This window comes from Xenopus laevis, chromosome 1L, assembly GCF_017654675.1.
Source record: "Xenopus laevis strain J_2021 chromosome 1L, Xenopus_laevis_v10.1, whole genome shotgun sequence".
Lineage (NCBI taxonomy): Eukaryota > Metazoa > Chordata > Amphibia > Anura > Pipidae > Xenopus > Xenopus laevis.
In genome coordinates, this window is record NC_054371.1 from 13,153,897 (window position 1) to 13,412,511 (window position 258,615).

The following is a 258,615-nucleotide window of genomic DNA, read 5'->3' on the forward strand; positions in this document are numbered from 1 at the left end:
TTAACTTAAAGGCAAACCACCCCTTTTAAGCTCCATCTTTTATTCATGTCCTTGGCTCAGGAGGGGACGCTCTGAAGGCTGCCGCTGGGTTTGTAATTGAATGTGAGGCTCTCTAGTCAGTCAGGGGGCTGGGAGTTGTAGTTCAGAGATGTCTATGGGACTCTCTTGCTGTTCTGCAAATAATGTTGGGATTGTGTTATAATAATACTAATGTCATGTTGAGTATTAACAATGGAATGTATGAGTGGGGAAGTGGTCCTTTAATCACATGTATATGTTTATTAGCAGGTTCCATTCGTAGGCTGATATTTTCCTGTTGCAGCAGGCCAGGCACTAACTGTTTTTTCAGATTGACCAATCAAGCTGCAGTCTGGTTGTTACAGCCAATGGTCTTTGAGGGACCTTGCTCTTCGGTGGGGCCTTCAGGGATCCTCCCAGGTTCTCAGCTCAGCTGCTAGCCGCTCGGCTGCAGTGGGTAGCCAAATTGAAGGAAAAGTTGTGACCATAAGACCCTCTGCTGTATGGTGGTTAAAGGATAAGTAAACCTTAAAAATAAGTGAATGTAAAATTGATGAGGGGGCTAAGTCATTATTTATTTATTTTTAATTCCAAGATATTAAGGGATACATGTACTGTTAATATGAATGAATTTTGTTACAACAGCGCCACCTGCTGGTCAGTTTCCCACCAGTCTGACCACCAAGTAGTCAAGGAAGTTGTCAGGAGAAAGAAAGAGGCTGCTCTGATGTTCTTCTGCTTAGGAATAAAATTAGAAACCTTTCTAAAATCTTTCCTAAGCAGAAGAACATCAGAGCAGCCTCTTTCTTTCTCCTGACAACTTCCTTGACTACTTGGTGGTCAGACTGGTGGGAAACTGACCAGCAGGTGGCGCTGTTGTAACAAAATTAATTCATATTAACAGTACATGTATCCCTTAATATCTGGAAATTAAAAATAAATAAATAATGAATGTACATTGCAAAAGTGCTTAGAATAGTCCCCTCATCAATTTTACATTCACTTATTTTTAAGGTTTACTTATCCTTTAAGACACTGGTTAAAGCAAACAAATCTGTCACAAGCAATGAGTCTCTCACATTATTCCCGCACTCTTTCTGGGATTGGCAGCACCAGTCCGTTGTTACGTTGCAGCAGAAAAAAAAAATAGAAGTGCGAGTCAATAGAAGATGAACCAGTAACTGTTTGTTATTGCAGACGTTCTCCCTGTCCGTTTGCCGCCCCTGTTTCTGGTCGTTACTGTCGCCCGCGTGTGTTTCTGGTTGTGCCGCCGACATTCTGTGCCCGGTGTTTATAGTAAAGAGCAGGCGGGCCCTTTGTGTCTGGCGCCTGACGCTTGGGGATCATGGGAGTTGTAGTTGTTTATTGTTCAGGGCACGTTGCAGTTGTGTATTTATTCTTTTCACTAATGACACTCATAATTCTATATATCTCTATCTGTTTGAGCCATAAACCAGTGATTCCCATTGACCCTGATAGGAAATAATTGTGCAATACTCTTATCAAGTAAAACGAGGGATGTAACAGCCTGTAGCACCCGAGGGCTGGACAAGAACGAGCTGATTGGCTTTTTTTTTTTTTACTTTCCCTTTTCATTAGCACATAATCATCATTTCTTTTATACACAGTATTAATATACAAAGTGCCAACACTGGAATTCTCATGCTGTCTACTCCCACCCACTGCTTGAGTCTCTGTGTCCCTCCCTCTGTAAGCCGCCATTAGTATTCTAGCCCCACCCACTGCTTGAGTCACAGACTCTGTGTCCCTCTTTCAGTAAACTGTCATCAGAGTGCTCTAGTCCCACCTACTGCTTGTCTCAGATTTGCTGCCCTCCGTAAACTTCCATCAGAGTACTCTTTATCCATCCCACTGTATTAGACTTTCAGCCCCTCCCCCTGTAAGGTAAGGCCCACCCACTGCTTGAGTCACAGACTCTTTGCCCCTCCCCTTATAATCTTCTTTCAGAGTGTTGTAGGAAATTATTCAGTTCTTGCGCTGGCAGTGTCCCAGTTCTTCCTATTCATGATTAGAATGAGATCTATGATGGAAAATGGGCCATTTGGGGGCAAAGTGTCCCCCCCCTCAATGTTGCACGAAATGTTTATTTTTACTGCACGAGGGGGTGGATTCAGGGGAGCTGTCATGGCAGCCGATGCCTTTCATTGGCTGTAAATATATTAATGCTGGCGGTCTCATTGTGTGGGGGAACAGGAAAGGGTTAAGCAAACATGGCCTCCCTGCTGGGATTCAGCCAGAAATCTGCTTTGATGTGCGGTGACAGTGCTTGTGTCCCTATGACTGTCAGCTCCGTGTCCCAATGACTGTCAGCTCTGTGTTCCAGTGACTGTCAGCTCCGTATCCCAATGACTTTCGGCTCTGTGTCCCAATGACTTTCGGCTCTGTGTCCCAATGACTGCCAGATCCGTGTCCCAATGACTTTTGGCTCCGTGTCCCAATGACTTTTGGCTCCGTGTCCCAATGACTTTTGGCTCCGTGTCCCAATGACTTTTGGCTCCGTGTACCAATGACTGTCAGCTCCTTGTCCCAATGATTGTCAGCTCCGAATCTCCCCCCCCCCCCAAGCCCACTGCACAAACAACAGGCTGCAAACAGCACAATAATCACACACTGAACCACAGTTTGATTTTTAAAGGGGCAGATCCACTGAACAGGGAAGAGTTGCTCCGTGTCCATCCTCATCATGGTTAAAGGACAACCATCTCCACCGACTCATTTTTTTGCTCTTCCCCCTTTTCCATATTAATTGTGTCCCAAAGAGCCTCTAAAACTTCAGATGTGTAGGAAACCCCATCCCTGGCCATGACCCTTCCTTTTGCATTGGTGGTTGGTGACAAAGAGCTTACACTTACCCATGGCCAAGCTTCTCTGCTGTTCTCCAATCACAGCTAGGAATGGAAATGACACCGGCCAACATGGCAGCCACCAACACCTCAGTTGGTTGAGGCAAGGGTGTTGGTGTCTGGGGGTTAAGTTCCCCTTTAAAGTGGAATTTCACCTTCATTTAAGTAAAATGGACCTGTTCCAATCAGTAGCTCATCTGCACTTTCTATCTGTTAGCATTTTTAAATTATTAGCTTTCCTTTTCTTACCCGCCTGCAGATGCTACTTCTCATTGTTTGCCAGGGTCATTTTTATTGTTATTCTAGCAATACTATTTCTGGGAATGAAATGCCCATAGTGTGGCACAGGAATGCTTTTATGGACTGATTGGACCAGACCCAGGACTCTCATGTGCCCCAAGCATGGCCGGCTGCTCTGGGAGTGGGCAACTGGAGGCATGCAGCACATGATATGGGCACCATCCAGTAACTGTTATTAAAGGGTGGTTCATCTTTAAGTTAACTTATAGTATGTTTTAGAATTGCTAATTCTGAGCAACTTTTTGATTGGTCTTTATTATCTTTCCAGCTTTCAAATGGGGTCACTGACCCCATCTAAAAAAACAAATGCTCTGTAAGGCTACACATGTATTGTTATTGCTACTTTTTATTACTCCTCTTTCTATTCAGGCCTCTCCTATTCATAATCCAGTTTCTTATTCAAATCAATGCATGGTTGCTAGGGTAAGTTGGACCCTAGCAACCAGATGGCTGAAATTGCAAACTGGAGAATAAAAAGCTAAATAACTCAAAAACCACAAATAATAAGAAATGAAAACCAATTGCAAATTGCACATCCAAAGTTAGAAGCACAGAATGAGAGATCCTTAAAGGGGAAGTGCACCAGCAACAGAAATTGAAGACCAACTGCAGTATGCTTCCCCACTAATCAGCATTCCTCACATTTGGCAGGTATCCCCAAAAGCCTCTGATTCCTCTTGTTAATAACCACACTGCCCGGGAGTTGCCCAACAGATACCGGCCATTGCACGCCACTTATGATTTGCCATTTACAAACTGTCGTACGATTGAAGGGGCAGATGGGAGACTTGTGTGTCTCAATGTGTTGTGTTGTTACTTTGTGTTTGATGTCAGATACAGCACTTTCTCCTATTAATGGTCGGGCTGCTGTTTGTGTAGAATAAGTGTGTGCAACCTGTGGGACTCTGTACCTGGCAATACTGCGCCGCTTGCTAGAGATTTGATGGGCAACCACCAGCCATTTTTGGGCTCAAGATCCTCCCATGCACAAAACACATAAGCGTGGTGACAGTTGTGATCCGAGTCTAGTGCCTCTGCACCATCATAGGAAAAACCTGGTGTGCCATTAGCCCCGAAGTGATCTGATTGGTTGCTATGAGTAACTGCACTGGGGCAGTGTTAGTAAACCAGACCTGCTATTCTGCAATCTATTTAGTGACTGTGCCCTTTATATATTATAGAAAAGCTTTCATTGTGACACCGGAATGTGTGAATGAGGCATGGAGGTGCCAATGCCTTGCTGTAGGTAGGTGTTCTTGCTTTTATATTTATATATGTATAATAGACCTGTAAATAGATATATATTTCTACTGGGCACCCTGTTGCACAGCTTTATCACCGTCCCACTAAGCGGGGGCACATATACAGGAAAAAAAGGCCCGTGACTATTCTCCGCTCACTAAGTTTATTTTCTGACCACCAGCCCGGTCTCTCTGGAGACAAGGGAATTGTAAATAGACTTTTCTTCGTGTTACGGTGTATTTTTTAGAGCTCGGAGCAGTATCGAAGCCCATAGTTGTGCGCTGTCCCTTTAAATTATGCTCATACAGTGGTGAGGCCAAACGGTGTGTGTCTGTTCCAACTACAGACTTTTACTTGAGCGGCTAATAAATGGTTAATATATATATTCAATTAGCAATAGTCTGATATACCTCATCTTCAAAACTGTTAATTAATTGCCCCAGTCATAACCTCGTTGATCCAGATCGATAAAGTCTTGTGTAAAGGGGAACTGCACCCCGCAAACTGTTTTATGATTTACCTAAAGAAAGAAACGTCATTCTTTGGAACGGTGTCCTGCCCGCCACATTAAAGGAAATGGAAACCATTGGAAATTGTTCATAGCGCTCTTCTGAGCGCTTTTGCTGTTCATTTCAATCGGCAGAAAATGAAGTTAGTAAACGGTAGAAAGTCTTGTAATGTTGATCTGCTGAGACGATGAGCAGGGAAAGGGATGGCTGAGGTTACTCTGGTCAGTTCTAAGCAGAATATCAGCACAAGACTCTCCTTTTCTCACTAAATGAATTTTCTGCCACAGTAGCGCTGTTGTTTTAAATTCATTATATTTGCAGAATTGCTAATATCTTCAAAACCCTTATGTAAGAGTCTATCCTTCTTTGCTGATTGTCTTCCAGCCTCTACAGGGAAACCATATTCCATTCTATCCCATCAGCCTCTTCCAGGGACAATCCCCCTTCCCCTGTAGAAATTGGTATTTCCCACCAATTCCATTTCAAAAGCAACGTTTATGATATTCCTGAGGGTTTCAGCTGTGTGTATAATTGTGCATCGTTTGCCTGTAAATAGCACTGATTGTATAGAACAAGAAACATTTCCATGGGAGGGGCTGTTAGATTGACACTTGGGATTGAGATTTTTTCTGGTATCTGTTTTTTTTTTTTTTGTATTGTAAAATAGCTAATTTAAATAAAGACAGATTAAAAGTTCCAATGAAAATGTGAACCACGTGTACAATGAGAAGCTCCGCCTACTGCGACCTTTCTATTGAAATAAAAGGAAAATTATGTGACGTGTGGATTGTTTTTTTTTTTAATCATTGTAATTGTCATTATTAACATGGCCCAGGAATAACCCCTGCTGCCCGGGGTTCTGGTACTCAGTTTAACCCATGTATGGCCACCCTTAAATGCTTGTCAGGTGGTGGTGGGAACTGTTGTTCAAAAATAGTGTCTGTGTTTCTTTAAGAAGATTGCGCTAAGGCGCTTGCAAATTAGCATATTCCCCAGCTGAGCCAATGGAACAAGGGGTTATACCAAGACCCCTGAATGAAGGGGGGTGTCTGCCCTCTGTACATAGAGCTGGATTGGAACCCTGGCATGATGATGGGACCCCTGCACCCAGGGCTGCCGTTAGAAATCACGGGGCCCCATACAACTAAATTTTCAGGGCCCCATGTTGCCCATCGTAAGCCCCACCCCAGATCCCGCCCACTCAACATCACAGTTTAAAAAACACACAGACATCAGCGTTAAAAAAGGTAACCCCCCATTACACACACACGTTATAAAAAGCTATTGGGGACCAGGACCCCACTATAAGTTAAAAAAAAAACCATTGGTGCCAGGGCCCCCCATAAGTTTTTTTTTTTTTATAAAAACATTGGCGCCAGGGCCTCCCTTAAAAGTAAAAAAAAACATTGGGGCTCCAAAGAAATTTTTTTTAAAAAAAAAAAACATTGGCTCCAAGGCCACCCTTACAAGTTAAAAAAATTGGGGCCTCAAAGAATATATTTTAAAAAAACATTGGCGCCAGGGCCCCCCTTACAAGTTAAAAAAAAAAAATTGGGGCCCCAAAGAAATTTTTTTAAAAAAACGTTAGCTCCAAGGCCACCCTTTTAAGTTAAAAAAAAAATTGGGACTCCAAAGAATATTTTGTAAAAAAAAAACATTGGCGCCAGGGCCCCCCTTACAAGTTAAAAAAAAAAAAGAATATTTTTTTAAAAAACATTGGTGGCAGGGGTCTATAGAGGATTAAAATTAATAAACACACACATTGGTGTTCAGGGGAATTGAACTCGTGGCTTCAGGACTTTAACGTCTCCTCCTTTCGCGACTTCAGGTCTTTTCACCGCTTCGGGACTTCGTAACTTTTGGCACTTCCGCATTTCGGCTGTTTGGGACTTCGGAAGGAGGCGGCACGGCTTCAGCGCTGTCTAGGGGGGCCCGGCTCTTTCGAAAAGTTCAGCACTGCCGGGCCTGGTACACTTGTACCCCCTGTGCCCCCCTGATGGCGGCCCTGCCTGCACCTCTAATGATCCCTTGAGTCAGTTTACCATGAACTGCAATGTTCCCTGATATATTATAGATATGGCCCCCCAATGCTTCATTCACCTACACCATGCATCACATGATACTCTGATTTAATAGGGAGGGGAATGTTCTGCTTGTGTGCAATATATCTCCCAACATTTTGGAAATAGATAAAGGGAAAATAAGATTTGCCGCATCCCTCGCTGTAATTTTTGACCACGCCCATTTTTGTTTCCGCACCCCTTAATTACCAGTTAATTTTACAAAATTTCGAAGGTTATGAAACACATTTCTGTGGTTTTTATATGTTATTACAGTTTTGCATTTAATTTTAAAGGACAACTAAACCCTAAAATAAATGTGGTTAAAATGGCATATTTTATATAGTGAACTTATTGCACGAGGCTAAAGTTCCAGCTTGTCAATAGCAGCAATGATCCAGGACTTCAAACTTGTCACAGGGGGTCACCATCTTGGAAAGTGTCTGTGACACTCGCATGCTCAGTGGGCTCTGATTGGCTGTTGAGAAGCTAAGCTTAGGGCTCGTCACTAATTATCCAGCAGAAAATGAACTTCCCCTGTAATAGAAGCTGTAATAGAGGCTGCACAGATCTTATCTGATCCCCATTGTAAGCAGCAGTCTGACCCTGCTTTATGGCAGCTGAGATTCTAGCTATCTGTATAACAGAACATTCTGTCCCAGTGGCTGCACAGATCCTATCTGATCCCCATTGTAAGCAGCAGTCCTGTCCTGCTTTATGGCAGCTGAGATTCTAGCTATCTGTATAACAGAACATTCTGTCCCAGTGGCTGCACAGATCCTATCTGATCCCCATTGTAAGCAGCAGTCCTGTCCTGCTTTATGGCAGCTGAGATTCTAGCTATCTGTATAACAGAACATTCTGTCCCAGTGGCTGCACAGATCCTATCTGATCCCCATTGTAAGCAGCAGTCCTGTCCTGCTTTATGGCAGCTGAGATTCTAGCTATCTGTATAACAGAACATTCTGTCCCAGTGGCTGCACAGATCCTATCTGATCCCCATTGTAAGCAGCAGTCCTGTCCTGCTTTATGGCAGCTGAGATTCTAGCTATCTGTATAACAGAGCATTCTGTCCCAGTGGCTGCACAGATCCTATCTGATCCCCATTGTAAGCAGCAGTCCTGTCCTGCTTTATGGCAGCTGAGATTCTAGCTATCTGTATAACAGAACATTCTGTCCCAGTGGCTGCACAGATCCTATCTGATCCACATTGTAAGCAGCAGTCCTCTCCTGCTTTATGGCAGCTGAGATTCTAGCTATCTGGATAACAGCATAGAAATCTTTCATTTTAAAGGGATACAGTCATGGGAAAAAAGTTTTTTTTTCAAAATGAATCAGTTAATAGTGCTACTCCAGCAGAATTGCACTGAAATCCATTTCTCAAAAGAGCAAACAGATTTTTTTATATTCAATTTTGAAATCTGACATGGGGCTAGACATATTGTCAATTTCCCAGCTGCCCCAAGTCATGTTTTCAGGTGACAGTATCCTTTTAACATCCTTCGTGCCCATTTTATTTGGGATGGGGAAGAAGGTGGAATAGAGACTCAGTAGATTCCCTTATGCTGGAAGGACACAGGTGAGGAGACAATGCAGAGGTGCTGCCAAGCTATTTTATATCCCTCCTGGTGACACATTTTGCCAACTTAGATGCAGAATAAAAAAAGGATCGTTCCCTGTGATGCATCTGTGTGAGTCTGTGCGAGAGACTTCCCAATGTGCAGGAGTCCAGATGCAGTAAGTCTATCCCAGCTCAGCACACACACCGGGTACTCACAGAACCAACTCTGTCTCTCTCTCCGGGCACCTAAATCACTTTTATGCTGCTTCAGTTGGATTAGACTTATGCTTTTCCTTTGGATATCTGTGTAAAGCTCAAGTGGAAATCTCCTACTTTACAATTCAAGTTCAATTGTATTGAGTCGCAATTAGAGACAGAGGCAGCACAGACAGATGGAGCCTGGAGTTTTTTCGGTCACAAGATAAACAGATCATTCGATAACAGATATTTGGTGAAAAGTCATAAAATGCGCAAATTTTGCTACCGATCTAGTCACCTAGAGCAGCCAAGGCCGAGGGCTTTTTTTAAAGGATATTACAAATTACTGCATTGCCGTAAATTTGTAATACCGGCCCCAGCCTTGGCAGGTGTTTTACCGGCTAGGCTGGTAAAATACCGGCTGGGTGGCAACCCTACCAATGAGACGCCTGCACTTCCTCTCATCGCATTGGATCGGAAGGACACACACCGTGTAGATCCGGCCTTGAAGTAGTTTCCCCCAAGATGTGGTAGTAGTTTTCTTGAACAAGTTTCATTATTCAGAATTGCTATGAGCAAACTTAGGGTCCTGCTGAATTGTGCTTAGTACAGGGGATACCTATGCTGCCATAGTTTTATGGGATCTCTCTGTACAGACTATGAGCAAACTTAGGGGCTGTTCCTGCTGAATTGTGCTTAGTACAGGGAATACCTATGCTGCCATAGTTTTATGGGATCTCTCTGTACAGACTATGAGCAAACTTAGGGGCTGTTCCTGCTGAATTGTGCTTAGTACAGGGAATACCTATGCTGCCATAGTTTTATGGGATCTCTCTGTACAGACTATGAGCAAACTTAGGGGCTGTTCCTCCTGAATTGTGCTTAGTACAGAGGAATACCTATGCTGCCATAGTTTTATGGGATCTCTCTGTACAGACTATGAGCAAACTTTGGGACTGTTCCTGCTGAATTGTGCTTAGTACAGGGAATACCTATGCTGACATAGTTTTATGGGATCTCTCTGTACAGACTATGAGCAAACTTAGGGGCTGTTCCTGCTGAATTGTGCTTAGTACAGGGGATACCTATGCTGCCATAGTTTTATGGGATCTCTCTGTACAGACTATGAGCAAACTTAGGGGCTGTTCCTGCTGAATTGTGCTTAGTACAGGGAATACCTATGCTGCCATAGTTTTATGGGATCTCTCTGTACAGACTATGAGCAAACTTAGGGACTGTTCCTGCTGAATTGTGCTTAGTACAGGGAATACCTATGCTGCCATAGTTTTATGGGATCTCTCTGTACAGACTATGAGCAAACTTAGGGGCTGTTCCTGCTGAATTGTGCTTAGTACAGGGAATACCTATGCTGCCATAGTTTTATGGGATCTCTCTGTATGTTTCGTACGATATCTGTGCGTCTATGGCCACCTTTACTGAATCCTTTTGTGAGGAGTATAAGACAACAGGAGGCCAGTGATAAAGCTGTGAACAGTGAGACTTGTACCTTCCCTTTGTTCCCTGGGACAATATAAAACACTGTTGGAACATTACTCTGCCCCTGTTGGTTGTTTGAACCTCCAATATGGCTGCATTGTAATACAGAAGGAGCAAGATGGCCGCCACCCAACACAGGAGCACAAAGATGGCTGCCTTCAACCCGTCCCTGCTCTTTGCCACATCCAATATGGCTGCCAGTAACGTCAAGTTCCTGTTTATCAGCTATGAGAGAACTTGTTGCTTTACATTGTGTGTTTGTTTGGCTTCCATCAGGACAGAGGCAGCAGGAGACCCATGTTGGACTGGGGCAGCCACTGCCAGGGAAACCAGACGCTTGTTGTACATACTGGTGAATTAACAGCAACATTTTCAACTTTCAACAACATTTCAATTCACTTTGCCTCCTCTCCTTCCCACATTTCTCCCTCTGCGACTCCTCCCTCCTTGCTGATTCCACTCTCCCCTTTACCAGCTCATTCCCTGGGGCCACTGGCTCTGGCTGCTGACTTGGCCCATTCCTTTGTGGCTACTGCAGGGACTCTCCGCAGACATGCGGATTTTGCTTTTCTTCCTCATTTGGGCCCCCCTGCTGCTTTATACTCCATTTGCTGGTGGTCCTTGTGGATCTCTGACCCTCCACTATAATCCCCAATGCCTGGGCCCCAGCTTGTCTGTATCTAGTTTGCTAAATATTTTTTTTGTGGGGGCACATCTCACTTTAAGCCCCTGCACTTCCCTCACTAAACACTTTGATTCAACCTTCTCATTAGAACCTGGGCCTCCCCAGACACAGACATCCCAGCGGTGCACTTTCCTTGCTGCGCTTATTCCAGCTCAATATGAATCCCTGGATTTTATTTACTTGCCAAGCATGAAGGCCGTGGGAGGCACAGATTACTCCTGTGGGACAGCATTTGAATGAGGAAAGACTAATTAGAATTCAGCCGCGGCACTGAGCAAGTCTCCTTAACTCCGAGGGGCTCTCTGTAACCAGAACTTGCCCAGATAAACACTCTCTAGGTATATTATATCCCCAGCACAAGCTGTCAGGCTGCAACCCCAGCACAGATTTGTGTTTATGTACAGTTTTAATTGGCACCAAACATTCAGAAGGTTAATCTTTCCAGTTTAGGCCAATTATTATAATATCACATTGGGAAACCTTTAAATATTCTAATTAATTTCGTCCTACTCACCATGTGCTATATATGTCCTGCCCTGCTTTATGGCAGCTGAGATTCTAGCTATCTGTATAACAGAACATTCTGTCCCAGTGGCTGCACAGATCCTATCTGATCCCCATTGTAAGCAGCAGTCCTGTCCTGCTTTATGGCAGCTGAGATTCTAGCTATCTGTATAACAGAGCATTCTGTCCCAGTGGCTGCACAGATCCTATCTGATCCCCATTGTAAGCAGCAGTCCTGTCCTGCTTTATGGCAGCTGAGATTCTAGCTATCTGTATAACAGAACATTCTGTCCCAGTGGCTGCACAGATCCTATCTGATCCCCATTGTAAGCAGCAGTCCTGTCCTGCTTTATGGCAGCTGAGATTCTAGCTATCTGTATAACAGAGCATTCTGTCCCAGTGGCTGCACAGATCCTATCTGATCCCCATTGTAAGCAGCAGTCCTGCCCTGCTTTATGGCAGCTGAGATTCTAGCTATCTGTATAACAGAACATTCTGTCCCAGTGGCTGCACAGATCCCATATGTTGTGCTTGACATGACAGCAATGTGGTTAAACTGCTCCATTGCTGCATCAAACATTGTATTGTAGGAAGGGGAATTATTGGAGATCATAAAGGAAGAGATTTATCATGGGGTCACAATAATAGCGTAGATTTGACATGGCAGTGAAATTGCAATTGATTCTCTCTGGTCAGCTCTGGTTGGCAATGAAGCCAATAAGTATGGACATAAGTTCAGCAGCAAAGGCTGTTTGGGACGTGGAATCTCTATCTGAGCCTGTGGAACAGATGTTGCCCTGAGATTCATACGGCAGATAATGAAGTCGAGTGACTAATCAATTATGGATCAATAAGCCCAAGCAATTCCATTATTGAGAACATGAAGAGAAGGGCCGGCGGCAGCAACTCCCCTCTTTGTGTCATTTGGTGCTAAAAGCCCATCAGAAGCCGAGGCAAGGTGACATGTCAGATATACAGGGGGGTGTTAATAGGCAACTGCTGCCCCCCTGCTGTTCCCTGAGATACACAGACTTTTGTAGGAGACTGAAAAGATCTTCTAGCTTAGAGAAATATTAGGAGCTATGGTTCATTGTTTGGCTCAGAATTCTGTCCCATTAGTGCGGAATATATAAAAAAAATAATAATTATTGTGATAACACTGGATTCCTATGTAACTGCCCGGCTCCTGGGAGACATTGCCATTGTAAATTAGGCACAGGACCTCTCCATATGCACAAATCGGTCTATTTTCTTCTCACCACATTTTTACATGAATATAGGAAAAGTACATTATCGGCAAATTAAACCTATTCATTTATTTGCTTCTGGGAAGAGACTAGGGACACCTATATTATCCTCTGGGAAGGGAGTGTGACTGTGAGATAGTAGGTATAGTAGGGAGAGATGGTGTCTATAGTAACAGTGGATAATAGTCTCTGGGAAGGGAGTGTGACTGTGGGATAGCAGGTATAGTAGGGAGAGATGGTGTCTATAGTAACAGTGGATAATAGTCTCTGGGAAGGGAGTGTGACTGTGGGATAGCAGGTATAGTAGGGAGAGATGGTGTCTATAGTAACAGTGGATAATAGTCTCTGGGAAGGGAGTGTGACTGTGGGATAGCAGGTATAGTAGGGAGAGATGGTGTCTATAGTAACAGTGGATAATAGTCTCTGGGAAGGGAGTGTGACTGTGGGATAGCAGGTATAGTAGGGAGAGATGGTGTCTATACTAACAGTGGATAATAGTCTCTGGGAAGGGAGTGTGACTGTGGGATAGCAGGTATAGTAGGGAGAGATGGTGTCTATAGTAACAGTGGGATAATAGTCTCTGGGAAGGGAGTGTGACTGTGGGATAGCAGGTATAGTAGGGAGAGATGGTGTCTATAGTAACAGTGGATAATAGTCTCTGGGAAGGGAGTGTGACTGTGGGATAGCAGGTATAGTAGGGAGAGATGGTGCCTATAGTAACAGTGGATAATATTCTCTGGGAAGGGAGTGTGACTGTGGGATAGCAGGTATAGTAGGGAGAGATGGTGTCTATACTAACAGTGGATAATAGTCTCTGGGAAGGGAGTGTGACTGTGGGATAGCAGGTATAGTAGGGAGAGATGTGTCTATACTAACAGTGGATAATAGTCTCTGGGAAGGGAGTGTGACTGTGGGATAGCAGGTATAGTAGGGAGAGATGATGCCTATAGTAACAGTGGGATAATAGTCTCTGGGAAGGGAGTGTGACTGTGGGATAGCAGGTATAGTAGGGAGAGATGGTGCCTGTAGTAACAGTGGGATAATAGTCTCTGGGAAGGGAGTGTGACTGTGGGATAGCAGGTATAGTAGGGAGAGATGGTGCCTGTAGTAACAGTGGATAATAGTCTCTGGGAAGGGAGTGTGACGGTGGGATAGCAGGTATAGTAAGGAGAGATGGTGTCTATAGTAACAGTGGATAATAGTCTCTGGGAAGGGAGTGTGACTGTGGGATAGCAGGTATAGTAGGGAGAGATGGTGTCTATAGTAACAGTGGATAATAGTCTCTGGGAAGGGAGTGTGACTGTGGGATAGCAGGTATAGTAAGGAGAGATGGTGCCTATAGTAACAGTGGATAATAGTCTCTGGGAAGGGAGTGTGACTGTGGGATAGCAGGTATAGTAGGGAGAGATGGTGCCTATAGTAACAGTGGATAATAGTCTCTGGGAAGGGAGTGTGACTGTGAGATAGCAGGTATAGTAGGGAGAGATGGTGCCTATAGTAACAGTGGGATAATAGTCTCTGGGAAGGGAGTGTGACTGTGGGATAGCAGGTATAGTAGGGAGAGATGGTGCCTATAGTAACAGTGGGATAATAGTCTCTGGGAAGGGAGTGTGACTGTGGGATAGCAGGTATAGTAGGGAGAGATGGTGTCTATAGTAACAGTGGGATAATAGTCTCTGGGAAGGGAGTGTGACTGTGGGATAGCAGGTATAGTAGGGAGAGATGGTGCCTATAGTAACAGTGGATAATAGTCTCTGGGAAGGGAGTGTGACTGTGGGATAGCAGGTATAGTAGGGAGAGATGGTGCCTATAGTAACAGTGGGATAATAGTCTCTGGGAAGGGAGTGTGACTGTGGGATAGCAGGTATAGTAGGGAGATATGGTGCCTATAGTAACAGTGGGATAATAGTCTCTGGGAAGGGAGTGTGACTGTGGGATAGCAGGTATAGTAGGGAGAGATGGTGCCTATAGTAACAGTGGGATAATAGTCTCTGGGAAGGGAGTGTGTCTGTGGGATAGCAGGTATAGTAGGGAGAGATGGTGCCTATAGTAACAGTGGATAATAGTCTCTGGGAAGGGAGTGTGACTGTGGGATAGCAGGTATAGTAGTGAGAGATGGTGCCTATAGTAACAGTGGGATAATAGTCTCTGGGAAGGGAGTGTGACTGTGGGATAGCAGGTATAGTAGGGAGAGATGGTGCCTATAGTAACAGTGGATAATAGTCTCTGGGAAGGGAGTGTGACTGTGGGGTAGCAGGTATAGTAGGGAGAGATGGTGCCTATAGTAACAGTGGATAATAGTCTCTGGGAAGGGAGTGTGACTGTGGGATAGCAGGTATAGTAGGGAGAGATGGTGCCTATAGTAACAGTGGGATAAAAAAAAAGCCATCTCATGTTTCCCTTGTTAGTTTTAAGTAGGTAAAAATCACAAGACTTCCTTTTGTAGTCTAACTGCCTTTATAAAGGCACTTGGCCCCTGGTGTAGCCTTGTATTTCCTATTGTGCTCCATGACAATTGCATGGTTTCTACCTTAATTTAGGTCATTGACCTTATATCCTTCTTACAAGGAAATCGACTGGCACTCGTGGCAAGTACAAGCAAGCAAATTTATTTGTGGATGTGCAACGTTTTGGGGAAACCCCTTTATCATGCCTGGGATGGACACTGATCTGCTGAGCCTGTGATGGACGTCTCAGAGGGGCAGAAATCAAAGAATCCAATATATGAAGTAGTGATAGACACAGGGATCTGCTGAGACTGTGATGGACATCCCAGATGGGCCAGAAACCATAGCACCCAGTATATGAAGTAGGGATAAACACAGGATCCATAGAGCCTTTGATGGACAACCCAGACTGGCCAGGAAACCATAAAACCCAGTATTTGAAGTAAGGATAGACACAGGGATCTGCAGAGCCTGTGATGGACATTTCAGATGGGCCAAAAACCATAGAACCCTGTATTTGAAGTAAGGATAGACAAAGGGATTTGCTGAGCCTTTGATGGACAACCCAGATGGGCCAGGAAACCATAAAACCCAGTACATGACATAAGGATAGACACAGGGATCCACAGAGCTTGTGATGGACAACCCAGATGGGCCAGGAAACCATAGAACCCTGTATTTGAAGTAAGGATAGACACAGGGATCTGCAGAGCCCGTGATGGACAACCCAGATGGGCCAGAAACCATAGAACCATGGAACCCAGTAAGTAAAGAAGCATCAGGATGAAGTAAGATGGAAACATATGGCAGTTAGTGTATGGGTAATCTAGCATGCACACCCAGGGGCAGTAATCCGGACATAGAAACAACTACCCCTGAGCAAGAATTCAATGGAACACTTATGGTCTGGTTACATTTAAGAACTGGGCAACCAAGTTGGTTGCGTGGGTTTTTATTTCAAACCTTTTTTCCTTTGTAAGTTTCCCTCTTAACGATAAAATGTTTGCAGGAGTCAGCACACATCAGGCCATAGCAGTGATAATAAGAAGGATAGTGCTTTTCAGCATATTATGAAAATTATCCCACTAAAAGCCTAGTGCTTAGTAATTATAGCAAATGCGCATCTTTTTCTCTTTCTAAAAGTACTGGCATTCACGTGTTCTGTAATATCCATAATAAAGAATGTTTTAGCCCTCCAACCAAAATGGATGCAAATGGCTAATTAAGCTGAGACTGAATTACCTAGCTGTAGGACATGCACGAAGCCTTGATCCATATACAAAGGAACATTTCTCTTTTGGAACATACCCATAAGGCCTTGGTATGAAGTTGTGTGGGGTAGCAGTTTCCCAAGGAGGAAACAACACCTGATGCAGCAGAACTTCAGTTCCCAGAAGCTTGCAACAACCAAGACCAATGGTTCTTAGGGAAGGGCACACTTTGACCTCCATGGTCCTCTTCCTTCCCCTTTATGGCAGACACTGGCAAAGTCTTGTGGACACTGCTGAGGAACAATGACATGAAACTTACCTTAGGCTCTGTGCAGAAGAACCAGAACCAGAAATTTCCACCTGAACCATAAATGGCAAGCATGGCATTCGACTAGCCTTGTTGACACTTGTGTGTGATGTTGTCACCTAAATTTCATCCTTATATTCTATAGGTCTGTATCGTGCTGGAGGCCAGTCACCATACATGGTACTGCTATGGTTTTTCATCAACAGACGTATGGCATCTACTATCTACCAGGAATGACTATTCTATAGTGAGATACCATAACCTTAGCTAGGATGAAGAGCCATTGTCCTACACTATAGTTTTTCCAACTGTGTTTGCTTAGGTGGGGGATAGCCAGTCGTGTTTGAGTAAGAAATATGGGCTCATTTATGGTCACTAAGTGAAAAAATGGGGGCAGACTTGCACAAATGATAATACCATATGCAACATGTTTTCTTCTACGTATGATCATCTATATTATCACTATAACAAACAAGGGAAAGTTGTGCTCACCACTATTTTTTAAAACCATTAGGTGGGGGTGCAATGAGGCTGTGACCACAAAATACATATAGACAAATACAAGAGGTCCTCTGCACTCAACCCATTATCAATATATTTAAGACAGAGACATTTTGTGCTACTGCTACTAAAAAAATGCCTTACCCTTTAAACAACACAGGGATTGTTTGTCCATATATTGCAATATATTTAAGCTGAACAACTACGTCAAAGTCATCCCATATCTGGCCAGTCCTACGCTTAATTTTCATCTGATTCATTAAGAATTCAATTGCTTCATTATACATTTTACAAAGGGACTAAGTTTTACCTGCCTAATGGTTTTAAAAACCAAAAAAAATGGTTTTAAAAAATAGTGGTGAGCACAACTTTCCCTTGTTTGTTATAGTTCTACAAGAGCAGTGACCAGCTCCATGTTGTAGCTCCCACCCCTCCCAGCTATAGTCAGGTGATCCCACTGGTGTCCAATAAAAGGGCAGCCAAGTTTGGGAGTTTTACTTTGAAAGCAGCAAGTAAGTTGCAGGTAAAACTTAGTCCCTTTGTAAAATGTATAATGAAGCAATAGAATTCTTAATGAATCAGATGAAAATTAAGCGTAGGACTGGCCAGATATGGGATGACTGTGACGTAGTTGGCCAGCTTAAATATATGGAGTTTGATCCTGATTCAAGATGACGTTTAGAAGCTGGTAAAGCAGCTAGACCTTCTCTGATGACCTATGGGAAGTCCTGGTAACAGGATGGAAAGGGGCAGTGAGTATCCGGTAGAAAGAGAGAGGGCAAATATCTCATTAAGTGAGAGTAAGCTTGGATTATGCACTGAGCAGCAGTTGAATAGCAGGCTGAGCAGCTTTTTGTGTCTCTTTTGTATATTGAGTTTAAAACTTGATAAATATTGATAAATCCTTTAGAACTACAACAATTCTTTATGGCATTGTGTGTCAGTGTGAGAAGTAATATCTATTCACAAAAATCTGTAAAGTAGCAAAGCTCCGAGCTGTCTCCTTTTTGTTGGCTTTTAAGGGGGCAGAATGAAGCCATTTTTTGGATAGTCTATGAATGGAATATAAAGAGCTGCTAATGACGGCTTCCTGGCACAGAATGGGACTCGACACAGAGAGGAGCAAAAGAGCAAAGCCACATTATATAGAGCTAGAAAGTCGTGAATTTTGATGTGGGATTTCTGTTCGGAGGGAGCTGCCGCTGTATATTCAGCCTGGGATATAACATGAAAACCCCTTTATTGGGATGGAAAGCACATTCAGTTTAAACTTAAACAACTAGGGGTTAAGTGAAGACTCAAAAATCATTTATTTCTATCAGCACATGGAATTGTCAGGGAGATTAAAGGGATTTAAAGTCATAGTAAATACATGTGTTTTTTGACTGGCCAGGTGGTAGCTTTGCACTGCACTGCTGGCCAAGAACACTACATTACCAAAAGTATTTTGTGTTTCCTACTTTGTGGCAACGGTTTTAGTCCCTTCCCTGTTTCGGCACATTAATGTCCCCAAGCACAAAGGTATGTCCATATATTATGGGTTTGCTGAGATCGAGTGGAGGAACATGACTGGTCTGGCCAGAGATCTGACCTCAACCCAACTGAACCCCTGTTGGAGGAATTAGAACTGATTGTGAGCCAGATCCAACATCAGTGTCAAAAGTCTTCTTTATGAATGGAAGCCAATTCCACCAACAATATTCCAACATCTAATGGGACCTTCCCAAAAGAATAGAGGAGTGTTATAGCAGCAAATGGAGGTGCAACTTCATATTAATCCTCTTGGTTTTAGAATCAGATGTTATTTTGTACCTTTCTTCCCCTTTGTTATTAGGTCTACAAACAGAGAAGAACCAAAACACAGGACAGAATAGCATCAGCAAGCAGTATATTCAACCCTATTCCATGTTGCCTAAAATTCACTAAAGTAGCTTTCCTAACGAAGCAGTTTCCTAACGAGGACACACTGTTCCATAGCAATTAACAGCGCCCTCTATCTATTGTGTGAAGTTAATCCTATTTCCAGACTTTTCCTTACAAGCTATGACTTTATCACAAAATACTTTAGAAAAAGAGAAGACAATGCAGACTCTCACGCTGGGTGCTTAGGGCCACTTTTGTTTTATGGTGAATTACTTTGGAAACATTGGAGGGGGGGAGCGGATAAAGCCTTTAATGAAATTCTCGAGTGATGGAAAGGTTTTCTTCCCTTAAATTAGCATAGTATGGATATCACGCTGGTTCCCTTAGAAGCTCCAATAAAAATATAAAGTAACTGAAGATCAAAGAAGTCTGAATTTAAAGCAAGTTGTTTATGCGGGAGGATTTTGACCAACTGGAACAGAATATTAATGGTGCCACGAACAGAATATCAGAATGTCAAACAAGGAAACAGGCAAAGAACAGCAGAATCATTTGAATTTACCATCTCACTACTTGAATTAGAATCAAGTCAACAAAGTAATGATGGGAGTGGGGTAAGGAAAGAATATTATGCAAGGTTGGGGGGAGTCCCGTCTAGGCCAGGAGGCAGGTGAGATATTTTGAGAAGATATTTCACTGCTCTTTATTAAAGGGATAGATCATCTTAAGGTAATGTTAAAATTACCTATTATAACCATCTTTTCAATTGTTCACATTTTTGTAGATTTTGATTTTTTTCCCTGTATTTTCCAGCTTTCAAATGGTCACTGAGTTACTGTTAGTTTTGAATTTTTCTTACTTATCTTTCTATTAAGGCTTTCTCCTATTGATCTTCTAGTTTCTCATTTTAAATCGTTGCCTAGTTGCTATGGTCAATTGAAACTCTAAAATTCCAAACTGTGAAGCAGCTGAACAAAAATCTAAATAAAAAAAAATTGTAGATTGTTTTAGCATTTCCTTGTCTACATCATACTAAAAGTTAAATTAAAGGAAGCCATTTCCTACAACTGTAAGCTTCTATCAGAGTGTTCAAGTCCATCCCATTGCTTGAGTCGTAGACTCCCAGCTCCTCCCCCTGTAAGATTCCATTAGCGTGTTCTAACCCAACCCACTGCTTGAGCCATAGACTCCCAGCTCCTTCCCCTGTAAGCTTCCATCAGAGTGTTCTAACCCAACCCACTGCTTGAGCCATAGACTCCCAGCTCCTCCCCCTGTAAGCTTCCATCAGAGTGTTCTAGCCCAACCCACTGCTTGAGTCAGACTCCCACAGTGTCGGACTGGGACACCAGGGGCCCACCAAAAAACCTTTGATCAGGGGCCCAGCCAAAAACCTTAGACCTGGGGTCCACTCTCAGGACTATTATTCTTCCACTCCTTACTCAACCTCTATGCTCATAGTCACTTTTCTTTACATACTATAATACTATAATCTATTATTCCATCTATTTGGCCTCTTTGCTGTAATAGGAATAGAGAATGGCCATGAAATAGGCTAAATGTTTAGCAGCATGAGGGCCCACTGACACCTGGGCTCACCGGGAGTTTTCCTGGTATCCTGGTGGGCCAGTCCGACACTGGACTCCCAGCTCCTCCCCCTGTAAGCTTCCATCAGAGTGTTCTAACCCAACCCACTGCTTGAGCCATAGACTCCCAGCTCCTCCCCCCTGTAAGCTTCCATCAGAGTGTTCTAACCCAACCCACTGCTTGAGCCATAGACTCCCAGCTCCTCCCCCTGTAAGCTTCCATCAGAGTGTTCTAACCCAACCCACTGCTTGAGCCATAGACTCCCAGCTCCTCCCCCTGTAAGCTTCCATCAGAGTGTTCTAGCCCAACCCTTAAGTCAGACTCCCAGCTCCTCCCCCTGTAAGCTTCCATCAGAGTGTTCTAGCCCAACCCACTGCTTGAGTCATAGACTCCCAGGTCATTCGCCTCTAAGCTTCCATTAGAGTGTTCTAGCCCCACCCACTGCTTGAGCCATAGACTCCCAGCTCCCCCCCCTGTAAGCTTCCATCAGAGTGTTGAGTCTTTGTATTAAGACCATTGGCATTATATGATATATTTGTTCCTTTTTGAGTTTATGGAAGTCGATATTCCACATGACCCAAAGGATGACGCAGTTCTGAGTCCGACCCTTGGATTTCACCTGGCAGATCCCCTTATTTTACTTGAGCATTGATCTATGGGCCTGGATTAGAACAATGAGAATATTCAGTCCCTTGCAGGGAAGACTGACAGTTTGGCTGTCATGGTTCACTGATATGTAGCTCGGGGTAGATCTGACTCATTATGTTAAAGACGTTTGAGAGAATAATTATTTTGGGTCGGTGACAGAACCATCTCTTTGGTGTCAGTGTGTACAGCACAAATGGCATTTCCACGTATCCCCCGTGTGGCTAATTCTGCAGTAGAGATTTTGAATAGAGACATTAAGAGCTTGGGAACCATATGCTCAAGCACAATAACGGATCCCTATATAGCATCTTGAAGGTTCCCTCTGTGGCTATTAAACAGTGAAGAAAAAAAATATGAAAAATATATTTAATAGCAGCAATACAGGGGCTAGGCGTGTGTCTTATTGTTTTGCAGCCTGGGGAAAATGCTGTTTTCAAATAATATTCCTAAAGGGGTAATTGATCTAAAAATGTACTTTTAGTGCTTTTTACTAGCAGGATTTTACAGTCGCACTTTTATATCTACTTCCTGTATTTATTCTTTTTTAATTAAATTTTATTCTAGTTATTCTAGTTGCCTATCCGCAACTATCACTTCCATTCAGATTTCTGGTTATAGGGTCAGTCTCCATAACTGGGTCAGACTTGTCTACTAGAGCACCGGCAGCTCTCTTTGGGACCCAGTTTAGATTGGTTTCCATCAGCCCTTTTTTATTTGCACCATAGATGTATACAAAACCTAAAGATTTGGCACCATCTCCATGATTGTTGTGCAATGACATGTTCTCTGGTGGGCTCCAGGAGTCCTAGTCCAACCCTACTTACTAATCATTAGCTCCTTGCACCATACCAACTGCAAAGTGGATTTAATCCAGAAGCTACTAGGGGCCTTTTAAGAAGTGAAAAGTAGGGTGCAAAGTGCAACCCAATGGGCACACTCCTTTTCTGTACTTTGCATGCTGCCCTGTATATTGGAAAATTGATGCAGATCTCGGTGGTCCATTTGGTTGATTATCTAAATCTCAAGTCCTAAAAAATTAGTCTATAAAGAGTAGAGACAGCCGTATCTTCACTATCCCTTATCATGGCTGAAGGAAGGTATCACATGGGGAAGCATGGAAAACAAGAAGAGCCACTTGAAAGGTCATTGCCTCATGGATGAACACAGTAGCTGATCTATTTAAAGGTTGCTCTTCTTGTTGTATCTACAAGAGCCTCCGCTCTTCTGGCAAGGTCCCACTAAATGTTGAAACATTGGTGGTGGGCAGGGAAGAACTGGCCTGCCAAGAAAAAGCCCAGTGGCCTGCGGCCCCCAGGATTGTGCGCAAAGGAGAGGAGAGCGGAGAGAGGTTGCAGCACTGGGTGGAGCTCTTGGCTGAGGTAAGGGCCCCAGGTTGGTGTGGGGGCCCCTAAAGGAGCAGCCCAGTTCAACGCTGCTGTTGGAAATTGCTTCTATTAATTGCTTCTATTCAACCACAAGAGCTTTAGTGAGGTTGGCCAGTGATTTTGGTGATCAGGCCTGGCCACAAGGGTTCAGTTGGGTTGAAGTCAGGACTCATTGCAGTCAGGTTCTTTCACTCCCATCTCACAAACCAATTCTGTATGAGCCTAACTTTGTGCATGGGGTTGTTATCATCCTGAAACCTCCTAAATAATTGAATTGTCAAGCATGCTTTTGTATGATGTAGTGGTACCTTGGTTGTGTGTAGGGATGTAGCGAACCGCCGAGTATGTGTTCGCGAACGCCGTTCGCGAACACCGGCAAAAAATGCGAACAGTTCGCAAACTGTTCGCGAACTTCGAACATCCGAAAATCGTTCGATTCGAACGATCGAAGGATTTTAATCGTTCGATCGAACGATTTTCGTTCGAATCGAACGAAAATCGTTCAATTTTAGCGATCGAATGGTCGAACGATTTTGACGCGAACGCCTATTGGTGAACGTCGCGCGACGTTCGCGAACTTGCGGCGGACGCGAACAGTCGAAGTTCGCGCGAACTAGTTCGCCGGCGAACAGTTCGCTACATCCCTAGTTGTGTGTGCCCATTCCAATAAACAGGAGCTCACTTCGTTTTGGCCACATGGTATATTTAACTTATTTATACAAGTCCAGCTTCAATAAGTTGTTCCAGAGGTAGGGCTGCTAAACAATTCCCATTTCCCTGATAAATACCTGGGTTGCACTTTCCTTCCTCTGCAGTTACAATGTAGTAGATATTTATTGTTGAGCAAATATTTCACAAGGTTTAATGTTACTTCCAATGCCTTCGGCGCATCAGGAGCTCTGACTTCGTTCCCTTCACATGTTCATTTTCCATATTTTATTGACTGACTGAAACTCTCCGCCTTCTGCTCTTTTTTTTTTTTTTGTGGCAACAAAATAAGAAAAATAAAAGATTGCCTGTTGTTCCCTAATAGAAATGAGAGCCGTATAATTAAATTCTTGTTCTTTTGATGGGAAAATCTACCCTTACTTTCAATACTTTTACGAGATCCATAAAACAACCTGCTGCTTAAGTGTGTTTTAGTTGTGAATAAAAAGATTGCCGGGGAGCGCCGACTCAAGCGTTTCCACCTGGGCTTAGAGCCTTTTTATATGAGTGCCAAGAGAAAAAAAGCCTTGCCTCATCCTATTTAACATATGATTTTATTACGCACATAATAATTTGGCACAGCTGCCCGACTCTGACCTGGTATAGGAATGTAAATTAGGATTAAGTTGGATTTTAAGAAACCCGCAATGTGTCTATCAAAGGCAAGCAGGTTACCGCTAATCCTTCGTTACATTCACGAGGAACAAGTGTGGGTTTAGCAAATGTATGACATATAAAAAATTGTTCTGCCGTATTATTTTTTCTTCACATAAACCCTTATAGGATGGTACATCTTAAGCTTTATTTCTTAGAAGGCGCAGATTAAGTTCAGGAATCAGATTTTTCCACAAACGCTTATAATAAAATCAAATTTGATTCTATTTTTTAAAGGGGGTCAAAGGAACCCACCATAAATAGAATGGGAACCTATAGGTTAAGAATCTCTGCCCAATAGAAAGAAGACAAAAACAAAACCCCAAAAAAAACCCATCTAGAATACCTGAACACATCCTCTTATAACCCACCGTTGCCTTGAAGACTCTTTTCATCAAGGATACTCATCTGATATCTCATTGTTCTCCAATACTTTATGGTCTTGAGCAAGGTTTTCTTCCCCATATGACTCATGTTTCTTGATGTTTGTGTGTTATAATGTTATTGCAATGCTGGGAGTAACTTACTCAATGATGATTATGTTGATTAAACTGATGAGTACCTTGTTCCTCACAATTTGTTAACAAGGTCATTTGCAACTGAGCTACATATCTAATTGGTGTGACTTTACAACATGGGCCCCTATTACGTGTGAGCCAAATTCAAATGTAACGAGAGTTGGGGAGCAACACAAGCTTGAACAAATTCCTGGGGGGTACCATATAACTGCTGTAATTGGCTATTTGGTAGCGCCTATGTGGACTGGCAGTCGGGCTCTGTTTGGCAGTACACCTGGTTTTTATACAACCTTTCTTCACCCTTCTTCAGTCTGTCAGTGGTCAATTGAACCATGCCTACACCCAGCTTCAATGTAGTGTCACATTCAATGAACTGGTGGATGGATTCATGAAAACATTAAATCCTGTATGCTCCAAAAACTATTGCAGACTGATCCTGGGGAATGCAAAATAAGTGCTGTTATTGGCTATTTGGTAGCCTCTTGTGTGGAATGGCAGTCTACAGGAGGCTTTGTTTGGCAGTACATCTGGTTTTTATGCAACCAAAACTTGCCTCCAAGGCTGGAATTCAAAAATAAGCACCTGCTTTGAAGCCACTGGGAGCAACATCTAAGGGGTTGGTGAGCAGCCTGTTGCTTATGAGCCACTGTTTGGAGATCATTGGTCTATATCTATAGGATAGGATATTGGATAGGGCTGAAGATAAGTTAGTTTTGTAATTATTGGGACTGTTGTCCCATTTGGCTTTATCATTAGAAGAATAACAGTACAAGCACGCAACTGTCCAACTTATTGATATGAGTTTTACCAGCTTCAATAATAACAAAATGATGGGAGTAACACAAGTGCAACTCGACTGAATAGTTTCATGGTTGCTAAGTTAGAGGTTAGAAGTCTCGCAGACTGGAGACCATATGAAGTATAAGGGTAGATATGCCCATTAAGGATCTGCTTAATAGAAATAACACACTCTTATGGTGAACAGATGGCAAGACAAGGCTGAATCCAGTTCACATGCCAGAGGTCAGGGCAGGCAGAGTCCAGCAACAGACTGGTAATCAGGACAGAAGGAAGACAAAGAGACCAATAAACAAGCTAAGGGTGAAGGCAGGAGACAAACAAACACTAAGGCCAGTAACCAGGCAGAAATCCAATCCATGGAATCCACAGAATAACAAGGGATTTGGGAACCAAAACAGGGACTCACAGCTACAGAGCTTAATGACCAAGAAGCTATCCAGAAGAAGCTGACATAATAATAATAATTATACAGGTTCTTGATAACTGTCTAGCTGGCACCTGAGTTTACCAACGTTGGAGGTGGAAACAGCGGTGAGAGAGGAAATAGAAGATTCCTATTAGGATTATCATTAAAAGACAAGCTCAAAGAGCCTCCAGTGGCTCAACAAGCAAAAGCAACTACAAACAGTCCATGGTTTCAATCTAGATCAGGGTCCTGTGAAGCCCACATCCTTCATCTTCATGGGTTCCCCCTTCTGTGGTTATTAAAATGGCCATAGCCAAAGGGCATATGTGAACCAACACAACTCTAATTCTAATCTTATTGGAGGAAACCATTTAGAGGTGGGGGAGGCCATTAAGCAAAATAACACCCATCTGTAGATTCTTGAAACCAATGAGTAATGGGCAGTGATTCAGGGCATTTTGTCACCCAAGCAAAGTCTAGTTTAGCAGGTGGACAACAAAGCGTTAGGAGTCACTTCCAGACTTCTGGGTGACTTGTGCTTAGTACAAAATGCAGTAGTCAACATCTCCTGAACCCGTCAGTGCATCTGGAGGTCCAGCTGATTGCCTCTGGAATGAATGAGTTGTTTTATTTTGGTTGTTTGTCACCCACATGCTCAGCTGGAAATTGTTTGGGTGGCAAAACACCCTAAATCACCCCATCTGTGATTTCCCTAAAGGGGCCTCATTCATTTCTGTTGATAAGAACACAAAAACACAAGATATCCTACTTATGCTTTGGTATATTTCCATGAATGCCAGTGAAAATAAAACTCCCTAGGGACATTTTATTGTACGGTCATTTGAAAAAGGGAAGCAGACCTAGACTATATGATAAAAGCAGACTTTTTTTTAAAAAAGATTCCGAAAAATCCCTTACTGCACACGTGGGCTGAGGAACTGAATCGCTGCGGAGCATTATAACTGCCATTCCCACAAAATGGCATTTTGTAAAGTTTAATGACTACAGGGTTTGGAAATTGCATAGACAGCACCTATGATAATGAGCAGTGAACTTCTCCGATTCATCTCGCGTTTTCCTTGTGCGCCTTTTTGCTCTAATAGATCACCAGAGACTCACCTCTTTCTTCACTGTCTCTGGGAGGAAACCGGCAGATGAGATTTTCTTTGACTTTAGCAGTTTAAATGATGCAAAAGAAGCCGAGGCATTCCGTCTCCACAAGCGAGTCAGGCCATTCATCAGGCCTCTTCCAATAAAAATAAAAAGATTTACTTTTCAGCAAAAAGAATCAGTTGACTGGACAAGTTCAGTGCATGTTCAGCAACTCTTTTCTGGAAAAATGAGCTTTTTCTTCACTGAGAAATTGCATGAAAAGAAATGTAAGATTGCTGAGGGTGTCCTTCTAAGCACTATTGCAATTTACACTAATTAGTTTTTTCCCCATACTTTCAAAATATTAACAGGAATTAGCCTCTATGGCATTCCATGGAATTTTTGTTGATGATCCTGGGTCTTTATCCCAGAATTCCTTTTGCTATGAGCATGTAATTCTGCTCTGATATTCTGGAGCTCCTAAGGGTCTGAGCATGGATCTGAGAGAAGGATATGTGGCCACTTCGGGACCTTCTTAGAGGTCTATTTATGCGCTACTCTTGTAGTAGTGCCCTGTGCAGGTCCCATGCCCGACCTGGATCTAGTGACCCACAATCTCTCTTCTATGCCCCCTAAGCAGACCCACTACCCACTTAACTTACCTTACAAACCAGGGAACAATAAACCTGGAAGGGACATCACTGTGGACTGGGAGTGACATCACTCCTAAGTCAGATCAACTGGGTAAGGGGAATAAAAATTAGCTTTTTTGTTGGGGAGGTGGTAGGGGATCACAGTAACACTTTTAACTGGGTCCCAGGCAGGGTACTCACCGACTGCCAGCCTGATCAGGGAATCCGGAACTTTCCACCCAAAATCCAGCCACTTTGCTTGTATTCTGAGGGTAGACCCAGGTACCCTAGCTTGTAGGCCTTCTGGCTAGAGGGTGGTGGATAAGGGAACCCCTTATCTGGTGGTGAAGTGGGTCTTAAAACCTCCATCCTCTGCAGAACTTCTGGCCTGGTTGTTCAAAGATAAAGGGACCCACCAGAGACTTTTGATGAAGCTGGCCTTTTGGCCCGGTGACGACGGGTTTGGAATTCTGCCTTTTTTTGCACTTTGTGTTGAACTCACTCACTGAGTATCACTCGTATTATAAGGGATAATGAATACTGTACCCCCTACTGTAAATGATAAGGATATTAGAAGTCACTGAGGGGTTGTTCTGTGACCATATAAAGGCACAAGGCTGCAGGCCGAGTTATACAGGGAACTCTGAGTATCACTCATGTATTATAAGGGATAATGTACCCCCTACTGTAAATGATAAGGATATTAGAAGTCACTGAGGGGTTCTGTGACCATATAAAGACACAAGGCTGCAGGCTGAGTTATACAGGGAACTCTGAGTATCACTCATGTATTATAAGGGATACTGTACCCCCTACTGTAAATGATAAGGATATTAGAAGTCACTGAGGGGTTGTTCTGTGGCCATATAAAGGCACAAGGCTGCAGGCCGAGTTATACAGGGAACTCTGAGTATCACTCATGTATTATAAGGGATAATGTTTCCCCTACTGTAAATGATAAGGATATTAGAAGTCACTGAGGGGTTGTTCTGTGACCATATAAAGGCACAAGGCTACAGGCTGAGTTATACAGGGAACTCTGAGTATCACTCATGTATTATAAGGGATAATGTACCCCCTACTGTAAATGATAAGGATATTAGAAGTCACTGAGGGGTTGTTCTGTGATCATATAAAGGCACAAGGCTGCAGGCTGAGTTATACAGGGAACTCTGAGTATCACTCATGTATTATAAGGGATAATGTACCCCCTACTGTAAATGTAAAGGATATAAGATAAATGGTTCTGTGACCATATAAAGTAAACTCTAAGTATTACTCATGGATTATAAGGGATAATGTACCTGGTCTTGTGCTTTGATGACAGATCTATACAGTGACTATTAACAGCATTAGAGTAAGAGAAGGTACAGCAGGACACATGCAGTAATATGAATATAAAGATATGTAAACTCTTCAGCAGTGGTGTCAGTTTCAGATAAAATAATTCAGAAGCGCTAACCCCATAAAATGCCATGTTTTTTTTCTATAACGCAGTTTTATTTGTTGCTGTAAACAAGACAGGCTGTAGAGAGTCTTCTCGCCGGGGTTGCTGCACTGTTTACATTTCGCATTGAATATTGAATTAGAAAAAATAAGCACATTTGTGAATCTCAATACATACAGTACTCCAAGAGCCGGAATATTGTATCTCACCACACACACACACACTGGACAAAGTGATTTTCTTTATATTTACTTCATCTCCGGCTTAAAAATAACGTCACGCCCCTGTGTTGTGTATATAATACAATTTAATATCATTGTCCGGGGTGAAGGAGGAAAAAAACAAAACCAAAAAAAACATTCCCTAGATTAAAAATCATACGCCATGTTGGTCCTTTACCTATTTCTGTTAGAGAAGAAATTGTTGTCAGAAAAACGTTCATTGACTTTTGAAAAGCCGAGAGGAACCAAGAGGATCGGCTTATATCAAATCCAGATCTTCTGGGTTATTAACATGTAGAAATCGTCTGAGGACCCACAGGAGAGAGGGGCTGACTTTCACTTTGAATCACACAAGCACTTTCCATGTTTCGGAAAATAACGGAAAGTCTAAAAAAAAAAAGAAACTGCGCCATGGCAACGGTTCCTTGTTCTTTTGTCATTCAAATGAAGGAAACGATAACATCAAATTCACATAGACTTTCTGTTTCCCCAAAGAAAAGAAGAAAATAAGAGCGGGATTCATTGCATTGTTGTATGCGTTTATCTACATACTAGTGTCAAATAAATCAAATGTGATCCGATTGGGTTTATTATGGGATCAGCTCTTGTGCAGTTCCGAGTGCTGGGTCTTGGCGTTGGGTGCTGTCCATTCTCCATTGGTGCCTCTGCAAAAAACAGGGCACCATTGTTCTAGACAATCAAAAGACTTAAGGTCAAGTCACATGGCCTCAATTTAAAACGTGTCCCAAAGTCACATTGGAAACTTGTAGAATTTGTGATTAATGCAAAAAAAAACAATAAATTTTTTCATATACACGAAAAGAAAGAGAAGGCATTGAAGGTTAATGTGACCTAACCTAAATGAAAGGAGAAAGGAAAAATAAAGGAAATGTTCCTCCTATAAACCATGTTCTGAGAGCACAAGGTGGTATAACCCTTCCCTTTCACACAAAAGTCTGAAGGAATAGGGAAACGAGAAGGCAGCTTCCAACTCCGGCCAAGGGGTAGAAAGGGGAAAGAGCCAGAGAATGGGAGACCTCTGACTTTATTTGATTGGATCCATGCAAAAAAGGCTCCTCCCTGGAAACCTAGACAACAGGAGAAGAAAATAATCGTATCAGTTGGCATCGAATCAGCAAATTATCTGAAAGCTTTAAACTGTATAAATTATTTTAGGAAAACCAAGCTAGTCAAACATCTACTTTGGTGTTCACCCTTGAATGGAAGCTGCTTGGAATAAAGGACAAATACAATACCTGCTTCTTCTGCCTGGTCCAGTGATTGCAGTGATGGCTAAAAGACCAGATCTGAGCACCTGACCCACCATGTTTGTTGTTGCATCAGCCAATGATCTGCTCATTCAGCCATTGGTTTCAATATGGTGCCACATCCAATGAAGGTGACTGGATTAATGAAAGTTTTGAAAGTTCATAGGGGTCATTTATGAAGACCCCAGACAGAAATGGAAAAGTCCCAAGGTGAATCCTCCCCCCACCCCTAATAATTACAGTGATGTTATTTAAAGGGAGCTCTGGTGGTGGCCACAGGTCTCTGAGCTCCGTTTTGGACTACAGCAAGTCGTTTACGATAGAAGCCATCGCTCAATGAGCACAAACTTACATAGTAACATAATAAGTTAGGTTAAAAAAAGACACACGTCCATGAAGTTCAACCTTTTTAACTTCATGGTTATTACCCAATTCTTTGCATTTTGCACCCTTCTTCAGTCTGTCAGTGGTCAATTGAACCATGCCTACACCCAGCTTCAATGTAGTGTCACATTCAATGGTGGATGGATTAATGAAAACATTAAATCCTGTATGTTCTAAAACTGTTGCAGACTGATTCCCCCAAATCAGGGGTCCCCAATCTTTTTTACCCATAAGCCACTTTCAAATGATAAAAGAGTTGGGGAACAACTCAAGTATGAAAAAGAAAATACTGGGGAATGCTAAATAAGTGCTGTGATTGGCTATTTGGTAGCCTCTTGTGTGGAATGGCAGTCTACATCTGGTTTTTATACAACCAAAACTTGCCTCCAAGCCTGGAATTCAAAAATAAGCACCTGCTTTGAGGCCACTGGGAGCAACATCCAAGGGGTTGCAGAGCAACATGTTGCACGTGTGCCACTGGCTGATCACTGCCCAAAATAAACAAATTTACACTCAACTAAATCCAACCCCAAGGGGTTATACAGATACTGTATGAACAATGTCCTACCTTGGTTGACTGAAGCTGGACAAAGATGCTCTCTTCTAGCACGGAGATGGAACTGTTTTTATGCACCTCTTCTGTAAACGCTGGTGTTATTGAGGCAACAGAGGGACTTAACACTGGATTCAAGTTTGTCCCATTGCCAAAGGCGTAAATAGCATTTTCTAGAACAATAAACAAAAAAGTCTTTATTGATCACACAAGTCGCTAATATAAATGACAAAGGCACTTTATTTGGCAGCCAGAGGTCCAAAAAGTTGCTGAAAAGAAGCAATTTTTTACAAAGTGCAATAAAACTTGCTACAGGGCAAGATAGAAGAACAAACCAGCTTTTTGTTCCTAATGATGACTTGCCAGCCGGCAGGAGCAGGCGTTTGACTGAGAGCTTGATCGGAATAAGTGGAGCGTGCCATTGATTGCCAGGGCCATTATAGAGGCCAATGATTGAATAAAGAAGGCAAATTCAGCTCATTAATCTTCCCAAACGCCAGATGTGGCTGGAACGTTGTGGTTTGTACACAGCTACACAGTTTCTCTAACTTCTGCTCTGGTGAAAACTTTCCCTTCTTAAAGCTCACAGTGGAATGGGTGCAAAGCTGGACTAGAGCTGTGCGGTGAGTAGATACTTATGGAACAGGTACAGGATCACATGTTTAACTGCCTAATCTAGTTTAGCGTTTGGGAGGGGGTAATAAAGTGCAATGTTGATCTCATCATCACCATGAATCACTTGATACAAGTCAGTGGAAGCTCACTGGGCTATCAGCAAATCTCATGAACCAAATAGCAGAATGCGAGTTCTGTAGGACAGGAATGAAAAGTCATGCATCAGGAATGATTCCTAGCATTATGATATGTGGGTGTATGTTCTACAGGAAGATGCTCTAGATCAGACACGCTCAACCTAAGGTACTTCCATCATGTTTTCAACCATCTGCTTTTAGGAGCTTTTGAGAGACATGGGGATATCAAGAGTAATAACAGGTAAAAGGTTGGATTAGCTTTGATCCTTCACTAAAGTTCTACTGTTCTAGACAATGACCTAATCATAAAAGGCATCAGATATGCAGCCAGGCGGGTAGGTTCCAGCCTATGTAGAGTGTGTTAATAGGACCACCACATGGGGTTTGCCTTGATGTTGGTATGGTAGGCCAGCAATTTTATGCAGATAGGTTTGAGCTGACTTTTGCACCAGATTGGGTTTGAATTGAGCTCTTCCTTCTGCTCTCACTGCCGTGACCTTACTGTGCCAGCAGCCTCTATTTATAGGTGCACACCTGCCCCACCCCTTTTGGGACATCAGAGATGGGCGGGTGGGACAAAGGTTTATAAATAGAGTGGTGGTGCTGGTTGGGTAGGGTTCAGGTTGGGAGAGCTTGGGTTAGGGACAGGTTCGGTTAATTTTTTAATACGCACATCAATTTTATTTGAACACATGTTCAATACCTCCTTTCTGTTTGGATGGACATATTGGGATGTGGGGAGGCTCATTCCCTACAGGCCTTCATTAAGATCCACCCTTGTCCCCCCCATTTTCTAGATCCTCATCTCACTGGCTTCCAAGACCAATATTAAAAGAGCCCATTGTCAGCAAAAACACAGGATTCCATTTACCTCCCAATATAAAAAAATGCAGACATTCTGCTTTATCAGAACCACATTCTGCATTGCAGCTTATTTTATCTTCCTTTGTTACAAAATACAGTTGAATAAATGGATTTGGAATTTTTTTTATCAGAATTTTATTCTCTCTTCAAACACCTCAGAGACTGCCTTTTACGGCTGCGCTTACAACACACAGATTTTTAGCATGCGTTGTATTTTCGATAAATATTTGATAAAACATAAAGTCTACTGAATAAAGTGTAACATTTCATACGCCAGCAAAAAAGAAGAACTTTCAAAAATTTAAAAGAAGAAAAATTACAGAAAAAACAAATCTAAGTTTTATACTGCGTTGTTTGGCATTTTTGTACTAAATATGTAAAAAAAAAACTAAATTTTGTGTTGTTTTTTATTAAAATTGCAAAAAAATACATTAAAATATATGTTTGTAATGTATGCATTAAATAATGTAAAATTAAAAAAAAGTTTTATATATTTTTGTATGACAAATTAAATAAAAATAAAAGAACGTTAAACTGTTGTGCATTCTGTTAAAGGTTTTAATATATCAATGTAATAATCTGCCATATTTATTACTTTTAGGAAAAAAAATTATGGAAGAATGTAGTTGACGGAAGACAACTTTGTATTACTATGTTCAAAAGGTAGTAAATATGCCCCTAAGGGGCAGATTTATCAAAGGTCGAATTTATGTGAATTTTTTTTTACTCCAATAAATTTGAATGTATTCACAACTTTAATGGGAGGTTATTTAAGAAAAACTCGATTGTCTAAAATTACAATGAATATTCCCGACCCAAAACTTTAATCGAATTCTAATCGAATGTTTCCTCCGAAAAAACTCCACTTGTTAGGAAGGCTATTAACATCTTCAAATGGGTCACTGGACCTCTGCCATTGACTAGTGATGGGTGAATTTGAAATTCGCGAAACGGCGAAAAATTCGCGAAACGGCGCCGGCGTCTCGTTTTTGATGCCGGCGCCCGTTTTTTTTCGGGCAAATTTTCGCGGGGCTGTTCGCGAATTTATTCGCTGGCGGCAAATCGCGCAAATTCGCCATGAAATCGCGCAAATTCGCCGCGAATTCGCGCCTGGTGAATAAATTCGCCCATCACTACAATTGACTTCTACATGAACTCGGAAGGTTTTAGGTGGAGAATTCAAATCATTCCCAGGGTCAAGGTTTGATAAAACTCAAATTCGATTATTCCGAACTCAAATTTGTTAGTTTTGACTAAAAACCTAATTCAAAAATTGTAATTTACAAGTCGAAGCTTAATAAATCTGCTCTCAAGTGTAATGTGGTCACTTGGACATTCTGTCCTAATCTACCCCCAACAGTCTACAGAGTTCGGCTGATCTTTGGACAAATTTAGGTCAAGCACCTCCTCCCAAGAGTCCCATATACAGTCAGGAATATTTGAGCTGATTTCTGAATACTTACGGAGACAGATGTTATTTGTGAAAAGGTGGAGGAAGTTCTCACACTCTTCTTGACGGTTGCCGCTCGTATTACAAGTGCACAAAGGGGAAACGCTGGAGGAGGAGTTGTCAACATAATTGGGCGTGATGGCGCTACCTGTTAACAGAAGGCATAGGTTATGGAAAATAGATGATTATATGGACTTGTAACATTGCGACTAATCCCCGTGACAAACATTGCCCTTCAATTTAATTGCGAAATCCCTATTTTAGACCACAGCAATTGAAAGTCCATAAAACAGCAACTAAATGAATCAAGGTGATTACAGTTATGACAATTGACTGGCCAAGTTGGGAATATTCATGCTGCTCATGCTCAACCATCTATGGTCAAGATCAAGAAATAGGAGGACCAAGATCAATCAATCAGGATCAATAGTGGATCAAACATGGAAGATTTGAAGGTCTTCTAACTTCCCTTTAGGAAGAACAGAATCCGCCAACTGTTGTATGAAGAACATGCTTTGACTCTTTATAAATAGGGATCTACTACATGTTTCTTTGCTGATTTGTAGGTTACAGAAACAGGTAAATATGTATCTGATAAAAAGAGAGAGCAGTCAAAATACATGGGCACCAGATGCACAAACTAACCCTTGGGAATATTAGCAACAGATTCGGTTACTAATTGTAGCAAAGCACATGGATAGCAGATGGGGAGGCATCTTGTCATACACTGGATATTTCACTAAGTCTGTACCAGATGGATTAACCAGCAAAAAGGCCAAACCATCAGTCTGAGCCCTAGAGTGCTAGAAAATGACGGGGACAAATTAAAGAGCGCACTCGAGTCAAATTTTTACCCTCTTCAAATTCTAATCATTTTGACCTGAATTTATACCTCTGGTTGCGAATAGAATTATTTCTGACAACTCAACCAAAATAATCAGTAAATGCCTGTATACTTGGTCAGTATACCAGAAAATGTAAGTGTACCCAGCATTTCATTCCTTCATGTATACCCAGCATGCCAAGCTTCTCCTGTATACCCAGCATGCCAAGCTTCTCTTGTATACCCAACATCCCAAGCTTGTTCTGTATACTCATCATTCCAGCATCTCTTGTATACCCAACTTACCAGGCTTCTCCTGTATACCCAGCATCTCAAGCTTCTCCTTTATACCCAACTTCCCAAGCTTCTCCTGTATACTCAACATGCCAAGCTTGTTCTGTATACTCATCATTCCAGCATCTCTTGTATACCCAACTTACCAGGCTTCTCTTGTATACCCAGCATCTCAAGCTTCTCCTTTATACCCAACATGCCAAGCTTCTTCTGTATACCCAACTTCCCAAGCTTCTCCTGTATACTCAACATGCCAAGCTTCTTCTGTATACCCAACTTCCCAAGCTTCTCCTGTATACTCAACATGCCAAACTTCTCCTGTATACCCAACTTCCCAAACTTTTTCTGTATACCCAACATGTCAAGCTTCTTCTATATACCCAGCATCCCAAGCTTCTCCTGTATATCCAAAATCCCAAGCTTCTCCTGTATACCCAGCATCCCAAGATTCTCAAGATTCCCAAGATTCTTTTGTACACCCAACATCCCAAGCTTTTCCTGTACAATCAACATGTCAAGCTTTTCCTGTAAACCCAACATCCAAAGCTTCTCCTGTGAACTCAACATCCAATGCTTCTCCTTTAAACTCAACATCCGAAGCTTCTCCTGTAAACCCAGCATCCAATGTTTCGCCTATAAACTCAACATCCCAAGCTTCTCCTGTATACCCATCATCCCAAGCTTCTCCTGTATACCCATCATCCCAAGCTTCTCCTGTATACCCATCATCCCAAGCTTCTCCTGTACACCCAAAATCCAAAGCTTTTTCCTTATTCCCCATGCCTGAGCTTCTCTTGAATATCACATACACATTTTTCAGCAAATCTGTAGAGAGGAAGAAGGAACATTTAATTTCTCACCAGAGCTGTCAGACTTGGGTACAACTACTGCACTCGCCCCCATTATCCACTATGCATTGTTGCTGTCAACTTCCTTTTCATTATCTTATGAGGATTTCTGTATGTGACACACAGAGTTTTATTTCTCATTGTCGGAACTGCATTAAATTAGGTTCTGGTGCTTAATGAGAGGGCAGGTAAAGTATGAGGATGAGTTAGTGTTTGGAATCAGAGCTCTGATATCACTGCGGGTTTTGAGAGACTATTAGGTGGGAAGCAAACCTGTTCCTCTGGCCTGATTGTCGTTTATGCCATTTGTGCTTCAGATGTTTCCACCATTATTTCTCTCTATCATTATCATTAAGGACCCCCTGATCACCTGTATGTTTCAAGCACACGGGCACATAGCAGCTCATGTTAGACAACTTCATTATTTCAGCAAAATTATTGGACAGTGTCCAAAAACTTTCCTTCTTGAACAATTAATTTTCACCTTGATAGAGCACAGCAGTATAATAAAGCATGTGCAGGTGTGAAAAGCTCAATAGTAATGACTTTTATAAGTCTATCTATCAGACGGCACAGCAATCTGCTGAAGCTTACTCTACTGAGTCAGACGAGACACAAACTGGAGCCCCAGCAGAATTAAATAATTGAGTCGTTGTTTAAATCAAATAATTGCATCCAGCCAACTTAATCCAGCAAGGAAGGCAAACAAAAGATCTTAGCAGGCCAGATGCCAATGGAGCCCCTACTGGGGTACAAAGGCTCCCCGGAGCCCAAAAATATGTCAGCTGGAAAATTCCTTTTATCATTTTTTATATCTATCTATCCATCTGTTTATCTGTCTGAGCTTTATATACTGTAAATGAATGTGTTTTTATTGGATTAGATCCGTCATCAGCACGTTTATGGGAGGGAATTCCTTAACCTGAAAGGTGAAATCACCTTCCCTCCGATCACCTGCAACACCCTACGTGTTATTTTCCACCATTTGAGCAACAATTCCAGATAATGGACAATGTGGTGCACAAATTAGGGAGAGGGAAACCTGATACATTAAAAGGAGCACAATACAATCTGATGCTGAATTAGGGCAATAGGAAATGCAGGACAATGTTAGGGGCAATGTACTGGGGGTGTGGGTAATGTAATGCATTATAAGGGGTAGAGGGCAATGGAATGCTTAATAAAGGGTAGTTTTACAAATTATGCATATTAGTGGGGAGTGGGTGATGTTGGGCAATATAATGTACAATTAAACTGGCTCTACATGTACCAATAACATTAATATGTACATGATGGCCAGGTCTGCCATCATGGGGTAAAAGGGGCACTGCAGTTAGTGGTCCTGTCCCAGAGGGGGTCCCATGGATCCTGGGCAGAGTTCTGGATGGAGCATGGAGAAGAAACAGGGTCGGGATGGGAAAAAACCTGGTGAATCTAAATGAGCCCCAGCATGGAGCAGAAACAGGGTAAGACTGGGAAAAACTTGGGGATTCTAAATGAGCCCCAGAATGGAGCAGAAACAGGGTCGCACTGGGAAAAAATCTAGTGATTCTAAATGAGCCCCAGCATTGAGCAAAATACTGCTTCATGCTGGGGCTCATTTAGAATCCCCAGGTTTTTTCCCAGTGCGACCCTGTTTCTGCTCCATGCTGGGGCTCATTTAGAATCACCAGACAGTAGTGATGATAAATGAACGATAAAGGGCAGTTGGAAGACTTACGCATAATTAAGGGCAGCAGTTAGAATTATGTGGTATTAGGGGTAGAGGGTAGGGGTAATCAGGTCTGGACTGAGAATTAAAATCGGCATTTCAGGTACACAGAGGCTCAATCAGCCCCCACCAGCCCATTAAATAGTGACTGTCTATGGCACCTTACAGCAGCCCCTCTGGCATTTGCCAGAACCAACAGATTGCCAGTCCGGGCCTGGGGGTAATGACTTGAGAGCCATTCCTGAAGACTGGGACTGAAACAAAACCTGCCTTTTCTTTGGCCAAAGTACTGCCGGATTTACTGCCCCTGGTGGGACTGAACCCCAAGTGATGCATCACACAGTCAGATAACATTAATCTCCCCCCATTAATCACACCTTGACTTCTTACATCTGGCCTTCCCAAAACCCACAGAGTTAAATACAGAAATCCCTGATACAAATGAAACGCAGGCTCCCTACTATTCACCAACCATAACTCACGCTCCTTCCCTTTAGGGGGTTCAACAACGAACAAAGTGGGATAAAAAATGCAAAAGTAAAACCCGATCAATATCCTTCGGGAAAAGACAAAATGCTGCTTCTCGGCTTAAAAATGTAAAATAGATATTTTTATACAAGCGCATGATTAGTTTAGGCTGAAAATGCTAAGGAATAATGTGATTACTCACAATATGAGCGGCTGAAATGTTACAATTATGTAAGAAAGGGACTTAAAGGCTTTGGCATTAAATCTAATTGAATTAGAAACTGATAGATTTCAGCAGAAGCTGCTCCAGGGTGTCACCTGTTGGAGGCCAAGAGGTGAGAGAATGGATTTCTGCTTTCATATTTTATAATAAATAAATGAAATATTCCCAGAACCTCAGAAACTGGATTTGTATTGGATTTTTTGCATACGGAAATTTGTACGTGGCGGCAATTGTGCGTTCCAGTATTTCGGATTTTTCAGCAGGATATTTGATATAAAAGAGGGCAACAATACATTTGTAGCCTTACAGAACATTTGCTTTTTAGATGGGGTCAGTGACCCCCCATCTGAAAGCTGGAAAGAGTCAGAAGAAGAAGGCAATTAAATAAAAAAACTAGGGATGCACCGAATACACTGTTTTGGATTTGACAAATCCCCGAATCCTTTGTGAAAGATTTGGGGGGTTTTATAGGTGGATACTTCTATCAAGGTGAAGGGAAAACCTAAGGTGCACGTAGAGATTTCTCTTGTTTCATCTGTTGGGATGTGCAGTTCTGAGAAATAAATGTTCAAACAATTAAATGTTTTTAGATAGAAACGAGTGCATTCTGCATCACAGCCGATGATGAGGATTAGGCCCATAGAATGTGGGGGTTATAGGTGGAAACATATATATAGATAAAGGGGAAACTCAAAAGCTGCCCATACACGGGCCGATAAAAGCTGCCGACAGACTCAGCAGCTTATCAACCGTGCGTGTGGCCCTCCAATGGGCTTCCCAGATTGATATATGCCGAAAGTCGGGCAGATGTCGATCGGGCAGGGTTAAAAATCTTGTTGGATCACGGCATCTGTTCATAGATGTGATCCTGCGATCTAACAGCCCATATTGGCAGCATTATGATCCGAATGCTGGGCCCTAGGGCCCACGATTGGATCAGCCCAATATCACTATCAATGTGGGCATGTCGGGGAGAGACATCGCCAAACGAGCGGATCACCCTGTGTATGGCCACCTTAAAGGAGAAGGAAAGGTTAAAACGAAGTAAGCTTTATCAGAAAGGTCTATATAAATACACCAGTAAACCCTCAAAGTAATGCTGCTCTGAGTCCTCTGTCAATAGAAACAGCACATTTCTTTCCTTCTATTGTGTACTCATGGGCTTCTGTATCAGACTTCCTGTTTTCAGCTTAAACCTCCAGGGCTAGGGCTTGAGCATGCTCAGTTTGCTCCTCCCTCCTCCCTTCTCTACTGTAATCTGAGCCTAGAGCAGGTAGAGACTCAGACAGGAAGTGATGTCACACCAAGCTAATATGGCAGCTGCTATCCTAAACAAACAGAGAGAGAGTATAGAGCTGTTTACTCAGGTATGTTAAAGCATTCTGCAGAATAAATATAGAGTTCTAGCTTGTACTATTGTGGCTAATCTATTGGCAATAAACTGCTTGCATAGCTTTCCTTCTCCTTTAAGGTGCATGTAGAGATTTCTCTTATTTCATCTGTCAGGATGTTCAGTTCGGAGAAGTAAAGGTTCTGCACCACATCTGATAAAGGATTGGGCCCCTATCATGGGGGGAGGGGGTTACAGGTAACTGATAATATAGAGGAAACCATAAAGGTGCAGGTAGTGGTTGTTCTTAATCTGTGATTTTCATACACTTACTCACATGCACAATATCATCGAATAAGCTTTTTAAGGATGGATATTAAGTTGGGAATTGGATTTTTGAGATTAAGCATTAAGAGTTAAAAAAATGTGAAATCCGATGAGAGACATTAAAGGGGTTGTTCACCTTTAAATTAACTGTTACTATGATGTAGAGGTTGATTTGCATTTGGTTTTCATTTTTCATTATTTGGGGCTTTTGAGTTATTTAGCTTTTTATTCAACAGCTCTCCAGTTTGTAATTTCAGCAGTCTGGTTGCTAGGGTCCAAATTACTCTAGCAACCGTGCATTGATTTGAATAAGAAACTGGAATATGAATAGGAGAGGCCTGAATAGAAAAACACGTAATAAAAAAAGTAGCAATAACAATATATTTGTAGCCTTACAGAGCATTTGTTTTTAGATGGGGTCAGTGACCCCCATTTGAAAGCTGGAGAGAGCCAGAAGTAGAAGGTAATTCATTCAAAAACTATAAGAAATAAATAATGAAGACCAATTGAAAAGTTGCTTAGAATTGGCCATTCTATAACGGACTAAGTTAACTTGAAGGTGAACCACCCCTTTAAGATGCTGTCTAATTTGCCCGTTGCACATGGGATAACCAGTACCCACAAGTGTTTGGACGTGGCCTCAATGTAACGAACGTAGAGAGAGATCTGCCTAACGATGCATGGAGCCTATGCATTTATAATCAGCATGCTGCCTTGTGTTATAATGAACGGGATCTATGTGCCTATATTACACACTCCATATAGGAAAGCAAAGCCTTTTATTACACTAATGTGCAACTGCCAACTCTACGTGGCAGGGAGTTGAGGAATACGATTGGGTCTCATGGAGGAATATTGTTCTTCAGGCTTGTAAAACTGTCTTTACTTCTCACACTCTATATACTCTATACTTCTCACACTATAGAGTAATATATACCCGATTCAGCCTAGAAACTAGAATTTCATATGTTGTCATGCCATCATGCTAACTGTCATATATGGGAATGCTGGGGAGGCAATAAAGGCTAAAGCTGGAGATACCCTGGTTGACTGACCGGAACATTTAGAGCATGATCTATGGCCTTGAGGACCAACCATCTTCTGGAAAGTCATTCATTGACCCAACCACCCCAACACTGATGATCACTGATGAGTTGCCAAGCTAAGAGGGTATTGTTATTGAAGGCTAAGGGCAACACATTACAAACTGGGGGAAAGCCATATGTCTTGCCCACGATTTGATGGCTGCCCCACTCTGGGGACCCCTGGAGCTATCAGCACCCTGGATCTGGTGACAGAAATTGTGCAATTGCGGCGGATGCAACTCAGAGTGCATTATGGGTTAAAACTATTTCAACTTGCATTGAAAACTGCACTTGCGTTCATAAATGACCCCAAATGGTCAGGTGGCAAATACCTGGCCATGCCATTTTGACTATTCATAAATCGAAACTACCCAAACTTTTACATTTCAGAGCAATTCTGTCTTGACCACTTTAGATCATATTTCTAAAGAATGTCACCAGACTTTTTTTTAGCCAAATATATTGATGTAAGTTTTTCTCCTTTACCATACTGGTCATACCCCTTATTTCCCAGGAGAGGAATTAGTTTATTTGTGAAATGACTTCAAAAGGAAAATAAAAGAATTGCCTTGAAAATTCTATTGTCAGGCATTTTAGACGGAAGCTTTTACAGAGTCTAGTCTTTGTGAAACCCAATATCCAATGTTGGACTGGGTCTCCTAGGGCTCAGCAGAGGACCTGACACCATAGTTGCACTCTCAAATACAGATAGTGCCAAAGGGTATAGATATTCATTAGGTCCCATAGATTGAAGAAGGATGGGCTGATAGGAATAGTACTAGGTGGTGGCTAACTAGAGGTTGGGCCCACCATGAGATCTTCTGGCACTTCTGGTAGGTGAGTCTGAACCTGACAATCTCAATAATACTGTTTACAGCACCTCGTGTACCTTAATGAATCAACCCATAGCCTTCCTGGCAATTGTCCTAGGCAGTGTCTCACTAGAGGCTGGGCCCACCAGGTGATCTTCTGGTAGGTCAGTCTGTACTTGACAAATTCAATATTACTAATTATAGCACCTCATGTACCTTAATGAATCAACCCGTAGCCTTCCTGCTATCAGAACAGAGCAACTACTTAGCTCAGGTCAGACAAAACCTTCCCATCCCATTCTTTATAGCTCAGGAGAGCAGGTCCACTTTGCAAATGTCAATAGTAAGACTGGTTTTGATGGATAATCCCAGAAGAGGACAAATGAAAATCTCAGCTTGTTCCTCTCATTTATCTCAGCAGAAGAACCAGCTGGCAATTACCACTCTGCAACACGGGTTCCTAATTTGTGCTGTGGGATTTGAAAGTCTGAGATGCAAAACCACTTAAAGGGGAACTGATATAGCAATAAGACCTCCAAACTGAAGGGGGTGTTCAGTGAACAAGGAAGATTTGGTGGTTGCACCACTATGCTGATGATTTGCATGAGACTTCTTTTAATTGAGTGCTTTTTCATGGGGTCAGGCTGGGAAATAAAACAAGACTCTCTGCCGGTGACTGGGAGTCAAATTAACATTGAATTTCACTTTGCTCCACACCAGGTAATTTGTTCTGCCTTCCCCCATCCAAGGGGCTGTCGTCTGGCATTTAGTTGAGGATTAAAGAGCATCAAGCGCACCTTCTCCCTGAGTGCCGTGTCACAAGCAATAAGCTCTCCTCCCAACACTAACTCCCCTTCTTCTATTACATAAACACTGAGTGTCATGGAACCTTTTGATTTGGTCCCAGGCTGCTTTATAAACCGGTCGGCATCAAACTGGATTACAGGCTGAAATTAGAATCTGTCCTGTAGGTAATTTCCAGCTCATCAGCAAAGAGCAACGAGGGAGATTGAATTTCCCCATCTATAAAACTCTGCTTATCTGAACACAAGCAACCAGAGGGGCCCAAGCTTTTGGATATAAAAGGGGCAGATTGTATACATATTGCCTTAGTACCCCAAGGGGGAGTTAACTCAGCTATTGTTTTTGGTTTTGAATGGCTTTCTATGTTTATACAGTGACACATGCTAATATTTCTAACTTTATGAAGACTAATGGGCTTTATGGCTTATTTATGACCACCTCACTCTATCCAAGGGGTTTGAAGCCCTCTTTAAAGCTCCAAAATTGGTCAGGGCCACCCTAACTCATCTTAAGGTTACAAATATGTAAAAGTACTGACTTTTTTAGCCATTTAGCTATCTTTACAAGACTATCCAGGACAGGTAATATGTGTTCACCTAAAATATCTCCCTAACTGACCTTCAGGCTGATCTTTTAGGTCAGGAGTCCCGAACCTTTTTTCACCTGTGAGCAACATTCAAATGTAGAAAGAGTTGGGGAGCAACTCAAGCAGGAAAAATGTTCCTGATGATGCAAATAAGTGCTGTGATTGGCCATTTGGTAGACCCTATGTGGACTGGCAGCCTATAGGAGGCTCTGTATATGTATATCTGGTTTTTATGCAACTAAAACTTGCCCCTAAGACTGGAATCAAAAATAAGCATCTGCTTTGAGGCTAATGAGAACAACATTCAAGGGGTTGGTGAGCAACTGGTTGGGGATCACTGTTCTAGGTGACCTTCTATGAGATCAAAAAAAGATTCTCCCCATATCTCACTTTATATGGCCTTCAAGTTAAGGCCCCCAAGTCGGCAGTTTATCGGCGTGTGTATAGTGCCCCCCGAAGGACTTTCCCGATCGATATCTGGCCAGGTTAGAAAATCCGGTTGGATGGCGGGCACATCTTTTCGAGAATGTGGTCCCGCGACCGTTTGACCTCCGTTCTGATCCGATCGGATCAGCCCGATATCGGCCTCTTCAATGTGGGCGACATCGCCAAATGAGCAGATCTCTACGTCTATGGCCACCTTTAAAACTCACCCAATTACTGCTCTGGGACTCCCTAGGTGACCTATCCCCACAGTTTGGCTCTAACTTTACTATTCAATATTTTGTCACATGTGTTTGATTTGCCTTAAAGCTATAAAAAGTTTCAGCCAAAGCCAATAAATGAGTTTTATTCATTGAACATTATTGCTTGATACGACCCTGATGCCACCAGAATGCAGCGTCCATCCAAGTAATCTGGATACTTATTTTTTGAGTTTTCAAGATATTAGCAGTTTTTACACTGCTAACATGAATTTAAAATAGTAGTGCCACCTGTTTTTTCAGCCTACTGGAGTCTGTAAGCTAGTGAGAAAAGGAAAGTCTTGACATATATATATACAGAGACCCAGACCAATTTGTGTATTTTGCTACTGACCTGCAAGGAAGGCGAATGCTTCAGGATAACAACACCACACCCAAGTGCCACCCCTCCTGTGAGTAGTACTAAGTGCCACCCCTCCTGTAAGTAGTACCAAGTGCCACCCCTCCAGTGAGTAGTACTAAGTGCCACCCCTCCTGTAAGTAGTACTAAGTGCCACCCCTCCTGTAAATAGAACTACTGTAAGTGCCACCCCTCCTGTAAGTAGTACCAAGTACCACCCCTCTTGCAAGTAGTACTAAGTGCCACCCCTCCTGTAAGTAGTACCAAGTGCCACCCCTCCTTTAAGTAGTACTAAGTGCCACCCCTCCTGCAAGTAGTACTAAGTGCCACCCCTCCTGTAAGTAGTACCAAGTGCCACCCCTCCTTTAAGTAGTACTAAGTGCCACCCCTCCTGTAAGTAGTTCCAAGTGCCACCCCTCCTGTAAGTAGTACTAAGTGCCACCCCTCCTGCAAGTAGTACTAAGTGCCACCCCTCCTGTAAGTAGTTCCAAGTGCCACCCCTCCTGTAAGTAGTACTAAGTGCCACCCCTCCTGCAAGTAGTACTAAGTGCCACCCCTCCTGTAAGTAGTACCAAGTGCCACCCCTCCTTTAAGTAGTACCAAGTGCCACCCCTCCTGTAAGTAGTTCCAAGTGCCACCCCTCCTGTAAGTAGTACTAAGTGCCACCCCTCCTGTAAGTAGTACTAAGTGCCACCCCTCCTGTAAGTAGTACCAAGTGCCACCCCTCCTGTGAGTATTACTAAGTGCCACCCCTCCTGTAAGTAGTACCAAGTGCCACCCCTGCTGTAAGTAGTTCCAAGTGCCACCCCTCCTGTAAGTAGTACCAAGTGCCACCCCTCCTGTAAGTAGTACTAAGTGCCACCCCTCCTGTAAGTAGTACCAAGTGCCACCCCTCCTGTGAGTATTACTAAGTGCCACCCCTCCTGTAAGTAGTACCAAGTGCCACCCCTCCTGTAAGTGGTACCATACCTATAATTCCTGTGTACGCCAGCAGACAGGCTGCATAACTCTCCCGGGCACACCCAGTTGCAGACTTTTGAGACGGATGGCAGTTGAACTGGAATTCAGCAAAGCGGGACCTGCATGGAATAAAGAAGCTGTGATCTATAGTCCTGCAGTATGTTGTCCCCTGCAGAGCCAGAATTGTGTATGGCACACAGAGGAACCAGCAGCCTTAAATCAAACCCTCTCCTACCTTCTTGTAATTACTTGGATGAGGAAAGGGCTCTCTGCCTCTATCTCCAGCACAAGATACATTGCCCCCTAAGTAGTAACGTGGAGCACAGGCCGTACGTCCCTTTAGAGAGCCATGTATCATGCGGTGCTGCAAGAAGCAAAGGCCAGAGAAAAAAAGGCTAATGGAGACACGGATATTTATTGCATGCGGTTCCGGTATATATAGTTGTAGCCATTAGACAAATTTATTGGGAGTCATAAAGAAGAAGAAAATATCAATGTTATTAGTGAGCGCTTTATGGTCACCTTTACTTGCAGAATGGAGTTGGACTAGGGTAGCCAGCCAGCCGCCTGCCAGCCTTTGTTATACTAACACTAGCCTCTCAGCAGCAGGAACTCTTGGGCTTTCCTAAAAGAGAGACTACAAGTCACCTATGAAAGGACAGTGCCCATAGAAGCCTATGCTATAATAACATTGGCCTCTCAGCAGCCAATGGAACTCTTGGACTTTCCTCAGAGAGAGGCTACTGGTCTTGATTGCAAGGATTGTGCCCAAAGAGGCCTTTGCTTTAGTGAAACTGGCCTCTCAGCAGCCACTGTAACTCTTGAACGTTCCCCAGAAAGAGGCTACTAGTCTCCTATGCAAGGATATTGCATATATAAGTCTTTGAGAAAGTTCAGAATGGATGCTGGGTGCACCTTCACCTTCATCTCCCATAAAGGTCCACTGTTGGGAGTAGGTTTGCCCAGTTCACTCTTTCAATTGGATGTTTTATTGTTCCTTTAGATCAGGGGATCCCAACCTTTTTTACCCATAAAAAACATTCAGGGGCCCATATACTAAGGGTCGAAGTGAATTTTCGAATTCAAAAACTTCGAATTTCAAAGTAATTTTTGGGTACTTCGACCATCGAATAGACCAAATTCGACTTTGATTCAAATTGTCCACACTTCGAATATTCGACCATTCGAAAATCGAAGTACTGTCTCTTTAAAAAACTTAGACTTCGACACTTCGCCACCTTAAACCTGCCAAATTGCTAGTTAGCCTATGGGGACCTCCTAGAACCTATAGCCAAAATTTGGCTGCGTTTTAAAAAGTCTAAGTATTTTTTTTTGAAAATCGTTCGATTGATCGATTAAATCGTTCAAAACGATCGATTCGAACAATTTCTACGATCGATCGGTTTAAATTCGACCGAAAAAGGCCAAAAAAATTCAAAAAGAGTTCGACTAGTTGAATTTGGCCAATTTGATGGTAGAATTTCGACCCTTGATGAATGTGCCCCTCAATGTTTAAAAGAGTTGGGGAGCAACATAAACATCCAAAATGTTCCAGAAGGTGCCAAATAAGGGCTGTGATTGGCTATTTGGTAGCTCCATGTGGACTGGCAGCCTACAGGAGACTCTGTTTGGCAGTACATCTGGTTTTTATTCAACCAAAACTTGCCTCCAAGCCTGGAATTCAAAAATAAGCTCCTGCTTTGAGGCCACTGGGAGCAACATCCAAGGGGTTGCAGAGCAACATGTTACTCATGAGCTACTGGTTGGGGATCACCACTTTAGATCATATGAAAGTGACATGGGACATTAGATATATATATACCTGCAGATGTGATTCCCTTTGCAGGCCTCAAGTGGTGTCAGACAGTTTGGTTTCTCCTTGGCTTCATAGGAGCAGGTGGGGACGATGGTTTGGCGCCTCCGCTCTGCGCAAGCCGTGTCCTCGCAGGGGCAAAAGAGGAGCTCATTGGTGTATTCCGCAGGCACACGGTCAAAGAACTTCCTCAGGGCCTTGTGGCACTTGGATCGGTTGCACTGCTCAGTCCGTGACACGTGGCGAATGCACGACGAGACGTAGCCGGTCCGTAGCTTCTGGCAAGTCTCATCGACGTTACACGCCTTGGCGGCATCCAGGCAGCGGTTGACTTGGGTGACTTCATTCTCAGAACCTGGAGAGGGGGATCAAGAAGTTGGTCAGAGCCCAGGAGGAAATGGCATGTTCTACTCATGCAACTCACTCCACATATAATGGAATTCTGGCAGTTGGACAACCCTCAATGTATTCTAGAAACACGTTATATTTATAACTTTTGCTTCTTCTCCAAAGAACCCTCTCAGGTCCTACCAAGGCAAATGCCCTCTCTCTCTCTCTCTCTCTCTCTCTCTCTCTCTCTCTCTCTCTCTCTCTCTCTCTCTCTCTCTCTCTCTCTCTCTCTCTCTCTCTCTCTCTCTCTCTCTCTCTCTCTCTCTCTCTCTCTCTCTCTCTCTCTCTCTCTCTCTCTCTCTCTCTCTCTCTCTCTCTCTCTCTCTCTCTCTCTCTCTCTCTCTTGTGTGCCACCCCTGAATACAAGTCGGAGCTACATTATAAGAGGTGGGGTGAGACCTATGATGGGCCAGGGTGGGTATGAAATCATTTCTGACTCTGGTAATGTTTCCTCTCCTGCTCAGGCTTGAAGAATCAGGGACATCTGCTCTATTAATATTTTCCATCCATCATGTGGAAATGTCCTTAGTGGCTGATCCTTCATGGGATGCACATAAATCCAGATAGTTCTACACGGCGGGGCCTCTGCATGCGATGGATCCCCCCACCCGAGAGGAGCTTTAATTGGAAGCAGGTGGGAGTGGGATGAGGGGATGGTGGTACCTTGGCTGACTTTGGGGCTCAAGGTTGATCTCATCTCTATGCAGCACGCTGGGTAGTTTGGAAAAGGAACGCACTCAGCTCCCTGGAGCCCCTTCAGCAGTCGCATTCGCCTCCCACCCCTGTGTTTTATGGCTCTCTCTGTCAAATCCTGGAGCATCTGACACATACCATAGGCATATGCTTAGCTCTAATGAATCACTTCTGCGCTCCCCTCAACTCATATCTAGGATTAAATGATCCGTGCTCATTGGGACCTCAGGGGCCACACACGCGTCTCAACACACACACACTTGTTAAAGGGAAACTCCACTCAAAAACTATTTTTTGCATAATGAATGAAAACGAAATTCTCATCAACTTTCCAATATACGGTCATTATTCGTATCCAGTGGTTTTTACATGTAATTGCGATTGGAAGCAGTATCAGTCTGTCCCTTTCTGTTACCAACTCTTCAAACAGTTAATCAGCTGACTTTAGTTTCAGAAGTCAGAACCATCAGTGCAGAGAATATAAATAGTTAGACAATTGCAACAGCATTTATATTCCATATTGTTTATTATATTTTCCATTTTAATAAATGAATATTGTTAAGGATTGAACGAGACAGATGATCAAGACCACCATCAGTAATCATGGGGGTTCCTTCCCCCAATGAGCCCTAATTATTAGCCCCACCCCCTGAGAGTTAGGCCCTACCCTTCAGGTAATGAAAGAAATGACCCATGCATGCACATCTATGCTCCAGATTCACACCCAATTATATCCAATTGCCACCAAAGCTCCACCCTTACCATGTGACCTGAAATTGGAACCTTGGCATCTCTTGGGGTGTCCCTCTGCCATAGGGCCCCTTACTGGAGTAGCCCTGTACCCTCCTTGATGGGAGCACTTTGAATGTCAAGTTCTGAATGATCTATGGCAGCAAAAGGTAACATGCTCTTGTTCCCATGCCAACAAGTAGAAAAAACAGAGCCAGACATGGATGGTCCCGGGATGTACCATCAACTACAAAATGTCACCCCCCTGTGAGCACCAGATAGACTTGTAGCAAGATTGGCTCCTTGTTTAAGGGACAGTAACATCAATAATAAAATTGTTGTATATATTATGCATATGCAAATGTAAAGAACTGCTCATCCTCAACTAAAATAAATGATGACAAGATTTTGTATATAATTGTGAATAATTGCTTTTCCCTTGAACAGTCAGGTTGGGGGGGGGGCTGAGCAGGATGGGGAATCCAGGCAGGTTAGAATGTTACGGGGGGAGGCACAGTAGGCTACGGAGCCTGGTAGGGTGGGAAGACTAGGGAGGTTGGCTGGATAGAGATGTTAAGGAGATGGTCAGGTTAGGGAGGCAGGGTAGGCAATGGTGGCTGAGTAGGATATGAAGACCAGGAGGCTAGAGAGGTAAGGTAAGCTGGTCAGGGTAGGAAGGTTAGGGAGGTTGAGAAGCTAGAGAGGTTAGAAAGGATAAGAAGGCTAGGGAGCCCAGGTAAGTTAGGTTGGCAATTTCACTCAACAAAACAAAGGATAGGTGAGGAGACTCCTCCTAAAATTGAAATATAACTTTATTCCCAAGCTTATATTAAAGACTCCTGAACTTATGGCATGTGCTGTCACCTGACGTGTTTCCTGCCTCGTTCTGGCACTTCATCAGAAGTTAAGTTGGCAGGTTAGAGAGGTTGGGCAGGCTAGGGAGGCATAGCAGGTTAGGGCATCTGGGTAGGGTGGTAAGGCTAGGGAGGTTAGGGAGGTTGTCAGGCTGAGATGTTAGGGAGGTTGGCAGGTTGGCAGGTTAAGGAGGTCAGGTAGGCAAGGGTGACTGAGTAGGATATGAAGACAGGCAGGCTAGAGAGGTAAGTTAAGCTGATGAGGGTAGGCTAGGGAGGCTCAGAAGCATTGGAAGGCTAGACAGTCTAGGAAGGTTAGGGAGGTTGAGAAGCTAGAGAGGTTAGGGATGAGAGTTCAGGCAAGTTAGGAAGCTGTGGGAGGCTGAGCAGACTAGGGAGGCTGCAGACAAATACAAGAGGTTCTCTGCACTCGACCCATTATCAATATATAAAGGATAATGTGACATTTTGTACTTTAAGTTACTAAAATATGGGAGGCAGCGGAGGCAGCGGAGGCAGCGGAGGCAGCAGAGGCTGGGCAAGATAGGGAGGAGACAAATTCAATTCTCATTAAAAATAAAATTTTGGGGTGTTTAAAAATGGTTTTTGATTGGGACTCTTGAGATACTGATCTCACAGGTGCAAGAATTGGTTAGCCGTGGGCCACTGATACTGCACTAGCCCTACATGGGATCTCAATGTTGTACTTGTGTAATATGTGGAATCACACAACAAACTTTTAGCTCCAAATCCCAAGTCGACGTTATATTGAGGTTTTTCTAGGCCGGCGCATTTGTTCCTTACATCTGGCCCAATATATTCACATTCCCATTGTTATGTCTCCAAAAAGGGCCCTTAGCGATCGCCACTATTTATAGGACTCATGAAAAATGATTTGGCCACTCAGACAGAACAGCCCCCAACTCCCTTCATTAATCAGAGCCCAGAGAGAGAAGGGAAAGAGATCCCCAAACCAGCTGGAGAGCGAGAAAATATTTGTGAAAGTAAAAAATATGATCCCATTGTAAATAGAGGTTACCTTGCCCTTTATGTTCCTGGATATTAATTGTGCGGCTAATTGTGTGCCCAGAGCATTTCTGTTTTGTGTTTATACCAATGGGTGGGAGCTGCCATATTACCTGCTGTGATGGACGCCAGCCTCACATAGTCGAATCTTCTGACGAATGGCTCATACGGGGAGCTCTCCAACACATTAACCCCTGGAACGAGAAGGAGAGAGTTGATGAACCCCAAAACCATCACCCAATGGGGGCGATTAGCAACCTGTGTCTTTTGTGAGCTGAATTCATGAACCTGGAGATGCTGCTGACGTCAGTTCTCTGGTCTATCGAGTCTTATCTGCCTGTGTCACTTTAAGGGCCAGACTGGTCCCCACATAAAAAATTAGTTGAAATGATTTTGGGGGGGGGGGGGGGTGTTGGCACCAGTCTGCTCATCCTCATTCCACTATATACGGTATATATCTCTCTATATACTCACACGTGCACAAGGCTAGTTTATATGGAAGCTTTGGGTAAAGTTTCCCTTTAATGACACCTGCAAAAACGTGTCCTTTTATTACACATATAAAAGCTCAGCCATTATCCTCCAATGTCACTGCAGAACTTTAGGGTTCCCTGAGCTCGGCGGCAAAGATCAGCCCCCCAAGCAAAGCTTCCCCCTCCCCCTACTCACAGTTACACCTCTCACCCCCGGGGGAGCCATTGAGGCAAACGCTCAGCTGCAAATTGGGCTCCAGAGAACTGAACTAGAGAATCTCTGTTTTATCTAATGACTCCCTTCACCTTCCACTGGCTCTCTGCGTATTAACCCTTTCCTCTCCACTGACTCACTGCGTATTAACCCTTTCCTCTCCACTGGCTCACGGCGTATTAACCCTTTCCTCTCCACTGGCTCACGGCGTATTAACCCTTTCCTCTCCACTGGCTCAATGCGTATTAACCCTTTCCTCTCCACAGTCTCATGGTGTATTCCCTTTCCTCTACAGTTTCTCACTGCATGATTAACCCTTTCCTCTTCAGGTTCTCACTGCATATCAACCGTTTCCTTTCCAGCATATTAACCCTTTCCTATCCAGTTTCTCACTGTGTATTAACCCTTTCCTCTCTAGTGTCTCACTGGGAAGTAACCCTTACCTCTCCAGTGTCACACACCAGGGTAACCCTTTCCTTTCCACTGTCTCACAGAGGAGTAACCTTTTCCTCTCCAGTGTCACACAGCAGGGTAACCCTTTCATCTCCAGTTTTGCACAATGGGGTAACCCTTTCCTCCCCAATGTCATACAGCAGGGTAATTCTTTCATCTCCAGTGTCACACAATGGGGTAACCCTTTCTTCTCCAGTGTCACACAGCGGTGTAACCCTTTCCTCTTCAGTGCCACACAACAGAGTAACCCTTTCATATCCAATGTCACACAGTGGGGTAACCCTTTCATCTTCAGTGTCTGACAGCTGGGTAACCCTTTCCTCTCCAGTGTCATACAGCAGGTTAACCCTTTCATCTCCAGTGCCACACAATGGGGTAACCCTTTCCTCTCCAGTGTCACACAACAAAGTAACCCTTTCGTCTCCAATGTTACATAGTGGGGTAACCGTTTCATCTCCAGTGTCACACAGCAGGGTAACCCTTTCATCTACACTTTTACACAATGGGGTAACCCTTTCCTCTTCAGTTTCACACAGCAGGGTAACCCTTTTATCTCCAGTGTCTGACAGCTGGGTAACCCTTTCCTCTCCAGTGTCATACAGCAGGTTAACCTTTCATCTCCAGTGTCACACAATTGGGTAACCCTTTCAGTTTAAAATGTTGCACTACGGAGGAACCTTTTCATCTCCAATTTCACACAGAGGGTTAACCCGTTCATCTCCAATGTCACACAGCGACATAAGCCTTTCATTTCCAGTGTCAAGAAACAGAATAACACTTTCATCTGCAGCATTCAAAGTGGGGGTGGGGAATCATAAAGATGCCTGGAACATGGAAAGTAAATAGGCAGAGGTGTTTGCAGGCAAGGTTAAAGGACAAGCAAAGGTGCATTGGCTGCCCAGTATCCAATAATCTAAGACTTATTTGTAGTTAAACAACCTCTGCCCCAGGGGATACAAATGTCCCTCTAATCTTCCTCCCCTGGGTGTCAGGTGTAGCCTTTAGTGTCACCCCACTCCCCAGGTAATACATTTGTTTCTGAGCGGCTGATTCAGAAATTACTATAACAATACAGTTACAATTACTATTACCAATGTATAGAATGTTCTGCCAGATATTTGATTCCCATTCTCTTATTCATGACACAGGTAATTTATTTTTGAAAAAACATCTCATTGACAGGGATCTCCACCCTAAATTCTAGAATGTTGTTACCTGGAGACAGTATACCACTTGCAAGAACTAGAAACAAAATACAAACTCCACCCCATTATATAAGATCCCACCCCCAAGGAGCCCAAATACACCGACCTTCCACGAGGGTGTGATGGACGCTCCAGTATATGTTCAAGCAGTTCTTCTCTTTCTTCATGCCGCGTTTGCATTTGCAGCCATGCAGTTGGCTGGAGAGAAGCTCCGTCACTGTGCGTCGGCACTGGTTCTTGGCGTTCTGGCCCAGCTTGTTAGCGCCATTCCCTGCTATACACTGGCGCAGCTTTCTGAAATTGAAACTGCAACTGGGGTTACTGGTACAGGCCTCTCCTGCTTGTAGGCAGTCTCTGCTGGTCGATGTGGCTGCTGATGTTCTCTCTACAGAAGGGAATAAAGGGAAGCAGTTGGGCTTAAGCAGTAGCTCATTCCTAAATAAAGTCAAAGTGCCCTTTACTAATTAATATCAAAACATTGGGTTAACAGTCATCATCTGCTATAGTTCCAGGGGTACCCAGGGTACAAATAAGCTCTCACCCCAAATCTCCCCCTAACTGACCTTCAGACTGGGCCCCCTTAGCTCATAACAAGGTTACAGATATATAGAAACATTGGGGTAACAGTCACCCTGCTATAGTTCCAGGGGTACCCAGGGTACAAATAAGCACTCACCCCAAATCTCCCCCTAACTGACCTTCAGGCTGGACCCCCTTAGCTCATAACAAGGTTACAGATATATAGAAACATTGGGGTAACAGTCACCCTGCTATAGTTCCAGGGGTACCCAGAGCACAAATAAGCATTCACCCCAAATCTCCCCCTAACTGACCTTCAGACTGGGCCCCCTTAGCTCATAACAAGGTTACAGATATATAGAAACATTGGGGTGTCACCCTGCTATAGTTCCAGGGGTACCCAGGGTACAAATAAACACTCACCCCAAATCTCCCCCTAACTGACCTTCAGACTGGGCCCCCTTAGCTCATAACAAGGTTACAGATATATAGAAACATTGGGGTGTCACCCTGCTATAGTTCCAGGGGTACCAGGGCACAAATATGCACAGCTACAGTATTTAGAAATTTACTGTATATACAGATTTGGGATCCCATTATCCAAAAAGCTCCGAATTACAGACAGGTCATCTCCCATAGACTCCATTTTATCCAAATAATTTAAATTTTTAAAAATGATTTCCTTTTTCTGTGTAATAATAAAACCGTAACTTGTACTTGATCCCAACTAAGATATAATTAATCCTTATTGGAGGCAAAATCAGCCTATTGGGTTTATTTAATGTTGATATGATTTTCTAGTAGACTTAAGGTATGAAGATCCAAATTACAGAACAATCCATTATCCGGAAAACCCCAGGCCCCGAGCATTCTGGATAACAGGTCCCATGCCTGGATTATATTTTGGCCATGGAAAGGTTAAACATTACTGTGAGTTGGTGCTGCCAGAGAAATGAGGATTCAATAACAGATCAGGAAAAAGTTTTCCTAGAATCAGAACACACGCAAATCCACGTCACAGAATGTTCCACTGGGACCCTCCACTAGTGGGAATCTATCATTCCATCAACTCACAAACATACAAAGGAAACAATAGAGATGAGCCAGAAGAACCACTCACAGATTTATAGATAAATCCAATTAAGATTTCTCTTCTTCCTTAAATAAACTGTAGCAAAATATCAAATCTTTGTCAAGGCGATAGAGATGGGCATACAGCTTCATGTAATTCAACAACAGCTGGAGGGCCCCAAAGAGGCAGATTTCCCCCAAGAAAAGTATAAAAGAAGGCCTCATTTTAAAGGGTAACTTAAAACCTAGGAAAATACTGTCACAAGGAATGCCCCGGGCTGCAGGTATGAAAATGATGCCACCAGCAGGCACCATGCAGCCTGGCAGATAGGAAATGAAGGCAGCCATATTGGTTAAGCATCCTTTTTTTTATTTTTTAAAGGGACAGCATAGCAGGATGAAAGCAGGACGGCAGCACCCGGGAATCATTTCAGCAGCCCACTGAATTAATCCTGACAAACAAAATCAATATTTACTAAGGATTTAGATTCCTGCTAAAGGTACCTGCTCTTTAACAGCCACAGTATATCTGACAGTCAGGGGTTAATCTATCACACTTGCAATCAGCTCTTATACAGGAAAGCTGCAGCCCTGGGAATCAATTAGTTGCGTCAGTCAGAACCTGTGTGCGTTGAGTAGTCCATCCTGACCAACTCCCAGCACCCCCCAACAGCCTCTGGCAATGGCTACTGAGAATTGTAGTTCAACAACAAACTGGTATTGGTAGTTCCATTGGACAGTGGCTTATCTAGAAATATAATTTGCTGGAAAATCGATACAATCCGACCTGTTAATGTTGCAGCTAATTCTATGTATTTTCTCCAATAGGAAGAAGACCCCCCTCAGAGAAGTCAGAATGATGGAACACCCTTTCTGCTGGCAGTTGCACATTAACAATGACTGAACCCTGTAGGCTGGGCCACTCCTATATACTGTCTCCATCTTGTCTTACTGTCTCTGTCTCATTCTACTACCTCCATCTTGCCATGCTGTCTCCATCTCGTTCTACTGTCTCCATCTTGCCATGCTGTCTCCATCTCGTTCTACTGTCTTCATCTTGTCCCACTGTCTCAGTTTTGCCCTACTGTCTCCATCTTGCCTTACTGTCTCCATCTCATCCTACTGACTTCATCTTGTCCTACTGTCTCCAGCTTGTCCTATTGTCTCAGTCTTCCCCTGTTGTCTCCATCTCCTGCCTCCACCTTGTCTTGTATTTTATCCAACAGGAAGAAACCCCCCCAGCAAGTCAGAATGATGGAACACCCATTCTGCTGTCAGTTGCACATCAACAATGACTGAACCCTGTAGGCTGGGCAACTCCTATATACTGTCTCCATCTTGTCCTACTGTCTCTATCTCATTCTACTGTCCCCATCTTGCCATTCTATCACCATCTTACCCTATTGCCTCTAGCTTGTCCTACTGTCTCTATCTTGTCCTACTGTCTGCATCTTGTTTTCTTGTCTCCCTCTTGCCCTACTGTCTCCCCCTTGCCCTACTGTCACCATCTTATACTACTGTTTCCATGTTGCCCTCCTGCCTCCAACTTGTCGTATTGTCTTCATTTTGCCCGACTGTCTCCATCTTGCCCTGCTGTCTCTATCTTGGACTACGGTTTTCTTCTTGCCATACTGTCATCATCTTGCCCAACTCCATCTTCTCAAACTGTATCCATCATGCACTCCTACCACCAGCTTGCTCTACTGTCACCTTCTTGCCCAATTGTCACCTGCCCTACTGTCTCCATTTTGCCTTTCTGTCTCCATCTTTCCCTACTGCCACCATCCTGCCCTACTGTAGCAATCTAGAGCTAGTGTTTTAATCTTCTCTTTTGGTGGCTGCTAAACTCCCCACTCTTCAGAATAATGGATATAGTAGGAATAAACAGCATCAAGGCAGTATTTTCAAAACTGCAAGTGTTTCATTTATTAGCAGTGTCAACACCCACTCCCCATTCTTCTCAGATGCATCTTTAAGTCTGCAGGGCCCCACTATGCACAAGGCACTGGGCAGTCTATTTGAGCCCCATAAAGACCTCTCTGGCTGTGGATGAGCCAGAAAACACTAGGTGTGATTATTATGTAACTAATTGTAGGTAATGATGTAAATTGTGCCGATCCACTCCCGACCAACCCCTGCCCTGCTATTCTCTGGCCACTTGTGAATGATAAAAAATGCATCGATCTGAATAAAAGATGAACTTTGTCCCCCCTGAGCGCAGTAGTGGATGTGTTTGAATTATAAATCTTCTTTTCTTATTCTTCTTCATAGCGGAGAGTGTAATTGCTCACAGTGGGATGCGCTGCAGATGTTACTGGGAGACTGAGAGACAGACAGAAGTCCAAAGCAGAAAACACGGCTTCTCCCAAGCAATCCATATGGGGGTCCAGCTGTAAAAACACTGCAAACTGCCTTCAGCAGCCCCCCCATATAAAACCCAATCTAAACACTTTGAGATATGCGTCTGCATGACTGATCTCTCTGCTGTGCTGCAGAACCATCTATTCTTTTCTATCTTGTACAATGAAATACTATGCAATGATCCACTGACTCCATTTACCCTTCTGACGCCACCACCAACGCCCTACCTGTAATACTGTCTCTAGCTCTCCTTACTGACTTCATCTTGGCCAAGTGTCAGCTGTAAGGGTTGTAAAGTTAACATATTAACACACCAACTTGTTCACCATTTTGACCTACAGTTACCATTTTGCCTTACAGTCTCATTCTTGGCTTAGTGATGCCTCTTGCCATACTGACACCATATCACCATCTTGACTTAGTGTCACCAACTTGCCCTACTTTCACTGTCACCTATTGTCTTGATCTTACTCTACTGACTCAATCTTGGCCTAGCTTACCATACTGTTACTATTCTTCCCTACTGTTTTGATTTTGCCATACTATTGTCATCTTGCCCTACTGTCTCCATCTTTCTCTGATGTCTCCATCTTGCTTTGCTATCTCTATCGTGGCCCAGTCTCACTATCTTGCCATACTATAATTATTTTTCATAATGTCTGCTGCTTGCTTCACTGTCTTTACATTGCTCTACAGTAAACATCTTGTCTAAAACCACCATTTTGCCCTACTTTCTCCATCTTACCCTGCTGACTCCATCTTGCCCTACTATCTCCATCTTGCCCTACTGGCTCTATCTTGCCCTACTGGCTCCATCTTGCCTATTATCTCCAGCTTTGAATTTGTCTCTATATTTTCATATTGGTGCCATCTTGTCTATTTATACCATCTTACTACTGTCTTGCCCTACTGTCTCCCTTGCTCTGTTGTTTACATCTTGGCTTAGTGCCACCATCTATACTAATGACTCCATCTTGCTCTACAGTCTTTATTTTGCCATACTATTGCCTTCTTGTCTACTGCCTCTATCTTGCCTTCCTTTCTCCATCTTGCCTTCCTGTCTCCATCTTGCCCTCCTGTCTCCATCTTGCATTCCTGTCTCCATCTTGCCTTCCTATCTCCATCTTCTTTCCTGTTCCCATCTTGCCCTCCTGTCTTCATCTTGCACTACTGTCTCCATCTTGCCTTCCTGTCTCCATCTTGCCCTCCTGTCTCCATCTTCATTCCTGTCTCCATCTTGCCTTCCTGTCTCCATCTTGCCCTCCTGTCTCCATCTTCCTTCCTGTTTCCATCTTTTCCTACTATCTCCATCTTGCCCAACTATGGCAGTCACTCCTATTTTGATCCTCCAAAAAAAAACTGTGGGTGTAAAATGTATTAACTTAAGACACTATTTTGAAGGATCTGTAAGGTGGAGGAGCTGCCATCAGCATGACAAGTGCAAATAATTCAGTAGGCTGTAAGAGTGAATTCCTCAAACTCTTGGAAAAGAAATGACAGAACAGAAGGGCCTGGAAAGAGGTTAACTCCAAGCTACTAATGTCGATTAATTCTGCCTACAACTTCCAAGGAGCTGTCAAGAGAGCGAGAGCTTGAAGATGATAAGTCAGCAGAATGGAGAACATTCCACTTCTCTATACTCAACTGAAAATCCTGTTATCAATATAGATCTGGCAGCCCCGCTGCTATGCACACAACAGGGCTCATTAAATATATAAAGAACTATCCCCAAATGCACACGAGAGAGCTTAAAATGCCACTTACAGTCTTAATTATATATCTGTTGACTATACATTAATTATTCATCATTTTAAACAAGCGATTGCAATAAAATGACCCCATCCAGCGCTTCTAATGATTTCCCTTATCTCGTTCCTTTTGTCTGGCACAAGACAATTCCTGTATCTTTCTAGAATTTTTTTTTTTAATTAAACTCTTTTTTTTTTCCATTTCTTTCTTTTCTTCTTCAGAATTAATGTTTTAGTGAAAATCAAAAGCATTAAACAAAGTTAAGATCAGCAGGGACCGGGAATCGAGAGATAAAAAAAAAAGAAATTCAAGGAGACAAATTTCACAGTGACGGAAGAGGAGGTGATACTTTATCTGTTCTGGTTTCACCCTCAGAGCATTTGGGATTCTGCAGTATGTAGTTTTTTTTTGAAGTTGATGTTTGGAACTCTTTTACTTTCTTCATTAAAGGAGAAGATAATTGTAAATTAATAGAAATTATATAATTTGCCTTTCTATTCTGTCTGGGATGCCATTATGAAGGTCAAGGTGACTGGTTCAATGCAAAAGAGTGGTACATACAGAATGACTAACCACAGATGAACCCTATCAAGAGAATGAGTAACCACAGATGAACCCTATCAAGAGAATGAGTAACCACAGATGAACCCTATCAAGAGAATGAGTAACCACAGATGAACCCTATCAAGAGAATGAGTTACCATAGATGAACCCTATCAAGAGAATGAGTAACTACAGATGAACCCTATCAAGAGAATGAGTAACCACAGATGAACCCTATCAAGAGAATGAGTAACCACAGATGAACCCTATCAAGAGAACTAGTAACCACAGATGGATGTACCCTACACAGACAAAGAGAAAGGTACATACAGATAGAATAAACTCAGATGTAGACTGAAATGCTTGGTTTGGGAATTTCCCATCCTGCGGCCACCTTCACTTGCTCCTTCTCAACCAGCGTCTAACCAGCTTGAAGTTGATGGCCCAACCTTGCCGATCCTTTCCAATGAAACCAGAAATGCCATGGGGGGCGGGGGAGTTGGGGAATCATTATGTCACCAATTAAGAAATGATGGTGAGCCCAAATGGGTGGTCCTATGCCCATTTTTTCAGACTCAACATGGGTTTTGGCCAGCCTGCACATCTCTAGTACCCTGCCCAGATACATGTATGGGACCTGTTATCCAGAATGCTCTGGACCTGGGATTTTCCTGAAAATGGATCTTTCTGTAATTTGGATCTTCATACCTTAAGTCCACTAGAAAATTGTGTAAAGAAATAAACCCAATAAGCTGGCTTTTCTTCCAGTAAGGATTCATTATATCTCAGTTGGGATCAAGTACAAGCTACTGTTTTATTATTATAGAGAAAGAGGGAATGCTTTTTAAAAATTTGGATTATTTGGATAAAATTGAATCAATGGGAGATGGCCACAATTTGGCGCTTTCTGGATACTGGGTTTCTGGATAATGGATCCCATACCTGTAATTGGAAAGGTGAAAGGTACAGAATGAGCAACTGCCGGTGTTCACTGCCCAGACCTAGAGTAAGGTGAGCAGCACATAAAGAATGTGCAACCACGGATGTACTCTGTAGTGGTTTATGGGTCAGGACTCAGTAATTGTAGAGCCTGCACCTACCCTAACTCCCTACTTCTCAACTAGGGTTTCACCTGACTTGAGGTTGGGTGTCTTGAGGGCGCTAATTTGCCCCACCCCTTCCTGTGACACCAGAGATTACATAAATTGGCCTGGGATAAAGAATTGAGGATGGAGTGCCCATTTGCAGAACACAAGTGACAGGTACTATGATGCACCTTACCCTAACCTGATGCAGACACCCCAAGTGGACCCCAACTTTTCAGCCTGAACCCCTGGTCCCCTGGAGTTTGGATACGAATAGTCAGCCAGCACTCACCACTTTGATTTTTGGTTATAACGACCGGGTGCACGTCAATAGGTGTCCACTTCCACCAGCTTCAATATCCCACAATCACAATAGACAGCACCAGTCTTGAAGATTTGTTAAAAAAGCCTTTATTGGAACTTCATGGCTTTATCTGAACAAGCGCAAGTTGCGCTTGTTCAGATAAAGCCATGAAGTTCCAATAAAGGCTTTTTTAACAAATCTTCAAGACTGGTGCTGTCTATTGTGATCCCCTGGAGTTTGGGTCAGCCTGCAGATATCTAGTACTCTGCCCAGATAGAGACATGGGTGTGTAATAATTATATGACAAAGGTTTGTTCCACTTTAAGGTGGATTGAAGGTCAATCATTAAACTATAGTTCTGCTCAAAAATCGTAATGTAACATTCACAGAATAAATGCATAACTCACATATATTTTGCAAACTGCCTACTGATTGTGCAGTGATGGGTGTAAGGGGGCTGTCTGCCAAAACCTCTACATTCAGATACCTTTCAGGACGGGTGTTGTGAAATATATATAATTAGTGCTTCCCTATCACATACTATTTGCATCCCAGAGACGCAATACACAGAAGCAGCTTTCATATCTATGCAGCATCACAGAGGTTTAGCCTGAGGGGCACAACAGCAATGAAATATTAATAAATCCCAATAAACAGCGACCGTGAAAATACAAGCCTCTGTCTGTCGCACACGCTCCATGAAATGAGCCCAATGAGAAAATGAACCCAAGCAGAGGAACAAAGTAATGGAGTGAAGGAGACGCAAGAGACAAAGGGTTATGACAGTGGGTGGGGGGGGTCTTCGCCCTTCCTAATACAGGAGGCTTGTTTATAAAGGTGCAGAACTCCAGTTTTATGCATATGGGGGACAAAGAGGGTACAGATCTAGAGAGATATACGGCTTATTGAGATAAAATTACTTACACCAGGGAAGGTGGATCCCAAAGGAATTCTAGCAACAGAGACTGATAAAGACTGAATGGGATAAAGTAGTTATTTGGTTTGAATTCATGTCTTTTCCTTCCATTATTTAATCTACAATTATTCTCTCCACCTTCCCCGTGGTTCAATTTCCATCTCTAATTTGCTTCTTTCCCCCTCTTGTCCTTCATGTCATTCATTTGAATGCCCCCATTCCCTCTTCTATGTTCCTCCAACACCTAAAGTCTCAGCATCAATTCTCAGCAGCTTTGACTGCCTTCTAATATTCCCAGCCCTGAGGAAACAACAGAAAAATGAACCATGACAATATTGTGAAGGTTTTGGCTTTAGTGGTGATGTGTCTAGAGAAGGAATGGGAAGAGCAAAATGAAGGCTTTTGAATCCAAAGGAAAGGTGCTGAGTATAGAAGGTTCATGAGCCTCTGATCACTAGATCACTAGGTGGGTGTAGAGTCCAGCTTAGGTGGACTCATTTGGGCTTTCTTGATGTATGAGGAAGTAGCTAGGAGGCAGTGTTTTGAATTTTCAGGGTTATGGTAGGGGTGATTATTTGGATCTCATCTTCAGGTAAGATGGTCAAACTGAACCCATTATTTGGCACCACAATTGAAGCAGCTTTCTGTCCCATGAAGGAGCACACTTGACCTACACTGTAATCTTTCCTTGAACTGAGACAGATCTCCCTGCTCCGATCCACTGCCAAAATGACCACAGTTCCTCATTATACAGATTGTTGTTGTATAGCTACATGAGATTTTACACAGCAAAAAAATACAGTGTTAATGTGGGGATATTCTAACACCTCCTTTTTACACACCTTTTTACTTAAAGGGATACTGTCATGGGAAAAACTTTTTTTTTCAAAATGAATCAGTTAATAGTGCTGCTCCAGCAGAATTCTGCACTGAAATCCATTTCTCAAAAGAGCAAACAGATTTTTTTATATTCAATTTTGAAATCTGACATGGGGCTAGACATATTGTCAATTTCCCAGCTGCCCCAAGTCATGTGACTTGTGCTCTGATAAACTTCAATCACTCTTTACTGCTGTACTGCAAGTTGGAGTGATATCACCCCCTCCCTTTCCCCCCCAGCAGCAAAACAAAAGAACAATGGGAAGGTAACCAGATAACAGCTCCCTAACACAAGATAACAGCTGCCTGGTAGATCTAAGAACAACACTCAATAGTAAAAACCCATGTCTCACTGAGACACATTCAGTTACATTGAGAAGGAAAAACAGCAGCCTGCCAGAAAGCATTTCTCTCCTAAAGTGCAGGCACAAGTCACATGACCAGGGGCAGCTGGGAAATTGACAAAATGTCTAGCCCCATGTCAGATTTCAAAATTGAATATAAAAAAATCTGGAGCAGCACTATTAACTTATTCATTTTGAAAACATTTTTTTTCCCATGACTATACATTTAAGCTCCTTTAACTTCATGTTGAACATCTAACTGTAAATATACAAAGAGTAAGTGAGTTCAAAATGCAAATTTAAATGTACAAGTTCGACTTTAAAAACTTGTACTTAAACCCCTAAAATATAACATAAAATATTCAAAAAATTCTCTCCAATAAAATTTTTAATCCATCCACTATATTTGTTGATACGTGAAGACAAAATCCTTTCCGGCAGAACCCGAAGGGGCGTGCCATGTCCAGAATTTCAACCTCCTTAGTTGCATTTGCTCTTAATGGGCAGTTGTAAAAGGAGAAGTACAGTCATATGAAAAGGTTTGGGAACCCCTCTCAGCCTGCATAATAATTTACTCCACTTTCAACAAAAAAGATAACAGTGGTATGTGATTAATTTCCCAGGAACATCTGAGTACTGGGGTGTTTTCTGAACAAAGATTTTTAGTGAAGCAGTATTCAGTTGTATGAAATTAAATCAAATGTGAAAAACTGGCTATGCAAAAATGTGGGTAACCTTGTAATTTTCCTTATTTGAATGCATGTAACTATTCAATACTGATTACTGCCAACACCAAATTGGTTGGATTAGCTCGTTAAACCTTGAACTTCATAGGCAGGTGTGTCCAATCATGAGAAAGGGTATTTAAGGTGACCAATTGCAAGTTGTGTTTATGTTTGACTCTCCTCTGAAGAGTGACAGCATGGGATCCTCAAAGCAACTCTCAAAAGATCTGAAAACAAAGATTGTTCAGTATCAGGGTTTAGGGGAAGGCTACAAAAAACTATCTCAGAGGTTTAAACTGTCAGTTTCAACTGTAAGGAATGTAATCAGGAACTGAAAGGCCACAGGCACAGTTGCTGTAAAACCCAGGTCTGGCAGGCCAAGAAAAATACAGGAGCGACATATGCGGAGGATTGTGAGAATGTTACAGACAACCCAAAGATCATCTCCAAAGACCTGCAGAACATCTTGCTGCAGATGCAGGTGTATCTGTACATCGTTCTACAATTCAGCACAATTTGCACAAAGAACATGTGTATGGCAGGGGGATGAGAGAGAAGCACTTTCTGCCCTCACACAAACACAAACACAGTCGCTTGTTGTATGTAAAAGCTCATTTAGCCAAGACACAGTCATTTTGGAACAAAGAGATTTTGACTGATGAGACAAAAATGTAGTTATTTGGTCATAACAAAAAGGACTTTGCATGGCGGAAGAAGAACACGGCATTCCAAGAAAAACACCTGCTACCGACTGTCCCATTTGGTGGAGGTCCCATCATGCTGTGGGGCTGTGTGACTAGTTCAGGGACTACTGGGGCCCTTGTTAAAGTCGAGGGTCGGATGAATTGAACTCAATATCAACAAATTCTTCAGGATAATGTTCAAGCATCAGTCACAAAGTTGAAGTTACGCTGCAGGGGTTGGATATTCCAACAAGACAATGACCCTAAACACACTCCGAAATCTACAAAGACATTTATGCAGAGGGACAAGTACAATATTCTGGAGTCCCCCGACTCGAATATCATGGAAAATCTATGGGATGATTTGAAGCAGACTGTCCATGCTCGGCAGCCATCAAATTTAACTGAACTGGAGAGATTTTGGATGGACGAATGGTCATAAATAGCCACATCCAGAATCCAGACACTCATCAAAGGCTATAGGAGGCGTCTAGAGGCTGTTACATTTGCAAAAGGAGCTCAACTAAGTATTGATGGAATATCTCTGTTGGGTGCCCAAATTTATGCACCTGTCTCATTATATTAAGATGCATATTGCATATTTTCTGTTAATCCAATAAACGTTAAGTCACTGCTGAAATACTACTGTTTCCATAAGGCAAGTTATATATTAAAAGGAAGTTGCTACTTTGAAAGCTCAGCCAATGATAAACAAGACTCCAAAGGATTAAGAGGGGTTCCCAAACTTTTTCATATGACTGTATATGTTGGGAACTCCTATTGAGTCAAATAACTTGGGGATACTTTCATTTAATGTTGTACCTAATTACCCAAGTTTACCCTATGTCCAACTGGCATGTACAGTGTTCTTTAGTGTCTGAATGATGTGTAAGTTAGGGGATAGGTAGGGGGTTTTAGAGGCTGATGTCTAGGTGCCTTCCCCCACCCACCCCAAATGCAGGCACCTCAACACTCATGGAGGTCTCTTTGCTCCATTTTGGATTGCCAAGACCTGCTGAAAACATGGTGGGTTGAGCCCACTTTTTGTACTTTGCACTTAGTAAATGACCCCTCATATTATCTCTCCTCCTGGAAATTTGTGTTGCTCGGAGCTCAGCAAGAATATTTTGTGGTTTAGAACTTGCTCTTTAAAAATCAATAAATACTTAAATTCCCAATAAAAGAAATAATGATATTTTATTTGATTAGCTGACCCCAAAGGTGTTGGGAAAGTAAAATGAAATTGTCCCTTTATCTCTCCCCTGGATGTTCTGATGTCGGAGCTGTAGGTTTGGACCTTGCGTTGCATTGGTTACAGGAGGAATTCGGACCCCAGAGAAGAGTCCAATGATGGAGGGGGGGGGAGAGAAAAGGGGGAGAGTTATTTATGAGGGATAAACACCATGCACTCTCCTGAAAATTGTCTTTAGTGGAAATAAATCAAAATGATTTGGAGATGACAAAGCCAATCTGAGGAGAGTCACCCATGAGCGGCTTTGTTTAATGAAGTACAGATGGGAAAGCGCATGGATGTCTCCTGATTTCTTTAAAAAGCAAGATTACACCAGTAACCAGGATAATATGAGGCGGCCAGTAAAGGTGACTGCATCGGGCAGCGGGAAGACAAATCAAAGCCACAAAGATAAAAGGAACTGGGGGGGGACTAAAAGTTCAATATATTTTTAATTTAATAGCCTTTATTTATATAGCGTTTGGATCTTGCATTGCCATGCTTGCTCAGCACTGTACAGAGAATATACATCATTCCCATCACCCTCTGTCCCAGTTGAGCTTACAATCTCTCTCTCTCTCTCTCTCTCTCTCTCTCTCTCTCTCTCTCTCTCTCTCTCTCTCTCTCTATCATTCTATCTCTCTCTCTATCATTCTATCTCTCTCTCTATCATTATCTCTCTCTCTCTCCCTATCTCTCTCTCTCTGTCTCTGTCTCTCTCTCTCTCTCTCTCTCTCTCTATCATCTATCTATCTATCTATCTATCTATCTATCTATCTATCTATCATCTATCTATTTATCTATCTATCTATCTATCTATCTATCTATCTATCTATCTATCTATCTATCTATCTATCTATCTATCTATACATCATTCCCACCCCCCTCTGCCCCAGTTGAGCTTACAATCTCTCTCTCTCTCTCTCTCTCTCTCTCTCTCTCTCTCTCTCTCTCTCTCTCTCTCTCTCTCTCTCTCTCTCTCTATCATTATATCTCTCTCTCTATCATTCTCTCTATCTCTCTCTCTCTATCATTATCTCTCTCTCTCTCTCTCTCTCTCTCTCTCTCTCTCTATCATTCTATCTCTCTCTCTATCATTCTATCTCTCTCTATCATTATCTCTCTCTCTCTCTCTCTCTCTCTCTATATCTCTCTCTCAATGTCTTTATGTCCATTTATCTGTCCCATTGATCAAACCATCTTTCATAGGGAAACCTGATGTTCTCTGCTAATTGTATTTCCAGGAGAATATAAGCATAGTTTATTGTTTCCTTTATCATTACCTTGTCACAAGCTCATTATTTTGTTTATCCCAGTCTGTATGCAGTGACAGTATGAAAGCTTATAAAATGCAGATGACGGATTCACGTTCCCTCTCAGAAGAGACTGGCTGTGTATGTGTTTAACATAATGCCAAATTCTGTTCCACTATCAGTTACAGAACAGGATTGGATTAGTGGTCCCACTGCCCTGTTACTGCTCTGTCCCCAGTGCGGGTCTATCTTAATCTATTGTCTATCCTCATTTATATTTGTACTGGGTCTAGTAACCCATAGCAACCATTTAGCAGGTATCATTTACTGGTCATGTAAAATTTCCCATGGCAGCTTTCTTGCATTTCACAAATGATAATCATGTTACTCAGATAATCATGTTACTCAGAGAATCTGAAGTACTACAATAGTTTATATAAACAAGCTGCTGTGTAGCCATGGGGGCAGCCATTCAAGCACAGGATACACAGTAGATAACAGATAAGTACTACTATAGTTTATAGAAACAAGCTGCTGTGTAGCCATGGGGGCAGCCATTCAAGCACAGGATACACAGTAGATAACAGATAAGTACTACTATAGTTTATATAAACAAGCTGCTGTGTAGCCATGGGGGCAGCCATTCAAGCAAAGGATACACAGTAGATAACATATAAGTACTACTATAGTTTAGATAAACAAGCTGCTGTGTAGCCATGGGGGCAGCCATTCAAGCACAGGATACACAGTAGATAACAGATAAGTACTACTATAGTTTAGATAAACAAGCTGCTGTGTAGCCATGGGGGCAGCCATTCAAGCACAGGATACACAGTAGATAACAGATAAGTACTACTATAGATAGATAAACAAGCTGCTATGTAGCCATGGGGCAGGGGATACACAGTAGATAAGTTTTGAAGAATCCCATTATATACTGCAGAGCTTATCTGTTATCTGCTGTGCAACCTGTGCCTTTTCTCCTTTTTCAGCTTTAAATGGCTGCCCCCATGGCTACACAAATGTGGTGCAAAGAGCAAAATATATGACAGTTCAAGGAGAGTCTTTGGACTCAATTCATCAATGGAACGTGTTCAATGAATGTGGCAAACTTGGGGTAAGTAAATGACTCCGATAGGGGGAGCTGGGGGTGACACTGCTGTTGATAAGCTACAAACAGCAACGGTGGATTGTCTCCAAAATAAAACAAAAATCAGAACTTTGCAATAATGAGCTGGAGTTGCTCAAACCAGTCAGGGTGGGGAATAAAAATAAGAAGTTTTATTATGAATTATGGAAATGATATTGACAGTTTCAGAGCATTGAGTTAATGCCATGAATGATTCATGCCTCATACTTTATAATTCATATTTCACTGTATCATTAAAGCTCGGGTATGATGGGTCCTTTTTTCTCCTTCCTTCTATGCTAGTCCACACTAAGTACACAGTGAGCTTTTATCACATAAACCTTTTTAGCACTTTTTTACGGAAAGGAGGAAAGTGCCCCCTGTTGTGTGAAAACAAACATCACTATACATGCACATAAATGCACCCCAACCTTTCCCTTGGTTCATTTGTAAATGCATTTGTTTAGTGTGTGGGACCCCACAAAGTTAGTAATTGTTAGACTAGAATCCTGTCATAGTAAACCACAGGGATGTAAGATAGTCAAGGCTGGTGAGCAAGAGGAGTTCTGTGCTCCACCAAGGAGAAAAAATAGGGTTTGTGTTCCCCGGACGACAATTGCCAGACAAAGACACCACATGTATCTATAGTGCTGCACAAGTGAGCATGCCCCCCTCCATCTAATTCTTTGGATTTTAAACTTGGGGACCCCAATCTTTTTACCCACAAGCAACATTCGAATATAAAAATAGTTGGGGAGCAACACAATCATGGGTTAAGCCGAGTGCTAGCACAACGGTGTTTATAACAGCTGGTCAACGTCACAGCGTGAGATAGACTGAGCACTGGAGATTTCTTTCTGTGTTTTGTTTACTATCATGAATAATGTTCCTGGAATGGTTGACTATTGGATAAGCAATGGTTGACTATTGGTAGCCCCTACATGGACGGCAGTCTACAGAAGACTCTGTTTGGCAATACACCTAGCTTTCATGGAACCAAAACTTGCCTCCAAGCCAGGAATTCAAAAATAGGCACCTGGTTTGAGGCCACTGGGAGCAACATCCAAGGGCTTGATGAACAACATTTAGCTCACGGCCCACAGGTGGCTTCGATGGACCAGAACTACAGTTTTTGAAGCTGTGGTGAAGAGATAGGATTGTTCACCCTTGCATCTAAAAGATAAAACTTAATCATATGGCTTCTAACAATGACATATATTTGAATATATATATATATATATTATATATTTTATAGCAAAAGTTTATTCATATTCATCAGTCCCTTTGCCATGGAGCTTTCAATCTAATTTCCCTTTTCACTTCACGGACACAAGACAGTTAACCATCAGGATGTTTGTGAGATATGGGAGGAAAATGATAAATCTCCACTGGAAAACGCAAGGAGAACAATGAAACTCAATGCAGACTGGTGCCCTGGTCAGAACAGAACCAAAGACCCTTTGTTTGATAACCCTGGAACAGTGACCCAAACACGGGGGGAGCCTAGAAATCAAAGATGGCAGCTTGCAGGGGGTTTCACATGAAACTTTCATGACTTTAAGCCTGGGAAGTGTTTGAAGCAAAGTTCTCGGAAAGTACACAGCATTAAATATACAAAATACATCTTGTTCTTTTTGGTTGGGGAGCTGCACGTCCATCTCAGAGAGTCCAGATCAGGTAAAGGTAATGCCAAAGTCAATAAATTGGGTAAAAGCCTTGCTGCTAAATGCATGTGAACAATGGGCCTGATAATTATATACCTGGCTTAAGTGCTTGATGTCTTCATTCGGTACTAAATAACAGCGGGTGTCAGTTACCTCTGGTTAGTGCACAACACATTTTGTATTCTCTCCCTGTTCAGTTGGCTATGAACTCCCTGGCAGTACACATATAAAAGTCCGTATTATTCATTTAATAATAAAAGTTAGGGGTCATTCATGAATGGTGAGTGCCATGTATGCTCAGGGGAGCAAATTTGTACTCTTCACACCTGATTTACATTGCCCTGGTCCTTGTTCAGAACTGCTCTGCTGAGCACTGTTGCAACTTACATTTTTTTTCTAGTTTTCAAGATATTAGCAGTTTTTGTAGAAGTGTGAGGCTACAGACACCATTTAATCAGCAGAAATAATAGAATATTCTAACACAATGTTCTTGTCCTATACAATCCTAATAAGAATAAAGTTGCCAGTCTTCAGTGTTGGCTTCCATCATTACTTTTCCTTGACATTTTATTACAGGCACTACTCATCTTGCTCTTGGAACTTGATTAAGGTATCGTTGTGTAACAGGTTTTTGGAAATTACCTGCTTACTGGTAGCTTGTATGTATAGGTGTTACCCAGGCTGGCTTTGGGCAACTTCAGGTAGAATATGGGTTGTATGGACGCTTTCCGTTGAGGTGGACCCTCACTAAACAGTTGGAGGAAGTGTTAACCACATTGAATTCGCACAAAGAACTTGATCTTTCAAATAAGTTGGGTGTTAGTGGTTCTTTTAAGCAAATGAAACTCTTAATTGATGGAATAGCTTCACAATCTCTTTGGTAGGTACTGATGTTGGTACTGGAATCAGCCAATTCACTGTTACTTTAAATACTTGAATTCCTCAGATGTTAATCTTACTTTTTAGCTGTTGGGTCCACAACACCCCAGAGATAATTCTCACTGCCTTGGTCAAGGAATCCCTAGTGCAAGATAAAGCTCACAGCGTTCCCTTGCTACAGGAATCTCCTATCCCTGAGCCTAATTGATTGACTCCTTATACTGGTGGGCTTGTTACCCTTACTGGCTCTTCATTGAAAAATCTGGATGCTCGGCTAACTACCCTGATCCTGCCTCTCAATTCTAGAATGGGCTATTATTAAACATTCCTAGCACTTAAAGTGCTTCCCCTACTGGAATCTATCTCAAACCAAGGCCCCTCAGCACTTCACCTTCTCTGGCAAGTAGGAGCCAAGAGTGACAGAACATGTGGTGGATTCCCCTTTTATAAACTAGGGAACTATGATACCCTCTGGCCAGAAACGGGAAACATCTATCCCTCCAAACTGTAAATAAGGACCAACTGTTACCTGTCCGCCCTTAGAGTAGTATAGAGGGGAAGGCAAGGTTGGCACATAGTAGAGTCAGGTTCATTAGTATTAACATAAATACAAATTCAGCATTGCCATTCTTCTTTAACCCTTGGGCAAGTAATGAGTGTCCTATCCTCGAGCTTCCCTCACTTTCCAATATTCTTAAACGCAATTGGCTTAGTCTATTAACTGCCCCTATTTGGCCTGGGCACACCTAGTCACACCCTGGAACACCCCGGATTCCAAGAAGCCCCACCTACTTTTAAAGAAACCTTGTCCTAATTTTGAGCTGTCCAGACTAAACAGGGAAACTAAGAAGGTGTGTCACCAACAGATCTTTTCAGAATTCCCATGAGAATGGAACGAGTTTTGCAGTGGGAATGAATTCTTTCCATGAATATGGAAAGATAAAATAGATAGGTCCAAGAAAGGGTTGTATCAAGATAACTTTCTCCATTTAAATTTATATGTATTTGTATAGCAGTAAAGTGTATTTGGTCATAGCAGACTCCAGGACCTAAGCTTGCATTACAATCTGGATAGAAATGTGCATTATTCTGTAAATAACCATCTGGGAATGAACTACCAAGCCAATGAGTGTGGTCTGTAATAGAGCACGACTCGCTGCTAAGTCTTCTATCTTATATGATTATTATGTAAGAGACAGAAATGCCTTGTGATCTCAGATATCACATTACTCACGCAGGCCAGATTATCATCAGCCTACCCTAATTAGCTGATTCTTCAGTATCACTTAGAAAGGCTTGATTAGTGGTTGAACAGAGGCCCTCTATGTATCTAAGCAATTACTTGTCAATTCAACGGCCACCCATTAAGGCTTTAAATGAGAAGGAAAGGTTAAAACTAAGTAAGCTTTATCAGAAAGGTCTATATAAATACACCAGTAAACCCTCAAAGTAATGCTGCCTGAGTCCTCTGTCAAAAGAAACACAGCATTTCTTTCCTTCTATTGTGTACTCATGGGCTTCTGTATCAGACTTCCTGTTTTTAGCTTCAACCTCCAGGGCTAGGGCTTGAGCATGCTCAGTTTTCTCCTCTCTCCCTCTCCCACCTCCACTCCCTGCTGTAATCTTAACCAAGAGCTATGATGATGATGAGGTGATGTCACAACACGCTAATATGGCAGCTGCTATCCTAAACAAACAGAGAGAGCTTTTAGAGCTGGTAAAGCATTCTGCAGAATAAATATAGTGTTATAGCCCTATTGTGGCTAATCTATTGGTAATAATAATTCGTCTTTAAATAAACTCCATAACCAGTTGGAAAATCCAACAATGACAAATATCTTGAAATAGAAGGGACCAAAGAGTCAATTTAAAAATGGCAGTCCATGAAATTTGCATCTTGGAGAGGCCAGACATTACTAGGTTTCAAGAGGGGAACATAAAAGCTGTGGGAAGAAGATCACAATTTAGAGACAATCCCCAATCAAAACGGACTCTTAGTTCACGGGACATTGGTGATCCCCAACCATTGGCTGGCATGGAGGCAATTTTTGGAGGTGTATAGATTCAAGATATTGCCAAAGAAAGCCTCCTGTAGGCTGGCAGTCCATATGGGAATATCAAACACTGTAGCCAATCACAGATCTTACAAATTTGAATGTGGCTCTCAGGTAAAAACCTGCTGTAGGCTGTGATTTTTTCAAGTGGTGGTGAGGCCCATTGATGCAGTGCTATGTTTCTTGTCCTTGGCTCATTTTGTTAAAGCCAACAAGGACTATACTTATAAAAAAGTAAAGCCTAAGGCACAGCTGCGAAGAGGAAGGATGGGCCCCATGACTTGACAAATACAATTTGTTAATCAACCTCAGACCATGTAAATCCATTCTCCCCCCACCCCCTGTGAAGGGTAATCATGGTTTAGTCCAACATCTCATTAGTCACCACTGATGTTTACTCACATGGGTTCTTCCAGTGCAAGGAAGATATTAGAGGGCAAGATGGATCTGAAATTTCAGGCCCACCAGCAGGGCCCAGTTCTTTTAGCTGCAAATGTAGGTGATTAAATTGCAAGTGAATAATTTCATTTTGTGTCTCTAATTAATTAGACATAAATTGTTTCATGTAAGATTGGGGGATTTAGAATCGTAAGGTGGTTTCTCTCAATGGGCCTCAAATTGTTAATTAAACTAGAATAAGGCTGACCCTGTAAATTGTAAGGTTTACAATATGATTGGAGCTTGAAGAGTAAAAGGAGAAAATGGATAATTATCATCATTTATTTATAAGTGCGGTGAGGTTTTGAGAACAAGGCAAATATTGAAACTCTAAAATTTAACATCTAATTATACAGGAGTGAAGAAAGAATGTCAATAAAGCAAGTTCCCCTTATAATGTCAAATTCACTGTTTGTAACAATTAGTTAAAATTAAAAAGATATGTGGACATTCCTTCTAATTATTGGAGTGGTTATTGGTGGTAAATTGGACACATGTGGCAATATTGAATCATTTGACCAGACACCAAGCAAGGAGATCTTTGCTCAACCCAGTCCTCCAAGCAGAGGGCCTTATTGATTTAGATCATCTTTAGCAATTCTGACCAAAGACTGGATCTCATGAGGGTGCCAATTGCAGATCTGCTCTCTATGGACTTCAGAAACAGGGTTTTTTTTATCTTTGGATCTGAGCTTTGGGTCCATACACAGGTCAAGAGAATGGTAGCAGTAGAGCAAGATCATGACACTAGGAGAAGATCATTGGAATAAGTCAATATGGAGAAAGAAGGGCAAGATGGCAATCGGCGAGGGCAGACCAAGATGATTGCAGAAAAACAAGAGAGAGTAGGGCAAGATGGTGACAGTACTGCAATGTGGAGACAGTAGGGATGACAGGATGGTGCTTGATAAAGGGGTTCGCCCCGAAACGTTGCAATGCACTCTGTAATAAAAACTCTTGGGGGCAAATTTACTTACATTCGAAGTTGCGCCAGTGTTGGCTTCGCCGCACTTCACCAGGCGTGGATTCACCAGCTGCGCACAAGCTACCAATCGTTTGTGAAGTTGCGCTAACGATGTTATGATCAGCTGTTCGAAGTTACGCTAGCGTTGGCAAATTTGCATACAGCGTGCAGTTAAAGTACAATGGCCGTATATGTAGCAGCAAACACATTACACTACACAAGCCTGGGAACCTTAATAAATGTGTGCTAATGCCCTACACATGTGCCCACAGTATAGTTTAGGTGCCATATGTTATCAAATGTAGGGGGGAAGGAGGGTACCTTAAAAAAATATTTTGATCTTTTTCAGCCTATCACCCTATAGCAAGTAAAAGACGCCAGAGTTTTTTTACTTGCTATTTCAAATTTTTTTGGACCATCCCTATCTACTCTCTTTGCCAGAGAGCGACTTCGTCTGGCATAAGGGTGTGAGGTAGTGATAGAGTAGGTCCACTTCGCTAGCGAATTTACGCCAGCACCTCTTAGTAAATCGGCAAAAAGTGGCAAAATGACGTCACGCTGGCAAATCTTCGCTAGCATTAGCCACTTCGCCCTTTAGTAAATTTGCCCCTTGAAGTGTTCCAGTAGACCTGTGTGCCATTGGATTTTTCTATTTGGACTATTGTGGTGACCGAGCCTCCACCAGTGTGCCCCAGGCATCTCTGTACTGCCAATTCGGTTAGGATGTGCGAGGTCCTACATTGCTTGTATCCTGCAGGATGGTGACAGTACAGCAAGGTGGAGACAGTAGGGCAAGTTGGAGACAGTAGGGCAAGATGGAGACAGTAGGGCAAGATGGAGACAGTAGGGCAAGATGGTGATAGTACAGCAAGGTGCAGTCAGTAGGGCAAGTTGGAGACAGTAGGGCAAGATGGAGACAGATGGGCAAGATGGCAATACAGCAAGATGAAGACAGCAGGGCAATATGGAGAATGCTGGGCAAGATGGTTACAGTCCAGCAAGGTGGAGTCAGTAGGGCAAGTGGGAGACAGTGGAGCAATATACAAAAAGTAGGGAAAAGTGGAGACAGCAGAATAAGAGGGTGACAATATTACATGATAGTAACAGTAATACTGTGATGAATATGCAGGCATTCATAGTTTTAATTTAACAACAGCGAGGGGCCGTAGGTCACATTTTATTCAAGGGAACTGAACAATATCTGTTTTGCACTGGACCTTACTCTAAAAACACCCCCTGATTGATCCCCCATAACTATTTCACTTGTTTGCCCCACCACTGATATTTCTATTTAATCTGTCACTACGAGGGAGACACAATACAACTACTCTGGCCTCATCCAGCCGATGAGAAATTAAGACATTTTTTCTTTTTGGATAATCACACGCGTTCCACAGCTCCTCCTCTGAGAATAGGCAGCAAAGAATCTCATAAGGAAATATTGATTCAGAACCACAGCAAACGCCCAACATCTGCAGTGTGATACACAATGATCCGTGAAGGCTCCTATCACTCAATGCTGAGAGTTCCAAGATTTGTGATGGGAGCACCAAGGGGAATAGAAGTTGCTTAGAAGTGCATTACATTTCATTATGCAAGAACTGTCTTTGGGTGGCAATCCAGTTTGACCTGAAGACCTTCAGCTGACTAGTCCAATGGTTTGTTAGGCATTGCTATTTGTAAAAAGGAATTAAGTGAGATGTTAAGCCAGGTCTGGGTTATACTGTGAGGACAATGGAGTGTAACACAAAGTTGATAACACATGTATACATGGGGAATACATATATAAAACAGAAAAAAAAGCTAAAATCCACAACATAAATCCAACATAACATAATAATTTAATTAAAAGAGTTATTAGTCAGCACAAGGGAAGTTCTCCTGTAATGCAGGGGTCGGTATTTAGCTCAAGACTGCATTATCATTTGCTTAATTACTGCCTTTCACAACAAACCAAAGTACGGCGCCCGCTCCCCCTATGCCGCACCGCCACCGGTGCGAATTTCACAGCATCTAATGAAAGTTTTTTTTTTTTTAATGAGCGACTAATGATCTGTTGGCCTCACCTCCTCCCACTCTTTTGTTTTTATTTAAATCACTGCTCGGTAATTAAATTATCGTCGCAGCCATTTGTGTCTCTCCAAACATCTAATTGGGAAACACAAAACAAACAGACGAAGTCGAGATGGTGAAGCAGTGCCATTACTATCCTCTAATACCGTTCCTCTTATCATACTCTCATGTGTCGAACAGACGAGCAGCTCTGCTGGTTCTCTATACATCTTCCTGCTCAGATAAACGAATCGCTAAATGGACTGGAGTTCAAAGACTTGGAAGAAAGACTTAGAAGAATTAGTGGTTGTCAAACTTGTTCAGCTCTAGCCCCACTGAAAGGTTCAACCTTTGGCCTGGGTCCTCTCTTGAATGACTAACCTTTGGTCATACACTCATGGCGCTGTATCTAACAGACAAGCAGCTCCTTGCTGAGATAAACTAATGGCTAAAAGGACTGGAGTTCAAAGACTCAGACTTTGGCCAGTGGGTCCCCCCTTGAAGGTCCAACATTTGGTCAAAGTCCACCCCCTGTTAGCTCATGAAATAAGTGTAGATATACAAAAATATTAGTCTTTCAGTCATAGTTTTAAGACTTTTTAGGACAGTGGATAGACATTTGCCCCAAATCTCAACCTCAGTGACCTTTAGGCTAGGCTTTCAGGTGCATCTATGAGAGCATATGGCAGTTCTCTCTCAAATTTTCTCCTTAACTGGCCTTCAGGTTGAGCCCCCTTGCCACTGCTCCATAATGCCCCAGGAGGGCTTTCCCCTCACAGTTTTTTAACCCCTGCATTCGAATCTCTACGACAAAACGAGAAGGAACATTGAGTCTTGCCTTTGGCTGCAGTATCCCCTTTTAGAATCTCTTATAAGAAACCCCATGCAGATATTATTGGAGAGCGGCTGCTCCTTATTGATGCTCACTTAGTGCAGCAGTTTTATAAACTAAGAGAGTGAATTAATTAAAATAATTACAATGTTCTCCTGAGTCCCAATCTCCGAGAAGCAATGCCAATCACACCTCAAACGCCCTCCCCAGAGACCGGCTTGGCAAGTTCCTGTGTAATACAGATGTAAGGCCGATCAATACTGATCAGGGGCTATACACATGAATTAACTGGGGCAATAGAAGAAGGTCTCTCCGGAGCATAACGGGAATTTTCCCTGTCACTTACAATATGTGTCACTGTTTCTCTCTCAAACAAAGCTCAGCCGCTTGCTACCCATTCTCTGTGTCTCATCCCCGGCTCCCTTTGCTTTCTTCTCTTATTTATTGTTCAAGTAATGTCCTCATCAATGTATTCTTGTCCATGATCCATCACAGCCTGAATGGGCCGTGCTGTCTATATATTAACATCAATATATGATCGACCACTGTTTTGTTCTATGTAATTACCAAGTCTAATTGTATAGTGTAAGTCTTAGAGGACTTTACTACTTCCCAGACAAGATGACTTTGGATACAGATTACTGCAGTAGGACAAACTATAGTCACAGTATTGGAGTGGGCCTCCGAGGATCAACAAAGACTCTGACATTTAGGGCTCAGTTTCACAACAATTAGATGAAGACAGTACTAAATATAAACGGTCTCCTAGAGGCCTATGGTGGAAATAAGAAAGGGTTCATGGGCATTATTTTTTGTTGGGGCCCACTGGGAGATCCTCTGGTACACAGAACAGTCCAACCTTGTATACTCATGTTACTATATCTTACCCCTAGTGCTGAACGTCAACAGCCAATTCTAAGTCACTGGGACATTTCTGCCATGAGTTAAGATTAGCACTATAGAGCAGGATTCCCCAACCTTTTTTTTTTTTTTACCTGTGAACCACATTCAAATTTGAAAAGATTTGTGGAGCAACACAAACATGAAAACATATGGGCGGAGGTTTGCTATTTGGTAGCCTCTATTGGGACTGGCAGCCTACAGGAGGTTCTATTTGGCAGTACACTTGGTTTTTATGCAATTAAAACTTGCCTCCAAGCCTGGAATTAAAAAATTGGCACCTGCTATGAGGCCACTAAGAGCAACATCCAAGGGGTTGGTGAGCAACTGCCACTGGTTGGGGATCAGTGATACTGAGACTATATAATAATAATATAATACACAAGAGCGATGAATATCCTTTAAATTATATCCTTATAAATTGTGCTGAATGATGTCATCGGTTATAATCGCATCTTAGTGATGTCATTTTTGTCACATGATTTACTGAAACTTGTGTATTATAATAAATAAAGTACCATCTGAGGTACCAATATACACCTATATATATATAAGTACCAATATGAGGATATTAGAAGTCACCTTGGAGTTCCATGACCTGTATAAAAACGTTGGCCTTCAGCCTTGTGCATTTATATGGTCATGAAACTCCTCAGTAACTTATAATATCCTTATATTTTACAATAGGGGGTATTTTATTCACTGGATATAAATAATATTTACTTTCATTTGTCTGGGCTGACACCCAGAATGAACTGCCGATCCTTTTCACTTCTTTATCTTGAACTGGCCAACATGGTACAACAGTAGAAGAAATATACAAACATGTCCCTATCTCAGTGGTGAGCTGAAACTGCCAGACTTGGCATTCACTATATGTCCAGATTGTAATGCCCGAAGGCGCAGTTGAAGTAAGGACCAAAGAGAAGGCAACAATCCAAATTCGCGGTACAGAAAAGGGTTTATCAAAGAATGGTCGTAAAACAGGCAGAATGGTCAAGACAGGCAGTACAGATTCAAAGTCGATAACAGGCAAGGTTCAAACACGGATAAGCAAAACAGAATATATCGCACCCAGGAACTATATGAAATAGACCTATAATTGGGCAAGGTCAGGATGGAAATGAGGGTCTTTATAGTCCAGTCTATTGGCGCCAAATTGACGCGCTGGCGTCAGACGCAGACGCCAGCGTCCCCACGCTGACGCCTTGACGCCGGCGCCCGATTCTGACGCCGGCGTCCGTTCCGTCGCCGGCGACCAATCACAGGGCAAGAAGGAGATGATGCAGGATGATTGCGACCACCCGGAGCCATGTGCAGGGAAGAGGAATCGCCATTTTGGACGCCATCTTGGAGCAGGTCAGTAGACTCCATTACAGTACCCCCTTCCTTAGGGGGGCCTCAGGACCACCGGGACCAGGACGGGAAGGAAACTGCCTATGAAACCTGCGAACAAGGATGGGGGCATGGACATCCGACTTTTTCACCCAAGAGCATTCCTCGGAACCGAAACCCTTCCATTCGACAAGGTACTGGAGAGCGCCCCTGGAAAAACGAGAGTCCAGAATCCTGCTGACTTCAAATTCTAAATGGTCATCGATAACAACAGGAGCTGTGGAAGAAGAAGAGGGGGAAGACACTGCAGGTTTAAGGAGAGACACATGAAAGGCATTAGGGATCCGCATCTCGGGAGGAAGAAGAAGACGAACTGCCACAGGGTTGATGACCTCGATGATGGGAAAGGGACCGATGAATTTGGGGCCAAGCTTAGGAGTGGGAATCTTGAGGCGAATATTCCGTGTAGACAACCAGACCTTGTCACCAGGAGCATAGGGTGGGGCGGCAATTCTCTTCCTGTCGGCAAACTTCTTTTGAGAGGATGAACTCTTTTCCAGATTAGCAGTGGTGGCCTGCCAGATGGCCAGCATATGAGCGGCTTGATCATTAGCAGCAGGAACATTTGTGAGTAAGAGATCCTGAGGGAATGCCAATGGGTTCCGGCCATACACACAGAAGAAAGGAGATTTCTGGGAAGAAGAATGTAAAGAATTGTTATGGGCAAACTCCGCCCAGGGAAGAAGGTCCGACCAGTCGTCTTGACACAAAGACACATGGCAACGAAGAAATTGCTCCAAGGCCTGGTTAACACGTTCAGCGGCACCATTGGACTGGGGATGATAAGAAGAAGAAAATTGAAGAGAGATATTTAAAGCATTACACAGTGACCTCCAAAATTTAGACACAAATTGGGGACCACGGTCGGACACAATTTCTGCTGGGAAGCCATGGAGGCGAAAAATATGTTTAATAAACAGTTCTGAAAGTTCAGGAGCAGAAGGCAGTTTGCGGAGAGGAGTGAAATGAGCCATCTTACTGAATCTGTCGATAACAACCCAAATGACAGTGTGGCCGGAGGAAATGGGCAAATCGACAATAAAGTCCATGGCGAGGTGAGTCCAGGGTCGAGATGGGATGGGCAGTGGAAGAAGAAAACCCTTGGGAGGAGAATGTCCGGATTTGGATACAGCACACGTGGAACATGAGGAGACAAAATCTTTAACGTCCTTTCTTAAGGTTGGCCACCATACTAGACGAGATAAGAGCTCGGTCGTCTTCTGAATTCCAGGATGTCCGGCCTGTTTGGAACTATGAGACTGAGACAAAATAGCAAGACGAAATTCTGGAGGGACAAAAGCAACACCAAGAGGAGTTTCCGCAGGAGCAGAATCTTGAGCGGACAACAATTGGGAGGCACAGGAAGGGAACAAGGCAGCAATAATCTTGATGGAGGGTACCACAGGTTCAGGTTCCTCGGACACAGAATCTTCGGGAATAAAGCTTCTGGATAAGGCATCGGCCTTCCTGTTTCTGGAGCCAGGACGAAAGGTAATGACAAAATTAAAACGGGAAAAGAAAAGTGCCCACCTGGCTTGCCGGGGATTCAGGCGTTTGAGGGTTTGGATGAACTCAAGATTCTTATGGTCGGTAAAAATCGTCACAGGAACCGAAGAACCCTCCAGTAAGTGTCTCCATTCCTCCAAGGCTAATTTGATGGCAAGTAGTTCACGATTCCCCACATCATAGTTCTGTTCTGGGGCAGAAAATTTTTTAGAAAAGAACGCACAAGGATGGAGTTTACCGTCAGAAATGGATCTCTGTGATAAAACTGCTCCAGCTCCGACATCAGAGGCGTCGACTTCCATGAAGAAGGGATGTAGAGGTTCTGGGTGCCGAAGAATTGGAGCGGAAGAAAAGGCCTCTTTGAGGGACTTGAAGGATTCCAGGGCTTGAGAAGACCAGTGTTGAGGTTTGCCCCCCTTACGAATCAGGGCCAGAATTGGAGAAAGTCTGGAAGAAAAATTTTTTATAAACTGTCTGTAATAATTGGCAAAGCCGACAAACCTCTGAATGGCTTTGACACTAGTAGGAAGAGGCCAGTCCAGGATTGCAGACACCTTGGCAGGATCCATCTTGAAACCTAGAGGAGAAATGATATAGCCAAGGAAAGGAATAGACGAGACTTCAAAAGTGCATTTCTCCAATTTAGCAAAGAGATTGTTCTTCCTTAGTCTGGAGAGGACTTCACGTACTTGGGCACGATGTTCCAAAAGATCTTTAGAAAAAACAAGAATGTCATCCAGATAAACGACCACACATAGACCCAACAAATCCCGAAAAATATCATTAACAAACTCCTGGAAGACCGCAGGAGCATTACAGAGACCAAAGGGCATGACCAAATACTCATAATGTCCATCACGGGTATTAAAGGCGGTCTTCCACTCGTCCCCTTCACGGATCCGGATAAGATTGTATGCCCCCCGAAGATCCAGCTTTGTAAAGATATTGGCACCCCTAAGTTGATCAAACAGTTCAGAAATAAGAGGAAGAGGGTACCTGTTTTTAACTGTGATCTTGTTGAGTCCTCTGTAGTCGATGCAGGGCCGCAAACTACCATCCTTTTTCTCAACAAAGAAGAAACCTGCACCGGCAGGGGAGGTGGAAGGACGGATGAATCCTCTCTGAAGATTCTCCTGGATGTATAATTTCATAGCAGAAGTTTCCGAAGGAGAGAGTGGGTAGGTGCGGCCCCTGGGGGGCATAGAGCCGGATAGAAGTTCCACTGGGCAATCGTAAGGCCGATGGGGAGGAAGAATCTCAGCAGAAGACTTGTTAAACACATCGGCAAATGCTTGGTATACAGAGGGAAGAGAAGAATTAGAGGACACAGAGGAAATTTTGACAACCGGAACAGTGGGTAGGCAGTTCTGTAAACAAAAAGGACTCCATCTGGAAACTTGCAATGTGGACCAGTCAATGACTGGATTATGTGCACATAACCATGGCAGTCCCAGGACAACCGGAGTGGAAGGGCAATCAATGAGGAGGAAGGATAATCTCTCCAAATGCAAGGTGCCCACCTTAAAAGAAAGTTCCTGAGTAGAATGCGAGACGAAGGCAGACGACAGAGGACGATCATCAATCGCCAGGACACGAAGAGGAACTGCCAAGGGTTGGAGAGGGATGGAATGACGTCTTGCAAAGGATCGATCCATGAAGTTTCCTGCAGCACCGGAATCTAGAAAGGCTTGTGAGGAAAACTTTAAAGAGCCAAACTGGATCTGCACCGGAAGAAGGAAACGTAGAGTAGAAGAATGGGGAGAATGACAAATCCCACCCAGGTAAGTCTCCCCGAGCTTACCTAGGCTTTGGCGTTTCCCGGCTTCACTGGACACTCCTGGGCAAAGTGGGCTTTACCCCCACAGTAAAGGCACAGGCCGGCAGCCCTTCTCCGGAGTTTCTCCTGTTCGGACAGGCGGGCCCGCCCAATCTGCATGGGTTCTTCAGCCGGCAAGGAGGAAGAAGCAGAATCCATAGGAGCAGGAGGAAGCTCAGGGGGAACAGGATTGAAAAGCAGGGGTCTCTGGAAGCGGGGGGCCAAAGAAGGTTGGAACCGGGGGTACCTCTTTGTACGCTCTCGGTCGAGTTCAAGCTGGAACTCCCTCTGCCGGGTATCCACCTTCACCGCCAAGGCCACCAGATCCTCCCACCGAGAAGGAATTTCCCGGGAAACGAGGTCATTCTTAATGCGTATAGCCAAGCCGTTGTAAAAGGCCGCGTGGTAACCATCGTTATTCCAGGAGGTCTCTGCCACCAGGGTACGAAATTCAATGGCATACTCGGGAACTGAGCGAGTGCCTTGTTGAAGCTGGAACAGTCGAGCCGAGGCTGCAGTAGTACGACCAGGAGCGTCAAACACCGTCCGGAGTTCTTGGAGAAAGGCCCCGGCGTTGTCGATCAGCGGGTCTCTCTTCTCCCAAAGGGGAGACGCCCATTCCAGAGCCTTCCCCTGCAGACGGGAGATGACAAAACCAACCTTGGCTTGCTCGGAGACGAACTGGCCTGGCTGCAGAGTGAATTGAATTTCACATTGGTTAATAAAACCACGACAAGCTTTTGGGTCTCCGCTGAAAAGAGGTGGAGCGGGAACACGAGGTTCAGACACCTGGAGAGGAGCAGGAATGGCAGGAACAGGCACAGCCGCAGGAGCCGCTGGAGACATGGCAGTCAATTTCTCCAGGATAACATCAATTGCCTGGCCAATTTGAGACTGCTGGGCTTCATAGGATTTCATGCGAGAAGCCAATCCCCGAATGGCCCCTCCGACATCGAGGGGTACTTGGGCCTCCTCCGAGGGGTCCATGGCCCAATTATACTGTAATGCCCGAAGGCGCAGTTGAAGTAAGGACCAAAGAGAAGGCAACAATCCAAATTCGCGGTACAGAAAAGGGTTTATCAAAGAATGGTCGTAAAACAGGCAGAATGGTCAAGACAGGCAGTACAGATTCAAAGTCGATAACAGGCAAGGTTCAAACACGGATAAGCAAAACAGAATATATCGCACCCAGGAACTATATGAAATAGACCTATAATTGGGCAAGGTCAGGATGGAAATGAGGGTCTTTATAGTCCAGTCTATTGGCGCCAAATTGACGCGCTGGCGTCAGACGCAGACGCCAGCGTCCCCACGCTGACGCCTTGACGCCGGCGCCCGATTCTGACGCCGGCGTCCGTTCCGTCGCCGGCGACCAATCACAGGGCAAGAAGGAGATGATGCAGGATGATTGCGACCACCCGGAGCCATGTGCAGGGAAGAGGAATCGCCATTTTGGACGCCATCTTGGAGCAGGTCAGTAGACTCCATTACACAGATGGTTGGGCAGCATTGTCAGAATATTTCATTACTTGCCTACTTTCATGAAGAATCAGTCCAAATGAACTTTCCTGGAAGAGATATTTGATGTGAATGAACCATCAGTTCCATATGAATATCCCTTTAGGCAAATGTCACGTAGAAATCTAAATGCTCCTCATGTCACTAGACACATGAACATGTCTTGCAAGACACTAACAACCTGAACCGTGTTTTTTGGCTTCAGAAAATTTATTCTTATACCACCCTGACTGTCCCATAATTAGTTGTTCATTCATTGTCTGCCCCTCTACTTGCCCAGAGATGTAGGGGCAAATTCACTAAGATTCGTAATTGCGCCAGGCGCAACTTCGCCGCGCTTCACCGCACTTCGCCAGGCGTAGTTTCGCCAGCGCTCTGCAAATTCACAAAAATCCAAAGTTGCGCACAGGGGTAGCGTAAGGTTGCGAAGTTGCGCTAGCAAAGGTTAATTTGCATACGGCGCCAAATTCAAATTTCAATGGAGGAATACGTAGAATCACTACAAATGCCTAGAAAACCTTCAAAACATCAAATAAAAATTTTATTTTGCCCTACACATGTGCCCACTGTATAGGTAAGTTGCCATGAGTCAGGAAATGTAGGGGGAAGGAGGGGAGCCCTAAAAAAATTTTCGATCTTTTTCAGCCTATCACCCATAATGTAGAAAACACGCCAGCGTTTTTTGGGACTTAGAAAAAATTTTGACTTTTTTTGAAGCAATCCCTATCTACTCTATTGCGCTTCGCCTGGTCTGAGGTGGCGAAGGAAGTCTAGCGTAAAAGGTAGCGTTCAGTACACTGTGCGCGGTAGTGAATTTGCGTAGTTACGTCCATAGCGAAAATTCGCCAGGCGTAAGGGTGCGAAGTAACACTAGCAAATCTACGCCAGCGTTCGTTAGTGAATTTGCGAAGTAACGAAAATGCCCAACGCTAGCGAATTGACGCTAGCGTTCGGCGCTTCAGCGCTTAGTGAATGTGCCCCGTAGTGAGAAGCATGACTCTAGATTCACGTAAAGTCCCTCAATGCCATATTCATTTTTAAAGGACGCAGCTTCTTATGAAATGTTTATGACAATTGGAGTTTGAGCAAATTAAGATAATTAGCAGTGACAATGAAGATAATTAGAACAACTAATTAAAAACCCTGCCAAGATACCTGTGCAGGTAAACTCCATGCAGACCTCTCTGACATGTCACAGCTTTGCCTTGGAATGAGATTGGAGCTGAGAGACCCTCATCTGTCTGAATGTCACTTGTATGAATATCTCCCTATCTCTCATCAAGATGCAGAACAATATATGGGCAGAGAAATGGGCGATGAATACATGATATATGAGATGCTGTTAATGTCCCTGAAATCCATTAGATATGTCTGATAGCACAGCGATTCGCCCATGACATTTCACCGTTGGTAAATGCTAGCTCATCTCAAGCATGGATGTTGACAAAGCGAATGTCGGAGGAACAGCACATGTATTGGGTGTAATTTCCACAAATTACCCTGCGCGTTGATTTAATCTTCTTTACTCAGTGTTATATGGTTGTCTGCATTCCGACACCCATTCTAACTGAGAGCTTATTATACTGCAGAGCAGTGGCTAAAGGGTGAGGTTTAGGGAGAATTCCTATCTGCTCTCCTACCCCTGGAAGACAGTCTAGATGTGCAATATGGAAAGAACTGGGAGAAGGACTTATTTGAAGCCCTGGATATATTTCTAACTAGGCTATTATAGTTTGAGAGTTTGACCATATTTGGTCCTCATAGTAGGCTTGAACTTGAACTGCTGTTGAGTATCCGGTTCATGGGCAGAATTGGTCTGTTGGGTTGGAAGTTTTATACCAAATTAGTTGCTAATTTGTGGTTGTGGACTACACCGCTCAACAAGTCTGGTCCATAGAGGGGTTTCTTTGCTTTCCAGTGGACCAACCTGTAGGGTAGAGTGTTTGAACCTGATGGTTACATAAAAGATCTGCCCATTTGATTGGGCTGTTGAGTAAACATTTGCCCTGTTATGGATGGTTCAAGCTACTGTCTCTTGGATCCAATGCTAGTTTTATAGCTGAGCAGAGATGGCAGTTGCCCATGGTACCAGAATAACCAGGGCCCCACCAGAAGGGTAAGTAGCCTTTTATTTACTGGTGAATTACATCATTAAGCATCCCTCCAACAGACAATTGCTTGTAGTATTCCAGGGTTTTCAGGGGCTTCATCTTCTCTAACCTTGGCCCTGCTTGTACCAGAGAGCAAGGGACAGTTGGTATATGACTTTATAGACCTCATTTACCATTTATGAGAAAATGTACAAAGTGCATAAAACAGGCGCAATGTGTCTTGAGGTTTTGCGTCTTGTGCTCCTACAGAGAAGTGCAAAGAGCTTTAATTCACTCTGAATGCATCACTGCCTGGGTACAAGAGCACTTCATTTCCAGGGGGTGGGCTGGAACATCAATTACCTTGCATGTCATAGAAATGCTCAGAGTGTTGGGGTCACAAAGGGAAAGGGCATTAAGTTCAGGGCTCTGTTCTTTACCTTGCACTGGGATTTTAACCAGGTACAAGGTGCAGAACTCTTGCACAGACAATTAACTCTTTGGCAACTAGTAAATGCAGGAGCCCCAAGGAGTACAATTTTGTACAAAGTGCAAAATGTACTTGTGCATTGGGGAATGAAAAATGGGCTGGGGTGTGTGTGATTGAGAACTCATTTCCTTGTATTCCTCTGTGACTTGGCTCGTCTCTGTTTGCCACGAGCAGAGATGAGATTTTGTAGAATGTATTCTGCCTGATCCAAATGCTGATTTTATACCCAAGATTGAAAGTGTGCTGCCTCCAGTGAATATTGTTTATATACCCAACAAAGAACATATGCTGCCTGCCCTAAACATTGCTATTGTACCCAGTAAAGAACATGTGCTGCTTGCCCCGAACATTGCTATTGTACCCAGTAAAGAACATGTGCTGTCAGCCCTGAACATTGCTATTGTTATCAGCAAAGATCATGTGCTGCCTGCCCTGAATATTGCTATTTTACCCAGTAAAGAACATGTGCTGCCTGCCCTGAACATTGCTATTGTTCTTAGCAAATATCATGTGCTGCCTATCGTGAGCATTGCTATTGTATCCAGTAAAGAACATGTGCTGCCTGCCCTGAACATTGCTTTTGCTATCAGTGATTACCTTTTTTCACTGAGCTGCAGTGTTAACACAGACAGCAACCATTTGATCGGTTGCTATGGGTTACTGCCCAGGAACAAATTTGCCCAGTGTTCATAAATGAGCCCCATTATCTTTATACTCAGCAAAGAATGTGTGCAACTGAGAACCTTGCTCTGTGACTTGATTCATTCACATTTTGGTGCAACTCACCTTGATCTTTAGAATTGCTGGCCTCACCCCTTCCATCTAGAAGTACTGTATACACCTCCTCCAGGAACTAGAATTTTTATAGATCCACCATAATGACACTGATACCATAATAACAATTTACTTAGGCACAACATTGATGATCGCTGATGACATCACTACGCGCCATTTCTAAGGATATATTTCACAGGTTACTCATGGCTTTAGAGCATTCTATATATAACTCATTCCTTTTATTCTTTCTTTCATCACAGTAGAGCAAAGCAAAAAGCCATTTCATACAATTTCAGCAAAGCGATATAAACCTTGAGGGCATCTGAGAAGAAGTTAATTCCTTTCAGGGGGGAGACAAGAATGTGCTTCAGAGAACCAAAATAGAGCGTGACATTTCCCAGGAGCAGGTATGGTGCCCTCATACAGGAGCCTCTTGTGCATATTTAGCCCATCATGCCTAAAAGGGCACCAACGTAAGAATAAATAGTAACAGTACTAATGAGCTTGCAAGTCATCGGGCCAATCAACACAAATGCAAGTGGGTCTTGGTCACTGCCGCCTAGATCTCCTTTTGGGAAAGCAACCCGCCAGTTTCTTTTGAAGAACTTAGATATAAATAGATAATCGATTTTTTTTTGGTCCGGCCCCATCCCCAACAACTATATGACCCTTGCTGGATAGGAGTTATTGGTTCACTCTAGCTGCTCCTAGACTGCAGAGTTTTGCAGCAGAATTTGGTCACTTCTATTCCATTAGCATGTTCCAGAGCAGGGGCGCTCCACCAATGAGGCGAGTTGAGGCACTCACCTCAGGCGGCAAAAATGCTGCTCCTGGTAACTTCCGCTCTTCAACCCTGAAATTTGGCTCTTCTAGTAAAGAGAGTGCAATTGTGCTCTCTGCATTAGTGATGTTGATTGCCCCCGACCCCTCCAGTACGACATGGACTGTCCCCGACCCCCTCCGGTGCTGAAGAGGTGAGTGCCCTCGGGAGGGGTGGGGGCGGCAAAAGGAAACTCGCCTCAATCGGAAAAAATGACCAGGATCTATCCAGTTCCAGAGTGATTGGCAGGTAAGGACATCCATACTAGGCTGCAGAACTGGTTTGATTTTGTGCCACCAGCTTGGAGCCTGGGAATTGAAGTGACAAGGCCAAACATGGTGTCTATCAGCTCTGCAGTTTGGAAGCAGGTAGTGGGGACTGTAAACTTGTGGCCAGTGGGGATAATAGAGTTGGGAAGAATTAAAGGGGAACAGAACACTGGTAGTTTATTCCATGAACCAAAAATGGACCATGGAAAGGTTAAAGGGATACTGTCATGGGAAATTTTTTTTTTCAAAATGAATCAGTTAATAGTGCTGCTCCAGCAGAATTCTGCACTGAAATCCATTTCTCAAAAGAGCAAACAGATTTTTTTATATTCAATTTTGAAATCTGACATGGGGCTAGACATATTGTCAATTTCCCAGCTGCCCCAAGTCATGTGCTCTGATAAACTTCAATCACTCTTTACTGCTGTACTGCAAGTTGGAGTGATATCACCCCCTCCCTATTCCCCCCCCAGCAGCCAAACAAAAGAACAATGGGAAGGTAACCAGATATCAGCTCCCTAACGCAAGATAACAGCTGCCTGGTAGATATAAGAACAACACTCAATAGTAAAATCCAGGTCCCACTGAGACACATTCAGTTACATTGAGAAGGAAAAACAGCAGCCTGCCAGAAAGCATTTCTCTCCTAAAGTGAAGGCACAAGTCATATGACCAGGGGCAGCTGGGAAATTTACAAAATGTCTAGCCCCATGTCAGATTTCAAAATTGAATATAAAAAAATCTGTTTGCTCTTTTGAGAAACGGATTTCAGTGCAGAATTCTGCTGGAGCAGCACTATTAACTGATTCATTTTGAATTTTTTTTTTTTCCCATGACAGTATCCCTTTAATAAGGTTAACCTCTTTGCTCAGTGGATTCTTTTTTCCTCTTTTTAAAAAGAGAAAATTCCAGTGTAGGGTAGTTTCTCCATTGACTGTGCAATTCCCTAAAGTTTGGCCACTAATGGGCCCCTTAATTTATGGAGGAGTAATCCTTCTCTTCCTGGGTCAGCTCACGGTCCCTAGTTAAGTCACAAGGTGGCGGTGTGCTAAAATGCTAATACTGTATATATAGATAAATATATATAGATAAGCCATGTGGCTCTGAGGGCTTTTTGCTAGAGACTGTGCTCAGTGGAAGAGGGGAGACCCTATACTAGGGCAGGATTTAGTGAGTGGGCAGCTATCTCCTCTCATAGGTCTTTCTAGAAGAGATAGTTAGGCTCAGGGCTATTTCATATGTATTGACTATTTAATGATTGTGCCCTGTATTATCTCATTGATCTCCTTTGTGGCTTGTTCCAAATAAATAAGTTCTGGTTACGATATAAAAACCTCTGGCAACAATTCTTGTGAAATACTATAAATTGCAGTTCCCAAACACCCAGCCTCCACAGCGTTGTGAGGGCCCACACGGAGCAAACCTGGGGTAACGTTGATAGTTTTGAGTAAAGGTGCCCCTCCATTAACTATAGCCTTACACCAGCAGGAAATTCTTTTTAACTCTTTAACTTAGGAAAATTATGAGAAACGGAGCTAAAAAAAAAAAAAGCCCGGGGGATAGGAAACGCATTTAGTAAACATTTACAGAATGGGATAACCAATGAGGAACCGTATCACTGGGGTCTCATTTTCAAGCAATTTAAATTAAAGAAAGAAGAAGGGGAGTAATTGTCCTGGTTATAATAAGGTTGTCGGCTCATCCCTTTAAACCTTGGCTCATGCATGCTCCATGGCTGCGGCACACACCTACATGCACTGCATATATTACGTTGGTTCTTAAAACAGCCTCTTTTGCCCCAGGCTCTAACACCAGTATAGACAACCCTACTCCCATTGGTTCTGCCTATTATCTTGGTACTATGGACCCTGTTCCTTTAGGCAACAGCTACTAATGCAGCCGGGAATTCACCAGATAAGCATTTACCTTTGAAGATATGAGTCCCGGCACTGTCTGTCGCCTGCAAAATGAACCAACGCAGGGGAAAAAATACCGACTAATAATCAACAGAAATAAATGTTTTTGGAGTCAGAATAACTCAGAGTGGCTGATTTGGAGAGAGAGGACAGACGTCTGGCACTTAATACAGCAAATTTTGTTGTTGTTGTTGTAATTTCACATTTGGCCGAGGCAATGTGCATAAATTTGCAGCACAAAAAAGGTTATGGCTGATTCACACGCAGATTGAGAGAGTAATCCGGCCCCGGATATCTCACAGCGTTAACTGAAGATTGCAAAGGCTGTATATCAAGCATCGCCCCCGGGGGACTTCATTCTCCATAAATTTGTGCAAGCAAATCTAAAAGTCTATTGCATCCGTGCACTCATAATTTACCCGCAGAATTGTACTGTCCCTTGCATAAATAAATGACTCATTGCTTTATTAATGCTGGGGGGTTCAGATAAGATTTTAAAGGGCTTATAATGTTCTTATGGTTTATAGTTTTATGGGATCTCTCTGTACAGACTATGAGCAAACTTAGGGGCTGTTCCTGCTGAATTGTGCTTAGTACAGGGGAATACCTATGCTGCCATAGTTTTATGGTATCTCTCTGTACAGACTATGAGCAAACTTAGGGGCTGTTCCTGCTGAATTGTGCTTAGTACAGGGGAATACCTATGCTGCCATAGTTTTATGGGATCACTCTGTGCAGACTATGAGCAAATTAAGAGGGCTGTTCCTGCTCAATTGTGCTTAGAACAGGGGAATACCTATGCTGTCATAGTTTTATGGGATCTCTCTGTACAGACTATGAGCAAACTTAGGGGAGTGTTCCTGCTGAATTGTGCTTAGTACAGGGAATACCTATGCTGCCATAGTTTTATGGGATCTCTCTGTACAGACTATGAGCAAATTTAGAGGGCTGTTCCTGCTGAATTGTGCTTAGTACAGGGGAATACCTATGCTGCCATAGTTTTATGGGATCTCTCTGTACAGACTATGAGCAAATTTAGAGGGCTGTTCCTGCTGAATTGTGCTTAGTACAGGGGAATACCTATGCTGCCATAGTTTTATGGGATCACTCTGTGCAGACTATGAGCAAATTTAGAGGGCTGTTCCTGCTCAATTGTGCTTAGTACAGGGGAATACCTATGCTGTCATAGTTTTATGGGATCTCTCTGTACAGACTATGAGCAAATTTAGAGGGCTGTTCCTGCTGAATTGTGCTTAGTACAGGGGAATACCTATGCTGCCATAGTTTTATGGGATCTCTCTGTACAGACTATGAGCAAACTTAGGGGAGTGTTCCTGCTGAATTGTGCTTAGTACAGAGGAATACCTATGCTGCCATAGTTTTATGGGATCTCTCTGTACAGACTATGATCAAATTTAGAGGGCTGTTCCTGCTGAATTGTGCTTAGTACAGGGGAATACCTATGCTGCCATAGTTTTATGGGATCTCTCTGTACAGACTATGAGCAAATTTAGAGGGCTGTTCCTGCTGAATTGTGCTTAGTACAGGGGAATACCTATGCTGCCATAGTTTTATGGGATCACTCTGTGCAGACTATGAGCAAATTTAGAGGGCTGTTCCTGCTCAATTGTGCTTAGTACAGGGGAATACCTATGCTGCCATAGTTTTATGGTATCTCTCTGTACAGACTATGAGCAAATTTAGAGGGCTGTTCCTGCTGAATTGTGCTTAGTACAGGGGAATACCTATGCTGCCATAGTTTTATGGGATCACTCTGTGCAGACTATGAGCAAATTTAGAGGGCTGTTCCTGCTCAATTGTGCTTAGTACAGGGGAATACCTATGCTGTCATAGTTTTATGGGATCTCTCTGTACAGACTATGAGCAAATTTAGAGGGCTGTTCCTGCTGAATTGTGCTTAGTACAGGGGAATACCTATGCTGCCATAGTTTTATGGGATCACTCTGTGCAGACTATGAGCAAATTTAGAGGGCTGTTCCTGCTCAATTGTGCTTAGTACAGGGGAATACCTATGCTGTCATAGTTTTATGGGATCTCTCTGTACAGACTATGAGCAAACTTAGGGGACTGTTCCTGCTGAATTGTGCTTAGTACAGAGGAATAACTATGCTGCCATAGTTTTATGGTATCTCTCTGTACAGACTATGAGCAAACTTAGGGGAGTGTTCCTGCTGAATTGTGCTTAGTACAGAGGAATACCTATGCTGCCATAGTTTTATGGGATCTCTCTGTACAGACTATGAGCAAATTTAGAGGGCTGTTCCTGCTCAATTGTGCTTAGTACAGGGAATACCTATACTGCCATAGTTTTATGGGATCTCTCTGTACAGACTATGAGAAAACATAGGGGGCTGCTCCAGCTGATTCCATTGATATAAGTCCAAACATACTGTATGTGGGGCTGATAGTGATACTACCAGAAATACAACACTGATTTTCCCATTCACTAGGAACAGCAGCAATTTTTTCAGCATAAAGAAGCATTTGACGGCTTAAACGAGACAATATGTAAAATAAATCCATATAGAAAACCTTTTGATTTCTGTTTGTTGCTCGCTGCGACTTCTGATGCCGTTTTCTTTCTGCCGCTTCGCTGACTGCCGCCGGCAGCTGAAACAGATGGAGAAGAAAAATAAAATATCAGTTGCACGGGGTGGGGGTTTTCTTACAGTTCTATTATAGATTTTTCAGCAGTCTAGAAGGGGCTACTTATAATATATGGCAGGGCTATATACCCCCACACACACACACACATATATATATATATATATATATATATATATATATATATATATATATATATATATATATACACCCCCATGTACAAACACATGTACCATTGATTTGTGCCCATGTATATGCCTGAGAGGCACTTTTAATTACCAAATTCTCCAAACCCCATACTCCCTATAATTTGGATAAATAAATAAAATCAAACAAGACACCCCCTTTTATCCCAAGGGTCATAGTTTTTCTTCCTGTTGCCCATCTATTATTTGATAGGAAGGAATAAACACTAGGAAAAACCATTTCAATATTATGAAACCTTAAGTACTGTAGATTCTATTCCCATACAGAGAAAGGTTTGTTCTGATTGGCTGCTTGACTTTAAAGGGGTTGTTCACCTTCCAAACACTTTTTCAGTTGTTTTTTTTCAGATTGTTCACCATAAACAAATACTTTTTTCAATTGCTTTCCATTATTTATTTTTTTACCATTTTCCCAAAATTTAAGTTTAAAGTTTAATGTTCCTGTCTGCAGTGTCTCAGTCTGGCAGCTCAGTGATCCAGGAGCATCCGAACTGTTGATACATTTAGTTGATACATTAGTTGATACATTTAGTTGATACGTTTAGTTGATACATTTAGTTAATATTTTTTACACTTTAGTTGATACATTTAGTTGATACGTTTAGTTGATACATTTAGTTGATATGTTTAGTTGATACGTTTAGTTGATACGTTTAGTTGATACATTAGTTGATACATTAGTTGATACATTAGTTGATACGTTTAGTTGATACATTTAGTTAAATATTTTTTTACACTTTAGTTGATACATTTAGTTGATACGTTTAGTTGATACGTTTAGTTGATACGTTTAGTTGATACGTTTAGTTGATACGTTTAGTTGATACGTTTAGTTGATACGTTTGGTTGATACGTTTGGTTGATACGTTTAGTTGATACATTTAGTTGATACGTTTAGGTGATACGTTTAGTTGATACGTTTAGTTGATACATTTAGTTGATACATTTAGTTGATACGTTTAGTTGATACGTTTAGTTGATACGTTTAGTTGATACATTTAGTTGATACGTTTAGTTGATACGTTTAGTTGATACATTTAGTTGATACGTTTAGTTGATACGTTTAGTTGATACATTTAGTTGATACGTTTAGTTGATACGTTTAGTTGATACGTTTAGTTGATACGTTTAGTTGATATGTTTAGTTGATTAATTTAGTTAATACTTTAGTTGATACATTTAGTTGATACGTTTAGTTGATATGTTTAGTTGATTAATTTAGTTAATACTTTAGTTGATACATTTAGTTGATACGTTTAGTTATTACATTTAGTTGATACATTTCTCAGCAGCATCCCTGGGCAGAGATGACAAATGTATCAACTAAATGTATCAATTTTGAACAGTTAAAGGATAAGTAAACCTTAAAAATAAGTGAATGTAAAATTGATGAGAGTGCTATTCTAAGCACTTTTGCAATGTACATTCATTATTTATTTATTTTTAATTCCAAGATATTAAGGGATATATGCACTGTTAATATGAATTAATTTTGTTACAACAGCGGCACCTGCTGGTCATTTTCTGACCAGTCTGACCAGCAAGTAGTCAAGGAAGTTGTCAGGAGAAAGAAAGAGGCTGCTCTGATGTTCTTCTGCTCAGGAAAAAAATTAGAAACCTTTCTCGCATCTTTCCTAAGCAGAAGAACATCAGATCAGTCTTTTTCTTCCCCCCCCCCGTGACAAGTCTGGATCATTGCTGCTATTGACAAGCTGACACTTTAGGCTGGTGCAGTAAGTTCAGTATATAAAATATGGTGTTTTTAGCCACATTCATTTTTAGGGTTATTTTTCCTTTAATAGTAACCCAGGGTATCATGGAGTCACTTGGATCCTTCTTTGGCGTTGGAGGGGTTACAGTTTAGGCCTCAGCTCCGGTGACTTCTGTTGCCACTGAAAAGCCATTTCTGCACAATCTGTCAAAATCCAATTTCAGCCAAAAGAGAAAAGTAATTTGGGCTTTTTCAAAGTATTTCGTTTCTTGCAGCCTCGATGTCTGATGGCGTGAGGAATACGTGGCTCCGGCACACACAATGGGGCATATTTACAAAAGTGTACATTTTTAATTTAGGCTTAAAAAGTGTCTAAATTCGCTGGTTCATTTTCTCTAAATCCTCTAGTGAATTTATATCACAAATGAAGCATACAGGATATCAGCACCGGGGCAGGTTAATGAGATGCAAAAGTGCCCGTTGAATCTTTATAATGGCAGTTGGAACCAACTGAAAAAATTCCCCAAATTTGCCTTTTTAGTAAATATGCCCCATTGCCCCATTGAGGCCTGTTATGACATACAAGACATTACTCACACGTGCCATTGGGGGGCAGCATTCACTGCACTATTGGTACAAGGCTATTCTTGTGCAGATAATGAGCAGCAGGGGGCAGCACTGTGCACTGAAGAGTTGGGCTACATCTCACCAGTCTCTTTCATTAGCTGAAATTCAGTTTCTAGTGCAAAGCCTGAATTTTATGAAAGGGAGAATATGTTCTAGGCATATACATAACATGTTTTCTCTGTATATTTCTACTGACATGTGTGTAAGAGCAGCCATATTGTTTCCCATAGAGAGAACAGTAGGAGGAAATGATTGATTGCAAGGACGGCCTTTGCTCTCTACTTATTCATATGAGTGACAGTTGCCATATTGCATGAGTTAGACAGCAGTGCCTGGGGGTGTGGTTATGACTCTGTATTGTGTGGACACATTCGATCTCTAAGGGATCATTTATTTGACACTCACTACAGAACACCCTGTTACTATGGGTGGCCTGAAGACATGCATCTCCCCTCCTGCCAATACCCTCTACCCAGTAGGAAGACTGGGTCAGTCAGAGGTCTAGTAACCCATAACAACCATAACAACCAATGACAAGTTGGTCTCCAGACAGATGACCAGTAACAGCTGCCTGCTGTGTCTCTCTCTCTTTCTCTCTCTCTCTCTCTCTCTCTCTCTCTCTCTCTCTCTCTCTCTCTCTCTCTCTCTCTCTCTCTATCTATCTATCTATCTAATCTAGCATCTATTTGTCATCTGTCTAATCTGTCATCTATTTAATGCCATCTGTCTATTTGTCATTTATCTATCTCATCTGTCATCTATTTGTCATCTATCTAATCTGTCATCTGTCTATTAATCTATTACCTACCTATTCATTATGTATCTAAACTGTCATCTATCTTTTAATCTGTCATATATCTACTTAATCTTTCCTGTATCTACTTAATCTGTGATCTGTGTATTCATTTTCTATCTAAACTGTCATCTATCTTTTAATCTGTCATATATCTACTTAATCTTTCCTGTATCTACTTAATCTGTGATCTGTGTATTCATTTTCTATCTAAACTGTCATCTATTTTTTAATCTGTCCTCTATCTACTTAATCTGTGATCCATCTACTTAATCTGGCACTATAATCTATCAATATAATCTAGCATCTATCTATCATCTGTCTAATTTGTCTATCTATCTATCTATCTATCTATCTATCTATCTATCTATCTATCTATCTATCTAGCTATCTATCTATCTATCTATCTTCTATCTATCATCTATCTATCTATCTATCTATCTATCTATCTATCTATCTATCTATCTATCTATCTATCTATTATCTATCTATCTATCTATCTATCTATCTATCTATCTATCTATCTATCTATCTATCTCTCTATCTATCTATCTATCTATCTATCTATCTATCTATCTATCTATCTTCTATCTATCTATCTATCATCTATCTATCTATCTATCTATCTATCTATCTATCTATCTATCTATCTATCTATCTATCTATCTATCTATCTATCTATCTATCTATCTATCTATCTATCATCTATCTATCTATCTATCTATCTATCATCTATCTATCTATCTATCTATCTATCTATCTATCTATCTATCTATCTATTATCTATCTATCTATCTATCTATCTATCTATCTATCTATCTATCTATCTATTATCTATCTATCTATCTATCTATCTATCTATCTATCTATCTATCTATCTATCCATTATCTATCTATCTATCTATCTAATCTAGCATCTATTTGTCATCTGTCTAATCTGTCATCTATTTAATGCCATCTGTCTATTTGTCATTTATCTATCTCATCTGTCATCTATTTGTCATCTATCTAATCTGTCATCTGTCTATTAATCTATTACCTACCTATTCATTATGTATCTAAACTGTCATCTATCTTTTAATCTGTCATATATCTACTTAATCTTTCCTGTATCTACTTAATCTGTGATCTGTGTATTCATTTTCTATCTAAACTGTCATCTATTTTTTAATCTGTCCTCTATCTACTTAATCTGTGATCCATCTACTTAATCTGGCACTATAATCTATCAATATAATCTAGCATCTATCTATCATCTGTCTAATTTGTCTATCTATCTATCTATCTATCTATCTATCTATCTATCTATCTATCTATCTATCTATCTATCATCTATCTAATCTATCTATTTATCTATCTAATCAACTCCAAAATTCTTTTTTCAGGTGCTTTTTATGGAATTTGGCAGATTTACTGCCCTGTGGGATCTGTTCCTCGCTAAAACCACAAACCCACTAATATGCCGTCCCCAAGCCTGAGCTAAAAGCCTCTACCCTGAGCCCCGGCACCAGAGTCACATAACCAAGTTACCCACAAATGTGACTTTCAGCGAGGAGAAGCTTAATGCTCGTTGTTTCTGTGCGTCTGAGCAGAATATAGTTCTTTCTCCCTGTCTATTAATGCTCTCACTTACTCATCATGTCAGAAAATAGAAGGAAGAGCCCATTACCTGCTGCTTCTATTGATTTCTCTCTTCTGTTCCATTTTTTCCTTAAATTACACTTTCCCAGCTGTTCAGCACATCGAGGGGTTGAATTTCGCTGTTCAGCTCAGTGTTAGGTTTCTGGGATATATTTTCCCATTTATTTACATGCCTTGGGCACCATTGTCTGAAGGCTGTTTTCTTGCACAAGGGACGGATTAAATAAGAACATTATTTACATGCGCTGGGACAGGCTTCAGTATCTCACAACCAGCACATACTACTGTGACTTCTTATCAGAATGGGAATGTTATCTGGCGCAGCACATACTCTCCTACTGCACCGCTACATCTGCTCTGCAGTGACTTTAAACTAAAGAAATACCTAAACATGCCATCCGCTGGGAATGTGGCTGAACTGAGTTATTTAACAAGAAATTAGCTCCTCGTAATATTGCAGAATATTGTATGAAACTTGATTGTAATAGCCTTTCTACTAGAATTCCAGGGGTACCCTTGGCATAAGCCCTCATCCCAAATCTCCCCCTAACTGGCCTTCAGACTGGGCCCTCTTGGCTCATATCAAGGTTACAGATATATAGAAACATTGGGGTGTCACCCTGCTATAGTTCCAGGGGTACCCAGGGCACAAATAATCACTCACCCCAAATCTCCCCCTAACTGACCTTCAGACTGGGCCCCCTTAGCTCATAACAAGGTTACAGATATATAGAAACATTGGGGTGTCACCCTGCTATAGTTCCAGGGGTACCCAGGGTACAAATAAACACTCACCCCAAATCTCCCCCTAACTGGCCTTCAGACTGGGCCCTCTTGGCTCATATCAAGGTTACGGATATATAGAAACATTGGGGTGTCACCCTGCTATAGTTCCAGGGGTACCCAGGGCACAAATAATCACTCACCCCAAATCTCCCCCTAACTGGCCTTCAGACTGGGCCCCCTTAGCTCATAACAAGGTTACAGATATATAGAAACATTGGGGTGTCACCCTGCTATAGTTCCAGGGGTACCCAGGGCACAAATAATCACTCACCCCAAATCTCCCCCTAACTGGCCTTCAGACTGGGCCCCCTTAGCTCATAACAAGGTTTCATATATATAGAAACATTGGGGTGTCACCCTGCTATAGTTCCAGGGGTACCCAGTACAGGGCATACTCACTCACTTCAAATTCATCTCTTCCTACTATACCTGCTATCCCACGGTCACACTCCCTTCCCAGAGACTATTATCCACTGTTACTATAGGCACCATCTCTCCCTACTATACCTGCTATCCCACAGTCACACTCCCTTCCTAGAGACTATTATCCACTGTTACTATAGGCACCATCTCTCCCTACTATACCTGCTATCCCACAGTCACACTCCCTTCCCAGAGACTATTATCCACTGTTACTATAGACACCATCTCTCCCTACTATACCTGCTATCCCACAGTCACACTCCCTTCCCAGAGACTATTATCCACTGTTACTATAGGCACCATCTCTCCCTACTATACCTGCTATCCCACAGTCACACTCCCTTCCCAGAGACTATTATCCACTGTTACTATAGGCACCATCTCTCCCTACTATACCTGCTATCCCACAGTCACACTCCCTTCCCAGAGACTATTATCCCACTGTTACTATAGACACCATCTCTCCCTACTATACCTGCTATCCCACAGTCACACTCCCTTCCCAGAGACTATTATCCACTGTTACTATAGACACCATCTCTCCCTACTATACCTGCTATCCCACAGTCACACTCCCTTCCCAGAGACTATAATCCACTGTTACTTTAGGCACCATCTCTCCCTACTATACCTGCTATCCCACAGTCACACTCCCTTCCCAGAGACTATTATCCACTGTTACTATAGACACCATCTCTCCCTACTATACCTGCTATCCCACAGTCACACTCCCTTCCCAGAGACTATTATCCACTGTTACTATAGACACCATCTCTCCCTACTATACCTGCTATCCCACAGTCACACTCCCTTCCCAGAGACTATAATCCACTGTTACTTTAGGCACCATCTCTCCCTACTATACCTGCTATCCCACAGTCACACTCCCTTCCCAGAGACTATTATCCACTGTTACTATAGGCACCATCTCTCCCTACTATACCTGCTATCCCACAGTCACACTCCCTTCCCAGAGACTATTATCCACTGTTACTATAGACACCATCTCTCCCTACTATACCTGCTATCCCACAGTCACACTCCCTTCCCAGAGACTATTATCCACTGTTACTATAGACACCATCTCTCCCTACTATACCTGCTATCCCACAGTCACACTCCCTTCCCAGAGACTATAATCCACTGTTACTTTAGGCACCATCTCTCCCTACTATACCTGCTATCCCACAGTCACACTCCCTTCCCAGAGACTATTATCCACTGTTACTATAGGCACCATCTCTCCCTACTATACCTGCTATCCCACAGTCACACTCCCTTCCCAGAGACTATTATCCACTGTTACTATAGGCACCATCTCTCCCTACTTTACCTGCTATCCCACAGTCACATTCCCCACATTATCCCAGAGACTATTATCAGAATCACAAGACAATCAAGACCAAGTGGTGTGGATCAAGGAATAAGTAGGGTACTGGTAGTTTCTTGCTATAATCCAATATTGAGACACCAGAAGGAGTTATCAAAAACCAAATTCAGGGCAGGAAGTGAAACAGCGCAAACAGTCCAAGGAATCAGTAGACCAGAAGGTCAATCAGATCAGGAATGTACCCAGGAACTCAAGAGGCCAACAATTGGACAACTGACTCATTGGTGCTTTTAATTTTTGCACCATCCTCATCTAATAATGTAATGAACTGGTGCTGACACAGCTCTGCACTTAACAGCCAATCCCACATTATTTTTGCCTGCTTCCTAAGCTTGACTAATAGCCTGGGAAAGCCGATAAGGCTGTTACAAACGCCCGATAACAAGGATACATCTTACATCAATGACACCATCAATTTTCATAAAGGCAGCTCAAGATTTCTTTTATCTTCTAAATTTCCAGTAACAGAAAGAGCAAATCTTCCAAGAAGAAGAGCCTCCAATTTCTTCTTGTTCCTCTATTAGAAAGATGTCGGCTCAGCACACTGGGGACTCCCAAGGAAAAGCTGTAGTATATTCGATGCCATGTTTAGCTGGCCTATATATTAGCCATATTATCTTTCATGCTTGACCCAAAGACCTTCAAAGCTGGATATGAAATGTTGGCCGTCAGCAGGTCCCTATTATGACCCTTTACCTGCTGCTGTTCAATAGAGTACGAGGAATAGTAGGTTGGGCAACAGTGATGTAAAGCCTCACAGTCTGAATGTTGCCATCTTGCACTAAAACAACTTCTATTCCTCAAGGCCAGAGCCGCCAGATTATATGTGACTGTCAGGTGAGCATCCCCTATATAAGAAAGCTCACTATTGACATTACATTATTTTTTTTAAACATTTTTAGTTTAATCCTCCCTTTAAACTCCAACATTTACTTGCCAAACAGATACATGATATCACTGCTACATTACAGTCATATATCAAAGAGTAGCTAGGGCAACAAATAGTTGTACATCAAGCTTGGCTTTCAGGGGTATCTAGGAGAACAAATAGGCATTTAACTTGTTCATTAATGACTTAGGGGAGGGTATTGTAAGTAATGTATCAGTGTTTGCAGATGACACAAAACTATCAGCCCAATTAATTCCATCCAGGATGTGGCACTTGCAACAGGATCTTGACAAACTGGCAATCTGGGCAGCTAAGTGGCAAATGAGATTCAATGTTGATAAATGTAAAGTCATGTACCTGGGATGTAACAATATCCACTTATACCCTTAATGGGACTGCACTAGGCAAATCCATTATAAATGTTAAACTTGGCTGTAGCAAGCAATGCCAGTCAGCAGCATCAAGGGCAAATAAGGTCTTGAGCTGTATTAAAAGGGGCATAGAGTCACGGGAGGAGGGGGTCATTCTTCCACTGTATAGAGCACTTGTAAGGCCCCATCTAGAATATGCCGTACAGTTTTGGTCTCCATCACTCAAACAGGACATTATTGTATTAGAGAGGGGACAGAGAAGGGCAACTAAGCTGGTAAAGGGAAAATATTAGCTATGAGGAAAGACTGGCCAAATTGGGGAAGTTCACTCTGGAGAAGAGGCGCTTAAGGGGTGATATGATAACTATGTATAAATATATAAGGGGATCATATAATAATCTCTCTAATGCTTTATTTACCAGTAGGTCTTTCCAGCTGACACAAGGTCACCCATTCCGATTAGAAGAAAAGAGGTTCCACCTAAATATTGGGAAGGGGTTTGTTACAGTGAGAGCTGTGAATATGTGGAATTGTCTCCCTGAATCAGTGGTACAGGCTGATACATTAGATAGGTATAAGGAAGGGTCGGATGCTTTATTCACCAGTAGCTCCTCCCAGTAGACAGGAGGGAGCCAATGAGATTAGAGGAGGGAAAGGGGTATTACAGGGAGAGCTGGGAAGTGAATCAGGGGTACAGGCTGATACATTAGATAGGTATAAGAAGGGGTTGGATGGTGTTTAGCAAGTGAGGGAATACAGGGATATGGGAGATAGCTCATAGTACAAGTTGATCCAGGGACTGGTCCCATTGCCATTTTGGAGTCAGGAAGGAATTTTTCCCCCTCTGAGGCAAATTGGAGAGGCTTCAGATGGGTTTTTTTGCCTTCCTCTGGATCAACTGGCAGTTAGGCAGGTTATATATAGACTTAAGGTTGAACTTGATGGACGTGTGTCTTTTTTCACCCAGCTTATTATGTTACTATGTTATAGAGCTGGTTTATTAATGGGGGGGGGGGGGGGGGTACACAACAGGTGAAAATTGTAGGACTTCTTTACCCTAAATGAGTGCAAACCAACCTATCCATCAAGAGGTCCAGCACAGTGGCACTTTAGCCTGTATTACACATACAAATGCAAAGTTCCAGTCTCAAAACCCTTTAAGACAAAAAATAGCAATTGTATCAATTTTGGCACATTCTACACCATAAATAAATTAGGGCAACTATATAGTTTATTAGTATACTCTTTCTAAACCTAATGTGAGTGTAGGACCCAGGGGCGCTCCGCCAATGAGGCGAGCTGAGCTGCTCGCCTCAGGCGGCAGCGCCAGACAGGATTCCAGGGGCGGCAAAAAGACGCTCCTGCACCTGTAAGAGCCGAATTTACGGTTTTTAAACCGGAAATTCGGCTGCGCTATTGCGAGAGAGCGCAATTGCGCTCTCCGCAATCGTGTTCCTGCCTCCCCTCGCCGACAGGTAAGTCGGTGCGGGGGGCGGCAATGCAGGAGCCGCCTCAGGCGGCTCCTTCCCCAGAAACGGCGCTGGTAGGACCAACTTCTTTTCTCAAGGAGGTGCTGTCACGAAAGTAATCAGCACACCTTTACATGTCACTCTTGCCTTGAATGATAAAATATATCTGTAGTACGTAAAAAAAAAAGAGATAACAAAAGGGCGAAAAAAATCCTTGATATTGCGCATAGAACAAACCGCGGAGAGGTCGCCCGAACTTCGATTTACTGGAAGTTTCTATTGACTGATTATCAGTTGTGCCGCTATGTGTGCAAGTCAGGATTCTCTCCTATCTTGTTGGAATCATGGAAATATGACTTGGGAAAGGTGACATTGAGATCGACAGGAGGGCTCCGGAAAGACTTATCACAGCCACCGGCTTGAAATTAAAATCCATCTCCGATATTAGGAGTCCGATCCCGACTTCCTCGCTTTCTCAACTGGAAGAATTCAAAGTCACTCTTGAACACAATGCTGAATGGCCGATTAGAAAAGTAATTATACTCTTTGTGTTTATACCTCCGAGACTTGAAATTAATCTTTAGGCGGATTCATTTCTCTAAATTATTTCAGTTCTGATATTTCACATTGACAAGCTCATTCTAGTGGTGACGGGGCAGGATCCTACTGAGAATAATTATTCGTTAACCTGGAGAGAACTGCCAATGTCCGCGTGTTGTTCATGGGAGAAAAGAAGTCATTGGCTTCATTTTGAGAGAGAAAAAGCTACTGTTTCCCTTTAATTAACTTTGGGGAAAGGGAAGGAAGATATATCGGACACTACACACAACGGTAATGTGCAGATTGCACTAGATGGATTAAATATCTGACCCCGTTGTATTACATAGAGATTTGTTTAGAAGTGTATAAAAGCAGAATTTATGTCTTAATATGGGTTTCATATTGTATATCATAAAGAATAAGTACCCACATACAGTATGTGTCCTACCCAGATAACAGGAAAGGTGACATACACACTATGTAACCACAGATGTACCCTGCCCAGATGGATGGTAAGAGGAGAGGTACATACAGAGTGAGTAACCACAAATGTACCCTCCCTAGACATCATGTTAAATGACACAATAAGTGGCCACACATGAACTCTTCACAGACAGAGGACAAGGTGAGCAGTACATACAGAAGGAGTAACCACAGATGTAGCCTTTCTAGACAGAGGACAAGGTGAGCAGTACATACAGAAGGAGTAACCACAGATGTAGCCTTCCTAGACAGAGGACAAGGTGAGCAGTACATACAGAAGGAGTAACCACAGATGTAGCCTTTCTAGACAGAGGACAAGGTGAGCAGTACATACAGAAGGAGTAACCACAGATGTAGCCTTTCTAGACAGAGGACAAGGTGAGCAGTACATACAGAAGGAGTAACCACAGATGTAGCCTTTCTAGACAGAGGACAAGGTGAGTGGTACATACAGAAAGAGTAACCACAGATGTAGCCTTCCTAGACAGAGGACAAGGTGAGCAGTACATACAGAAGGAGTAACCACAGATGTAGCCTTCCTAGACAGAGGACAAGGTGAGCAGTACATACAGAAGGAGTAACCACAGATGTAGCCTTCCTAGACAGAGGACAAGGTGAGCAGTACATACAGAAGGAGTAACCACAGATGTAGCCTTCCTAGACAGAGGACAAGGTGAGCAGTACATACAGAAGGAGTAACCACAGATGTAGCTTTCCCAGACAGAGGACAAGGTGAGCGGGACACACAGAAGGAGTAACCACAGATGTGGCCTTCCCAGACGAAAGGAAAGGTAAGCAGTACATACAGAAGGAGTAACCACAGATGTAGCCTTCCTAGACAGAGAACCAGGTGAACGATACATACAGAAGGAGTAACCACTAGGGATGTACTGAATTCACTATTTTGAATCAGGCCGAACCCCTGAATCCTTCGTGAAAGATTTGGGCGAATACCAAACATAATCTGAATCCTAATTTGCATATGCAAATTAGGGGTGGGAAGGGGAAAACATTTTGTTTTGTGACAAAAAGTCATGCAGTTTCCCTCCCCACCCCTAATTTGCATATGCAAAGTACAATTTGGAATTCGGTTCTCCCGGTCAGAAGGATTCGGCATTAAAATATTTAGTAAAGCGGGCCATGGACCAAGGCACAACTTCCAACATTAATGACTCTGTAGATGGACCAAAATATCAAGGAGAGGGGCAGTATATTCCCATGTAAAGGCTCAACAACCTTTGAAATTAGAGAATGTTTCCTAACAATAAATGCAAGGATGAGGTTAGAGAAGATGGAAACTTAGAGATTCGGCTAGAGGCACAACCTGTGACCCTACTGACGTGATCAGTCCACAACGTCCCCCATTATGTACTGTGTATCTTACAAAAATTCCCAAAAATATGGAGATGTATTTTCAGACTTTCCACCTGTTCAAAGCGCAACACAAGGGGTGAGATTTTCTTCAACTTTTCTGTTGACTGTTAAAGGTGAGAATACTGGCGTCTCATAGAAATTCAGAGTGAGACAAACAACAGAGAAACTCCAGCAACATCGGCCACCTCTGTTCTCACACTGATGTTGCAAAAGAACAATCAGTTTATTTACTGGATGAACATACAAATTACAAAGGAAATCTGCTGTGGTTAAAATGATGTGCTCAGTTTTTTCAAGGTACAGGACCTATTATACAGAATGCTTGGGACTTGGAGTTTTTATATAAGGGGTCTTTCCGTAATTTGTTCTCATACCTAAAAATAATATAAACATTAATCGTCAGGTTTATTAAGGTTCGAGTTGTGTTTTCCACAATATAAATTGAGTTTTGAAAGTTACTTTAAAGTCAAAAATAGATTTTTTGGGTTAAAAAAACTCCAAAAAATTGAGTTGAATTGAAATTTTTCGAGATGTATTATACCTCAACCCTGGAAATAGCTTGAATCAGAAAATACACCTAAAACCTGTTGAGATAATGTAGGAGTTAATGGCAGAGGTCCCCTGAACCATTGAATATATTAATAGTCTTCATAATGTTCAAGTTTTTTTTTGGGTGGGTTTCACCTGAAAACTCGATCAATTTGAGATTTCTTGTTGTTAACCCTGAACTCGCTGATTTGAGTTTTTCCCATTTGAGTTTTTTCTTAAATTAGAGACCATTCAAGTTGTGAGTTCATTTGAGGACTTTTAAGGTCTCTAAAATTCGACCTTTGTTAAATAACCCCTCTAAATAAACCCAACAGGAATTCATTATATCTAAGTTGGGATCAAGTACAGCTACTGTTTTATTATTACAGATTAACATTTTTAATCATTTGATTAATATGGAGTCTATGACAGATGCCCTTCTTGTAATTTGGAGCTTTTTAGGTTTCCAGATAACGGATCCCATCCCTATGCAAATCTCTCCTCCTAATTATATACATATACTTATTAGTGATGGACGAATAAATCCGGCAGGCAAATTCGCCGGCGAATAAATTCATGAAACTCCAGCGAAAATTTGTTGGCGTCAAAATTTTTTGACACACATCGTTAAAGTCGCTCACTTTAAAACCATTGCACGTCACGAGCATCAAAATTCGGTGAAGCGAAACAGGAGAAATTCACCCATCACTTATGCTTATACAAAAACACAAAGGCTTATTTACATAATGGAAAGTCATTTTCTGTATCTCAATCTTTTCCATGTGGTGTTGCTCCAAAAAAATATATTTGGGGTATTTTTCTATTTTCAAAAAACTTTTTCACCAAAAATGTAAAAAAAATCTACCTTAAGTCTATTAGGAAATCAAATAAACATTAAATAAACCCAATAGGCTGGTTTTGCTTCCAATAAGGATTAATTATATCTTAGTTGGGCTCAAGTACAAAGTACTGTTTTATTATTACATAGAAAAAGGAAATTTTTTTTAAAAATTTGGATTATTTGGATCTATGGGAGATGGCCATCCCATAATTCGGAGCTTTCTGGATAACGGGGTTCTGGATAGCGGATCCCATATCTGTAGTACAATTATTTACATTCTAACCCAGGCATTATCTCAATGGAGCTCATATGGTCCTTCTGACATGGTATTCCATACTGATTGAGTCAATTCTGATATTTATGAGTTATAATAATAGAGCACCTATCTATATCTATATAGACTCAAAGGGGAAATAAACCCTAAAAATGAATATGACTAAAAATGTCATATTTTATATACTGAACTTATTGCACGAGGCTAAAGTTTGAGCTTGTCAATAGCAGCAATGATCCAGGACTTCAAACTTGTCACAGGGGGTCACCATCTTGGAAAGTGTCTGTGACACTCACATGCTCAGTGGGCTCTGATTGGCTGTTGAGAAGCAAAGCTTAGGGCTCGTCACTAATTATCCAGCAGAAAATGAGCTTCCCTGGCTGTAATATAAGCTGATGCTACAGGTTTGCTGATTATTCAATTCTGATGCTAATTGCACTGGTTTCTGTGCTGCCATGTAGTAATTATGTGTATTAATTACTAATCAGCCTTATATTGTGACATTTCTATTCTATGTGTACTGTATATTGTGAGTGGGTCCCTAAGCTCAGTAAGTGACAGCAGCACAGAGCATGTGCAGTGAATCAGCAGAAAAGAAGATGGGGAGCTACTGGGGCATCTTTGGAGACACAGATCTTTACTGCTAAAGGGCTGTGGTTGCCTTGGGCTGGTACAGAAGCACAAAACATCATGTACAACATTTCTACCTACTTCTTTAGTTAGGCTTTAGTTCTCCTTTAAATATGGAGAATATTAAGTTACCAATTTGCGCCTAATTTTTTGCACCTGCTGCTGCATCTGCTCACAGTAAGTGGGCTCAATGTTATCATGTGACAGCTCAATGCTTGTCATTGGAGTTTATTGCTTTGCTAAACTTTATTGCAAACACCTACTGTGGGTTTACAGCAGGAGTTCAGAGTTCTAAATTAGGGGAAGGCAGGGCCCTTCATTCGAAAGGAAAAATATACAGGGATATCCAAGCCTGTGGCCCTCCAGCTGTTGTTAAATGGAGAGAGGGGTGGTGCTTGAATTTGAAGTTCAACAAGACCTGGAGGGTGCTTTAGAAGGACAGGGTTATTTGAGTTTCTCTAATGATGCCATTCACGATTGCAGACGCAGTGACATAGATACAACACAAGGCAGTTGCACTGAGCTATGAAATGCACTTATTGTAGCATGATAATAATAACATCAGTTCTGCTAAACAAGCTCAAGGCTTCAGTCTTGCCTTAGGCCTAAGTAAAGAAGTTAAATGGAAAGGCTTAAAGTGCAAAGATACATTATTTATAGGGAAGATGTATTTCCTGTTTATTTTCTCTTAAAGCAGAAAATAACACTGGCTATTCCAAAAAAAAAAAAAAATTAAGTCACATTTATTCCTTGCCTATTAAAGGAGAAGGAAAGGTTAAAACTAAGTAAGCCTTATCAGAAAGGCCCATATAAATATACCAGTAATCACTCAAAGTAATGCTGCTCTGAGTCCTCTGTCAAAAGAAACACCACATTTCTTTCCTTCTATTGTGTACTCATGGGCTTCTGTATCAGACTTCCTGTTCTCAGCTTAAACCTCCAGGGCTAGGGCTTGAGCATGCTCAGTTTGTTCCTCTCTCCCCCTCCCTTCTCTGCTGTAATCTGAGCCCAGAGCTATAAGTGAGAAGGGAGAGACTCAGGCAGGAAGTGATGTCACGCCAAGCTAATATGGCGGCTGCTATCCTTAACAATCAGAGAGCTGCTAGGGCTTTTTACTGAGATATTGTAAAGCATTCTACAGAATAAATATAGCATTCTAGCTTGACCTATTGCAGTTAATCTATTGGCAAGAAAATGCCTCTGTAAACACATTCATCCAACACTGATGAAATTGCTGTAATTATGAACTAGGATTCCCATGGTGGGTAAGTTTCACCTCCTGTCATGGATAGTCAAGGTAAGAGGGATTTTGATGGTTGTCAGCAGTAGAGTCAGTGGATATGAGACAGATATGTGTTACAGTAAGATCTTTGCTAATGAGTCTACGGCACATCTTGTTTGACTGCTGTTAAGGGTGTTGGGATTAGCACAAACAACATATTGGCAGAAACTGATTTTATGGGAGCGCTGGTGATTTGGTCGCAGTCCAAATGACTTACAGACATAATCGATTCAATTCAAGGAGTCTCATGATAAATAGTTAGTTAAATAGTCAACGTATTGCTAGATGCCATAGAATTTTCACAAGATTAAATAGGTAACACTTGTAGATAGATTATGTTCACAAAACATATCTAAACAAGAGAGTACAACAAACTATTTCTAAAAAGTGCAGCTTTGTTAAAATAATAAAAACATCAATCAAGTATGAACCTCAAGCCCAGTCAAGACTCACTATCAATATATAACAACATTCAACCTCAAGCCCAGTCAAGACTCAACATCAAACCCAGTCAAGACTCAACCTCAAGCCCAGTCAAGACTCAACATCAAACCCAGTCAAGATTCAACCTCAAGCCCAGTCAAGACTCACTATCAATATATAACAACATTCAACCTCAAGCCCATTCAAGACTCAACATCAAACCCAGTCATGACTCAACCTCAAGCCCAGTCAAGACTCACTATCAATATATAACAACATTCAACCTCAAGCCCATTCAAGACTCAACATCAAACCCAGTCAAGATTCAACCTCAAGCCCAGTCAAGACTCACTATCAATATATAACAACATTCAACCTCAAGCCCATTCAAGACTCAACATCAAACCCAGTCATGACTCAACCTCAAGCCCAGTCAAGACTCACTATCAATATATAACAACATTCAACCTCAAACCCAGTCAAGACTCAACATCAAAATCAATCAAGTCTCATCCTCAATTCCAGTCAATACTCAACCTCAAACCCAGTCAAGAGTAACCTTAAGAGGGGTCAGCATCAAAATTATTCAAGACTTTATTATTTAAAAATGAATCAATACTCAAAATTAACCAGGAATAGGAATCAAACCCCAGTCAACACTTTGGATTGATTAAGTCTTCACCTAAAACCCAGCCAATGGTAATCAGTCTACATCAAAATGAATCAAGACTAGCGATGGGCGAATAAATTCGCGAATTTCTGCGTTCACTGCTGATGAATAAATTTGTGAAACTGCAGCAAAAATTTACAGCTACTTTGGATGCGTGACACAATGCGGGCGTCAAAATTGACGCTGGTGTTTTGCTAATTTTTCACTGTTTCACGAATTTTGCAGTATATTTTTCAGCGAAGCTAAACAGGACAAAATTGCTCATCACTTATCAAGACTCAACCTCAAAATCAGTCAAGGCTCAACTTCAACATTAGTCAAGACTCAATATAAATATTATTCAACATCAAACCCATTCATCAACTACATTAAAACACTCGGTCAACCCAGTGAAACTCAGCCTTAAACCAGCCAAGAATCAAATACAAAATTAATCAAGACTCATTCTTAAAATCAGTCAAGATACAATTGGTTAAGTCAAGTTGTAAAACTCAATTTTAAAATTAAGAGTCAAAAAATAAATAAATTGGAGTACGCAATATTGTACATTCACTTATAGGGTATTCATGTCAGAAGTCTAAAGAGGGGCAAGGATTAATCTAGTACAAGGGGCCAGGTAGACACTGATTGATGTACACACACACATCTCATGTAAGCAAGATGCTAGACATTTTTTTACATAAACAGGGCACACCATATTTTACGGATGCCAGTTGGGTAGATGTGTTGGCACCATCATTCGTTGTCATCAGTGAAATATGTCTTTATTTGAACAAAAACAGTACGGTACAAGGATAAGTGTAATGAAAAGGACCACTGTCAGCTTACAAATCAAACAGACCAACCAAACCCCTCTGTGGGTTTATTATTTGCTGAAAATAAACTTTTCCCTAGAGTTACTGGAGGCGACTAGTAAGCCGAGTGATAGATGGTTCTTACTTTGACACTGTAATAATAGAAGAAAAATGGACTTCGTAAACAACAGCAACGAATCAGGTGCTTTCAAACATGACATCATTATCTGCCACCTGTCAACTGGTTGCCATGGGTTACTAGACCTGTATGTTATAATTAACAATATTATTATATTCTTGTCTTAATTTTATGTGCAAGCAGTGCCTTTATTGTCTATTATGCAGGCATACTAGAGTCGATGATTGTAGCCATCATATAGAAGATTAAAGCTCAATTTAGGATAGAAATATCTTTCCGACCCTTGATTTAATTTTTGCTCTGAAACTCTAGATTTGCAGGCAGCTCTGAGCATGTGCAGTGCCACTGACACCCCAAAGATGGCTGAAGATCAGTGATTTGCTCTGGACACATTTTTAAAGGGTTGCTGAACGTTTTGGATTACCACAATTGGTTTAGTATAACAAAATGCAGAATTTTAGTGAAGCCTTTATAGGATAGGCCCCAAGCTATTGCCCCAAGCATCTGGTAAGTACAAAAACGTACCTGCAACACATATATTGTTAGTCAGGGCCAGTCTTGAAAAGTGGGCAGTAGGAAAGTATATAAATAGGTCAACGGTTCCTTTTTTTTCTTCCTTGCGAGAGATATTGTCATTCTATCCCACATTTACAGCTCGGCATCCGCCATTCCCTTGTTCTCAGCATAAAAATGACAGTTGAAACGGTGACAAACAGCCCACTAAAGTCTAATTAGGAGCTGTGTTCTCTTCTGAGAAAGAACTTGCTTGGCTTTGAAGATGCAATTACATAATATTTTTCCCTTCCCCAACACGGGCCTCATTGTTTCTCTGTTTATGCAGGAAAATAAATATGCGATTTGCAATGAAACCTCTCTCTTTTGCATATTGTAACACCGCCACCTTAAATTGCTCGCCTCCTTGAAAATAGGCATTATCATTATACTTAATTTAATGGTTTTTTTTTTTTTAAAAAAGATTCCTTTGTGAACGTGATACAAGAGAGATCTATATTCGTAATTTTTCCCTTCCTAGAATTTAATAGCCCTGACACCAGAGTGTTATATATAGATATGTGTGTACATGCAATTTTTTCAATACACTATTTGAAGATATAAGTCCCTGTGTGCTGGTTTTTGATATATTTAATATATATATATATATATATATCTATATATCTATATATCTATATATCTATATCTATATATATATAATATATATATATATATATTTATTTAGATACTATTTTCACATATCATTTCCTTAATAGCCAGAAATGAGCGAGCTGTTGCAGAATAGAAGCAGCCGATGAGCCAAGAGGAGAGTGTTTTTTTTTCTTCTTAATCCTAAGAAATGATATCCGACGTCTCCGCCAGCAATTTCATAGAAATGAAGAACGGGCCCTTTTTTTGGTGCACGGCTTTTATATCTGTCTGGGCACAACGGATCATATAATTCCAATTTGGTGTTTCAGTATCATTTACTATCACAATGCAATTATTGCCTGTGAAATTTGTGTAACCTTTAGGGCAATTTCTATTTTTTTCGAGGGCATTGAATTACAATATGGAAAGTGAAATTAGAATTGAGCTCCTTCGCTGCAGGTATCAGGCCTCCAAATCATGTAAAACTCTACTTATAAAACACACTCATAAAACTGAGGTTACAGTAAACGTAGTGATAAGTGGATCTGAGAATTTTCAACTCTAATCAACTACTTTCCAACCTGCACTCAAGCCAGCAGAAATCCTCTTCTTCTTCATGACTTGACTTGTCTAACTCCCCTCTGATTACTCCTGATTGGGTATTGTCAGCACTATAATAAAAGAGAAGGGCCAAGCTTGAAGTTTGACCCGTCAAACCTGCATCTGGAGCTCAATTTCTTGGCCTGAACCCCACCAAAGTTTTGGGAAACCAATATGTCCCATGGGTTTAGGGTCAAGTAGCTCATTGCTAGTATAGGATATTAGGATAGCATAGAGAAGCACCAATATTAATGTCTGAACCAAATCTACTCATGATCTACACCTGACTCTTGGATCCAATTCAGATTTGAGGACAGATGTATGTTTCAAACATAGGTATATAGCTTCCACCAAGAGTCTAAAGCAGCCATACTGTAAGGTAAGGTTTCCCAAAATCCAGAACTAATGCCAGGATCTCGGTCACGACTCACATTTCCACCTATAACTGCCACCTTTTGCTTTAGGAGAAGCCCTCCACTTCTCAGATGCCCCCAGGTCTTAAAGTGAGAGAAGCAAGGAGGCAAGTTCTGGGCAGACAAGGGAACCTAAGGTGTACAGAAAGTACAGAGAACAAGGAGTGCAGTGAATGGTCAGGCCAGGTAGATACCAATCAGGCAGAGCAGTACAAAAACAGGAGTCAGGGACATAGTTGAGGTCACAGGCCAGGGTCAGCACTGTAGCAGTAGCAGTAGCACAGTACAAAATCATGTTCCAGAAGAATGTTCGGCAAACAAGCAGTGGTTGGTATAGGCAGCAAAGTAGCAGAAGTCAGGGAAAGGCAAGGGTCAAAGAACAGAGATCAGACCAATAAGAGCACCCAGGAACTATTAGGAAATAGACCTATGTGGGAACCTGGTGCCTTTAAATATTTGAAATTCACGTGATGCGCAATGACATTGGATGCACCGTGTGCCAAAACCTGGAAGTTGTGCGAGCGCGTGTCACATGAACGGTGTGTGACAGAAGAGGAGGCCACAGGCATCCCCGCCACATCACTAGACTACCAGGTTGTCTCACACATACAAGAAGAGCTGTCGAACTGGGCCCTATGGACTAAGTTGTTCAGATATCAGCCAGATGGCCTTTGAGCATGTTAGAAGATCACCCTGGCCGGGTCGAGGACATCATCTGCACAATGATGCAGTCCTTTCCTGATGGGTTTCTCTAGGCTTATATTATTATCTGATCATTGACCTGGAGGGTAAATGTTTGGATCATCCCGATTTATCTTAGCTTGGCCAAACCAGGTAAAGAACAAACATTGGGTGACCTCACCACATAAGCATATGGAAGGCTTATGAGCCCTATGGGGTGCAATATGCACTAGTGTTCCAGCACTTGAATTTTAACAACTGGCAAATGAGCCTCTAGTTTGTCTTTATCTATTCAACACTTTAACATGGCCTACCAGAAACCGGGTGTTAATAATGAAAACCCTAGTTCCTTTAGACAGAAGATCCATGACCCTTGTAATAACAGTACAAGTCTCTACAATTAACACATGTCAGATCCACTGTATGGAAAAAAGTCTATGGTCCTGTGACTTTTGCCACTATGTATACACAGTTGGTACCCGGGACATATACAACTGATTACACAAGGATAGGTTGTTTTGTCAGTGCTATTTTGCCAGCAAATCTAGGGTTTAAAAGCAAAAATTAAACCAAGGACCAGAATGACATTTTATTTATTTTATCTAATAAAAAGAGAGAGAGCTGCTCTCCTCTCATTTCCAATGACCCCAAGGTTGGGTGCTTTGACAGAACAATAAAACTTAAACTTTTATTACTGGAGTACCTGCCATGTTGACTGTATATTTTACACTCTGTATTATATTTTCTCCTGTTCAAATAAAAATGTTTTAATTATTTGGCAGTGATTCTGCAGCTGAAAGCAATATTTTCCTGCACTTCCAACTAACGGAGCCTCGGGACATAGAACAAAAGAGGTGAACATCAAGTAGCTCTGCAGAAGAACATTCAGGACTAACCTAAACACTGGTCAGACTTCAATCAACTCAATCATCAACTCAAATTTGTTTCCATACAGTCACAGGAGCATTAATGAGGTTGGGCACTGATGTTGGGGAACAGGCCTGGCACACACTCTGGGATATGATTTATTCCACAGGGGTTCAGTTGGTCTGAGGTCAAGGTTCTGTGTAGGCCAGTTCTTCCATTCCCATCTCAGCAAACCTATTCTGTATGGACCTTACTTTGTGCACGGAGCTATTATTGGTCTTCCCCAAACTGTTGCGCCAAATCAGGAAGCATGGATTTGTCAAGAATGTCATTGTATGCTTAGAGTTAAGTATTATTATATGTAGAGTTAAGCTTTTCTTTCAGTGGAACCAGGAGCCCTAACCAAACCATGGAAAATTCCCAGATCATTATTCCTCCACCACCAAACTTTACCATTGGTATTATGCATTCAGGCAGGTAGTGTTCTCCTGGCATCTGCCAAACCCAGACTTTCTCATCAGACTGCCAGATGAAGATATGCCATTTATTCCTCTAGGGGGATACATTTATTCTGCTCTAGAGCCCAAAGGTCCTCTTTACAGCACTTCACTGTCAATTTAAGCATTAACACTGAAAATAAATCCCTACTTTGTCCCATTCTTTATTCTTTTCGCTGAGTCAGAGACTGGACGGGACATGGGGCAAGTCTTTGACAGCATCTCCTCTTTCATGTGTACCCATAATGCAGTGGGGGTTTCCTTATAATTCCAGTGTAATTGAGGCCATCCTCTAAGTTGCAACCACCGCAATGCAGTAAAATGGACACAATTGTTCCTATGTTGTGAGACAAATTGAGAGCAGGTTGTGTGTAGCATTTTAAGAGATGGGGTTGGAGTGTTAGAGGTGGAATGAGCGTTAAAAACTGTGTTTGCATCTGATTTACTTAATTTATTGTGTCTGGTTAACTTATTCAACCAACCCAGCTGTGGAAACCCTGAAGCTTCTGCCAGGTCAATGGTGTTGGGCTCCATTCATAACAAAAGGCAGGATAACAAGTGCAGGAGTGTGTTTGGATTCATAATCCTTAATGAAGTGTGCCACTATGTGCTTTCCTTTGCGTCATTTTAGAGCACCTGCTTTCGTAAATGTCCCCTTATAACTCAATGGGAGGGCAATGAAATGTACAGGTATGGGACCTGTTATCCAGAATGCTCGGGTCCTGGGTTTTTTCCGAATAATGGATATTTCTGTAATTTGGATCTTCATACCTTACGTGTACCAGAAAATCATTTAAACGTTAAATAAAGCCAATAGGCTGATTTTGCCTCCAATAAGGATTAATTATATCTTAGTTGGGATCAAGTACAAGCTACTGTTTTATTATTACACAGAAAAAGGAAATAATTTTTAAAAATTTGGATTATTTGGATAAAACTAAGTCTATGGGAGACGGCCCTCCTATAATTCGGAACTTTCTGGATAACTGCTTTCTGGATAATGGATCCCATACCTGTATTATGAAAAAGTGTGGCTGAATAGAGCAATAATACAAACATGGACACAGTTACCCTTTAAACCAGCTGTCTGTTGTCTCTACTGCCTCAAATCTTCAGGAATTATTTTGGGCCAGTCACCCTAGTTCCTGAGATCAGTCCTTAATTCCGTAATTCTTTTCACTGCTGCTCATTGGAACTAAACAGCAAGTTAGCATGGATTAAACTTTCTAGCCAAAATGGAACCATGATAAACGCCTTGACAAAAATATATTTTGCCTCCATAGAAGGTATGTCTAACTTGTGGCCTCCAATGGTTGGCAAGCCCAGGCATGGCCAACAAAGATTGTGAATTCAGCTGGAATAGTTGGAAGGTCAAGGTTGGACATCCCGGTTTAATAGTTACTTTTCCCATTACTTTTTGGGTCCTCATTGTGTTCTGTTCTCTGAAGTTCTCCAACTGTCACTAGTATGGGGCTTAGTTCCCTTTAAATCAATCGTACACCAATGGCAGATCTGCAATGCGAGGAGCCGCCAATACTCCCCTATTAATCTTCATTTGAAAACTCGGCGTGTGACAGGCTTGCTTATTGAACCAATATATTAAACAGTCAGTGGTGATAAAACGGAGGCAGCAGGTAGACAGATTTTACAGCCTAGTTTATCAAATGCATTTTTTATATTCATGGCGCAGCCCCGAGAAGCAGCGGCCAAGAGCAGCCCCTTTTTCATGTTTCTAATTATTTCCTATTATGTACAATGGATTAACGTGTTTGGGCCCGGCGCCTACAGAACATTCTCTGCGCCCCCCCCCCCCGCTGTAAAACCATTAGTGACACATTACGGGAATGAAAGTGGAAGTTTATCTCAATATTCACTTTTTTTGCTCAGACGGGGGAGTACAAACCGACACGCTGTTTCTTTCATTTTTAGGTCATTTTGTAGACAAGTAGTTGGGATTTTGAATGATTACATTAGTAGGTGAGTTTAAAAAAGAAGACTCAAATCTATCAGCATTTGGTGCAAACAAAACTTTTTTAAGGGGTCATGTAAAGTGCTAAAATTGGTACAGCCTGCCAGAAGAATTGCAGAGACCTTTGTTTGCCCCATGAACGGACCTGGGCCAAGCTAGACATAAGGAGGGGATGAACATGCAAAAAGGTAGGTCTGTGCCTGGTGCCCCCCATTGTTGTGCCCTAGACTTGTTCCTCTTCTGCCTGCCCCTATTTCCAGTCCTGGCCATGAATACAGCACTGCCTGGCTTCAACAACACTGTATTCATGGGTAAGGCATGTAGGAATAATCCCTTTCACCTCCTACTCATCCCATAAAATGTGCCCCATTCAGACTCAGCGTCGGACTGGAAGGGCAGGACACCGGGAAAAAACTTGTGGGCCAACCAGACCCACTCTAAATGGCCAGTGCTCCTGATCTCCCCTCCCCCTGATCACATAAAGAGTGTGCTTATGGCAGGTACTCGCTGGTGGAGGATTTGCGGCTGGGAAGGGGGCTCTTGGGGAGGTGCAGGGGCCTGGTGTGGTGCAGCCCCTGTGAGCCCAGAACCCCCCAGTCCACCCTGTTCAGATGGAAATTATACCAACCATAACATTTTCAAGAAATTACTTCCAAGCACAACTGCTTCAGCTTTTAAACATTGCCTGCCAATTGCACAAGGCACACTGCATTGTGGGTAAAACACATGGTGATTGGACTCAAAACTGCACTTGTGGTAAGTAAATGACCCCTTATATCTGTTCCCCCGCTTTAAAATACATGAATGCAATGTTGGCTGAGTTTGGCAGCACTGTATTCATGATGGGTGGGTGAGAGGAGGCACTTAGTCTTCCCTTCTTCAGACCTGTACCCATCACTAAGGTCTTGGGGGTGTTGGAGGCACAGGGTGCAAGGGAGCCCCATAGGGCAATGATGGGCAGTAAAATCAGCCTGGGCACAAGTGTTTAGTGAATGAGCACTAATGGGTGCAATAAATGACCCCCAGCATCTTTTAGATACATTTCCGCAAACAGTTCTCAGCAAGTATCCATGAGCTCCTCATTTCTCCCTGTTGTTTCCAAAAGCTCAAAATGCAATATTTCATTGCGGTCTGATATCCCCGTAGCTTTACTCTGAAGGCAGGTGAAGTATTTTTCCAATTACATATTCCCCCCCCTTCTCTTCTTTTTTTTTTTCTAATGAGATTTCAGTAGGTGTCACAACATTTAATTAAAAGAAGAATGAATCCCCCCTGCAGGGTTATAATACAGAGCTGAAATGTTACACTCCAAATGCAGAGAGCACTTCTGCCCCGGCTCCTCGTGTGAGCGCCACAAAGACGCCAAATATTCCCGCGGATTCCGGTGTAAAAAAGAGTGACGACTTGCGACACATTATAGTTTGATTTATAAAATGCTTTGATTAATTATACCCACTCATTCCTTTAATCTTATGGGAAGCAATCACCATTGTTATGGCGTTACTTCCCTTTTATTCTTCTTGCTAAAATGCACATCGTTTTCCATTTCCCATTTCATAAAAGTTTATGATTTTTCATTCCCGCTCTCTCACTTCTGATTGATTTGCCCTCGTTTCTGTTGTAATTTCTTCTACTCTGCCAAATTGCCCGAATAAATATCTTATATTTCAGCAGGAATTTAAGCTGGCCTTATAGGGGCCGATATAAGATGCAGACTTGGTTTCTCCAGAACTTATCGGCCTGTGTGTGGGGCAACATGATGGCATACAGGGATGGTTACCACTTGCAATATTCCTTTCCCCATTATTTACTCACTGAAAACCAACCAACCCTGCCTTCTAACTAGGACAGAGCCAGAGTTAAGGTGGCCATAGACGTAGAGATCCCCTCTTTTAGTGATGTCCGATCGAGATCTGCCCGACTTTCGGCCAGTTATGGATCGGGGAAGCCCGTTGGATGGCCCTACACATGGGCCAATAAGCTGCCGACTCAGTTTGTTGGCAGTTTTTATCGGCCCATGTATGGGGGCCTTTAGAGAAGGCAGCAGAGGTATGTGCCTAGGATCTTAGCACCACCCATCGTTTCGCCCTACAAACTTGCTTACCCCTTATTTCTGGCTCTGATTAGATTCAGTGGAAGGTGCCCAACACATTGCATCTGTGCTTGACTGGGCCACCCCCACGCAAAGCCAAATCAGCCTGATGGTTTGTCTCCCTGGCCAACAACTGGATCCAAGCACAGACTTATACAAGATCAATATGGTGAGGACTTTATCAACATGAAGATGCAGCCCTTGCCCTCAGACCTGTTTGATAGACATGTTTGCTGCATTTGGCCAACCATATGAAGGGGCAAATCAAGTTAAGTTGATCATTTTGGATCCTGGGCCAAAGAACGGATCAAGACACACCGGCACAGCATGGGTAAGTTCAGCAGGTTAAACCTTGCTCGTTTATTGCGGATGCAACGTTTCGGGGCGTGACCCCTTTCTCAAGTCACGCCCCGAAACGTTGCATCCGCAATAAACGAGCAAGGTTTAACCTGCTGAACTTACCCATGCTGTGCCGGTGTGTCTTGTTCCTACGTTGTTTCTGAGGTTGCCCATTCCCTCTAGCATCGAGCACCTGGGAGTCGCTGAAGTCTGGACGGCCAGGGTGTGCGAGTGTAAGTCTTTCTTTTTCCAAAGAACGGATCATACATTGAACTTATGCAGATTTTTTGGAAGAGCACCACCTTAATGGAAGATGGGACAGCAGGGGAAGAACGAGAGAGGAATCAGATTTTGTGGTTTCAGGGGGTCCCAACAGTATAGAGGGCCCAGTAAGGACCTATAAAATGTGCAATTTCAACACATCTTAGTAGAATAGGTCTACTTACCAATGATTTTGGGCCCCAAATTAAATTTGCTTTGGAGTCCAGTAACATTTATTTACATCACTGTGGGACAAGATTTTCTAATGCATCAGAAATTGTGTTTCCTCCAAAAAATCAACCAAAAAGTAGTTACAAATCCAAATACATTTTTTAGGAGAATACAGGTGGTGGCCTAATGCGTTTCATGCCTGTTGGGGCACTTACTCATAGACTGATGGGCACACCCATGTGCATTTCTTATATAGGGGTTGTAACCAATCAAAACAGTGTGTATCTCAACCAATCACAACTGTGAAAACAAATTGCCAATTTTCCTATTTACATTTATGCTATTCCATAGTAAGTTGCAATATAAACCCACACAGAGCAAACAAAAGAAAATACAACAATGTATAATAGAGGTGTGCCCATCAGCCTATGAGTAAGTGCCCCAAAAGGCATGAAACATGTTAGGCCTCCACCTGTATTGTCCTAATAAATGTTTTCAAATTTTTAACTACTTTTTGGTTGATTTTTTGGAGGAAACACACAATTTCTGTTGTTGCTCCATATACATGCACTCATAGACTGGGGTGAACTGTGAGTATATTCTGTTCCCTTCATTATTTTTGCTTGTTTCTGTTATTGGATTTATTACACGTTGGTAGTGCTAAAATTGCCTTTTTGCACCATTCCTTTTAATCATTTTAACAGGATTTTCTAACCTGTCCTGCAGATATCTGATTGATTAGAATTACGAGGACATACACTGTCCAATAAGCTGCTGTATCAGTCAGGAGGGGTCAAATTGGCCTGTGTATAGCTCAGATTTAGACATTCCCATTGGGTGAGGACCTCATCAGCCCATTGAAGTGACCCTGTCCTGAAGGGTTTACATAGTCCTGCATTATAAACCAATTGTTGGTCCAGGGACCAAACATTCAACCTGATTTGGTCTGGCACTTGGTGGCCAAATGGGGCAAAGATCCACTTATTTGCTGAGGTCACCACCATATGAATGAATCTCTATGTTCAGAAGAATTAATGCACCTGAACTAGGGTAACCACAGTGTCCAATGATAATAAGGTTGCCAGATAATAAGCAGGACAATGTTCCTCATACGTGGAGAAGAGAAGATGAATACTGATTAATTAATACAAATATGCAGATAAATATGTCTCTCTGCTCAGGTATTATAGGTTCTGCTGAATATTTATATAGTTTTATATAGAGCATTTATAGAGACATCAGTCTTTTTTTATTCTACCATTTAAATGATTTTTCCCTTTTCCCTCTGTTTCTGGTACAGGTCCTCTCTCCCTCTCTTTCCTTTTTTATGCAAATGTGCCATTTCCGTCTCTCTCCGTCTAGAGGAAGACACAGTTATGTTAAACACAAGGCGGAATGTATTAATTCCAGTGGCCGGGCAGGTAAGCGGCTAATAGGGCTTCTTTCTGAAACTCTAATAGGCAGAGGAATTTGAGATTAGTTTTCCCAGCCCTCGGTGCTTTGAAGTAAATAAATGTGATGCAATATAATCATATAAAACAGGCCGGGCAATCAAAAGGCAATTTCAGCTGAAGATTTGCCTTATCAAAGGGGTCACGGAAAAAAAAAAAGATTTTTCAAAGACTTTTGTGTGAAGAGCAATGGCAGAAATGAAACTGTTTGTGTGTCTGGGATGCTTGATGTTTTATTTAGCAACATTCATCAAAGTGGAAATATTAATATTTTAATTTGGAAAATAAACTGCCAGGCTTGGGAAAGTTTGATTACGTATCTTCTCTACATTACACCTTAAGGTGGCCATACATGGAGAGAGCCGCTCGTTTGGCGATGTCACCAAACGAGCGGATCTCTCCCCTATATGCCGACCTTAAGGTGGGCAATATCGGACTGATCCGATCGTGGGCCCTAGGGGATTTTTAGTCCCGTCCGATCAACATCTGTCCGACTTTCTGCCAGATATCGATCGGGGAAGCCCGTTGGAGGGCCCCATACACTGGCCAATAAGCTGCCAACTCGGTCGGTCGGGGCACCTTTAGTCTACTTCCTAGAGTTAATGATGGTGAACAAGATCTGCTCAGTCTTTTGACATGACTTTTTTAAAGGTGAAGGAAAGGTCCAGTCGATGGGGGATGCCAAATCAATGGCCACCCTCCAAGGATTGTAATCACGTACCTGATACCCGAAACCCCCCCAAACATCCAGAATGGTTGGTAGGTCTTAGGATCTTATTCTATCCTAAATAAAGGTCCAATCTAAGGAGGTGGGAGGGTTAGAGCATCCCCCAAGGCCTGTAATCACTTACTCTGGCCCAGGGTACTTACAAGCGAGCGATCCTCTTCCTCCCCTATTTCTTTGCACAGGTGCACATGCAAAATAGAGTTAAAAGCTGGTCTTTAACAAAAAATCTGGCTTTTTCGATCTACTGAGCATGCATCGGCCGCTGGGTTTTGATGAAAGAATATGAGTGGAAGAGGATCGCTCGCTCACATGTACCCTGGGTTGGGCAGTTTTTTTTTACAGGAGCACTGGCCCCGGGAATCATGTAAGTCATTACAATCAGCGTTCCAAATATTTTTTTCCCTCTTTCTATTTTCCAAATGTTGGAAGGTATGTAATTGGGCATGGCTTGTCATAGTGTCATAGTCATGGCCAAAATCCCTCAAGGTTGACATCCCTGTATACTGTCCATAAAAGACTATGAGGAGGTAGGCAGGGATTTCCATCTGTAAGGAGGGCTTGGCAGCTGGCCTACTTGAAGTATTTGTTGGCCTCCAGGGCAAGAACAAGGGGGGCATTTTGAAATTTAACTTGATATTAGATGAAGATCGATGGCATATGACATTCTGACCACCACACTCCTCTTTAGGACAGCCACAATAGCCTTAAAACGCAACAACAACCCCTTACCCATTTGAACCAGTCAACCCCCATTACAACACAGGTCCTTCTACTCACTCTCCAAATGCATGAAATGCTCTCTATGAGGCTGCTCCCATCTCTCATTTTGGGTCCATAAATGAAGAACAGAGTTGGTGGACGCCATTTCTGTTTGCATCACATGGGCAAGGCGCCTGGGCCTCAATGGCTGAGATGGTGCACTGGAAGCTGACATTGTCTTTGTGCATGCTGGGAACCAGATCTGATGTGGACAGACATCATGGAGACCAACCAGATGCACTGCTCTGCATTTATCGATCTGGTGTAGGGATAGTGGAAGAGGTACCTGGTCTTTAATAGTGGTACTTGGGTGGAGGTCCCCATTAGCAAGAGGGTATCAACTCTGTATAGAATCAGCAATACAGCAGATAGATGGTGAATTATAAGCTCTGTGCCATCCACAGGGACTGGAACTATGTAGGAGATTCAGTATCTGAGATTTGCTTACGGCACCGATACACGTGAATTACTGCACTGATCATATTTCCCAAGCTGCTCGGGAGCCGTGTGCATTTTATCAAGCACAAGCTGCTGCATACGGTACGCTTGCTTAATGTAATCCCTTTTATTGCTAATAAGAAAACAAATTGCTTAAAAGCTTCTTTTTCGTTTAGTAATCACCCTAATGAAGCCACTTCATATAGAAAAGACTAAACTTATGCAAACACGTTTGATTATTCATGTAGGAATCTATTAAGAGATAATGGTTGATGGCACGAGCAGAGGGGGTTGAAGGCTTTTATCTGCAGCCTGGAAATAAATGTGTCCTATATTTTAATAAGGCTACATGTATGGGAAATGTGTTGTTGTGCAGAACACTTGTGGGGACTATAAAGCATAACAGCTAATGTAGGGTTTAGGAAGGGAACCGTCTATGCAAAGAAAACATTTGCCCTTTGGTGAGATTAAAAGCCCATGAGAAACGATCAACATTTAGCAGGCGTCTGTTCTGCAGGGCTTGAGCTGCCAGTTACACAACTGTCATATGTATATGAAACAATAGAATGTGGCTCACTCTTGTTTAATGGCAGTGTGTGATTCCTGTGTCATGCCTATAGCTATGTAGCAACCTCATGGAGGCAAGTTTTGGGACACCAACATGAACTTGTGTGTGGCCATGACCTTGGGCACTACTGGAGATGTATCAACTTGCTCACTAAATAGTATTAGAGCGCACGCACATGTTTTCTGTAGGGACCCCATGTTTCCCGGTTAATTAATTGGATCAGGAATTTAGCAGCCCCAACCTTCTTTGAGATATCATGGAGTTAATTTACTTCTCCTAGGTGTGTTGAAAACTGCCTAAATCTTGAAAAAGCCTTTTGCATATGGGCTTAATAAAATAATTATTTTTGAACACAACTGCAACTTGACTCAGTGTGCTGCTGGCTTTCTTTTGGATATCGATTTGACCCAGCGACAGGAGTGGGTCTTACAGTACAGCACCTGGCACTACAAAAAGTGTGTATTAGGGAGGTGAGCACTTCACTTGATTGACTTTACGTAAATCTTGAAAAGCAGCAGCCTTGACATAAACCCACCACCCTTATTTACTTATTGCTTTGGTGACACAATAGTTTGCCAAGAAACATCTTTTAGAAACAGTCTAGGTGTCTGAATGCCCTTGTTCCTGGGCCAGTCTCCTCCTAAAGGTTGGGAAGATGTAATTTGTAAAACTGCTCTTCTATGAAGACATGAGTATACAGCAGTGGTTTCCAAACTGTAGGGTGAGTCCCACCAGGTTGGCTCAGAACAGTCAATAGTCAGTAGAGTCCAACCTCAAGGCCAATTAGAGGGAAATTTTTGAAACAAGCCTATTTTCTCTTTCATACTTATGGAAATATATTATGAAGGTCAATTAGTGTGAACATTTATTTGGTGCAATGGCTGAATTACAACGAAAGACTTGTTACCATGCTATGGTCTAAGGCAGGGGTCCCCAACCTTTTTTACCTGTGAGCCACATTCAAATGTTAAAAGAGTTGGGGAGAGACACAAGCATGAAAAAAGACCCTGGGGTGCCAAATAAGGGCTTTGATTGGCAATTTGGTAGCCCCTATGTAAACTGGCAGCCTATAGGAGACTCTGTTTGGCAGTACACCTGTTTTTTATGTAACAAAAACTTGCCTCTAAGCCTGGAATTCAAATGCAACTGCATTGAAGCCACTGGGAGCAAAATCCAAGGGTTGGTGAGAAACATGTTGGTCATGACCCACTGGTTAGGAATCACTGGTTTAAGGTGACTTATTGACCAAATTTTGGAGCACAAAGGTCTGGAAAGTCTGGAAACCTCTGGTATACAGTGCCCCAATTCCTTATGGCCAATGAAACCTTATCTTGTAAACATAGGTAATGTTCTATTACAACTGCACCCCTGTGTTCCACTGGGGATGACAAAGACTTTTTTGTGTTGCAGACAGATTTATAATTGTACACATGGGCCATGATGAGTGACCATCCTTTGCCCCTAAAGTTACTGCATGTAGGCACTATAAAACCAAAGAAACCTCTTTCCATCACACAATGTATACAAGGCAAGCTGGTGTTGGATATTATTACACTCCCTAGGGTGTAGCCCACAGCATGTCACTCCAAACTAGTGGACTTTCTGGCTGCTATAGATGTAAAAGTCTTATGGAACCAACAAATTCTGCTTCAATGGATAATTATGCGATATGGAGGCCATCAGAATGATTCTTAGCATATTACTGTACGGATTGTGCCCATCATTAATTACGATGAAGCTTTTCCACATGCCAGAAAAAAATCATTGCTTAGCAAGTAAGCAGGAAAAAAAAATCTTAAATTATGCAAGCACTCCTTGCTCCACAAATTAGCCTTTATTAGCCTATCGTCTCCAAGAGCAAAGCACCAAGATCCATCATAGAAATATATATGCGCGCTCCCATAGAAGAGCAGCCATTCCCAGATTGCCATGACAGCTTGTTTCCCCGTCGGCAATGTATATATCTCTTTCCAGAGCCGTAAAATGAATTTATAAACCCTAAAGGGGAAAATGAGAGAAAATCCATCTCTTCACTTTGAACAAAGATGTTAAAAAACGCCAGCACGCCCCCCAAACCAGATAAATCTCCCGCAGAATCGCTTCCAACCCCCTCCTGCAAATATTAATATCCCCCAAATAAGCTGATTTATGTGCACGACTTTAATTCCAGCTAAGGGTTTTGTTGGCGCCATAAAACATAAATACAGTACAAGTACACTCGGCAGCGAGGCCTTAAAATTTAATTACAGACTTTGTGTTTCGTTGGGATCCCATGCAATTATTTATAATGCGCCTAAATGATATTCATGGGTTTAATATTAAAACAGTTGCAGCTAGGAAACAATTTTTACATTTTAAACAGGTGCCATTTTGTTCCCTTTTTTTTAGACTTCTGTCACGCGGGAACAATGTGCCGCTAATATTTTTAATTTTATTCAGTAGCTTTCTAAATGCATCACCCCAGAGGCTGTGGGATATTAAAGGCTACATTTGCTTAAAGTTACAATAAAATATGCGTATGCATATTTGTTGGATTTTTCCCTAGTTCTATGACTATTTTGTGGATAATTTTATTGTTTCCAAACACCCACTGCAGACCAAGATTGCTCAGGGCAATGTGAAGCTGTGGAATGGATTGAATAGAATGGTGCACAAATAGAGTGTCAGACTGGGACACCAGGGGCCCACCAATAACCCTTAGACCAGGGGCCCACCCAAAAATCTTTAGACCAGGGTCTCACTCTCAGTACTATTATTCTTCCTCTCCTCACTCAACCTCTATTCTCCTATTCTCTTTTCTTTACATACAATAATCTGTTATTCCACCTATTTAGCCTTTTTATTCTCATAGAAATAGGGAATGGCCATGAAATAGGCCAAATGTTTAGAAGCAGGAGGGTCCACTGACACCTGGGCCCACCGGGAATTTTCCTGGTATCCCGGTGGGCCAGTCCGACACTGCACAAATATATATTTCAATAGCTTTGTATCATTTTTAGCAGGGCAGTCAAGAACTTCAGAACTGAGAAGGGAGGGGCTTATATAAAGGGGTGTGGCTCAGGGTGTGGCCTGAGTGGATCAGAGCTTCCATGCATGAGGGGTGCATAACTCTGCCTAAAGACGAATGGTCCTTACATTATAGGGCTCATTAATGAAGACAAGTGCAGTGCGTTTTTTCCAACAATTCCAATGTAATTTGCGCTGGCCATAAATGTGTCTAAAATTTTAAAATGCATGCAATTGTGATTATTGAGCAAACTGAAAATTTTGGGCAGGGGCAAATTTACCATATAGCCACTAGAGGGCCTGTGCCTAGGGCAGTGGCTTTGCAGGGCAGCTCTGGATGCCCATATGGCAAATAAAATTAACAAAAAAAAAAACCTTTTCAACCTGCAGCCGGATACTTTCCCTTGAAATTTGGCAGCAGAAATGTGGAGGTAGGTGCCGAAGGAGCATAAGCGGCGCCATGTTGCATTGTGACAACACATCTGATGATGTCACATTGTGTTGTGATGTCACATTCGATGATGTCACTTGGGGAATTACATCAGTTTTAACATTAAAATGCTGTCTGTGCCAGGGCCATATTTCTATATTTCTAAGACCAGTGCCTAGTGGCAGTATGTCTCCCTATATAAAAAAACAAAATACTAAAAAAATGTAAAAAAAATAAATCTGTCTGCTGCTGGAGATTGTGGTCAAATCTGGCAGAGGGGCCGGGGAGGGAGTACCTTGTCCTCTGGCAGGAACAGTATAAAAACTCTACTGAATATGCTCCAAATGCCACAGGTGGGGGTTCTTACAGGTATAGTGCCTAAGCAGCACTAAATACGCACCCCAAAGCCAGCTGCCTCCCCGAGAGTACACTCTGCACACACATAATCGTGTCCAGATGAGTAGCATAGATACGGCAGGGTGGCATGCCTCCCCTAAAAATGTGCAACCCTAGGCCGAGCCTTTGTTTCCTTGTAACAAATCTAGGCCTGTGGCTAAAGTGGCAACAGATGGAGATACAGCTCAGGGTCTGTATTTGAGGTGGCAGTAGCTCCAGGTTTCCCCTGTACCAATACGTACAATTACGTGTTATTCATCCATACACACTGGCATGGTACATGTGCGTTGAGCGTGTTTTGGTGCAATCACCCTCAATAAATTTTGTCTGCAGTTGTATATGAGCCAGTATGCCTATCTGGTTCTCCTATAGAATCCACAGCACAAGGCACTGGAATCCAAAGACACTAATAAACATGATAAAAAAACATGAAGTTCTTTATATATTTATTCTAGCTGAAAAGCTCTAGTATCGCCCTCCAGTATCAACTACAGCTGTTTATGGCCAGCTTGGCTCTTCTTGATATTTTCTATGCTGCCAATAAGTATGGGCTCATTTGCCAGTCCAACATCTCATTCCAAAACCAAAGACGTTGGGCCTCTCGGAAAACCCTTTACTTTTGTGGGAAGGCGTTCCATTAGATGTTGGACCATTGTTGGTGGGATTTGCTTCCGTTCATGCCTAAAGCATTGGGCACTGATGTTGGGCTCACAGATGGGTTTCCAATTCATTTCTGCTGGGTTCAGGTCAGGGCTCAATGCAAAACAGTGATGTTTTTCAACTCCTATTTCTGCAAACCTGTTCTACATGGACCTTGGTACATGGGGACATTATTGTACTGAAGCATGAGAGCCCCCAAAAAAGTAGGGAGCACGGACTTGTCAGGAATGACGTTGGATGACAATAATGACTGCAGCCAATTCCAATAAATAGAAGGGCCGGACACATCATTTTGCCCATATAGTGTAGATACTCTTGAATCCGGACATGACCAGCACAACATATTAATAAAGTAGGTCTGTGCTACTGCAGATGGCACTTTTATGCTCTATCTCTGATAAATGCCTCTGATTAGCTGCTGTTGGATTTCTTTGAAGAGAGAATTCCAGGGAAAGTTCACTAGGCCTGAACTCTTGGCATTCACCAAAGATAAAATAAAATAAATCAATGCGTGCATCCAAAGCTTGGGTTTTTATTTCCCGGCAGATTTGATCAGCCTCTTTTCAGAGAAGCAGCGGAGATGCTCGCCTTTCTTTCTGTGTAGCAAGAGGAGAGGCGGAAGGTAATTACCTACATGCACTCCTCCAGGGATCCCGGCATGGAAATAATTAAAATGAAACTTGGTCGGGAGTTGAAATACAAAATGATGAAGTGCGAAAGGATAAGAACATGTGGCCCTAGAAGATACGCGGTTAAACAAATCGAGAGGATGAGGTGGAACATAAAAACAAGAGATTGATGTGTTAATAAAAGCAGAAAAATAAACATATTTACAGTTTGGGGAGTGGAAAGATCTCCATAGCTCAGTGGCTCCAAAACACCTTCATTACCTTCAGTGTTACTTACATAGGGAAATGCCTCTTCTTCATAGACTGATGTAAATGATAGGGTTAATTAAAAGGTCATTAGTTACAGTACAGTCAGGCACTGATTTATGAGAAATGCAAGTTTATTGTCCTGCCAAGGGTAGAATTAAATTATTGTACTATAACATACACCTCCCTTAGGTCTGATTCACCTAAGATAAAGGTTACACCTAATTGACAGGTGTCTTTTTGCAACCTCCTCATCTGCATATCTTTATATTCGTAGTCTTTCTGCACATCATGTAAGTTCTATCTGTCCCTGCCAATGGTTGATAGGGGCTTATTTATCAACACAGGGCAAATTTGCCCATAGGCAGTTACCTATTGCGACCAATCAATGATTAGCTTTTTAAAGCCAGCTGCAAATAGAAAAATAAATGCAGCAATCTCATTGGTTGCTATGGGTTACTGCCCATGGGCAAATTTGCTCAGTGTTGATAAATGATCCCCATAGTGTGTTATGACCAGTAAAATGGTTTCTAAAATCCTTATCATTTACAGTAGGGGGTACATTATCCCTTATAATACATGAGTGATACTCAGAGTTCCCTGTATAACTCAGCCTGCAGCCTTGTGCCTTTATATGGTCACAGAACAACCCCTCAGTGACTTCTAATATCCTTATCATTTACAGTAGGGGGTACATTATCCCTTATAATACATGAGTGATACTCAGAGTTCCCTGTATAACTCAGCCTGCAGCCTTGTGCCTTTATATGGTCACAGAACAACCCCTCAGTGACTTCTAATATCCTTATCATTTACAGTAGGGGGTACATTATCCCTTATAATACATGAGTGATACTCAGAGTTCCCTGTATAACTCAGCCTGCAGCCTTGTGCCTTTATATGGTCACAGAACAACCCCTCAGTGACTTCTAATATCTTTATCATGTACTTTGTGCCTGTACAACCATTTTACCCGAAAGGGCCACTTTGGTGCTGTAGTTCCAGGCTAAATACTCTATCCTACGGTATATGCCCAACCCAAAAACCATTTCTAAATACACCTTTTCCAGAGTAAACTGAGAGATCACACAGGCCTCCCACTGTTCCACTGTACCTTGGTCCAATTAATCATCAACAACTGAAACCCTGCAGCTAGAACTGGAAGATGGGTTTGGTTTAAGGGACTAACAAGAGAAGTTTGAGCCTCCTGTAATGAGATAAGTGCATACAGTTATTGGGAATGTGAGAATATTTTTCCTAAGGCAATAGTTTTCAGACTTTTTGGGGTCAAACCCCCTTTTGTGCCTCAGTATTTAGTCAGGGCCTTTTTAACCCTATATAAAATGAAAGATCCCAACCCAGCCACTGCAGGAGACTTTCTTCATATCTGGGCGGCCCTAAATACATCACTGAGCCTGAATGTCATCTCTTATTATAGACCTCATTATAAACCACTACTGGATTCAGTTAGCCTAAATTCACTTACAATTCCCTTAAAATAAAGCCTTCTACCTTAATATTGCTTTCCCTACTTCTACATGGAATTACTTTTCAAGGATTTAAAGGGGAACTATCGCAAAGATGAAAATTTAATATAAGCTTCCTCATAATGAAGTAAGAACCTTTCGAAATACGATCAATTAAAAATTCTGCATTGTTTCTGAAATAATCAAGTTTATCTCTCAGCATCTGTTTCTCTTCATTCTGTCTTCATTCATTGGGTGTCAGATAGTCATTGACAGTTAGATCCAATATATCTTATAGGGGGGCTCCTTTCCTAGCAGATGAATTAGAGCTCACTCAAATAACTGATTCCAATACAAACAGAATATAACAAAGAAAAACTGCCTTTTGCACATATTCTGCATGTAGAGAGACATGATGTTTGGTGAGTTTAATAGAGTGAGCTCGAATACATCTTCTAGGCAAAAGGAGCCCCTTTATAAATCTATTGGATCTAACTGTCAATGAATATCTGACACCCAACTCCTGCATGAAGAGAGAATGAAGAGAAACAGATGCTGAGAGAGGGATAGTGAAGGTAAACTTGATTATTTCAGAAACAATGCAGAATAATTAATTGATTGTATTTATAAAGTTTCTTATTTCTGTATGCTGAAGCTTATATTACATTTTAATTTTCACGACAGTTCCCCTTTAATGTTGGAATAAATGAAACCCCAGCTCTAATGCTCCTAAATATCCGACACTGAGCAACAACTGCAGAATTCAAACCAGGTATCAAACTGAATTACTATAAAACAGATTTAAAACAAACACAGGGATCTCACCAATGAAGATACAAGCAAGTACTATTATTTAGATTTAATAGAAAAACCTGGGAATAGAATATTGAGCAGTGAGACATGTGCAACTTATCAAACCCGTAATGTCTCCATGAAATTGAATATCAGAAGATACGTTGACTGAAAGAGACACCTTGCGAGAGGAACATTTTGCTATATGGCCCCTCGATTATAATAACACTCGGATAGCAAGTAAACCTCCTCTGATCTATAATATATTTTGTTTAAATAAGTGATAATATGCTGGGAAATATGTAAGCTCAACAGATTTCCAACCATAAAATTACTATGGTTTCCCTTGATCGTCAACCAGTCTTCATGGCATCTCATGGCACAACCCAATGAAGGCATCAAACATTGTTCCATAAAAGGTTTACATTGACCCAAAGAACTCAGTTTAACCTCCAGTTTCCGTGTCCCATTGTGTGAAGATTCCACTGGGCTTTGGTAGGACCACAGATCTCTAGATACACTCACCACAACATTATATTTATTCTTACCCAGTAGGACAGGCACTTGAAAGGCATGAGGAGATGAGAAGATGCCCATTGTGCTGCATGAACACTCTTATGGCCCTGATCCTGTTGGGTTAATAAAGAAGACGAGGCTGCAGTTGGCCTTCAAGTCTGTGCAAGCAACAACAGGGCAAAAGAGACAAATCTGCAATAAACTGTCACTTACACTTTTGCCAAATGAATTTGAGATAATAAAACGCCCCATTCCAACAAGGTTTCAGGCTATTCATACAGCAGTCCCCAGACTGACCTCCGTTAGCACGTAATATCTGTCATTTGGTTTTGTTTTTTCTTTCCTCTATAAAAACACAACCAAATTACAGTTAGTGAAGTTTTCAGCAGAATGCATTGGGCTGTGCTCATTTTATAGGCAGTATTGCCATTAGGGAACTTGGGAGTAGAGATCTCTGTGGGGAGCAGTTGGATTATGCCAATATGTGCCTAAATTACATCTGGATTATTTATCCAACTTTACATATTAACTACATTTTCTATGCTTAGGATACCAAACAGTTCCCTCCCCTCTCTGCATTGCGTCAAACTTTACTAACGAGATGAAGGCAATGTCTCAGTACATTTCCATGGAGATTCAGCTCATGGTCATCTGATGCCAACCCAACTAGTAATGAATGTTACATGGAGGTTGAGGATGATTTATAAATGTTAATGGTGTTCAATATAATATACATATATAATACATATCCATTTTCTCCTCAGTCTCCTTCCCCTAAATTCATTAAATTTCTTGCTACTCCTCTTAAAGTCGTTCTACCTCTATTATGTTCTACCTTGGACACACAATACCCCTATATCTTCCCACTCCATTTCCTCTGGTCTTCACCAGTTCTTTCCTTCACTAATTATCCCCTTTGTGTCACCGCCTACCACTCTCTCGTCTCCATTAATTTTGCATCCTTCCTGGGTCTCCCTTAAATATATTACCTCTCTCTATTTCTCCCTTACTCTTAAACATTTCCTTGCATGATATTTACTCAGATACTATTTCATCCATGTAATGCATTTTATTAATGTTATTTTGTGCTTCTTTTTCTGCAAATTCCTCTCTCAGTTGCCTTGCTTTCTTTTCAATTCTCCAGTTCTATTCTTCTCTAGTGTAATTCCTCCACCATAACTTTTCTCCCAATTACTGAACCTTCTTCACGGGCCATGTAGCAAAATGTTCCATGTTGCAAGGTGTATCTTTCAGCCAACGTATCTCTGCTCTAAACTTAGTCCCATCATCCCTCACTCATCAATACATTTTCTTTCCATGTCTTTCATGGAGTCTTAATGTTTAGGCTCTTCTCACTTTTTGTTCTTCCAGTGCATATGCCAACATTCCCTTTGCCTATGGGAATTTTCCCCAGCTCCTCTGCTTAGACTGACCAACCCATCAGTGCATACATACTCTTTATTTGCCAACTATTTTAACCTCTTAAAGTTTCCTTCCTCATCTAATCCCATCTAATCATGCTCCCTCACACACTAAATAGATTCTTCTCTCTTTTTCAATGTTCTGCTTCCATCACTTTGGTGGTTGCCCAGAATATATCCCCAGGCCTCAATTAGGGCATTTTTAGAAATGCCATTGAGCTAAGATACCATCATACTGTGAATATGTGTCACCTTCCCAACTGGATCATTAGCCCATGAACTTAAACGTCCAGATCAGGCTGATTTGGTCTACTTGTTTTTTTGACTTGACCAAACCATCAGATGTTATAAGACACAAAAAGGAAGGAAATGTATTTCACTCTACTAGAAAGGGAAATAAAATGTGTTGTGATAAAGAGATTGGATCAAAATAAAATACAATATGGAGCTGGAAGTCAGGGGCGGATTAACACATAGGCTAGCCTAGGCTATAGCCTAGGGGCCCATAGTGGTCAGGGGCCCATGGGTTTTTTTTGCAAATTTTTTTTTTCTTTAAAAAAAAAAAAAAAAAATTCACCATCCACTGTAGCTGCCTGGTGCTTGCCGTTGTTTGCTGCTGGCTGTGAGAAAATTTAGACAAGGCGCCCGGGTGCTGCAAGTCATGTGCATGCAAATCTCTCTAAAGCTGGGCTGTCTTCTGCAGAATTGGCGAGCACCAGTGATGTCACTGGTGTGCACAGAAGCAGACGCGTCACACTCACTCAGCTTTGGAGAGTTGAGCACGCACATGGTCCGAGTCTCCGGCAGACTAATCCACTTCTTGCCTAAATCTAGCTATATCTTGCCTGAATCCTGCCTAAATTGTCTCCCAGCCAGCTAGAAAGCAGCAAGGCATGGGGGGGGGGGCAGGTGGTAGCACTCGGTCCAGCAGTGCTTTGTTGCTGAAGCCGAGTAAATATTTACGCAGCGGACGTTTTTTTTTAAAAGAAATAACCGTGGTACAGACTGCGCCAAAAAATGGTACCCTAGAAGGGGGCCCTGTGGAAAGTGTAGCCTAGGGGCCTCAAATGTCCTTAATCCGCCAAAGTAGTTTATTTTGACCTTTGTTTCCCCTCACGAGTTCAGTCCCACTTCTTTCTACCCTGTTAGGCTTTCATGTGTCTTTTTTTCCCTGGACTTGTCCTCAAAACTCGATTCTATATTACAGATGAGATCTTATCCCTATAAAGTGATTATGCACTTCTGCCACTGGCTGAGGATAATCCAAGGCACATCTCACAGGTGCCTGTTGTTAGAAAGCGCAAGGTTTGAAACAGTGGGGAGATCATTGAAAGGCCAGATGGCACGCTTCCAGATTCTGAGCATTAAATAAATCAGCCAGTCTGTACTTTGTCATTTCATTTAGGAGCCCGAGCGTTACTGGAGGTATTGTCAGCTTCTCTGGAGAGAGTCAGCAAACGAGAGAGAACAAAACGAGGTGCTGACAGCTGTACAAACTGCTGACAAGGACAGTTCTTCGAGTGTTATTGCCTGGGAAATGTACCGTTTAGATTAAATGTTCCCAAGCATTATTTTTTCAATTACTACCATCGGGTCAGATAAAGTGTGCGCGTATGCAAAGGCATCCACATCTACCCTGTTGGGTTCCTTATCCAGTCCATCTTTATCTTGCCTTTACTGGTCACATTGAGCCACCTTAGCCATGGCATATGGGTGTGTTTAGGGTCATTGTTGGTCAACTTTTTCATGTAGCTGGCATTATAGAGAATCTTTGAAATCCGCATGTTTGTAGACAATTTTCCTAGAGACATCTTCTGGTACAAGTGTGAACATCTTGAAGAGAAGAAAAGAAGTTCCGATCTTGAAGAGTAGAAGAGAAGTTTAAACTCTTTCCTTGAGCCAAGTCTAACCATCTGTTGAAATTCTCGCACTAGTCAAAGAATTATCAGATTTTTCCAGCTCAAGCCCCACCCAGGAAGGTCTGACCTTTTTTCGGCTTATATCAAAGTTATAGATATGTATGGATGCTTTCAACACACATCTCAACCTAACTGACCTTCAAGCTGAACTGCCTTGCCTTTACTGGTCATGTTGAGCCAGCTTAGCCATGGCATATTGGTTTGTTTAGGGTCATTGTTGGCCAACATTTTCATGTAGTTGGCATTTTAGAGAATCTTTGAAATCTGTGTGAATTTCTGCTCCAGTTTTCCAACTTAATGTTTGATGCCAGTTTGTAGATGATTTTTTTTAGCAGCCTGCTGCTACATGTGTGGTCTATTCAATGCAATGAACACCTTGTAGAAGAGAAGTTCAGACTCTTTTCCACTTGAGGAAAAGTCCTAATTCAAGACTGACCATGTCTTGACATTCTTGCTCTAGTCAACAAGTTATCTGATTTTTTCCAGCTCAAGCCCTATCCATAAAGGTCTGAACTTTCTTCAGCTTATATAAAGGTTACGAATATGTATGGAGGTTTTCAACAAAAATCTCAACCTAACTGACCTTCAGGTTGAACTTTCATGGAATAAAGAACAACAAAGATTCTACCAAAATCTTAACCGAACCGGCATCTGCTCTGTGTCCCCTTCTACTGCTCCAAACCACCTGCTTCCCAGTATGGGAACCACTGTACTAGTCCATGCAGGTGTGAACATGGCAAAATGGTTCTCTCTAGGCATAGAGAACCCTGGAGCTACCTCCACCCAAGGAAAGTGATGTTTATTCTAAGATTCCCACAGTGGATTAGTGGATGACATCAATAGGTACATCAGACCTACACCTAAAAGGACACGTAATTGTGTTCATTTTCAGGGGCATTCTTGACATTCGTTTACAGAGGGAGATGCAGAGAGTCTGTGACTCAAGCAGTGGACTGGACTCTGATGGCACTTTACAGGGGGAGGGGCAAGAATTCATTAGTAGTAGTCTGGACTAGAACACCCTGATAACAGCCAATGTGGGAGGGGCAAAGAGTCTGTAAGTCAAGGAGTGGGTTGGACTAGAAGACTCTGATGGAAGCTTACAGTGGGGGAGGCAAGGAGTCTGTGACTCAAGCAGTGGGCTGGACTAAAACACTCTGGCAGTTTACAAGGGAGAGTCAGGGAGTCCTTAACTAAGCAGTGGACTGTGTTTGATAATAAAGATTGTTATTTTGTGTGTCCTAACAATGTTTTTTTTAACAATGTGGGTTTTAAAGGGGTTGTGGGTTTTAGAGAGGTATATTCTGAGACAATTTGGTTTTCATTTTTTATTTGTGCTTTTTTAGTTCTTTAGCTTTTTATTCAGCAGCTCTCCAGTTTGCAACTTCAGCAATCTGGTTACTAGGGTCCACAGTACCCTAGCAACCATACATTGATTTGAATAAGAGCCTGGAATATGAATAGGAACAGGGGCTGAATAGAAAGATGGGTAGCAATAACAAGTTTTTGGCCTTACAGAGCATTTGCTTTTTTAGATGGGGTCAGTGACCCCCATTTGAAAGCTGGAAAGAGTGAGAAGAAAATGGCAAATAATTAAAAAAAACGATATAAAATAAATAATGAAGAAAGACTGAGAAGTTGCTCAGAACTGGCCATTCTGCATTATACTAAAAGTTAACTTAAAGGTAAACTACCCCTTTAATATGCTGGCTTTCATAAACACAAAATGCCTGTATTTACTATAGGTATGTGTCTCCATTTATGTTTTGCTTGTTCCTGACCTGTAAAAATAAATAAATAAATGAATAAAAATCCCTATTTTCAGCAACAAAACTGTACCAGCCGTAAATCCAATTAGAAAACGATTTCTTTTGTGGCCCATCCAAAGCTGTATCAGATTTTCCGCATTGATACCCCCGCAGGTGGAACGATTAAGAGGGGGGGGGGTTTCTTAATTGCATTGGCTAAGTATAAAAATAACACCACGTATTTTCCATTGTGATGTGAAAAACGCAGCCCAAACTCGCATCGTCGTTATCCATCGGACATAAACAAAGGGTTCCTGCGTGCGCGCTTTCAAACCAGACAGCATGAGAAATCATTGAGCGCAATTTTCAAGCCAGACTGTAAGGACTAATTTCTGTATTATAAATTAATTCATCGATGTAAGTGTTTCCTCGGGGAGCTGCCGTTTATTCCCCCTCCCCAGTAAAGGTCTCTCTGGCATCTCAATCCTTTGTCAATAGAATAAAACACTCCAGTGATATGTAATTTAAGAGGGAATAATTGCTCTTTGCTTTCAGGAGCTTAAAGGTGAGAGGCGCTTCCATTCTATACCTGCTCGTTGTACAATTACCGCCCGTAATTACCCAGCTTGACGCCCCTTATAGATTATTTTGTTTCCTTGTATTAAGTGCCGCTAATTGCAACGAGCGTAACGGGCGCTGAAAGCCCTCACGTGAATCACATGTGGCTGTGACGTTGGCGTTGCTTTAAGGGGGTGACAAATTGAAATTGCTCAGAAAAACAAGGAACTGCAGATCCGAAATGAATCTCATTTTCCCTTTTTTAAACCTAGAATGAGTTATTTAGGACAAAGCGAATTAGATGCAAGTACTGCACTGAGATTAGGGTCGCCACCTTTCTGTGGCTCATGATCCAGAGATGGGTCGGTGATGTCATAGGGACGGGTCAGTGATGCAATGGGCTGGGTAGGTGATGTCACAGGGCGGGATGAGATACGTCACGGGAAGTAATGGCCGAATTTCTCCCGTTTCGCCAAAAAAATTGCGAATTTCCTGCCGGCAAATTGTTTTTGGCTCCATCATTTGCCCCTATAATAATATCGCTTTTTGCCCCCCTATCTCCCCCGTCTTCTCAGGGAGAGGCCTGAAGGTTTAACTTTAGAATTGAGTTCTGGAAATACAAAACAATCAAATTAAGTGCGGGGGGGGGGGAGAGAAACACAAGCGGAGATAAGGGAACGATATGATTGTTTGGGGGTTATTGAATAAGAAGTCTATGGGGAGCGCATCCTCGTCTCTTTCTCTTTTATCTGAAATGTCTCTGCAGTCACTGACAGTGGATAAAGTTCTCCGGCTACCAGTGTTTATCAAATGTGATTAACAGACTCCTTACATCTCACACCGCTGTCAGCTAAGGAGAAATAAACCCAAACAATTTTACGCTTTATCTAGAATTCAGAGACGCTCACTCGGATTGCTTTGTTGTTTTTCTGAACCTCAATGTTATAAGGAAAAACCCTTCAGCGTCTCCATCTTCTTCTGACATCGAAAATTGGGGGCTAGAAATTATCACTTGCTCTGAGATCTCCCTTGGTCTAAACATTTGCTTTGGCATTAGAAACAGAATTACTGTAAATGATAAACTTACTGTAAATGATAAGGATATTAGAAGTTACTGAGGGGTTGTTCTGTGACCATATAAAGGCACAAGGCTGCAGGCTGAGTTATAAAGGGAACTCTGAGTATCACTCATGTATTATAAGGGATAATGTACCCCCTACTGTAAATGATAAGGATATTAGAAGTCACTGAGGGGTTGTTCTGTGACCATATAAAGACACAAGGCTACAGGCTGAGTTATACAGGGAACTCTGAGTATCACTCATGTATTATAAGGGATAATGTACCCCCTACTGTAAATGATAAGGATATTAGAAGTCACTGAGGGGTTCTGTGACCATATAAAGACACAAGGCTGCAGGCTGAGTTATACAGGGAACTCTGAGTATCACTCATGTATTATAAGGGATAATGTACCCCCTACTGTAAATGATAAGGATATTAGAAGTCACTGAGGGGTTGTTCTGTGACCATATAAAGACACGATAATAAATAAATAAATAATACAGAATAAAGTTGTAGAACAGAAATAATAAAAAAGCTGGTTACCTGCCCTTGAACCTCAGATTCAGACTCTTGAGATGTCTGGTATGAGTGTGGCATTTTCTAACACAAACCTACAACACCTTCCCGTTCTGCCCTATAACCCAGCGCCTGCAGACTTTTCCTTTCCTATAACTCTTCAATTAAAGAAGGTAAAACCCAGTTCTTCAACTTTCTGACATTTTCTTCCCTTTAGCCTGAGAGTGTGACCTTCTATCATGAAAGCGCTGGAGATTCTTCTTTTCTGTGGTTTGTTTCAGATGAAATTATATTCTTGAATTTAATTTTAAAAAAAAGCACCTAATAGCTAAGAAAAAAGAATTTAAGGGAAAATTCAAGCACCATCAATAAACGTATTCTATCGAATGCTCTGCAAATATTAATACATACTGTAAGCTTGCGGGATCCGGACACTTTCTTCTTTAGGGAAATTTATTTACACCTAGGGGCAACCATTTCAGGCTGCAAAACATAAAAATAAATCTTGCCCACTGGGCACTACTTTTCACACGTTTCCCCTTAACTGGTCACCTTGTGGCAGAGGGCGGGTAGGGGTTGCTTTGTGCCAGGCCCCCCGTGGGATAGGGTCCAGCATACACGAGGTGCTCCACTGGGTGAAAATAAAGTCTTTCTGATTACTATTCCCACTCCTTATTCCTAATTTGCAGAGGCACTTCTTGGGGTCACAGTGAGATCTCCATGATGGCTCTTCCCACCCTTTTATCCCTCCCTTTGGGATGAGTATGAACTTCTCCAGGTTACCCTTCCCACTCTTTATCCTAATCTGTAAAGTCACTGCATGAGGTGATAAAGAGGTCTTTCTGGAGGGTCTCCCCAACATATGATCCCTCACTCTAGAACAGGGGTCCCCAACCATTTTTACCTGTGAGCCACAATCAAATGAAAAGAGATTTGGGGTGCAACATAAGCATAAAAACAGTTCCTGGGGTGCCAACTAAGGGCTGTGATAAGCTATTGGTTTTAATGCCTTTCTTTGTTTATAAGGTGACACATGCTAATGTTTATGAAGACTTATCGGCTTTTTGGCTTCTTTAAGACCACCTTACTCTATTCAAGGGATTTGAAGCCCTCTTTAAAGGTCCAAAATTGATCATGGTCACTCTAACTTATCTTAAGGTTGCAAATATGTAAAAGCACTGCCTTTTTTTTAGTAATTTAGCTATCGTTACAAGACTATCCTGGGCAGGTAATATGTGTCCAGCTTAAATATTGCCCTAACTGACCTTCAGGCTGATGATCTAGGTTAGGAACCCAAACCTTTTTTACCTGTGAGCAACATTCAAATGTAGAAAGACTTGGGAGCATGAAAATGTTCCTGGGGTACCAAATAAGGGCTGAGATTGGCTATTTGCAAGCCCCTATGTGGACTGGCAGCCTATAGGAGGTTGTGTTTGGTTTTTATGCAACAAAACTTGCCTCCAAGCCTGGAATTCAAAAATAAGCTCCTGGTTTGAGGCCACTCAGAACAACATCCAAGGGGTTGGAGAGTAACATGTTACTTGTGAGCCACTGGTTGGGGATCACTGCTCTAGAATAAGTCAATACATGGGATGATACCCGGTCCATTTGTGACTGTTCCCACCATCCAATCTATTTCCTAGAGTAAAAGGAAGGGAAATCTTGAACCATAAATCTGTGTTTTTATTAAAACCTTTCTTCTTTGGCACTTATTTCATACAATAAGTATTTTTATTACTAAGCAAAAAACCCTTTACCACAAGCTCCATTATCTGGGCCCATGCTGAACACTGATAATATTGACCCTTAAAATGTATAAAATGATCATCATATAAAATTTTTTTATAGAACCCCTCCCTCCAACACAATGGGGAGAGCTTGGGCTTTTTCCAGATTTGATGCTTTTGACACAGAAGATGAAACAGACAATATGCAACTATAATCAGGTTGTTTTGTTTATGCGCCAATGACTTGAATAGGAACAGAGATGTTTGAAATCCAACTCAAAAAGCAACACAAAAGTCCCATTAAGTGCCCCAAACCTCTTCCAACACAGAGACAAGAGCAAGTGCCAGTGGGATGAAGCTCCCTTTGAAGTGACGTGAAAACACTGGAATAAGGTTCATTTTATTGGTGCAAAATAATCTAGAAATTGCAAGTTGTCAAATTTGGCGAAAAGCCCACAAATTTCCGAGGCTTTGAATTGAGCGGCGATGTCGATCCCTCTCACACTGGGTGTTTTATCTCTCAGCTTCCCGACCAAACAATTTACAGAGAGAGGGAGACAAGTGTTTGGCTTTGATAGGAGTCCTTTTGTTCAGCCGCAGTGGAGGCAACGTGAACTCAGTATTTAATAAGGTATAAGTAAGGTTTACAGACTGCTGCCCTTCTACACATTCATGAAGGTAGACAACACCCAGACGGAGGAAGCTAAGATAATACACAAACTATCCTAAAATTTATATAGTGTTGGTTTTAAAGGCACCAAAATATCTAGAATTACAGTATATACGAGAAGATATTTGAGATACAATATAGTCTATTCTTCAGGGAAACCAGTCACAGTGCCCATTGCCTTTACTCATCAAGCCTGAATGTCCTTGTGTACTCATGAAAAGCTGTCTGCTGTCATAGGGGATGAGGAGAGAGTACTTTAATAGTGCTTTATTATAGTAAATTGGGTTTTGGGCTGCTTAAGGGTAGGTGTCCAAAAACAAGGAACTCATAACCATGTTAAGGGAGTTCATTACCCATTTCAGAGTCCAGTGCAATTCATTTCTATTCTAACGCTTTGATTGGCTACAGGGTAGTCTAACTTTGTAAAAATAATTCGAACCCTTTGATTTGCTACAGGTTGACCAAGCTCTGTAAAAGTTCTGAAGCTCTGATTGGCTACAGGTTTTTCTACCTCTATAAAAATTCTCAGTGTTTGATTGGCTATAGGCTGGTCTAGCTCTTGTAAAATGTCTACTCTTTCATTGGCTACAAGTTGGTCTGGCTCTGTTTCGATTTGCTACACATTGTTCTAGATCTGTAAAAAATTCGAAAGCTCTGATTGGTTACAGGTTGTTCTTTAAAATTTCTCAGGGTTCAGTTGACTATAGGCTAGCTCTTTTAAAATTCCAACTCTTCGATTAGCTACAGGTTGGTCTGGCTCTGTGGAAATTCTAAAGGTTTGATTGGCTCCAGGTTGTTCTTGCTCTGTGGAAATTCTAAAGCTTTGATTGGTTCCAGGTTGTTCTAGCTCTCTGGAAATTATAAAGGTTTGATTGGCTCCAGATTGTTCTAGCTCTGTGGAAATTCTTAAGGATTGATTGGCTCCAGGTTATTCTAGCTCTACAAAAATTCTCAATGTATTATTGGCTTTAGGCTGGTCTAATTCTTCTGAAATTCTAACTCTTTGATTGGCTACAGGTTGGTCTAGCTCTCTAAAATTTCTACAGCTGTTATTGGCTGGTGGTTGGTTTAGATCTGTGAAAATTCTAAGGCTTTGATTGGCTACAGGTGTGTCTAGCCTTGAGAACATTTTAAAGATACATCTGCCTGTTGGTTTTAGACCTATTATAAAATCAGTTCACACTAATGCAATTTTCCACAGAATCACCTAGGGTTGCACCAAGTTCAGAATTTGGCTTGGGATATGGCTGACCAGTAAGTGTTCAGTCAAATCAAATCCAGACCCTTAAATTCATATAAACTCTGGATGGATGAATGTGACATGTAGATAATGGGTTTGGGCAGATCTTTTGTGAATCAATAAGACTTGTATATTTGGTGCACCCTAGAATCACCCTTAAAAAATGCATGACTGTTTTCTGAAATCAATGCCACCTTTGCATTTTAATTGGCCGTCATCACTTCCAGGTACCCGTATGAGGTCAATCTCACTAGGTTGGTCCGATTTGTTGGATTTCCAATTGCACACTAGGTAAGTGAGCCACTCCAAGCTCATTCAGTGCAAGATGAGAAAATGATCAGCTTCTTACAACAGTTCAAGTAGAAAGCACGGAACGCAATGGATTCTCAGAACGCCTTTGTTGTACAAGGTTGTGATAATGACCCTTACTCTGCCGCCGTGCCAGCGCAATTAGGATTATATAAAGAACCTGACAATGGCGGAACCACTTCAGGTGCATTAAATCTACTGTAGTACTGGCAGAGTGTGCCTTGCAGATAAACAACATTATTATTGCTGCTCCTCTATAGAAAAACAACATTAAAACAAGACATGATACACATTTATTTATTCACCTATATTTGGTCTTGTGGATGAATCTGTATAGATCCTAAATAACATTATTTTCAGTTAAATTATACTTTATTTCGTGTTTCAAGCATTCAAGGTCGATTACATACAAGTGCTGAATGAGACAAAACTATTTTTTGTAGGTTTTTTTCCACTTGTACGTGAAGACAAAGCTCTTGAGGTTTCAAAAGCTCCTTATTGAGTCTATAAATTAATGTTATGCCGGTCTATTAAAATAAAGTACCTGTTTGGAAACAGGCTCATTTTCCACCGGGGGGAAATTATGTCTAAAATATAAGCTGTTTCTTTATGAACGGGTATTTTGGGACATTTGCATGGATATTTTGAACTCAGGAATAGCTGCGGATATATAGAATCAGGTAATGGGGCTGATCTATGGGATAAGCTGTAGAGCAGTAACGCTGTTATATGGGTTGGGGGGGGCAAGATTTGCAGCATGTTGGTGAATGTGGTTTTACTGCAGTGGATCTCGATGAATGACCAATAGGGGGAATGGATGGATACATGTACATGGCCACCTTTAATTGTTCTCTTCCTTCATGGTGGCAGCCACAACAGAAGATATGTCTCCTCTTCCTCTGATGGACCATATACCCACCAACATTCTACATCTGAAGACAGATCCAATGAGATTGTATAAGGGTCTGCCGTATCCCACCCCTGACTTGACCTATATGTTCTACCAGTTGGGAGGTATGGTTAACATCAGCCTGACTGAATCTGGGTATTTACAGAGATAAGACATTCATGTATTTAAATTCAAATATGGTCAGTACATCAATTTCTCAAGGGGACATTTTCTTCTAGTTTTTATGCAAGTCACATGGGACCATCAGTTGAGGTTGGATTAAAGATTGGAGATTTAAGCAAAGCTAAGCAGGGTCGGACTGGGGTGTATGGGGCCCACATCAAGGGCCCTCCTCTTGACATGAGCTCCATTGTCCTTGGTCTCCATTTAGGCCAATAAACCTTTAGGAGGAAGTTCATATCATGAGGCCTCTCCTAGGAAACCAATGGTGGCAGTCTCAGGACAATGCCTATAGTCAACTAAATGTAGCAACCACGGAAAAGACTTCATACTTTATGAAAAGCACAATATGCAAGTCACATGGGACCATCAGTTGAGGTTGGATTTAAGATTGGAGATTTAAGCAAAGATAAGCAGGGTCGGACTGGGGGAGTATGGGGCTCCACGTCAAGGGCCCTCCTCTTGATGTGAGCTTCATTGTCCTTGGTCTCCTTTTAGGCCAATAAACCTTCAGGAAGAATTTCATATCATGAGGCCTCTCCTAGGAAACCAATGGTGGTGGTCTGAGGACTGTGATCATGGTCAACTAAAAGTAGCAACCATTGAAAAGACATCATGCTTTATGTAAAGCACATACACCCCCATATTAGGCACAAATAAGCAAGATGATCAGTGTTTAAGAGATAAATAAACCCAAGCTTCGTTAGTCCAACAAACCGATTCCTCATGAGAGTTTTGGAAAGAAAGGCAACTGATCCGCCAAAGGTTAACCACGTGCAGACACATAGATCTCTGTCGGAGTTGGGCACACACAGGAGAGATACATCACCCCGCTCTTGCCTCAGCTGACGAGGCGCATATTGTTTATGGGGTAGAATTAAGATTTGAGTCAGGTACAAAGAAACACAACAGTCGTGTCTGGCAATGTGCAGGTTATGAATCCTTAACACTCAGCTCCAGGCTCAAACTCCAGCTTGTCAAGCAATGAGCCATTCCGTGTAACCCCCTCAATCATTCTCTTTTGTGAACTCCACACACAAAGGATTGGGAGGGGTTTTATTTTTTTAAATATGAAAAAAGCTTAGAAAATCAGATATTTTCATCTTTTCATCCATGTATCAAACAAGTGGGTAAGTGGGCAGGCAGGCCAATAATACTACTTACCCAACTCTGTCTTAACTGTAACTTTAAAGTGGTGGTTCACCTTTAACTTAACTTCTTTCTTTCTTTTTCTTTCTTTTTCTTTCTTTTTCTTTCTTTCTTTCCCAGATCATTATTATTAGAAAGATAATTAACTTTTATGCTGGCTCAATATATGAAATACGCCATTTATAGCCATATTCATTTTTAGGGATTAGCTCTCCTATACTAATGATTTTCTTTCTAGTTTTTCAAGATATTAGCAGTTTTTTAAGTGTTCATATAATAAAACTGAAACAACAGCACCACCACCTTTGGGTTCAATTTGCACATGTTATAGAATGGCCCAACTCTTCAGTTATTCTTCATTATTTTTTTATAGTTTGTTAATTGTTTGCCTTTTTCTTCTGACTCCAGCTTTCAAATGGGGTCACTGACCCCATCTAAAAAAAGATAATGCTCTGTAAGGCTTCAGGTTTTTTTTTTGTTATTGCTGCTTTAAATTTTTATCAATTCCTGGTCGCTAGGGTAATTGGGACCGTAGCAAACAGATGGCTGAAATTGCAAACTTGAGAGCTGCTGAATAAAAATCGAAATAAATAAAAAACCACAAATAACAAAAAATGAAAACCAATCACACATTGTCTCAGAATATCCCTCTCTACATCATACTAACTGTTAACTTTTTCAAGGATTGTAGCCGTTTGGCTACATCCAACAGCAGGTGGTGCTGTTTCATTTTCAGTATAGGAGCAGTGTAAAATCTTAAAAACTAGAAAAAAAAAATTTCAATTGTAAAAGTGTTCAGATGAGGACTCTGGGCAATTTTACATTTATTTGTTTCTATCATTTACATTTCCTTTAGCTAATGAAAGAATGCTCTGCTATATGTGACTTTCTTTCTCTCAGCCGTGCCCTTATTATTATTATTATTATTATTATTATTATTACCATATATTCTTAGAGTGCCAACATATTGCTCAGCACTGAGCCCTTGCAGAATAATGAAGAAAAAGGCTGGTCATGTGGAAAGGGAACTTAGACATTAGACACTAAATTCTCAGCAGCTTTCTCATGATGTCTGAATATTGCATGGAAGGGCCTGTAGGTAACCTGGACCCTGACTACAGGAATGTGGAAATGTCTGGAGGCACTGGCATGCTGGGGATGCTGGGAGATGCAGTTCATAAGGAGCATTGCCTACATAATCTGGGATATTCAAGCAGGCAGCTCATCATAAAAGAGGATGAATCCTTGTACGTTTAACGAGAGAGAGAGAGAGAGAGAGAGAGAGAGAGAGAGAGAGAGAGAGAGAGAGAGAGAGAGAGAGAGAGAGAGAGAGAGAGAGAGAGAGAGAGAGAGAGAGAGAGAGAGAGAGAGAGGCACTGGATACATTACAGTTTTATGCCGTTATTGTGCAAAACTGTATTTGGTGCATGTCCCTAATGAATGCGCTGGTGCTGTAAGTGCTCAGAGAATTAATAGATAATAACAGGAAGGGAATTTATTGCAGCAGAACGGAACAACATGATCTGAGATTCCATTTTAGATAAAAAAAAAAGCTTATTTTTTTGTTTTTTGATGAAGTTGCTTCGGGAATGGCAGCGAAACCAAGCGCAAGGCCGCGCTCTCTCTAACACTAGAGTGGTCACCTAGTCAATATTTTTAATATACAAACCTCCAGAAATTTGTATTTCAAAAAGAGGGACAATTTAGTGCACACCCATGGTCCACCCAGTCACCCCCATTTACATACAGACACACAACCCAAAACTCTACCTATATTCAGACAAGCCCCCCCCCTATATTTTGGTGTGTAGTTCAGAGCTATCAGGGGTGTAATTACAGAGAAAGCAGACTCTGCAGCAGGGGGACCCATGAGGTATAGGGGGGACCCATGAGACCATAATTAATGAGCAATCAACATATACTGGTAAAAGTCCAGTAACATCTTTTACACCACTGAGCGCTACCCCCCCCCCCCCATTAGGAGGTATAGCCACACACCATTAGAATAAAGAACCAGGATACAATACAGAAGGGGGAGAAGGGATGGAATTGTAGGTGAGAAAGTTAAACCCTACTCTCTATGTACTGTAATGAGATAATGTAATAAAAGGTCTAGTAACCCATAGCAACCATTCAGCAGCACTGTATTCATAAGGGGAGAGCAGATTTACACAGTTACTGTACACAGTAGCTAAGGTTGATAAAAGGCCAAAACGGCCAACCTTTAAATGCCTTCCCTTTCATTGAGTTCTAGAAAGGCAAATATCCCCTCTAAAGCGGCCAATCGGATATCTTCAGCCAATGGCCAATCACTGCCCTTTCAAGCGACGCGCTGCACTAACAGGTAGAAACAGAACAAGAGATGAGCTGCTATTTCAATAATTGGACTGCTGGAAGCGATTTACAGTACCATGAGATTGTAATTACCATCTGTCATTTATTAACAGCCTTCCGTAATTACGACTGTGTTGTTTGATACGTTATCACCAGTGTAGGATCCCGGCGCTGCTATAGACACAAAGGAAAGTTAAAATATACAACATTTCCATTGAAATCAACAATAGTATAAAGTATTGCTATTCATTTACTGCCTATTCTGAAATTGCCTCCCCTTCCACCCCACTGCCCGCTATGTACAACTGCTTGTCTGGTAACTGGCACTTGGAAACCGACTGCACCTGTGTTTGGAAATGGTCGCTACTGTATCACACTTTCCATATTCACACACAGGGAAAGCACAGTGGGGCTCATTTGCTAATAGGGATGGGCGAATCAGAGCCGTTTTGTTTTGCCAAAAATTCGCCGCTGGCGAAATGTCGCCGACGCCCATTAAAGTCTATGGATGTCAAAAAATTTTTTTGACGCGTGTCCTTTTTTTTGACGCACACAGCCATACAAGTCTATGGGCATCATTTCCGCGGCAAAACAAGGCGAAAAATTCAGGTGCAATCTTAGCATAAGGATGGGCAAATTTTGTTCGCCTTGTTTCGCCGCGGAAATGACGCCCATAGACTTGTATGGCTGTGTGCGTCAAAAAAAGGACGCCCGTCAAAAAAATTTCGCCGCGCGACAAAATTTTTTTGATATCCATAGACTTTAATGGGCATCGGTGACAATTCGCCAGCAGCGAATTTTTGCCAAACAAAACGGCTCTGATTCGCCCATCCCTATTAGCAAATGAGCCCCACTGTGCTTTCCCTGTGTGTGAATATGGAAAGTGTGATACAATACGTAAATGAAGCTGCATTATCCTTCCCCGCAGTCCAGATCACTACATTACGCAATTCGGTCCTGGATTGTACAAAAATAAATCAAACTTGACCGATTGATATCTGGGCGATTTTTGGCGTGATATCGATCGGGAGGACCCGTCGGGAACCCCTACACACGGGCAGCTTTAATTTGCACGTGTATGGCCACCTTAAAGAGATACTGTCATCGGAAAACATGTTTTTTTGAAAACACATCAGTTAATAGTGCTGCTCCAGCAACATTCTGCACTGAAATCCATTTTTCAAAAGAGCAAACAGATTTTTTTATATTCAATTTTGAAATCTGACATGGGGCTAGACATATTGTCAATTTCCCAGCTGCCCAAGTCATGTGACTTGTGCTCTGATAAACTTCAATCACTCTTTACTGCTGTACTGCAAGTTGGAGTGATATCGCCCCCTCCCTTTCCCCCCCAGCAGCCAAACAAAAGAACAATGGGAAGGTAACCAGATAACAGCTCCCTAACACAAGATAACAGCTGCCTGGTAGATCTAAGAACAGCACTCAATAGTAAAAGCCAAGTCCCACTGAGACACATTCAGTTACATTCAGTAGGAGAAATAACAGCCTGCCAGAAAGTAATTCCATCCTAAAGTGCAGACACAAGTCACATGACTGGGGCAGCTGGGAAACTGACAAAATGTCTAGCCCCATGTCAGATTTCAAAATTGAATGTAAAAAAATCTGGTTTGAGAAATGGATTTCAGTGCAGAATTCTGCTGGAGTAGCACTATTAACTGATGTGTTTTGGAAAAAACATGTTTTTCCATGACAGTATCCCTTTAAGATGTTGTGCTTCCCTGCAGTTCAGATTACTAGCTTATGTTATCTTTTTAGGTTTATGTAACCATATTAGAGACAAGGGCAGGCCCATTATAATCTTCAGGTAGAGTTCCATGAGGTGTTGGCTCTGGCTCAGCTAATACCAGGCCTGATTAACCCTCTGTGCTCCATCATGTATCATGCCAGGGTATTAAAGAACAATTTATCTGCTGGGCTGTGAGTTTTCTCTTTCTTTTGCCTCTGTGCTTAACAAAAGGTTAAGGGTCAGGCCACTCAGATTCGGGGGGGAATAGTCGCCTGGCGACAATCTCCTCTTCTGCAGGGCGACAAATCTCCTCGAATTGCCTCCGGCCGACTAGAATGTAAATCGTCGGCGGAATGGCACTCGGAGTACTTCATTTTCCAAAGTCGCCCAAAATGACTTCACGAGGAAACTTCGGGCGTCTTCGGAAAACAAAGCGCTCCGAGTGCCATCCCGGCGGAGATTTACATTCTAGCCGGTGGGAGGCAGTTCGGGGAGATTAGTCGCCCCAAAGAAGAGGAGATTTGTCGAGATTTTGTTGTATGTAAGTAATGTATTACTACTATCATATTCAGCATGAAGCCTATAAAGAACTCAGTCCATCCTTGAGATTAGATAAGGATTTGATCCAATGGAAGGGCTGAACTCTTCTTGAGATCCAACACGACGCGAGGAAACGGATGTGACGAAAATAAGTAATAGAAATGACGAACCTTGTCGCTGCGTCCATCAGACACAACACGACTGTCGAATGAGAACGATGCACGTAGCGCCTTCATCTGACAGTTGGGTCGGATTCCAGCAGCGACAAGGACCGACATTTCTATTACTTACCTTATTTTCGTCTCATCGTCTCGTTGGATCCGAAGACGCATTGTGTAGTTCCAGCAACTCATTTATTCAGGATTTCTGCAGTTTAACAATATTTCCTTGTTCTATATTTGCTTGTTCTATGGTCTGCATTTAGGATCAAAGCATTGCAGTCTGATTATCTGGAACTGCTCTGTCTTATATTCAAGTTCTAATATTGACCATTAGGGCTATCTGGGGCCCATGATTCAGGGCTGTAGAGCCGGGACATAGTGGGGTGTGGAGGGGGTGTGGTCTGGGCAGGGGTTAAAGGAGAACTAAAACTTAAGAAGGAGGTAGAAATGTTGTACATGATGTTTTGTGCTTCTGTACCAGCCCAAGGCAACCACAGCCCTTTAGCAGTAAAGATCTGTGTCTCCAAAGATGCCCCAGTAGCTCCCCATCTTCTTTTCTGCTGATTCACTGCACATGCTCTGTGCTGCTGCCGCTTACTGAGCTTAGGGACCCACTCACAATATACAGTACACATAGAATAGAAATGTCACAATATAAGGCTGATTAGTAATCAATACACATAATTACTACATGGCAGCACAGAAACCAGTGCAATTAGCATCAGAATTGAATAATCAGCAAACCTGTAGCATCAGCTTATATTACAGCCAGGGAAGCTCATTTTCTGCTGGATAATTAGTGACGAGCCCTAAGCTTAGCTTCTCAACAGCCAATCAGAGCCCACTGAGCATGTGAGTGTCACAGACACTTTCCAAGATGGTGACCCCCTGTGACCAGTTTGAAGTCCTGGATCATTGCTGCTATTGACAAGCTCAAACTTTAGCCTCGTGCAATAAGTTCATTAAATAAAAAATGGCATTTTTAGCCATATTAATTTTCAAGGTTTAGTTCTCCTTTAAGAGGGAAGGGATATTGGAGGCAATTACCGCATGCTGCATGGGGCGGGGTGTGTGTCTAACAGTGTTTAAAGGCAACAGAACGACAGCTCGGAACAACAATCAGCCTCGTGCATGTAAATAAAAGCCAGATTACTGTTTTTGTGTTTCGCAATGTAATTACAAAGAAAAGCCGTTGAAGAATTTGCTCGTTAACATGAATTTTACTGCCAATTAGAAGCAAGAATGTGCTTCATTAAGCTTATAATATCTGCATGCTCTGCTGCGTGTGAGTCTTGCACAAAGGGTAACGGATCCAAACCATTTGCCTGCTCTGAGCCCACAATGGGCCCTTTCTGCTTATCAACTGCCCTGCTCTTCTTTTATATAAGCATTGTGTTACCTTATTGGGTTAAAGGGCAACCCTTCCACTACTTCTGCTGCTCTTTAACAGCCGAGAGCATGCTCAGTACGAGCCAATGTTGTGGCTGCTGCTCAGACATACCAGCAACTAATGTGTGAATCTGCATGGCTGGCTCTTTAACAAGTGGACCTTCAGGTTGGGGAGCATGCTCAGTAGGAGCTGAAGCTGCCGCTGCTCAGACATACCGGCAATTAATGGGATTGTTCCCCTTTAAGTTACATTTTAGTTTGAGGTAGGGAGTGATATTCTGAGACAATTTGCAATTGGTTTTCATTTTTTATTATTTGTGGGTCCAAATCACCCAGCAATGATGTATTGATTTAAATAAGAGACTGGAATATGAATAGGAGAGGCCTAAATAGAAAGAGGAGTAATAAAAAGTAACAACAACAATACAATTTGTAGCCTTACAGAACATTTGTTTTTTTTGATGGGGTCAGTGACCTCCGTTTAAAAAATCTGGAAAGAAGAAGAAGACGAAGGCAAATAATTAAAAAACTATAAAAAATAAATAAATAATGAAGACCAATTGAAACCTTGCCTAGAATTGGCCATTATATAACACAGTAAACTTAAAGGTGAACCACCCCTTTAAGGCATCTGCTGACTTGGAGACTTTGAAGCTCAATAAAATAGGGTCAATATCTCCTGACTATAATAAGATCACCTCCGAAATGTGAGACTAGACCCGAATTCTGTTGATTACTATAGAAAGCAATCTGGTCCCCCCCAACAGCCTACCATTGGTACTGTCCAGTTTATCTGTATATAAGGGAACAACTCCCTTAAGAGAGAGAGATGTTTCTGGATAGTGATGGGCGAATAAATTTGCCTGGCATGAATTTGCAGCGAATTTCCAAGTCTTGCCGAATGCGAATAAATTCGCAAATCTCCCGCGAAAATTCGCCGGCGTCAATTTCCAGTTTTTACAATTTTTTAATGAAAACATTACAATTTCATGATTTTTTTGTGAACACGCTAGAATTTCACGATTTTTTAGTGCAAACGTTCGAATTTCACAATTTTTTTGTAAACTTTCTGATTTCCCGATTTTTTGAGAATTGGGAGAAATTCGCCCATCACTAATTCTGGACTCTGTGTCCCCCAAAGCCCACAAAGCAGATGTATTTGGGAGCTGGTTTGGAGATGGCACCGTCTCTGGCATGAGCAGGGGATGAGAATTCATCAGTCGCGGAACATAAATCGGAGGCACAATCAATCACATTTCCATTTCTCATAGAGGCACCAGTTAAATTACTTTTCCTCCAACACAGGGAAAACTTGGGGAAAAACCCACATAAATGACGTTTAGCTGATCAGCCCCAGACAAATATATATAATAAAGACACACACAACATTTCCCATACAAAGTAAGAGTGGAACAGTGACACTGAAATTCAATGTCAAATTTCCCAACATTTTGGAAATAAAAAGAGGGACAAAAAAGTTGTGGTCAAATTTTTTTTGACCACACCCATTTTTGTGACCCCTAATTGCATGTTCTTTTTACAAAATTTGTCAGGTTATAAAAGTTTGAACATATTTCTATGTTTTTTTCAGTAATTACAGTTTTGCTAATGAAGGCGAATTGCCCTTTAAACTGTGAGTCTAACTTCTCCCAAGGGACCTGTTATCTTATATTGTTACAATTACTTATTTGCTTATCTTGAAATTGTTACAAAATTATGCTGTGGCTGTTCTGGGCTTTCTGCCAAAAGCCAATTAAGTTAGAAACATTGTTTCTTTTTCTGGCTGTTCAGTGCAGAGAAAATCTGGACTTTCCAGTACAATTGAGGGACTGCGGGTTGAGCTGTCAAAAGAGGGACTGTCCCTCTAAAACAGGACAGTTGGGAGGTATGTAATGTACTAACATTATGATCTTTCATAACCCACTGTAGCCCCCCAAATATTTTATAACCCACTATGGCCCAAAGCACTGCGTATCTTGACAGCGCTATATAAATAAATGATGATGATGATGTGTCTCATAATACACTGGGCCCCCAAGTATTTAATGACTTACTGTGGCCCCAATGAGTTTCATAACACACTGTGACCCCCAAGTATTTCTTGACCCACTGTGGTTCTCAAACATTTCATAACCCACTGTGGCCCCAATGAGTTCTATAATACACTGTGGCCCCCAAAGCATTCATGACCCACTGTGGCCCTTAAGCATTTCATGATCCAAGCATTTTATCAAACACTGTGATCCCAACTCATTCATGACCCACCAAGTATTTCATGATACACTGTGGCCCCATGTGTTTCATAATTCACCCCAAGGATTTCCTGACGGACTGTGACCCCCAAGAATTTGATGACACTGTGACTTCCAAGCATTTCATGGCAGACACATTGTTACGCCCAACAGACAGAACACTCCTCAGGTTCCTCATCTCCCGGAGGCTGCCAGGGCACTTTATATTAGTGACGTCACAATCTCACAGCTGCAAAAGATCTGATGCCATAGAAGACGTAGCCCACACAGACATTTACCTTTATTGTGTCATTCAGTGAACGAACCTATTGACTCCCCTATTTATATAATAAGATAGTGGTGTATACAGAGAATCCCCAGCGCTGCTATTCCCAGACACACTCTGCTTCCCCTTGGTTAAACAACTGCGACGGTGTAATGGAGCTTTACAAGTTATTTCGGAATTCAGTTTACAGTGTATAAGAGGCAGATAAGGACACCCTCCCACCACTTGTCACAATACACATTAAAGGCAAATCAATATATTATTTATACAAAGAAGAGAGATGTAAGATTACGGGTTGGGAAGACACCATTGTATTGTGACTATTCATCGCACACTCTGTGCATTGGGAAGTATAAATATCCTATAAACTAGAGCAGCAGGGAGCAATGGGCCACGGACAGACTCTTCCCAATAAGCCATAAATAGTGATGGGCCAATTTCTCCAGTTTCACCAAAAAATTTGCGAATCGTGAAAAAGGAAAGTTTCACGAAAAAAATCGTGAAAAATTTTCAATTTTCACAAAAAATCATGAAAGTCAAAAATTTTCACGGAAAAAAATCGTGAAAATCGGAAATTGAGGAAAAGGTTGCCCGCGTTATTTTTGACGCTGGCGTTAAAATCAATTGGCGTCCGAATAGTGTTGACTATTTTGGCGCGAGTGGCTTTTAGGATGTACGTCCAGAATTTTTTTTGACGCCAGCGAAATGCAGAAATTCGCAGCGAATTCGTGCCAGCCGAATTTTTTTGCCCATCACTAAAATCCACCATACTCCTTACAAGTGTCACTGCTACTTTAAATGCTCTATGTACCAACCATGATAGAGACATCGGGGCCAATTCATTAACTTTTGAGTGAAGGGTTCGAAGTAAAAAAACTTCGAATTTCAAAGTGTTTTTTGGGCTACTTCGACCATCGAATGGGCTACTTCGACCTTTAGACTACGACTTTGAATCGAAGGATTCAAACTAAAAATCGTTGGACTATTTGGCTTGGCTAAGTTTTTTTGGTCGAAGGATAATCCTTCGTTCGTTGGATTAAAATCCTTCAAATCGATCTCCAGCAATACAATGAAGAAGAAGGAAGCATAAAACTAAAAAAAACTAAATTAATCTTATAAAAGGGTTGTTCACCTTTAAGTTTAATTTTAGTATAATATACACAGTGATATTCTGAGACAATTTCCAATTGGTTTTCATTTTTTATGGTTTTTGAGTTATTTAGCTTTTTATTCAGCAGCTCTCCAGTTTGCAATTTCAGCCATCTCATTGCTAGGGTCCAAATTCCCCTAGCAACCATGCATTGATTTTAATAAGAGACTAGTGTGTGAATAAAAGAAGGTTTGAATAGAAAAACGAGAAATAAAAAGCAGCAATAACGATAAATGTGTAGCCATAAAGAGCATCTGTTTTTCAGATGTGGTCAGTGACCCCCATATGAACGCTGGAAAGAGTAAAAAAAAGAAGGCAAACGATATATAAAATAAATAATAAAGACCAATTGAAAAGCTATTTATAACTGGCCATTCTATAACAAACCAAAAGTTAACTTAAAGGTGAATCACCCCTTTATGCATGACCTGAAGTAGCTCTCAACACTTGATGTGAGTGGGGGGGTACATTGCATTAACCAATGATCAATTTTATATTGCAACCCAAGAACCAATCACAGGAATTCCTTGCTGCACCTAGTTTAACCCCTGCACTCCCGGGGCGGTGTGTATGTCTTTCTCAGCGCTGCTTTATCAAGTGCATTTTCCCTTTTCTCTCTGATTCCGGCACCGTGACAGCCGAGTTCTCCACCACATACAAAATCAAATGTTATCTCTGCAAAGTGCTCCATTGCGACACACCTAGGGAACGTCTGCTTTTATCTCCGCAATGGAACATCACTTGGCTCCCAATGCCGAAGGATAAAGGCTGATTTAATGCTGGGCTCAGGGTTAACGCTGACATTAACTCTGATTCCACAGGTCTTGTACAGGTTCTCAACTGAGCGGCACAAGGCTAAAGTGGAACATAAATCCGACTTGCTTGCAGTCATTAAAGAGCAGGAAGAGTGTCCCTCGCTAAATACAGCCAGGAAAAATACAGCTGCTCCCCAAAATATACTTGCTCCCACGATAGTTGTAGGGGACTGGTAGATTAGTCTCCCAGTATTATTTGGCAGGCAGTCCCCTAGTGTTATAGATGCCTAACTGGTTCCTAAAATACAGTTAGGAGGGGGGACCTGTTCCTATTCCTGCTTAAAGCTATAACCCTTGGTGTTCACAATAGTAACCAGTAGATGGCACTGTGCTAAAGTATACAACCCTTGGTAGCCATATGCTCAGGGTCTATCTAGTACTGGCTCTAGCCTGAGCAGGCAGGCAGAGCTCCAGTGGAACCTAGACAGGTCAGGTCTATAAGGATAGGCTACTCACCTTAAAAGGTCACTCTAGGAGTGACAAATAGACAGGTTAAAGGAAAACTATACCCCCACACAATGTAGGTCTCTATAAAAAGATATTGCATAAAACAGCTCATATGTAAAATCCTGCTTCATGTAAATAAACCATTTTCATAATAATATACTTCTCTAGTAGTATGTGCCATTGGGTAATCAGAAATAGAAAATTGCCATTTTAAAACATAAGGGCCGCCCCCTGGGATCGTAGGATTCACTGTACTCACAATCATACCAACAAACCATACATGTTAGGTCACATGAGCCAATTAACAGACAGAGTTGTGTCTTTTGCTTCCACACTTCTTCCTGTTACAGTTAGAGTTGAAGTATTTCTGGTCAGGTGATCTCTGAGACAGCACACAGACCATCACGAAATGGTGGCTCAAGGCAAGTGATGTAAAAGGGCAATATTTAATTTAATATATATTCCAGTTTGGTAAGATTCTTTAATATGTCACTTAATATGATATGAACGATCTGTTGCTTAAGTGTTAATTTTGGGGGTATAGTTTTCCTTTAATTAGCTGAGCAGCTTGAGGCTCCTCCAAGGATTGTAAGTGGGATTATGATCCTGGGTACTAATTGCCTAGTAGTAGTAGTAGGGACTAAGTGTACAGACCTAGGGATGTGAGTTTCCCCTCAGGTTCAATTTAGGGAAAAGGCTGCAAGCTGGATGTACCTTGAGCGGCTGTTGTGTACATTGTCCCCATCAATGTGGGGGACAGCTACTGACCAAATGTGCTGTGAGTATGTGCCTATCCACTATTGATTTATGATCCTGCTTGTCCTGTATGTACACTCCATTGAGGATTGTTATTGCTCAATAAATATGTTCATTGGTTAAGTTATAAGAACCACTGGCACCCAATTAATGCACCCTGAAACACGTTACAGTTACACTACACCCTGACTCCACACTGTTTGTGAGGGGTTACTCCCTAAGATTTAAGGTCTCATCCGGAGCACAGTATTGAGAGTGGAGCTCATAGTTAGAGAACGGTGCACTCAGTTTACTATAGCGCTACATAGTAATAACATTTAATGACCTCTTCTCCCTACATGAGGCTGGGTATGAATGCATCGATTTCATTCTGCAACATTACGGCTGCACCGGCTGGCAGCTAAATTGATCACTGCAGAACCCAACCTATCATTCAGTAGCTGCCCTAATGATCAGATTAGGAGGATAAAAGACAATTTACCTGCTAAAATCATAATATACATACATTTGTCATTTGTCCAATAGATTTACCACCGGGGTTCAAAGCATATTCTGATCAGAAATGTGGGCAGTTGACCAAACTGCCAGATATTATGAATCATACAGCAACAAACAAACAATGCTTAGGGTCTACCCTTGAAGGGAATAAGGAGAATTATAAAAGCATTTTGCTTTGGGGAATAAGCCAAGGAGTTCTGGTCCTCCTCTGAGTTTTTGTCATCTTGATGAGCCACTTCATACCTTCGGGAGGGAAACAGTTCTCCGTTAACTCAACGGAACTCACAACTGTGCTTTGGTTCCTTTGGGCCATCCATGGAAGCTTTCAGTGCAGTTTTACTAATTTCTAAGACTTCAGATTTAACTATCTGTCCTTGGTTGAACTAAAAACTACTCAACTACAATTTCTTATTTGTCTAGTGATGCCACATAACCATAGCTTAGGATCAAGCTCTCTACTCTCTAATACTTGCTCAAGGGTTGCCCTTCTCTGGGTTCATCAAAAGGTGCCCTACACTCATATTGCCATGAAGATATCCTTTCTACACCTCTGAAGGCAAACAATCTAGGAACATACAGCTATTTATGGAATCTCCACATCATTATTCTCCATCTCATTTTCCTTCCTCTAAAATCTTATTTTTAAAGAAAACTGATTTTGAATATATACTTTTAAAAAAAACGTTTGCACATTTGTATCTAAGTCCATCTGCTTTATCCACACTGAAAACATAAATCTGAATATAGTGATATAGATAAAAATAAAAACCTTTTTGCTCAGACTATTTTCCCTACACTTTTATTCTTGCCGAGTTAGATTCTCTTTTCAGATTTATTCCCTGAATATGTTTTTTTGTCTGTGCTTCTACTTTCAAATGACTCAAGTTGAGAAATTATCTGGAACAAACAGTGGGTTGTTTTATTTATCCACATACTTCAGACACCAAGCACATTTCATGCGCCATGAAGGAGGGCTTTGTTCCTCGGCAAGTTACAGCGGATGTGTCGCAGTACCTACTGCATGTAAAGAATATATAGTATAATACTGTATAATAGGGGAAGTTGTCTGGTTCTCCTGGTAGGGCCAAGGGCAGCTTCTAATTGGCCGCTTTTACACAGGAACCACTGGTGAGGGGACAATAAACCAGACAGACACATGGGGTTCGAGAAAATGGCAATTTAGCCTTTCACCCCCAGTGTCAGGGTTCAAATGCAGCCGTAGATGAAAAGAACAAGAGAGGTTTTATTCAGAATTGCAGCCACACAAGTCGGCTCTTTGCTTGTTATCATGCAACAATGGACAAGAGTCTCCTGGCTATAATTCTTAAAATGAAATGGGAAACCCGAATTGTGATAACTTGTTGCAGGATCGGGTTTTGTTCAATAAGCAGCTCTTCACTGCATGATGGTTCCATTTATTTTTCTCACCCTATAGGGGCAAATTCACTAACATTCGTAGTTTCGCCAGGCGCAACTTCGCCGCACTTCGCCGCACTTCGCCAGGCGTAGTTTCGCCAGCGCTCCGCAAATTCACTAAAATCCTAAGTTGCGCTCAGGGGTAGCGTAAAGTTGCGAAGTTGTGCTAGCGTTGATTCGCTATATAAAGCGAAGTTACGCTAGCGAAGGCTAATTTGCATACGGCGCGAAATTCAAATTTCTATGGAGGAATACGTATCAGCACTACAAATGCCAAGAAAACCTTCAAATCAGCAAATAAAAATTTTATTTTGCCCTACACATGTGCCCACTGTATAGGTAAGTTGCCATGAGTCAGGAAATGTAGGGGGGAAGGAGGGGAGCCCCAAAAATTTTTTAGATCTTTTTCAGCCTATCACCCATCATGTAGAAAACACGCCAGCGTTTTTTGGGACTTAGAAAAAATTTTGACTTTTTCTGAAACAATCCCTATCTACTCTATTGCGCTTCGCCAGGTCTGAGGTGGCGAAGGAAGTCTAGCGTAAAAGGTAGCGTTCAGTACACTGCGCGCGTTAGTGAATTTGCGTAGTTACGTTGCTAGCGAAAATTCGCCAGGCGTAAGGGTGCGAAGTAACACTAGCGAAACTACGCCAGCGTTCGTTAGTGAATTTGCGCAGTAACGAAAATGCCAAACGCTAGCGAATTAACGCTAGCGAATTAACGCTAGCGTTCGGCGCTTCGGCACTTAGTGAATTTGCCCCTTTGTGTCTATAATCTTGTATTTATTCACTTCCTCTTGTATTTATTTTTCTTTTTCCTCCATTTATTTTATTTATGTCATGGATGGCAGCCGAAGCACCAACTGTGGCCCTTTCTAGGTATTGTTTAGGCCCCAGCTTGCTCAAGCACTTGGTTGACTTTTTTGAATGATGCCAGTGAGTGGGCCGACAAATGTGTTGCATCCAGGGCCGGAACTAGGGGTAGGCAGGGTAGGCAGAGTAGGCACGTGCCTAGGGCGCAAAGCTGAGGGGGCGCCAGGCACGTACCTGCTCTGTCGCCTACCCCGTGTTCAGTCCCGTCTCTCCTCGACTGGCACTGGCATCTTCCACGTAAATGCGCCTTCACGACTACGCTTACTCTTACCCCATTCTTACTGTCACATGTTTTGGTTCCCTTGCCTGACCAGAAGCCTTTCCTTGGTTCTCTCACTTTAAGACCTGGCAGCATCTGAGTAGAGAAGGGATGCATCCAATCCAGGATTTAAGATTCCGGCAAGATTCAGCCTTTTTCAGTAGGATTTAGATTCGGCCGAATACAAGTGCTTGGCCAAAACCAATTCCAAAAATCATGTGACTTTTCATCACACAAACAAAAGTCAAATTTTTTTAACTGTACGCTACACAGTCTCTTTCCCCCAATTTACATATGCACATTACAGTTTGGATTGGGTATTTGGCCAAAATCTTTCACAAAAGATTCAGGATTTGGACAAATCTTAAAATAGTGGAATTAGTGCATCCCTATGTAAGATATTATTAATGCTACAGAAATGAATATATGGAATGAGAAAAAAAATTAAAGGAGGAAGAAGAACATTTTAGGAAGAGAGAATCTAGGCCTCTCCAGCTATGCAGGGCATGTACAGTATCATGGTGAATAATGGAGTAAACTCCAGGTAGACGCACTTATATACAGCTTGCAGCATGCACTGGTGTAAATGGGTTGCTTACAAACCTTGATGTTTATTTTGACACGGATATTGTAGAGCTTTCAAACATATGCTGCTACTTAATTTAGCTTTCGGTTCACCTGTCTCAGCAAAAATCCTGCCCCCCTACTCTCCATTTTAACAGGTGTTCTGCATGACCTTATCCAAGAGGGCGGAATTGTTCTGAAAGCTGCTGCCACAGAAACTCCATCTTTTCAATTTGACAAATGGCTTCACAGATCAAAGATGGCTGACTCCTCCGCAGCGCGTGCTGATGGCACAGATATTACAGTCATTTTACTGTAGGAAAAAAAATACGCTGAAGATGAAGGTCTCTGGTTTGGAGCCAGCTGGCCATGCAATTTTGTGCCTCATTTATACTATCATGTCGTTTTTCCCTCGGGTGGAAGAACGGGCCGTATTGATGTATTAGAACAAGCCGCCGGGGATTGCAAGATAAACAGGGGAGAGATAAAGATAAATGCCTGTATAGAGGAAAGGAGAATGTTAGTCTTTGGGAACTTATGCCTCATTTATGGGCTGCTAGATACAGTAAAGGAATAGTGAAAAGTCGCTTTCATATGCCAATATTGCCCAAAGCTTTTGTGCCTTGTAGTTAACATTATAGTCCTAGCACCAGTGGTTTCCAAACTGTAGGGTTGGGGGGTTTGGAGAAGTGAGTGGGGCTCAACCTGAAAGCCAGTTGGGGTAAGATTTGGGAAGAATGTCTTTTCTCTCTCTCTCTCTCTCTCTTAGATCCACTTGAAAGCCTAGCTTGATGGTACTCCTCACACCAGTGGTACCCAAACTGAAGGGTTGGAGGGTTGGAGAAGTGAATGGGGCTCAACCAAAGGCCAGTTGGGGTAAGATTTCAGCAGAATGTCTTTTCTCTCTCTCTTAGATCCACTTGAAAGCCTAGCTTTAAGGTACTCCTAGCAACAGTGGTTCCCAAACTTTAGGGTTGGAGGTTTGGAGAAGTGAGTGGGGCTCAACCAAAGACCAGTTGGGGTAAGATTTATGCAGAATGTCTTCTCTCTCTCTCTCCCTCCCTTAGATCCACTTGAAAGGCCAGCTTGATGGCACTCCTAGCACCAGTGGTTCCCAAACTGTGGGGCTGGGGGGGGAGCATGGAGTAGTGATTGGGGCTCAACCTGAAGGCCAGTTTGAATGAGATTTTGAGATATATCTGTTTGCTTTCCTAGAAACACCTAAAAGCCCAGCTTGGTGGGAAGTTTTTGTGCCCCAAGATATACTTGAAACTATGGCTGAATGGCTGATACACCTTTGAGTCTGATGACCTCACCAATAATAATATTAATCATACAGGTATGGGATCCGTTATCCGGAAACCCATTATCCAGAAAGTTCCGAATTACGGAAAGGCTGTCTCCCATAGACTCCATTATAATCAAATAATCCAACATTTTAAAAATTTCCTTTTTCTCTGTAGTAAGAAAACAGTTGGTTGTACTTGATCCCAACTAAGATATAATTAATCCTTATTGGAAGCAAAACCAGCCTATTGAGTTTATATAATGTTTACATGATTGACTAGTAGACTTAAGGTGTGAAGATCCAAATTACAGAAAGACCCATTATCCGGATAGCCCAAGGTCCCGATGATTCCAGATAATAGGTCCAATACCTGTAATAATAATCTTATACAAGCACTCAAGCAAAGCAATAGTTCAGCAATGTTTCGTCCTATCGCTGACACGTTTCGCCGAATGGCTTCATCCAAATGAGCATCCGAATGACTCATTTGGATGAAGCCATTCGGCGAAATGCGTCAGCAATAGGACGAGAGTGTGGAAGCGGCAGCCGCTGACCCGAGGAAACTACACTGGACTAAGGTGAACGCATCGGACGGTTCAGTTACGCAAAGGACTCGGAACAATAGACCGGAATGCCACATTGGTTTTAAAGCGATTTTATTGGAGGAATGCTTGTGAGTGCAATTTTGAATTATTTATTAACATTTTTATAACACTTCCACACATGTTACTTCCTTTTTACCTTCTAAAGTTTTAGGAAAAATGAAAGCGGACTGAGATGCTCAAATTACATGTGCCTGTATCAACTTACTTCTTGTAAGTATAAACACCTGCCAGTCACACTAGGATTGGAGTGTGGGCTTCTGTGCAACTATAACTCTAAACATCACGGGTGTCAAAACTTGGATATATAAATATGGACTATAGCCAAAACACCTCTAGCACCACTTAAATTATGGACTTTTATACTGGTTAAATTTTAACTCCTGATGGTGGTGCATGATTTTTCAAGTATAAATTATTCACATGCGGGTATATTTGAACATAGCAAGTTCACAAAAAATATCATAATTTATTTTGAAATACTGCACGATATATATTTAATCTGTTATATTCCCCCTCAAAACCTTGTGAGTTTTTGAGGAATACAGCAATCTCTTGTGGAAATTGTCTTTTTTGAGGGTGGAGGAGAGCCCTGCTGATTGCCTGATTGGGGAAACACCTTCCAACTACTTAACGTTAATATGTTGTTCCTATTTAAAATAAAGAATAATGGTGGTTTACATGAGGCAAGTTATATAGGCATAAAACAGATCCCATACCTGTACATACAAGAAAAAAAAGTACTTTTATATAACGCTTATCTTATGAGACCAAGTTCCACGGCAGATATTTGTGGAAGCAGTTTAGCATATAAATAAGCAGTGTGCCACCTGTCTGTGCCATTTAAAGACAGAGAACGGAGTTGGTTATTTAGTGATCAAGCCATAATTAGCCATTCTCCATCTCGTTTATTGATATGCTAATTCCAGGCGTATCACATGTGCAGCTAGGGCTATTACCAGTTGCTGCTTATTGTTGGATGAACATTAATGTTCCAAGGTAATTTGCTTCCATCCACTGCCTTGTAGTACCTACGTGTGCGGGAGATGCATTCACACTCCAACGCCCCTGCATATATTATTTTCCCTTTAAATGCCGTGTGATCAGCTGCTATCAGACTGCCGAATAACACAATGTCCAGCGCCACTTCTGCACACTGTTGGCTCTGTATGGCTCACTCTGTTTTCGGAATGTTTATGATTTTGTGAAGGAACTGTGTGTTTGCTTTGAGGGTAATACAATAATAATAATAATAATAGAACAGGGGCACAATCAAAAACAGAGTCCTGAGACCTGCTTTGCCCCATGAATACAGTGGTGCCTGCATTTGCCAGCTCTGTATTCATGAGAGGCGGGTAGGGGGAGAGTCACACCCATGTGCCAGCCCCCAACCAGGGATTGGCTAAATCTGTATCCTCCTACCAGTGGAAGCCTAATCCTGAATCCAGTGCATCCCTAGTAGAGCCCAGTTTCACAGACTCCTCCCAGTGGTTTGTTATCCAAAAGTAAAAGCTGATATTTTTGCCCCAAAATAGAGTTAGACCATAGGGCCAATTTACTTAGACCTGGGACAAAATATTAAAGGATGCCCACCCCTCATGAATGCACAGGGTCAGACTGGGCCATCCAACCTACCCCCTACCTATGCACATGTATGTGCACCCCTTACTTTTGCCACTATTGGGTCCAGAGTGGGGAAGAGACTACGTTCCAGGTGGGAGTTCAGCTGGGTCGGCAGGGCCCAAGAAGGCCGGTCCCACTGGGTTTTTCTTCAGTGTCCTGGTGGCAACACTGGAGAAAAACCCACTAGACACTGTGAATACAGCTCCGTAGTGACCTCTCGCTATTCATCTGTGTTCAGTCCAAAAAACATGGCAGCGCAAAACAAACGTGAGGATTGCACACTCAATTAATATAAAAAGTCAAAATTTATTATATCAAAAACGTACATGTCAGTAATTAGCCCTATGTGATTTGACCACATAAGTGGACTTTTTATATTAGGGCAATCCTTAGGTTTGTTTTGCATTGAATTTATTAGAAGACTTCAAAATTTTAGTCCTATGTAGTTCACCCAAAAACATGGCAGATTGTGCATATTTTGTGCACTTTGCCCCCTGCCCTACCTATAGATGTCATGTAATAAAAGACACTAAGTTTGCCCAGATGCAGTTACCCATGGCATCCAATCAGCAGGTAGCATTTCCTGGTCAACTGTTTAAAAGCAAACAGCTTATTGGTTGCCATGGGTTACTGCTCCTGGGCAAACTTAGTGTCTTTTATTACACAAGGGGGTATATCTATTCCTTTCACAAGTAAAATAGAGTTCAGATGATATCCATAAGCACAGATCAGATTTTAGCTTTCACAGGTGTCCCATCAGAAGCCGCCATTTTAATAAAGAGATTTTGGACAAAAGTCTCTACACAAGAGAATACGGTAGAGAACGGGGAGGCAGATTTATAGTGGGAATGGAGTGATATACAACGGGAGAGAACTCATTGGCAATGCAGAAAGACCCAGATGAGGTCACCTAATGGACAAAACCTCATCTGAAATAACAAAGTGGAATATGAAAGTGTTTAACTAGACACACGCTATACATATACATAATCCGCTGCTCGGCGACTGCTTCTTTATCTAAACCACATAATTAATCAGACGCTATTGGAAAGGAAAGAGATGTTTATAGAAATACATTAGGGGCCACAGGTCCTCCAAGTCCAATTTTACTGCAGCAAAGCGCTTATCCTGGCTAAATGCAATCGATAATTAGCTGGCAACATGTAAGCGTTCCTGCAAATACAAACAATCCAGGGAAGATTTGTGTGCAGACTTAGTGGAGGCCGGCGAGCTCTCCAAAGCAATTCCATGCAGCAGGGCTGGGAATTAAACATAAAATACTCCCGTGCTCAAAAGCTTCGCAGTTCTGACTTCTACTTCTAGTGCAAAGGGGCTCTATTATTTTTAGATTTGGCCAAATACAGAATGTTTCACATGAGCACTAATATTCGGCTCAAATAAGTACAATGACATCATCAGTGGACAAAGATTTGATGAGTTCCATTGACCTAAGCTTCCCATGATGAAAGGGATTGGCTGAGTTGAGTATAGCCAAATCTATACCCTTCCACCGTTGGACATAGAGTCCCATTTCAACTGACCACTATCAGTGGTTCGTTATCCAAAAGAAAAAAAATGATACTTTTGCCCCAGAAGCAATTTAGACCACAGAGGTCATTTACAAGGACAGAAGAATAAGGGGTGTCAGTCCCTCATGAATACAACTCTGACGAATTTGCCAAATGAATGAACCTTGTTGTCTCTGTGCCCTGAAAAGGGGTTCAGAAACTTGTGGCAATTCATCTAGGGGTGAAAAGTGCAAAAACATGACAGATTGTTCCTGTTTAAACTTTCTGCTCTGCTTTCCAGGTCATATATGACCCCTTGCATTTACTAAAAAGCTCTCTCCTGAAACTGCTTTCTTTATCCCCCCCTAATTTTGTATCCCTAAGAGTTGAAGTAAAGTTGCAATGATCATAACTGATCTAGTAACCCATAGCGGCCGGTAAATGTTTTCCTTCTTCTGGGCTGATATACTTTACTGGGCCTGATGTGAAGGTTTGGAGAACCCTCTTCATTAGCGTTGCTTTTTTGGAGAAGCTGTTCAGGTCACAACTGCTTGCCTTGTTTTCCAAAGAAGTAAATCCAGACAGGACTCCCATTGAATGACCAGATCCAATTGCAGCCCGTCCCCACATCACTTACTTCGTCACTTGCTGTATCCCCCCTGATGTCAGCAGTCCCGTCCCATGATGTCACCGCACTGCCCCCTTGTCCAGAGTCCTCCGAGAATAAAAGTGGCAACCCTACTCTCCTAACCTGTACTACCATGTGACCTTAAACTCTGAACAAATGAAAAACAAAACTCGGAGGGGCTGATTTAGTTAAGACTTTGAGCAAAACCCAAAATTGCTGAAATCCCAAAATCTCAACTGCAATTTTGCATAACAATTAAAAAAAAATCCACACCAGCTAAACCTGTTTAGACGCCATAGAAGTCAGTTGGAAGTTGGAAGTGAGAAGAGGAATATTGAGATTTTTCCCACAATTAACCCATTTTTGATTTTTTATATTCCAACCTTCTCCAACAGGAGAACAACAACATCAAAAGAGGAATAAGCTGTGCATCTCTGATATATATAACAGTCATTAGCCTAAGGATGTTTTCTAGTCAAGAAAACTTCTGAGGTTAAAGGCCTCGGGCTAATGTTCTCTCAGCTTTCATCCCAAAAGCAGCCATGGGCAGCTACACTCAGATCAAGCTCTTATGGTGGCCTTTATATGATGATTTTTAGCAATTTAACTGATATTTGTGTTCTAGTCTGACGATTGCTCCTCAGGGGAGGTCTCTCCAGACTGCTATCCAATCAGAAAACTGTTTTTTTGGTCTGGTTAGAAAATCTGGTCTGCTAATGCTTCCAGCTGACTTGTAGCTGAAGAAGACCAAAAATTACTTTTTTGGTTCACTTCAGATCTAGATATTTAGCCAGAAGCCTGAACTAGAAAATCCATATTTGTGGAAAAGTCCTATGATTTCCCTGCTCCACCTCCCAACCCCCCTGCACCCAAAGGACCTCTATGGGAAATGTGACGTTGAAGAAGACCAGAAACATAATTTGCTGGGGATACACGATTATACTAGTGATGGCATGGATGATCTATCTATGGTAAGTATAGACAAGGCTTCCTAAGATTCATGTTAAGCTCTTGCCTGATTTCCCCGGTGACACTGAGACGGACAACTTTGCTTTTTATTTTTTGGAGCAGCTCGGGCCAATGAGCTACAAGTCATAATAAAAGAATGAAATAAATCCCGCAGTGAATGTCTGTTCGGAGGGAAGGTCATACTGACATAAGGTTTAGGAAAGATGTTTTCAACAAAGCGGTGAGCAAGTCGTTTATAAATAATAAAAGTGGCACCAGATTACTGTGTAATAACTTTGCAGAGAGATTTTCTGTCTGACAGTAAAATGGTTGAAATATTATTTAGCATCGGTAACCCATCACACAACCCTTCAACCCCATTGCGTTTGCTTAAGATTTTCGTCCTTTTTGTTATTATACTTGCCCTTTATCATTGGAAGAATTAAGCTCAACGGCACAATAGTTGGCCATATAAAGATCCACTTATGAGACCAATTAGCTGGTCTGAACCCTGCCGACTCAGCTAGTCTCTGCCCTATCTGTCCCTTCCACATTACTACTCTTCCCTCTTTTATATCAAGGCTCCACCCCTTCCCTTAAATCATTGCAGGCCCCTTTTCCCTGCCACCCTGTATTTCCCCAAACAAAAGACACCCTTTAGAAACATCAAATTTAAATACAGGGGTTGTTCCCTTTGAGTTAACTTTTAGTATGATGTAGAGAGTGATATTCTAAGGCATTTTGCATATAATTTATATGTTTTATCATTTGTGTTTTTTTTTACGTTTTTAGCTTTTTATTCAGCAGTTCTGCAGTTTGCAATTTCAGCCATCTGGTTGCTAGGGTCCAAATTCCCCTATGCATTGAATACAAGACTGGAATATGAAAAGGAGAGGCCTGAATAGAAAGATGAGTAATTAAAAGTAGCAATAACAATACATTTGTAGTTTTACAGAACAGAAAGAAAGAAAGAAAAAAAGAAAGAAAGGAAGGGAGGGAGGAAGGGAGAGGGAAGGAGGGAAGAAAGAAAGAGGCAGGGAAGAAGGAAGGAAGGGAGTGAGAGGGAGAAAGAAAGAAAGAAAGAAAGAAAGAAAGAAAGAAAGAAAGAAAGAAAGAAAGAAAGAAAGAAAGAAAGAAAGAAAGAAAGAAAGAAAGAAAGAAAGAAAGGAAGGGAGGGAGGAAGGGAGAGGGAAGGAGGGAAGAAAGAAAGAGGCAGGGAAGAAGGAAGGGAGTGAGAGGGAGAAAGAAAGAAAGAAAGAAAGAAAGAAAGAAAGAAAGAAAGAAAGAAAGAAAGAAAGAAAGAAAGAAAGAAAGAAAGGAGGAAAGGAAGGGAGGGAGGAAGGGAGAGGGAAGGAGGGCAGAAAGAAAGAGGCAGGGAAGAAGGAAGGGAGTGAGAGGGAGAAAGAAAGAAAGAAAGAAAAAAAGAAAGAAAGAAAGAAAGAAAGAAAGAAAGAAAGAAAGAAAGAAAGAAAGAAAGAAAGAGAAAGAAAGAAAGAAAGAAAGAAAGAAAGAAAGAGGAAGGGAGGGAGGGAGGAAGAAACGGAGGAAGGAAGTAAAGAATGAAAGAAGGGAGAGGGAGGGAGGGAGGGAGGTAGGGAAGAAAGAAAGAAAGAAAGAGAAAGAAAGAGAAAAAGAAAGAAAGAAAGAAAGAAAGAAAGAAAGAAAGAAAGAAAGAAAGGAGGAAGGAAGAAAGGAAGGGAGGGAGGAATGAGAGGGAAGGAGGGAAGAAAGAAAGAAAGAGGCAGGGAAGAATGAAGGAAGGGAGTGAGAGGGAGGGAGAAAAAAAGAAAGAAAGAAAGAGAAATAACTGTAGATGAATGTATGACAGTTTGGATATAATGTACTGATGAGCCGTCAGCACAGCGCTCTGTATCAAGAGAGACTCCCTTGTCCTGGATCCCACATTAATTGCTGCTGCCTCATTTGCTGTGTATTACAGGCGGCTATTAGACTATCCGTTCATCTCTCATTTTCACTTGGCCATCTGGCCCAGCTTTGAAGTTCTCCCATGGTCTTATCAGCTTGCCGAGAACATTAAAGTATTGGATCAAAGGGTCTTGTGAGATATTCCAAGTGCGGCAGAAAGTATAAGGCCTATCACCTTCACTCTGCATTGCTCTAACAGGAAGATTAACAGGGGGGATTTAGAATTTATGTTGTATTATTTTTTCCTTTGATATTCCCCTTCTGTCCTCAAAAAGAGTTACTTGCTCCAACTGCCATCTGAACGCTGCCGAAACTGCTATAGTTTCAACTCTCATAGCCCTCCCATTGTGTTACAATCCCTAAAGAAATGGCAAGCATCCAGTAATGGAGCCATCAAGCGGAAAAATGAAGTGATTGCGATACAGTGGCTTCTGGGAATTGTAGTTCAATAACAAATCAGCTTTTGGAGTCAGAAACCCCTTTGTAGGTTGTGTGAAAAAAGTAAAATAATGGTGGTAATTTATTGGCTGAGCAAGTCGTATTTCTCTGTGATTCGGTGATTTGGCACTATTAGCTCAGGAGCCAGAACTGAAAGCCTCATAAACTGCAAGGACATCTCCTCGATATAAAAAGGTTACCACAACCCCCCCCCCCCAAATCCCACTTTCTCCCAGTCCTTGAAGTGGAGGAATCAATGCGAGATGCAGAGACATTTCCATTTGCGGGGATTTTATCCTTCGGCTGCAGTACATATTTAATGCAGGGAATGATTTAGAATAATTTGCTGTATCCTCGCCGGGTAACGAGGAGCCGCTCTATAAGCTGCTGTAATGGCGCATGCACTGCCCTGCAAGGAGAAAAATCCCTTTTATTGACAAAGCATTTAACCCTCTCGTTGCTGCTCTCTTACTTGGCACGAATGCGATTGGTCATTTAAAGAAGGAAAGATACCAAGTCAGTTTATTGCCAATAGATTAGCCACAGCAGTGCAAGCTAGAACACCATTTTTATTCTTTAGAATGCTTTCCATGCCTGAGTAAATAGCTCTAGACATGTCTCTGTTTGTTTAGGATAGCAGCTGCCATATTAGCTTGGTGTGATATCACTTCCTGCCTGAGTCTCTCCCTGCTCACTCATAGCTCAGGGCTCAGATTACAGCAGGGAAGGGAGGAGGGAAGGAGGAGAGAAACAAACTGAGCATGCTCAAGCCCTAGCCCTGGAGGTTTAAGCTGAAAACAGGAAGTCTGATACAGAAGCCCATGAGTACACAATAGAAGGAAAGAAATGTGCTGTTTCTTTTGACAGAGGACTCAGAGCAGCATTACTTTGAGTGATTACTGGTGTATTTATATAGACCTTTCTGATAAAGCTTACTTAGTTTTAAACTTTCCTTCTCCTTTAAGGCCAAGTGAAGAGGTAACAGTCTACAGTCGGCAACAAGGAGCTTTGTATTAAAGAGATAATCAAGAATCAAGGAGTTACACAGATGGGCACATACGGTGTTTCATATATATATATATATATATATATATATATATATATAAATATATTAGAGCTCTGTTAATCAAGCATCTCTTTCAATTAAACTGCTATCACTGTTGCCGTTTCCAGACTTCTGTGTGATTGAAATACGACTGGCAGAAATAAAATGGATGTTTCCGGAGCCCTTTCATTTCTAACACACCTCAGGGCCTGAGGACAAATAACATTCAGGACAGTATCACAATCAGAGCTTTTGTTGGGCCGACCCCAGCTGAAAAAGAGATGACACGGTACTAAGATGAACATTCCGGCAATGTGCCAAGGTTAAGGGAGCGTTACATGTACAAGGCTCATGTGTAGAAAGGACTGAGAAGAATCTGGTGGAACAATCTGTGAACACATGGTTGGCATTGTGCATTCCAATAAGTGGCCAAACCCTGTCGGGATGTACCATTCCTTCATATCCTTCCAATTGCCTCAGGTTTCTATAGATACTTCTTCCCCTTTGCACCATTTTCTATTATACAGTTGTGAGCAATTGGTTCATTTACTCTTGCAAGTGCAGAGGGCAAAGTGCAATTTTGGATGCAATTCACCATGTGTTGACATATCAGTACATATCAAGTAATCAAGTGTGATCAAAAATATACAGTCCACATAGTATATGCAAGCAGGTACACAAATAAAACATTGCAGTCATCAAGGACAGGTTCAAGTCAAAGCAATCACTGAACTTTGGGATAGGGGTATACCTCAGGCCATCTCTCCCAGATTTTCCCGAATTTAGTTGAGGAGCCACGAGCTTCATAAGCACCATGTGTTTTTTTTAAACAGAATACAAGGGGGAGTTAGGTCTAATGCAATTGCATGTGCATGTTTTGATACAGTGAAAACAAAAAGGCATTGGTACATTAGCTCTAGAGAGGTGCCTGATATTTAGGGTTTTGGTTTTTTTAGAGAGAAAGGAAAAGTGTTGGAAGTGTTACTGTCTGCTCTCTCTCATTTCCCTACAGAAATAGGGATTGGTAACACTAGATAGGTACCTAATATATAGAGACAAGAGGAAAGTGTTGGAAGGGTTACTGTCTGCTCTCTCTCATTTCCCTACAGAAATAGGGATTGGTAGCACTAGATAGGTACCTAATATATAGAGACAGAGACAAGAGGAAAGTGTTGGAAGGGTAACTGCCTGCTCTGCTCCCATTACCCTTGCAAGTCATGAGAGAAGATCAAGTATAATGAGCAAATGAATTATCCAGACTTATTGAAGAGATATAACACACACACTCACCTTCCTGACTTTTATTAGAACCTTATTTCTATGATGGTTCCTCCAAACCAAAGTCTGACCAGGCCTGGATCTGTGGTGAGGCTACAAAGACCCTGGCCTAGGGTGGCAACAGTTTAGGGGCAGCATGCCACCCAGCCGCAACCTAAGGAGCACTGGGGACACCCACTCCTGTTCCGGCGCATAGGCAGGGGGCGATGCATTTCTGATGGCGCCGGGCACCAGGACCCAATGGCCATGGGGTAACCAAGCCCAAAATCCAGGCTTGAGTCCAACCATGTCAGGGTTACAGATGAACAAATAAATAAAAGGTCACAAAATTGCCTGTAGTTTATGATCTAATTCTGTGATTTGGCTCCATTTATGACCACTACAAACAGCAGGGATAAAAAAGAAAAAAAATAGCTTGGTCTACAGGGACGAGACAGGTGAAAGTTAAAAAAAAAGAAGAATATAGTGGAACATAAAGCTGCTCCTCACCCGGAAATCTACAACCCATATATTTTACAGGAGACGTTTACTAGTCCTTATAGGACTGAAAAATCTCCATTAGAAGCAATGACCCTCAGACTTTTTTTTTTTTGTCTGACTTTGTGCTTTTAGGTTGACTCCCTGTCTTTTAAGTAACACTTAAAGAGGATAAAAGCACCCTTCAAAGCACTGATGTACTTTCCCTGAGATAAAACTTCTCTGCTGTGAAATTAGAGGTTGTCAATTGTCAACTTGGACGAGGCAAAGCTTGGAATGACCTGTCAGCAGCACAACTAATAGTCTCCAATGCGAATTATAGAAAGTTGACAACGGAGCTGAAATCCCATCTGCCTGTTGCGAAGGTGTCATTAGCTTGGAAACAAGAAGAACATGTTTTTGTTATCAGAATTTGAGGTCACATTGGGCCCTTGCGGGTCTTGCACAGAGAACACCATTAAGACTTTTTTGGAACAGTGAGCAATATTCACGTAACCCGTCAGTGCTGGTTAAAATGGCTTGGTCTTTCTGCACTGATTTTGCCACATAAATAAATACTGTGAATGCATTAGCTGCAGAAATATGGCACTGCTATCAACAGATGGAGCAGTTTTTACTAGGGTATTTGCCTCAAAATTGCACAACCAAAAACAGAAAGAACTGTCTTTACTAGGACATTTGCCTCAAAAAGGCACAACCTCCCAACAACAGATGGAGTTTTGTTTACTAGGGCATTTGTTTCAGAATGATACAATGACCCAACAATAGATGGAGCTGTCTATTCATCAAAAAAATACCCAACCATTCAACAACAGATGGCGCCTTTATTTACTACTAGGAGTATTTACTAGGACATTAGTCTCTACATTTTACAACCAGTCAACAATAGATGGAGGAGTCTGTTGGTCTCAAAATAATACAACCATTCATCAACAGATGGATCATTATTTACTAGGGCATTTCCCTCAAAATGGCACAACCACCCACTAATAGAAAGAGCAGTCTTTACTATGATATTTGGTTCAAATTGACACAACCTTCCAATATCAGATGGAACAGTTTTTACTAGTGCATTTGTCTCAAAACCATCCAACAATAGATAGAACATTAAAACAAGCACAGAACAATAAATGGAGCTGTCTACCTCAAAATCGTCCAATCATTCAACAACAGCTGGAGATGTCTTTACTGGGGTTTTGTTTCAAACTGGCACAACCACCCAACAACAGATGGAGCAGTCTTCCAGGGCATTTTGTCTGAAAATTACACAACATTCAGCAATGGATGGAGTAGCCTTTTGTATGACATTAGTCTTAAAATGATATACCCACCCACTAAGCAGTCTTTACCACAGCATTTGTCTCAAAATACACACACCCAGCAGTACACAGAAAACTATTTACCAGGGCATCTGTCTCACAATTATTTAAGCATCCAAGAATAGATGGAGCAGTCTGTTGTCTTCAAATAACATAACCATTCAACAGTGGATGGAACAGACATTTCTAGGGCATTTGTCTCATAATGACCCAACAATTCAACAATGGATAGATGACTTTTTACTACAGTAGTACTTTTGTTTCCAAATGACACAACACCCCCCCCCCCAACAGATGGAGCAGTCGTTAATAGGACATTGGCCTTAAGAAACACAACCAGATCGTTTTTATATTGGTTATGGATTACTGGGCAGTTACCAGTAAAAATGACTCTTCACCTGTGTCTCACAATGACCACCACCATGGCGGCTTTCATTTAAACCCTACTCCTAGATATTAAGACAAAAAGGTGGTTTCTTGGCATTATGCTGAGTTTCTATTGACCTTGCATGATTTTGTCTCAGTTCCACCTTCATTAAAGCTCCTTCTGTTGTCCTCTTCAGTTCACTGTCTCTCTCTGGAAAGGGGCAATTTGTAGACTGCTTGTCCAGCTAGAACTTTCAGACTCTGGGCCTCAAGTGAATGTCAGCGTGCAGGTGAGTTCATGAATGCTTCATTACTAGCAGAGTGAAATTTATGAAACATATACCAAATGAGTGCTGGCTTGTTGAACTAATCGGCACAGATCAGGGATGTTGTCCCCAGATGGTGGTGCTTGTTTCTCAGAGATCCAAGCTACTACAGTCTGGCAGTAATTTGCTGCATGCCATGGTTATACTTTTATAAATAAAGAACACCGAAGACTGTGTGAAGTGATGGAGAACCCTTTGGGGTATATTTATCAAAGAGTGAAGTTAATAGTGAAGTTCCGCCACTAGAGTGAAATTCCGCAACTCTCCATTCATGTCTATGGAATTTTTATAGGCGTATTTATCAAAGGGTGAACTTTCACTTTCACCCATTGATAAATACGCCTTTCAAAATCCCATAGAGAGAGTGAGTTTGTAGGTGCAGCACCAAGGAATCCAGGAGGTAGAAAAATTAAAAATATAAACCTTTATTCAAGCATTTTAAAATGGTAGTAGGAAAAAACATGCCCCACACTAAACAAAGGGCTGTTCACTCAACGCGTTTCATGGCTCTCGCCACTTCCTAGTACCTGGTAAGTGCTCCCACTATTTTTTGCAAGTTTTGTTTCAAAATCCCATAGAAATTAATTGAGAACTGCGGAATTTCACTCTAGTGGCGGAACTTCACTCTTTGATAAATTTACCCCTATATCTGCACGGCTACATTATCAATGTCAAGCTCACATTCTGACTGCCTAGGACCCTCATGCAAAAAACTATTTTATTTCTTTAATACTATGCTATTAAAGAAAATATACACAGAATATCTTATATATTTAGTTATACTTCTTGCTTTGCTTTGTTTGGAAGACAAATACATTATTTAGTATTGTAATGACCTTTAGGGAGAAATATATATATTTATACATGTACTAAAAGGTTAGTTCCAAATGAAATTGGTATTTTGTGACATATAACACTGCATGTGGTGCTGTGCCTCTAAGGGATAAATATCTCTATTTAAACTCGACCCTGGAGAAGCCATTCCCTTCTTGTTTCAAGAAAGTCTTATTGTGTGAAACGCGTTGGCCTCAGCTTCTTAAAAAACAGTCCCCTGTAGCCACTTAAGTCAGTTTGGCTAAGGTGTCAGATGTGCATGAACTGAAACAGCTTGCAAAGGCCTGTCAGGAGGTTTATTTGAAGGCATAATATATAAATATATATTTACACTTATTTAATCAGATTAATGTTGAAAAAAAAAAAGAATTATTTACTCGTAAAAACATTTACACACTCGCATAGGGGAATATATTTTTTTTATGGTTTGAGGATTCTGGAAGTCTGTCCAATCCACTCATTATTCTTGAAATTGTTTCAAGTTTAAAGAAATGACTGTGCACCAGATTAACTTCAGCTCAATTATCCCCCATCATTAATTACATTTTTTTTGGGGGGGGCAGGTATGGTTTGGCTGAATTTGATGCATTTGCCTGATGTGGTGGACATGGTGAAAGACAGCTGGACAGATCATCTAGCAATCCCATTAGATCATAGCTGGTCTGTCAAGACACATATTTTGATCTTCCAGTGCTTCTGGCTCCCTCAAGCTTCTCATCAGTTCCAGTTGATGTTGCTGCTAGAGTAAGCAATTGGATATCCTGAATATTGGCATTCCCCTGTGTTACCACCCCCTAGCGTAAAAGGGATAGATGAAACCTTGGGTTAGATATATTGGATAGGATTCTCGTAGACCCATTGATGAAGTAAATCCTTTAATACCCATGTAACACTTTTTAGCGAACAGGATACGGTACTCTCAGTGGTACCAAGTACTCTATTTTGCTCAAAATAGTGTATTTGCCCAGTAATCTACTATTCTTGAACCTGACCACTTGAGTCCCATTACTGGTGGGTAGCCCTTCTGGCCTTCTCGTTGGAGCCTCTGACTGCTCTACTAACCAACCTGATGCTGCCTCTCACTACTAGAGTGAACTTTTAAAGAAACTTTCCTAGTACTTATTTCACCTGCTGAGACCAAACCTTTACTGTCCTACACTTAGGTTCATGTCATACCCCTGAGGTGCCCCAGGAAGTCTCATGGATCTCCTGCAGTGATAAAGCAGAGCCCAGGACCAGAGCTGGGATTTACAGGTCCCAAGAATTCTGAATAATAGATCCCATAATTGTACAGCACAGGCTGCACCATGCACCACCAAGCCTTCGATAAGGGTGAGGCTCTGTATTATACCTTCTTTTGACTGAAAAGAAAATATTCTCATGTATCAGGCTTTTGCATTACAGCTCACTGCATAGTCTGTTGGCTTTCTGAGTTGTGTGAGATGACAAAGTTCTTTGTAAAAATTCCATTTACAAAAGGTCATCTTAGAAAAGTGATTGATGGGTGTGTTGCCTTCAGTATTTTTGATTTCCTTCAACTAACACTGTTATAAACAAAATACACACACACACACACATACACACACTATTATGTAAACCTAAACGTCACATGTAATCTTTAATTATATTATTTAAAAGTCTTTTTCAAAATCACTAACTATTGCTTAGTACATACTTTGCACACAGGGAATATCTCATCAACATGAAGATCAGCAAGGGAGATAAGAACATTCATTTTCATCATGTGAATCTCTTGTGAAGACTGCTGTTAGTCTAGGACTCCCACCATGACAGGTGTTTGCGTCAGGCATAGAAATGTTTGTTTGAGGGAGAATTCTAACAAAACATCAAAAATATATAAGAATATTATAGAGATGGATGAGCTACTTCAGTTATCCAGTTCATACCAAGTTGTATAAACAAAGGCAAAGGGATCAAGTATGCCACAACATGATACAACAACACTTAAGGGGTTATTTATCAAAATACGTTTTTTTTCTGATTTTTTTTAATAAAAAAGTCTGAGCAAACTAGAATCCACGATGTGAACTTATTTACTATTAAAAAAGCACAATTTAGCCAGAAAACGAATGAATCATATCCTGTCGGCGGCCAGACGACTACTCTGTCAAAAATGGAAACAAAAAGCTGCTGTCAGAGTACCTGAACCTGTGCGGCGGGGTCGTCCGCCGCGCCATCGGCGGGGACGCTAGCCGCACTGCTCTCCTCTCTAGCCGCGCCAGCATGTCTTCGCTGGCGCCGGCTTCTCTCCTGGGGATTTAAAGGTGCAGGCGCGCTGACGTCATACGTCAGCGCGCAAAGGCGCGAAATTCAAATACTATTTAAAGCCCAGGGTCGCTGCAAGTAATTGCCCGTGATAGGATTGTATCCTAGTGCTTCTTAGCCTTGTGCTTTCTGTTCCTGAAACCTTGATCTTGTTTATTATCCGTGTTTGACCCTGCCTGTATACTGACTACTCTGAATTCTGAATATTGACCCAGCCTGAACTTTGACCACTCTTTGCCTGATCCCTTCTGCCTGATTGATACCCGGTTTTGACCCTTGCCTGCTTGACGATTCTATTATCCGCCTGCCTCGACCCTGCCTGTCTGACCATCCACTTGCCTTGACCTTTGTACGGTGACCTTCAGCCTAAAGTCTCTGCTAACAGCCGTGCCCCTTCGCCAGCCAGAACATCTCGCCTTTCACCCCTCGTTAAGTCCAGGTGGCACCCAAGTAAGCTGAGGGCTCCTCCCGAAGCCCAGCGGTGGTCACACTACTGGTGAAGCTGAGCCGAGACCAGGGTGCTTGGCATTTGTTCTGGTATCGGGTGCCGGTCGTGACAGCTGCCCCCCAGGAAAGGGAGTTAAAGGATAAAATAGAGGAGGTAAAACGGATGGAATATCTTACGGCCCTATGTAACAGATTGCTGCCTAAATTTAATGAGATATGGGGCAATTGGAAATATTGCTTCCCCCCTGCCCACTAAAATCAAAGAGTGCCCAAGAAACAATATATTTATGTGACAACCTTGATAAAACTGAACCCCAGTTTTTGTTCACAACCTGCAATTTCTTATTTTTATGTCTTGTTTTTCTTCTTTATGCTAATTACTATTATACGCAGAATTGATTTATGATGACTGTTTACAATACAAACTGTATAACTGTGAGGTGGAGGGTAATAATGTCATCTATATCAAATGTAATAATTGCATTTAAATTTTGAAACTTCAAAATAAAATGCACAATTTAATCGAGAAACTCGATAAAATTGATCGAAATATGAATCGTAGGATTTTTTTCCTGAAAAGCCAGAATTTTTCAGATATTTGCCCGAAATAGTCAGATTTTTGGGCTAATTACTGCGCAGACCATGAAAACTTCCAAATAGGATAAGGACCTCTCCCATTGACTTATATACAACCTCGGCAAGTCTGAGATGCCAGATTTTTGGATTCAGACTTTTTCCCTCCTTGGGGGAATATAATACTTGAAAAATTCGAATTTTATAGTAAAAAAACTTGCATTTTTGGCATTCAGACTTTAATAAATAACCTCATAAATTTGAGCTATGATTACTATCACATTATTGGTTGCATATTAGAAAGGAATCTTCTTTTAGGAATTTTTTTTTTTTGCCAGACATAGATTCGTCGGGAATTTCCTATTTTTGCCTATGAAAAAAAGTTGTTGATAAAAACCACCCCTTGACTACAATGTATATCCTGCAAAAAAGTTTGACACAAAAAAACTCCAATGTATTCTATGCAGAAAAAAATGCAGCCAAAAAAAAAGTCTATAGAATGTAATGCATTTTACGAATTGCACTATTTCATACATTTTCAGCGGTTGCACAAGTTTTTCTGTGAAGTCAAGAGGGACAGATTGGCTCATGAGTCTATCCAGAGCTAAAGATCCATAACAAATATAATGGAAATGCTCCATATGTAGATATATATATATATATATATATATATATATATATATATATATATATATATATATATATAATCTGCATGTTTGTCATTCCAAGATATCAAATAGCAACGTTCACACAAGACTGAGCACCGATAGCAGCCAACACATTTGCCATGTCAATGGATTTTTCCTGTAAGCCTGATTAAAAATTCATTCTAAATGGAGTCATTAGCTATGTCTCACTAAACATGGGCATTTTCTGCCCATATGATACTTGTTCTGATTTGTGCCAGGTTGACCAGTCATTCCCATCTTGAGCCATTCAACAACTGCTGCACACAATATGCTCCATCTGTTGTGCTCTTCACTTGGGATCTAAAATTCAAAGATCAGCCTTTAGATCTCTGGCAGCTGTGGAGCCTCAGTGGCAGATACATTGAATAAGGATTTCGGACTGAAAGCTCTTCTTCATTCCTCTTCAAGTTTTTATAACTTGTCCAGACTTGAAGTTCCTAGAAACTCCATGAGTTTATGTGCAGTTCTCTGTTAATGTCTTCTAGGGGGAGCAGTAAAGCAGATGTTCTCAAAATGTGGAGCTGGCACCAAAGCAGTGTATGGAGTAAGGCTAACACTTAATAGACATCATAATGTTGTCCAAAAACCAGTTGAATTATTAAGTTATTCTCACTAACCATGTACTGGAATTCTTTCTGCTCATGAGGAATAATAAGGGGTCAGTTGCAGTTACAGCTTGCACACATGGTCTGTAGATGATTTGGAGAAAGCAGTTACAATTATTCTGCATTAACTCAATGGAAAATGTATCTAAAAGTATATAGGAGATGGGCCTCCAAACCAATCGACATAAAGGAACAGTAGAATCCATTCCATGATCCTCAAGAGAAGAACAATTATAAACAAAACCAAAACCCAGTAAAGCTGGACATAGATACACTATCCTGGCAACCTTCCTCTGAGGAGACCATTCAGAAGAAGACCAAATCCACTGATTGATGTTTTTTTTACACCCAACAGGATTTTCTAGCCTTTTCTTTCTTTTTACAGTTTAGTTTTTATTGAGTTCTAACAATTAAGAAGGTAAAGTGAGAAAGGAAAGATAGATGGAAGAAAGAAAGAAAGAAAGAAAGAAAGAGAAAGAAAGAAAGAAAGATCTTTAAACACCCTCCTCCTACTGCTTAATGTTAGCCCATGATTAGGTGTCCTTGGACATGAAACGCATAGGGCGGATAGAGGTGATGCTTTTTTAAAGGGCATGTAAAGGCAAAAAAATAAAATCCCATTTTTACTTTCTTTGATGAAAAAGAAACCTATCTCCGATATACTTTAATTAAAAAATGTGTACAGTTTTTATAAGAAATAGATAGGAATTGGATAGGAATTGTCAGACTGTCCCTAACTGCTCTGCAGGGAAACAATGATACTTATGAACAGCAGGGGGAGCTCCTGCCTTTCTTCCCAGCCATGCAGAACTCAAGCAGCTTTGTTTGTTTGCCTGTTTTGATAATTTATGACAATCCCTAAGCAACCCAGACCACACTGAGCATGTGCACAGTCTTGATCTTGCAAAGATTTTTAACAAAGTTACAAGATGGTGACCCCCTGTAGCCGACTTTGAATGCATAATCATTTGTTTGATTAGGCTTGTGGTGCAGTAAGTTCATGTTTATGTTTAGTATACAAAATACAGCATTTCTACCGTTATTCTATTTTAGACTTTCCTTTCCCTTTAATGCGACTTTGAATAAAACACTTTACTTTTATTTTTTGTGACCCCTTGTGGAATTCTTTAGCATGCCCAGTTGCCCATTTTGTTAGGGCTACAGATTACCACTCCCTCTGCTGATGGTTTGGGGCAGGTACACCCAGACCATATCTTTTACTTGTGAGTGTTTCATCAATTGGTCCTAGTTATCTCCTTTGGTTTACCATGTACTGTATGTCCAGCTTAATGATCATAGTTTCTCTGTTTTCTCTGAAGGATTTAGTTTGAAAGCAAACGTGTGTCTCCAGTACTGTAGGCCTACTTGTTTCATTATTTCACACTGTGAATGATCCTATGCAAATGTGTAGCCATCTTGTCCAGCTGCCCAGGTTATCATGCTGATAATAATGCCGGACTATGCTCTCGTTTGCATGTGCATCAAAAGCAATTTTGCCCAGACAAGACACTGTACAAAAAGTTTTAAGGCTTTCATTTTCTCTTGAAAGCATAATTTCTCTGACCCATTTCAATCAACTGTTTCACAGAGGTCAAATTATTAAAGGAATTACAAAAGTCTCTGAGCCAACAACACAGGATAGAGAATGGCGTGTGGGCACTTTCCAAAGTGTCACAGCCATTTCAGCCTTCACCCTTTTAATGCTTCCAAGGTTAAAAAAAGCTTTCACACTTATGGTGCCACTTAGATGAAATACCAACAATTTGCTTTAACTAAAGTCTATCATTGAAACAAAATGGCTCCTGTTTATTACAGGCATCTCGTTCTGTGGAAAAAAAATTGCTGCTGTGAAAAAGACACAGAAGGTGATTATGCCTCAGATGTATCAATGCTGTGATCTATTATTAAGAGGTGAATGACAGTAAGAAGTATTGCAGAAAACCTATTGGATCGGTATAGGGAATGTATAAAAAAAAAATTCTGTATGAAAACGGGAGTTTTTTTTTCTCATGCTGTGCATTTGTTTTAAACTCAACAACATCAGCTAAACAAGCTGAAAGTCCAACTTTGATCTGTACGCCTGTAACAGTTCACTCATATTTATGTTGTTAATTAGTTCTGCTTATCTCTCTTCTTTGGATATGTTTGTAGGGCATATAAAGTGTTGAGCTCCTCTGCTGTGGAAAAATCCCTGCAGTGTAAATCAAGGTGTGTGTATCTATAGTCTCAGGGAGGCCTCAGTGGGAAACAGAGGCAGGAGAGCTTAGTAAAAGAGAAGGCAGGACTCTAAGATATGGAGCACACCAAGAACACCTTAATGGAGGTCAGGGAAAGGGCTTGTAGAGAGTGAAAGGATAGAAACTGTTAAAGCACATTTTAGGAGTGTGAGATAGTCAGGGACAGCTAGAATGATCAGTCCTATGCTTCACTAAGAAGAGACAATGTGACCATGTGACTCCGGTCAGGGTTAGGACTTCAGGGTAAAGTACATTCCCTTTGGAGAGGCACAACTGAACTATCTGGTACTTTGGCATAGACACCTGCAGTGGAGACTCTTTTGGAGATTCCATGGTTCTGCACGGGCCCAGCTGAGTTGCCTAAAGGCTGCAAAGCCTCAAACATGGAGCTAAAAAATTATAAATGAGGTTGTAGTTGCACATCTGTGTGATCAGCATCAACTAGATGTGTCCTTACACCTCCATGATTCATTAAACAGCTTTGGCTCTTCCAGAGCACTTGCTGCTTCATGAAATATCTGTTTATTGGCTGTGCCACAGCACTTCCTGCTTCATGAAATAGCTTTTTATTGGCTGTATCAGAGCACTTCCTGTTTTGTGAAACAGCTATAGGCTGTGATGGAGTACTTCCTGTTTGGTGAAACAGATATTTGCTATGACAGAGCACTTCCTGCTTCATAAAACAGCTATTGATCCTGACAAAGCACTTCTTGCTTCATTCAAAAAAAATATTTGCCATAATAGAGCACTTCCTGCTTTGCGGAACAGCTTCTGCCAGTGACAGGGCACTTCCTGCTTTGTGAAGCAGCTATTGGCTGTGACAGACTTTAACAGACTTTGACACTTTAAGCACTTTCTGTGCTCTGCCCCTTCTCCAGTTTAAAAATTTGGGTGGGTTCAAAGTAGGGATGCACCAAATCCACTATTTATTAATCCTTTGGGAAAGATTTGGCCGAATACCAAAGCAAATCTTAATTGGCACATGCAAATTGGTGGTGGGAAAGGAAAATCTGTAGAAAAATGTTTTTACTTCTTTGTTTTGTGACTAAAAATCATGTGATTCCCCTTCCCCCCTAATTTGCATATGAAACGTAGGATTCGGTTCGGCCAGGCACAAGGATTTGGCCGAATCCTGCAGAAAAAGGCTGAATCCTTGCCGAATCCCGAACCGAATCCTGCATTCTAGTTCAAAGCAGCCATATGGCCAGCACGCCCTAACCTGAACATCTGGCGACTTCTGCTGTTTTTTGCATTTTGCGCCCTGCCCCTCTATTAGCAAATGAACCCTCAGATCATTTATAGCCACTATCAATTGTTATGGTTAAAGACAGGGTTTATTTAAACCTTAAGCGTACAGTTCCAAGCAGTCGTTTTATTATTCCTGGGAATAAACTCGGAATTTCTCTTTATAAGAAAACAACTTTTATCTTGAAATATAATAATTTTCCATGTGCCAAGTGGAGACATTTACTAGAAAGTCAGAAGGAATGTTCAGAATTCTACTCGCCATTCTCCTTTGGCATTTTCACGAGATACAAGGAGCCCATCAATATATTGAAATACACCAGAGATGGTTCAAGATTTGAGAAAAGTCAATAACGCCTTCATCTTTCTGAACTTTTCAACATGAAAAAAAAAAGGAGGTGCTTTTGGGATTACGGCTGAATCTGAATGAATTCTGGAGAGATTTGCACCTATTAATAGCCCTGTAGTCTCAGAGTTAGTGCAAGTATCTTATTTTTCTCATCTCTATACCTGACAGCAGCAGCCTTTCAGCATCACGCAATGCGATCAATGGGTTCCCTACGCTGTTCCTGCGCACGCAACTTATTATAGCAGTGCATGCAACAAAATATGAAGCACGCTGAGGATTTTGTACATAATTTTTGTACTTACCCATACCTGCCCACTGCTCTGCCCGCACAGCTTTTACTGGGAAAATATTTCCCAGCTTGCTAAATTGACATCCAGCCCTTCCTTGAAACTATTTATTGTATCTCTCAGTAACACAAAGGAGAACAATGGAGGATAATTCCTTACTCTTTGCTATGGTTCTGCTGCATGCAAATGAGCGTCAGCTTTGGCAAATCGTGTGCAATTGTGTTTGCTGCAGGGATGCACCGATTCCACTATTTTGGATTCGGCCGAATCCTTCCCGAACGATTCGGCCAAATACTGAAATGAATCCTAATTTACATATGCTAATTAGTGGTGGGAAGAGGAAAGCATTTTTTTACTTCCTTCTTTTGTGACAAACGTCATGCAATTTCCCTCCCCGTCCCTATTTTGCATATGCAAATTAGATTCGGATTCCCGAACCGAATCCTGGATCCCTAGTTTGCTTTCATAATAATATGCAAATTAGGATTCGGTTCGGCCTGGCAGAAGGATTTTGCTAAATCCTAATCCTACTGAAAAAGGCAGCATCCTGCCCGAATCCTGAACCGAATCCTGGATCCCTAGTTTGCTTTCATAATGAGCCCGAGTGAGTGAAGCAGCCCCCCCATCAGGGACGGAAGTAGGGGTAGGCAGAAGAGACACGTCTGCAACTGTACGGGATATAGTCACTAATCACTGGCCTCTGCAATGTTTTATTTCAGCAATAAATGAGAAAAATTATATTTTGGGAGCCTCCTGCCTCAATGCACCACTCCCAAAATGCAATGCACCCCCTATTTCGATAAATGTACATTGACTCCACATTGCATGCTGTTTCCCTATTCACACCTTTTGATTTTTGATCATTGTTTGTTGCAGTTATATTTACAGTGTGTGTTTGTGGGGTGCCAGCCTTTCATTCCAGCCTATTCTTCTCCAGTAGACCCAAACCAACCCTCGATTGTCACCATTTCCTTTATTCCTATAACAGATAAGGGCTGATATCTAGCTAGATGTATTCCATTAAAATAATTCTCCGACTGCTACAGATCACTGTATTAAATAGCTGCACTATATTATATATTCCTTCATATCTGAACAGTTCTGAGCCCTATGGAGCTGCCATTTAGCAGCCCCCCCCTGAAGCCTGAACTTATAATTTTGCCTAATGCAAATCTTATCAATTTTAATTTGCTGTCTGCCATTGACTGGATGATAAAAACAAGAGCAGGCAGTTTGTTTCTGAATTCATAACCAGCCTTTCTTTGGAACATGTTGTACCCAAGCGCGTCAATAGCGAAACGAGTGGGGCTCGATTAAAATCTCGCAGGCGGCCCACAGACTGGTTATCAGAGTTCTACAGAAACATAGCAGCGCGCATCGTATTTGGCCATAAGGGAAACAAGCCGTGCTTATCCTCTCTACAAACCTCATTGATAACCGTGTTTCCTCTGAGCCTGCCTAGCTGGATTCTGTTCATCGGATTTGCTCCAAAAGAGAAAAAAAAATAAAGTTGATTTTTTTTTTTGCTGTTGTAAAATAGATTTCATAACGCAAGGGAATATATGTTATCTCGCGTCTTACTGTGAAATGGCCTGTATTAGTCGGAATTATTTGCTGTGAAATGTAACTACGGATTTGGCCCGATAATACCTTTCTGTAAGGATTTATGAAGTGGGGAATATGATAGGCTGAAAGTGAGTTTCCTGAGGGCTACCTACGGGTAATTCCAATGTCTTACCATTGATGAGGTTATGTCAACTCCTTCGGCATCAAGGGAAGGATCAAATCGCAATCGTCAACCTCAATCCACAGCTTCATTATAAATATATAATTAGGGTTGGTAGCAAAGAGTTAGCCCCGAATACCAATGCAGCGCCAAAGCACCCAGAATAGACACATGTATATTTTTTTTTTTAGCAGAAACAATTCTTTTTCAGCTCATTTTTACTCTGCCTCCATCGGAAAGACATTTATATGTCTGGCCCTGCGAGCACATCTTTAATTATGTGAATAATTATAATTAAAAGCTGCATTGAAAAGAAGAGATGTCTTTTTTTTTTTTTTTTTAATTTCACGCTTTAATCAGTTTCATTAAAAATAAAACACATCACAAAGATTTTAATTTTAATTCAAACGCATATTATCCCATTAACACCCACACAACCTTGGCTTGAACTATATATGCGCACAGGGAGCCGTTTCCGACACAACAAAATCACAGGGGGGTTACGAGAGGTGATAGGGTGAGCAAAGTGGTAGAAAATGGGTAATTGGAATTAGGAGATTGCTTTGTACCTAAATAAACTCGGGTACAGCTAATACATACATTTGTATTAGGGCAGGCATGTCCAAAGTGCGGCCCGGGGGCCAATTGCGGTCCCGTTCGCTAGCGAATCGGCACCTGTGCCTGTTAGTGAATTGGCGATGTCCCTGCGGGTAGTGACGCTGTTGAAAATGTATTCACCCATCACTAGTGTCTGTATGTTAGCCTCCCATCCACTTAGACTGTAAGCTCTACAGGGCAGGGACCTCCTTCCTACTGTGGCTCTTACCACATAGCACTTAAGCTCTGTGTCCTTATATGAGCTCTGTGTACTGTGTACATTTATTGTATTTATTGTCAGACTTGTCCTCCCTGTGTGTGCTTTTATACATTGTACTTCTGTTTATAGTGTACTTTTATTGTACAGCGCTGTGGCAAATAAAGTATTACATACAAACTCATGTAGGAAAAATGGTAGAACATTTAAAGAGGTGAAGGCTGTTTATGGAGGTTCTGGAAAAAATATTCAAGTGATAGAATCTTAGATCCATGTTTCCTTAACCCTCCTCCTTTAATCAAGGTTACAGATAAGTAGAAACATTGGGGTAACAGTCACCCTTGTTATAGTTCCAGAGGCACCCAGGGCACAAATAAGCCCTCACCCCAAATCTCCCCCTAACTGACCTTCAGACTGGGCCCCCTTAGCTCATAACAAGGTTACAGATATATAGAAATATTGGGGTAACAGTCACCCTGCTATAGTTCCAGGGGTACCCAGGGTACAAATAAGCACTCACCCCAAATCTCCCCCTAACTGACCTTCAGACTGGGCCCCCTTAGCTCATAACAAGGTTACAGATATATAGAAATATTGGGGTAACAGTCACCCTGCAATAGTTCCAGGGGTACCCAGGGTACAAATAAGCACTCACCCCAAATCTCCCCCTAACTGAGCTTCAGGCTGGGCCCCTTTAGCTCATAACAAGGTTACAGATATATAGAAACATTGGGGTAACAGTCACCCTGCTATAGTTCCAGGGGTACCCAGGGCACAAATAAGCACTCACCCCAAATCTCCCCCTAACTGGCCTTCAGACTGGGCCCGCTTAGCTCATAACAAGGTTACAGATATATAGAAACATTGGGGTGTCAACCTGCTATAGTTCCAGGGGTACCCAGGGTACAAATAAACACTCAACCCAAATCTCCCCCTAACTGACCTTCAGACTGGGCCCCCTTAGCTCATAACAAGGTTACAGATATATAGAAACATTGGGGTGTCACCTGCTATAGTTCCAGGGGTACCCAGGGTACAAATGATCCCTCACCCCAAATCTCCCCCTAACTGACCTTCAGACTGGGCCCCCTTAGCTCATAACAAGGTTACAGATATATAGAAACATTGGGGTGTCACCCTGCTATAGTTCCAGGGGTACCCAGAGCACAAATAAGCACTCACCCCAAATCTCCCCCTAACTGACTTTCAGACTGGGCCCCCTTAGCTCATAACAAGGTTACAGATATATAGAAACATTGGGGTGTCACCCTGCTATAGTTCCAGGGGTACCCAGGGTACAAATAAGCACTCACCCCTCATAAAAATTGACCCACCTAGAGGGTGGATAGGGGTCAACTTAGTAGTTTTGGGACATATGCTTTGTAGTAAATGGGGTAGTAAATGTATTATTATCATACCTATAAAAGCAAACACTTAAAATGACTTTCTAAAGCCAGAATGTTAATGCAAATAGCTCAGCGCCACATACAGGCAGGTCTGTGTATTAAAATTCCTCCGCTGATATAATGAGATAATATAATAAGATCACATATTGTGCCTAGCACACATTCAGGAGCCAATGACGAGCCACGGGGTGTAATTACAGAGCTCAGCACTCATGTTAATGCTTTTCAGACTGATCTTAGCCTTTGCACACTGGGGAATGTTTTGTTCAGCACAAAAAAAGCCTTTCCTTCTTTCCCAGTTCCTGAAGGTTTTTCACATCACGTCTCCGAGGAATAAAAGTTTTTTTCTAATGTCGCTTTTATTATAGCGACTCCAGCGGCTGCCAATATCTTCTCTCTCTCATACAGGTCTTTTCAGAAAGCTCATAGATCTTGCTCATAGTTTTTCCTTTCTGATAGCAGCTGTTGTGAGTTGTGCCCATCGTTTTATTTAAGAGGTTCAGGTTTTACATATATCATTTGTACGTGCATTATTTCTGAATATTCTGCTTTAGCTAAGCTTATCTCTTTCATGCTCCTTGTTAAATTAACCACAGACAAGCCGGGGGGTCTTAAATGTTAATCAGCCAATGAAAAAATGTGATCATTGATGCAGCTTTTTCTTTGAGGGCAGCTGGGCCCAATCTCAACTGCCAGTGTCTCTGAAATGGCTGCTCTTGTTTGGACTCAATTAGCAATGTGCTAGTTGCAAACATTGCACCAATAGTATTACTGATCTGTTCTTGACCCTGCCTCTCCATGACCTGGTCTAGTTCGCTGCCTGTCTTGACCTTTGCCCGTATACTGATTACTCTCTTTGATCCTGTTCCTGTACTGACCCTGCCTGTGACGACAACTACTCTTCTGCCTACATTTCTTGCACTGTATTGCCCGATTGGTTCCACCCAGCCTGACCATCAACTACGCTTCCATTTCTCCATTCTTCTACTATACATTTGGTTCCCTTGCCTGCCCTCTCCCCCTGGTCCTCTCCCATTAAAGGAGAATCCAACCCTAAACTTAAAAAACCCCTACCTCCCTACACTAGGGGGCAGATTTACTAAGCTCGAGTGAATAATTCGAATGGAAAAATATTCAAATTTCGAAGTATTTTTTTGGGTACTTCGACCATCGAATTGGTCAAATTCGATCGATTTGAAGTAAAAATCGTTCGACTATCCAACCATTCGATAATCGAAGTACTGTCTCTTTAAAAAATACTCCGACTTCATGCTTCACCACTGTAAACCTACCGAGGCGCAATGTTAGCCTATGGGGACCTTCCCCAGCACTTTTCTAAGTTTTTTTTGATCGGATAAAAATCCTTCGATCGATTGCTTAAAATCGTTCGAATCGTTTGATTCGAACGATTTTATCGTTCGATCGATTTTTATTCGATCGATCGATATTTATTAGATCGAACGATTTTTATTCGATCGTTTGATTGAAGCTAAAATCCTTCTAATTCGATATTCGAAGGATTTTACTTCGAGGGTTATGTTAACCCTCGATATTCAACCCTTGATAAATCTGCCCCTTGGTGCCATCTTCAGCCACTTCGGTAGTCTTCGTAATGAGACTGGCGCTTCTGCAAATTTTCGTGAGTTTCATCACATGCGCAGTTGTCGCAAAACAGAAATTGGCTCCCACTGCGCATGCGCCGACATGCCGGTCTCATTCCATAGATTTTCAAAGAAAAGAAGATGGCGCCTGTGAACTCCGATGCCTGAATTTGCACCGAGGGGTAAGTAAAACGTTAGGGGCATTTGCCTGGGGCGGGAGGAGGGAGGGAGTGTATGTAGGGTGCGGGTAGGGTTTTTTAGGTTTAGGGTTGAATTCTCCTTTGTGACTTGGCGGCATCTGAGTAGGGGAGGTCTCCTCACAAAGCCAAAAACAACTGCTATAGACAGAAGAGTGAGCCAAGACCGAGTCCTTGGGGTTAGTTCTGGGTTTGGTATACCCTATGTTACACCTTGGTGCCTATATAGAAATATTTTTTTTTAAAAAAATGCTGAGATGCAGTGCCTATGGCAACAGTCCTAGCGACAGCACAAGTTCAGAGCAGGCTGCCTAGTTATTATCTGCCACTTTATGGCATGAAAACTCTGTAGAAGTCTATTGAGAAAATAGTTTTTTCTTATCATTAATATTATGGCACACTTGTCTTTTTGTGTCCCTTGAAGGTTGGGGGGGGGGGGGGTGAGATTAGAATGAAAGTCCCATCTATGGCTCCTGCTTAAAATCGTGGTGTGGTGTCAGGAAAGCAACAATACGTTCATGTTATTGCTCTATTGTACTTTATACCTGCTACACTGGGTTCTGTATTGAGGCTACTCTCATTGGCCCAAAAGTGAATGAAATATCAATATACCTATCTGTGACCTCCACCAAAAGGGCTCTAACACCTCACCCCAACACTTTTCTGTAATAACTGAGCAAACATGATGCATTGGCTTAACGATTTTTTAATTGGTTCATATTGTACCTATTGGATGAGCTGTTATCATATGGTGCAGTGAGCATATATTAGTAGACAAGCATTACCACATGTTTCCCGGCTGGTGGATGGTGCCCGAGGCACAGGGAGATTGCCTGACTACAACATGGATATAGGATGCTGTAGCTGCTAATGAAGACACAAGCTTCTATAAGCCAGGCAAGCATTACATCAATAACCTCACTGTATCTCTACAGAATCATTTACTCATAGCAGGAAACATAAGGGGAAACGATCAATGGAATTGTTTTCTTAAAGGGATACTGTCACCATACAATTTCCCTTTTTTGAATATTTACCATAATGCCAGCAATGGGTGACCTGTTCCCTGTGTATAATTATATATAGTAACATAAAAGTTCTATGCTTTGGCTTTCTCTATTAAATCAACTTGTATTTTTTATCTACTTGGACAGATTTGTCTTTTATGCCAGCAAAGCCCCGTTCTACGGTACCGCATCCCACTACATATAAATCCCTGTCCCACCAACACAATGTCTACCAGTGGAAGCACATGGTTACTACTATTCCAGATACCTGGAGTGTGCATGTTTCTTTAAGTTATAGTATAGTATGCTTCCCACTGTCTAACTATAGAGGTCTTGGTTTCTCCAAGTTTTCTTCTGATTTGTTTTCCTATCCCTCTCTGTCCTACCTTGGTCAAAGGTGGCCTCCACTGAAGTCACATATAGTCATACGAAAAAGATTGGGAACCCCTCTCAGCCTGCATAATAACTGACCCCACTTTCAACAAAAAAAGATAACAGTGGTATGTCTTTCATTTCCCAGGAACATCTGAGTACTGGGGTGTTTTCTGAACAAAGATTTTTAGTGAAGCAGTATTCAGTTGTATGTAATTAAATCAAATGTGAAAAACTGGCTGTGCAAAGTTTGGGTAATTTTGCTAATTTGAATGCATGTAACTATTCAATACTGATTACTGACAACACCTAATTGGTTGGATTAGCTTGTTAAGCCTTGAATGTCATAAGCAGGTGTGTTCAATCATGAGAAAAGGTATTTAAGGTGACCAATTGCAAGTTGTGTTTATGTTTGACTCTCCTCTCAAAAGATCTGAAAACAAAGATTGTTCAGTATCAGGGTTTAGGGGAAGGCTACAAAAAACTATCTCAGAGGTTTAAACTGTCAGTTTCATCTCTAAGGAATGTAATCAGGAAATTGAAGGCCACAGGCACAGCTGCTGTAAAACCCAGGTCTGGGAGACCAAGAAAAATACATTTAACTGAACTGGAGAGATTTTGTATGGACGAATGGTCAAAAATACCACCATCCAGAATCCAGACACTCATCAAAGGCTATTGGAGGCATCTAGAGGCTGTTACATTTGCAAAAGGAGCTCAACTGAAATACTCCTGTTTCCATAAGTCATGTTATATATTAAAAGGAAGTTGCTACTTTGAAAGCTCAGCCAATAATAAGCAAAACTCCAAATAATTAAGAGGGGTTCCCAAACTTTTTCCTATGACTGTATGTGGGTTGGTCAGAACGGAAAGGAAAGTTTGCTGCAGTGCCCTCATTAAACTTAAGATTTGTAAATAAGGGGCAGAGAAGTACAGAGCTGATGGTAGGGGTGCAATGGTGTATCAAGAGTGTTGAGGGGGGATTAGGTGGATAAAGGTTGCATATACTGTATTAATATGCAACATCTTCTTTCATTTTTTATCCTTATTTATATTTTACCCCTTTTCATGTTTGCTGGAATGAGAGTTAGTAAAACAAAAAAAAACTAGAAGATGAAGTATTTTATGAGTGTAATTTAACTAGGAATGAAAATCTGGTCAGAGACCTGCTCCTCCAATAAACAACTGCTCTGAGCCTGGATCAAACGTTACCATTAAACTGCTTTATTTAGTTCCAAAACCCATCATATACAGAGATTTTGCTCCACAAGAACCTTGAAACAATGTCTACCCTGTGTTTGATGTCTCTTTCCAAGTTCTTCCCTATTCCACTGGAAGGGAAATGTCATGTCATCGTTATTTTTAGCCCTTAATGGTATTGATTGCTGTTTAATGTTTCTAAAAGTGTTTCTCGGAGGGGGGGGGGCAACGTCATGTCCCATTTAATAGAAACACAAAGAAATCAATTATTTTCCATTGATTCTAAGCCAGTTGTTCCATAGGACAGCACCAATTGTCATTTCAATCAAAAGGGAACGCATATTGCTTGGTATTATAATTAAGCAGGTGTTGTCTAGGAAGAACGTTCAGTTGGGCTTTGTTCGTGTCAGAAGGTTAAATGGGATCAATATTTAATTGATGAATTGGACTTACATTTACTTCAATATATGATTTATTGTTTTTCACAGAATGTCTTAATGTCCTATAAAGGGAATCTATGATGTGCCAACAGTGTGTAAATATTTTAAGAAATCAGTGTTTATATCTACTTAACTGTATTTCAATAACATTTTAATTCTCAATTTAGCATCTGCTTGTGTTTATTTGATGCATGAATTATTACATATGGCTGCCTCCATGACAGCTATTTTACAGAGTGGGCAGGCTTCTAGCACAGATTTCAAGAGGCAGCCATATGTAAATAAACATGTAGAACTAAGAATGTATTTTGTCATTCAGATACATTGAATCTGATATAAGTGCAAGTAATATTAACTGACTGTGAGGAAGTTCACCTCTGCCTAGGGGAGTAAGGATTTCCCATAGACCCAAGTAAAGAGTGTAGTACCTGTCTCATTGGAGTCCACTCTATGGAGGGTGTTTGCTGCTGAAGAGCCTGATGTAAGAGGCCTGAATAAGAAGTAAAATCAGTAAAATCAGGGACCTGTGAATGTAGAAACCCCACCAATTTGTAGGAACTATAGTGGGAAAATGCGATGTATGGGTCAGGATAAACTCAACCCATACCCATGTCTTCTCACTATGTCTGTGTCTCTGGTTCCAAGACAGGGAATCTTCAGGAGCAGAGGATGGTTGTACTTCACCAGTCTAAACTGCACCCAACTTTTGGTTGGTGTAAGAGTACCCGGAGTAGTGGGGACGCCCGCCTTCTTCTTCTTCTTGCTGACGCTTCTGATTCTGCCTTTTCAGGGTACGCGCGGTTCTTGGCTTTTTTCGGCTTTATTCAGTGCGCTTTGTGATATCATCGTGGTTGATGCAAAATTCAAATATTTAAAGGCGCAAATGCCTTATTTCCAATTGCCCAATGTAAAGGTCTATTCCTATAGTTCCTGGTGTGTTTCTCTAAGTCTGATCCTGTTCCTGACCCTTGCCTGTCCCTGACTTTGTCATTCTGATGCCTGTACTGACTACTGCCTGTATTTTGGCTAATCTCAGTATCCTGATTCTGTACCGCGTTACTGTTTGGTTTGACCTCTGCCTGTTACCTTGACTACACTTCTGTTATCTGATTCGGTACTGCATAGTCTGTCTGGTATTGACCTTGCCTGCTCCATGTCTACGCTGTTTGCTCCCCAGTCCATTCTGCACACGTTCAGTTCCTGAGCCTGAACTGTCTCCTTGTTCTTCCCAAATTATGTCCTGGTGGCATCTGAGTAGTGTTGGACTCCTCCCGAAGCTAAACGAGGCTATAGGCAGAAGAGTGAGCCGTGACCAGGTCCTTTGAGTTAGTTCTGGGTTTGGGATACCTTGCGTTACAGTTGGCCAAAGTTCAACCTGATCCCATCTAACCAGTGTCAACCTTTGGATCACCATGGGTTTCAACCTGCACTTCACTAGTGGCTAGGAGTAATCTTAGTGTAATCCCTTGAAACACCCATTGAGTAATATGGTCCACTGGTAGCAGACACCTGTGATGTGAACAGTGGCCATTGTGAACTTGGTGTATATTGTGATATGTTATGTACAAAGAAAGTACTTTTCTGTTTAATACTATTCTACTTTTCTGGTTATGAAGAACAGATACCCAAGCCCCTTTGTGAGAGTGATAGTTCAGCCCCTTTAGAGACCCTTCCAACAACATTTCTGCAAAGGTCCAGTTGAGGAGTGTCATGTAATGTATAAATAACTGGTTGTGTAGAGGTTCCTCTCTCACTAGAGGCAATGGAATCCCTAGTCAAACGACCGATTAGCAGTTCTGCTGTTAACATATTTTAGTTTGCTTTGGGTTTTAAACTTGGGAAAACTTTGTCTATGTAAATGCATCTCATTGGTTACTGTAGATCACTGAAGTTAGACCATGCAACAAATTGACTGCATTAACTCTAAATAGTCCCAGATTAGCCCATGCACTGCAAGACAGAGAATTAAAAAGATGGACTCTAGAGAATTTGCATTTCTATTTTTGCACAAATCTCTGTAAAACCAGGCAAAACAGCCTTAGAATTCAAATGTGAGTGCTCTGCAAATGAAATGAAAAATATACACACATTTGGTCACATACAACTGGGAAATATATTGGCATGCCTTAGTAAAGTGACCTTTTCTATGAATTTGACTGCAAGAGGTACATTGGGGACATCATCTCATTGAACTCCATCCAGCACTAAGAAGCAAGGCTGATCCCGAGATAATAAATATCTGTATGTATGTGCCCAGTAGGAATGCTAAACAGGGAAATCATAAACAGCGGGGTAAGGCTGCTCCGGAACAATGTGGCTCATAGCTAATCAGGTGTGATTGAAGAATACATTTAAATATACTTAATGTTACAGAAACCAAGGCAGCCTCTGGGGCTCACAAACCAAACAAGATGATATGGTCCAGTGTACTGAAAAATTAAATGTATGGCTCTAACTGCAAACTGGTGGAAGCTACACCGTTACACCTTAAAATGAGTGTACTTGCGCAATGCAGTAGGTTTGCATGCAACGTATCTTCATATATCAATGGCCAAATAGCACAGATCTGATGTGTCACTATGCAGAGCAATCAAAATGTACAGTCATTCTTGTGTACAGTGGTCATTTTTCTTCAAACATTCTCTGATGGTGGTCATCGCATGATCCGATGGTGATTGTAACAAGCTTAGATGGTGATCATCACATGTTTCAGTGGTGGTCATCACATGTTTCAGTGGTGGTCATCACAAGCTTAGATGGTGGTCATCACATGCTCTGAGGGTGGTCTTAACAAATTGTGATCACATGCTTAAATGGTGGTTATTACTGTACATGCTCCAATGGTGGTCATCACATAATTCAATTGTTATCATTAAATGTTCATATGGTGGTTGTAACAAGCTTTGATGTTGACCATCACACAATCTGATGGTGGTCATCGTTGCTCAGATAGTGGTCATCCCATGATCTGATATTGGCCATTACATGATTTGATGGTATATATCACATGCTTCAGTGGTGGTCATAGCAAGCTTCAATAGTTGTTATCACATGATATTATAGTGGTGATCACATGCTCCATTGGTGGTCATCACATGATGCAATGGTGGTCATTACATTCTCCAGTGGTGGTCATTACATCCTCCAGTGGTGACCATCACAGAAGAAGCCATGATAAATGGCGAAATAAAACTAATATTCAGACATGAATAGTAGAAATCGTCAGGCAGAGACACAATCCAGGATCAGGCCAAAAAGTTGAGGCTGTCGGCAGACAAGCAAAGTCGAGGGACAGGATGGGAATTAGAAATGGGGAATCCAAGAGCAGTGCTTGGAGGGACACAGGGGTACAGGAACAAGAAGCCAGAAGGGCTCATGAGAACTCAGATACTAGAACACAAGAACCAGGAGCAAGATCACAGCAACAGCTTAATGACAAAGCTCCAGGCAAAGTCAGGGGCAGGCCTATAAAGGCTCAGGATTGAATAATTAATTACAGATGGGGATATCGAGATTGGCGGAGAGATAAAACAAAAGGTAGGAGTATAACAGGTACAACAAGAATTCAGAACAAATCAACAGTAAGGACCTGTAGTGGCACAGAGTCCAGAGTTTGACATGGTCATCACACAATCTCATGGTTGTCATTACATGCTTCAACGGTGGAAATCACATGGTCTGCTGATAGTCATTATATGATCAGATTTTTAACCAAAAGTAACCAGTTACTAAATTTACAAACCTCTAATGTTCACTTTGTTGCTTTGGACTTTTTCTGTGGCCACAGACCACAAAATCCTAATGCAGCAGTGCCTCATCCAATAACTGATATCCTGAAGATGGAATTTATTCTTTTTTTAAACCGCTGTATTCTGGGGGTTACAGCAGCCTTAAAATACAGACCTGAAGGCCTAGAGTCTGGCACAGATTCCTAGCAGTTTGTTTATGGTGCCAGGGGAGAATAAGAAATTGACTTTTTACCCGTAAGAATTTTTTTTAGATTTCTGTTTTTTTCACACAGCACTACTGGAAAGAAGTTATTTCTCAGAATATCTTCCACCTCCCCAAGTATTGACATAGTTGTGTCTAGACTTGAGTCTTAAGTTTATTTTTCACCTTCCCACAAACAACTGGAGGCAGAATAGGGCTTTGCAAGTACAATCAGTTGTCTGGCTAGTAGAAAGTCATTCATTCCCTGCTGCTCCTATGGTTACTGACGTTGGAAACAATTCTAAATATCTGTTATATTGTTCTGTTACCAGTGTTCTCATATACAGTACATATGATAATAATCCCATTATACCCACATTTTGTTTTATAGTATACAATTTTCTAAGTATACAATTTTCTATAACACCATGAGCTGGTGTTTGGGTCATGTACTATACAACACAACAAATTTATTTCACTTCAATGTGTGTGTCTCCTGGATATTCTGAGGTTATAGGAAAGAAGATTGTGGAATTCTCTCCTGGTAGGAGTTGTATAGTAACTGATACAACATACAATTATAAATATAATAGACACAAAAGGGTTGCTTTCAAACACACGAGACAACACAGCGCTACTTTTATTTATACTGTTGATGGATTTTTTACCCCTTGGTTTTGAGGCTAATTACCAACCTTTTGGGGTGACCAACTTCCCCCCTTTCTGTTTTGGGTCAAGAGAAGCTAGGTAGGACTTTGATTGATACATGTCACTTTTTTCTTCCTCAGCTACTAGGTTAATGTGTTTGACAACAAAGGCTTGATCACAAAGATGATTTTTTCCTTTCTCTGATCTATAACAAAAGCCTTGAGAATACGCAAGTCTGGATGGAATGTATTCTTTTTTGCTGCAGGCTAAAGGCCAATGCCAGATTACATGTACTTTTATATTACACTCGGCCAAACTTTGATCGGGGGCCAAGTGATAACAGAAATGAAAGAAGAAATAATTTGTTCGCACAGTCTGTGTGATGTCATTATTCTTTATATAATGCCAATGTACTGTACTCCACAACACATTACAGAGATTAATCATCATTCACTTTGTGCCCCATCTGATCTTTCAATATATTCTAAGGTATATTACATAAATCTGTGCCCAACATGACATGTGAATAGGACACTGTAGCTTACCCCTAAACCATGTGCCAGGAGGTAAATGTGGTGGCGAGGACTGGGAAATGAATAAAAGAAGTTCTGTCTGGTAGCATGGCACATCCATATATACTACACACAAGGATATACAGTTGACTAAGCATTTACAGGAAAATAGAACCCTTATTTACAAAAAAGGTCTATTCGTCTAGTAGAGGCTGCATGGACAGAGGCATTTCAGGATTTCTGCCTTTGTACATCTGCTTCCATGTTGATTATTGAGATAAAATAGAAAGTTATTTATGGAGAACAACAACATCAGCTTCATATATAGACTACTAATAGTTTTGTGGCTTGTTGCCTTTCACACAGACACAACCAGAACTTTATTCATTTGGAGCACTTTGCCTTTGTTCTTGTTGTAGCCCTCAGTCGATCTCAGTCAAAGCCCATGATAAGGCACCTTCCTCGCAACTTACTGTTATCAGAATTACCCACAATGTGCAACATATTACTTTATAAGAACCGCTTGTTTAAACAAGAGATTTGATAAGGAAATAAAGCCACCCCTGTTACCTTTAACTGCCGAAATTTCCAGTCCATAAACCAGAAATTCATCTCTTCTTGCGTGAGAGAGAGCAATAGCGCATGTGGTCCCCCATGGACCCCCCCAGCACAGGAAAGGTAAGCGCTTGGGTGGCACCACACTGGTGATGTGGCCCCCCTTGGACCCCCTCTGGCAAAGGAAAAGTAAGCACTTGGGCGGCACCACACTAGCATTGTGGCACCTCTTGGACCCCCTCCGGCACAGGAAAGGTAAGCGCTGGGGCAGCATTGAAGGAGCCGCCAAAGGGTAGCACATGCAAAGCCACCAAATGGGATCCAAAGCTGATGAATGGGAACCAAAGCCCCGAATAGGAGCTGAAGCCTCTGAATGGGAGTTGAAGCCAAAGCCGCCAAATTGGAGCCGAAGCTGCTGAATGGGAGCTGATGTGGAAGCTGCCAAAAAGAGCCGAAGCCAACAAAAAGAGCTGAAGAGGAAGATGCACAGGAGAATGAAGCCAAGGCCTGGATACCCCTCTCTTATTTTCTTTGCTCTTGGCTTGAACTGGGGGGGGGGGCTGCAGTTGTGCTCTGACAGATTCAAATTTCTGGTTAAAAATGGACAATTGTGCCTATGAAAATTGTGCCTATGAAATAAACAGAAGATAAATTCTAAATACAAGCGGTATATAGTTGAAATTCTTTGCCAACATGTAGGTAGGTCATTCTAGGTCACTACATACAATTATGGCTTTTATTCTAAAGCGAACTTTTCATCTCAGACTCTTTCCTTCCTATATATTCATCCCTTCATGGGCTTGACCCGTTACGGCCCTGAATTTCTGCTCTCTACAGTAGGTGGCTGCTACGTACGAGCGGAACCCCTCGCATAAACAAGTTATAGTAATTGCTCCTCCGCTTCAGCGAGTTTATGAGAGTTGCGCTGATGCAGAACGAAGAAGGGCAAAGGATCTAAATCATTCCCTGGTCAATATGGTGATATGCAATTAATGATGCATTAACTTACATTCATAATAATTAATACATCAGAGACACAAGGAAAAAAAGCTGCTTTATTTTTTTTTTATAATAAATGGTTTAAAAACACTTAAAAAACACATTTATAGTAGTATGCTCAATGCACTCTTATTCTAAGGCTTGCAATTCTGGGGTCCTGAGTTCTATTCCAGCAAGCAATATATCTGCGTGAGTATCCACCCACATGCCAAAACATGCAAGTTACGTGATAGTGTGAGAATGGGATAGGGATCTTAGATTATAAGCTCCACTGGGACAGGAACTGATGTGAATAATGTATAACTTCTGTAACATTTTATGGAATATGTTGGAAGTAAGAAGAAAATCAAATCTACACAGAGTGAGAGTCAGTCTAGAACATTGGTTCTCAAACTGTTGGACTGACCCCCAAATTCACCAAAGTAGGCCATAGTGGGGTGATGCGATCTTTAGCTAGAAACTCAAGATAGCTATTTCTATCTTATATAGATATAGATTTCCTTGGTCTACTTCGGAGATGTGTAATTATGACAAATTAGGGCCACTTTCCTCAACAAGGACCACATCTATGCTACTCTGATCCTGCAAGAGCAGGGATCATGTTACAGTAATTGACGGTGTGCCTAAACCTGGGACTTGTTTCCCAATATGATCCTATTCTGGTGTGATCTAATTACTGGAATCATGGGAGGGTTTAGAGTGATTGGTTGTGAGACAAATGTAGAGCAGGGGCCAAAGCAGGATTGGTGTAGGCATCGTCAGACTGGAGAACTGGGGGCCTACCAAGGGACACCAAGGGCCCTCCTGGCAGCCATTGGTGGCCACCTTCCAACTTCCAAACTATATCAACCCCTCCGCCCGCACGTGCTTGCAAAAACCGTTGCACCACATTGCGTCTTATCATGCACCTATAATCTCCTTTAGTAGCCTTTAGTAGCGGGACTGGGCCAGCAGGGGTCCATGAGGGCCATGGCCCACTAGTTTTTTTTCCCGGTGTCAGAACTACACATTAAGACACAACAATACCCAAGCAACTAGCAAATGCCTGCTGACCCACAACAGGTGCTTCAAGATAGTTGGCCATCTGCCCACAGCCACTACAATGTTCTAAATGCTGAAGAGACTGAAGAGACTGAAGAGAGACATGATACTTGGTCTTAAAGCACCTTGATTACATTCTCCACCATGGGTGTCATCAGGTATTGCCAGGTTACATCTCTTCATTATATATCAGAGGATTGCTGTAAAATAATGCAGTGAATTAATCTACAGTTAGTGCAGGGTACTCACTCTACTATAAATGGATGTCATCCAATAATAGAAATAAGGGTCTTTTACAGTAAATACACATGTACAAGACAGTCTATGGTAATAATATGAGCTCCATTGTGCAACACGTGTCACTCTACAACACAGCGCAGTAAGTGGATTTCATTCTATAGTCAAATGATAAGCTACTCTACAGTAACCGGACGCCACTCTATGGTGATAATTTTAGCCACTCTACAATAAATTATTATTACTCTATGGTCCATACAATAGTCATTCTATTGTTTTCACTACAGTATGAGTTACCCTACATACACTATGGAAGTTACCCTACAATAAGTAGATGGGTTTCTTTCAGATATATATAAAAAAACATATATACAGGTACTGATACCAATACTAAACTATTTGTATGATCACAATAGCCTTGCTTATTATTAGTGATGGGCGAATTTATTCGCCAGCCAGCCGCAAAAATTCGCCGGCGTAAAAAAAAAGAAGCCGGCGCCCATTTTTTTTGGATGCCGTCGCATTTTCACCAGCAAATTTGTGCTGACATCAAAAAACGGACACCGGCATCAAAAACCACCATTTTGCGAATTTTTCGCCGTTTCGTGAATTTTGTGGGAAACGCCCCAAATTCGCCCATCACTACTTATTATGCTTGTTCCAGAAATCACCCAATTCCAAGTCACTTTTAAAGGAGTTAATAGAACCTCCAATCACAACATCACTCACAAGGCATTCCCCAACAATTCCTTATTCTCCAGTGTAAACTAGTGCCTCTTCTCTAGAGAAAAGAACCCAAACCTTTCCATTATTTCATATATTCCTTTTAGCAGTCTCGTTGCACTCTCATTTATATCCTTCTGATGGACTGGTTAGTAGTGATTGGCGATTTCTCGATTGCCCTTCGCCGAAAAATTCCCAAATTTCCCACAAAATTCGTGAAACAGTGAAAAATTTTTCAAAAAACTTGTGAAACTTGAAAATTGACATCCGCATTAAAGTCAATGGGGGTCCAAATAGTGTTGACGCCATTTCTTTGAATTTATTCGCCAGCAGTGAAATGCGGAAATTCGCCACAAATTCACGCCAGGCGTATTTATTCGCCCATCGATACTGGACCCCAAAACTGCACTGCATAATCAAGGTGAGGCCTTACCAGGGATCTAGAGGCCTATTCCTCTTACTCTTTTCTATGTAGTCATCTCCAGTGAAACTAGTGCCTCTTCTCCAGAGAAATGAACCCCAACCTTCACATTCTTTCATTCTTTTAGCAGTCTAGTTGCACATCTCTGCACTCTCATTTATATCCTTCTAAAGGACTGGACACTGGTGATGGGCGAATTTCTCCCGTTGCGCTTTGGCGAAAAATTCACAAATATCCCACGAAATTCGCGAAACGCCGAAAAATTCACAATAAAAATTGTGAAACTTGAAAATTGATGCCCGCGTCAATTTTGACACTGGCGTTAAAGTCAATGGGCATCCAAATAGTGTTGACGCGCAGCGATCTTGACGCAGCAACTTTTCGTCCGTGCGTCCAAATTTTTTTGATAACGGTGAATTTTCGCAGGAGTATAGCGAATTTATTCGCCGACGGTGAAACGCCACCAAAAGTGCACTGCATAATCAAGGTGAGGCCTTACCAGGGATCTAGAGGCCTCCTACTACTCTCTTCCTCTGTTCATCCCTCATTAGTAAACTTATACATTCCATATAAATTTTTACATTTTAAATTAATTTATTTAAAATACTTCATTTTACATTTTTATTTAAAATTTCAATTTATTTAACATGCCAAGAATACATCCATTGGGTTCCTAAGCAACTTGGCATTTTAACTTGTCCCGGCTGAGTGTTTGCTCGCTGAGCCTCATGAATTATGTTTTCAGCTCTCTGCCTCGTTTTCTTGCCAACAAACAATGAAGCGTACTTGCAAACACACAACTAAGTTTCCCCTCTCCAAATCCATTTACTCAATTGACCGTGCAAAACATTCATGCTCTCGTTTAATTTGTCAGCTAGACCTTCACGTTGCTGCTCGATTTTCTCCAGATAAAATTGTCAAAGAAACCGCAGTCATGGAGGCTGCAATGTTTCAGGGTTAAACGTCGGCTCATCAAAATATGCCCAAGTTATTGAAGATAAAGACCCACATTGATTGTTTAAGACACAAGCTACAGTTTTTGAATTTAAATACGTTTGTGGGGTTTTAGTATTTTTGGTTGAATTCTTAAATTCGACTTTCAGTAAAATTTTGACATTTTAGTCCAATCCCTGATATACAGTACCTGGCCACCCCCAGTTACACCAAGCCATCCAGTGATCTAACAAAAAACCTGGTCACTATTATGTTATTGACATCCATTGTGGGGTCCAGCAAACTGTCTAAATGACAACAACATGGCAGTTTTATATTATACAGTAAGGCCCAATGGAAACATATCCAATTCTCCAGCTGAGATCCCTGAGCCTTTGTAATTAAAAGTCATCACTGGACAAAGTTCTGCTACAGTAGAAGGTGCGGTGATCAGTTTAGAAGACATTAATGGCCCGTGGCTTTCCTGATAATACTGAGGAATAAGGTCATTTCTTCTATGATTGTGTTATGGTTTGAGTGGCTATGAAAGCAAAGTGGTCAAAGTGTAGATATTTGTAGATATTTGACAGTCAATAAACCTCAACCCACCTTTAGAAGCTAAGAAGATATTTTATAAATGTTAGATATGGACCTGTGCAGAACATGCAGGAACGTTAGCATTTTAAGATTTTTTTCTAAAACGTTTGCATCCACATAAGATCATATTGATTAGCCCAGATCAGAATGACTGTGTGTGTTGTGTTCTGGGGTCAAGGCCTAGGGAAAAATAGAACATCATTTGTAAAATGGACTGTTACAACCTTGTCTCTTGAGCTACAGTTGATATATTTGAACTACTACTGGGCTAACACACAAGTGTTGCTATCACCATCTTACTTTACTATATATTCTATCAGGCACACCCCCTTCCCAGAAGCTCTAATAACCTTTGTTACTATATGCACCATCTCTCCCTACTATACCTGCTATCCCACAGTCACACTCCCTTCCCAGAGACTATTATCCACTGTTACTATAGGCACCATCTCTCCCTACTATACCTGCTATCCCACAGTCACACTCCCTTCCCAGAGACTATTATCCACTGTTACTATAGACACCATCTCTCCCTACTATACCTGCTATCCCACAGTCACACTCCCTTCCCAGAGACTATTATCCACTGTTACTATAGGCACCATCTCTCCCTACTATACCTGCTATCCCACAGTCACACTCCCTTCCCAGACACTATTATCCACTGTTACTATAGGTACCATCTCTCCCTACTATACCTGCTATCCCACAGTCACACTGCCTTCCCAGAGACTATTATCCACTGTTACTATAGGTACCATCTCTCCCTACTATACCTGTTATCCCACAGTCACACTCCCTTCCCAGAGACTATTATCCACTGTTACTATAGGCACCATCTCTCCTACTATACCTGCTATCCCACAGTCACACTCCCTTCCCAGAGACTATTATCCCACTGTTACTATAGGCACCATCTCTCCCTACTATATCTGCTACCCCACAGTCACACTCCCTTCCAGAGACTATTATCCACTGTTACTATAGACACCATCTCTCCCTACTATACCTGCTATCCCACAGTCACACTCCCTTCCCAGAGACTATTATCCCACTGTTACTATAGGCACCATCTCTCCCTACTATACCTGCTATCCCACAGTCACACTCCTTTCCCAGAGACTATTATCCCACTGTTACTATAGACACCATCTCTCCCTACTATACCTGCTATCCACAGTCACACTCCCTTCCCAGAGACTATTATCCACTGTTACTATAGACACCATCTCTCCCTACTATACCTGCTATCCCACAGTCACACTCCCTTCCCAGAGACTATTATCCACTGTTACTATAGGCACCATCTCTGCCTACTATACCTGCTATCCCACAGCCACACTCCCTTCCCAGAGACTATTATCCCACTGTTACTATAGACACCATCTCTCCCTACTATACCTGCTATCCCACAGTCACACTCCCTTCCCAGAGACTATTATCCACTGTTATTATAGACACCATCTCTCCCTACTATACCTGCTATCCCACAGTCACACTCCCTTCCCAGAGACTATTATCCACTGTTACTATAGACACCATCTCTCCCTACTATACCTGCTCTCCCACAGTCACACTCCCTTCCCAGAGACTATTATCCCACTGTTACTATAGACACCATCTCTCCCTACTATACCTGCTATCCCACAGTCACACTCCCTTCCCAGAGACTATTATCCACTGTTACTATAGACACCATCTCTCCCTACTATACCTGCTATCCCACAGTCACACTCCCTTCCCAGAGACTATTATCCACTTTACTATAGCACCATCTCTCCCTACTATACCTGCTATCCCACAGTCACACTCCCTTCCAAGACTATTATCCACTGTTACTATAGCACCATCTCTCCCTACTATACCTGCTATCCACAGTCACACTCCCTTCCAGAGACTATTAGCCACTGTTACTATAGACACCATCTCTCCCTACTATACCTGCTATCCCACAGTCACACTCCCTTCCCAGAGACTATTACCACTGTTACTATAGACCATCTCTCCCTACTATACCTGCTATCCCACAGTCACACTCCCTTCCCAGAGACTATTATCCCACTGTTACTATAGCACCATCTCTCCCTACTATACCTGCTATCCCACAGTCACACTCCCTTCCCAGAGACTATTAGCCACTGTTACTATAGACACCATCTCTCCCTACTATACCTGCTATCCCACAGTCACACTCCCTTCCCAGAGACTATTATCCACTGTTACTATAGACCATCTCTCCCTACTATACCTGCTATCCCACAGTCACACTCCCTTCCAGAGACTATTATCCACTGTTACTATAGGCACCATCTCTCTCCCTACTATACCTGCTATCCCACAGTCACACTCCCTTCCCAGAGACTATTATCCACTGTTACTATAGGCACCATCTCTCCCTACTATACCTGCTATCCCACAGTCACACTCCCTTCCCAGAGACTATTATCCACTGTTACTATAGACACATCTCTCCCTACTATACCTGCTATCCCACAGTCACACTCCCTTCCCAGAGACTATTATCCACTGTTACTATAGACCATCTCTTCCCTACTAACCTGCTATCCCACAGTCACACTCCCTTCCCAGAGACTATTATCCACTGTTACTATAGGCACCATCTCTCCCTACTATACCTGCTATCCCACAGTCACACTCCCTTCCCAGGACTATTATCCACTGTTACTATAGGACCATCTCTCCTACTATAACCTGCTATCCCACAGTCACACTCCCTTCCCAGAGACTATTATCCACTGTTACTATAGACACCATCTCTCCATACTATACCTGCTATCCCACAGTCACACTCCCTTCCCAGAGACTATTATCCACTGTTACTATAGGCACCATCTCTCCCTACTATACTGCTATCCCACAGTCACACTCCCTCCAGAGACTATTATCCACTGTTACTATAGCACCATCTCTCCCTACTATACCTGCTATCCCACAGTCACACTCCCTTCCCAGAGACTATTATCCACTGTTACTATAGACACCATCTCGCCCTACTATACCTGCTATCCCACAGTCACACTCCCTTCCCAGAGACTATTATCCCACTGTTACTATAGGCACCATCTCTCCCTACTATACCTGCTATCCCACAGTCACACTCCCTTCCCAGACAATTTCAGTCAGCCCTATGTGAACTCCCCTGCAAACAGCTCTAAGTAAAACAAAAAATAAATATTATTCAGAGAATAAATACAATCTAATCCAATTTATTAGTAATCATTTCCATTACTTGCACTTGCTGTAAATGTCTCATCCATAAAATGCTAAATATAACAAAGTCTCACTCTCTGAGATATGAGATATTAAACTGGCACAAAATGAAAAATCAGAAGATGGGAATTAAGAAAGAGAATTCTGCTCTGCCTGTCTATACAAACCGAGGGGCTGCATTATTTGTACCTATCTGCATCCGGCAGATGTGCTGGGAGGATTAGCAGCAGCTTATTCACTGCTCAGTTTTAGGCAATGAGGAAAGCGCTGCACAAATCATGAGGTTTAAACTCCGCAGGTCTCCTAGGTAATGCTTCCGTCTGCCCTGACACTTTGGCTCGGAAATTCATTTATTTTAATTAAATCCATCACTAACGAGAACAGGGCTCTGGTGAACCTGTGAAAAGAACACTAATCCAGTGTCAATAGAGTCCATATTTTAGTTTCCAGTTGATGTAAGTAAGTAGTAACTATGAGCGGTGCATATTTACAGTCCATGATAGGTAAGAGCTGGGAACCACAGGGAAATTATGTTGTTTTGCAATTAAAGTAAAACGACAAATTGAAGTTTTTAATAATGATGCTGATTTTTTTTGCTGTTTCAGAACTGTATTGTTTTAGAATGACTGTTAAAAACTGCCTGCCCAAATCTAATCTGCAATCTGAGCCAAAGACTCACTCTGGGTCATTTACCAAAATTATGCAAGTTATTAGGGTAAGACAGTAACCAGCAGTTGGGATCATAGAAAAATGGGTATAGTGTGTGTGTGTGTATTGACACCAATTAAAGATACAGTTCTTGAATCCACACTGCACATTGAACTTGCCAAAATTTTCTACCTCTTTCTACGTCCCGCGAGCTGCCATAAGTGTGTTCCAGTACTGCCCACTGCTTGAGTTACAGACTTCCTGCTCCTCCCTATGTAAGCTTCCATCAGAGTGTTCTATTCCCCCCTACTGACTGAGTTACAGACTTCCTGCCCCTCCTCCTGTAAACCTCCATCAGTGTTCTATTCCCACCCACTGCCTGAGTTACAGACTTCCTGCTCCTCCCTATGTAAGCTTCCATCAGAGTGTTCTATTCCCACCCACTGCCTGAGTTACAGACTTCCTGCTCCTCCCTATGTAAGCTTCCATCAGAGTGTTCTATTCCCACCCACTGCCTGAGTTACAGACTTCCTGCTCCTCCCTATGTAAGCTTCCATCAGAGTGTTCTAGTCCCACCCACTGCCTGAGTTACAGACTTCCTGCTCCTCCCTATGTAAGCTTCCATCAGAGTGTTCTATTCCCACCCACTGACTGAGTTACAGACTTCCTGCTCCTCCCTATGTAAGCTTCTGTAACACCTATTTGGGCTGCATAGCACACAAATAGTTAAACTGTCCAGCTAGCAGTAGAAGCATGGGTTACACGCGACTTCACACAACAGGGTCAGGGCCTTCGCCATGTGGAAGTGTTCCCTCTATGGTGTAGTGCAACTACATCCCCCAGGCTACTGTGCATACAACAAAAGATGGGTGCCAGGAGGTTCTTGCAGTAAAACAGAAAACGGTTTATTTAACTATGCACGAGGCAAGTGACCACAGGTTTAGTAGTCACACAGGAGCTGAGGCAATAGCACATTTTTCACACAGAGCTGCAGGCATTAGGCATTTCTCACAGAGGAAAGATCTCCATTAGGCATTTGCAGTATTCACACACATTCCTCCTGGAAGTTTCAAAGGAAGCAGCTTGTACCCTACAGTCCCTCTTCACTGAGGTCCCTGACTGGAGGCAACACAACAGAGCCTCTGGGAAGCTCCTCCCTTACTGCAAATCCTTGTTGGAGCTTCAGCTGCTCTTTCTCTCTCACCTCTCTGCCTTTCTCTCCTAGAGAGACTATAACAAGTCTGCCCTAGTGTAACTATTCCTCATTCACGGGGTTACCTGGTCCCCGACTTCTTCTCCAAAGCACATGGGCCTTTCTGGGCCTAGCTGTGCCACTCCCTACACACACTATATAGCAGTGTAGCAGGGGAGTGTCATTCTCTCCTGGCAGATCACTCTAAGAAAAAGGTGGGGGCCTTAAAGCTGCAGGGCAGATTAACCCATAGGGGCCCCTACACTTCCATCAGAGTGTTCTATTCCCACCCACTGACTGAGTTATAGACTTCCTGCTCCTCCCTATGTAAGCTTCCATCAGAGTGTTCTATTCCCACCCACTGCCTGAGTTACAGACTTCCTGCTCCTCCCTATGTAAGCTTCCATCAGAGTGTTCTATTCCCACATACTGACTAAGTTACAGACTCCCTGCCCTCCCCTTTAAGCTTCCATCAGAGTGTTCTATTCCCAGCTACTGACTAAGTTACGGACTTCCTGATCCTCCCTCTGTAAACTTCCATTAAAGTTTTCTAGTCCCACCCATTTCTGAGTTACAGACTTGCTGCTCCTCCGCCTGTAAACTGCCATCATCTTGTTCTAATCCAGCCCACTACTTGAGTTATAGAGTTCTATTCCCACCCACTGCCTGAGTTACAGACTTCCTGCTCCGCCCTATGTAAGCTTCCATCAGATTGTGTTCTATTCTCACCTACTGACTGAGTTACAGACTCCCTGCTCCTCCCCTTTAAGCTTCCATCAGAGTGTTCTATTCCCACCCACTGCCTGAGTTACAGACTCCCTGCTCCTCCCTATGTAAGCTTCCATCAGAGTGTTCTATTCCCACCCACTGCCTGAGTTACAGACTTCCTGCTCCTCCCTATGTAAGCTTCCATCAGAGTGTTCTATTCCCACATACTGACTGAGTTACAGACTCCCTGCCCTGCCCTTTAAGCTTCCATCAGAGTGTTCTATTCCCAGCTACTGACTAAGTTACGGACTTCCTGATCCTCCCTCTGTAAACTTCCATTAAAGTTTTCTAGTCCCACCCATTTCTGAGTTACAGACTTGCTGCTCCTCCGCCTGTAAACTGCCATCATCTTGTTCTAATCCAGCCCACTACTTGAGTTATAGAGTTCTATTCCCACCCACTGCCTGAGTTACAGACTTCCTGCTCCTCCCTATGTAAGCTTCCGTCAGAGTGTTCTATTCCCACCCACTGCCTGAGTTACAGACTTCCTGCTCCTCCCTATGTAAGCTTCCATCAGAGTGTTCTATTCCCACCCACTGCCTGAGTTACAGACTTCCTGCTCCTCCCTATGTAAGCTTCCATCAGAGTGTTCTAGTCCCACCCACTGCCTGAGTTACAGACTTCCTGCTCCTCCCTATGTAAGCTTCCATCAGAGTGTTCTATTCCCACATACTGACTGAGTTACAGACTCCCTGCCCTCCCCTTTAAGCTTCCATCAGAGTGTTCTATTCCCAGCTACTGACTAAGTTACGGAGTTCCTGATCCTCCCTCTGTAAACTTCCATTAAAGTTTTCTAGTCCCACCCATTTCTGAGTTACAGACTTGCTGCTCCTCCGCCTGAAAACTGCCATCATCTTGTTCTAATCCAGCCCACTACTTGAGTTATAGAGTTCTATTCCCACCCACTGCCTGAGTTACAGACTTCCTGCTCCGCCCTATGTAAGCTTCCATCAGATTGTGTTCTATTCTCACCTACTGACTGAGTTACAGACTCCCTGCTCCTCCCCTTTAAGCTTCCATCAGAGTGTTCTATTCCCACCCACTGCCTGAGTTACAGACTTCCTGCTCCTCCCTATGTAAGCTTCCATCAGAGTGTTCTATTCCCACCCACTGCCTGAGTTACAGACTTCCTGCTCCTCCCTATGTAAGCTTCCGTCAGAGTGTTCTATTCCCACCCACTGCCTGAGTTACAGACTTCCTGCTCCTCCCTATGTAAGCTTCCATCAGAGTGTTCTAGTCCCACCCACTGCCTGAGTTACAGACTTCCTGCTCCTCCCTATGTAAGCTTCCATCAGAGTGTTCTAGTCCCACCCACTGCCTGAGTTACAGACTTCCTGCTCCTCCCTATGTAAGCTTCCATCAGAGTGTTCTATTCCCACATACTGACTGAGTTACAGACTCCCTGCCCTCCCTTTAAGCTTCCATCAGGTTCTATTCCAGCTACTGACTAAGTTACGGAGTTCCTGATCCTCCCTCTGTAAACTTACATTAAAGTTTTCTAGTCCCACCCATTTCTGAGTTACAGACTTGCTGCTCCTCCGCCTGTAAACTGCCATCATCTTGTTCTAATCCAGCCCACTACTTGAGTTATAGAGTTCTATTCCCACCCACTGCCTGAGTTACAGACTTCCTGCTCCGCCCTATGTAAGCTTCCATCAGATTGTGTTCTATTCTCACCTACTGACTGAGTTACAGACTCCCTGCTCCTCCCCTTTAAGCTTCCATCAGAGTGTTCTATTCCCACCCACTGCCTGAGTTACAGACTTCCTGCTCCTCCCTATGTAAGCTTCCATCAGAGTGTTCTATTCCCACCTACTGACTGAGTTACAGACTCCCTGCCCCTCCCCTTTAAGCTTCCATCAGAGTGTTCTATTCCCACATACTGACTGAGTTACAGACTTCCTGATCCTCCCTCTGTAAACTTCCATTAGAGTTTTCTAGTCCCACCCATTTCTGAGTTACAGACTTGCTGCTCCTCCCCCTGTAAACTGCCATCATCTTGTTCTAATCCAGCCCACTACTTGAGTTATAGAGTTCCTGCTCCTCCCCCTGTAAACTGCCATAAATGTGTCTAGTCCCACCCACTGCTTAGTTACAATAATATTTCTGGTCTCTATGTCAAGCTTCCTAAAAGCCTGTATAACTCCTATAAAGCCCACATTCATAACAAGGACACACACGCACACACCTACAGATAATAAACTGTCAGTTTAAATGCCAACCCATAGACAGGCGAGAAATAGATTAACACCCCATGCAAATAACGTGTGTGCTCCAAATGTAGAAAGAAGAATAAGCGCCTTTTAAAAATATTGAATAATGAGGATAAAGAATCTAAAAAGAGTTAAGAGAAAAGACTTATGAGATGAGAAATGAAACCTCGCCCCCCCTGAGGCATCGCTGCTAAGCACCAGGGATTATTCATGGGTTAGAAGGAAATGTTAATTTTTATCGGAGATTATTCTAATAGCGCTTAGCAATAATCACTATATTATTATCTTTCTGTATGCACCAGATAAAAAGAAATTCTCTGACTTATATGTAGTTTCTCTGAAGTTTCTCCCATACTGATGTGTCTTCAACTACAATAATGAGTACAGTATGTTTGCCACGTGTTCTTGGAAGTATGTATGTATGGTATATACATGGAACTGCACTAGTTGTACTTACTGTGCCATGTGTTCTGGAGACATCATACATGGAACTAGTTGCATTTATCCATACATGTCATTATACACTGTACATTATACATTACTATAGCTATAGTTATCCTGCCATATGTACTGGGGGGCATTATATATGGAACTAGCTGTATCTCTCCTCCGTGTGTTCTGGGGGCATTATATATTGTTCTAGCTTTATTTATCCTACTATTATTTTTGGACTATTATACATGGAACTAGTTGTATTCTGTGGGCATTATACATGGGACTAGCACTATTTATTCTGCTATATATATTTTAGGATATTATACATGGAACTCGTCTAATTTATCCTATAGTGTATTCTGGGGGCATTATATATGGAACTAGCACTATTTATCCTGCTGTATGTTTGGGGTATTATACATGAAACTACATTAGTTGTATTTATCCTGCCTTCTGTGTGAGGGGTGGGGGGTGTTGGTGGGGCATTATGCATGGAATTAGTATCAGTATTTATCCTGCTGTGTGTTCTGGGGGCATTACACATGGAATCAGTAGCTGTATTTATCCTGCCATGATACACAGTACTAATTCTATTTATCCTGCCATCTTTGCTGGGGGCATTATACATGGAATTAGTTGTATTTTCTGTGTGTTCTGGGGGCATTATACATGGAACTAGCTGTATATATCATCTGTGTGTTCTGGGGGCATTATATATATATATATAATATATATATATATATATATATATATATATATATATATATATATATATATATATATATATATATATTGAACTAGCTGTATCTATCCTTCTGTGTGTTACGGGATCATTGTACATGGGACTAGCTCTTTATCAATCCTGCCATGTGTTCTGGGGGCATTGTATATGGAACTAGCAATATTTATACTGCCATCTGCGCTGGGTGCATTATTAATGTAACAAGCTGTATTCATCCTGCCATGTGTTTTGGGGGGCATTATAATGAAATGGAGCTGTATTAAAAGGACAAGGAACGTTAAACTTAAGAAATAGGTAGAAATGTTGTACATGATGTTTTGTGCTTCTGTACCAGCCCAAGGCAACCACAGCCCTTTAGCAGTAAAGATCTGTGTCTCCAAAGATGCCCCAGTAGCTCCCCATCTTCTTTTCTGCTGATTCACTGCACATGCTCTGTGCTGCTGTCACTTACTGAGCTTAGGGAGCCACTCACAATATACAGTACACATAGAATAGAAATGTCACAATATAAGGCTGATTAGTAATTAATACACATAATTACTACATGGCAGCACAGAAACCAGTGCAATTAGCATCAGAATTTAATTATCAGCAAACCTGTAGCATCAGCTTATATTACAGCCAGGGAAGCTCATTTTCTGCTGGATAATTAGTGACGAGCCCTAAGCTTAGCTTCTCAACAGCCAATCAGAGCCCACTGAGCATGTGAGTGTCACAGACACTTTCCAAGATGGTGACCCCCTGTGACAAGTTTGAAGTCCTGGATCATTGCTGCTATTGACAAGCTCAAACTTTATCCTCGTGCAATAAGTTCACTATATAAAATAGGACATTTTTAGTGCTATTCATTTTTAATTCAATTCAAAAATAACAAGAGAAAGACAATAATGGCTGTTTAGGAGCCCTGTAACATACAATACATTTTTGCTGGCGGATCACCCATTCTTGACCTGCTCCTCATTTTATCACAACCCTGTTCCAAACGCTGAGCCATAGTGCCACATCTAGTTTTGCAATTTAAAATAAATATTTTTTAAGAGTTTTCTCAATCAGCAGCAGCAGAAGTGGGCACAGAAGTGCTGTGTTTATCCTCACAGGAATCATTTTGTACTTAGCACTATCTTGCAAACACACAGGTGCAATTTTCCCTGACCAGCGGAGTCTCCAGAGCTCCATCTCTTAAAAAAAACCCAAACCCCTAGTTGCCGGCAAATGTTCCATTCGCTTAAAAGCACCCCGACCTGAACATTTCTATTATTCTCTGCGGCCAACATCCCATCATGCAGCGTTGTGTATTATACAATCCATCTCTTTGGGTTGTAAAGCCCATTTTAAAAGGTGCTTAAGCTGGCGAAGTGGGCGATTAACCCTTTTAAAAGATAATGATGGATCTCGGGCAAAAAAAAACACTTTTCCCTTTGTGAGCAGCAAGACGCTGATCTAATGTTCCTTTTCCCCATGTCCACTAAATGCCACCATTTGAAAGGAGAAAGCTGTAGGCTGACGTCCTCTTCATTGTAAATAAACCACTCTGAATAAAAATGCTCAGATTTGGTAAAATGTCTACATTTAGGTATTTAAAGGGTAAATGCACAATCTTTTCTTGTCAAATTGTTCAAGAGGCAGTTTTTTGTTGTGCTGCAGCTTAAAGCATCCACAGAACTCAGAAGAATACAACCTTTACCTGGGATTCATCATTTGAACCAATCTTTAGCTTTGTTTCAGGGATAGAATAACAAAAGTGGCAGAAGAGGGCAGAACATTTTCCTTAATCTCCAAAAGCTCCACTTCCTGCACCGCAAACATAAATGACATTACAGAAGACACAGGTGCATTTACGACTGAAAGGAACAGAAGCTGCACTAGAAGCTTAAAAATCAGAGCATACGGTATTTCAAATGGCTGGACTTGGTCATGTTTGATTCCACATTACTACGTGTTACCATTTTTGTGTGTTGTGTTTTGATCATCTGTCATAGAAAAGTTATTCCATTCCAGCAGTCAATGTCTTATCTGCAACATAAATTAGATGATAGCCCTCTCTTGCTTTCAAACACATGTATTTATGGGACTGCAGCTTTGATAGATCTTTATGGGGCATACATTGAGATGCCATGGGTATAGCATAATACATTTTATAGATGGGAAGAGTGTGGAACAAAGGTTAGAGGAGGGAAAGATAGTGACAGTAGGACAAAAAGGAGACCGTAGGGAAAGAGAGTGAAGGTCATGTCTGGACTGAGACTCAAAATAGACCCTGACATTTCAAGTACACAATTGCCCAAACAGCCATGCACAGGCCTAATGTAAAGCAGTTTACAGCAGCCACTTTGGCATTTGTGACAGTTTACTGATTACCAGTCCAGGCCGGGTGACAATTAGACAACATGGTGACAGTAGGCCCATTAGGCAATGTAAGTACATGAAGGAGAAATTAGGAACAGATGACAACAGATGGACAAGATGGAGAAAGCAAGGCGCAATGGGAAAGCATGGAAAGCTGGTGACAGTAGAACAAGATGGAGACTATAGGACAAGATGGACACAGTAAGGCATGATGAAGACAGTAGGACAAGATGGAGACCATAGGGTAAGATGGAGACAGTATGACGAAAGTAGGACAACATGGAAACAGAAATACAAGATGGTTACAGAGAGTAGGACAAGATGGAGACATTAGGTAAGATAAAGATAGTAGGAAAAGATGGAGACAGTAGGGCATGATGAAGAGGGCAGGACAAGATGGAAACATTGGGCAAGATAGAGAAGCTGGACACAATGGAGGAAGTACAGCAAGATGTAGACAGTAGAGTTGAGCAAAATGGAGACAGTAGGACAAGATGGTGACATTAGGCAAGCTAGAGATAGCAGGACACAATGGAGACAGTAGCGCAAGATGAAGACAGTAGAGTAGAGCAATATGAATACAGTAGGACAAGATGGAGACATAAGGCAAGATAGCAGGACACAATGGAGACAGTAGAGCAAGATGGAGACAGTAGAGCAAGATGGAGATATTAGGTAAGATAGAGATGGTAGGACAAGATGGAGACAGTACAGAAAGATGGAGACAGTAGGACAAGATGGAGACATTAGGTAAGATAGAGATGGTAGGACAGGATGGAGAACGTACAGCAAGATGGAGACATTGTATGACAATATGGAGACAGTAGGTCAAAATGGAGATAGTAGGGCAAGATTATTACTAGGTTAAGATGGTGACATCAAGAAAATAAGAAGACAATAGGACAAGATGTGGACAGTAAGGTGATATGAGGACAGTAAAACAAGATAGTGAGAGTGGTGACATTAGAATCACATGGTGACAAAAGGGGAAGACAGAAACAGTTCAGCAAGTTCATGATAGTTACTGTCATTCTTCCTGTACTAGACCAGACTAGTCTGGTTGGGGGATGGGGCTAAATTTTTTTGTGTGCATAAATCTGAGACAGTATTAGGGCTGCAAGATGAAACATCCATTTCTAGAGTTAATTTAATATGTCAATATAGTGTTATTGCCTCCAATCCTGGTGAACTGCACCCAGCTCTAGGCTGGTGGAGGGGACATTTATACACTCTACATCACCAAATACTCCCATTGCAAAAATTCTTGCAAAAGTAACATTTAATCTACGATGGATTGAACATGCACCATTTTTTAAGGAGAGAAATAGTAAAGCGCCTGAGCCGTTCCCCAGTTTTATGGAAATATCACTTTCTTGCTGACTTGCTGGAGTAATGCTTTCTGCTGCCTCCTGCAATAAATCATTCCTTTCCCTGATTTTAATAACATTTCTGGAGCTTAACGGCTATTTTGTGGCTGCTTTCACCCCATGTAGTTACTGGATAACAGCCGCAGTGATTTAAGCTTGGGGACACGTGTAGGGGAACGTCAGGTTTTTTGGAAAGTGCCAACCTGCACTCGATCATTCTCATTCTCTGTTTCTCACTCTTTTTCACACTCCCTTCCTCTTTCTCTGCCTTATTTTTTTCTTTCTTTACTCATTTCTCTTTCTTTCTTTCTTTCTTTCTTTCTTTCTCTCTCTTTATTTTTTCTTTCTTTACTCCTCTTTCTTTACTCCTCTTTCTTTCTTTCTTTCTTTCTTTCTTTCATTCTTTCTTTCTTTCTTTCTTTCCTCTTTTATCCCTTCTTTCATTCTTTACTCTTACCCCCCTTTCTTTTTTCTCTTTACTCTTTTCTTCCTTCTTTCTTTACTCTTTTATCCCTTTTTTCTTTCTATACTCTTTTCTTCCTTCTTTTTCTCTCTTCAATCTTTTCTCCCTTCTTTCTTTCTTTAAACTTTTCTCCCTTCTTTTTTCTCTTTACTCTTTTCTCCCTTCTTTCTTTCTTTACTCCTTTCTCGTTTCTTTTTTCTCTTTTCTCCCTTTTTTCTTTCTTTACACTTTTCTCCCTTCTTTCATTCTTTACTAGTTTCTCCCTTCTTTCTTCTTTCACTCTTTTGTCCCTTCTTTTTTTTAATCATTTTTCCCTTCTTCCTTCCTTCTTTTTTCTTTTCTTTCTGTCTGTCTTTCTTTCGTTCTTACTTTCTTTCTTTCTTTCTTTCTTTCTTTCTTTCTTTCTTTCTTTCTTTCTTTCTTTCTTTCTTTCTTTCTTTCTTTGATACTGGTCAGATTCAGGTTAGCCACTTATACTCTGTGACATTTTGAATTCTTGCCTATTCTTACTCATTATTTGTTCTTCAAAGATCTTAACTGCAATAGTATAAATATTAGACTGTCTGGGAATTACAGCCTTCACAATATTGCAATTAGAATATATCCCAGTTGTAAAGTCCCACTATGAGGAGATACTGGGGTTTATTTACTAACACTGGACAAACTTACAGCTGCTATGGTGTGATCAAAGATAATCCCTAATTGGCTGCAAATGTGGCCAGTGTTAGAAAATGAGTTTAATTTAAGTGGCTGGTAAAGGTAGACTGTTAATAAAAAAATAGATTGGAATTGATGTAAAGTGGCAGTGGCTAAAAGTGACACGATCCTTTGGAAGCAGTAGAAGGTGGGGTGATTTTTAACACCATTCCAGTTTCAAACTTCTGCAACAGATATGTCACGTATCATGTGAATTTGTAGCATTGTTTTTATACTGCAACTAAAATTTGAATGAACATTCAATTTCCCACGGCTAATTCACACGGGCAACAGAGGGGGCGAGTTACATGTATGAGAGATGGTAGGAAGGTGTAGGCCATGCAGAAAATTAGAAGTGGTCTTTTCATGGTGATTCCAGATTGGCGGTATGCTGATATTTGTATTGGCTACATGTGAACTGGAATACAGACCACTTGATTAGCGATGGACTAGGGCATGGGACTTTTCTAAAAAAAAATAAATAAAAAAAGCAAATCTTTCCTTAAAGTAACAGAAATAAGCACCTAAAGTCAAGCAATAACCACTAATGTCTGACAGTTAATCAAAGCCCATATCTGCTTTGTGATAATATTGCTCCTAAATTGTTTGATATCAGAGAGAGTTTATATGAGTTTCTTATTCAAGCTGTTTGCATAATGCACAATGAAGTAATTACCAACAGTAAACAAACACTTATCTGTCTGAGAAAGGCAACGTTTTCCTTCCAATGGGTCCCTGCGCCTTACTTTATGGCTTTGCTTATATAAATCAAAGGACTGGAACTGCTCAAATGAAAAACTAGAAAAAAAACGCATCTTCTTTTTTAAAATGAAAAAGAAACGTTAGCCAAGGAAGCAAGCTGCTTTATTACAAACTTACAAATATTTAGAATTTAAGGGTTTAATTGGAACATCTATGTTCTCATAAAAGCAAATTGAACTCATACTGTACGTGTTAATCAACTCGTCAGGGTCCTCGAATATTCAGCAGTTTTTATTTAAAACCTCGTGGAACCCTGGATACAGTTTATCTCAGTGAGGAGTGATGGGAGTGTGCATATGTCTCCCCTCCACTCTCGCCACAGGACAACAGAGAAAAGCTGCTGACGCATTTTGCTTTCAGTTTAAATGCAGTACAATACAAAGACATTGTATATGACATGCCAAGAACAAGCCATCTCCGTATTTTGTATTTATACATATGGATAAGAGAACCCAGTAAAATATGAGGGTATTGCTTATTATGTGCCAAGAATATAATGACTCTATTTGAAAGGAAAATAACAATGCCATATACACACTTTTCAATTTCCTATTATTTTTAGCAACATATTGAGACAAACAGATAAATGCAAGAGAAGTCAGATTTGTGTACAGTGGGTCCCAATTTCGAGTGCCCAGATCCCATTACATGAATGGCCCAATGCACACATGGTCAAGTTGAGAGACTGAGAGCCAGCAGGTTTCAGATGAGTATGTCAAGATGTTGGTATTACTGCAAAGATGGATATTGACAGTAAGACAAGGCAGTGACATTAGGAAGATATACACATTTCAGGGAAAGGTTGTGTCAAAATGGCAAGATGATGCAGTGGGGCAAGATGGTGAAAGCAAATCAAGATAGTGACAGTTAAGACAAGATGGAGGCAGTAGGACAAGATGGAGGCAGTAGGACAAGATGGAGACAGTAGGACAAGATGGAGACAGTAGGACAAGATGGAGGCAGTAGGAAAAGATGGAGACAGTAGGACAAGATGATGACAGTAAGGCAAGATGAAGATAGTAGGATAAGATAGTGACAGTACCATAGGTTGCAGACGACAAGGCAAGATGGAGACAGTAGGACAGGATGGAGTCATTAGGGCAAGATGGAAACAGTAGGACAAGATGGTGACACTAGAACAAGATGGAGACACTAAGGCAAGATATTGATCAGTAGGCTAGTAGGACCAGATGGCGAAAGTAAGGCAAGATGAAGACAGTAGGACAAGAAAGTAAGGCAAGACAGTATGATAAGACAGTACCACAGAATGGACACAGTAAGACAAGATGGTGACAGTAAGACAAGATGGTGACAGTAGAACAAAATGAATACAGTAGGACAAGATGGTGACAGTTGGACAAGATGAAGACAGTAAGGAAATATAAAGATAGTAGGATAGATGGTGACAGTTGGACAAGATGACGACAGTAAGGCAAGATAAAGATAGTAGGATAAGATGGTGACAGTACCACAAGATGTAGACACTAAGGCAAGATGATCACAGTAAGGCAAGATGGAGACAGTAGGATAAGATGGTGATAGTACCACAAAATGGAGGACACTAAGGCAAGATAGTGACAGTTAGGACAAGTCTGTGAAAGTAAGGCAAGATTTAGACAGTAGGACAAGATGGAGACAGTGAGGCAATAAATTGGAAAGGCAGGTAGGCAAGATGGCGACCCTATGTTAATAGACCAGATAAATAAGGGACCCTGCAATATAAATGTAGCTCAGGCCGAGGCCTAAAGCAGGCTGGGAAACACAGAGCAACAGAAAATGGTTTAGCTGGAGCAACTCAAGTTGATTTAACATGAATCTCCCTGGAAGAAAAATGGAGTCACAACTGATAAAGCAGTCCGATGACACGCCTGCCCACCAAATCCACATGACGAGTTATCAGACTCACCTGCATAAATATGAGCCGTGACAGTAACATGACTCAATATTCCCCTTATCTGTCTCCCACATAATCTAGATGTCAGCGTTGTCATAATAGTGATAAAAGATTTCTACACCGGCCTATTAGAGTTCCTATACAAGAGACTAGACAATGCATAAATCATCACGGCTGCTGAATGGAGCTTCTAAGTAAACAGATCAGAGCGAGAGAGAAGTGCGATGGAGGCAGAAAGGCAATGAAAAATCAGGACAATTAACACTGAGACCCTGAGTCCCTTGTATTTGTCACCGCAGAACAATTACTATGATCACCAAGAATCACATTAACAGAATTAAAGGACAAGTGACATTTGTGAATCACGGACAGCAGGTGGTTTACACAGGCCTCTGCCAAGAATTTAATAAAACCTTTATTTTTCCTAATGTGTTTGTCTTTTGTATCGACATAATTCACATAGGTTTGTGTCATGTGATGTAAATATCTCTGTGGTAACAAATAGTGATGAACAAATCTGTTCTGTTTTGCCAAAAAATTTGCGAAACACATTGAAGTCAACAGGTGGCAATTTTTTTTGACTCTTGCAACTTTTTATTCTTCCTCCAAATACAATCAAAGTCAATGGGCATTTTTTCTTGTAGTGACTTTTTTTGTGATGGTGACTTTTTTTGTCTTGGCGACTTTTTTTGTCTTGGCAACTTTTTTGTCTAAACGACTTTTTGTGCAAAATGCATTAAAGACAATGGGCATTCTTCTTTCTCACATCATTTCTTGATCAAATTGCCTTAAACAAAATGGGCGTTTTTTCTGGCGGCGACTTTTTTTTCACTGCAAATTTTTGCAGCAGTTTCACGAAAATTTTTTGGTTATCACTAGGAATATATATATTTATAACTACAGTGGATAAAATCACAATAATTACAGCCTAAGTCAAGTATGCATACATGGTTCCCTATCAGGTTGGCTTCTTTCTTATACAAGAACAGGGCCACTCTGACTTCTCTATCACTCACGCCTTAGTGGGCTTATTAAACAAGACTTCTGAAAAGGCTTTTTTGATGTACAAGGTTTTTTTCTTCTTTAAGTTTTTTATTTATCTTAGATTTATCCATTAAATATTCTAGAGAACACCCACCTGAAAAAAGGGGAGGGATAACTCTAAGAAGGGATCAGATGATAACAAAATTGACATTATATTCAAAAATATTTGAACATATTTTAATTCCCCCACCCATATTAATTTTTGCATCTCACCTGAGATAAAACATTGATGGGGCCTAATGGATACCAGTTCAGCATCTCCATACCCTTACTCCATACCAGTGATCCCCAACCAGTAACTCATGAGTAATATGTTGCTCACCAACCCTTTAGATGTTGCTCTCAGTGACCTCAAAGCAGGTGCTTATTCTTGATTTCCAGGTTTGGAGGCAAGTTTTAGTTGTTTAAAAACCATGTGTACTGCCAAACAGAACCTCCTGTAGACTGTCAGTCCACATAAGCACCACCAATACGTCAGAACCCATATTTGGCAACCCCAGGAACTTTTTGTGCATTCATTTGTTTTATAAACGAATGGGGCTCAAAGGAAAAAGGATTGGGGACTACTGCTCCCTTCCCAACCAACACAGGGTAGGCTCCAAGCTTCAAGCAGGTCCTACAGACCCGAAGCTGCAGGTGGAATTCTGGGAAAATAGGCAAGATCCATTATTATTTTCTTGCCTTTTCCCATTTGATGGACATAACCCATTATATTTATAATTCCATATGCTGACTGTGCATCATATTCTTTAGTCATTCTGCACCTTTCTACTTCCTTTGAAATGACTTTTCTTTACATGCATTGTGTGTTGATGCTACCGTGTACCATGAACAGAGATAATAAGAAAACACAGCAATTAATCATGTTTGAACCTTTAAATCATTCTCATCGGAAAACCCTTCACCTTGACCTCATCAGGCACCTTTATTTCCCCGAGATTAAAAGCTGACCCAGAGCAATACATCATGCTGAATGTTATGCTTATTACATGCATTTTGGAGAGACTGATAATGAAAGAGGGAATAAGAGAGATATCACCCATTGATTACTAATATCAAACACTAAAGGGCTGCAGCCTTATTAATTACTTGGTTTCATTTAGCACCTTCACCATCTGCTGTTGGTGGGGACTTCAGCACTGCAGCAACTGCCCTATTGCTTAGCCCTAGAACATATTACAGACAGGAACACTCTGATGGAAGCTTACAGGGGGTGGGACTGAGAGTCTGTAATTCAAGCAATGGGAGGGACTAGAACACTCTGATGGAAGCTTACAGGGGGTGGGACTGAGAGTCTGTAATTCAAGCAATGGGTGGGACTAGAACACTCTGATGGAAGCTTACAGGGGGTGGGACTGAGAGTCTGTAATTCAAGCAATGGGTGGGACTAGAACACTCTGATGGAGCTTACAGGGGGTGGGACTGAGAGTCTGTAATTCAAGCAATGGGTGGGACTAGAACACTCTGATGGAAGCTTACAGGGGGTGGGACTGAGAGTCTGTAATTCAAGCAATGGGTGGGACTAGAACACTCTGATGGAAGCTTACAGGGGGTGGGACTGAGAGTCTGTAATTCAAGCAATGGGTGGGACTAGAACACTCTGATGGAAGCTTACAGGGGGTGGGACTGAGAGTCTGTAATTCAAGCAATGGGTGGGACTAGAACACTCTGATGGAAGCTTACAGGGGGTGGGACTGAGAGTCTGTAATTCAAGCAATGGGTGGGACTAGAACACTCTGATGGAAGCTTACAGGGGGTGGGACTGAGAGTCTGTAATTCAAGCAATGGGTGGGACTAGAACACTCTGATGGAAGCTTACAGGGGGCGGGACTGAGAGTCTGTAAGTCAAGCAATGGGTGGGACTATAACACTATGATGGAAGCTTACAGGGGTAGGGACTGAGAGTCTGTAAGTCAACCAAAGGGTGGGACTAAAACACTCTGATGGAAGCTTAAAGGGGATGGGACTGAGCGTCTGTAAGTCCAGCAATGGGTGGGACCAGAACACTCTGATGGAAGCTTACAAGGGTAGGGACTGAGAGTCTGTAATTCAAGCAATGGATGGGGCTAGAACACTCTGATGGAAGCTTACAGAGGATGGGACTGAGAGTCTGTAATTCAGGCAGTAGGTGGGATCAGAATACTCTGATGGAAGCTAAAAGGGGAGGGACTGAGAGTCTGTAATTGAAGCAGTAAGCGGGACTAGAACACTTATAGTAGCTGACAGGAGGAGGGGCTGAAAGTCTGTAACTCAAGCAGTGGGTGAGACTAGAAAGCTACTACAGATACTGTATAGGAAAACATTGCTGCACCCATGCTTTAGATTAGACATGCAGTAGAAGGCATCTTCCAGTGATTAAATTGATGTCTATGCAAAACAGGTATTAGATGACATTTTCCTTGCCTTAGGATAAAAAGATGTTCTCGAATAAATGGACTTCTGGCTAAGTACCACACCAATCACTGATCTGGGCCCCCCAGGGGTTTTATTCTATACACAGCCCATTCTCTATAGGCAACAAGATATTTTAACTACATCATTTCAGCAGGATTCGGCCGAATCCTTGTGCCTGGCCGAACTGAATCCTAATTTGCATATGTAAATTAGGGGCGGTTAGGGAACTCGATGGACTTTTCGTCACAAAAGAAGAATTTTTTCCACTTTTTCCTTTCCTGCCCCTAATTTGCATATGCTAATTAGGATTTAGTTCGGTATTAGGCCAACTCTTTCACCAAGGATTCGGGGATTCGACTGAATCCCAAATAGTAGATTCAGTGCATCCCTAGTTGCTAGGATTCAAATTCCCCTAGCAACCATGCATTGATTTGAATAAAAGACTGGAATATGAATAGGAGAGGCCTGAATAGAAAGAGGAGTAATAAGAAGTAGCAATAACAATACATTTGTAGCCTTACAGACCATTTGTTTTTTAGGTGGGGTCAGTGATACCCCATTCACTGGAAAGAGTCAGAAGAAAAAGGAAAATAACTCAAAAACTATAAAAAAAAATAAAATAAAAAATAGACCAATTGAAATTTTGCTTAGAATTAGCCATTTTATAACATACTAAATGTTAACTTGAAGGTGAACCACCCCTTTAACATGCACAAAGGCATAAGTCATATAAAACCGATTAGTGATGCTAAATGTAAACTTAAAAATATCCTACACAGATATCAAATGATGATCGTTCCCCCCTCCTGGGAAATATTGGTATGTCCTAGCTCTGTGAACATGATTCCATGGCATACATTTCATGTTCTACTTGGTATTCCCCAAACATCCAGTATTCTCTATACATTACATGAACCGTTTTTATGGAATGTGCAATCTACGGCGGCACAGGATAAATCTCCCCGGCAGTTTTCTGATCCCAAGTAGGCGCTCGGTGGAAGGAAATCTTTTGCCTTGTTTTCTTATCTCCAGCAAAGATGTACAAAGCGTTTGACCCTAACATGAAAGTAATCCAAAAATCTAATTGGCTCTGACATTTCACAGTCGTTGGGAAAAGAGGCCAACTAGTTATAGCTTCTGGGTTCGACGGCGTTTGGAGGAAAAGTAAATGAGAGATAGGAAATTTCATTAGAAAAAATCGTCGGGACTCGGCTTTGGAAAACAAGGGCAATGTATTAATTCTGGATGTGAGGCCATCTAGAGAATAACATTAGCTGGTTGGGTTGCTCTTCGCTGAATTGCAATCAGATCAGAAGTGAATATGAGGGCTTGGAAAGGACAAATGTTATTTTTTCCCTGATTTATATAATGCCGGTACATTGCACAGAGGGTTTATATTAGTCCCTGAGCTTACAGTCTAAGGTTCCTCTCAGTAGCGTAACTAGAGTGCGCCAGGCCCTCCCTGCCAAAAAATTCCAGTGCACTCCGATCCCCGTCCTCCCACCCACTTCCCAGCCCACGCCCCAGCCCACTTCCCAGCCCCACCCACTTCCTGCTTGGCCCCACCCACTCCCAACCAGGACCCACCCATGGGGATCATTTTTATTGGAAGCCAGAGTCCTCTTGGTCTCAACCATGACTTGGACTAGATAGACATAAAGGGGTTCTTCTCCTTTAAATAACATTTTAATATGATGTAGAAAGTGATTTTTTAATTATTTGTGTTTTTTTTATTTATTTAGCTTTTTATTCAGCAGCTCTCCAGTTTGCAATTTCAGCAGACTGGTTGCTAAGGTCCAAATTTACCTAGCAACCATGCATTGATTTGAACAAGAGACTGGAATGTGAATAGGAGAGGCCTGAATAGAATAGAGCAGAGAGTCAAGAGTGAGTTTATTGTAATAATAAACTAGTAATAAGAAGTAGCAATAACAATACATTTGTAGCCTTACAGAGCATTTGTTTTTAGATGGGGTCAGTGACCCCCATTTGAAAGCTGGAAAGTGTCAGAAGAAGAAGGGGAAATAACAGTAAAAAATAAAGAAAAAGACAAATTGAAGTTGATTGGAATTAGCCATTCTATGACAGACTAAAAATGAACTTAAAGACGACCCACCCCTTCACTGGTAATGATGCTCCTCATGGGCAGGGACGTCCAACTTGCAGAATTCAACTATTGTTGAACTGAAAATATGTACAGCTCTCTCCTGGTGATAATTACATTTATAATCATATAACTCACCAGCAAGTGCACATTCACATTGATTTGTATCATAAATTTCAAATCGGTGATAGCAATCAAAAAGCAAATACTGCGCTTGTTGTTTTCCACCGACTACAATGTTATGAGGAGTAGGGACTGGCCTTTCCTCATTAGTCGGGCCCACATTGTGTATTCATGTGTGTACAAGAGATAATTACTGGCTGAGGGCTACTCACTGTGCTTCTGATTGCAGTCATGGGAGGCGGCCGAGAGCTTGTCCAGCATTTTAATCGACACTAATGTGATACATCATGTGACACGTCCCTTAATAATACTCTGCTTATTGTATCCTTGATAGACGGCGTAATAGAAGAATAATGCATCGCCTGTTGTCATATATATTCTTTCATCCTTGTGCCTTTATATGGTCACAGAACAACCCCTTGGTGACTTCTAATATCCTTATCATTTACAGTAGGGGGTACATTATCCCTTATAATACATGAGTGATACTCAAAGTTCCCTGTATAACTCAGCCTGCAGCCTTGTGTCTTTATATGGTCACAGAACAACCCCTCAGTGACTTCTAATATCCTTATCATTTACAGTAGGGGGTACATTATCCCTTATAATACATGAGTGATAGTCAGAGTTCCCTGTATAACTCAGCCTGCAGCCTTGTGCCTTTATATGGTCACAGAACAACCCCTCAGTGACTTCTAATATCCTTATCATTTACAGTAGGGGGTACATTATCCCTTATAATACATGAGTTATACTCAAAGTTCCCTGTATAACTCAACCTGCAGCCTTGTGCCTTTATATGGTCATAGAACAACCCCTCAGTGAATTCTAATATCCTTATCAATTACAGTAGGGGGTACATTATCCTTATAATACATGAGTGATACTCAGAACCGCATTCCTTAGGTGTCTATAAATAATTTGCAGGGATGGAATGCTTCTATAATATGAGGGCTGTGTATCAATAAACAGAAAATCCAACACTTGAATAAATAGGAAACGCATATGCCAGAAGTTATATTCAGAATCCCTAGATAGCTGCATGTTGGTTGGTGGTTTTGCTCATGCAAATGAAGAGTAACACTTTATGTAACAAATTTATTCTGACCCCCTTTGCCTGTAGAATGAGGCCACAGTCTCTGCTTCCTCCTCCTCCCCAGGCAGAGCGGGTGCAGTCGGCACACGCGGAGTTAAGAATTCAAGGGCAGAATTCCAAACAACCATTCCACTGGGATTTAAGGAAGCGCTTAAATTATTTGTGAGCAAATCTGAAACCGGAGATCCGGAGACCTGCAAAAAGCGCAAATTTAGCAAAAAATCGCAGAGAGAAGTTTCCTGGTCGCTATTAAGATGAATTGCAGGCAGTGGCCCAGAAAATTGATTCTAATATTATTTAAGTCAGAAATAAAGAGAGTCGCTCTGTAAGTGAGAAATCAGAGATGGGGGAGACTTTATTGATGGACACAGCATTTCACTGTATGTTTGCTCTCACTAGCACTGAGGCCATTCATTAACCTGGATATGATGATCAGCCAATCACAGTGCATTTACTATAACAACATGTGCGGGTCATGTGTTTCTCATGGATGGACATTTGCGACTTAATCAGAACTGTTTAGTAAAAGAAGGTTATTCCATAGAGTGGAGATGTGGGAGGAGCTAGAATCTCCATGCGGCGTGTGCTTTCTGCTCTCTCGGGCGCCAGAGAAGCGGGATGTCTGCTATGAAAACTGACAGTTAGGATAATGCACCTGCCAATCAGAGTTGAATTCAGTCTGTGATGTGACAAACTGCAGAGGAGAATGCAAACGCTGCATGGAGAACTCATCAGGCTCGGATGTATGATTTGGGCACCCCTAGACCAGAGAGATTAGGATGCCGCCCCTAAAATCGTGCCGCCCTAAATCTGGGCCTGGAAGTCTCAGATCTAGTGTGAGATTTATAGGGTCAGTTCCCCTTTAAGCTAACTTTTAGTATGTTATGAAGTTTCTAATACTAAGCAGCTTTTCAATTGGCCTGCATTTTTTCCTTTTTATAGTTATTGATTTTTTTTGCCTTTTTCTTTTGACTTTTTCCAGCTTTCAAATAGGGGTCACTGACCCCATCTAAAAAAAACCCAAATGCCCTGTAAGGATACAAATGTACTGTTATCGCTACTTTTTATTAATTTACTCATCTTTCTATTCAGGCCTCTCCTATTCATTTTCCAGTCTCATATTCAAATCAATGCATGGTTGCTAGGGTAATTGGGACCCTAGCAACCAGATTGCTGAAATTACAAACTGGAGAGCTGCTGAATAAAAAGTTAAATAACTCAAAAACCACAAATAATGAAAAAAGAAAACCAATTGCAAATTTGCTCAGAATATCCCTCTCTACATCAGGGATCCCCAACCTTTTGAACCTGTGAGCAACATTCAGACGAAAAAGGAGTTGGGAAGCAACACAAGCAAGAAAAATGTTCTTGGGGTGCCAAACAAGTGCTGTGATTGGCCGTTTGGTAGCCCCTATGTGGATGTCAACCTACATTGAGGCTCTGATTGGCAGTACACCTGTTTTTTATACAACCAAAACTTGCCTCCAAGTCTGGAATTCAAAAATAAGTTCCTGCTTTTAGGCCACTGGGAGCAACATCCAAGGGGTTGGAGAGCAACATGTTGCTCATGAGCTACTGGTTGGGGATCACAAGAAGAACACCCAATAATTACTAAGATTGGTTGCTATGGGTTACTAGACCTGATAACATCCCCCATAGCCCTTAAAGTAGATGAATATGATCCCAGTTGTCTCTGGGGGCTTCAGATCCCTTATTTATTTGCTACATTAGGCTTCAGAGATAGAGTAGAAAGCACCAAAGAGCAGTGTTTGGCAACACAAGGAGCGAGGGCCTGTTGATTAGCCGCCCGATCCATTATTCATGCTCTTCTTACAAGTACTTACATTGAACTCTGGACATTTCTACCGTCAGAATATCTGTTTTCCTTATGAATGTTTAAATCTCTGCTTAGCATTCACAGCCCGAGCCGGTGGCATCCATCATTCATATTATCAGCCGCAGAGCTGGGCGCAGAAACGCCTTGATACGATATTAAATCTGCACCCCCACAAACACACACCCAGCCGCCCAGTTTCCATTTCTCCAAGATGCATCAATTTAAAGTAAGAAAAAAACAATAAAAAAGAAAATGTTTCTGTTTATTTCTCAATCTATAACCGTTCATAGCAAAATGCAATATATATATATATGTATATATATATATATATATATATAAGGGAAAAAAGCAGAAAAGCTGGTTGGAGTCAGCTTCGCGGGTGGTCAGATATTGTCCGCCCGATGCTACAGTCACTTATTCCCCAGAATACAGTAGGGCCGGGCCAGAGGTCATGTTATGCTCCATTGAAAATTTCATGAGTGTCCAGATGTTGAGGCTACAAAGCCAAGTCTTGTTCTGATTGATTGGGTCCATGATGTGGAAAGGCTTGGAGGGGAAAAGAAATAAACTGCAGCAGCAAATCAACTTTTGACAGGGCTAAGTAACACTTACAGCTTGTCCTGCTGCAGAGAATTACTGGGGTTTCTATCTGTTCCATTCTTAAAGTATGGGCACAGGTTAGTACCTAGCTATGAGAAATGAGAGCAGAGCAGACAGTAACCCTTCCAACACTTTCCTCTTGTCTCTGTCCCTATATATTAGGTACCTATCTAGTACTACCAATCCCTATTTCTGTAGGGAAATGAGAGAGAGCAGACAGTAACCCTTCCAACACTTTCCTCTTGTCTCTATATATTAGGTACCTATCTAGTGCTACCAATCCCTATTTCTGTAGGGAAATGAGAGCAGAGCAGACAGTAACCCTTCCAACACTTTCCTCTTGTCTCTATATATTAGGTACCTATCTAGTGTTACCAATCCCTATTTCTGTAGGGAAATGAGAGAGAGCAGACAGTAACCCTTCCAACACTTTCCTCTTGTCTCTATATATTAGGTACCTATCTAGTGCTACCAATCCCTTTTTCTGTAGGGGAATTGAAGAGAACTGAAATAAAAATCCGTGGGTAGGGGGAGACTGTGCCAATATAGGAGGCTGAAGGTGTTGCCACACGCCAGTATTACTTTGTTAATATTCCATGTGATTGCAGGATCCCATTATATAAGGCAGGAATGTGCTCAATCGGATGTACCAGAGCCACAGGATCAATATTAGACGTGAAATAAACAGAGGAATATTGGATATACTAAGCAACTGCTGGATAAGCCGCTGTAATTAATGAGGCCGAAATAAAAACTTTCTTTATTAAAAAAAAAAAAAACAACAGCTCAATCTTTGGCAGATTAATGAATCTGCCTTAACACCAAACACCATGTGAATTATGTCAGTAGGGGAAGGGGAGCCTTTTATTTACCAGTAAAATGGTTATTAAGCTCCTACAAGGCCATATTCCTGTTCTACCCAAACGGGAGGGGGGGGGGGCTGTGTTATAAAAGTTTATCTGCCTGAAACTTGCACAGACTGAATGGAATAGGAAACAGCAGATGTGAAAGTTTTGCTGAAGGCACCAATGACCTTTTTTATTGTGCTCATTTCCTCTGTCTGTCCTTATGTTCTCAGAAGATAGACTTGCTTACTCAAGGGAGCAGAAATTGGCAAAACTCTAGTCCATCCAATCAGCTACCCTAGACTACTGCAGGAGGTTGTTGTCCAATAAAAGTGTCCCACAGTGTCCCAATGAGAACCCCAATTAGCACTCAAGGGCCTTTTAGTACAAGGAACTCTTGTCCAATCACAGTGTCCCCGAGAGAAACCCAATGACCACTCAAGGGCATTCCAGTACAAGAAACGTTTGTACAATCACAGTGTCCCCAGGAGAAACCGAATGAGCATTCAAGAGCCTTCTAGTACAAGGAAATCTTGTCCAATCACAGTGTTCCCATGAGAAACCCAATGACCACTAAAGGGTGCCTTCTAGTACAAGAAACTCTTGTCTAACTACAGTGTCCCCATGAGAAACCCAAATGAGCACTAAAAGGTTCCTTCTAGTACACGTAACTCTTGTCCAATCACAGGATTCCCATAAGAAACCCAATGAGCACTCAAGGGCCTTCTAGTACATGAAACCTTGTCCAATCACAGTGTCCCCATGAGAAACCCAATGAGCACTCAAGGCCTTCTAGTTCAAGAAACTTTTGTCCAATCACAGTGTTCCTATGAGAAACCCAATGAGCACTCAAGGGCCTTCTAGTACACGGAACTCTTTCCAATCACAGTGTTCCCATGACAAACCCAATGAGCACTCAAGGGCCTTCTAGTACACGGAACTCTTTCCAATCACAGTGTTCCCATGAGAAACCCAATGAGCACTCAAGGGCCTTCTAGTACAAGAAACTCTTGTCCAACCTCAGTGTCCCATATGAAACCGAATGAGCACTCAATGGTGCCTTCTAGTAGGGTTATCAGACAAATCTACAGATGCTTTTTTGGTTCTTCAGGAAGGCCAGGACCTTGTACAATAGTATTTTCTGTAGTTCCCTTTCTGGAAGCTGGTAGGAGAAACTACTAGGAAACAGTCAGGAGGACATAGCTGGGAAGAAAGGGGAAATGGGAAATAGTTGAGGAGTAGAGGGTAGATGGTGATCGAAGAAGAAAACGGAACTGGGTATTGGATTTGGAAGTAGATTTGGAAGGGATCTTAATACAGAAGGTGGTAACAAAGGGAGAAGCAGGGGAAAATGAGGCCTTGCATGGGGGTTGATGGATATATTGAATGCAAACGGCAGCAGATAAAAGAAGGGAGCACATGATAAAGGATATAACAGAAAAGGGGAAGAGAAATGAGAAGTAGGATGATGCCCCCAAAACCCCAAGCCCCTCAACACTCCAAGCCACATCAGGGCTGAATTATTCTTTCTCTATATAACAAGTTCTTCATTATACACAAAAAAATTAGAAAATAGAAAAATAGGCAGAAAACCACCTGGTTTATGACTCAGTCACTTGGCAAATGAGTTTTATACTTCATTAACCCCCAACTGCAAATCCACCTATGACTACTGAGATGTTCCTGCCCAAATCCTATTAAAAATGGAATTAAGCCCAATCTTGAGTTCTGCCAGTCCTCCCTTCATCCTTAGGTGTAAAGCTATTAAACAACAACCCCCTAATCTCACCGTGGATGGCAATTTGCAGCAAATAAATCCATTTAAATACGCGCCCCTAATGATGAGGTATGTTAATACCGAGGTCAAATCACTTCTCCAGCCGGTTGGAAAAACAAAGCTCTCCAAGTGACTGTCAATGACTTTCTCTGCTTCTATTAAAGCTAATCAGGAGGGAGCAGTGCACTTCCCAGGCACCGCCGCTTATTTGTTAGAAACAAGAGGTTCTTGTATGGAGGGAGATGGTAGCGGTGCAATAGGTGGATAATAATTTCATTGGCTGGAAAAAAATATTATAATGCAGCCAAGAGTGCAGGCTGGGACTGATTTGAGGGTGGGAAGATAACAAAGATAGAAAGAGTTAAAACATAAAGCTGACCAAATCATAACTTCCCCTTTAAAATAAAGAGGCTGCATATGGAGTGCTGAAATCTCTGCAAATAAATGAACTACAATTTGAATGCCTTGAGCTGTAGAAGGGAGGATGCTGGGAGTTGTAGTATTCTCTGTTGCAGTGTATGCACTTGATTTGGGGGACGCAGAGATTTCAGTGTGTACCAGGAATGTGCCCCATGTTTGTGAGTGTGGGTGACAGTGCACCACTAATGTGAACTCGGTTTACTATAGACCAATTGTTCCCGCCATAGAGAATTTAGGGGCAGGAGGGACAGCAGACCTGGACAGACATTCAGATGAAAGGGAAGCCATGCATTAGTGCTACACATAGAAGATATAGTGACACCAATAACTGCCACAGGGGAGGATGAAATAGGGGCAGAAGGATAATCACAACGAGAGACTGGAGCAGAAGGGAGATCAGTGATAAAGGGGAAAGAGAGAGATAAGAATCTCCAGCTGAGGAGTGACAGCAGGGGGGACACCTTGTCACTGTCTACAGATTAAAGGGGAAGCAATGAGAGGTCTGAAGCCCTGGGGTATGTCAGAGAGCAGCCATGTTTGCTTTGGAACGAGTGTTTCTATTAGCAGGAGATATCATTATTATTATGCAGCCTCTGTATAAAGCAGACAGACAGAACTGGGGATTAGACAGAGGGTACAGCTGATGGGGGGGGGGTACATGAAAAGAACTGGGCACAGAGAGGGCAGCAGAACAGGTACCAGATGATGGAATTAGAGATGCACTATTTTGGTTTCGGCTGAGCCCCCTGAATCCGAATACCGAACCAAATCCGAATTCTAATTTGCATATGCAAATTAGGGGTGGGAAGGGGAAAACATTTTTTACTTTCTTGTTTTGTGACAAAATATCACGTGATTTCCCTCTCCACCCCTAATTTCGATATGCAAATTAGGATTTGGATTCAGTTCAGCAGGGCAGAAGGATTCGGCCGAATCTGAATCCGGCTGAAAAAGGCCGAATTTCTGGCCGAATCCCGAACCGAAGCATCCCTGCATCTCTAGCTGGAATTATATATTCAGTGTCACTATATTAACCATTGCACTGCTAGACACATGTGTGCTCCTCATTCTGTTGGGTTCAGCATTAGCCAAGCAGATCTATAGTGAAATAGGGGGGGGCACTGTCTGGATGGGGAAAACAATAAATGCAATACCTTCCCAACCTGCACACAGTCTCTCTCTCTGTTCAACTACATTGTTTGGAACATACAAAAAGCCGAATATTTGTCCTATTACCCGTCTTTAGACGAGCCAGCCTGGCACAGCATTATCCCAGGAGACAGTATAGACCCACACACTGTGCCAGAAGTCTGCAGGGAATATAATCCTTCCCCAGGAGCCCCCAATAATGAGTCAACATGAACCCCACTCACCACCCCCACACTGGCAGCTTTGTCTGAACTATTTGTAGCCCCCCTGCAGTGCCAGCTGTATCAAGTGTAGCCCAAACATCACCAGCTTTATCTCACTGTGCCAGCTCTATCCTTGCCCTGTCCTCTCATTTACACTATCCATTCTATTCCGTGTTTTGTGCAGGTACAATTTAACCCACTCTCAATATTCCAACTCATTACCCTGTGCCAGTCAGAATATTTCTTAGTTCTGTACATGATTCTACTCTACCTCCCGATAATAAACTACAAATCTGCTTGCCAACACTAGAACGGTACCAGAATGATGCCAACCTGCGCCTGTAGATAATTACTCCTCTCCTGCTGTGACTGTACATGTCGCCAGCCCCTGTGCCCCACATGAGCAGCCAGTCTGTATATGTACCAGCCTCTCCCTGCACCAGCTCATTCTCATGTCTTGTGCCTGTTTCACGTGAATGATCCTAAATAATGCAGTGTATTCTTCAAGTTTCAGCACGTATTCCCCCGAGTCCTGTGCAGTTTTATTGCTCTTAAATTCCAGCATGTGCCACACATTGTCCAGCCAATATTAGTTTATATTCACCTGCCCAGCCAGTACCAGTATAATACTAGTATGTGCCACAGTGTGCCAGTATAGTATTAGGTTATATGTTCAGTACCCAGTGCCAATGTAATACCAGGAGAATACTACCAGTATGTTCCAATGTATTACCATGAGAATACCAGTATGTGCCAATGTAATACCAGGATAAAACCAGCATGTGCCAATGTATTACCAGGAGAATACCTGTATGTGCCTATGTAATACCAGGAGAATACCAGTATGTGCCAATGTAATACTAGGAGAATACCAGTCAGCACATGAAAGTGGTACCCAGCAGAATGGCAGTGTGTGCCACTCACTCCCCAGCACGTGTCTGTATTTCGCTTGAAGGAAGATGAGATCAAGCATGTAGCATTCACTGTATATATGTCTATAATATTTATATATATATATATATATATATATATATATATATATATATATATATATATATATATATATATATATATATATATATATATAATAACATTTAGCTTAGTGCAAGTATAATGCCAGCATGTGCCATGTATAACTCTGACCCACATAAAACCCAAATATCGACAGCAGAATGCCAGTTTTATACCCACAGTAGCAAGTGCCAGTTTTATACCCACAGTAGCGAGTACCAAATGTATACCCAAATTAGCAAGCGTCAGTTTTGTAGTCACAGTAGCAAGTGCCAGTTTTATACCCACAGTAGCAAGTGCCAGTTTTATACCCACAGTAGCAAGTGCCAGTTTTATACCCACAGTAGCAAGTGCCAGTTTTATACCCACAGTAGCAGGTGCCAGTTTTATACCCACAGTAGCAAGTGCCAGTTTTATACTCACAGTAGCAAATGCCAGTTTTATACTCACAGTAGCAAGTGCCAGTTTTATACCCACAGTAGCAAGTGCCAGTTTTATACCCACAGTAGCAAGTGCCAGTTTTATACCCACAGTAGCAAGTGCCAGTTTTATACCCACAGTAGTAAGTGGCAGTTTTATACCCACAGTAGCAAGTACCAGTCTTATACAAGTGCCACACATTGCCCAGTTCTATGCATGCGATATCTGAGCGTATTCTCATGACAGTTGCAGCGACTTACCGCAGACCAGCAGCAGCAGGACGCAAGCGAGAACTCTAAGCGGTCTCATGGCGACAATTCCGCGGGTGGCAGAGGACGATGCGGGAGCGGCTGAGGTTCTAGCTCCGGGGTCTGCTGTGCCCAATCTCCCCGCAGGTGTGTGACACTCTCAGATGGGTTCCGCGGGTTATACACATCCCCCCTCGGTTCCGCGGGTTATACACATCCTCCTTTTGAATGTGAGCGCGGAGCCTCCAAATCCGACCGGATCAGCTGAAGTTTGATCGCAGCCAAGCTCTCCCCCCTCTCAGTGCTGCAAAACTTCAGCCCCAGATTCTGGGAGGGCTTCTGCCCCTTCCCCTTACTGACAAGTTTAGAGGGGCTCCTGCAGGGCTTTCACAAGCTGGGGACATCCATGGGTTAAACACAAGACTTGGGCTCCTAGATTGCAAGTGGGGTCCCCTGAGGAGAATCTGAGGTGTGAGAAGAATAAGTGGGGGTGCTGGTATATTCAGGAGGACTCCCCAGAGTATGGCTGATATATGGGTGTGAGACAGGGGGTCCTGGGGCGGCTGTAGACTGGGGGTGCACTTGTATCCTGGGGGTGAGCAGGAGTTTAAATCCAATGTAATCCAGAGAATGATGTTGTGCTGCTGCTTCTCCAGTGCAGCCAGAGAGACTGTAGGATGTTACTGGCTGAGTATTCCTTCCCCTGCATCAGCTCTGTGCCTTCCTCTGTCTCAGGTCTCTGCCTTCCCCTGTCTCAGGTCTCTGCCTTCACTACTACAGCAAGAGCAGAGATGGTCCCTATTGCCTGGCACAGCACCCAGTTCTGGGGGTCTCTCTCTTAAAGGGACAGCAGCCACACATGCATCGTTGGGAGCAGAGCGGATCCCCACATCAGTGCAGGACATATACATGCATCTCATGTGAGCTCAGCAGATGTGTTGTTGCTCAGTCACACAGACAGGGCTGGTATTGTGCAGCAAGAAAAGAGGAGATGGGCAGAACTGGCACCCTAAATGCTTTTTGGGTTGCAAGGCAGAGAAATGTGTGTCTGGTTGATGGTTGTTATGTGATATTAAAGAAATGCACCACTAACTGTTAATATGTCACTAGTGGGTGCAAGTGTGATACTGAGTAGTGAGAACATACACACACACATTTAAATAACAGTATTTATAGGCATACAATGATAGAAATATTACACAGATACACAATGACACACACATGCACCATAGATGCACTCTATAATGATATCTGTAAAGTAATGTCTTCTACATGCAATACCCACCCACTAATTGTGTGTGTATATATATATATATATATATTTATCTATCTATCTATCTATCTATGCGCACACACACACTACTGGTTATAAATACACATGCACATACAGGAGAGCAGTACAGACAATTCCCAGACACTGGGAAGGAAGGTTGGAATGAAGCTGCAGGAATATGTGACTCTGATCTCTAAACCCACAATGGATTTCGGGTAGGGCAGATGGGGCCCCTGCCGGGGGACCGCTTTGGGGTAAAAATAATAGAACAAACAATTATATTGCATACTAGAAATGTCAGTATATAAAGTACATTGCTGAATGCCAAGCCCTTTAGCTGTTGTTGATCTGCAGCTCTCACTGACCTACCTACATAGTCAGGGGCCCATTTAGACTAAAGCTGGAGAATACACAGGCCAACGGAACCTCCTGAATTAGTCCCTCCAGACCATGTTGTCAGGTTATCGGGTACCTGTCCATAGACTTGTCTGAGATCTGACTGACAGCTGGACACATATGGATTGGGCAGGTTTCGAAATGTAGGGTTGATGTGGTCCAGTGATCATTGGCCTCTTATGATCCCATCTTCAGCCCAATATACATGGCATCTACTAAATCTCCAAATGCTCCAGTATTGCAGCACCGCCTGTTACCAACAGCATTAAATAAGTGTATGGGCACCTTAAAGCTTAAATAATCTCCAGAAACCACTGGTGCAGCCTCTCATTTATCTTAATGGCAGGCAGATTCCATAAAGACAAATTTAGGTGCTTATGAATATGCCAGCGAAGAATGTGCCCCATCCCAAGCCTTAAAGGACAAGGAAAGCTACAGAGGCAGTTTATCGCCAATAGATTAGTCACAATAGTACAATATAGAACACTATATTTATTCTGCAGAATGCTTTACCGTACCTGAGTAAACATAGTAACATAGTAAGTAAGGTTGAAAAAAGACACACGTCCATCAAGTTCAACCAAAAACCAATCTGAAGCCTCTCCAATTTGCCTCAGAGGGGAAAAAATTCCTTCCTGACTCCAAAATGGCAATGGGACCAGTCCCTGGATCAACTTGTACTATGAGCTATCTCCCATATCCCTGTATTCCCTCACTTGCTAAACACCATCCAACCCCTTCTTATACCTATCTAATGTATCAGCCTGTACCACTGATTCAGGGAGACAATTCCACATCTTCACAGCTCTCACTGTAACAAACCCCTTCCCAATATTTAGCTGGAACCTCTTTTCTTCTAATCGGAATGGGTGACCTTGTGTCAGCTGGAAAGACCTACTGGTAAATAAATCATTAGAGAGATTATTATATGATCACCTTATATATTTATACACAGTTATCATATCACCCCTTAAGCACCTCTTCTCCAGCGTGAACATCCCCAATTTGGCCAGTCTTTCCTCATAGCTAAGATTTTCCCTTTACCAGCTTAGTTGCCCTTCTCTGTCCCCTCTCTAATACAATAATGTCCTGTTTGAGTGATGGAGACCAAAACTGTACGGCATATTCTAGATGGGGCCTTACCAGTGCTCTATACAGTGGAAGAATAACCCCCAGCTCCCGTGAATCTCTGTCCCATTTAATACAACTCAAGACCTTATTTGCCCTTGATGCTGCTGACTGGCATTGCTTGCTACAGACAAGTTTATCATCTACAAGGACTCCAAGGTCCTTTCCATAATGGATTTGCCTAGTGCAGTCCCATTAAGGGTATAAGTGGATATTGTTACATCCCAGGTGCAGGACTTTACATTTATCAACATTGAATCTCATCTGCCACTTTGCTGCCCAGATTGCCAGTTTGTCAAGATCCTGTTGCAAGTGCCACATCCTGGATGGAATTAATTGGGCTGATAGTTCTGTGTCATCTGCAAACACTGATACATTACTTACAATACCCTCCCCTAAGTCATTAATGAACAAGTTAAATAAAAGTGGACCCAATACTGAGTCCTGAGGGACCCCACTAAGAACCTTACTCCAAGTAGAGAATGTCCCAATAACAACCACCCTCTGTACCCGATCCTGTAGCCAGTTTCCTATCCATGTGCAAACGACTTCATTAAGCCCAACAGACCTTAGTTTAGAAAGCAGTCGTTTGTGGGGCACAGTATCAAATGCTTTGGCAAAATCCAAATAGTTCACATCTACAGCTCGAGAAGCTCTCTGTTTGTTTAGGATAGCAGCTGCCATATTAGCTTGGTGTCACCTCACTTCCTGCCTGAGTCTCTCCCTGCTCACTCATAGCTCTGGGCTCAGATTACAGCAGGGAGGGGAGGAGGGAGGGGGAGGGGAGCAAACTGAGCATGCTCAAGCCCTAGCCCTGGAGGTTTAAGCTGAAAACAGGAAGTCTGATACAGAAGCCCATGAGTACACAATAGAAGGAAAGAAATGTGGTGTTTCTTTTGACAGAGGACCCAGAGCAGCATTACTTTGAGGGTTTGCTGGTGTATTTATATAGATCTTTATGATAAAGCTTACTTAGTTTTAACCTTTCCTTCTTCTTTAAGGTACCCAACTTGGCCAGTCCCCCTTAATATTCACTCATATTATGATGTGAAGTGATTCTGAGACAATCAGACTTTCTTTTCTGTCATTTATGACCATATTCATTAAATATTTTAAATTGGTAACTGGTTGCTAGGGTCACTGACCCAGGTGAACATAAAACAGATTAGTCCCGAGGCTATAGATCTTATCCTTATTACTATCCGTTATCACCTATATTTCTGTTCTGTTTTTATTCATTGTCAAGACTCTCATTTAAACCACTGCCTGGTTGCTAGGAGTAGGAGGGTCCCTAGTAACCACATACCAATATGGACATTGAAGGGTGTTCCTTAAACAAAGCAAAGAAATGACACAAATCTGCCCACAGTTATTGCTTTCTCCCTGTATTGAGAAAGAGCAGGAGCTGAATTGCAGCCAATGCCTATTGATTGTGTGACCCAGCAGCCCCAGTGGCTGTCAGGCAGCAACGCTTGCTTTGTTCCCAGACAGCTGTTTCACCTTTCTCCGCCAATCCCTGGGTAGAGAGCGTTGGTCAGACGTTGTTCTGTGCCAGCAGATTCAGGTCCAATACAGATGTCTGAGCTCTGTGCCTCTTACTTGCCGGTATAAGCACAGTATCCAATGCTGGGGCAGCCTAACCTGACTGAAGTTCCATGCCAGAACCAGTTTCTAGCAACTTATATTCCTGTGTATTTTCAGTATATATAGGGCCCCCTGGCTGTTCTTTAACCACAGCACTCGGTATTCCCAACTGGATACCCCTGTTTTACTTTGCTCTTCCCACTTAAATTAAAGCCCCCAACTACCCAGCCTCATTCAGAATTATGATTCTCTTTCTCTATAGAGACTATGAAGCCTAATGCAGTCAGCACTTGATTCAAGGTGTTTTCCACAAGTACCTGTGCTCTGAAAAGGCCTGTAGTTATTGGCACAATATCACATGCAATAGGCAAAGTGCAAAAAAAAAATAGCCAATTGTGGCCTTTTTTGTACAGGTATCTGGAAACCTGTTATCCAGAAAGCTCCAAATTAAAGAAAGGCTGTCTCCCATAGACTTGATTTCCAAATAACTCAAAATTTTAAAAATGATTTCCTTTTTCTCTGTAGTAATAAAACAATAGCTTGTACTTGATCCCAACTAAGATATAATTAATCCTTATTGGAAGCAAAATCAGCCTATTGGGTTTATTTCATGTTTATATGATTTTCTAGTAGACTTAAAAGATCAGTAACATCCAAAAAAAAAAAAAAAATTTAAAAAAAATTTGTTAGTATACATCGAAAAAACCCACCAAGATAAATAAAACGTTAAAATTGCAAAGTCTTTATTTGGAAAGTGATCGGGCGATCCATCGTGCAGCGCTCGATTTCTCCTCCTTGCCGTCCTTATAGGAGATAGCCAGGGAGGAGAAATTGAGAGCCACACGATGGAACGTCGCCTATTCTGATGAGTAGTGGAAGTTATTATATTGGTAAGTTATTTCTTAATAAAGGCTTTGCGATTTTAAAGTTTGATTTTTCTTTGGTGTTTTTTTTATGTATACTAACAAATTTTTTCCAAATCTTTTTTTAAGTTACTGGTTCTTTAAGGTATGGAGATCCTAATTGGTTTGTCCTGCAGCTGATTATATTCTCTCTATGAAACAGAAGAACATATAATTGGGGAGAAACATGTATATAATGCTAAGCCCCAGATACACTGTACACTCAGGGGTACTCCTGCCACAAGTGAGAGTTGTATGTTCATTGGAAGGACAATTTCACCTTTAAAATATAAGGATTTTAGGGCTGCAGTGAAGCTGCCCCCCCCTTCCTTCCTGGACTGCACCCCTTCCATGGGACATGATAAGGAAGGTCTGACAGTATGGGGGGGGGGATCAACCTAAACATATTGATTTGTTATATTATATTGATAGAAACACAGCCCCCTGTACATACTAAAATAATTGACCCGTGAAAAAATCAAGACAAACAGAATTACACCATGCTTTGCCTTTCTTTAGCTGCATCCCTTTAAATAGAACATAAAACCTATAAATAAATTAATGTAAAAATACTCATCTGAGGACTTTTGCTATTTGTTCATTATTTTACTTTAGTTTTCAAGTTATACGCAGTTTTTACACTGCAATTATAGTGAATTTGAAACAACAGCTCCACCTGCAGTTCATTTTGGCCACAGTCAGCAGACAATTAAGTTAGTGGGAAAAGGAAAGGAAAAAGGAACAGAGAGAACAGACATGAAGACAACACAAACGCTTGTTGGCCCATTAACACATTAAATATTTATTTAGCCCCTATGGCTTGATACAAATCACTTGTGCTGATAGAGAGAGGGGTGGGCAAGGACTTGGGAGTCATTCTTTAGGCAACAAAAAGTTTTTAATTTTTAATCATGATTTAGTTTAATTGATTGAGTTGCAGTTTCCGGGTAATGAATGTCCCTCATACAATACAGTCGGTTAGCAAAAACACTGCAGTCTAAAGGGACACTCTGCTGTGAGACAGACAGACAGACCCGGCAGCACTGAAATAAACTCCAATGTAACAGGAACAAAGACCTTTAGAGCAGAGATTGCACCCTGACGGCCTGTACGACTCCCATCATCCGCAATGCAGTCTGAAAGAACCTATAGGGCTATTAAACACAATTTCATTGTAATGTGTCTTTACAGGCTATGAGCAAACTTAGGGGACTGTTCCTGCTGAATTGTGCTTAGTACAGGGGATACCTATGCTGCCATAGTTTTATGGGATCTCTCTGTACAGACTATGAGCAAACTTAGGGACTGTTCCTGCTGAATTGTGCTTAGTACAGGGGAATACCTATGCTGCCATAGTTTTATGGGATCTCTCTGTACAGACTATGAGCAAACTTAGGGACTGTTCCTGCTGAATTGTGCTTAGTACAGGGGAATACCTATGCTGCCATAGTTTTATGGGATCTCTCTGTACAGACTATGAGCAAACTTAGGGACTGTTCCTGCTGAATTGTGCTTAGTACAGGGAATACCTATGCTGTCATAGTTTTATGGGATCTCTCTGTACAGACTATGAGCAAATTTAGGGGACTGTTCCTGCTGAATTGTGCTTAGTACAGGGGAATACCTATGCTGCCATAGTTTTATGGGATCTCTCTGTACAGACTATGAGCAAACTTAGGGGCTGTTCCTGCTGAATTGTGCTTAGAACAGGGGAATACCTATGCTGAAATAATAATATCAGAAATAATAATAATCAGAATAATATCAGAACGCAAATGGTCCCATTAATCATGTTGTTAATATGTTAGTGGCAGGAAAAGTTAGGTTGCCTGAAACAATGGTCCTGTATAGTGATGGGCGAACTTATTCGCCAGGCGCAAATTTGCGGCGAATTTGCGTGATTCGCCGCCAGCGAATAAATTTGCTAAACGCCGGCAAAAATTCACCCGAAAAAATTCGCCAGCGTCAAAAAAATGTTTTCGCCGCGTCGAAAAAAACGGACGCTGGCGTCAAAAAAACGCTCGCCGGCGTCAAAAACAGGCGCCGGCGTCAAAAACTAGCAAATTCGCCCATCACTAGTCCTGTACTGTATTGTAGCTTTAAAACATAAAACAATAGTAAGCTGCAGAGCACTAGGGGGTTATGTAATAATTGGCACTAAGTTTGCCCAGGGGAAGTAAGCCATATCAACCAATCAGCAGTTAGAATTTAATAGTCACCTGTTTAAAAGCAAACATCTTATTGGTTGCTAGGGTTTACTGCTCCTGGGCAAACGTAATGCCTTTTATTACATATGGGGGTAAGTGGTATATTTTCCTTAAGCAGAGTCTCATATTCCCTTTAATGGATCGGGGTGGGATTAGCACATCTCCCTTTCCTTTCTGTTAACGAATCAGTGTGACTTCTCTTCCGCAGATCAGCCCCCCTGTAATGGGTCACATGACCTCGGCAGATGGAGCAACATGGCAGCCCTGTCCTATCAAATAAGTCAATGCATATGGTCGGCTGCCTAGAATAACCGGTGCAGGTATCATTACTGAATAGAGGAACTGATGAATTTCCCCTTTATCGTCCTATCTCCATGAATGTATAATTGACAGGAAAGACCATTTATCTATAAGAGCATTGCATGTTCTGCCGTTATCAATAGCACTCGTTTATTTGGGGTCAGCGGGTGATCACGGCACGAGAATAAAATCAATGCAGCTTGTACTGATGCGTTACATTGGCCTCTAGCGCTGCACTCCATTGTTTCTGCTAATAAAGCACATTCTGTCTGGGTCGACAATGGCTAGTAAAGCTGAAATGTGACTATGGAAATAATATATGGAATAAATGTGAGCCGCGACTCTTCTGGCCAGTCTGATTGTCCCTGCACGTCAATCTTATTTGGGTATTGTGGTGGGTGAGCTTTTCATTTTTCATCTGTTCATTAAACTAAAGCAAGTGAGCGAATAATGGGTGACTTGACCAGTGACAATGAACCGGTTGGGTATAGCTGGAGCCCATGGAGTAATGGGACAGTCTGCAGTGGAAGTGGGAGAGAGTAGAACCTGCTCATGGTAAGGAGATTAAAAGAGTCCAGAGCACAAATCAGATGTCAGGTCAGAGTGCCAGACAGAAGCCATTGTCCCATATAAAGGTCCAGGGTCGGACTGGGGGGGGGGTCAGGGTCCCCAAACCCCCCAAGGGCCCCCCTCCCCAGTTGCAGGCCCCCTTCCCAGCAAACTCACCTCTGCCCTCTCCCGTCCGCTGGCATGCCTATGGCGTGTTTGTTTGTGGGTGGGACAAGAAGTGGAGTGGGTGGGGCAAGAGGCAGAGCAGGCGGGGCAAGAGTTGAAACAAGAGGCGGAGCCGGGCAACCAGGCGGAGGTCAGGAGCAGAGGGTGAGAGGGTGAGAGCCCAGTTCAACGTTGTAAAGGTCAGGGGTCAGATCAGGTGGGGGGTAAATACCAAGTCCAATATACAGGTCAGGGGTCAGTGCAATCAGGCAAGAAGCACAGGAATCAGGAGTTTGGAAAAAATAATGTTATGTAAAGACACCAGCAGATAACTCACTCGCAAAGGAAAAGAGCCCTGAGATTACAATTAAATTCCTTGATCTTTATTTCACAAATAATCCAGTAATGGGGGCCTGTTCCTTAGTAACCATACAGACTTAGGTTACCCCTGTTCTGCCCCCCTTTCTAAGCATTGAAAGTGTGATCTCTTTAACTTTTCACGTTGTCTTGAGATAGCCTCCGATAACAACCTCAGGAACGTCAGCAGACAGTTGAACTCAATCAGAATGGCACCTTGAAGATCATTGAGAAGTTTATTTCAAAACTGTGAACATCCAGATAGATCAAAAGATTATACTTTGATCCACTCTAGCAATATAAATGCAGTCCATATACTACTGGACCAGTGGAGTAAACCAACAGACAGAGATCAGAGGGGACAACAGGAGGGGAGATGGGACAAAACAAGCAAAAGCAAACCATGAAACAAACAACGCATGTGTAACATGACACTCCCCGTCTGAAATCTTTGGATTTCAAATAATGAACAAACATTAGTAATCAATCCTAACGTATCACTAATGGAAGGGAAGAAACAAAAGAAGATAATGCAAACATTAACATTAATACTCGTTGTTGTTCAAGAAGTTTTCCACTCTTTGTGCTCCTATAAAAATTAGTCCCACAGTCAGATCTCAATAACTTTACAGGCCAAGTGAGAAGAGGGTCTTTGAGGGAAACACCTTGATATGTAGCTCTTGAGTCAAAGACCACCCTGATCTGGTCCAGTTTGCAAGGGTGGTACAAGCCAAAAGATGGAAGGGACCAGCACTCTTCTCCTTTCTCAAGTGGTGGTGCAGGCTCAGGTATACTGTTCAGGGTGCGCTCTATGGAAGCAAATTGGGCTTTTGCAAGCTGGCTGTTATTTGGTTGTCTCCTTCTAGGAACACAAAATGGTAGGGATGCCACCCAGAGTCATCCTGGTAAACCATATAAAGGCACAAGGCTGCAGGATGAGTTATACAGGGAACTCTGAGTATCACTCATGTATTATAAGGGATAATGTACCCCCTACTGTAAATGATAAGGATATTAGAAGTCCCTGAGGGGTTGTTCTGTGACCATATAAAGGCACAAGGCTGCAGGCTGAGTTATACAGGGAACTCTGAGTATCACTCATGTATTATAAGGGATAATGTACCCCTACTGTAAATGATAAGGATATTAGAAGTCACTGAGGGGTTGTTCTGTGACCATATAAAGGCACAAGGCTGCAGGCTGAGTTATACAGGGAACTCTGAGTATCACTTATGTATTATAAGGGATAATGTACCCCCTACTGTAAATGATAAGGATATTAGAAGTCACTGAGGGGTTGTTCTGTGACCATATAAAGACACAAGGCTGCAGGCTGAGTTATACAGGGAACTCTGAGTATCACTCATGTAATTATAAGGGATAATGTACCCCCTAGTGTAAATGATAAGGATATTAGAAGTCACTGAGGGGTTGTTCTGTGACCATATAAATACACATGGCTGCAGGATGAGTTATGCAGGGAACTCTGAGTATCACTCATGTATTATAAGGGATAATATACCCCCTACTGTAAATGATAAGGATATTAGAAGTCACTGAGGGGTTGTTCTGTGACCATATAAAGGCACAAGGCTGCAGGCTGAGTTATACAGGGAACTCTGAGTATCACTCATGTATCATAAGTCCTGTGACATCACTGATATAACTGATGACATGACTAAACATGGATTGTGTAGATATGTTTGACAAGATATTCCTGGATCTTGTGCATTATGGTGATATACTGTTCTGCCACTTTCTCTTCTCTCTCTGTGGGGAGTCGCACTTTCAGATAATGAAAATGAAATGATAAAAAAAAAACAAGATACCAAAGATAAAGAGATGTTAGATTTAGTTGTGAATGTAATGTTTCCAGCTGCTGCTTTCCTATTCTATCCCTCAGCCTTACAATGTTATCCCAGGGGCCTCCGACATGTTTGTGATATTTAACCTCCCAGTATTTCAATTACTGTATCTTCCAGCATGGGGTTTCTTCCTTTGAAATTCTTAGTATGGGGTAAGTGGTGCTATGGGGCTCATTTACTAATATAAGTGCTATGTTCTTGGGGCAGAAAACAAATGCAAATCTATTATTATTACTCATAATACAGTGTTTAGTGGGTGCAAACGGAGGTGCAATTAAATGGGTTCTTTACCTTTAAATTAACTGTTAGTATGATGTAGAGAGTGATATTCTGAGATAATTTGCAATTGGTTTTCATTTTATATTATTTGTGGTTTTTGACTTATTTAGCTTTTTATTCAGCATCTCTCCAGTTTGAAATTTCAGCAATCTGGTTGCTAGGGTCCAAATGATCCTAGCAACTATGCACTGATTTGAGCAAGAGACTGGAATATGAATAGGAGAGGCTTGAATAGAAAGAGGAGTAATTAAAAGTAGCAATAATAATACATTTGTAGCCTTACAGAGCATTTGTTTTTCAGATGGGGTCAGTGACCCCCATTTGAAAGTTGGAAAGAGTCAGGAGAAGAAGGCAATTCATTTTAAAAACTATAAACAAACGAAACAACGAAGGACAATTGAAATGTTGCTTTGAACAGGCCATTCAATAATGAACTAAAAGTTAACTTAAAGATGAACTACCCCTTTAATTCCAGACATCCCTGAGGATTGTGGATCTGCCCTCGCTGGGGCAACTTCAGCAGGTGATTCACTATATAAAAACATGGAATGGAAAGCAGTTTATATGAGATCCTGCCTTCTCTACTATAGGTATACAGGTATTGGACCTATTATCCGGAATAATCGGGACCTGGGGCTTTCCGGATAACGGGTCTTTCCATAATTTGGATCTTCACACCTTAAGACTACTAGAAAATCATGTAAACATTAAATAAACCCAATAGGCTGGTTTTGCTTCCAATAAGGATTAATTATATCTTAGTTGGGAGGAAGTACAACCAACTGTTTTCTTACTACAGAGAAAAAGAAAATTATTTTTAAAATTTTGGATTATTTGATTATAATGGAGTCTATGGGAGACAGCCTTTGCGTAATTCAGAACTTTCTGGATAACGGGTTTCCGGATAACGGATCCCATACCTGTATCATGTGGCAGGTACAACGGACAGTCTGTAAAACTTATATACAAGGTGACCTCTGAGAACATTTTATTTGCCCAAGTGAAAGGAAATCTCGGTTGTTCTGTAGGTAACGTTATCACTAAGAGACTTTCTATTTAAATGGGAAGGCTTGGAAGGAATCCTAGTCTAACATATGCCACAAGCTTCTCTATAATTAGATCATCGCTGTCGAAAATAAATGAAGAAATCCCAAGTTATGAGGGAAATTGACCTTAAATAACTTGTATTTTGTGGCACACGCAGTAGGACTCGAAGCAACAGTACAACTAATTACTATGGTCACTTTGGGAAAAAAAAAATATTTTTGCAGCCTTAAAAGAGAGAAAAGACAAAAGCGTTGTTCAGTCATAGAAAATAAATAGAGGTTAAGGTGTCAGGTACAACAGGGAAGTAAATAATTACAACAACAAAAAAACAATAAAAAACAATTGTAGTGAGTATCTGGGGTTAAACAATAGAGACAATTCTATCAAAGGCCACTTAGAGGGAGATTTGGGGTGAATGCTTATTTGTACCCTGGGTACCCCTGGAACTATAGCAGCGTGACTGTTACCCCAATGTTTCTATATATCTGTAACCTTGTTATGAGCTAAGGGGGCCCAGTCTGAAGGTCAGTTAGGGGGAGATTTGGGGTGAGTGCTTATTTGTACCCTGGGTACCCCTGGAACTATAGCAGGATGACACCCCAATGTTTCTATATATCTGTAACCTTGTTATGAGCTAAGGGGGCCCAGTCTGAAGGCCAGTTAGGGGGAGATTTGGGGTGAGTGCTTATTTGTACCCTGGGTACCCCTGGAACTATAGCAGCGTGACTGTTACCCCAATGTTTCTATATATCTGTAACCTTGTTATGAGCTAAGGGGGCCCAGTCTGAAGGTCAGTTAGGGGGAGATTTGGGGTGAGTGCTTATTTGTACCCTGGGTACCCCTGGAACTATAGCAGGATGACACCCCAATGTTTCTATATATCTGTAACCTTGTTATGAGCTAAGGGGGCCCAGTTTGAAGGTCAGTTAGGGGGAGATTTGGGGTGAGTGCTTATTTGTACCCTGGGTACCCCTGGAACTATAGCAGGATGACACCCCAATGTTTCTATATATCTGTAACCTTGTTATGAGCTAAGGGGGCCCAGTTTGAAGGTCAGTTAGGGGGAGATTTGGGGTGAGTGCTTATTTGTACCCTGGGTACCCCTGGAACTATAGCAGGATGACACCCCAATGTTTCTATATATCTGTAACCTTGTTATGAGCTAAGGGGGCCCAGTCTGAAGGCCAGTTAGGGGGAGATTTGGGGTGAGTGATTATTTGTACCCTGGGTACCCCTGGAACTATAGCAGGGTGACTGTTACCCCAATGTTTCTATATATCTGTAACCTTGTTATGAGCTAAGGGGGCCCAGCCTGAAGGCCAGTTAGGGGGAGATTTGGGGGTGAGTGATTATTTGTACCCTGGGTACCCCTGGAACTATAGCAGGGTGACTGTTACCCCAATGTTTCTATATATCTGTAACCTTGTTATGAGCTAAGGGGGCCCAGTCTGAAGGTCAGTTAGGGGGAGATTTGGGGTGAGAGCTTATTTGTACCCTGGGTACCCCTGGAACTATAGCAGGGTGACTGTTACCCCAATGTTTCTATATATCTGTAACCTTGTTATGAGCTAAGGGGGCCCAGTCTGAAGGCCAGTTAGGGGGAGATTTGGGGTGAGTGCTTATATGTACCCTGGGTACCCCTGGAACTATAGCAGGGTGACTGTTACCCCAATGTTTCTATATATCTGTAACCTTGTTATGAGCTAAGGGGGCCCAGTCTGAAGGTCAGTTAGGGGGAGATTTGGGGTTAGTGCTTATTTGTGTCCTGGGAACCCCTGGAACTAAAGCAGGGTGCAGGGGCATAACTATAGAGAAAGCAGACCCTGCGGCTGCAGGGGGGCCCAGGAGGTATAGGGGCCCCACGAGGCCCTAATTCATATACAATTTCAATAAATATTGGAGAAACCAGTCAACCTCTAAACATTTTGGGGGCCTGAAAAATAATTTGCTGTGGGGCCCAGTAATATCTAGTTACGCCACTGGCAGGGTGGCTTGATAAAGGGCTGGAATAGCCCGAAACGTCGCTCTGCTAATGGCATGAATAAATAATTGATTCACATATCGGAGTGCTGCTGGATTTATTGCTTTTCTAAAGCAGGGTGACTGTTACCCCAATGTTTCTATATATCTGTAACCTTGTTATGAGCTAAGGGGGCCCAGCCTGAAGGCCAGTTAGGGGGAGATTTGGGGTGAGTGCTTATTTGTGCCCTGGGTACCCCTGAAACTACAGCAGAGTGACACCCCATAGTTTCTATATATCTGTAACCTTATTATGAGCTAAGGGGGCCCAGCCTTAAGGCCAGTTAGGGGGAGATTTGGGGTGAGTGCTTATTCACTGCTCAAAATACTCGTTACTCCAAGTTACTATATGGATGTCCACCTTTTGTGGATCAGTCGTATAACTGGTTAGGGGGAGATTTGGGGTGAGTGTTTATTTGTACACTGGGTACCCCTGGAACTATAGCAGGGTGACACCCCAATGTTTCTATATATCTGTAACCTTGTTATGAGCTAAGGGGGCCCAGTCTGAAGGTCAGTTAGGGGGAGATTTGGGTTGAGTGCTTATTCACTGCTCAGAATACTCATTACTCCAAGTTACTATATGGTTGTCCAGTGGTATGACTGGTTACACATTGTAGAAGTCACCTTCTTGCTTTATATATTTATATTCCCATGTGCTCCTGCAACAGCATATATTATCCAGTTTCCTCCATAGATAATGTGTAGAATTATTATTGTTTCCATTAAACGGACTCCATTTTAATACATTTTTCTAAACTACCAGGAAAAAAATGTGGTGCCCGTATTGGTTCTTGACACCGAAGCTGTTTCTCTCCTGCCCTTTAGTGGGAAACAGATTCCTTTAGCAGATCTGGCACCAGAGAATAATAATCGTTTGCTCCAGGCAGTGACGCAAGAATCACCATATTTTCAAATAAAAATAACAGACTCTGGATGGAGTTCATTGAACATGAGATAGAACAGTCAATAAAGTACATTGTAATTGCAGCAATAAAACAGCCATTCATTCTTTAGTGTACTGTATCTCTCACCAGCTAACCTGAGAGCTCTGATTCCATGCACTGCGAGATGAAGAGCTTCTCATCCACAAGGAAAAAAAATTAAAGTACAAAATGAACACGATTTGTCTTTTGCTGGTGAGAGGAGGAAGAGCAAAGCCGGCTAAAATAACATCACATTGCTTTGACTAAAGCTGGTCAAACACGTAGAGGTTTGCTTGTTTGGCCAAATCAACAAGCAGCTCCATTCATTTGGTGCTCTGGCAAATGATTTGGTCATCCTTGGCCTGTAAAATGCTAAACGCTATGGACTGATGTTGGATTAAGAATTTTCCCCAAGCCTGACTGGTATCTGCCCAAGTCCATTGTCGGATAACAAAGTAAAGATCACATTTCTTGACTTCTTTCTAAACGGTGCAGAGAATCGACCGTTGTATATCGGCAATTCATCCTAGCATACCAGGTGGTGGGTGCACACAAGAAGAGTCCTGTAGACTCGTATATAGCTGGAAATTTCAGAAAGTCTCACATACTTGCCTTGAATTTTCTGGGTCTATTCATCTTGCTCGAGGACTCGTGAATTCTTTTTCTATTAAAGACCTGGTCAGGCATAAATGTTCTGCCCATTATGGATCTAGTTTTCTTTATTATCTAGTAGATGATTCCATCTTTCCTGTCCTTCTTCATCCCTGACCTCTTCCAATCATTCTCCAGCTACCTTCCTCTGTACTTCTGCTGCCTGACCCTTTCCTTAGACATGACCTTCTGCCACTGGACTCCTGCCTACCTGACTAAGGAGCCATGATAGTTCTGACCCCTGCCTGTGGCCGTGATGTTTTGTCTTACACTCTGATACTAGAGTCCTGTTAAGACCAGTAGGGTTTAAAACTGGAGAAATCACATTGTATAGCATCCAAACCTTTACTTCCATCAAACCTGAAGAACCTGATGGAATAAACAGATGTAAAGGAGAACTCCTGCATTTAGCTTTATGGGATATGGTATGGTGTGGTACAGGGTGCACTTGATGCTTAGTAGTGTAACTACCATCTTGCATACACACAGGATTGGGTAATGGCTGCTATGCTTCTTAGGTTAGCAATGAGAATGTTGCCATTATAAAGCATTAAGGAATTTTAAAAGGAGTGGAAGGTTCTAGAAGGAGGTGGGCCCCTGGTGTAAGACAGGGAAAAGTGCCCAGGGAAGTAGAAAAAAGCTCAAAAGGGGTTGATTACTTATTTTATGTACAGGAGAAACTTCATGATGCCAAGGGTCTAAGGGGGGGGGGATGCCCAACCTTTTTTACTCATGAGCTACTTTGAAATATAACAAGAGTTGTGGAGCAACACAAGCTTGGAAATGTTCCTGGAGTGCCAAATAAGGGCTGTAATTGGCTATTTGGTAGCCTCTATATGGACTGGCAGTCTACAAGAGGTTCTGTAAACCTGTTTTTTATGCAATAAAAACTTTCCTCCAAACCAGGAATTCAAAAATAAGTACTGGGAGCAACATCCAAGGGGTTGGTGATCAACATGTTGCTCACAAGCCACTGGGGATCACTGCTCTAAGGAAACCTATGTCCCTCCAGTACTTCGGCTTAGCGAGTGTAAAGGCAGATTCTGTGGAGCTCATCCATGGGGTTTGCAAGGTTCTTATAAGAGGATAGCTGTCAGGGGGCCTATCGGAGTTAGGACCAAGGAGGAAGCTTAGGGGTTAAAGTCAGAGTTTGTGGTACAAATAAGGATCAGGAGAAATCGTAATCAATATCCAGGCAGGAGGTCAATAGACAGACAGATGGTAGCAAGGTCAAGTTTCAGGCAGGGTCAGAAATCCAGGAATCAATAACAGATGAAATATCAAGCACCCAGGAATGCACAAACAAAATCCTATTATCAGCATCGAACCCCTGACCTGGAAGTCCTTTAATTTTCAACGTTCACGCCGGGCTCATGACCTCATCATGCCTGCGCAAGACGCCGGCATTGGACCACGTGGAACCATCTTTAAACGGACGCCACCGGTGACCGGAGTGCCAAAGGGCTCTCCTGACAATAGCAAGGTTCTTAAAATGTTCTAACAGTTGGCAGCAAAACATCTAAGAGCTAAATGGGCTAAATAACCATAGGATAATAAGGATAATATGTCCCCTGTGGAAGAACAGTTCTAGGAAGGGAGCTGAAGGGTGGTATCATGTCTCTGTCATGCCTTACGCTACTTCTGTATAACATCCAAAACTGCGGAAAGGCCCTACGTTTTTGTGGACTTCCAATATATTCATCTCTATTGGTCTAAGGTAAATAAGGTAAAAAGTCACCCTATAAGTTATGTAATTCCTCTACCGAACATATAAATATAGACATATTAAATAAAATACACTATGCATGAGGCTTAATAAATGCATTAATGTTAGATAATACCCTATTTATTTAGTGCCATGGATAGAATTGGTGAGTTGGGGGAGGTATCTTATTTCTAAATATCTATAGATCAGCTACAAGCTGAAAATACATTTTTTTGAATTAAGGGTTGGATTTAATAAATGTGTTCTTCAAACTCAACAACAATGCTTGAATGCAATATTCATCTTGGTGCATCATTTATAGACAGAGAGATGGCAGCTGGTGCTGACCACCAAACTCGGACTGGCCAGGCAACTTCCTAGATGAATAAATAAAGCATTGAGAGGCACTCGGGTCAATACTGCACTTTCATTTTACCGACCTATGTATTTTGTCCACCAGGATAAAAAGGAAATGGAAATGAAATTTTAATTTACCAAATCAATAAAATGAGTTTATAAAACGCTCATTTTTGATCTCTCTAATAAGTTCATATGTGGGTTTCGGAAAGGTTTCATCTCGTTGTTCAGGTTTTTTTACTTTCCTATTTCGTTTCTGCTTCTCCTTAAGGTCTCCTCTGCGAGCGTGATATTGTCAGTCAGGTTTGTGGGATCCGAGTAGCATCAAAATTCTCTTTGCCTTCAGTTCTAGGATTTTTTTTTATTTTTTTTATTTCTTTAGCTTTATCTGAACATTTCGATTGGCCGGGTTTTTGCTGGGCGCCAGTTGAAAGGTCTTTGATTTTCTTGCATCGGATCAGACTTGTAGCAACTCACCACTCTCCTTTCTGTCATCCATGGATTGTAAACTGGCAGACAGGAATGAATAAAACATCAGCCATCAAATTCTTCCACCCTACAGAATCTAACCTCTTCATAGACAAGACCTCAGCGGGGAGAGAGAAATTGCAAGAAAACTGCAAAGTGTTTAAAAAAAAAATGCAATTTTAATCTCACACGGTTGGTCTCATTAAAACACTTGCGTGGGAAAAAATAAAGCTGAAAAATAGCCAACCCTTTCTACAATTCCCATTATACATCCTGTACCCCAAGCACAAATGTGATCTAGTAGCCCATTCTGTGTGATACAAGTACCTTCATATGTGAGATAACTGGACTTCATACTATGAGTTATCTCATATACACATTTATTATTATTGGATAAATCTAGCTAACAGTGGTGTATGATTATACAAACATGTTTGTGTACAATTTCAAAAGAATTATTTCTATCATAATCTCTCTAAGATGTATTTTGGATGTCAGTATTGAGTATTATCTTTCAAATCGGCAACATTCATCAAATTATTAATAGAAAATGATATAGACCTATAGTATAAATGTAATATTAATTGGTGTTCCCTAGTCTATGCAAAGGAGAGAGGGTGGATGCTGCTGGAGAGCCTGGGGTAGGAGGCCTCAGAAAGAAAATACAGCCCTAAGGCAACTCAAGCCATAGTGAAGTTGGGGATAAGGGGCTCCATGATGAAGTAAAGACAGTGGCAGGTAGCTGCTCCTACAGAACGATCTAGGAGTACCTAGATAGGTATTTATGAGATAGTTAGAGCAGTTTTTTGCTTCACTAAGGAGATTCAATGTTGGGTAGTTGTATAGGCTCGAGTGGGTAGGACTCAGGGAATCTAAGGGTGTTATTTATCAAAATCCGAAAATATCTGAGTATTTTCTGAAAACTACTTTCCTCTTATTTATGAATAAATGTTGTCCGATAATTACTTGTGTGGGAAAAAAAAATAAAAAATAAAAAAAATCTTTGGATTATTGCACAAAACCCAGCGCAGATCAGGATATCCTTGGAACTTCTCCCATTGACTTATATACGTACAACCTCGGCAGGTCTGAGATGCCAAATTTTCTGATTCTGACTTTTTTCATCCTCTGGGTATTAAAAATCGCGAAAAATTCAGATTTTATAGAAAAAAAATGATACTTTAATAAATAACCCTCTTACTGTTATCTCTTGGTGCACTCTTTGAGGATACCTTGAGGCAGATGGAAAATTTACTGTAGTTTGGATGTGACAGAGGGTGTCTCTCAGGGTTGGACTGGGCCTGTGGGACACCAGGAAAAAACCCAGTGGGTCCCGGCCCTAGTGTGCCTTGGTGACTCAAACCCACTCCCAGCGGGTGCTGCTCCATGACCTACCCCACTTGCCCTGTTTGCAGCTACAAGAAGAAAAAATAAGGTACACACAAGGGGAGGTTGCGGTTGGGGCAGGGAAGTTGTGGCTGGGGTGGGGAATTGATGTGGAAACCCCCGTGGGCCTTGGATCCCCAATCTGATGCTGGTGTCCATTCATTTACATAAAAATGATATTTTCCTAAGTTCTTCTATTATTAAGCACTAATGGATCATTGTTTTGCTTTCACATGCACCTTTGTTTTCATCCTTTGGCAACTCACCCGTAAAATTTCTATACAAGAGAATAGAAAGACGGGGAGTGCCTCTTTGATAAATTTGCCACTAAAGTCAATTTGGTGAATGCACTCTTACCGGATTTTTTAGAGGTGGGTGCGTTGGTCAAGATTTCTGGTACATAGTAGTAAATGGACCCGAACTCAAAAGTTCTTTCGTGAAAAAAAGTGATATATTTTATTCACATATCCAACGTTTCGGTCCACACTGGGACCTTTCTCAAGGAAAGGTCCCAGTGTGGACCGAAACATTTCACGAAAGAACTTTGGAGTGCGGGTCCATTTACTAATCTATATATATATATATACTGTATATATATATATATTCTGCTACCAATACTCTGTGGGAGGAAGGTTTCCCAACTGGCTATTGTACATATGTTGTGTAATAGAAGAGTACATGGCTCTTCTTCTTTGGTCTCCACCTAGAACTTAGGATGGATGTGTTGGGATCCGAGGCCCCAGTATCAAGCTTGGGACCTTAAAAGGGTATTACTGCCAGGAAATGTTACATATATAAAATATTTTCCTGGTTTTGTATAAATAACTTTCCTCTTCCACACTAACTTCGTGCTGCCCAACCTCATGTGAAATCTGATATTGACTGAAATAACACATTTAAAATAGCCTGGGCTCAGTGGAGTCACCTAATACCTGCACCCTTTACCCCGATTAAATAATAATTAGTGATGGGCGAATTTATTCGTCAGGCGCGAATTCACGGCGAATTTGCGCGTTTCTCCGCCAGCGAATAAATTCGCGAAACGCCCGCGAAAATTCGGGCGCCGGCGTAAAAAACGGGCGCCGGCGTCAAAAACGGGCGCAAATTCGCCCATCACTAATAATAATAACAGCATTAGAATTTATTCCAGCTGTAGATCTCTTATTGCGCTGATATGGACATGGTAGACATAAAAACCCTTCTCTACATAAGGTTCAGCATTTCTTCAGCTTAAATATTCATTTTGTCTCTGGTGAAGCGAATTTGTGATTTCCTCCCTATTTTGTTCCTGGTTTGTATGTACTGAGTAAATGACTGCTTTGTATGGACACTGCAATTCAGAAGATTGATTGGCCATTAATGTTGAAACTTTGGGCCTCTCAGCTGCTCCAGCCAACGGTTCCCGGACATTTAGACTTAATTATCCGTCGCTTTGCCTCGGAGATAAAGGAGCACTTTAAATATTAATGCTGGAGACCCAGTTAAAGTACATTTGTTTTCAGCCAACGCAGGTGCTCTCCCTTCATTTGTACAGAGACAGATTCCTCTCTCAAAGTGTTTTAACATCTCTCTAACTTCCTCCCCGGGCTCCGGTCAAGAACTCATCTCCACCTCTGGATATTTTGTCGGTGAATCCCTGCGGGGAGAGCAATGAGCTCAGCGAGGGGAGCGCTTTGTAATGTGCACTGTGGTGAGTGGAGGTGGTTACACTTCATTGCTTTGGTTAAATACATGTCAATACAAACAGTGTGTTACAAATAAAGATATTAGCTGACTGCATCAGTTGCATCCGCTCCCTAACGACACCATACACTGTTTATTTCATTTTATTATTATTTTATCTTTTGTATTTAAAGGCGTGCTTCACCTTTATGTTAACTTTTAGTATTTAACAGAATGCCCAATTCTAAGCAACTTTTCAGTTGGTCTTCATTATTCGTTTTATAGAGTATCATTTTATATAGACTCTTTCCAGCTTTCAAATGGGGGTCACTGACCCCATCTAAAAAACAAATGCTCTGTAAGGCTACACATTTATTGTTATTGCTACTATTTATACTCATCTTTCTATTCAGGCCTCTCCTATTCATATTCCAGTTTCTTATTCAAATCAGTGCATGGTTGCTAGGGGAATTTAGACCCTAGTAACCATATTGCTGAAATTGCAAATTGTAGAGCTGCCGAATAAAAAGCTAAATAAGTCAAAAATCACAAATAATAAAAAATGAAAACCAATTGCAAATTGTCTCAGAATATCCCTCTCTACATCACACTAACAGTTAATTCAAAGGTGAATAACCCCTTTAAAGGAAAGGTTATAGTTGCTTGGGGGTTTGTTATTTACAAATCACTATAAAGTCTCCATCAATAGAAATAGTTATCGATATCTGAAGAGTCCAGTAACTCAAGGAGTAGCAGGGAAGTAGGCTAATAGTAGGGAAGAAAGGCAGGACACTACTAGGAGGTAGGAGCCCTTCTCTACAGCCATGGAATGTTAGTGGTTTTTAGGCATTTCCCAGGTTCAGGGCTTAAGGTTGGGACCAACAGATCAGATTTCCAGTTGGCTTCTACATGTGGGAGAACCCATACTAGGGTTACCACCTTTCCCACTTTGGGAATCCGGGCAGGGGGCAGTACCTGTGATGTCAGAGGCGGGGCTAGTGACATGAAGGGGCAGACCTGTGACTCAAAGGGGCGGGCCTGTAATGTGTCAGCCCATGATTGGCCACATCACCTGAGA

The 258,615-nt window shown here is 41.8% G+C and overlaps 1 protein-coding gene and 1 long non-coding RNA gene across 2 annotated transcripts; one reads left to right on the plus strand and one right to left on the minus strand.

Annotated features, from left to right (window-relative positions):
* The first annotated feature begins 10,271 nt into the window (after positions 1 to 10,271).
* LOC108697165 lies at positions 10,272 to 16,524 on the plus strand. Its single transcript, XR_001932409.2, has 2 exons — positions 10,272 to 10,601; positions 15,254 to 16,524. It is a non-coding gene; the product is annotated as an uncharacterized LOC108697165 (long non-coding RNA).
* A 12,396-nt stretch (positions 16,525 to 28,920) lies between these two features.
* Positions 28,921 to 237,257, minus strand: gfra4.L (GDNF family receptor alpha 4 L homeolog). The gene is made up of 9 exons (XM_041587141.1): positions 236,324 to 237,257; positions 93,272 to 93,349; positions 53,653 to 53,931; positions 51,315 to 51,395; positions 47,519 to 47,864; positions 45,706 to 45,815; positions 34,395 to 34,529; positions 31,331 to 31,488; positions 28,921 to 30,198 (listed from the first exon to the last, which is right to left on the minus strand). Exons 1-9 carry the CDS (start codon positions 236,370 to 236,372, stop codon positions 30,055 to 30,057), a joined length of 1,380 nt encoding a protein of 459 aa, XP_041443075.1. The 5' UTR covers positions 236,373 to 237,257; the 3' UTR covers positions 28,921 to 30,054.
* Positions 237,258 to 258,615: the final 21,358 nt, after the last annotated feature.

What these genes read in the sequence shown, in the direction of transcription:
- gfra4.L (XM_041587141.1), bottom strand. Translation starts at nt 236,372, where the DNA reads ATGAGACCGCTTAGAGTTCTCGCTTGCGTCCTGCTGCTGCTGGTCTGC. An exon ending in CAACAAACAGAAATCAAAAG is followed by an intron (nt 53,932 to 93,271) that starts GTTTTCTATATG and finishes TCCCTTCTGTAG; the next exon opens with AGAGAACATCAGCAGCCACA. An exon ending in CCATCACACCCTCGTGGAAG is followed by an intron (nt 51,396 to 53,652) that starts GTCGGTGTATTT and finishes TTCTCGTTCCAG; the next exon opens with GGGTTAATGTGTTGGAGAGC.